This window comes from Ornithorhynchus anatinus, chromosome 7 (genome assembly GCF_004115215.2).
Source record: "Ornithorhynchus anatinus isolate Pmale09 chromosome 7, mOrnAna1.pri.v4, whole genome shotgun sequence".
Lineage (NCBI taxonomy): Eukaryota > Metazoa > Chordata > Mammalia > Monotremata > Ornithorhynchidae > Ornithorhynchus > Ornithorhynchus anatinus.
Window position 1 is genome coordinate 48,765,596 of NC_041734.1, and position 288,358 is coordinate 49,053,953.

At 44.6% G+C, this 288,358-nt stretch overlaps 1 protein-coding gene, 4 long non-coding RNA genes and 2 other non-coding genes across 9 annotated transcripts; 5 read left to right on the forward strand and 2 right to left on the reverse strand.

Moving 5' to 3' along the window:
* Positions 1 to 25,557: 25,557 nt before the first annotated feature.
* LOC114813342 lies at positions 25,558 to 133,927 on the forward strand. Of its 2 annotated transcripts, none has more exons than XR_003761065.2 (3): positions 25,558 to 25,673; positions 121,678 to 121,837; positions 133,797 to 133,927. It is a non-coding gene; the product is annotated as an uncharacterized LOC114813342 (long non-coding RNA). The 2 variants fall into 2 exon arrangements; XR_005660152.1 differs by lacking the exon at positions 25,558 to 25,673 and adding an exon at positions 89,979 to 90,048.
* Positions 55,045 to 65,817, reverse strand: LOC103170515. 2 transcript variants are annotated; one of them, XR_486236.3, is made up of 3 exons: positions 65,787 to 65,817; positions 60,727 to 60,829; positions 55,045 to 55,675 (listed from the first exon to the last, which is right to left on the reverse strand). It is a non-coding gene; the product is annotated as an uncharacterized LOC103170515 (long non-coding RNA). The 2 variants fall into 2 exon arrangements; XR_005660153.1 differs by lacking the exon at positions 65,787 to 65,817 and having other exon boundaries at positions 60,727 to 60,948.
* On the forward strand, positions 95,649 to 95,786 carry LOC114813389. The gene has a single exon (XR_003761111.1). It is a non-coding gene; the product is annotated as a small nucleolar RNA SNORA7 (small nucleolar RNA).
* A 50,692-nt stretch (positions 133,928 to 184,619) lies between the features above and the next one.
* On the reverse strand, positions 184,620 to 194,662 carry LOC114813341. The gene is made up of 2 exons (XR_003761062.2): positions 194,440 to 194,662; positions 184,620 to 185,085 (listed from the first exon to the last, which is right to left on the reverse strand). It is a non-coding gene; the product is annotated as an uncharacterized LOC114813341 (long non-coding RNA).
* A 43,083-nt stretch (positions 194,663 to 237,745) lies between these two features.
* HES1 (hes family bHLH transcription factor 1) lies at positions 237,746 to 241,571 on the forward strand. Its single transcript, XM_029068354.2, has 4 exons — positions 237,746 to 238,054; positions 238,676 to 238,771; positions 239,233 to 239,320; positions 240,589 to 241,571. Exons 1-4 carry the CDS (start codon positions 237,947 to 237,949, stop codon positions 241,212 to 241,214), a joined length of 918 nt encoding a protein of 305 aa, XP_028924187.1. The 5' UTR covers positions 237,746 to 237,946; the 3' UTR covers positions 241,215 to 241,571.
* A 4,093-nt stretch (positions 241,572 to 245,664) lies between these two features.
* LOC114813163 lies at positions 245,665 to 246,967 on the forward strand. Its single transcript, XR_003760796.2, has 2 exons — positions 245,665 to 245,829; positions 246,653 to 246,967. It is a non-coding gene; the product is annotated as an uncharacterized LOC114813163 (long non-coding RNA).
* A 17,562-nt stretch (positions 246,968 to 264,529) lies between these two features.
* Positions 264,530 to 264,667, forward strand: LOC114813402. Its single transcript, XR_003761123.1, has one exon. It is a non-coding gene; the product is annotated as a small nucleolar RNA SNORA7 (small nucleolar RNA).
* The last annotated feature ends 23,691 nt before the right edge of the window (positions 264,668 to 288,358 follow it).

Consider the following 288,358-nt stretch of genomic DNA (forward strand, 5'->3'; position numbering starts at 1 on the left):
GACCGGTTTGAACCAAATAACTTTTTCAGTCAAAGATGAGAAAGTTTATTTGGTCCTAAAGAAGAGGATTGAACTCTGAAGAGTATATCTAATATCCCTGGTATAATTCACTAATTCCTCCCTGAAATGTATGTAGTAATGTCAAATTTGGAAAAGCTCCACATCCTTTCCTATTAGACTATAGGCTCCTTGAGGGCAGAGATCATGTCTACCCACTCTACTGTACTCTTATGAGTTACATGAGGGATAGAGACCATGTTCAACTTGATTATTTTCCATTTATCCCAGTGCTTAATATAGGGTTTGCCACAAACTGGGTGCTTAAATACCATTATTATTATTAGTAGTACAGTACTTTACACAGAGGAAAAGCTCAGTAAATGCCATATATTGATTGAGTCACTGAAAAGGGAAAGGCAGCTTTTCAAAAATGACCAACATTTTCTTTTAATAGGTACCATGATATAAGTACCTGCAGTTTCACGAAATACCTAGAGAGTTGCAGGTGTGGTATCTTGTGACCAGTCGTAACCATGGTTGGGGATGGAAACCCTCAAATGAATACTATTTGGTGGTTGGTGAGGGGGGGATTTTATGCACAATCTAGAGACTTTGGAGTTCAAAAGAAACACATCTTCAAAATATAAGTCAGGATCATTCCTGCTTTGTTGGAAGTCAAAAAAGGCTTCCGTTTGAGGAGAAACAATGAATACCAAGGAAAAATTAACATAAGAATTTTTAAATTTTTAAATTGTCTACCATTGATATCAGTGGATAGAAGCAGTGTGGCTCAGTGGAAAGAGCCTGGGCTTGGGAGTCAGAGGTTGTGGGTTCGAATCCCCACTCTGCCGCTTGCCAGCTGACTGTGGGCAAGTCACTTCTCTGTGCCTCAGTTCCCTCATCTGTAAAATGGGATTAACTGGGAGCCTCACATGGGACAACCTGATTACCCTGTATCTACCCCAGTGCTTAGAACAGTGCTTTGCACAAAGTAAGCGCTTAACAAATACCACCATTATTATCACTATCCTGGCCAACTCACAGTTCTCCATGCTAACGGAAGGGTGGCCCAGAAGTACAGAGGGAAATCCCCTCGGTAACCTAATCTTTGCCTCGGCTCTTCGACTCAGCTTCTCAGGGGTAGCAAAAAAGAGCCACTGGAGTTTTTCATCTATCCTAGGCCCTGTCTAACCCCCGAGGAAATTGCTAATAAAGAGTTACAATTGAAAGATAAACAGAATGAGTTATGGAGAGGAGTAAAAGGAATAAAATTTTACCAATGGAGAATTTGCTCATGTATTCTTTCAATCATATTTATTGAGCACTTTTATGTGCGGAACACTGTAGTAAGCACTTGAGTACAGTATAACTTGCTCTTATATGGTAGGGAGTTAATTCTACTTAGAAATAAACTAAAATACCAAGAACTGCCTATAATTGCAAGGGAACTCAATTTGCGTTTATTGATAGGACTTGCTTTGTTGAGTCATACTTCCATGAAGAAGAATGGCTACCGAGAGAAAAATGACAAGCAAGAAACTTCAACATAAGGAAATGGAAGATGTGATTCGAGGACTGGAAATTTAGATGTGCGAAAGAACATTTCACACGATGCTACATTACACAATTTGTTGAGTCCCAATTACTGTGTGTAGATGGAACTTGGTGGACCAAAGTATATACAGGAAAGTAGCTATTCAAATAATAATTGTGGTATTTATGTACTTGCATTGGGCTAAGTTCTGGGGTAGATACCGGGTGATCGGGTCCCATATGGGGCTTACATTCTAAGTAAGAGGGAAAACAAGTATTGAATCCCCATTTTGCAGATGAAGGAACTGAAGCACAGAAAAGTTTGTGACTTGCCAAGGTCACACAGCAGGCAAATGTCAGAGTAGGATTAAAACCCAAGTCCTCTGACTCCCTGCCCATGCTCTTTCCAATAGGCCATGAACATTGCCCTTTTTATTTAATAAAGAGTTCCTCTATTTCTTGCATTGGATTTATAAGAATCAGTTTGAGTTGTGCATCAGCCTGTCCTGGAATAATTCTTCCTCATTCATTCATTCAATAGTATTTATTGAACGCTTACTATGTGCAGAGCACTGTACTAAGCGCTTGGAATGTATGTGTTCTAGTGTCCCAGTCACCTCTAAAGTGAAATGGCTGGATGAAAATTTTTTTATTTATGGACATCTGGAACAATGGACAACTCAGATGCTCCCATATGGAAGTCCCAATGGAATGATATGAATCTCTTCTGGAAGAGGCTATTTACGTGGTTATTAATGACTCCTTGCTACGAGTTCATGGAGAATTAAAAAATGCCGAGGAGGGTCAAGAAAAGTGGAAAATTCCTCATTCACATTTTGCTTGGAAATGTGAACCAGAAATCAATGACAGACACTGCTTGTCTCATTCTTCATGCCAAAACTTCTGAATCTCTCCCGCCTGCACTGAAAGAAACCTAAGCAGGAATGGGGAAAAGCTGCTCTGAACACTTTCATGTGGCTTCCACTGTTAGAAAAACATGGTCTTTCTCTGTATGTGTTCAGAACAACAGCTTCATTTAGAATCTGGATTGAGTTTCAAGGCAGGGTGTCGGGACTTTTTTAAAGGGAAGGAATGAACAAAATCACTGGAGAAATATACAAATTTCCTTAAAAAAAAAACCAACCTGGAAGTGTTCTTTCTTAATCTTGTTATCCTGTATGGTCCTGTGACAAGAGGCCTGGAAGCAGTTGAGCTCTGGATCAATCCTGTGGTTTCCAAGAGGCCCGTCTCATTTGTGCTCACACAAGAACACACACATTGTTGTTTGACTCTTTTCCAGAGGGGAAAGGCAAAATGAAACACCTTGTATCTCAAATCAATTCCTTTTTTGCAGGTCTATACCACATGATTGGCATTTGAGGGGGACAGGTAATAACTGTCTTTTAAACAAAAGCAGCCTGACAAGCAGTGTGGCCTAGACTGTAAGCCCGTCAAATGGCAGGGACTGTCTCTATCTGTTGCTGACTTGTTCATCCCAAGCGCTTAGTACAGTGCTCTGCACATAGTAAGCGCTCAATAAATACTATTGAATGAATGAATGAATAGTGAATAGAACAACGGCCTGGGAGTCAGAAGGACCCGGGGCTCTAATCTCTGCTCTGCCACTTGTCTGCTGTGTGGCCTTGCGCAAGTCACTTAACTTCTTTTGGTCTCAGTTACCTCATCCATCAAATGGGGATTAAGAATATGAGCACCATGTGGGGCAGGGACTGTGTCCAAACTGATTAACTTGTATCTACCCCAGTGCTTAGAACAGTGCTTGCCACAAAGTAAGCACTTAAGTACCATTATTAAAGAGGCACGGAGGCCATAGCAATTTTAAGGGCCAATCTTCTTCCCTCTATTTGGTTTCCCATGTATATATGGAATAATAACTTTAGTAAAATTCAGTGAGCTGAATAGTAATTTGATAGCTATAAAATGATTAGAGTGCATTAAGATTGAAGATATAAATATCTGCGTTATAAAAATAAAAGAAAATACTGTACTCCAGACGGTAAACTCCTTGTGGGCAGAGAACGTATCTACCAACTCTCCCAGTTGTACTCTCCCAGGCACTGAGTTCAGTGCTCTGCACACAGTACGTGCTCAATAGATATTAATAATTGGTAAGCATGCTGCCAAAAAAACCAGACTCGTGATTTCTCTGAAGAAAAACACTTGGGACTTGGCGAATTTCTTTAAACTTGGCTTTCGTTTCTCCAAAGCATTTCCCATTAATCGAATATAACATTTCTAAGAAAATTTTAATTTAAACATTCTTTTGTAAATGAAGGCTTCTTATAACCTCTATTTCTAACTTGGGCTCATTAAACTTGCTAGATTTACATATATCGCTTTATGTATCAAGAGGGGAACAGTTCTTCTCAAGCAGAAAGAGAGAGACAAGGAGGAAAAGGAGAAAACAGTCCCAGACTCTAAGTGCATTAGTCATAACAACCCAACCAGGGTGGATGTTTGTGCATGCACAGTGTGGCTGGAAGTGTGGGAACCACACTGATCTCTTCAACCACTCACGATTCGGAGGTATATTTCACCATCAGTGCTGCCTTTTTAGAAAACAAAGGACAGTTGTCTAGCACTTTATTAATACATCTTAGGGCAAAGGCCAGTTTATCACTTGTGAGGGAGGGGTTTTCCAGATCATGATTCATCCCTTTGTACCAAGGAGTATCAAGTAGAATCAGCCTGCCTTAGTGGAAAGAACGTGGGCCTGGGAGTCAGAAGGACTTGAGTTCTAAACCTACTTTTATCACTTGCCTGCTGTGTCTTGGGCAAGTCATTTAACTTCTCTGTGCCTCTGTTTCCTCTTCTGTAAAATGGGAATTTGATTTCGGTTCTCCCTCCTACTTACACATTGAGCCCCTAATGGGACAGAGATTGTGTCCTATCTGATTATCATAGGCCTAGGTCATACTCTAGGGCTTAGTACAGTGCTTGGCACAAAATAAGCACTTACCAAATACCACAATTATTAATGCTATTATTGGTGATGGATCCTAAACAAAAATGCCCTTTCTGTCCATATCCCCCATTATAAACTTCAGTGTGTTTCCTGCTGTTTACTCTTCCATGTTGATTGAAGAGACTTTATTAAACTCTCCAGCATTTTAATGAGGATATATCAGAATTATGTACTCTTTTTAGTGATAGGGAAATTGGGGATCTAAAAGACAAGTTCATGATTGGATTCTTATCTCCAAACTTCCTGACTTTCAAAATTACTAGGTTTCATTGCAATCCACAAATTTCAACAAGCATAAAACATAGGACTACTCAAAAGTCAAGCCTTATAACACCCAGACCACCAGCTAAAAACTTATAACTGTAAGCCACCATATTTGAGGGATTTGTAATGTGACAATCAATCAACAGAGTTTATTGAGGACTTACGGTGTGCAGAGCATTGTACTAAGAGCTTGGGAAAGTACAAAACAGAGTTGGTAGACAGGTTCTTTGGTGATATTGCAGCTGAGTACCGGAAGTTTATTTAGCCGTGAAATTAAAACAGTGAAGAAGATAGAAAAATAACGAGGCTCATAAGAAAGCAAAAAACAAAGGATATTAATTCTGGATCATCACTCAGGGACCTTTTAGACAAATGTTATAAATTATTATTATTATAGTATTTGTTAAACACTTAACTATGTGTCGGGCACTGTACTAAGCGCTGGGGTAGATACAAGCTCATCGGGTTGGACACAGTCCGTGTCCCATGTGGTGCTCAGAGGCTTCACCCCCGTTTGCCAGGCAACTGAAAATGTGCTAGCTGTTGCTTCTCTGAATCTTTCTATCTTTATCTGTGCTTTTTCTCAAGGGAACCCCATGGAAGGAAGTACTCTTATTGACTTGATATTCTTGGCCTAGTGCTCCTGGTCATTTGCTGAGGAAATGCCAGAAGAGACTGGAGGAAATCAAGAGAGAATCCATAGAGGCTGCCTCTCCAAGAAGGGAAATGTAGAATCAATCAATCATATTTATTAAGAACTTACTGTGTGTAGAGTATACTCTAGACTGTGAGCTCACTGTGGGCAGGGAATGTGTCTCTCATATTGTACTCTCCCAAGCACTTACTACAGTGCTCTGCAGACAGTAAGTGTTCAATAAATATGAATGATCGCAGAGCACTGTACTAAGCACTTGGGAGAGTACAATATAAGAGTTACTAGGCATGTTCCCTGCCCACAACGAGTTTACAGTCTAGAGGGGTAGTCAGATACTATAAATAAATAACAGATGTGTATGTAAGTGCTGAGAGCAGGGAGGTTAAAGGGTGCAAATCCAAGTACAAGGGCAGTGTAGAAGCTCATAGATGTGTTAGTCCTTGGGTCCTTCCCCCCCACCAAAAAAAAGGTTGCCTAAAAGACTGTCAGAGCAGGCTGCTGTTTTCCTGTCACTGTAATCTAGAAAGTAACCCATAGGACTATTGCAGAACACAACCTCAGAAAGCAGTGTGTTGCTTATGGTATTCTATTGATGGTTTCACCACAGACTTTCCTCCAGCGACTGGAAGAAGTCACTGAATCTTGCCGAGTCTGATTTTCCGTGATAGTTTGTGTCCTCTTGGAAAGAGCTTGAGGCTGGGAGCCAGGTTCTAGTCTTTGCTCTGCTTCCTGTCTTCTTTGAGACTTTAGGTGAATCTCTTAAACTTCTTAAACTCAGTTTCTTCATTTGTAAAATGGAGATAAAACATCTGCCCTTCCTGAGCCCTAGGTGGGACAGAGATTGAATCTGATTTGATTACCTTGTCTATGTCCCAGTGCTTCATAGAGTGCTTTGTCACATGGAAGGCACTTAATAAATGCTATTATTACTATTTGTGATTAGTTCACACCAAGCAATCTGCTGAACCCTGAGGCAAATAGACAAATGAATGGCACTCAGTTCCTTCTCCACATAAGGCTCACAATCCAAGAGAAAGAAGGGGTAGCTATTTTCAGGTGAGGCAACTGGAACACAGAGAGATTAAGTGACTTGCTCAAGGTCATACAGCGGGCTACTGACAGATCTGGGATTACAACCCTAGTGTTCTGAAGTCCAGATCTGCCTCTTTCCATTAGACCATGATGCCTCCTTTGGAATTTAGAAATAGCTAATATCGAGAATAAGAGGAAGGGTTTGCAAGCTAGCACAGCTTTATAAGCAACTAAACAAAGCCTAGGTTTAGTTGCAGCATGGACCTGGGTTTCAGGAGACACAGGTTGTGTCCTGGCTTTACCATTGGCCTGCTTTGTGATCTTGGGGAAGTCACTTAACTACTCTGGGTCTCAGTTTCCTATGCAAAATGGGGATAAAATTATTGTGCTCTCTCTCTCTCTCTCTCTCTCTCTCTCTCTCTCTCTTAGACTGTGAACCCAATATGGGACAGGAACTCTATCCAGTTTGATCACCTCTGTCAGTGTTTACCATAATGTTTGGCACATAGTGAATTTTTGAAAAATATCATTTTTGTTAGCATATGCAAGAGCTCGCGTTATCAAAATATGTGGCCTTGCCCAGGCTAGTACTGTCCGTTTCCCTTCTAGTCATAAGCATACTCTTATTGCTAATATTATTACTAATTGTGGGATTTAAGTGCACACAATGTGCTAAGCACTAAAGCACATAGAAAATAATCAGATCAGACATAGCCCCTCCCCTATATGGGACTCAGTCTTAGAGGAAGGGGAATGGGTATTTCATTCCCATTTTACAGCTGAAGAAACTGAGGCACAAAGAAATGGAGCAATTCTTCCAAGATCATACAGCAAGCAAGTAGAAGAGCTGGGATTAGAACCTTAGTTTTCTGACACCCAAGCCTGTGCTCTTTCCACTAGGCCTTGTGACTTTCCTTACTGTTTTCATATCAGATGGCTAAGAGAATACAAGGTTTTCTTGCAGTAAATACAGCCAGAAGCTTCTCCCAACATAGATTCCCACAAGAACCTGAAAACATGGTAATAAGAGGGAAAGAGTTTATTCCATTTTCTATGCATCCATTTTAAATATAGTGTTTAATGTTATTTGATTATTAATATTACATTAAGTTCTGATTGCATGCCTAGCATGCACTAAGTGCTGGAGATGATATAAGGCACAATTCCTGTTCTTTAGAGGATCCAGGATCTAGGAGACCAAAATCTCCATTTGCACAGGGATTACAAATATCAACTCTATTACCTTGTGCTCTCTTAAGCAGTTAGCTCCGTGCTCTGCACGGAGCAAGCATTCATTGAATGCCATTGACATGTTGACTGGTAAGAGGGAGAAAGAGCGCAGGTATCCTCTTCCCATTTTTCAGATAACTATTCTGTGCCTCAGTTTGGACAAGTGGCAAGTCACTTAACCTCTCTGTGCCTCAATTACCTCATGTGTAAAATGGGTATTAAGACTGTAAGCCCCATGTGGGGCAACCTGATTACCTTGTATCTACCCCAGCGCTTAAAACAGTGCTTGGCACATAGTAAGTGCTTGACAAATATTATTATTACTATTTCTCACGGTTGCACAGCAGGTCAGTGGTAGAGCTGGGATTAGAGCCTAAATTCTCCTGGCTTCCCGTCCCCTTGTTCCTTCCATTATGCCACTCTACCTGACAGTCAGTTACCTTTAGATTTTAGTCACCTGGGCATGTTGATTTGTAAGATTGAGATAAGGTCAGAAGAGGACTTGGTGCTCTCAAAGAAGTGTGCTAAATAATTTTCAAATCAATGGGACTTATAAATGGCAGTTCTGTACTTAATTGATTTCCATTTCTTTGCCCAAGTGTGGTCATTTAAATTGAACCTGAAAAGAATCTAGAATAAGGAACACATGGAACCACTAAAAGCAGCTAAAGATTTTTAAAGAGATGGAGGCTGCAAACCTCTTACATGTGATCTCTGCTCCAGATTTACTACTTGTTATTCTTTCACGATGCTATTTCGCATCGATGCACGTCTGTTTGCTAACGGCCCAGATTTGTCCACATTAAGGGAAGTGCCTCCGTTCAGAAAAGAATTTGACTTGTGAAGTGACACTAGGAGTGCTGACCCAGCCCTTCCCCAGACAGGCATGCAGCTGGCCCACGTGCTACGGTCTCCAGCAATGGTGCTGGAAAACCAACATAGAGGAAATGGCAAGATAGTGACTCACTAAAATTAGTGGCTGCCAATTGGAGATTTTGGTGCATAGCAGTCTTTGTGCTTTTTGTGTGCTTCTGATCTGAAGTGTGGCGGGTCGGACTGGGTGGGGAGGGAGCAGACATTTCATTCAGCTGAGTAATGCTCATCAGAAGATAAGCAAAATAATTTTTGAGCAGCAAAATTTAGTTTTTAGAGAAGAAATCTGGATCTTTTTTTCCCATTCTCTTGGGAATGGGATGTACGTGTGGAGGATTGACTTGATCATCGTCGAGAAGAAGGATTCCACCTCAAAGATATATGCCTCCTGGGTTACTGCTCCTTAGCGTAATTAATCAGCCTGGCTCTGGAAAGATAACTTTTAGGGAGGAGAGAGGGTGCTGGGGTTCATTGCTGGTTTATTCAGATCTTGACTAGCAGCAGATCCAATACCTAAATTTAAAGGAATCTGAAGGTTGCTCCATTAGAATATAAACTCCCTGTGGTCAGAGAATATCTTTTGCTTTGCTTCTGTTGTACTTTTCTAAATGTTTAATACAGCAATATGAGAAGCAACGTGACTTAGTGGAAAGAGCAAAGGCTTGGGAATCAGAGGTTGTGGGTTCTAATCCCAGCTCCGCCACATCAGCTGTGCCACTTAACGTCTCTGTGCCTCAGTTACCTCTTCTGTAAAATGGGGATTAAGACTGTGAGCCCTACATGGGACAACCTCATTACCTTATATCTTCCCCAGTGCTTAGATTAGTGCTTGACACATAGTAATTGCTTAACAAATGTCATCATTATCAGTACAGTACACTCTAGGAATTCAGTAGATAGCAATATTACTTCTACTCCTTCTACTAAAGTTTCCAGCAGTTCACATTCCTAAAAGGAGTGAGAAGGATAGCTAGCAGAGTATATGAAAACCCAGCAGTATGGAGAGATTTGAGTAGGATTTTTGCTTTCATCCCCATGCTGCATACCCTGAATTCTTCATTTGTCCTTTCTTCTCAGATAGTCCTTTAAAGCATGCTGTTAGGCAAAGGTGTGCGTCAGGTTGGAGGGGAAGGAAGGAAGCTAATGGGAAAGGTCAGAACCTATGAAGTAGTGGGATTCTCTTTCATGGACTAGCTAGATTTTTAAAACTCAATCACTGATTCCCAGATATTCTTGCTGGGAAAGATGGAAGGGGACTGGCACCTGTTCAGTGGATTACAGAGGTGACTGTGCAGAAAGGGTGTGAGATGCTGCCATCTTTGATTTCCCTCTTTGGTATCGTACTCTCCCAAGTAATAGTGCAATGCTCTGCACGCAGCGAATGCTCAGTGAACACCCCTGATGGATTTCTGCACACATGGACTGGTGCTCCCAATCTTTGGGATAGAAAGAGGATCAAAGACAAAATAGAAACCCATGGAACACACAGGTACCTGGAAAACAAGGATGATTTTGGTCACTGCAACTTCAGTTGAATTATATTAAAGCAGGAACAGTTTCAAGGAAGGTTACCTTTGGAGATGGAGTGTGTGAAGATGGTTTTGGATGAGGTTTGACTGAAAGCAATAGTCGGGACTCTCAGGCTGAGGGGGGACATGATAGAACTGAGCAAAATCGTGAAATGTGGTGGGACGTACAGTAAAGCTTTCTCCAGGCAAAAATCACCAGAAAGGGTTGACACATCAATTTTACTGCCAATGGAATAAACTTCAACATCAGTGAACGTATCCTTCTGACAATATAGCTATAGTAACATATTTATGTTATCTATAAGAATGCAGTATCATAGGTGATCTCTTGCCTCCTCTCAAATTCTACCCTCTCCATCAACACCATCCTTTCCCACCTTACCTATACCCTTGTCCCCTCTCTTTTTCCCTCCCTGATCTTCACCCTCAACAATTCACTTTACAATGTCTTCTTCCCCACTGCTTTCAAACATGCCCTTTTTAACCACTATCAAAAAAACAAACAAAAAACCCTCCCTTGATCGAAAGGCACGCTCCAGTCATCGACCCATCTCCCTCCAACTTCTCAAGTTAATTTTTAACTTAATTGTCTATACTCCCTGCCTCTATTCCCTACTCTCTCAACCCACACATTTACTCTGTCATAAAATCCAACTGGTTCTATCTTCACAACATCTCTAAAATCTTCCCTCTCCTCTCCATCCACACTGCTATCATACTGATGCAAGCATTCAACATTTCCCACTACCCCATCAGCCTCCTCACTGGCCTCCCTGCCTCCTGACTCACTCCCCCCATCCAGTCTATAATTCACTCTGCTGCCTGGATCATTTTTCTGAAAATCCATTAAGTGCATACCTCCCCACTCCTCAGAAACCTCCAAGGGTTGCCCATTCACCTCCACATCAAACAGACTCCTTGCCATAAGGTTTAAGACACTCAATCAGCTCTCTCTGTCCTACCTTACTTCATTCATCTGCTGCTACCATCCAATCCCCACACATCGCTTCTCTAGCGTCAATCTTGATCTTGTCCGTGTCCTCCCTCTGACCTGGAACTCCTTCCCCGACTTTGTATCCAACAGATCACCCCTCTCCCCACCTTCAAAGGCATATTAAAACTGCATCTCCAAGAGGTCTTCCCTGACAAATGCACTCTTTTTATTGTCTATGCACTTGACTGTATACCCCTGAAGCTCTTTGGTACTCATACCTGCCCCATAGCACTAAAGTGCAAATCCTTATACTCCAATATTTCACGTATCTACAATTTATTTTGAGTATTTCTCCTTGTAGGCTGTGAGTTCCCTGTGGGCAGGGATCCTGTCTACCAATCCTATTGTATTGTACTTTCCCAAGCACTTATTGCAGTAAGCACTTAATAGATACTACTGATATTTTTTTAATTTGTAGTATCCAACCTTCGTTCAGGAAGTTATTATTATCATTATTAAGTGCTGTTGAGTCATTTCCGATTCATAGCGACTCCATGGGTTTACTTTCTCCAGAACATCCTGTCCTCTGCCGTAATCCACAACCTTCCTAATGGTTCTTCTGTTATGGTTGTTTTGGTCTTTATCCATCTAGCTGTTGGTCTGTCTTTTCCACATTTTCCCTGGACTTTTCCTAGCATTAGTGTCCTCTCCAGAGAATTAGTCCTCTTGATTATGTTTCCAAAATATGTTAATCTAAGTTGAGTCATTTGGCCTTCCAAAGATCACTTTGGTTTAATTTGCTCCAAAATCCATTTGTTTTTTAGGCAGACTGTGGTATTCACAAAAGCCTTCTCTGACACCACATTTCAAAAGAATCAATGTTCTTTCTATCCTGTTTTTTCACTGTCCAGCTTTCGGATCCATACATTGTCACTGGAGACACCAAAGAGTTGACAATTTGTATTTTTGAGGTAATTGTTACATCAGCACATTTCATTACTTTTTCCAAGCTCTTCATAGAAAGTCTCCCCCACATAAATCTTCGGCATATTTCTTGGCTACTAGCTCCTTTATTATTGATTATCAATCCCAGGAGAGAAAAATTCAGGAACTAATCCTCTATAGTGTCGTTCCTATGGGGACACAGTTTTCAGAAACCAGTTGAGCTGTCAGTCTGAAGTTGCATGTACTGGCTGATAATCTCACATTTCCCTAGATGTATGACCAGTCATTAGCATTTTACAAATTAAATGAAGCCTGAGGAAGTAGTACAGTGCTCTGCATGCAGTAAGCGCTCAATAAATACAAATGAATGAATCATCAGTACTTCTGGAAAGGTGCAGTGCCTCTGATATAGGGGTCTCTGTCTCACACACACACTGCTTAGAGGGGTAATAGCCATCATAATTCCTCAACTTGCAAGAGTGCCTCCTCACAACTTAAAAAAAATACAGTTCTCCCTTAAAAATACAGACCTTCTGGAATGTCTTAACTACTGGGGACCAAAAGCAATGAAATTAGGGGTTTACATTTTAACATCAATTCTTAAGCAATTAAATCATTCATTGACTCTCCAGTAGAATATTGATTGCTTGTTATATCGATAGTAAAATATCTAACATGGGGGTCTGAAGGAGGGAGTGTCAAAAGAACAGAGGCACAGCTGTGAAAATCCAAAGTCTCGTGGGTAGTGTGAAAAACAGCACTGTTCCTGTGGCTTCCTCTACGATTCTAAAGCCTGGAGTGTTGTTGAGAAGATATTACCAGATGCCCTTGTCTCTTCCTGACTCCCTGTCTCTCTCAGGGCAGAAGAATAGAGTCTGTTTTCTCATTTTGGAGAGCTAATCTAATGCTGAGAGCTGAGGTAGTGTGGTAAAGGAATATTTAAGTTACTATAGGGAAACATACCTGTTGAAGGAAATTTATTAGGCACTGGAGCCATCCCCAAGAGAAGTGTTGGAAACCTTATTATTTAGGCCATAAAATGATGGCTCATGCAAAAGCACTGAGGAAATTCTGTGGGAATACTTATCTCTCTCTAGGGGAATCAACCAGATGATCTAATTGTTCTTTTCCATCTGCAATTTCTATGATTCTCTGAATGGCAGCTTCAACGGGACTGTTGTTCTAATAAAGAAGAATGAAATGACTTTTAGACGTGATACTGAAGAAAGAATGGGAAATGCCCCTCCGATTCCAAGCTAGTTATTCGTTCACAATAATTAGCATTTGTTGAGACCATAGTGCAGTGAGAACAGGTTCATGTAAATGCATATTTATGCAGACAAGGAGCAATGTTCTCCCTGGGCTCCCCCTCCCCGTTCCTCACAGCACATGCTCTGTGACTATGCCTTTGACTCCAGTTTGTGCTTTAGTCCCAGCTCCCAGGTCTCAGATGGTGGAATGGAGAAGGGTAGAGGGTGGAATAGAGTGTTTGCTAATCCTATTCTCTAGAGCCTGCTTTTTGGCTACTTCTAGAATAATGCAAAGAAGAAGACTCGCCTATTGTCAGCAGTTATGGAATTCCTATTGTGAGGAGAGCTCTGAACTAAGCGTTTGGAAGAGTACAAAAAAGTTAGACAAGATCCCTTCCCCCCAAAAGCCTACAGTCTGAAGGGGACTTGACCCGCTTATTCTCTGCTAGCTTGCCCAGTCTCTACTGGAGAATTATTTAGACCTGATCCTTCTGACCACCCAGTGTCCATAACAAAGGGCATATAAATAACTGCCCAAAATAGCCAGTTTCAAAGAGGGCTGGGAAGTGCTGGAACAGAATCATCCTAGCAATTTGTTCCCGGAGTCCATCCAGCTCATCCCCAACAACTCACTGAAGATCGTTTTTAGTATGAAAAGATAAATGATCTGCAAAGCACAAGGGAAGAACAAAGTGTTCCAAGTCTCCGGGAGGGATTTGCAATATTCTAGAGTACAGCCATTTAAGAGTTTAACAGTGATGAAAAATTGTTTGCAGAGCCATGCCACATGTGAAGTTTTCCTATTCCATCCAAATTTTCCATGAGAAAATACCACGTAAAGTCATCTCAGCCTAACACCAAAGGCAGGAGGTCTTGGGTTCTAATTCTGACTCCACGGTTGTTTGCCGTGTAACCCTAGGCAAGTCACTTCACTTCTCTGTGCCTCAGTTACCTCATCTGTAAAATGGGGAATAAGACTATGAGCCTTTTGCGGGACAGGGATTGTGTCCAACCTGATTTGCTTGTAACCACCCCAGCACTTATTACAGTGCCTGGCACATAGTAAGCACTTAACAAATACCATTATTATTATTATTATTATTAACCCAAGTCAGCAGCTCACCCATTTGCCTCCATCACCATAGCTATCCTTGGGACAGTTATCAGAAAAAAAGTTTCTGCTCATGTCAAAATAGCAACAGTTTTGGGCCTTGGAGGAAGAAGATGTCTCTCATTATATTTTTGCACAAAAACTGCCCCGTTAGTTAAAACTTATACAGGAAATGGCAGAGGAGAGTCCAATTACAGGTCATAGCAGTTTTAACACTGCCTTCATTTGTTTCAGGAAGCAGTGCCAGCTCAGATCCTGAGTTGGGACTGGGCTTCCAGAATCACCCTGGCACTTAGCAGCCTACCTAGTCAAATGTGAAAGCCAGAGAGGAAAACAAATTTACTGAGATGTTTCAAAAGTGTCACGCACACGGTGTGGAGTCCAAAGAGGCTCTCCATTGGGAGCCTCCTGACTCAACTCTATGGGAAATCCCTATTAGTTGAACATAAACCCTTAAAGAATTATTACAGTCCAAATGCCCAGGAAGACAGAAGCACATTCAGAAGGGTGGGGAAGACTATGCTCTTGACCCTGGAAGACCCACAGGGAAGGAACTGCTGGAAAAATGTCTCCTCAGACCTTATTCCTCATTGCCTTTTTTTTCTTGATCCCTATACTTTCTGTTTCTTCATTTATGATAGAGGGGAGAAGGAAGAGAGAAAATCTAGGTGTCCTGGTCACTGTCTACTAGAGTATACTTCCACACAAAAATGTGTATCCTCTCTACTGTTCTCTTTCCTTCCCGCCTATCTATGATTGGTCTCCTTAGAGAAAAGGAATTTATCTCATATTCCGTTGGCGTTTCTTTGAGTTCCTTGATAATGGTCCCATGTCCCTAATAAATAGTCAGATAATTTAAATTTTTTTTGAAGTTTTATCCATCAGTTGCTGTGTGCAGCAGAATCTTTTAATTATGTATTAGATACTATTGAATAAGACACATACATGCAAAACTCATAACATATGAAGCTGCACTAATAAGCAACAACAAAGTAAATGATGTCATGTAGAAATTGTGGAAACACTTCATAAGTATTGTGGGATGGAAAGAACCTCTCACACCACCTCATTCAACCTCTTGATTCACTCCAGAAGTTCCATCAGACATATGTCCAAACAGTTTTGAATATCTTTGACATTGGATGGAAGTGGTTACTCAAACTTCTGTAAAATGGCAAAGAATTACAGAAGCAAAAAGGTAGAACTTAAACTAAGTAACATCACGGGATCCTATGTTTTGTGGGCATGGAATCTGGGAAGGAATGTGCCTTTAGCCAGACTAGGAGAAGATAGATTTGCAGCCCTTCGATTTATCATTACAACCCTCATCTAAGAGGGGTTAGAACTGACATTTTATAGTCAGAGGGACACTTCTCTAACAGTTTCTACTAATGATTCCTCACAGTTTCCTAAAATAAAGTTCCTATTGTTGTTCCCATTTTGCAGTGGAGGGAATTGAGATGTTTATGTGGAGGAGTTTTTTGGTTTAAAATTCTACTTGGGTTCTGAATTTGCAAAGGGAAAGTCTTACCATGCTGTGTCTTCCTAACAGTGTTGACTACTGCTCTGTACAAGAAAGAGTAGAGTCTTTGGGGTCAGTACCTCTAGTCCTGCTTGTACGTTCCTTCTAGGAGCTCTGACGCTTGTGGGCCCAAGCACTGATCATGGTTTTTAACATTTTTTTTTTTAAATTTTACCCCTTCTTGTCCAATATTTATTTCACAAATTACCTTTACTAATGCCCAGCTAAATCACAGAACACATTTTCAGGCCTTTCCCTCTCCTCCAGGCTAATTGGAATCCAAACTGAAAACTATAATATTCAAATTCAATAAAAGTAATAATTGTGGTATTTAAGTGCTTATCTGCCAGACACTGTACTAAGCACTGGGGTAAATGCAAGATAATCACTTGGACACAATCCCTGCACCACATGGGGCTCTCAGTCTTAATCCCCATTTTACAGATGAGGTAACAGAGACACAGAGAACTGAAGTGATTTGCACAAGGTCACACAGCAGATAAGTGACAGAGCCAGGATTAGAACTTCTTGTGTATATTATTTATTACCCTATTTATTTTGTTAATGAGGTGTTCATCCCCTTGATTCTATTGTCATAATGTTGTCTTGTTTTTGTTTTGTTCTGTTTTGCCCTGCTGTGTCTCCCCCAGTTAGACTAAGCACTGGGCAGGAATAATCTCTATCTGTTGCTGAATTGTACATTCCAAGTGATTAGTACAGTGCTCTGCACATAGTAAGTGGTCAATAAATACTGAATGAATGAATGAATGAATGAACTCAGGTTCTTCAACTACCAGGTTTATGTTCTATCCACTAGGCCATGCTGCTTTCCAAGGCATGGTTTGATCCCTGCTGTTTTCTGTAGAGCAGGCCTGCTGAGAGAAGGCCTGAAGTTGGAGCCTATCTTCTCTATTCTGAGTTAAACTCTTTTGGGAAGAAGCTGAATTCTATCATGCAGGCAAAAGGGCCCGGGTGGACAACAGGGTTCTTTCTCCTTAGAATCCTCACACCCTCTTCCGTGGCATTTCAAGCCTCTCATCCTGACTTCCACTTTTCAGTTTAGGAAGTAATAAATATGTAAGGATTAGAAGTAGTGGATGAGCCTGTTGCTTTGGTAAGTGTATTGGATGAACCTCCCATCTTTTCTAATAGGATTGAAATTTGGCTTAAATGTAATGTCATCATTATTACTGAGCCCTTACTGGCAGAACATTGAATTAAGCCTTTAGAGATTAGAGCATGGGCTTGGGAATCAGAGGATGTGGGTTCTAATCCCTGCTTTACCACTTGTCTGCCGTAGGCAAGCCACTTAACTTGTCTCTGCCTCAGTTACCTCATCTGTAAAATGGGGATTAATACTGTGAGCCCCACGTCAAACAACCTGATTACCCTGTATCTGCCCCAGAGTTTAGAACAGTGCTTGGCACATGGTATGCACATGGCTTGCAGTTTTAATGGCACATGGCACGCATTTAACAAATACCATAAATTTATTATTATTATTATTATTGTTACAGAAAAAGTCAAGGTCTTGTTCCTATCCTCAAGGAGTATGTAATCTATTGGAGAACCCAACAATATCAAATGATGAGTGCACAATAGTTAAGAAAACCCACTTATAGTTTATGCCTTTTGAGTCAGGGACTTTGCAGAATATGGACGTAGGATGGAAGGTGCACAAGTGTTCAACTGGTTTTTTTTTATAGTATAGTATAGTTTTGGCAATCTAAAAAAGTTTCATTTAGATTTCCCTGATTATTTTTGCTTTCAAATACTCTTATCATTTCAGAAAGCCTTTTAAAGAGATTGAGTGTGATTGCAGCCATCTTTATTCCATACCTCTCATTTGCTGAAACAATATCTTTTGTTGCTTTTGAAGATCTCTAGATTTGCGTTTACGTGCATGTACGTGTTCTGAGAACAGGTACATTTTGAAGGGAAATTTCTCAAAACTATGGTCTGAAATTCAAAATGTATATGTTCTGGAATTTTTTAAAACATTAAGTTCTGTTAATAATAATTATGGTATTTGTTAAGCGCTTACTATGTGCAGAGCACTGTTCTAAGCGCTGGGGTAGATGCAGGGTGATCAGATTGTCCCATGTGGGGTTCACATTTTTTTAATCCCCATTTTTACAGATGAGGGAATTGAGGCACAGAGAAGTTAAGTGAGTTGCCCAAGGTCACACAGCAGACAAGTGGCGGAGCCGGGATTAGAACCCACGGCCATTTTCTGTTGATTCTCTGTTCATTCTCTTTCGAAGTGGGATATTCAGCTCTGAATGATTTTGAGGATGAGCAAATACTAGATCCGCTAAAATGTAGGACTGAAAAAGTGGACACAGCCTAGCCACTTGATAGAGGAATATTGCCAAACTAAGCCCTATCTTAAGTCATTCTTCCATTTCTTTTGTGGCTTGCCGTCCATCTCACCCCATTTCATTCTTGTTGCTTATTTCCCAGAGGGTTGTGAGAAGTAGAACTATTTTTTTGGATAAATATCAAGCTTGATTGGGTTTACTTTAGAAAAAAACAAAAAACTCCGCTAACTGCAGTATAAATTTTGTGGAGTCAGAAGCTTGTTCAATGATCATGTTGCAGGGGACTTATAGAGGTGGACACGTCCTCACCCTGAACTGTGGAATGAATGGCTGAACTCCTCCCTCCCCACTCATGCTCTCACCATTTTCTAAACTCTGCTCAAATCATATCTCCTACAAGAGACCTTCCCTGACAAGTCCATAATATCCCCACCCTATTTACCCTCCTCTCTGTATCTCCTATGGTCTTGGGTGGGTACTGCAGCGTGGCTCAGTGGAAAAGAGCCCGAGCTTGGGAGTCAGAGATCATGGGTTTGAATCCCGGATCTGCCACTTGTCAGCTGTGTGACCGTGGCCAAGTCACTTAACCTCTTGGTGCCTCAGTTCCCTCATCTGTAAAATGGGGATGAAGATCGTGAGCCTCATGTGGGACCACCTGATTACCCTGTATTTACTCCAGAGCTTAGAACACTGCTCTCCACATAGTAAGCACTTAACAAATACCAACATAATTATTATTATTATTATTATTACCCCTTCCTGTTCTTTTTACCCTACCCCATTCACAGGACTTATTCATTCATTCAATCATATTTGAGCACTTACTATGTGCAGAGCATTTTACTAAGCTCTTGGGAAAGTACCAGTACAACAATAAACAGACCCATTCCCTACCCACAACAAGCTTACAGCTTATATATTCTGCCATTTTCCCTACCTGTAACTTAGTTTAGTATCTGTCTCCTCCTCTAGAATAAAGGCTCCTTGTGGGCAGGGATCATGTCTACCAACTCTGTGGTATTGTGCCCTCCTAAATACGTTAGTATACTACTCAATAAAGACCACTGTTTGACTGAATCTGAGCATCTTAAATTGTATAAAGCCCTCAACCATCTTTAGCACTTATCTACTTATTCATATCCCTCCCCAGCACCTAATCATTAATTCAATTTTACATTCAAAGATTTATTTTGACTTCTTTATTTGTAAATATTTGTGTGTCTGCTCCCTGCCACTTGAGTATAAACTCCTTGAGGGCAGGGAACATATTGCTTATTTATTTTGTACTTCTCAAGTAGTTAGCACAGTTCATTGCACCAAGAGGGCTCTCAATTTAAATTGCTACCAGTACTACCTATTACTTTTTGTTTGAATTCCATTTTTCTTGTTGGTTGACTATTGTTTTTCCCTTTTTGCCTCCAGTGTGAAAAAAAACCCCACCTCCCAGTGAACTTGCAAGATCTTATTTAGAAACTCAGAGTTTTCAGATGCTTGAGACCCATGGCTGACCCATGACCCAGGCCTTAGAAATTGTCTATGCCAAGCAGTATTCTCCCAGCAAGACTTTAAGAGAGAGAGCTGGTTCTCTGCTTCTGTTTTCTCTGTCCCCTCTCTAATCAAGTTATCATAGCCAGTGTCTCCTGGACCCCGTCACTCTTTTGAATGAGGAAAAAATTTGCAGACAAATTTCTAGCAGCAGGAAGTTGGTGCTCTCCTGGGTGGCTGGATTAAAGAGTACCTGTAACCTCTGCATGGCCTCCCCTCTCTCTCACGCTGAGAGACTGCTTCGTGTTAGCACCATGCTGGTTAAGGACCTGGGAATTTTTAATTTGCTCCCTAGCCCATTCAGAAAGAGGAAAATGCTTCCACAGAATGGATCTCCATCTAGGGGTAAAACTTCTCACCTGCCCTGTGGACCAATAAATACTAAAGGACAAAGAAAATATCTTTATTGGCAGGTGAGTTCTCTTACAGGGTCTCTGGTGGAACTCTCCTGGTTTCCCTTGGAACAAGACTGACAGCTGTTTTCAGAATCTGAGAATACTATTAGCACCATTAAAACGTGCCCTCGGCAATTGTCCACACGCTGAGATGTGTTTGATTAAGTATCAGAGAGTTGAGGCTTTAACTCTAACTCTTTTCGCTGTTCACTTTTTTGACATACACACTCCGGCCAGGTTTTCTCTGCGATGGCCCCGGTGTTTATCCACATGTGTTCAATCTGCATCAGCCTCAATACAAATCATAAGTATCAGAGAAACAAAGAGCTTTTTAATCAGAAGAGGTTTTAGCAGATTTGGAGGGAGAAAAAGAACCAAAAGGATAAAGATATCAGTGGAGCTTAATGCCATAAATCTAATTAATTTACCTTGTGACAATTTTAACAAAAAAGTTAAGGATCAGAGTCTTGACTGAATACTGACCTTTCACCTGCAGTGAAGGTTTCCATAATAGGGTCTTGAGCTGGTCACAGGAATGACCCTTCTTTTCACAGCTACCTGCTGCTTCCTACAATAAGATTGGACACAGTTTTCAACATGATGGAGAACACCTTCAGACCAAAAGACCTTCATTCTTTCCTCCTGGCTAACGGCAAAACTTATAGACAGACATCATTGCCTTTTCGGGGCTCAGAGGGCCGAGATGTATTTAATTGGGGGAAAAAAGCAGGGGAGATTGTATAGGGACAAGCATGCCCATAAGGATTTGAATTGAAATGCTTTTCCTTCCAAATCTGTCATGAACCATAACAGAATAAGAAAGTCTCACTGAGGCACATAATCACAAAATCCCTGTCAGTATTATTAAACTAATGCTCCATATGTTGGTTAACTTTAAAAAAGACATGCTATTGGCTAAAAGCAAGCTCTGCATAGGAAAAACATTATTCTCATGCTCTTCTAAGATAAACAGAGAATGCACAAGACATAGAACTGTAATGAGTGCTCAGACACGATGAAGCAGCTTTCAGAACTGTATCTCCTCCTAAACATGTCCATGTTACATAACCAGCAGCTTTTGCGTCTCATCTAATTGTTAACAGAATTATTAAAAGATGGGAACATCTGGTGGAATGACATTATGAAATAGGAAGCAGACATTGTTAAGTGCCACAAAAAGCTGTTCTTCCACGGAATTAACCTCTGCTCAATATTAGTTTTGTGGATTTAAAAAAAAATTCATATTCTTTTGAAAGATAATCTTTAAGGATAGCACTAGCCTGTTTATCAGAGTTTTAATGGCTGTTAAGCATCTGTCACCAAATATTAAAATCTTGGGTTTACTTTGCTAATTTTGCATGCTAAACTTGTAAGTAAACTGGGTCCCGTACTACTATAAAGTGGCTAGGAAAATCTTACCAGGTTGGACTGCATAGAAATTACCTACCATATACTCAGTTTTTAAAATGAACTCAATGCTGTTGGAAGGTCAGGATTATTACATAAATCACCTTTAGTATAGATGGAGCCTCTCCACACCACTCCTGGATTTCTCAACTTTACAGTGTGTTTCCTGTCAAACCTGAAACTACTTCTCAGCTTGATAAGTTGTTTGGGCTCAGAATCTTATTCAACGGATGATCTTCATAGTAATACAACCCAGGGGCTGCACTATTAGCATCGGTGGTTATGGTGATGTGATGCTTAGAATAATGGATAATGAATGAATGAATGAAATGACTGATAGCTCCTCTGCCCTGTTGTTAGGATTGCTGAAGTTCTGGTTCCCCTCTCCCCTGCTCCCGTCTGCTTTGATTGAGGGTTTAAGAAGCCCAGAATTCCAGATCTCTAGACCTGGAACAAAGGCACAGAAATTTGCACTCAGAATGTTTTGTGGGATTGTCTTGTGTTGCTTAAGGAGTGAAGACAAAGTTGAACACATACCTAACAACCCATATTACTGCAAGAACTGAGGTCACAGATTAAGAGATTTCCTTCCATTTCTTTAAATTCAAATAAAGTTGCTCAAGGCTAAGTAATAACATTCTCCTGAATTATCTTTAAATCGGGAAGTCGGCCATTACTTGGTGAAGGTCCTTATTTTCCAAAAGGTCAGCTGCGGCAGCGTTGCAATGCAAAGTTACATATGAGCATTCCTTTGGTTTTACTCCAGGATTCACCCTAGTTTCACAGAGAGCATAGCAATTTCAGCTGATCATATAGCAGCTACTTGGGCATCCTACTATTATCTATTTTCCTCACGTTTCCACCTAGCACAGATGTGCTGAAGTAAAACTATAGCCTCAATGCTAGGAAATTATCTTTGTTCTAAATCCTTATTGTTTGTAATCCTGTCTTGACATTTGATTTTAAGAAGAACCCATATAGGAAGTAACATGGTCTTGTGGATGGAACCTTGGGCTGGGAGTCAGAGTGCTAATCCCAGCCCTGCCAAGTACTTGCTCTGTGACCTTGAGCAAGTCTCTTAACTTCTCTGTGCCTCAGAGAACCTTTAAAAATTAGGATTCAATACCTGTTCTCCTTCCTATTTAGACTGTAAGCCCCATGTGGAACAGGGACCGTGGATGACCTCTTTAACTTCTATCTACCCCAGATCTTCCAGAGTTTAGAACAGTGTTTAACTTATAATAAGTGCTTAACAAATACAACAGTGATGGTGATAATAGTAATAATAATGCGTGACTTTCATGGAGCTGCTAAAGGAGTCAGGGATCTTTTGGAATCTAGGTCTCCCTGCCATAGAGAAGATTGGATAGCACAACCAGTTGGATAAGAAACCCAGCCCATCCTTTGGGAAAATGTCAAACAAGGTGGCAGTTGGAATTAAGCTATAGACCAAAATAAAGATTGTCTGATGAATATATGACCATGTTTGTGTGGGTTTATGGCCAATTCCAAAGGATTTATCTGTCTTTTTCAGGCACTGTCACATTCAGTCTGCCTGGGTCATCTTTTCTGAATTTTTGTCCCCCAACTTATTTGGACTGCCAGTTGCCTGAAAACGTACCCCCATCCCATCTTAGGTAGCATAAAATTCATTCAATAGTATTTATTGAGCACTTCCTATGTGCAGAGCACTGTACTAAGCACTTGGAATGTATAATTCGGCAACAGATAGAGACAATCCCTGCCCAAAGACGGGTTCACAGTCTAAATGTAGCCTCTTGATGCAAAAAACATCACTTCTTAACTTTCCAAAGTGTTTGAAGATTTGGGGTTTCTGGAGAGGTGAACAAGGTGGCATAGCCTATGGGTGAGAACACTACCTGTCCTGCAGCATCATTCAATTAATGATATTTATTCAATTTGATTCAATCATATTTATTGAGCACTTTATGCAAAGCACTGTACTAAGCATTTGAGAGAGTATAATGTAACAAACAGACACTTTTCTTGCCCAAAGTGAGCTTACAGTCTAGAGATTGAGTGCTTATTGTTTGCCAAACACTTTACTAAGTGCTTCGGAGAGCATAATATAAGTGTTGGTAGATACGATCTCTGCCCACAAGGAGGTTGCAGTCTAGAGGACTGTAACTTGTGGCTTGATGATGGTAGGGTGGTCAAACATCAACCTCCTCCCATATAAGATTATCACCTAAAGGGATGCCTGCTGAGCACGATTGACATTTGAGTATGACATTCTCCTGTACCATGTCGAGTCTTTATTTGTCTGGCTTAAAATAGTCTCCACTTTTGAATCAATTCACTTCCTCCTGGGACTGTGTAAACAATATGTTCATCATATGGGCTCCTCCTCTGCCTGCCACCCCCTAACTGTGGGAATCCTTCAAGATTCAGTTCTGGGTCCCCTTCTATTCTCCATCTACACCCACTCCCTTGGAGAACTAAATATTACTTTCCCATGGCTTCAACTATCTCTAGGAGGATGGTTCCCAAATCTATATCTCCAGTCCTGTTCTCTCTCCTTCTCTATAGTCTTATATTTCCTCCTGCCTTCAGGACATTTCTACTTCACTGTTCCACCAACAACTCAAACTTGACATGTTCAAAACAGAAGTCCTCATTTTCCCACCCTAAACCCATCGTCCCCCCTGACTTTCCCTTCACTGTAGACAGCACCACTATCCTCCTTGTCTCACAGCCTTAACATTACTTTTGACTTGGCCATCTCATTTAACTCACCTATTTAATCTGTCACCAAATCCTGTTGGTTCTACCTTCACAGTATCATTAAAATCTGTTCCTTTCTCTCCATTCAAACTGCTACAACTTTGATCTGAGCACTTAGCTCTTCTGATTTGACTACTGCATCAGACTCCTTGTTGACCTCCCTGACTCTCCATTCCAGTTCATACTTTTCTATGCTGCCTGGATCATTTTTATATAAAAACCATTGTTTGTCCACAACAAACAGAAACGCCTTACCTTGGACTTTAAAGCACTCAATCACATTGCTCTCTTCTACCTTACCTCCCTGATTTCCTACCACAACTGAGTCCATATATTTTGCTCCTCTAATGCCAATTTATTCACTGTACCTCAATCTTGTCTATCTTGCCTCCAATCCCTTGCTCATGTTCTACCTCTGGCCTAGAACTCCCTCCCTCTTTGTATTTGACAATCACTCTCCCCACTTTCAAAGCCTTAGTAAAAGCACATCTCCTCCCAAAAGCCTTCCCCAACTAAGCGCTTATTTACCCTTCTCCCACTCCCATCTGTCACCCTTGCTCTTAGATTTATGGTCTTTATTCACCCCTCTTTCAGCCCCACATCACTTAAGTACCTAACTGTAATTTTTTATATTAATGTGTATTTCTGCCTCTAGGCTGCAAGCTCACTGTAGGCAGGGAAGGCGACTAACAACTCTTTTGTATTGTATTCTCTCAAGCACTTAGTACACTGCTCTGTACACAGTAAGTGCTCGATAATAAATATCACTGATGATGGTGGTGGTGAAGCATAAGACAAAAATAATTACTTGAGAGCATATGGCATCATGGATAATATTGGTTACTTTTTTCTATCATCTCCAAACTAATACATTAAATCAAATTAATAATGTCTGTATAACTATAAACATAATTCATTCATCCAGCAAGTAAACATTTTACGTTAGGGGAATAAAAAAAAAAGTTTTGACTGCTGATGAGGAAAAACTTGCTGTGTGGAGAAAATTTTGTGATGCTTATTTTCAAGGTACTACCACTTGTGGTCTGCCATGCTTAAAACAGGCACCAAGCAACTCCTTTAACTTATGATTTAAATGTTATATATGGAAAGTGATTTCCCAGTACTTAACTATGAAAGAAAGATTTATTTTCCTATCTTCAGTTGCCCTTTGAGGTAGAAGATGTGATTGGCATCCACGAGGAGCCTCCATATACTCTGTCTTGGGATCAAATTGGGTAATATTTGAGATACGATCGCTTTTCTTTTTTTTCCACAGAGAGAATGTCTCATTTGGAGAAAATCAGTCTGCCCAAACTAAGATGAAAATTTGCAGCAATGTGGAAAATCAAGTGCAAGATTTCCTAGGATCAAAGGCTTCCAGGAAATGCCTCTAAAGGTACATTTCACAATTCCCTTTTTCTTTTCACAAACTACTACTATGTAGCCCCATGACAGCAGTTGGGTGCTGTGTGGGAAGCCAGTCTTCCGGAAGCTAGTTGGGTGTTAGTTCATTTTAAGTGTAGGCTCAGAGAGACAAGTTGAGTATATCTCCTTGGCTAACGGATATTCCAACCTGATAAGACTTAAAATCAAACAGAATTTCTCACTATCTCAGATCTGGAACCTTTATTTTGGTTGAGTAAACAGAGAAAGGATTGGGAAATGAACCCTTACTTATACTGTTTTGTTCTGTTTTGTTTTTAACATTAAATCCCTGGTTCTGATCAGGATAATTCAAGGAACTTTCCAACTGCAAAGGTATCATACTTCCTCACCTAAAACAAATAACTGCCTATATGAGAAATTCTCTCTCCACTCCCCACATCATTCTCCCTCTCCCCTAACTCCCAAGCAACAAAAGAGGAACCTCATAGAAGAGCAATGAAAGAGATGATTAAACTATATTTATCCCATGATGGATTCAATATATATCTCTTCTGTCTTGCTTCTGAGACAAGTAAGTGTCCAAGGGAATAAACAATAGAATGATAGTTTCTAGTACTAGTTTAAATGTTGATTTTCAACATTTAATTATGTTTATCTTCTCTTCCCCTTCCCCTGATATTACCCTCCTAGCTCTCCATCTTCCAAAGAGAATTCATTCTCACACAAAAGTCTCTAGAATAATCAATGAGATTAATTTTAGGTTACTTGGGTGCCCAATAATGGTAATAAGAAAATATTTTTAGACACATAACTAGAAGTCCAGAGTGTACTCGGAAGAAAACAAATGAAGAAAACCCCAGTTGTATCTAGTGGCTATAGTCTATGTCGAATGATCTATTCTTAATGGAGTGGTTCCAAGTCCTTGTCATAAGGTGGCACTCCCTGTTCATTTTTGAAATGCCCAAAAATCTTTCTCTCATAATTTCACCCTGATAGAACTTTAGCTAATAGTTTGTGATATTTGTTTTTCACAAAAATCTTATGTGCATATTTCATTCTTTCAGAATCACTGCCTTAATTCTTCTACACTGTAATTTTTTTTAAAAAAGTATACTTTTTCATGACATATTTACCCTGGTGCTTTTAATCCCTTATTACGGGAATATTTTCACTTTCTAATTTTTGATATGTATTGCAAAATGGTGGTAGTGATAAACTGCCTGGTAGCATGTTTGTGGTTGGATAGTTGAGTAGTTCCACACAATAAGAGGAATGCAATTGTGCCTTAAGGGGTTGAGCAGTGACTTGGTTGGTAAACAATATAGATTTGGCTATTGGCAAGCTCTTTATACCGAGCACGTCACTTGTCTTGGGTGACCTTTTGGTAAGCAATAACTAGCTGGCTTACCATTTAGGAAGTATCTGGTTTGATTAGAATTATCAAGCTTTGTATCATGGTCTCCAGTTGAACTCCCTACACAAAATCCACAGTGTACTTTGTCTTGAAGACTCAATCGGTAGTGAGGAGAAAAGTAGGAGCCCCTAGTTTATACGGTTCTATAACTACCAGAGATTCCCATCCCTCCTCAATCCATGGTTCCATTCCATAGCTGCCTACATATCTTAGCATTTACCATGTCCATTGTACCTGTTGGTAATTATACTTCCTATTACTAACAGTAATAATAATTGTGGTATTTGTTGAGCGCTCACTATGTGTCGAGCACTGTACTAAGCTCCAGGTCCCACACGGAACTCACAAGTCTAAGTAGGAGGGAGAACAGATATTGATGAGGGAACTGAGGCACAGAGATGTTAAGATGTGCTTATTCTGCAGGCTTATATTATTTTACCTTGATCATGTTAGTAGTAATCTCTAGAAGCCTTCCCCATTAAGCCCTCTTTTCCCTGTCTCCCTCTCTCTTCCTTCTGTGTAATCTATTTATTTAGATCTGTGGCCTTCGGTCATTTGATTTTCACCCTTCCCTCAACCACACAGTCCTTATGTACATAACTTTAAATTATATATTATAAATTATGTATTCATATTAATGCCTCTCTCCCCCTCTAGCCTGTAAACTTGTGGTTACGGAATATGTCTGCCAACCCCCTAGTACAGTGCCTGGCACATAGTAAGTGCTAAACAAATACTATTATTATTATTACTATTATTACTCATAACTTTATCTTTATTAGTAGTGCTGCCAGTCTACAGAGCCAAAGAGAAATAATGTACAAGTTTTCAAGTTAAGAACTTGGCTTGGCCAAAATGTTAAGACAATTCTCTGACCTCTAGTAGGGAAAGCCCTGGATAAATGAAATTCTCAAATAATGCAAAATCAGTGATTTAGCCATTTCAATATCAAAGTTTTTAGCAAAGAGCCAAAATTAATTTCACCTCATCCTTTGCTGTTTCATGGTTCTGTGAAAAAAGTTGGGCAGGAAGAAGGAGGAGAAAAAGGTAAGGGCTTGGATAACTCACAAACTTTGTAATTTGAATTAAGAAAAGCAAAGTTTTTTTCTGGAAAATTTGAAGCCAAAGTGGGATGTAGGATGGCTCACATTTGTTTTTTTCCCTTAAATAACTTTATTAATAATAATAATGGTTTTTTAAGTGCTTACTATGTACAAAGCACTAGCTTCTAAGCACTGGGGTAGATAAAGGTAATCAGGTTGTCCCACATGGGACTCGCAGTCTTAATCCCCATTTTACAGATGAGGTAACTGAGGCACAGAAAAGTTTAGTGACTTGCCCAAAGTCACACAGCTGACAAGTGGCAGAGTAGAATTAGAACCCATGACCTCTGACTCCCAAGTCAGTGCTCCTTCCGCTAAGGCACGCTCTAGATATGCAAAAATGGGCTAAGGAGAAAACCTGTGTAGACTCTACTTAGATAATTTCACCAATGGCTTGGAATAATTTTAAAGAAGTCTCATTGGACTCCTCCAATAAACTTGACACTTTCCAGGCACTTGATCAACAAAATATTAATCTCAGAGAGTTAGGATAAATATAATAGCAGAGTTAAGATAAATGTAATAGCAAAGTCCTATTGTTAATCTTGCCCTGACATTGTCCATTTTCAGGATTTGCCATCATTTTTAAGATTTATTTTTTTCCCAGATTCCAACTGTGATAGTATTTCATATGTTCCAGCCTCTGTTTTAAGCACTGGTGTACAAGCTAATCAGTCTGGACACAACTGCTGTCCCACATGGAGTTCACAATATTAATCCCCATTTTACAGATAAGGTAGCTGAGGCACAGAGAAGTGAAGTGACTTGACCAAGTTCAGATAGCAGACAGGTGGCGGAGCAGAGATTAAAACCCAGGTACTTCTGCCTCCCAGGACTGTGCTCTGTCCACAAGGCCACACTGATTCACTTTTGCTGTTTTTCCCACTAATCCACATATTGCAAATATTTACATGTGTGTAACAATATGATAGTTGCAGGTTCCATTATTTTTTTCTAGAAATTAGAAGCAATCATAAAAATTTAGACATCTTCCAACCTTATACTGAGGCAAACCATGACTAAGGCATACTTTGAAACTAAAAGCATTTCTTTCTATTTAAAAAGCAGTCTAGCATTTCCTTTTTCTCATAATCAGTAGAAATGAGAAGAAAATGAAGGAATTTTGATTAGAACATCTGTTGCAATTCTTGGAAGTTGGGACTTAATTGCAGATTGAGGTATCAAATCTTCAGAGGGTCTCTATGACAGAGATTGATTGGGGTCACCAGGTTACCCAGAAGTAAAATCCCAATCCTTATCTTTAAAATGCAGTGTCCAATTGATTTTCTCTGGATCATTACACCCAACACACTGCAGAAAAGCCAATGAGGGGAGTGGTAAAACATTATCCTTTTCAAAATACTTTCAAAATAAAGCATTGTGATGCTTTGATTCCCCAGAAAAGTCCTGAAGTGGAGAGTTCCCTTAAGGGATAAGAAATGGAAGAAGTCAGTGTTATGGAGATTAACACCTCTACCGGATTTACACATAATCTACAGGCATAACAATAAGAATATTGCTAGAACTCTGACTTTGTGCTTAAGAACTGTGGATTTCAATACATCAATTTTTGCTCACTGAGAATCAGAGAAAAGCTTGCTGGTCCATAAATTGTCTAATGGCACAGTTTTCAGAGTTTGGAAAAGTAGGACAGTTGAGGAGATGTCCTTAAATTGTAAATGCAAGTGGAACTGAAATCCAGGGTCCCCTATACAACTATCTCCTTTTCGTAGTAGGCAAGGAGCAGGGAGGAAGATGATTGACTGAAGAGGAAAGGGAAGAAGGCAGCACTCTGCAGAAAACCAGTGGGCATCATTGGTAGTCCCCGATTTCACGGAGATAAGAGGCAAATGAAAAAGGAGCACGATAAGTGAAAAGAGATCATTTTAGATAGATAGTCCTCCTCTCCTTCCACTTCTGTCACCAACCACACCGGAAACCATATTAAATATCAAATGGCAGGACAAGATAATGAACAGTGAGATTGTAGAATTCACTCAGTTCACCAGCTTTGGAGTACTGTTTGCAGCACTATATCTCTTTTGGGTAGGGGGACCGGGGAGGGTCATGTGAGGGGAGTGCATGACCACAGGATATCCAAGCAGCTGTTATAAGGTGAACTGAAAGGGGGAATGTGCAGCCAGGAAGGACAAATAAACAATTTATAGATCCAGTGACAGGATCCAATTCAACACAGCAGTGGAATGTTGGCAGGGCTGACTGCTTGTATTCGGCCACCATGAGGTGGAGCCAAAACAGCTGCCTCCAACACCTGCAACATGATCCTCTTCCATCACGTTGCGTGCACATGCAACTAACATCATTACATTATTCCCAACGTTTTGTGGAAGAGCATCCTTCAGCTTCTCCCCCTTCCCACCATTCCCCCGGCTGCCCCTTGATTGAACACCCTGGTTATGATGAGTTTTTTCCTCCCCGCTAATGGATTACTTTGACCCCACGGCCATATTTGAAAAGAGCTACACCTTTCCATATTTGAAAGAAGCAGCACAGTCTTTTCAACTCCGAGAAGGATTGGGTAGCCACCAACTTTAGGCCGTTGCCACAGACCGCTCTCTACCACATTGCCCCTCACCACGCCACTTGCCACCTGAAACCCTGTGGTTGCACTATAGACTTTTAGCTTCCCTGTAGACTGTAAGCTCTTTGTGGGCAGGGATCATGTCTACCAACTCTATTGTTCTGTACTTTCCTGTGTGCTTACTATTAGTACTCTGTTCACGGTAAGCAGGTCAATACCATTGATTGTTTGAGAAGCAGTGTTGCCTAGTAGATAATAATAATGGCATTTGTTAAGCGCTTATTAGGTGCCAGGCACCGTTCTAAGTACCGGGAAGAATACAAGGGGCTCACAGTCTTCATCCCCATTTTACAGATGAGGTAACTGAGGCACAGAGAAGTTGAGTAACTTGCCCAAAGTCACACAGTTGAGAAGCGGCTGAGCCGGGATTTGAACCCGAGACCTCTGACTACCAAGCTCAGACTCTTTCCACTGAGCCACGCTGCTTCACATGGGCCTGGGAGTCAGAAGGACCTGAGTTCTAATCCCGGTTCTGCCACTTGTCTGCTCTGTTACCTTGGGGAAGTCACTTCACTTCTCTGGGCCTCAGTCACCTCATCTATAAAATGGGGATTAAGACTGTAAACCCCATGTGGGACTGGGCTGTGTCCAATCGGATTATCGTGTATCTCGTCCAGTGTTTAGTACGCTGCTGGAACATAATAAGCACTTAAATACTGTAAAAAAAAAAAAGAGTGATTTACTGATTGGAGACCACTGCAGCAAACAGACTAGGCTGGCAGAAAACAGACGAGAGTGAGATTGGTCTCCTTGAGCAAAAGCTTTTCAGAGACTACCAAGAGGCAGACTTGGAAATAAAGACAGGGCCTTTATGGGACCAACCCGTGACACAAGTATTTGTCCTTCAGAGTCAGCAAGGTTTGACAGACATCAGTCTTTTCAGCCACATTCACGTGTATGGGTAGGATCTGCCCACCAGTAGCTTCATCTTTGAAAATGGACAGTGTTTCCAAATACTATCCAATTTAACCTGGATCTTCTGATCACATTAACATCGCCCATCTGTAAACAGATCATTTGGATTTTTAATATTAAATTAAATTACACATTTTTATATTTTCATTATAATGTAAAATGTTTGAGGAGGTGAAGATACGTGGCATTTTTTACATATTAGTCATTCGTATTGAGTGCTTACTGTGTGCAGAGCTCCGTACTAAGTACTTGAGAGAGTACGATATAGCAATAAACAGACCCGTTCTCTGTCACAACAAGCTTTCAGTGTAGGGGTGAGCAGACATTAATATAAATAAATGAATTAAAGGTATGTACATAAGTGCTGCGGGGCTGGGAAGAGAGATGAATGAAAAGGAGCAAGTCAGATGGATAGAGAAGGGAGTGGGAGAAGAGAAAATGAGGGCTAAGTCAGGGAAGACCTCTTGGAGGAGAGGTGCCTTCATTAAAGCTTTGAAGCAGGGGACAGAGGCAGGAGGTGGGCAAGAGGTCAGCGGCGAGATAGACAGGTTCAAGGTACGTTGAGAAGGTTGACATTAGAGGAGCGAAGTGTGTGGGCTGGATTGATTCTGTTCTTCATTAAGCACCTATCTGGACTCCTGTAATTGTTCTTGGTTTTCCCTTTGTCCCCAGATTACTGTTTATGGATGCTGCCTTAATTCACTCTTTCACATATTCAAAGTTTTACAAGTGTAAGATTTCTTCTTTGTTTCAACTAAATGATTCCAATACTTACTACTCCCCATAATCCAGTAATATATTTTGGCTGAATGTCAAAGCCTGCCGGTGAAGAGGAAGAGCATGTCAAGTGGTCTGCTTGACTTTTACTTTTCTTTTTTTTTTTTTTTTAACTCCCTGTGTTGGGTGAACTTCTGGCTAGCTTGGGACTTTGTTCAGTATCTTGTGTAGAAAAGCCAAAGAATAGGCTCCTTAGGACTCACCGTAATCCTCCTTCTTTGTCCAAAAGCCTGATTTATTTGGAGAAAAAAAATGATATGATTTGAGTTAATTGGTCTTGTAGTTCCCTGAGCCCGGCTGCCTTGAAGAGAGATTGGTCTGCAAGAACTAATTAGAGACAGTCGATTAAGATAAAGTACTTTTCACTCTTTCATTTGAAGCTATTCTTAGGCGATTCCAACTTCATTCCACTAAAATATGCTTTTTGAACCCAGGCTTCCAAAAAAGAAATCCCATTTTCCACTAACCTTTCATTCTAAATGCAGTTTGAAAACCTGGAGTTGAAAATAGCTACATCCAAAGGAAAGTATATTAAAGGCAAGACCCTTCTTCTTGTGTCTTATAGGCATTTTGAGAATGCAAGATGAGATAAAACATACATTCATCACGCACTTGGGTACTATAAAAGGCATTTTTATTATGAAATTATTTGACCGGTATTCTGACATCTTTTTCAAGACAAGAAATGGCTGTCTTCTTGTTAGAGAAGAATAGGAATGCCTGGGTTTTCTACCTACATGCTGTGCTGCACATTTCTGTGACTTTTTCTTAATTGCTGTGATTCGGTTCTAAGTACTGTAAAAAGACAATATTGATCTTTATTTATAAAATGTTTGCAGGGTCTAGGAATTCAAACTGAACTGAAGCGTGCGTGAATCCAGTGTCAGGGACCAAAGTGTCATGCATCACCACCTTCATTGAAAAAAAAACAAAACTTTATTCATATTCCTGGCACCTTTCATTTAGTGCTACTCCTTCCTCTCCAAAACAAGGTGTCAAACCCAAAACAAGAAGTACCAAGTGCTTTAGCTGTGAGTCTTCAATTTGCTTGCTAAAGAGAAGAAAATCATATTTTTCTTTGAAGTGACAAATCATCTTAGTAGATGGATTAATGTTTACTTATAGAGGATGGGCAAATATGCTTTGAACAATTCCACCATTTAGATATATAGCAGCTGAAATTGAGAGAGTTCATTTCCATGGGGTATGATCACGCTGGACAAATTATGTTTAACTCTAATGGACACCCATCTCTCAGTATGAGCTTCTTTGAAAATAAAATCTGCAAAGAAACACAAATCCCCGTCACCCATACTAAAGCGTAATTCTAAGTATGCCAATAGATGAAATAATCAAAGAAACAAGAGATCAGAAATGCATAGCAGACATGCTCAAATTTCCTTCAGAAAATGAAATCAGCACTTGTGCTTTTTAATCTGACCGTAAATAGGGGTGCTGGTGTTTCCAATTTATTTGATTGAGCAGTTAGAAATTTAACATACTGAATCCAACCACGGTGATTTCAGAGGACAGGAGCTCTATGGTCAACCAAAGGCCTAATCCTGAGGTGAGCAGGGATGTGTAAGCGGCTCTCAGAGATAATCGCTCACTCATGTGAGGTCAGTGAACTTTTTCAGGGCACCAAGGGACCATCTGGCAAATCACTGCCTCCGGATTACTAAGTGAAACTTGTCACTTTAAAAAAAAAAAAAAAGGTTTATTCACTTCCTAAAGGTGAACTCTGTTCTCAGAGCATATTTTATTCCCTTTCCCTCATTGTAGAGTTAGGGCCTTAAGGGAAGGTATTTGTTTGGGACTGGTTACTTTGCTATTTGCAGCAATTTTGCTGTGAGGGAGGTGTGGGAATAACTGAAGAGCGAGTCGAAGTGAGAGAGGCTAAACAAAGAGGGCAGAGGAACCCTTTTAAGGGTAGTGAAACGGGACTTTAAACAATGCTGTGTGATTGCAGACTGTTGGAAGTCAATAATGTCAGTGGCGCAAGCTGTGCTCGGGACTGGAGGGGAGTTTTAGAACTGAGGCTTCAAATGACAAATGTGTTATCAGCCCCAAAAGTTGGTTATACAACTCTCAGTTCATTACACGTGAATAAAAAGCTCCCCATCAGCATGTTCATCTTCGAACATAAAAGACACACACATAAACACCCATGTGCACTTATAAAGCTATCTTAAATATATAGAGACTATAAGAAAATTGTGTGTACCTATGTGTGTATTTGTGTGTGTGCATATATATACACACACAATTTTCCACAGTGTTATATATTCAGGAAGAAAATAATCTAGGAAGGTGAGACATCAAGGGATTCCCCCTTTTTTCCCTAAACAGGAGGTGATAATGTTTCTGAAAAGAACCTACTGGGAGTAATCCCATCATTAGAATGGGTCTGGGGACCTGGGAGGAGTGACCTCTTGGGGGGTCCTAATCTGAGCCCTTGGGGGAGAAGGGAGTGTTTGATTCTTTATAATTAGCATGAGGCAGGTGCACTTGTCTATGTGGTAATAGGGCATCTGTCAGCCTATGTAAACTGGAAGAAACAATACCTGGTAAGAGCTCCACAGCTGGAACACAGCTCTCTGTGGATTGTTTTATTTATTTGGAGGGATAATTGGGAAGCCAAGTGTCCGCTTGTTTTTCCTGTAGCCCTTTAAGTTGGAGATGTGGAATTCAAAAGCAAAATCATAAAGGATCGATCTTCTCTTACCAGAAAGTTAAACTGGACAAGTAGTTGTAGTTATAATAATAATAATTATTATGGTATTTAAGAATTTACTATGTGCCAGCTATTGTACTAAGCGTTGGGGTGGATTCAAGCAAATCTGGTTGGATGCAGTTCCTGTCCCACGAGGGGCTCACAGTCTCAATCCCCATTTTTCAGACGAGGTAACTGAGGTACGGAGAAGTGAAGTGACTCGTCCAAGGCCACACAGCAGACAAGTGGTGGAGCAGAAATTAGAACCCATGACCTTTTGACTCCCAGGCCCATGCTCTATCCATTATGCCATGCTGTGAGGCCCTCCCTGCCCAGGAAAACATCCAATCTACCCAGTTAAGTGATTCATTCTCCATTTATACCAACCCCCAGCCTGCAATTCTCAAACAAAATGGCACTTTATGTAAGTGTATATACAGCAATCGTCATTTCCCAAGGAAGCAGAGAGTAATTGGCCAATATTTGCTGGTTCTCCCCTTAGAAAAATATTTCACAAATTGCCGTTTCAATTTTATTCTGAATTGCTTCATAAAGCATATTAATATTTTTTACTCCTTGGTGCCTCGGAGAGGAAGGAAACATGAGTTATTGTCAACTCTGTCCCTGACTCAGTATGTGTTCTTGAGCATCTTACTTTACTCCTTTGTGCTTAGCACTTCCCCTAGGGGAAAGCCCTCCAAAATACAAGCCACTTATTCACTTCTCTAGGCTGCTAGGAGGATCAATGAGATGATGCTTGTGAAGTGGATTGAGCCCCTTGGAAGATGCTTAGCCTATATTAAAAAATTAAAATGTATTACCTGTACATTTGGATATTTATCATGCCTGATCTAGTGGCGCCCCAAAACTAACAAATGTGGGAGAGTCTATGGTTTGAAATCTTCTCCACTGAATAGTTTAGTTGTCATCAGTGAGGCATTTTGATTGCTCAACCTATAAAAAGTGATCTTTTATGATCTGGTCTCACCTAAACACTCTGGCACTTCAAGCTCTTAAAAATAATGAATAATGATGGCATTTGTTAAGCACTTACTATGTGCCAAGCACTGTTCTAAGAGCTGGGGGAGATACAACCTGATTTTCCTGTGTCTGCCCCAGCGCTTAGAACAGTGCTTGGCACATAGTAAGCGCTTAACAAATACCAACATTATTATTATTATCATCATTATTACAACCCTACCAAATTGTCCCACGTGGGGCTCACAGTCTTAATCCCCATTTTACAGATGAGGTAACTGAGGCACAGAGAAGTTAAGTGGCTTGCCCAAAGTCACAGAGCTGATAGAGAAGCAGTGTGGCTTAGTGGAGAGAGCCTGGGCTTGGGAGTCAGAGATCGCGGGTTCTAATCCCAGCTCTGCCACTTGTCAGCTGTGTGGCCTTGGGCAACTCACTTAACTTTTCTGTTCCTTGGTTACCTCATCTGTAAAATGGGGATGAAGACTGTGAACCCCACACGGGACAACCTGATTGCCTTGCATCTACCCCAGTGCTTAGAACTGTGCTTGGCACATAGTAAGCGCTTAACAAATGCCAACATTACTATTATTATTATAAGTGACAGAGCCAGGATTAGAATTCATGACCTCTGACTCCCAAGCCTGTGCTCTTTCCACTAAACCACGCTGCTTCTCTTACTCTTCAAGCTCAGACACGTAATGCACACATCCTCAACAGTTCTCAGATCTGCCCCTTCCGTTCCATCATTCTTCACCCTGGTACAATTTTTTGCTGTCTTCCAATTAGATTGCTTCGTAAACCTCCTCACTGATCCTTCCGACCTCCAAAATCTCCCCTCTTAAACTGATGCCAACTCTCTAGCCTACATCACCTTTCTATAATGAGTTCACACCTCTGTTCTTCCCCAAAACCTCCAATGACTACCCATTTTTTCCTGCATCAAGCAAAAACATCTAACCACTGGCTTCTAGGCTTTCCACAAAACCCACTCTCTTGCTTCCTCAGCTGCTCTCTCCACAGGAGTCAGGGAAAGAAACCCTGGGCCTATTACTATGAAGGAATCTTTGAGAAAACCCCCATACATTTCTTTCATACTGGTCATATGTCTAAGCCCTTAAGCTAGAACATGCCTTACTCTATTATTCAATTTATGTTAGAGCAAATCATGACCATTCAGTTCACATTTTCCCACTACTCAAGGAGCTCCAACCGCCTCCATATCAAATGAAAACTCTTTACCATAGACTTAAAAACACTCAATCACCTTGCCCTACTTCTACCTTACCTTCTGATTTCCTACTACAATCCAGCCCTCGCACTTTTCTCCTCCAATGCCAACCTACTCACTGTCCCTCAATCTTGCTTATCTTGCTGCTGACCCCTCGCCCACATCCTGCTTCTGGCCTGAAACTCCATCCCTCTTCATATATAACAGACATTCACGCCCTCCACCTTCAAATTCTTATTAAAAGCACATCTCCTCCGAGGGCCCTTCCTCGATTAAGCACTCATTTCCTCTTCTTCCTCTCTCTTCTGTGTCACCCTTGCACTAGGATTTGCACCCTTTACTCAACCCTCTCTCAGCCCCACGGCATCTATGTACATATCTGTAATATAATTTATTTGTAGTAATGTCTGTCTTCCCCTATAGACTGGAAACTCATTGTGGGAAGGGAACCAAGTCTGTCATGTTGGCCTCTCCCAAGCACTTACTGTGGTGCTCTTCATACAGTAAATGCTCAATAAATGTAATTGATAATATCCAGCAGAGTCAGTGAATAGATCGTAATAGAGACCCAAGTGCAGGGCCCTGTGGTTGGCACATGTAAAATGTGAATTATTCCATGCCCTCAGTGAGCTTACGGTCCACTACAAGACTATATTGCGAGTACCACCAGACAGCCTCTGCTTCTAAAGACTTTATAAGGCTCATTAGAGTTCCGTCCTTATACCCTGTGCTTATTTTGACACAGAGCAGTTCAAAAAACCCACCTTCCCCAAGGTCAGATCCCTTGATTTTATTTACTTCTGCATTTTGCAGGTGGTTGGTTTTAGTAAGATCATGACAAATCTTTCAGTTAGAGCTTTTTAGAAGGGAAGAAATGCTCTGACAACCCAGTCCCACTCTGCGCTGTAAAACAATATGCTGACAGACATGATGTCATTGGGCCTTAAAAGTTGCTGGAAAATACGTTTAACCATATTTTAGGGGGTTATTTAAATGATTGATAACATTTATATATGTGATTTATGTCTAAAATACATGAAATATGTGAAATAGGTTTGAAAGGTCTGATTTTGTTCTATTTTATCTCTATCACACATTTAAAAAGTCAACTTGAATTGTTCAACTTTAAAAGGAAACAGTCTTGAATTAGTCAAGCTTCATTAGATTTTCACATTTGGAATCACAGAATCAACCTAGTTAGTGTGTTGGGAGAATTTTTTTTTTTTCTAAATGTGCAATCTCTTAACATTATCCATGTACACCTCATATTTGGAAAAAAAAAAAAAAGGTGATGAATGTTTGTATCAAAGTTCCCATTTTCCCTGTCTTAAATACTTCTTCAAGGACTGTGAGACTCCTTCAAAACCAAGAAAATGAAGGGGGATGTGTCTTCACACATTTAGGTTCTGGCCCATTTTGGAGAAACCTCTGCATGTGGCTTTGGGATTTTTATAGGAGGAAAAAAGTGAAGTCATGTGATAGATCATAACAAGTATAGAGTAGCAGAGTCACAGGGAATATGGAAATAAAGTGTGGAAAAAGTGATTTTTCAAGTATAGTTCAAGAATCCTTAAAGAATGCTGTGCTCAGTCACTCACCACCATCTTCCCGGCTCCCAAAACTCACGACCTTGGCATTATCCTTATTTCTTTACTCTTTTCCAGCTCTCACATTATTTGTTGCTAAACTCTCTGGGTTTTTCTTACACAACATATTTAAGATCCACTTTTTTCACTATCCCTTGGTGTAGATGCTTGTCATATTCTGGCTAAACAACCATATCATCCACTTCACTGTCTCCTTCATTCATTCAATTGTATTTATTGAGTGTTTACTGTGTGCAGAGCACTGTACTAAGCGATTGGAAAGTACAATTCCAGGCTCTCCCCACCCAGTATTTGCTTCACTCTGCTACTCGGATCGTGTCTTTACAATGTTGTATTGTGCATGTTTTTCCATTCCTCGAATCACTTAATAATGGTATTTGTTAAGGGCTTACTATGTGCAAAGCACTGTTCTAAGCGCTGGGGGGACACAAGGTGATTAGGTTGTCCCTATTTTACAGATGAGGTAACTGAGGCACAGAGATGTTAAGTGACTTGCCCAAAGTCACACAGCTGGAAAATGGCAGAGCCGGGATTAGAACTCATGACCTCTGACTCCCAAGCCTGGACTCCTTCCACTGAGTCACACTGCTTCTCAAAGTTATCCATTTTTCTCTGAATCAAACAGAAGCTTCTGTCCTTCAGCTTTAATAATAACTACTGCAGCACTTTTTAAGGATATCTGTTAACCGTTTACTATGCGCCAGCCACTGCATTAAGCTGTGACTAAGGTCACACACAGCAGACAAGTGGTGGAGCTGAGATTAGAACACGGGTCCTCTGACTCCCAGGCCCGTGCTCTATCCACTAGACTTGGGTAGATACAAGATAATCAGGTTGGATAAAGCCCGTGTCCAACATGGGGCTCACAGTCTTAATCACCATTTTACAGATGAGGTAACTGAGGCACAGAGAAGCTAAGTGACTTGACAAAGATCACACAGCAGATGTGGCAGATGCAGGAATAGAACCCAGGTCCTTCTGACTCCCAGGCCGTGCTCTATCGTCTAGACCGCACTGCTTCTTTGTTAAACACTTATTATGGGCCAAGCACTCTACTAAGCACTGGGATAGAAACAGGACAATCAGGTTGGACCCAGTCCCTGTCCCACATGAGGCTCACAGTATAAGAGGGAGGGAGTGTAGGGATTGGATCCCCATTTTACAGATGAGAAAACTGAGGCAAAGAGAAGTTAAGTGATTTGTCCAAGGTCACACACAGCAGACAAGTGGTGGAGGCGAGATTAGAACACAGTCCTCTGATTCCCAGGGCCGTGCTCTATCCACTAGGCCAGAGTGCTACTCAGTGCACTTTTTTGATACTTCTTTTTAACGCACTCCATCAACTCCTTCCCCCTTAGCTATCCATTTTCTTCTGCTATAACACCTTCCATTCCTCCCAAACTCAACTTCTCACTGAACCTGATTTCTGAGTCTCCTGCCTCCAAACCCTGGCTCAGCTCTTTCCTCCTGCCTGGAATTCCCTTTCCGGCCAAACCTTCAGCTCTCCCCATTTTCAAAACCTTCCTAAAATCCCACCATCTCCTGGAGAATTTCCCAGATTGAAATTTCTTCTCTACAGGCCACGTTCTCTCATTTTGTTACTTTTGCATCTTCGCAGCGTTTTTGCACTCACAATCCCAGCTCTGCCACTTGTCAGCTGTGTGACTGTGGGCAAGTCACTTAACTTCTCTGTACCTCAGTTACCTCATCTGTAAAATGGGGATTAAGACTGTGAGCCCCACGTGGGACATCCTGATTCCCCTGTGTCTACCCCAGCGCTTAGAACAGTGCTCGGCACATAGTAAGCGCTTAACAAATCCCTACATTATTATTATTTACCTGCTCTACTATTTTAAGCCCTTCTTCCTCCTACTGGTAAATTAATTTGTGTCTGTTTACCTTTATAGATAATAAATTCCTTGTGGGCAAGGATCATGTCTTCTACTTTTATTATACTCTTCCAAATGCTTAGTACAGTGCTCTGCCACAGGTACTCAATATTAGAATTTGATCGGTAAATCCATGATATTTGTTGAGCACATACTGTGTGCAGAGCCCAGTATTAAGTGCAACAGTTAATGGATGTGATCTCCGTCCACAAGGAGATCCCTTGATTTTATTTACTTTTGCATTTTGCAGGTGGTTGGTTTTAGTAAGATCATGACAAATCTTTCAGTTAGAGCTTTTTAGAAAGGAAGAAAGTCCAGAAAGAGAGGGAGGGGAAATAGTAGAGTATAAGAACATTTACATAAATACTGTGGGACTGGGGTGAGTATCAAAGCGTTTAAGGGGATCTACAGCCAAGTGCATAGTCTACATAGAGGGGAGACTGATAGATGAAGTAAAGGGCTTAATCGGGAAAAGCCTCTTGGAGGAGAGGTAATTTTAGGAGGGTTTTGAAGTAGTGGACTGTCAGATATGAAGGGGGCGGCAAAGTTCTAGGCCTGAGGGAGGACAACGGGTCAGTGGTGGGTTAGATGAGATTGAGGTACAGAAAGTAGACTGGTGATAGAGGAACAGAATGCCCAGTTTGGTTGTAGAAGCAGCGGGGCTTAGTGGATAAAGCAAGGGCTTGGGAGTCAGAAGGACCTGGGTGCTAATCCTGACTCCACCACTTGTCTGCTGGGTGACCATAGGCTTAACTTCTCTGGGCCTCAGTTACCTCATCTGTAAAATGGAGATTGATTGTGGGCCCCATGTGGGACAGGGACTGTGTCCAATCTGATTAACTCGTATCTACTCCAGTGCTTAGAACAGTACTTGGCACATAGTATGCGCTTAAGTACCGTGATTATTATTATTATTGTAGTAGGAGATCAAAGGGATTAGGTATGAGAAAGAGATGATTGAGTGCCTTTAATCTGGTGGTAAGGAGTTACTGCTGGATGTGGAGGTGGATGGGCAACTATTGGAGATTTTTGTGAAGTGGGGAGATTTGAGATGAATGATTTGCAGAAAAATGATCTGAGCAGTAGACTGAAGTATGGAATGGAGAAGGGAGGAACAGGAGGCAGAGAGGTCAGTGAGGAGGCTGATGAGGTAATCGAGGCGGGAAATGATGAGTGCTTGGATCAGCATGTTAACAGTTTGGATGGAGACGAATGGGGGGTTTCTGAACTTGTTGTGAAGGCAGAACTGACACTACCGAATCTATTATTGAGTACTTGCATTAGCATCACTCAATATAATTTAGATCCTCGGTATGCCATCTTTAGTTCTTTCAGTTATTTATTTGTTGAGCACCCACTTTATTAAGAAAATTTACTCCATTGAGAAAACTGAAGCCATCAGACGTGATCTCCCTAAAATCTCCCTTGTTCCTCTTCAGTCCTTCCCTTGTCCTGCCGTTTCTTCAACTCTCCCATCTTTCCCAGCAGTATTTCAAGAGATTTCCTGCCTCCTTTCAAAATCATCCCCTCTACCTGCACCTCTGACCCCATCCTGTTGCTCCTTGTCAAAGAACCTTCCCCCTCCCTTCTTCCCTCCCTGACTGCTATCTTCAACTGTTCACTCTCCAGAAGCTTCTTCCTCACTGCTTTCAAACATGCTCATCTATCCTAAAACAACCCCTCCCTTCACCCCATAGCTCCTTCCAGATATCACCCCTTCTCCCCTTAAAACATCTCCAAACTCCTTAAGTGAGTTGTCTACACCTCCGATTTCTACTCCCTCTCAGTTCTCTCCTTGGCCCTTTCCAATCTGTCTTTCCGCCCCCTTCACTCCACAGAAACTGTTCTCTCAAAGGTCACCAATGATCTAAGTTCCCCAAGGTTCATTTCTGGGTCCCCTTCTATTTTTCATCTTTACCCACTCCCTTGGAGAACTCATTTGGTCCCATAACTTCAACTACCATCTCTATGAAGATGATTCCCCAGTCTACATCTCTAGCCCTGACCTCTCTCCTTATCTGCAGACTCAGGTTTCCTCCTGCCTATAGGACATCACTACCTGAATACCGACACCTCAGACTTAACATGTTCGAAACAGAACTTCTTATCTTCCCACCCAAACCCCTGTCTTCCCCTTGGAAGCAGCGTGGCTCAGTGGAAAGAGCACGGGCTTGGGATTCAGAGGTCATGGGTTCGAAACCCAGCTCCACCGCTTGTCAGTTGTGTGACTGAGGACAAGTCACTTAACTTCTCTGTTCCTCAGTTACCCATCTGTAAAATGGGGATTAAAACTGTGAGCCCCACGTGGGACAACCTGATTACCGTATCTACCCCAGCGCTTAGCACATAGTAAGCGCTTAACAAATACCCACATTATTATTGACTTCCCATAGCTGTAGAAAGCACCACCATCCTCCCTGTCTCAAAAGCCCATAACCTTGGCATTATCCTTGACTCATCTCTCTCATTCAACCCACATATTCAGTGTGTCACCAAATCCTGTCAGTTCAACCTTTACCACATAACCAAAATCCACTCTTTCCTCCCCATCCAAATTGCTACTACGTTAATCCAAGCACTTATCCTACCCCACTTTGATAACTACATCAGCCTCCTTGATGGCTCCCCTGCCTTCCATCTCTCCCTACTTCAGTCTATATTTCACTTGGCTGCCTGGACCATTTATTCCATGTTTCTCCACTACTCAAGAACTTCCACTGGTTGTCCATCTACCTATTTAGAGGGTTTCCCCCACCCCAGACTGTAAGCTCGTTGTGGGCAGGAAATATGTCTGTTTATTGTTGTATTGTACTCTCCAACAGCTCAGTACAGTAAGCACTCAATAAATATGACTGACTGAATGAATGAATTTAGCGCCATATCAAACAGAAAATTCTATCGGCCTTAAAGCACTCAGTCACCTTCCTCCCACCTACCTTACCTCACTGTTACGTGGCTCAGTGGAAAGAGCACGGGCTTTGGAGTCAGAGGTCATGGGTTCGAATCCTGGCTCGGCCACTTGTCAGCTGTGTGACTTTGAGCAAGTCACTTCACTTCTCGGTGCCTCAGTTCCCTCATCTGTAAAATGGGATTAAGACTGTGACCCCCCCACGTGGGACAACCTCATTCCCCTGTGTCTACCCCAGCGCTTAGAAGTGCTCGGCACATAGTAAGCGCTTAACAAATACCAACATTTCCTTCTACAACCCCACCCCTTAGACTTCACTCCTCTAATGCTAACCTACTCACTGTACGTGGATCTTATTTATCTCACTGCCTACTTCTCACCTACATCCAGCCTCTGGCCTGGAACATCCTCCCATTTCATATACGACTGATGATCACTCTTCTTAAATTCACAATCTTATTAAAAGCACATCTCCCCCAAGAGGCTTTCCCTGACTAAGTCCTCATTTCATCTTCTCCCACTCCCTTCTTCATTACCCTTGTGGTTGGATTTGCACCCACCCGCCTCAGCCCCCAAATATATACATATTTGTGATTTATTAATTTATATTAATGTCTGTCTTCCCTATTAGACTGTAAGCAGGGAGCTTGTCTACCAATTATGTTATACTGTATTCTCCCAAGTGTTTAGTACAGTGCTGTGCATACAGTATGTGCTCCATAAATATCACCGATTGGTTGACTGACTCACAGAAAGCTTAGCAGTCTAGTGGATGCTTTCCTTTGTTTGGAAGCAGCGTGGCCTAGTGGAAAGAGCACTGGCCTGGGAGCCCTGGGAGGACCTGGGTTCTAATCTTAGCTCTGCCACTTTGTCAGCTCTGTGACCTTGGACAAATCACTTCACTTCTCTGGACCTCAGTTTTCTCATTTGTCAAAAGGGGATTCAATACCTGTTCTCCCACTGATTTATTCTATGAGCCTCATGTGAGGGACTGTGTCTGACCTCATGATGTTGAATCTACTCCAATGCTTAGTAACATGCTTGGAACATAGTAAACACTTAACAAATACCATAATTAATATGTATATTAAAATGGCTCAGTAATAAGGGAGTCGATTTTAAAAGAAATAGGGTGCTATCTACCACGTGTTATCCCTGTTGGAAGAATTTGAGTCAAATAGAAAAGTTAATACATCAAATAGTTTACTGGTATATAAGTAGTCCATAAAATAGAGTTAGACAAGCCACTAAGAACAACCCAACACCCCCTAAATCCTAAGAGCAAGCAGGGTGTTGTATTGTTCAGTGAGCTGGTTTGGAGGCTCCAAAAATGCCCCTTTCCCCATGGTTGCAGTGAATGTATACTAATAAAAAATGGGAATAATGAGATTAACTCTATCCTTCAAAATCATCATCACCTGTTAAATCAATATCTTTGACATCTTCAGTTTTCATTTCATGTAGAAAGCTTTGGAAGTCAAGGAGGCTTTTGGAGAGGGGAAAAAAATATTGCCCTGCCTCAAGCTCAGTGTTGACCAGATCTCTGAATTTTATACATTTACTGACTTTCATTAATAATTTGATAGACAAAGAAAGGATGCCAAAAAAAAAATACACTTGTCTTGAATACATCTGGAGACTATCTCCAGTATGGTAAAGATACTACTAATACTTTCAAAAATGCTTTCCTTTTTTTGGAGTCAGGGCAAAGAGTGTGGACAGGGAGGATGCTTCTGAAATTTCTCAATGGCATTAAAATGTGACCAAATGGAAATTAATGTCTCATCTTTCAACCCTCTTTCCCTGGTTTCTATGGAGCAGATCTAATTATCTTTTTTAATAGCCTTAATAGATGGGCTTACAGATCATATCTTTCAGCTTACTCTTCTCTAGACTTCTTTTTCTCTTCTTTCTTCAGCTTCAACTCTTGTTCGGGGTGAGATTGAAAGAGGTTTGATAGTTTGTGAAAGTCCTTTGACTTGTGTTCTCTGTTTGCCAGACTACCTGAGGACCATTGTTTGTTGACCGAGAAGCTTTTCTTTGTCTTTGCAAATTGACACAGCTGCACGCTTGGTAAATAGACTCAGATGTAGAGCTTTTGTTTGACAGATCTTTCAGATTAATGCAAGGGAGAATTAGGTTTAAAAAACTAAAATTAAGCCAGTATTAGTAGAATGGAGCTGCAGAGTTGTTGAATTCCCTTCCATGAAATGAGGCGAACCTCTTAACAAGAGTATTTATTCCGTGTTCCGTTTGGGGAAAGCCTATCTGAAGCCTGCTCCTCACACTCTTAGCTGGGAGTTACTTGGTCTGTTGGGATGAGAAGATTCTTCTAGATATTTACATATCCAACCATCTCTTTTCTTAAGAACCCATGGCTCTGGCTCCATATAAAGAAGAATCAGCCGCCATCACGTACCTCCTTAAAACTTAAAATTGATCTTGCTTTATATTTTTTATCCAGTTCCAGTTAAGGCCCAAGCTCAGCACTTTAGCCCTTTTGTGACAGTGAAAGCTTTTGCATAATATTTATCTATCCTATCTATTAGATGGCTCAATAATCTAAATCTAAAGATGCTTATTGGAAAGGAACCTGAACTCTTATCCTTCTCTGGTTTGCCCAGATTTGTCTGTGGCTGCTTAATTTTTTTTCCTCTCTAGGGTCCATTACTAAACACCCTCACCCACTTTGTTCTTTGAAAATAATTTGGGGACGCATGGAAAAAAGAACTGCTTACGAAGCGTAATAGATGAATTAGAAAATCATAGAGTGTTGTTGTGGAACAGGAAAATAGAACACATTCCAAGCTGATGATAATTTCTAAAATAAAATGCACATGAGATGGGCACGTAATATCTGCCCTCTGTGCTAGTTTTTGGGGAAATCTGGTGGTGATCAGCTGCTATGTTCTATCTAGAGACGCGAGGAGTTGGGTGAAGACTTTCTGTTTATGTTTTTCTTTAGAAACACAAATATTCATTTCACTGGGAGACAGAACAGCCAGAAGGGTCCAGATTACTCACTCAAGTTCACCAAGACCTCCTCACCCTTGCTTTCTATTGGTCCTTCATGATACATCTAGTTTGGCTGTACTACAGAAATCCAGTCCTGATGAACTGGAGGTCACCCAGGATAATGATTTTCAACTTTTTTTAGAAATTACATATCCATTGGATTTTTAATGGTATCTGCTGGGTGCTTACTATGTGCCAGGCGTATTACTAAGTGCTGGGGTAGATACAAGCTAATCAGGTTGGACACAGTCCAGGTTCTATGTGGGGCTTACAGTCTTAATCCCCATTTAAAGATGAGGTAACTGAGGCTCAGAGATGTTAAGTGACTTGTCCAAGATCACACAGCAGATAAGTGGTGGAATAGGGATTAAAACCCAGGTCCTTCTGACTCCCAGGCCCATGCTCTATCCTCTAGACAGGGAACTCACTGTGGGCAGGGATTGTCACTGTTTATTTTTGTATTGTACTTTTCCAAGCACTTAGTACAGTGCTCTGCACACAGTAAGTTCTTAATAAATACGACTGAATGAATGAATGACTATCCACTAGTCCATGCACTCAAGTTTCACTTAAAGTAATCCCTTTTCCCAACTGCCCCTTTTCGTGTACATCCTGCCTCTTGAGAGCATGCTCACTGGAACCGTGGCAAGGAAACAGAATAGGAGCATCTGGAGCAGAACGATCTGCTGTGACCTACTCCAACTTTCTGGAGTCTATGCTTCCAGGGCTTTGGAGCCACCTCGGCAGAGCCATGAGTTGACGGCAGTGGCATCAGCAGCTGGAACCGTTTCTCTTTTCATTTGCTCTGGCTGATTGCTTGACTTCTTGATGGACTCTCCAGAGCGCTGGCTTGAGTTCCATCCCTCCTGTCAAGAGACTTGAGGCTAACCTGGACCCATCCAAAGTACATAAACCAGCTCCACCCTCCTCCGTCTCCTTGGTTCCTGTGGCTTTCGTGTCCCTCCTCCGCACATCCTGAACTCGCCCCCATATCCACAGTTTCTTCTTCTTTACCCCTTCTTTCTTCTTCTTATTCCAGCAGCTGTCTTAGCTTCCCAGTTCCCCTTGTCCTCCCCTTCTCCACCACCATTGTTTGCTCAGATATTTTTCCCCATCACAGCCTGTCCTTACACCATTCCCTCCCTGAATCCCTTCTTTGCTCCAGAAAGCAGAGACGGAATGATACGAAAGGTTTGATTCAGAGGAACAGCAGCAGCAAGGTTCTCAATTGATCCCAGTGGCAGTAGCAAATGCTGAACCAAAAACCAAATTCAAAGACTATAAATAGAATAACAGCCTAGAAAGAAGGCACTGTAGGGGCCAGGGAAACAGTTTGAAGGGGTAGGAAAGCCCAGGACTGGGAACCAGGTTTTTAGGGGGAGTTTTGTGGGGTCTTTTGTATTTGTTAAGCACTTGCCAGACACTCTACTAAACGTTGGGGTAGATACAAGCTAATCAGTTTGGACAGAGTTGATGTCCCACATGGACCTCACAACTTGTATCTCCATTTTACAGGTGAGGTAACTGTGGCACAGAAAAATTAAGTGAATTGCCCCAGGTTACATAGAAGACAAGTGGCAGAACCAGGATTAGAACGCAGATCCTTCTGACTCCCAGGCCCGTGCTCGATCCACTAGGCCACTCTGCTACTCAGGGCAGGGTTACTTGCCTGTACACACACAAAAGCAGAAACCTGAGCAGCAGTCACTCGAGAGGAAGTCATTTCTGCCAGGCTGATGGGAAGTACTGGTGGTTCATCAGGGAGTCCAGCAGGACGTTGCTCAGCACTGGCCTTCCTTGACTAAGCGTTCCTTTCCTCTTCTCCCACTCCCTTTTGCATCATCCTGACTTGCTCCTTTTATTCACCCCCCTTCCAGCCCCACAGAACTTATGTACATATGTGAAATTTATTCATTTTTATTTATCTAGATTAATGTCTGTGGGGCTGGGATGGGGGAAGAACACAGGGAGAAAGTCAGGGTGATGCAGTCAGTCAGGCAAGACCTCCTGGAGGACATAGGTCTTCAATAAGGTTTTGAAGTGGGGGAGAGTAATTGTCGGATTTGAGGAGGGAGGGCGTTCCAGGCCAGAGGTGAGGGATCGGCGGTGAGATCAAGGTACAGTGAGAGGAGGTTAGCATTCGAGGAGCGAAGTGTGCGGGCTGGTTTGTAGTAGGAGAGTAGTGAGGTTAGGTAGGAGGGAGCAAGCTGATGGAGCGCTTTAAAGCCAATGGCGAGGAGCTTTTTATTTGATGCCGAGGTGGATGGGCAACCACTAGAATTTTTTGAGGAGTGGAGCAACATGTCACAGTAATGGGTTCTAATCCCAGCTCTACTACTTGTCTGCTGTGTGGCCTTGGACAAGTCACTTCACTTCTCCTTGCCTCCATTACCTCATCTATAAAATAGCGATTGAGTCTGTGAGCCAGATGTGGAGCAGGGACTGTGCCCGACCCAATTTGCTTCAATCCACCTCAGTGTTCAGTACAGTGCCTGGCACATAGTAAGAAATACCTTAACAAATACCACAATTATTATTAATAATTATCAAGACCAGGATTCTCCCGAGGACTGTTGTCTTGGAAGCGGGCACTGCCATGTAGTCGAACAATCAGGTGTAGATATGATCAGTTAGCTCAAGTCACAGACATTTCAGGGAAAATGATGGTGACCAGCTAGTGATCCTTACCAAAATAGGCAATTGATCAGTATCCATAGTTTTGTGTCTTTAATGTCTGACTGGAACATGAATGAAATACGCCTTATCAATAGCATAGATCTGATCCTTTTGATTCAATATCCTCCTACTTTATTTTGATGGGCTCAGAGAGTGGAGACAGGTAAACTTGTTCTCAGCTTCTGCAGGGACAAGAGATTTTGGTATCTTTATTAAATAAAAACATTTTGAATCTCTAATTTTGAGTAAGTTATAAAAGAAATGGAAGTATCAGTACATTCTTTGAGAAATAAACTTCATAAATTAGAAATTAGAAGAAAGTAAAAATTAATAATAATAATGTTGGTATTTGTTAAGCACTGACTATGTGCCAAGCACTGTTCTAAGTGCTGGGATAGATACAAGGTAATCAGGTTGTCCCATGTGGGGCTCACAGTCTTAATCCCCATTTTACAGATGAGGTAACTGAGGCACAGAGAAGTGAAGTATCTTGCCGAAGGTCACACAGCTGACAAGTGGTGGAGCTGGGATTAGAACCCATGATCTCTGACTCCCAAGCCCGGGCTCTTTCCACTAAGCCACACTGTATCTCTATATAGCTGTTCTCTTATCATCAGCGTGGCTCAGTGGAAAGAACCCAGACTTGGAATCAGAGGTCATGGGTTCGAGTCCCGGCTCTGCCACTTGTCATCTGTGTGACTGTAGGCAAGTCACTTAACTTCTCTGTGCCTCAGTTACCTCATCTGTAAAATGGTGATTAACTGTGAGCCTCACGTGGGACAACCTGATTACCCTGTATCTCCCCCAGCGCTTAGAACAGTGCTCGGCACATAGTAAGCGCTTAACAAATGCCAACATTATTATTATCTAATTTATAATATCCACTATTTATGTATATATTCCTAATTTATTATATTTATGTCTGTCTCCTCTAGACTGTGAGCTCTTGGTGGGAAGGGAATGTGCCTACTAAATCTGCTACATTGTACTCTCCCAAGCGCTTAGTACAGTGCTCTGCATACAGTTAAGTGCTCAATAAATACCACTGATCATCAAGTCACTCTGGATATAATGACAAAATACAGTAACAGACAGTGATGAGGGTTTTTTTTTTTTGATTAGTTGATTGTTGATTCCCAGTTGTTTCTAGGGCTTTTCCTTCTGCTGCTCTGAAACACTCAGAAATAAAGCGGTACTTTTCCGTGAAACTTCTGCTTAATTTGAAAGTATGTGTGGTTGTTGTCTGCCCCATTGTGAGGCAGGATGAGTGAGCAAGGAACCTTGAAGCCCCCTTTATTTGAGTTAGCTCTGCTGGTGGAAATTGCATTTTCAAGCTGTTGTTTCAGAGATCAATTCCCTTCCATTGTCCTTACGGAGACATTCAGACAGCACCGTATCCACATGTCCTCTAGAGGTCAAGCTGTTTTGGTTATCCAAATAAATATATATTAACAAGTGTATGTGTATATATATTCGTGTAATAGTGTATATATTATTAACTAATAATAGTAATATGTATGAATAATAGTGTGTATATCTATTAGTTAAGTCCTTACTAGGTGCCAAGCACTGTTCTAAGTGCTGGGATAGATAGTTAATCAAGTCGGACAGATGTGGAGCTCACAGTCCAAGTAGGGGGGAGTAGGATTTAATGCCCATTTTACAGTTACTATAACTGAGGCACAGAGAAATTGTGGTTTGCCCAAGGTCACAGAGCCAACACATGGCACAGCCACGTTTCGAACCCAGACCCTTAGCCTCCCAGGCCTGTGCTCTTTTCACTAGGCCATGCTGCTTCTCAGTAAAGAATTAGAAAATCAGCCTGATCCTGGAAGGACCACCGAATGGGCAGTTGGACTGACTTATTAGAACCAGGCAGTGGTGGGAAAACTTAGGGACCTACATCAAGGCTGAAGGTGATTACATTGCTCCAAATACGGCTTGGTCCAGATAGTTCTGAAAAGTATGGTCCCAGTAAACCTGTTCATGTTGGACTACATATCCAGTAAACAGACCCTCTTACTAGACTCAATCGACAGCATTTATTGTGGGCAGGGGACATTCATTCATTTAACCGTATTTATTGAGTGCTTCTTGTGTGCAAAGCACTGTACTAAGCTTTTGGGACGGTACAATATAACAGAAACATTCCTGCCCACAATGAGCTCATCTTCCAGTCTGTTGTATTATACTCTCGCAAGCACTTAGTACAGTTCTCTGACCATAGTAAGTGCTCCACAAATACAATTGATCGATTGATTGAGCACTTACTATGTGCAGAGCGCTGTACTAATCCCTTGAGAGAGTACAATACAATAAGGTTAATAGAAATGATCTCTGCCCTCAAGGAGCTTTCAATCTGTAATTACACGGTCCAGAAGCACCTGGGGCAAGGAAGCTTCCTACTCTGCTCTTTGCTCCATCCCAACACATCTACTTGACAGTGGCTTTGTTTGAAAATAAAGAGAAGAAAGAGTAGCTTTTGTGGATGGAGTGTCGTTAATGAGGTCCTAAAGAGACTGGTGATGGTAGTGAATGAGTTGCAACATAAGCAGGGGTACGATATGTGATTCCTACTTCAGTAACATGATAATGATGGGCTGTGGGGTGCTAAATCAAGACTCAGTCAAGAGGTGTTAGAGTGTTATTGATCATTTTTTCATATCTTTTGAGGCCAACATGCAGCCTAAAAGCCAAGAAAATGCTATGGATCGTGATGAAGGGGTTTGAAAACAAAACTAAAATCTTAATTTCTCCCTTATAAAAAAAAGTACGATGCATTTTTATCACTTGGGTGTGATGGCAGTTGCCACATCTTTAGATAGGATTTAAGAATGCCTGGAAAGTTGCAGAGAAGGGTGACCAAAATGATAGGGGGGATGGAGCAGCTTCTGATCATAGTGGACAAAGGGATTCTGACTCTTTGGTCTGGAGAGCTGTTTGGGGACATGATTAAAGACTTTGAAATTATGAGACCTGTGGAGAAAGGTGAGCATCCTGTGTGACCTTGGGAAATTCACTTACTTCTCTGTGCCTCCGTTACCTTGTCTGTAAAATAATGATTGAAACTGTGAGCCCCATGTGGACCAGGGACTGTGCCCAACCTAATTTGCTTGTATCCACCCCATTGCTCAGCGCTCAACACAAGATCAGAACTACGGGACACCCACTGGAACCCTGAATGAGGTAGATTGAAAATGAACCTAAAGAAACTTTGTAAATAGTCAGCATGTGGAATTATGAGCAACAAAAGTTGGGGAGACAGGAGTATTTTGAGAAATTCATGGCAAGAGACATGTAATGAGTTTCTAGGGAAAAAGATAAGTGTTGTGAGACAAAACTAAATAATGGACTCCACCATTCTCTAATCCTCATCAAACTCTTTGCTGCCTTTGACAACGTGAATCACTCCTGTCTTCTGAAATCTCTGTATAACCTTGTTTTTCAGACACATTACCTCCTGGTCCTCTTACCTCCCTGGCATAGTTTTCCCCATCTGTTTCGCCAGCTCTTCCTCTGCCTTCTACCTGCTCACTAAGGGCGACATTCGAGACCCTGTCCTGGCTTCCTCTTCTATCAGCGGGTCAGAGACGATGTCCAACCCCAGTGCTTAGAACACTGCTCGGCACACAGTAAGCACTTAATAAATACCATTATTATTATTAAGCACTATGTGTGTCCAGAGCACTGTACTGTTTGGGAAAATACAATAGAGTTGGTAGACATGATCTATGCTGCCCACAAGGAGCTTACAGTTTACAGTAAGAGGCAAACATTAAAATAAGTTACATATAGAGTAAATAGTAGAAAATAAGGAGATATATACTTTTATATTATGGTATATAAGATTTTAATATGTGCCCGACACTGCACTCAGCGTGGGGTAGATCCAAGCTAATCCGACTGGACACAATCCATGTTGCACATGGAGCTCACAGTCTTCATTCCCATTTTACAGATGATATATCTAGGCACCTAAAAGTTAAGTGACTTGCCTAAGGTCACACAGCAGACAAGGGGCAGAGCCAGAATTAGAACTCAGGCCTTCTGACTCCCAGACCTATGCTCTTTTCACTAGGCCACACTTCTTCCCAGGAATAAGTGCTTGCATAAGTGCTGTGGGGCTGGGGCGAGTACCAAAATGCTCGAGTATTACAAAGCCAACTGCACAGGCCAACCAGAGGGAAACTGAGGGCTTAATCAGTGAAGGCTTCTTGGAGGAGACATAATTTTCAGAGAGTTTTGAAGATGGGGAAAGTGGGGACAAAGATGTGAAAAGTGAAGACAAAGTGGACCCAGGAGAGTTCTAGGCCCAAGGGAGGACATGAACAATATTAATTTTGATTTAATATTAATTTATATCAATATCTGTCTCCCCCCAGGCTTAAGCTTGTTGTGGACAGGGAATGTGTCTGTTTCATTGTTATATTGTACTCTCCCAAGTGCTTAGTACAGTGCTCTGCACACAGTAAGCCCTCAGTAAATAGGATTGACTGAGCAAGAGGTTGGTGGTGGGATAGATGAGTTCAAGGTAGGTTGGCATTAGAGGTACAAAGTATGTGGATTGGGTTGTACTAGGAGATCAGCAGCGTTAGGGAGGAGGAAGAAAGCTGATTGCCTTAAAGCTCTTGGTAAGGAGTTTTTGTTTGATACAGAGGTAGATGAGCAACCACTGGAGGTTTTTGAAGGGTAGGGAGATTGAATGTTTCTTTCTGAAAAACGATCTGGGCAGCAGAGTGAATTACGGGCTGGATGGAGCTCTTTTTAGAAGCTCATCTGCTGCTATGGCTTCAGCTTCCACTTCTGTGCAGATAATTACCCAATCTAACTTCCTAGCCCTGGCCTTTCAGATTCTCTGCCATGCTATACTTACTCCCGCCTCTAAGATATCTGTTCATGGATGTTCCACCCACACCTCAAGCTACAAATGTCCCAAACTCAAGCTCCCATCTTTTCTGACAAATCTTCTCCTTTTACTTCAATTTCCCATCACCTTTGGCAAGTCCACTTAAATATTCACAAGTCTTGTAATGCTTATGTCCACCTTCATTCTCCTTATCTGTAAATCACTTTCCTATCTGTCTCTCACACTAGAGTGTATGATTCTTGGGGACAGGGATCAGCCATACTATTTCTTTTGTATTCTCCCAAGCACTTAATGATCTGCACACAGTTCTGTGCTCAGTTAAAACTACTGATTGTTTGCTTCATGGGAAGGAATATCCCTAATCAGGAAAATGGCAATCATCATATAATTCCTCCAAGTCCCCTTTTGTACCACTTTTCTGAGCCAATGTGGCATTCTTTTGCTATCTTCCTAAGGACCCTCTCTTAATCTGCTAAATTTCTAAAACCATGCCTATTTGCTGTGTCCCAGATTTTCTGCTCGTCTCTCTTCCCCACTTCTAGTGGGGGCTTGCCTCCTGAATTTGGGCTCAGAGGGATTTCAGGAAAGTGAGAAAGGGAGGAGTCAGATGGGATTAGAACAGCCATCCTGTCAAAACTCCACTCCACTTGGCAGTCCCAAGAGACAGGGGTCAGACGAACGGAAGATGATCTTCCAATTGGTTGCACGCCTTTATTCAGTCAAGGGGACGTTCAAGTGGCTGGATTGTTGCCTTTGGTCACTTTCCATTCAATTTAGCAGAGGGACATAAGGTACCAAGTAAAGGCAGGTCCCCAAATTGTTTTTTTCTTCCTCAGGCATACGTGGGAGGGAGATAGGATCACACAACAAAATGTTGTCAGCAGCCAAGCCTGGAAGAGAACCCAGAATTTCCTGGGACCCATTTCTTCCCTCAGTTCCAACAGACCGTTCAGGCTCTTGGGATTTCTGACTTCCTCCACTTGAGACTCCAAGTCATTTTCCCGGAACCGTCTGGCTGGGAGTCCCGTTGAACAGTTTTCTTTCCACAGTTGCCTTGGGGGACTCTTGTTCTGGCCCCGTTCAAGGGATCATTTTGGGCTGTGGCAACTGGCAGAACGTTGAATCAGAAGGTTTCCGTCTTCTTAGCTTTTAATTTGTGTTGGGGGTTGGCCCTGCCTTGGAAATCGCTGCTCCATCCACGGGGGCTTTTATGAGGTTTCATCATCCTTCCTTGTGTTCCTTGGTCTAAAGCCACCGACTGCGTGATGCGTCGTTAGGGCTGCCCAGTACTCTTCTCATTCATCCAAGTGCTGGGCCTCGCTGACAAAACAAAAAAAAATCAGGGAATCACACAGGTCTGCTTCCCAATGTTTCTCTGCCTTGGAGAGTCCACTTGGGGAACCCAAAGCCATCTGCTTTCCCCAACTTTGAGGAGAAGTGGAGACTAGATAATCATGGGAACAATTAACACTAAACAACTTGTTAATGATTTTATTGCCGGTTAAATAAAATGGCTCAAATAAAACTACAGGAGACCTTTTTTAACCCTACATGGCTGTAAATTTGTATTAACTCAATTACTATCAGCAATTAAGGCCTAGTTTGGGAACAGTTAAGTGAGACAAAAAAGACATTATCATCCTTGGAAATGAATCCTGGAATAAAAGGAACGTATTCCACTTTAGCTAATGAGCAGCAGTATAGGTATGGAAATGAAGACCTTTTTACCTCGGAATTGCTTTATACCGATCATAAAGGGAGAAGAGAAAAAGCTTGCCTTTAGGTAGAACCTTCCCAAGCACATTAGGTACATTGTTACAATGCAAATGAGGGCACTAGTTGTGTTTGGGTGGTTTGGGAGTTTAGTTAAAGGAGTAACATTTCAATTAGTGGGGAAGGAATAAGAACTTGGCTCAGTGATCCTTAATTGGCAAACTTCTTTCCAAAGGCGGCCTTTGATGTAGATTTCAGAAGTGGAAGGTTTACAGAGATTATGGTAGAGATCATCTCTAGAATTGAGTCCATAAGGCAAAATCTCAGTGGGATCCTGTGTTTCTGGATATACTCAGTGTCTGGATGTATTCACTTCATTGTATTTGAAAATGAAATATTCCCAATTTCTCATTAATGTCACCCTATCTTTGGATCGTTACCCACTTTTAAGTACTTTAGAGTGATTTTCTTTCATCTCTTTGTCTACCTTTTCATTCCTTGAAAGTGCCCGAACTCCCCGCTACAGCTGACGTCTTACCAGCACCTGTCTATGAACTTATTCCTCTGTAGGCTTCCCTCTTAATAGACACAAGGCATCTGTTGCCTTCCCCTATGACCCCTCACCCACATCCTGTCTCTGGCTCCCTCCCGCTTCATATCAACAGACGATCAGTCTCTCTGACCTTCAGAGACTTATTAAAATCACATCTCCTCCAAGATGTGATTTTATATGTGTGTGTGTGTATGTGTGTGTGTGTGTGTGTGTGTATCCTCTTCGGCCCCACAGAACTTAATATGTATCTGTAATTTATTTCTGTTAATGTCTATCACCTCTTCAAGACTGTAAGCTCCTTGTGGTCAAGGATGCTATCTACCAAATCTGTTATATTGTACTCTCCCAAACACTTAGTACAGTGCTCTGCATACAGTAAGCACTCAATAAATACAATTGATTGATTTCAACTTTTTCTTCCTTGGGGTCTGCTCATTCTAAAGGCATTGCTGCTCACAATTTCTAGACTCAGAGTTCTCTCATTTTTGTGTTTAGAGCAGTCCAGGAAATCTCCCTTTCACTTAGAGGCTAACTGTGGGCAGGGAACATATTTACTAACTCTGTTATATTGTACTCTCCCAAGCATTTAGTACAGTGCTCTGCACAGAGTAAGTACTCAGTATATACCTCTGATTGATTGTTTTGAGTTCTCAGCTCTGGGTTTAGGTTGGAAATCAGCATTGTGCTCCATCACACTCTGGGACAGACTCTTAACCCGGAGCATTGTTAAGTCTGAGCACAAAGGAAGGATGTGTCTAAGCTATTGGTCTCCCCAAAGATTAGGTGGACTCTGGCAAGTGGATTATCATTATTAATATTTTCCCTGCCTGAAGACCGGGGGATGTACTAGAAACCTCTCAAATTCCCTTCTAGCTGGAAGATGTGCAGTTTTCGACTAGGAAAATTTGAGGCGCTCTTTGTTTTGCTCTGCATGATTATGCAACCCTATTTCTCTAATATTCAGGCATTGAACCATTTAAGTTGAACTCCCCTCTTCAGATTGAAACTCCAATTTTTACTATGATCCTAATAGGGGCATTTATTTTTCTTTAAGGAGTAATAGTTGAAAAGTTACAAAAGATAAATGCAGGGACTAGTGAACTTGAAGAAATGTGGAAGAAAATCAGCTAATGCAATGTTGAGCTAAAAGATATCCACCCAAACTAAGGTTTGGACAATTGTCTGTGCCTAGGAAATGAGCCAGTGTGCCTTGGATTAGGAAAAAAAAATGTTTAGAAAGCTACCTCTTTCCTTTCTATCCTTCTCCATCTCTCTTTCTCAAGTGCTCAGTCTCTTCTAATTGATGCGGACACTGACAGCACGGCTACGTTGAACATGTACGGGTGGGAGATGTACGGTTCTGGAGCTTTAACCACAAACCTGAACCTGACAGAACAACATTGGCATGGGCCCAGTGGTCCAATCTCCCAAGAAAATACAGGGAAGTGGCTAACCCCTCCATTGCAATCAAGACTGCTTGTGGGAGAATCCTCCTGGATGGGTGGCTCATATCCCTGGAGCCTGTGGTCTGTGGGTTACTTTTGGTTAACTAGGCAGGGATTTGATTGCTTGTTTTTTTTTAAATGTATGGGTGAGTTTGCTGATTGTATATTATCTTGATTGGGTGAACTCTCTTTCCTTCTCCTAGGCTACAGCAGAATGGTCCCTTCTAGCTTCTTTCCCTCTTCCCATAGGCTGCTTCACTGTTATGGGAGATTTTTTGAATTAAAACAAGTTCCTGGACCTCAGGACCCCAGCTTCATCTGTATTCTTTGTTCTTGGGGATTAATTCTGTCACTTCTGGCAGAGCTTTCTGGAGAAAAATGCCACAGTGATGAAATCAGGGACAACACAATGTGTGGAATGTGTGGCGACCCTAACTAGGGGGAGAGGCTCAAAGACCCAGTGGTTCTCATCTCTCCCTTGGACACCACAGAGAAGCCACCCCTACCTACTTAGAGGGAATGTAGGCATTATGTCCTTTAACTTCGGAGTCTGTGTTTGAATGCTATGAAAAACTTCCTAAATGTTCCGAGGGATGCCAGGATGCAGACAGTATCTGCACGTGGTTGTCCACTTTACTTTTGTCCATTTCTGCCTGATGTCTGACTTTTCGGAATTAATTTCTCTTTCTTGCATTAGTCCTTCCCCCTTCCTACCTTAGATTGGGCGCTCCTTAGAGGCCAAAGACTATTTGGGGAACTATATTGTTTTCACCTGTTTCTTTGGTGTTACATGGCATACTGGATAGAGTATGGGCCTGGGAGTAGGAAGGTCATGGGTTCTAATCTCGGCTTCGCCACTTCTCTGCTGTGTGACCTTGGACAAGTCACTTCCCTTCTTTGGGCCTCAGTTACCTCATCTGTAAAATGGGGATTGAGACTGTGAGCCCCACGTGGGAGAGGGACTGTCCACCCTGATTTGCCAGTACCTACCCCAGCGCTTAGTACAGTGCCTGGCACATAAGCGCTTAACAAATGATATAATTGTAATAATTATAATTATTGTTGTTATTATGGTTCTGTGCAAGGAGAATGCCAAGGTAAATGCTTTTGGTGGTAGTGCAAAGGATGATGATGTCAATATCATTTCATTTTGTTGCCAGTTCACATCTCTGGATTATATTAGCAAATGAAAGGATTTTACTTTTCCAAACTATGGTCTTCCCCTAGCAGATTCATTTCAAAGTAGCAACAGGAAGAGATAAAACCCAAAAATTGTAGCAGCAGGTATAAGGAATGGTTGTTTGCCTAGAAGCTTTTTGCTAAAAATGCTGATCAACAAGCAGGTGTATCTGATGTATCAACATGTATTTAGTTAATAATTAAACTTGGTTTCAAGTTGGGAGTACAAAGTGGACAGGCAGAAACATGAGTTTTACCCAAATAATTCCTCCACCGTATCAAGTAAAAACAAGCTTTTCTTAAGTATAACAGGTGCAAATAATAATAGTACCTGTTAAATGCTTACTACGTGCCAAGCACTGCTCTAAGCACTGGGGTAGATACAATTTAATCAGGTCAGACACAGTACCTGTCCCACTTGAGGCTCATATTCTTAATCCTCATCTATAGATGAGAGAAATTGAGGCACAGAGAAGTGAAGTGACTTGCCCAAGTTCACACAGCAGAAAACTGGTGGATCCAGGGTAAGAACCCACGTCCTCTGACTCCCTAGCCCATGTTTATCCACTAAACCACAGTGCTTCTCGTAATAATTATGGTATTTGTTAAGCACTTACTATGTGCTAGGCACTGTACTAAGCATTGGGGTGGATATAAGCAAATCACAGTCCCTGTCCCATATGGGGCTCACAGTCTCAATCCCTATTTTACCGATGAGGTAACTGAGGCACAGAGAAGGGAAGTAACTTGCCCAAGGTCATACATTCCTTGCAGCTCTGAGATTTATTCGTGGCCACTCTGGATGAGAAAAGTTAACCCTTTTTCCCCCAATTGCACCCTATATTCCCTAGGCTGCCCATCAGAGCCCTCCCATCCCCGTCAGTAGAGCAGTAGAGAACCTAAATTTCTCTGGAAAGAAACAGAGATTTTCTTAGTAGCTTTAAGATAGAATACATTAAAGAAGTCAAGCAGGATCCAATGTTCAGTTCAATGAAAAGATCACTAAGGAAATAAAGCACTGGTAATCACGTATAGCATATCTCAGGGAAAGGGGGTGGCAGTCATCTTTTTCTAGTAGAAGCTTCTTTGGGAAGGCCTGTTATTATCACCATGACAATTCATAGTTTAATAGACATCTAAACTTCTTTGAAGTTATACTGCCTCAGTACGTCGTTATTCTTTGAGGTTGATTCTTGAAGGAGGAGGTCATCTGTTAAACCCAAATCCTTGATGGGTAGCGCTAAAGTGAGTGCTTCTGAGACTAATTTTAGATGTCAAGGTTCCTCTTCAGAAGAACAGAATGTATCGACACATTAGCAAAACTATCTGAAAGGACGGCCCTGAAGTTATCACCAGGACCGGCATACTACAGGAGTCCAAGTCTATCCACTCAGTGGTATTTCTCCAGCGCTCACTCCAAGCAGAGCACTGTACTAAGCGCTTGAGAGAGCACAACAGAGTTGGTAGGCACATTAGCTTACCTCCAAATCACAGCTGAATGGGTCGTTCAAACAGGATAAAAGTGAAGTTTCATCTTGATGGTCTTTTCAGTCTCCGGTCTCATGGCAGGCCACATCGTAGGAACTAGAATATAGAAGAGCCATTCTCAGACCCTTGACAAAGCTCATCCAAGTTATTTGATGCATTGTTTCATTCATCTTCTCCAAGCTCCCAGTTGGAGATTTGGTGGTCCGGGAAACTACAGCAACAACAATCACTCATTTCCCAGGAGTCATCCAACTGAGGTTGATTCTGCTTAAATGGGAGGTAATGATTTACTAGTGGCCCATCCCCTTGAAGAGGATTGAATAGAGCTGCAGTGGGCTGTTGGCCAAGAGTGCCTGGGAACAGGTTCCCTGAATACAGGCCTGAATGACAACTCACTAGAGAAAGATAGCTCTTTTCTGGGCCCAACTAGGGGCTGTTGACAAGCGTCTGAAACAAAACAAATTACAGTAGCCTTTGACGTGAAGATAATAGCTGAAAATGAACAGATCCCCCGTCTAAGGTGTGGGCAAGTGTCAGATGGGGAGCAGAGCCGTGTCGAGAGCACTAGCCATCAGAATTGCCGGGAGCTTGCGATCATTATCCTACTACTGGCTAGGCCCCCAAACTCACTGGGGTAGAAGATGATACTCTGCTTTCATTGCTTCGTGGTTCTCCTTGTCACTCACCTAATTGTTTTCATTCCCATTCCCTAGCACTGCAAAAATAAATAGTAAATGTATATTTTATACCTTCATCAAGCTCCGAGGGGACAGGTTTAAATCCTGGGCCTGAGGATTTCTTTCAGTAAGCCCGTTGTGGGCAGGGAATCTGTCTGTTGATTGTTATATTGTACTCTCCCAAGAGCTCAGTGCTTTGCATATAGTAAGTGCTCAATAAATAGGATTGAATGAATGAATTTCAGCCCCCTAGCCCTCCATTCCCTTGTAAATGGAAGCACCTAAATGTAAGTTGAGAGGGAAGGAGTTTTCAAAAGAACCAAGTTTGATTTTGATTCACACCCAAGGCTCAGGAGGCTGAGTCAAAGCTCATCCAGGTTATTTGAATGCCAGGGCTTGGGAAACCAGGTTACGGCTTTCAGAAGTGTGGGCCTTCTAATGAGATTTTCAATGCCTTTCATCCATGTCCTTGTTGAATGCCATATGTCTGTCTAATTTAGTCTCTGACCTATGGGCTCATCTGTGTTTAATCTTGGGTGCTGTCTATGCCTAACATACTATTACCTCTCAATAACTGTTAATAATCCTAATTGCCATGAGACTAGTCAGAGAAGCTAAAATAGGGTCTAGAGTTTTTCCCATGCTTCCAGGTCTGGTATCGACAAAGGAGAAAAAGAAAATACAGGGGAAAAGTTAACCAAGAATGTGTTCAAAAATGTTTTGTTCCTGCTGCACCCTATAAATGGGGAATAGGTCACAGAGGCACACATTTTCCTTGAGCTGGTGCATCCTGTCCTTAATAAAGATCTGATTTTTTTTCTCTTTAACCTAAATCGCCAGTTGCTGCTTCTCCTTTGTTTTTCAGATTGTTTTCATTTAGCTAGCTTCAACCCTATTATGTTTCTATTCTTCTTTGAAACCATGCCCCTCACTTTGAAGGGCACTAGTAAAACTTGCCTCAGCCTTCTCAAAGTGTGCTTTCATTTGGAAAACTCCAAGCTCTGCGTTAGAACTTGAAAGGGCAAGTATGTTAGAACTGTAACAATATTTTGAGCAGAGAAGAGAGAGACCCCTCTATTGTATTTTTACCCCTCTCAGTTCACTCTCAGGAAAATAAAAGCCAAACATCACCAATGGAATCATTTATAGTTTTCCTTTCAAAATGCCCAGCCCTTTCAGATTGTATTTATTCACTCCGAGACTTCCCACAGATTGGGATGGGGTCTCTTGAAGGTCCCTTCTTCTTGCTGGTCCTCAGATACTCTGATTTGGAGTCAAACTGTTCAAGGTTATAGCACTTGTCTGACAGAAAACGACAATAAAATTTTGGAGTTTCTTTGTGATGGGGGCAGCCTGATGTGGTCACTGTATTCTTGGGAATTACTTAAATCCTTGTTATTGGGACAATTTAGAGCCTGTACTCCTATGGTAATTACTGGCCAAACAAATAGGAAATGCAATAAAATTGGAAGACAGTTTGGCTCCCAAAAAGCCATCCTGTTGTTTTAATGTCATTATTTATTTATTTTAGAAACAACCAGTAGGAAACAGTATGAAATCCAGATCAAAATGCATTTCCAAAGGAAACAAACTGCTGAATTGTCAAGGAGTATGAAGAGCTTGAAAGCCATCTACTTCCATATGTGTGCCTTCCTTTTTTTTCTTTTGTTTAATGACTAGGGAAGATGATCTTGGCTAGAACAAACTCCCAAGCATTTTTGTGCTAACTTAAACAAAACCAACAACTATAGGTTAATTGCATACAGGAGAAGAGAATAAAAGACTCTTTCCCTCCTTAGACTATTTTCAATTTAGAGTGTTTTTGCTTGTTTCATTTCCCCACATCTAACTGCTGTATGACAAGCTGGAGGTTTTCATTTGCAATTCATGTACAGACTGGATCAGGTACTAAAGTAGATGCTTCAGGATGCTCAAGGACACATTTGGAAAATAAGTTGGTACTATGCTAAAAGTTTGGGCATTCAGTGACATCTTGGGGAGAAAGCCCAGAGAAAAAATTCAATTTGTATTACTGTTGGTATATTGCTAAGAGCACTTTTAACGCTATTTGCAGAATGCTATGCAGTTTCAGACCTGGAAGCTGATATCAAATCAATAAAAACATGTTCAGATGAAGACTTCCATCAAATCTGAGACATACACACTATTAGGACTTAGTCTAAGGTTCTTCATCTTCTTCATTTTGTCCTACTCGTTTCTACCACCCTTTAACCTTTATATTTACCATCCTCTTTGAGGAAGGTAGATGAAGGACAGGAAAGATCTTTAAGCTAGCTATTGTCACAAAAAAGAATGAGCTTTCATAGTTCTTTAGAAGACGGAATTGACCCATTGGATGAGAAAGGTTGGGGGGGAGGGTGGCATAGTTCCAGTTTGTGTTTGCCGAGCACCACTTTGTAAACCGAGGCCCAAATTATTTCTCTTACCATAGAATGGGAAGAGGCAGCTGAAGAAATAAATGGGCTTGAAAGGAAGCGATTACTGCATTCTCCATTGAGAAGTTCAGAAACAAAACCCAACAGTTTAAAGAATTAAAAAAGCGATCCAACTCCCTCTATGAGCCAACTATCCCAGTTCATTATGTAGAGGGCATGGACTTTGGGATTTAAAAATATACATAATTTGGGGATGAACTATGGAGTTGTTTTGGTTTTCTTTTTTTGAGTTAAATTGGATGTAAAATGTAAAACTTCAAGAGTTTGTCATAGCTTTTAGTTCTGATTCATCTATCCAGAAGCTCCTTGCAGATGGAAAAGGTGGGTTGGGGGGTGGTGGCACCAGTGGCACCTATCTGAGCTGGGAGAGATAGGGAAGATGGCACAAAATCAATGGGCTGGGATAGCCATTTAGACTGTGAGCCCGTTGTTGGGCAGGGATTGTCTCTATCCGTTGCTGAGTTGTACATTCCAAGCACTTAGTACAGTGCTCTGCACATAGTAAGTGCTCAATAAATACAATTGAAGGAATGGACAGGAGGAGATGCAAGAAGTCAGTTCTTTGGAAGGAGACTTTAATGAAGTGGGAAGCTGAATCCAGTAATAGAGACCAAAGAGCAGAGTCTGTGCTGCCACTCCAGCATTGTGGGGCTATTCATTCATTCATTCAATCAGTTGTATTTGAGTATTTACTATGTGCAGAGCACTGTACTAAGTGCTTGGGAGAGTACAAGATAACGATAAGCAGACACATTCCCTGACCTCAATGAGCTTACAGTCTACAGTATTAGTGCCTAGTGAGAGGGAGAATCTTGGCTTATTCCTTCCTACAGTATGGCTTAGGCAGCCTGGAGTGGCATCAAAAATTAAAGTGAGGGACAGAAGCATAGCTTTCCATCCCATCTTGTTCCGGGACTAACGCTAAGATAGAGGTTGAGTACTCAGGAGAGTACTATGAAGCAGAAGACATGATTCCTGACCTCCAGGAGTTTACAACCTAACGAGGGAAATAGGAAGACCCAAATTATTTGCAAATCATGGGAACTGAAGAGCAAACAAAGCTAAAGATGGAAGGAGCAAGAGCTGGAAAAATGAGTCAATGATTAAGCAAGTGAAAAAGCGATTAATGAATTAAGCAGTGGGTGGAGGGCAGTGAGGAATGGGTAAAAAAATATTGTGAAGGAATATTCAACAGGATTAAGTGACAGCCTAGTGGATAGTGTATGGCCCTGGGAGGCAGAGGAGCTGGCTTCTCATCTTGGCTCCACCATTAGCCTGCTCTGTGACCTTGGACAAGTCACTTAATGTTTACGTGCCTCATTTTTCTCAACTCTCTAAATGGGTATTCGGTACCTGTTCTCTCCTACTTAGACTGTGAGCCCCATGTAGGGCAGGGACTGTCTCTATCTTAATTAACATATTTACCCCAGCACTTAGCGCTCAACACATAATAAGCACTTAGTAAATTCCATTAAAAAATAATAGACGACACCAAGGCTGTAGGCTGTAGGTCAGGTAGGATGGCAGTGATGGGAAAGTTAGGAATCTTTTAGGCTTAGGAAGAAAGATGAGGAATTCTCTTTTAACCATGTTGAGTTAAAAGGTCAGTGAATCATTCAGTTGTATTTATCAAGTGCTTACTCTGTGCAAAGCTCTGTACTAAGCACTTGGGGGGCTACAATATAACAACAGACACATTCCTGCCCACAACAAGCTCACAGGGAGACAGACATTTATATAAACAAATTACAGATATATACATATGTGCTGTGGGGATGGGAGGGAGAATGAATGAATGAAGGAGCAAGTAGGAGTGGTGCAGAAGCGAGTGGGGGAAGAGAAGAATACGGCTTAGTCAGGGAAGGCTTCTTGAAGGAGATGTGCCTTCAATAAGGGTTTGACGTGGGGGAGAACTCTTACCTTTCTGATATGAGGAGGGAGGGCGTTCCAGGCCAGAGGTATGATGGGGTCGAGAGGTTAGCGATGAGATAGACGAGATCAAGGTACATCAAGGTACAAATGTCTGTGGTACATCCAAGTAGGAATGTCCTGGAGGCAAGAGGAAATGCAATATTGTAGAGCAAGGGATGGCACAATGACTTTGATCAGGGAGTCATCCATGTAGAGGTGGTAACTGAAGCCATACAAGCAGGTGAGCTCTCTGAGAAGTCTTCTGAAAAGTAGAAGACCCAGGAAAGAAGCCCACAGATAGAGGGTGAGAGACACACGCCGGAAAGGAGAAGTTGGAGAGGAACCAGTGAATGAGACTGAGGAAAAAGTGGCCAAAGAGGAGAACTAGAATATCCGTGAAATTAAGGTTGGAAAACAATTGCAGTAGAAGGGAGTGACCAAAGGTGCTAAAGAGGGCTGGGATTTCAAGGACGACTAGGACAGAAGAGATCTTGGCTAAGAGGACACTGTAGACTTTGGTGAGGGGAGCTTCAGAGGAACAAAGGGGATGAAAACTGGATTGTAGTAAGTCAAGAAGAGAGTTGGTGGGGAGAAAGTGAAGGCAGTGAGTACTACAACCCATTCAAGGGGACAGGAGCAGGAAAATGCCTACAGGGTGCAGTGGGGGTCCAGATAAAGCTTCTTTTGTGGTTTAGGAGAGACTTGAGGGAACTTGAAGACAGAAGGGAAGGATCCAGCCGAGAGTGAGAAGTCGAAGGTGGCTGTACGGGAAGGGAAGGTAAAAGGTAGCAAATCATTATTCAGGAGTAACAGTTCCATATTCACAGGTTATGTCTTGAGCAAAGACTACGTTCTTATTCTTTTTTTCAACCTGTTTATTTAACCACCTACCCACCCCTACCCTCTATAGTTATGCTAAAATCCTCAGCTTCAACTGTATTCCATCCACTTCTGCTTCTTCTCGTCTAGTCCGGTGGCAGAATTGTCCTGTTGTGAATTTGCAACCCTCAGCCTCCTGAGTCAGGGAGTAATAATTACTAATAATAATTGTGTTTATTTTTAAAGTGCTTATTATGTGCTACTCACTGTACTAAGCTCTGCAGGGGTAGGAGGCGGGGATGGGGTACGTGTGATTCAAACAGATCTGGTTGGACACAGTCCCCGTCCCACATCACGTTCATAGTCTTAATCCTCAATTTACAGATAAGGTAATGGAGGCCCAGAGGAGTGAAATGACTTGCCCAGGGTCACACAGCAGACTAGTGGCAGAGCGGAACTAGAACCCATGACCTTCTAACTCCCAGACTCGTGCTATATCCACTAGGTCATGCCGCTTCTTTGGCTGTAGTTTTGGGGTTTCCCTCCTATCCAGATGGGATCTTTAAGTCTCAAGATGTGGGGCGGGGTGCCACACAGTCAGCCCTGTTCACCTCATGTGTCAGATGCCATGAAAAGTCTTCATGCTGAGTGTTGCCTCTTTTTGGTGAGCTATCCCAGGACCGCACTGTTGATTATCTTGTCCTGCCACTTGACGTTGAATATGGCTTGTGTAAAGGTCACCAACAGGTAGAAAAATAGTGCTTTCCATTCCTGATTAAAATTAGAAAAAAAATGGCTCTCTTAAAACAAATCTCAGCCTAGTTAATGGGGTGAAGATCCACCAACCAAAAATCTCATATTGGGAAATATCTGGAAAGGGTAACAGGAGAAATGTTGGAAAAAATAGCAGGCTAATTAGATTAACAAACCACAAAATTATCCATCAAAGTTATCGAGATGTGGACACGTGATCTGCCTTTCCCTCCTCAGAAAAGATGCACAATGAAGAATGATGATACATTTGAGCATCAGTACATTTTAAGTGATTTTTCGAGGGAGTCTGAATGTCTGATAATGAGGCGGTGTGATCCATTAGGTTAGATCATGGGACTGAGGTGAAGACTTGGGAACGGTATTCCTGGCTTCACTTCTGCCTTGGGTGACCTCTGGAAGTGACTTCTCCACATCTTCCAAATGTAAAACAGCACTTTCCAACTTTTCATAGGGTGGGTAAGAATGACTTTATAGTTACTTAGACCAACTGCTGAAAATTCAACAATGCCTATCCCCACTAGTGGTTTAGGGACCTGTCACCTCAAGACCTGTGCTATTGGATAAGACTTCAATGTCATAAAATAAATGAGACTGACCCCAAGCAGAAAAACCAGTCTGGAGTGGCAACCTTGGAGTGGCAATCTGGAAGGGGTAACAGCAGAAATCCTGGAAAAAATAGGAAGCGATTTTAAGAAAATCACTTAAAACATACTGATGCTCAATTGTATCATCATTCTTCAGTGTGCAACTTTTCTAAGGAGGGAAAGGCAGATCACATGTACACATCTCGATAACTTTGATGGATAATTTTGTGGTTTGTTAATCTAATTAGCCTCCTATTTTTGCCAGCATTTCTCCTGTTACCCCTTCCAGATTGCCACTCCAAGGTTGCCACTCCAGACTGGAATTTATAGTCAGAACAGTGAGTACCAGCCAGGAATACCACTTGATTCAGATGCACAATCATAGCAAGTGGTAAACACAGCTGGAATTCACCATTCTGGCTGTAAATTATGGCCCAGAAGGATGACTTGCCTACATTTTTCCACCGTTGAAAGCTCCAGCAGAGTGTCCAGTTTGGTTCCTATTAGTCAGGAGTCCACATCAAATAAACCTCTCCTGCCGCAATTTATTTAATTTGGCCCCTTGATCTCAAGAGAGGAAGCCAAGAACTAGTGTTTTGTAAGGTCAGGTTAAAGCACAAAGATGGACTTTATGTTAAAAAGCTTACCTTACTTTGGACTAATCATTCAACCTCCCCTTGCTTCAGATTCCCTGAATGTTCTGGCACTACCAAGTTCCTTAAAGAAAGAAGCCATGCTCAATATATTCATTTTTCTTTAACAGTGCTGCAGCGCCTCACATTAGTCATTTTTATTAGGTGTTCCTCACAACAGCCTCTTTGAGAACAGCCAATACCACCATTCTTGTGAATGAAGTGAAGAACGAAGCAAAGAATCTGATACCCAGAGAGACCAAGGTGTTTTCCTAAGGACAGGTCTACATTAACAAAACAGCCGAATAATTCCAACCAAAATTAAACCCTGACTTGAGGTATTTGAAAATTTCAGGTGAAAGTGGTCTCCAGCAGGTAACCAGCAAAGGATTCTCTTTTGGACTAAAATGCCAGATGACTGAGGCTGGACTGAAACCTCACACTATCCATGCCCCCAAACTCTCCTCTCCCATCATTTTCTTTCTCAGCTCCCTGAGACACACTGCCTCTGTTTCATCCCTGCCTAGGCTCTGCTTTGGCTGAGGGCAAACAAGGAACTTTGTACTTCCCGTTGGGCAACTCAGCATCCTCTCCAGTGCTAAATGCCTGATAAAAGCTGCATGAGGGCTAGGAAATCCCGGCACAAATATCCATCTGGTAAAGGAAGAGTGGGCTGGGAAGTGTTCTTTTTTGTATCAGCTGCCCCGGAGAGCCGTTCAGATGAACTCTCCTGGCTTGTAATAAAATGATTTTACATATGTAGGAAGCAGGATGTGTAAAGCCCAGGAGTCTGATCTTGTTTCTGAGATCAAACAGAGTAGCATTGTACAGGGGTGTGGAGCTGATGTAACTGTCTAGAATGCTGGATGAAATCGCCGTGGTTACGCAGCTGGACCGGAATAAGGCAAGTCTGTATCTGAACTCATTAATTTTTACAACCAACTGAACTAACCAACTGAACTGTTCTGACTTTTTTTTTTGGTGGGGGTGGGGGTTTAGGACGTGGGGGTGAGGGGGAGTGGGGAAAGGAAGGGAGAGAACAGTATGTGTAGAACAGAGGGTCTTCCACCCAGCAGACACCCTCTCATTATTCCTCTCTCGGCAACTGCAAATTCTTGACGTGGCTTATTTCGCCATTGCAGACTATCTGGGGTAACCCTTTCCTTACCTAGAAACGCTCTCCCTATCACCAGTCCTGTAGTAGGATCCTAGGAGGAGAGAAACAGATTGGGCAAAGGGGACAAACTGGAGATGAAAATGTAAGAATAATTACAGTGGTACAGGCACTTCTTGGAGTTAAGGTTATGTCACTGTTTCCATTCTAAGCCTCCCTTTTCACAGAGAGGTGGAGTATTTATAACTGCACTATAAAAACTCACCCCAGGTTGCAGTTTGGAAAACTGAGTCTTAGCAAAGGAGTGAATATTTTTAATTCACTTCAGCTGTCTCTAGTATATCTGCCAAAGATGAATATTTCATATTCAAGTGACTCCAAGTGGTTGATTGTGACTTCTCCTTCTTCTTGACGGAGAGACTGCACAACTGTACCGTTATATGAAATCTATACTGTCCAAACACCTATGGTCCACTTAAACAGATCTAAAGCTCCTTAATAAAGTGGATGCCTATTAGTCCCATTTTTCTTAATGGGAATCAGCTGAAAATAACTTGCCTAAGGATACTGGGAGAGACCACACTCTATACTTCACTATGCCTCCCTCTGATAAAGTATCAAGCATCAGCAACATCAGAGTCTTAACATCATTCCCGAACCCTAGGATGGTTTCAGAGAGTGAAAACACGCTTTAAAGAGTGGTCAAGAATTCTCAGTGTTAGCAAAATACTGTTCCTTCAATATGAGGCAAATATGAATATGCACTCTTAAAGATGTAAGTGCATACGCACATAAGCACTTTAACTCTTAAAAACATGATTAAGTTAGAAAAGTGGGAGTGTTGTACGGACCACTGGGAGAAGTTGGCAGAATTTTCTTGTACATTCCCTGAGTAAACTTATGCCCTGAAAAATCAGACATGCCCTATGTTTGCATTGTTTCAAACCCTGTGATGAATTGGGCACACTTTTCCTGGAGAGTAAACTAGCCATTTTGGGATAAATGCATTCTTTAATCAAAATGAAAATGGATCATCCTCTACAGACTTAGAAAATGGCAGTTCAATAGTAGTAATACATTTTATGGCTTGATGCTAGTACCCATTAGTCTACCCTTCAGACTTTGAGGGGCCAGATGTCCTAGAGATGTGCCCAGTGCAGAACTAGAAGAGCCCCCCTCAGGTGACAAAGAAATAGGTGTATAAGTCAGGGTTGCCTGGGCCAAAGAATGGACCCAGAGGCGTGCAAAAGGGACATTACTGACGAGCTTGCAGAGTAGATCAGGAAGGTGGGGAAAGGAAGTTGCCAGGATTTAAAAGTGAAAGAGTGAGCTAATAGGAAATGGGAGTTGGGTTCAGATTGATTGCCGAAATAGGTCCTAGCAACTTCTTTTTTGGGGCCAGACAAAACATCAAGAGCTGTTCTCTCTTCCCATCCTGACCTCCTTCCCTCCTTCCTCCTGATCTGGTTCACTTAGAGACTTGCAAAGCTCCAAAGATTTGTAGTTATGCCTCAGACAGGCACCCAAAAGTTAGGTGGCTCTCTTGGTATATTTTCCTCTTAGTTGAAAATCAAGCTGTTTTGTGAACAAAGCTGTATTTTGATTGAGATTTCATTTTTTAAAATCTCCATTTTCTGCTTCAGTTTATTCAATTTTAATAAAAGCTGGTCTATGAATGTAGGATATGTGGGATCACACACACATCGTGACTTGGATTTCTACAGTTGTTTTTACTCCACCCAGTATTTAATCCAATTCTGAGAATACGATGTCACTGCTGGATGTTGAAATTGAGCCATCGGTTTGGGAAGCAGAGAAGGAAAATGCTCGGTAGGAGTTATTTATGCACCTGCTAAATTGACCATAATACATGAAACTGGCCAACTCATACTGTGCATTGGTTTGCACACCCTGTTCCATGACTGGTTGTCTTCTATCACCCCTCCTATATTCTGTATGATTTTTGGATCACCTCCTAGAAGATTTAGCAATCTGGTACGTTTTGCACTCATTGAATTGTGACAAATGGGAACTCTAAGCTTCCCTGAACGCACAAAATCGGACATATCCTAATTGCATTTAAGATGAACATCACTTAGCCCTAGCAGAGGGTTTTTTGGTTTTGGTTTTTTGGGGTTTTTTGCTTGCTGAAAAGATAAAAATCATTGCATAAAGACCCAAATAAAAGACATATTCTCCTTATTAAGAGGTTCTCTAAAAATATATCACTATTAGAGTAGCGTATAATGCGATTATAGAGTAAAATACAATAAAGGCCTCATTAATGAGTCAAAAAATAAAGCTTTTTCTCACAGATGTCAGAGATGAAAATGACTTGGTTAGATCATTTTTTCCACTCCTATCAGTCTCATCCTTCTCCTCCACTGTGTGAAGGGGCAGCATCAAACAATAAATCCATTCCTAGCTAATTACACAAGGATGGGCAAGGGGGACTACCTTCTTAATGTTTCAGGACACCAGACTTCCCTAAAGGGACTGTTATGGGCTAATGAACTACCTCGGCTCCCCTCACTTTGGGGTTGTGGAGCAGTAGCAGAGAGCTCAGCCAGAGCCCATAAAGGACCAGTAGGAAAGAGGTCCTATCGGTGCCAGGGAACCTCATTCCTAAGCTTATTTCCAAAGGAGCCATCTCTGGCGTGACCCCCTTAATGCTACCCACAAAGTAAAAACCCAGCATTTTAGACATAACCCTGGAATCTGTAGTTTCCTTACTCTAGAGGGATGTTGTGAGGATAGAATAAGATGCTCTACGTTGAATGAATCATATTCATTGAGCGCTTACTGTTTGCAGAGCAGTGTATGAAGTGCCTAGGAGAGTACAGTACAATGGAATTGGTAGGTTCCCTGCCCCCAACGAGCATACAGTCTAGAGGAGGAGACAGACATTAACATACATACATTATGGATATGGATATAAGTGTCTTGAAGCTGAGGGTGGGGTGACATCCAAGTGCCTAAAGATTGAAAGTGCTATAGCAGGATTTAAAAATTGTTACTCATACTAATATTACCATTATCATTGTTATTCAGGAGAGGAAAACAAAAAGTTGAACATTTTCTGAAACTGATCAATTAAAGTTCTTTGAGTTCAAGAGTGAAAAGGAACAAGGGAGTAATCTGAACTACACCAGTCTTGCAATTCCCCTCATTTTGGGTGGTGTGTGCTCACTTTGAAGTGGCTGGATTTAGGAATTGACTTTTTTCTGCATAGTTCATGTCTAGCAAATATTTATGTATCTATGAAGGAAATTCAATCACTTCTTGTGAGTATCACAGAATGTTGGTCCCAGGGGTTTGTAGGTCGGTGTCAGGTTGCTGATGTAATAGGTGCAATTTTCACACATTTTGTCCCATGTTCGAGACAAAAGACCAACAGGACTGACCGATGTCCTGGTTTAGCCATGATGGTGGCATCAGCAACTCCTGAATCCAGGAGTTCCATGGGCTTACAATGTCTAGCTCACTGCTGTTGCCTCCATCACTTTGGAGGCTCCAGTTCCTCTCCTCTAATTCCCTCCTTGACCCCTCCAAGCTGATTTTTGTCCCCTTCACTCCAAGGAAATTACCCCCTCAAAGGTCACCAATGTTCTCCTTCTTGCCAAATCTGATGGCCTCTACTCCATCCTAATCCCCCTCAGTCTCCCAGCTGCTTTGGTCATTGAGAACCACCCCCTTCTCCTGGAAACATTAGCTAATCTTGGTTTCACTGACATCGCCTCTCTTGGTTCTCCTCATCTCTCTGGCCATTCATTCTCAGCCTCTTTGACAGGCTCCTCCTCTGCCTCCCACCCTCTAAGCGTGGGAATCCCTCAAGGTTCAGTTCTGAGTTCCCTTCTCTTCTCTATCTGCAACCACTCTGATGGAGAACTCATTTGCTCCCATGGCTTCAATTACCATTTCTATGAGGATGATTACCCAATCTATATCTCCGGCCCAGATCTAGTCTTGTATTTCCTCCTGCCTTCAGGACATCTCTATTTTGATGTCCCACTAGCACCTCAAATGGAACATACCCAAAACAGATCTCCTCCTCTTCCTACCCAAACCCTGTCCTCCTTGTGACTTTCCTATCACTGTAGACCACACGCCCTTCCTGTCACACGAGCCCATAACCTTGGCATTAGCCTCAACTCATCTTTCCTATTCAACCCACATATTCGATCTATCACCAAATCCTGTCGGTTCAGCCTTCACAACATTGCTAACATTCACCCCTTCCTCTCCATCCAAACTGCTGCCATGTTAATCCAATCATTTATCCTACCCCTCCTTGATTACCGTTTCAGTCTTCTTGCTGACCTCCCTGCCTCCTCTCTCTCCCCACTCCAATCCATACTTCACTCTGCTGCCCAGATCATTTTTCTACAACGACACTGAGTCCACGTTTCCCCACTCCTCAAGAACCTCCAGCGGGTGCCCAACCGACTCCACCTCAAACAGAAACTCCTTACCATCATTTTTAGAGCATTAAATCACCTTGCCCACTCCTATCTTACCTTGCCGATTTCCTTCTAAGACCCAGCACGTTCTCTTCACTCCTCCTACCACTAACCTCTCCCCCTACATCCTGCCTCTGGCCTGGAACTCCCTTCCCCTTTATAACCAGCAGACCACCACTCAGCCCACCTTCAAAGTTTTATTAAGGTCACATGTCCTCGAAGAGTCCATCTTCAACAAAGTCCTCACTTTCCCTACTCCTCATTTGGATTTGTACCCTTAATTCAACCCACTCTGAGCCCCACAGAATTTATGTATACATCTGTAATTTACTTTAATGACTGACTCCCCCTCTAGACTGTAAGGTCCTTGTAGGTAGAGAACATATCTATCAACTCTGTTATATTGTACTCTCCCAAATGCTTAGTACAGTTCTCTGCATACAATAAGCGCTCAAAAAATATGATTGATTCACCGATTGGGAGGAGGAAGGGAAACAGTGAAAAGCCTTAGGAGAATGAAGATTGGGGATCTAGTCTAAGGGAATAAAGTTTGGTGGGGGACGGTGAGGCCTAGAGGAATGAGGACTGGGGTGAAGGAAGCTGGGGGGCTCATGGCCAAATAGGCCTAGAAGGAGCAAAAAGGAGGAAGAAGAGAGAAAAGTGAAGAGGAATAGAAAGCAGAAGAGAGGGCTAACAGCAGCAATGGATGTGGACACAGCAGAAAGAAGCATGAAAGGAGTAGGCTATAACTTTTGACCTGAAATTCACCAGCCACTCCTCTCTGGACTGAATTAAAGAAACAGGAAGAGGAGGCAGAGACAATAGGGTCTCCCTCCCCGCCTCCTCATCCACCCAAGGATCACAGAGGGCAAATCATGTTCCCAAAAAGGATAATGAAATGAGGAAAGACTTTTTAGCTTGTAGCCACAGTGTTTGCCAATGGCTGAAAACATTCCTTTATGGATTAAGTTGAGAGGCCAGAAAAACAGATGTTTGGAGTTTGAATGCCACTCCAGAGGAGTTCCTGATTTAGGTAGTACAATCCTGAAATTAGGGGGTGGGAGAGTCTCACTTTCTGCTAGGGGGGAACAAACATGTTTTCTGAGATGGGTGTGCAGTTAAACCAAAGGTAGGGGCTCGGGAGGGTGGAGGACCTTGCCTGTGCAGATCCCTCCCTAGGGAGGGAATGGAGGAGCAGGTTGGATAAGAGAGAGGGCAGAGAATGGCATTAAAGACATGGGCAGAAGAAGGACATTGAAGACATGGGCTCAGGGCAGGGTGGGGCTTAGTAGGGGCTTATGGAAAATGGCTGTGTCTACTCTCTGGACTCTGAGCACAGAGCAAAATTCCTGTAATAAGTCTAGAGTTCCATATGGCAGGGGATGGCAGTAGACAGGAAGTACCACCCCCACCCCTCCTCTATTCCCCAGCTTTCCTCTACCCTTGATTTGTATTCCTTCTTCCACCTCCCTCTCGCCATCCCTTTCCTCACTTCTCATCTCAGGGACCAGCTTTCAACATTCCACTCTCTCCTTTCTTTTTTCATCCCCCCCCCCCGGCCTTTTCTTTATCTATCTTCGTGTATCTCGATTTCTATTCATTTTCCCCTGTCTGTGTCTATCTTTCCTGCCTTTTCAGACTCTTCTCTTTCCTATAGGAAGTAATGGATTTTATCTGCAGTATTTTGCATTTCTGGAGTTCTGTCATCGTAGGTGGGAGGAGGATGGTGAGAGAGAGTTCACCATTTTCCAATGTGTTAACTAGGACTGGGGTTAGGGCTTCAGTAGAGGTGAGGTCAGTGACATAAGATTGTGGGGGAGAAAAAGGTAGGAAAGAGAGGTATAGTGAGAGAGAGCTAGACGGACTCAGAGAGGAAGACAGGCAGAGAGAGGAGTGGGAAGTGGATTGTAATAAAAATAATAATAATAATGTTGGTATTTGTTAAGCGCTTACTATGTGCAGAGCACTGTTCTAAGCGCTGGGGTAGATACAGGGTAATCAGGTTGTCCCATGTGAGACTCACAGCTAATCCCCATTTTACAGATGAGGTAACTGAGGCACAGAGAAGTTAAGTGACTTGCCCACAGTCACACAGCTGACAAGTAGCAGAGCCGTGATTCGAACCCATGACCTCTGACTCCCAAGCCCGGGCTCCTTCCACTGAACCATGCTGCTTCTCTACAAAGAGAGGTGCAGAAAGGTGAGGGTTGGGTGTCAGAAGGAGACCATCAGGTACACACGCCCTGCACTGAACACCTCCCCTCCTCCCCCCAACACACACACACTAGAAAGGACAGATGAGAGAGGCAGCAGAGTTTGCCTCATTGTAGTGATCATTCCTCCCCTTCCCTGTAAGCAGCTTTGTCCCGGCTCAATTTTTGGTTTTGGTTTGGTTGGGGCTGCTGCTGCCCCCAACTTTGCGGTGTGTTCTTCAGGGGCTTCTGTCTCCAGGGAACAGATTTCTAGGAGCATAGCTGAATACAGGCCTTGTGCTGCTGGTGCAATAGGAAGGCAAGAGTGGGAGTGGAAAGGGTCTCTCTGTTTCTCCCTTCCATCTCCCTCCCTCTCCCTTTCTCACTCTAGTTCCCTGTCCCTCACTCTCCATCTTGCTATCTCTCTCCAAGGAGAAGAGATCTCTCTCTCTCTGTCTTTCTCCATCTCCCTCCCTCTCTCTCTTTCTTCCTCTCCATCCCCCTCTCTCTCTCTCTGAGTCTCTGCTTCCCTGCCCCTGTCTCTCATTCCATCTCTCAGTCTCTGAGAGGAAGGGATCCCTCTCTCATTCTTTCTCCCTCTCCTTCCTTCTCGGTCACCCTGGTTCTCTCTCCTTCTCTCTCTATTTATCTGAGCCTCTCCTTCTCTATCCCTCAATCTCTCATTCCATCTCTCAGTCTCTATGATTCTTGTCTGTTTCTCTCTCCCTATTTCTGGTTATCCCTCCAGGTTCCTTTGCCTTCCTTTTTTCTCTCTCTCGCCCAGATACAAGCCAAGACCATTGTTCCTATCCCCTGGGAATTCTGCCCTTGCCCTTCTTTGGAGACAAGAAAATCTGGCCATTTACATAGGTGGAAGTGGCAATATTGTTCAACTAGTCGCTGGTACTTCTTCCCTTGGATGGGCTGTGATGATTGGACAGGTAGATAAAGTGAAAGGGCATGGAGAAGAAGAGAAAATTAAAAGAGAAAGAGGACAAAGAGAGGAGTCCTGGAATAATGTCTTTTTCATCTCTACCATGTCTGGTACCTAGCCTTGAGAGAGACTGTGTGTGGAAAGAGTCTGAAGCTGGGAAAAAGGACAATGAGGTTTACCACTGCTCCTTCCTTTCTCTCCCTTTCATTCCTCTTTCTCTCCCTCCCTTTCTCTTTTCTCCTCCCCCCCCCCCGCCCCTTTCTTTCCCTCCTATCCCTCTCCATCTCTCTCTCCCTTTCATTAGCCATTGAAGAAGATAAACCGGCTCAGAGCTTCATGGCTCTGTAGCCATCAATCCCCCTTCTCATTGCTGGACCTTGTCAGTGATTAGCCATCTGGAAAAATATCACTCTGTCATTTTCATTTCCAAAACCTGTCATAAAAGCAGCTCCCCTTTCCTAATGAGGTAATTGGTGCCATAATCCCATTAACAAGGTGCCCCCTGTGTGCAGTTCAATTAAGTGAGCTGTATTAAATGATTTACATTTCTTTATTTAGCAGAAACCCTGACCCAAGACTAGATGAGTCATATAAAGTCCTTAATTAACTGGAGTGTGGGGATCATTTCAATTCTCTACTTCAGCTTTCTAATTAATTTATGCACAGTTCCTCCTCTGTCCCACCCTCTTTCTGGGACACAGCAAAAGGGAAATCATCCAGGCTTTAGAGAGCAACTGGGAGAACCTGCAGGGAATTGTTTAATGCCCTAACAACCACAGGATTGCTGTAAGCTCCTTTGAAGGCAGGGATTGTCTCTACTAACTCCATTGCACTCTCCCAAGTGTTTAGTACAGGACTTTGCACGGAAGTGCTCAGTAAATACTATTGATTAATTGATTACAAGATTCTTAGTCATTCTGGAGACTGGAAATCCATGGCTCAGTTAGTTTCCATGAATGGTACAGACTTCTCTGATCAGAGATGATTAAGAAGAAGAGAATACCTGAATCAGCTCTTTTTTCATATACTTAATGATGACAAAAATTGTGGGTTTTGTAAGCACTTAGTATGTGCCAAAACTGTCCTAAACACTGGGGTAGACACAAGATAATCAACTCGCGCATGGGATTCACAGTCTGAGTAGGAGGGAGAATGGAAATTGAATCCCCATTTTGCAGATGAGAGAACTGAGGAACAGATCACTTAAGTGACTTGCTCAAGGTCACACAGCAGATAAATGGCAGACCTAGGGTTAGAACACAGGTCCTCTGACTCCCAGGCTCATGCTCTTTCCACTGGGTCATGCTGCTACTCCCATACTTCCCCTCCAAAAATATTTTAATGTCCTAAAATTATTTTTTTATTTAAGTAGGGCTTTTCCTCCCGTGCTCTGGTTAGTGGAAACTCGGCAAACATCCACCGAGGGCCTACGGAAGACTGATCCCTGCACCGAACCAGCTCATGCTTTCCCAGTAGTAGAAACTGATTTGTTGGCAATGCAGAAGATTTGTGCACTCCCAATTAACCAACCAATTGTGTTCACAGAGTTACACTGTGCAGAGCACTGTCCTGAATGCTGGGGAGAGTAGCACATATTGGTCGACTCAATCCCTGCCCTCAAGGAATGTACAATCTAGCAGAGGAGACAGAAACTAAAATAAATTTGGAGGAGGGGGAGCAGTAGAGAGTTAAGACATGTTACTTAAGTAAGCTCATTGTGGACAGGGAATTATGTCTGTTTATTGTTGAACTGTACTCTTCCAAGCACTTACAGTGCTCAATAAATATAACTGGTAAGTGCTCCGGGGGGTGGAGAGGAGAAGTGAATATTCAAGCAAACTCAAGATGACTGACAGAGTTCACCGAGGATTTATGACTGCAAAATTGACTTCACTTGCCAGATCCTTGTCATGTCCTGAGCGCCAGAGAGAAGTCCAGAGAAAATGATTATTGGAATCACAATAGATGTTAGGCTATTCAATTGACAATCATTTAATCCACCACTCTACACTGCCTCTCCTTGCCAGACCTTGGAGTCCCCAGGTTAATGATGATGATAGTATTGATTAGTTGGTTACTATGTGCCAATCACTGTGCTAGATAACAGGAAGGGTCCATAGAGGGTTTACAGTTTAACTGGGAGGGAGAACAGATACTTCAGATGTCAAGTGAGACACAAAAAAGTTAAGGAACTTGCCCGAGCCACACAGAACAAGTAAGCGGCAGAGCTGGGACTAGAACCCAGGTTTTGGATTCCTAACCCCCTCGCTTTCTATTAGGTTAAGCTCTCTCTCCGGATTGAGCAGTAGATATAAAACAACCAAACTGGTTTCTTCTGGGTGGTCCTCAACTCTCCCCCATGGTGGCACATCCCAATAATAATAATAATAATTGTGGCATTTGTTAAGCACTTAGTATATGCCAGGCACTACGCTAAGCACTTCTCCCCCTATGAGACTGTAAGCCCGTCAAAGGGCAGGGACTGTCTCTATCTGTTACCGATTTGTACATTCCAAGCGCTTAGTACAGTGCTCTGCACATAGTAAGCGCTCAATAAATACTACTGAATGAATATAAGCAAATCAGGTTGGACATAGACCCTATCCCATGTGGGGCTCACAGTCTCGATCCCCATTTTACAGATGAGGTAACTGAGGCCTAGAGAAGTGAAGTGACTTGTCCTGCAGGGGTGCTAGAAAATCCTGGTTTACACTGCAGAATTGGACAGCTATCAACTACTGGGGAGGTACCTAAACCCTCATACCCAGACCAATTCTGGAGCACCTGGGCCTTTAATCTCCCCCTCTCCAGTGCCTCTCCCCAACCTTGGGAGCATCTGCCTGGAGGCCAGCCAACTCTGACAATCGTATTTATTGAGCTCTTACTATATGCAGAGCACTACACTGAGTCCTTGGGAGAGTACAATATAACGGACACATTCCCTACCCACAACAAGACTCTAGTCTAGAGGGAGCTCTGGAAGACTAAAAACCCTCCGGGCATGTCTTCTGGGCTTCCCAGCCACACAGTTCATCTTAAGGACCTGGGTCCTTCCCTCTCCAAGCAAAATATGTCTTAAAGGGAATCCCCAAATTCACCTAGCTTCCTGGGGCTCTCTGGACAGTGAACCAGCTGAGGCTCAGAGTGGACAGCCCGAGGCAGTTCCAATCTGGCGGAGACCCACAACCTCAAGAGAAGTGTAAGCTTCAGAACTGGACCATTGCCAGGGAATGCAAGCCAGGTTCACTCCTCATCTGACATCTTCATCTAGCATATGGGAAATGTTGAACTAGTTTCCACAGAAAGGCTGTGATTGCAGAAAACATCAGTATGTTCTAGAAGGCTTTAGAAAAATTCTTATATAGTGGCTCTACAATTATCAGATAGAAAACCTTAGAAATATTAGACAGAATACATAAATAATCATTGAGATGGGAGTCATAGGTGTTGTTTGGGGGAGGGAATGGACATTTACGAGAAGCAGTGTGGTCTAGGGGCGAGCATGGGCCTGGGATCTAAAACCAAGCCTGCTTTTTGTCTGCTCTGTGACCTTGGGAAAGTCATTTCACTTCTCTGTGCCTCAGTTCCCTCATCTGCAAAATGGAGATTCAATACCTGTTCTTCCTTCTCGTTAGACTGCAAGCCCAATGTAGGACCTGATTATTCTGTATCTACCACAGTGCTAGGAACAGTGCTTGGCACATAGTAAACACTTGATGAATGCTATTATCATTATTAACACAGTCCCTCTGACTATTCTTCGGTACCTCTGTAAGAAATACAAGACCAGACTGGAGGACCGCTGGTTTGATATAGCATTGTTAATGATATTAATTAATATTTACACCCAGAATTCACAATGGATAAAAAGGGTTGGATGCTGATAGGAGCTGAATCCCCCAAGCTAACCCTATGCTGCAAAATCTATGCCTGGGATGAGTGTATGTCTCTCTTCTCTCTGGAGCACCCTCTCCCCAAAAGCCTGGTTGCCTGAACCTTTGTACGCCATCAAGATCAGTGTCTACTCTGGGGATGCATGGGCTACAAACGTTCATTCATTCTTTCAGTCCTATTTATCGAGTGTTTGGTGTTTGCAAAGCACTGTACTAAGCACTTGGGAGAGTACAAAATAAACAATAGACACATTCCCTGCCCACAGCGAGCTTACGTTCATCACGCATACTTAGAGTCTAAGGTCCTAAAAGCCCCAATCTATTGCTCACAATGGTCAAAGTTTCAGTAAAACATAGCAAGGTTCTGGCAACCAAATTAAGGCTGTGTTAAGGCCAGAAGCATTAATGAGCCATGGATTTTGACATGCAAATCAGACCCTTCTTCTCAGCTCTTCCTGTTATGTCTGCGCCTCATTATTTCCCCTCTCATTGCAAACTTCTGCCCTACTTTTCTATCCTTTATCCACAACCTTTTCCTTCTCAGTAATTCTTGGCGCATCTTTTCAAGTTTGCTTCTTAGTACTGAGGAGTATTAAGGGAAATGCAGATCAATGAAATAACTTCCTTAGACGTGAGGACTTAGAAGTGACTACCACAGTTCAAGGTTTCTGGGAACTTAGAGAACAGGACATTTTGGAAGAGAGCAATCATGCTTCCCTATCCCTTTTCACTGGATGAACTGTTCACAAGACAAAAAAGAAATAACTCATGTTTTCTGGTCTCCTCAGAACCCAGGAGTGTTGTTTGGAATTAATTAATAGTGGCATTTGTTAAGCACTTACTATGTGCTAAGCACTTCACTAAATGGTAGAATAGATACAAGAGAATCAGATTGGACACAGTCCTGGTTTCAGACAGAGCTCGCAGTACAAGGGGGAGGGAGAATGGGTATTTTAGCCTCATTTTATAGATGAGGAAAATGAGGCACCGAGAGGTTAAGTGATTTGCCCAAGGCTACACGGCAGGCAAATGAAAAAAGTCAGGGTTAGAACCCGGGTCCTCTCACTCCCAGGCCCATGCTCTTTCCACTTTGCAACACTGCTTCTCTAACATGAACAGATGGATCGGATAAGGGGTTGGAAGGGGAGAATGCTTGACACCTGTACCTGGAAAGTATTTGGTGAAATTCTAAAGCTTATATCACGTAGGCCAGTGAACAGCTTAAATGATAATAATCTGGACTGGGTTGTTCTGTGATATAAACTCGAGGATTTCACTCAGTTGTTTTCAGTTACAGGTTGACATCACCACTTTCTCCACTTCCAACCCCTTAGCAATAGGTGACTGAATCAGAGGGGATTCCATATCTCATTCAAGACCCGAAGCCCTTGTTCATTTTGAACAATCCTTTGGTCAGTAATGAAATCCATTTTCTTCTAGGAATACAAATTGTTCATTCAATGTGCAGAGCACTGTACTAAGTGGTTGGAAAGTATAATTCAGCAACAAAGAGACAATCCCTCCCCAACAATAGGCTCACAATCTAAAAGTGGGGAGACAGACATCAAAACAAGTAAACAGGCATCGATAGCATCAATATAAACTAATAGAATTATAGATATATAAATAAAATAAATAGAATAATAAATATGTTCCTAAATACACAGGTGCTGTGGGGTGGGGAGGAGGGTAGAGCAGAGGGAGGGAGTCAGGGCAATGGGGAAGGGAGGAGGAGCAGAGGAAAAGGGGGATCAGTCTGGGAAGGCTTCCTGGAAGAGGTGAGCTTTCAGTCGGGCTTTGAAGGGGGAAAGTGTGCTAGTTTGGCAGATGTGAGGAGGGAGGGCATTCCAGGCCAGAGGTAGGAGGTAGGCCAGGGGTCAATGGCGGGACGGGCGAAAATAAGGCACAGTGAGAAGGTTAGCAGCAGAGGAGTGGAGTATGAGGGCTGGGCTGTAGAAGGAAAAAAAGGAGGGGAGGTCGGAAGGGGCAAGGTGATGGAGCGTTTTGAAGCCAAGAGTGAGGTGTTTTTTCTTGATATGAAGGTTGATAAAGCAACCACTGGAGACTTTGCCGGGGGGGGGGGGGGGAGTGACATGCCCAGAGGGTTTCTGCAGAAAGATAATCCGGGCAGCAGAGCGAAGTATAGACTGAAGTGGGGAGAGACAGGAAGATGGGAGATCAGAAAGGATGCTGATGCAGTAATCCAGTCGGGATATGATGAGTGACTGTACTAACAAGGTAGCAGTTTGGATGGAGAGGAAAGGGCAGATCTTGGCGATACTGAGAAGGTGAGACCGGCAGGTTTTGGAGACGGATTGGATATGTGGGGTGAATGAGAGAGCGGAGTCAAGGATGAAACCAAAGTTGGTTGTATCTCATTGAAACAGGTTTCTTATTGGAGATTCCTGTTGAAAGGTTAAGCAACTGTGATATCATGTAGAGCATACACTCCAGTATACATACACATTCTGATGATTGCTCTAGTAAGTCACTTTCCTCCTCGGTCCCATCTCTTCTCTAATTTCTTCCTCTTACCTGCCACCAAAAGAGCTTATAGGTGTCTTAAAGCAAGTGAAGACCTGTAGTCTCCATGGCTATCAGTGAGCAAAATATGTAGAACTTACATCTCCATCCATAACATTAGAAATAGACTCTGGAGAAGTCAGTGCTCCTTGTGGGCAGAGAATGTGTCTACAGACTCTGGAATATGGTAGTCTCCCAAGATCTTAGTACAGTGCTCTGCAGACAGTAAGTGCTCAATAAATACCATAATCAGAACAGTTGATTAATCGCTGAAATCATCATCACATCTACATGGGGAAATGAAAAAAAGAAACAAGGATCAAGGTAGCGAATCCAGACTCAATAAAACTGAGAGTCTGACAGAGTCAGAGTTGTCCAGAGAAGCAGCTTGGGTCTGGGAGTCAGAAGACCTGAGTTCTAATCCTGGCTCTGCCAGTTGCCTGCTGTGGGATTTTGGGCAAGTCACTTAACTTCTCTGTTCCCCACTTGTCTCAACTGTAAAATGGGGATTCAATATCTGCCCTACCTCCTATTTGGGCTATGAGACTGGTTTGGGACAAGGACTGTGACCTACCTGGGTGACTTATATCTACCCCCGCACTTAGAACAGTGTTTGACACATAGTAAGCGTTTAGCAAATGCCAAAATAAAATGAATGAACCATTTTCACTAGGTGAATTTACCACCTTCAAAACAGAAGAACTTACTGTGAGGCTGTGATTACAGTAAATGCTGTTCTAGTAGTAATCCTGAGTAACTGGCTTGCCAGTTTCCACTTTCCCTGGATTACAAACATCCCACTAGCTATCACGTGAAACCCATTCCCAAAATGGAATTGAACTCAAACTTTTGGAATTTGAGCTAGATCTAAACATTTTCTATCCTCTATTCCACTCCTTGAGTAGTTTCTTTTTTAACTTATCTTTGTTCTTCTTAGTTTGTAAGGAACCAAATCAAAATAATCTCCAGTGCTAACGTAGCAACTAAAATAGCCCAGGTTTAGCTCACCAACCCAGGCAAGTCCGTGGCTTAATTGGCCTCTCAGAATTCATAACCAGAACTGACCCAGAAAAGCCTGAAAAATCACCCTAGGAAAAACCCCTTCTCTGCTGATCTGGGCAAACCGGCCCTTTGTGGCTGTTTTTCTGAACCCAGCTGAACTCCCAAACTCCTTATGCCCCTTTCCTGGTTACCATCGCCCCAGGATGCTCTATAACTCAAACACTTAAATATTTGTATCATGTCATCCCTTTCATGCAAGCTGTGTTTATGTCTTGGAGACTGCTTGAATTGGTCTGTGTTTTCTGCTTTTTCTTCTGATCCAGGGATTGGCATTCTGTGAAGGTCTGCAGTTTTTCTAATATGAAAAAAAAAACCCCAACAAGTTCTTTTCCAGTGTACTTGAGTGACTGATATGTTACCATGGTTAGTTTTCCACTGTTCTTGGTGACCCCTGCAGATTTCCCTTATGAGTTAGTGTCCTGGAATGTCTCTTTATTAGGTGTCTAGAGAAGTAAAGCTGACCTGATGCCAAGGCCCCCACACTGAGGACTTTATTAGTTTTTTAATTTTCTGTCTGGGTGCTCTTGCTGCATCAAACTTTCCACAGCTGGTAGGATTTATTAAGAAAGGAGCCTCATTTGGTTCTCTTTTTTTCCCTTTCTTAATAAAATAAGAAGTTTCTGGGCATCCTTCTTGATGCCTTTAAAATAAAGATACTTTGTCTCTCTGATGAGAAATTTCTAGGGCTCATTATGACGTTGGGGGCGGGGATGGCCTGGGGATAAGAAAGACCCACTGTCTTCTTCCTGTCTTTATTCACAAGCCATTCTGTCACAGATCACGTGTAGAATAGACTAATGGAAACCTAAGTGGGAACTCACGGGTAGGTTGTTGTTGGGTTTTTTTGCCTCTCCTGCAATACCCATGTGGGTGAATGGAACCTACTTTTGAGGACTTGTATACAACTGGAGTAGCCACTCTGCCTTGGAAAGGGAAATGATTGGTACACTGTTAAATATTAATGGCGATGGCTACCACCATGACCCTGGCTTCTCCCGGAAACTCTCTTTCCCCACCGTGATGTGCCTACTTCACTTTCACTGGCAAGACAAGGAATTGCTGGGAATAGAATAAAGCAAAATGACTTGCTAAAGGCAGATAATTAACCTTGTATGCATTATGCAGGGCTCTAAACTCAAAGGAGAGGATCTATAAAATAAAGCCATTACTTCTGCTGATTTTTTTTTGCCTGCTTAAACATTTCCCACCCACTCTAATCCTAAAGAGATGAGGAGAGGAGAAACAAGTGGCTCTAAGGAGGACATTTTGAATTTAGGGATTTTCTCAGCAATCAGTCAATGGTATTTATTGAGTGCTTACTATGTTTAGAGCATTGCATTAAGCACTTAGGAGAGTACAATCCAACAAAATTCACAGACACATTCCCTGCCCATAACGAGCTTACAGTCTACAGCAGCAGGGTGATTGGAAAGAGTCTGGATCTGGGAGTCAGAGGACCTGGATACTAATCCCAGTTCTGCCACTTGCCTGTTGGATAAGCTTGGGCAAGTCACTTATCTTCTCTGGGCCTCTATCTCCTCATCTGTCAAATGGGATTCAAAACCTGTTCTCCTTCTTACTTCAAATGTGAGCCCCAGTAGGGACCTGATTACCTTGCATCTATTCCAGAGCATAGTACAGTGTTTGGCACATAGCATTTAACAATTACCACTATGATCCCTATTATTATTATTGTGTTCTTTTACAGTACCAGATGAGCATCCGTGTAGTGCATATAATGTGTTAGGTACTCAATAGCCAACTTTCTCTGCAGCATGGCTTAGTGGATAGAGCATGAGCCTCGGAGTCAGAAGGACCTGGGTGCTTATGCCAGCTCTGCCACATCTCTGCTGTGTGACGTTGGCCAAGTCATTTGACTTCGCAGGGTCTCAGTTACCTCATCTGTAAAATGGTGATTAAAAGTGTGAGTCCCATGGGGGACAGGGACTGGGCCCAACCTGATTAGCTTTTATCTATCCCAGTGCTTAGAATAGTATTTGCTATATAGTAAACACTTAACAGGAATCATTATTATTATTATGTCTCTGCGTTCATAAGATTTGTACTGCAGTTGATCAGAAAGACAAGCCAAAGAAGATAAAATATCAGCTATTAGAAGAGGGGAGATTCATAACCTCCATCTTTGGCTGCATGGACAGAGACAGCATCTTGCTGTTCCTGTCTCGTGGCTACCTGAAAGTCTTTCTCGGGAGACTCTCTGAAGAGTAGATGTGAAAGCTTGTGGGGAGGGGACATTTGGGAATGTTCCCCTCAAGAACAACAAGGCTTCCGAGAGTAAATTCTTATTTGGGGCTAATCTTTCTGAGGAAACACTGGATTGAAGAATTCAGGGAGGGTCAGGCTCAGATTCCAGCTTCTGTTTACACAAACTTCCTGCTCCTCTGTAACAATGGGGCAAGAAAAGAAAATGAAAAATGGTTTCATTGGATTATTTAAAAAAGAAATACCAGGGAGAGGTGTGTGGGCTGGGTTGTAGCAAGTGAGGATTAGTATAGAGGGGAAGCAGTGTGGCTTAATGGAAAGAGCACGGGCTTGGGAGCCAGACGTCATGGGTTCTAATCTCCGCTCCTCCACTTATCAGCTATGTGACTTTGGGCAAGTCACTTAACTTGTCTGTGCCTCAGTTACCTCATCTGTACAGTGGGGATTAAGACTGTGAACTCCACGTGGGGCAACCTGATCACTTTGTATTTAGACCAGTGCTTAGAACAATGCTTGGCACACAGTAAGCGCTTAACAAATACCATCATTATTGTTATTACTATTATAGAGGAGAGAACATACAGAGTGCCTTAAAGTCCCTGGTCAGGGGTTCCTGCTTGATGAAGAACTACACTGGCACCTGCATTTCCATGACCTAGTAGGGATTACTGAACCATGCAATCGGTCCCTGAAGAGGAGGGACTGCTTGTTCTGTGCAGGTCGAACCAGTGAAGCATCGCCTCATGCTTGGTGGAAGGCTGCTGTGGCCCAGGTTGACCCAGAATTTCCATGCGGGTGACCACTGATTGATCGTTTCCTTCTCTAAGTCTGCAGTCTCAAAAAGGCAGCTGATCACAGGACATCTGCATGGGTCATTGGCTATTAATAACAGTAATTGAGGTATTTTTTAAGCACTTATTATGTGCCAGGCACTGTATAGTGGGAAGGATAAAAGCAAATCAGGTTGGACACAGTCCCTGTTTCACATGGTGCTCAGATTCTTAATCCTCGTTTTGCAGATGAAGTAATTGAGGCCCAGAGAAGTGAAGTGACTTGTCCAAGGTCACAAAGCAGACAAAGTGACAGAGGGGGCATGAGAACCTTGATCCTCCTGACTTCCGAGCCCATGCTCTATCTATCCACGAGGCCATGCTGCTTGGGTGATGAATAAACGGATGCATATCTTAGTGAGCTACCAAAAATAACGATATCTTTTAACTCCAGGCTACTCTCATTTTAAGCAGCTAAGGCCTGAGCATGAATGGCTAGGCTGTGCATCACATCACCCATGCATCAGATTGTAGTAATGGCCCCGTAGCTCTACCCTCATATACGCAGCTAATCATCCTTCTGCCCCCAACCTAATACCAACAGTTGTTTAGGAACAGTAATCTGTAGGGCCTTCCTCAATTTAAATCACCCCCATGGTCCAAAACCTCCTCCCCAGAGGCCGCACCCTGAGCGTCAGAATTTCCCCTGTATTCAAAGATCAGAGCTAGTGTTAACCAGATAGTGCTCAGCGTTCTTCTGCTCCTGCTCTGTGAGCACAAGTTGCACTGGTCTGGAGCAGAAGGAGTTTTCCATTCCCCAGTCATACCATGTGCTGTCTGCTGCATTCTGCATTCAATTCTGTTGTATTAAACTCTCCCAAGCACTTAGTACAGTGGTCTTCCCACAGTAAGCGCTCAATAAATATCACAAATGATGATGATATTGATGATGAAAGAAGCTCTGAGACAAAGGAAAATTCCAAGTAGAAACAATTTTAAATGTAGAATGATGGACCTTTAGAGTGACCACATTTTTAGTTGACGGCTTTGAAAATTTTTAACATTTAAGAAAATGTGTAGTGAGCTCTTGAAAGCCACATCACTTGCTCACAGAAAATGTCATTCATCCTACAACAACAAAAAATGGACGGGTGGATATTCGCCAGTCTGACTTTGTGCCGATGGTTCGGACCTAAGTTTTGACTTAGCTTTATTCTTATGCAGCCAACAAAAATTAATTTGTGTTTGATTTTCTGTGACAAAGATGAGGGAAATCAATGAGATCCCTTTGCTTCCCTAAGGCTGGACCCCATTTAAAAAGGATATATATATATATATTTTTTTTTTTTCTAAGTTATAGAATGGTGGAATCAGGGGACGCTCTTGGGAGCAAGCAAGAGACAAGCTGAAAAATCAAAGTCTGATAGAAAGACCAAAGAAGGTTCAGAAGAAAGAGGAAAGGGAAACTGAAGTTGAAAAAGGGAATAAATAGGAGAGCAAGGAGAAGGGAAACAGTGATTTTGGAGGAAACCTCTTAAACCCAGCAACAAAGCTGTATCAATGACAAAGAAACTGCTTAAGACTGAGCTTTGGTTTGTATTTATTAAATGGAAGTGTTGCATATTTGAAGCTCCTGGACACTTACTCTCAAGCAAGACTTGGAAAGTAAAATTCCAAATAGGAGCAAAGGAAAACAAAACATTTATCCTGGGGTGGACTGAGAGAGAAGAAACAGTGCAGAATGTTTGGGGAAGTTATAAAGCATCTTTAATTTCCCCTAACCTTCCCCAGGGACCTGAAGACAGATTTCCATTCAATTAAAGTAATACTAATAGTATATATGAAGCACGTACTGTGTGCAGAACACCGTCCTAAGGCCTGGGAGAGAATGCACAGGTGGGAAGAAGACATGGTCCCTGTCCTTTGGGGGTTTCACAATAGCATCCAGAGTGCTGATCTTCCCGCTGGCATCTCCTAAATCCATCCGGTTTATAAGGCAAGGATTCTCTTGGGAATGCTGGACCGTACCTGCATTCTCATGAGCGGGAGTGATGACAAAGTAGTAACAGAACTGATTAAGCACTTACTGTGTGCCAAACAATGTACTAAGCCCTGGTACGGAATACACAGATGGGAATTAGACTATTTTAAAAATGGTTTTTGTTAAACACTCTATGTGTTAGGCACTGTGCTAAGGGTTTTTTTCTTGCCCCTTAGGGAAATAGACACTGCCAGCAACCTCATCAAGGTGCAAGACTTATGCCAGAAGGTCGGCATAGACACTGGACAAAGTAAGACTGTTGGAATTTAGAGTGGCCAAATTTTCTATTTCAAAGCTGGATCCCCTCCTCCTTCTACCAATTTGAGGGGGCATTATTAATCATGGCTCAGAAAAGAGATATCGGGTCACTGTTAACTCTGAATCACCTGTCCTATGAATGACAGAATCCAAAAAGGCCAATCAAATGCTGAACCTCATCCGAAAGGAACAAACAAGAAACAAACAAGAAACAAAATGAAGGGCATAGTTTTGTCCCCACAGTATATTTTACATTGGTTCCCCTGCACTGAGAATTAATGTGAGGTTGTGCAGAACAGAATTCAGCTGGACAAGGTATATTTATTTATAATGGTATTTGTTCAGCACTTACTCTGTTTCAAGCGCCGAGGTAAATACAAGTTAATCAGGTTGGACACAGTCTTTATTCCACATGGGCCTCAGAGTTTAAGTGGGAGGGAAAACAGATGCTGAATAACCATTTTACAGGTGAGGAAACTGAGGCATAGAGAAATCAACTGACAAGGTCACACAGCAGGCAAATGGCAGAGCCGGGAAGAGAACCCAGCTCCTTTGTTTCCCAAGACTGTGCTCTTTCATCTAGGCCATGCTGCTTCTGAGGGACATAAAAGTCAGAAGTGATTTGCCCGAGGTCAAATGGCAGGTGGGTATCAGAGCCGGAATTAGAATCGGAATCCTCTGACTCCCAGGCCGTCTCTCTTTACACTAGGTCATACTGATTCCAAGTCAAGGCCACCCTCCCTAGGAGGTGGCAAGAGCTGAAAACTCCCCTTCCCTCATGCCAGTGCAGACTTCCAGGAGAAGTCCCCTCACTGGGCATTTTCCTGTCCCTTGAGCATTTGTAAGTGACAGAATAAACACAGTATGGACAAAGAAGCAGCATGGTGTAGTGGACAGAGCACAGACCTGGGAGTCAGAAGGTTGTGGGTTCTAATCCCCACTCTACCGCTTGTCTGCTGTGTGACCTTCGGCAAGTCACTTCACTTTTCTGGGCCTCAGTTACTGCATCTGTAAAATGGGGATTGAGAGTGGGAATCCCATGTGGGACAGGGATTGGGTCCAACCTGATTCGCTTATATCCACCCCAGTGCTTAGTGAGCACTTAAATACCACAATTATTAAAGTGGGACCTTCCTGCTAAGCCTTCACTTGCCTTCCTAGACCAGCAGCCGTTCAGATTTTCTCCATACATATTAGGATCACAAAGAGTATTTTCCATTTTTTAAAAGTCTTCGCTTCAAGCAGCTGAGCGCAGCTTTTACCGGAACCTTCAAAACATCTCTAAAATCAACCGTTTCCTCTCCATTAAAACTGTTACCATGTTAATCCAATCAATCAGTCATATTTATTGAGTGCTTACTGTGTGCAGAGCATTGTACTAAGCACTTGGGAGACTACAACAATAATACAGAATTGGTAGACATTCCCTGCCCACAATGAGCATACAGTCTAGAGGAACTTACAAGTCTAAAGGACACTTATCCCATCTTGATTATTGCATCAGCCTCCTTGCTGACCTCCCTGCCTTCTTTCTCTCTACACTCCAGTCCATATTTCACTCTGCTGCCCAGATCAATTTTCTAAAATTCTGTTCAATCCAGTTTACCCACTCTTTAAGAACTTCTAATGGTTGCCCAACCATCTCCACATTAAACAGAAACTCTTTACCAGGGCTTTAGAACACTCAATCACCTTGCCCTCTCCTACTTTACCTCCCTGTTCTCCTACTACAACCCAGCCCGTGCACTTTGCTCTCCTAATGCCAACCTGCTCATTCTTCCTCATTCCCATCTATCTCACTGCCAACTTCTCGTCCACATCCTGCCTCTGGCCTCGAGCACCCGCCTTCATATTTGACAGATGATCACTCTTCCCACCTTCAAAACTATATTTAAAAGCATATTTCCTCCAACAGACCATGTTCAACTAAGCCCTCATTTCCTCTTCCCCCACTCCCTTCTGCATCACCCCTTGCACTTGGATTTTCATCCTTTATTCACCCCTCCCTCAGCCTCAAAGCAATTATGTACATATCTGTAATTTATTTATATCATCTGTTGCCCTCTCTAGACCATTAGCTCTTTGTGGGCAGCGAACATGTCTATTAACTCTGCTACACTGTACTCTCCCAAATGCTCAGTACAGTGCTCTGCACACGGTAAGCTCTCAAATAGGATTGATTTATTGATTCGACTCAGCATAAACTGATGCCTCCCCCTCCACCCACCCACCCAATCAATATCCACCCTGGTACCCACCATTTCAACTTTCCTGGCATCCTGAGCTATTCCCCCAGGGAGAGGGCCCGAGACCAATTCCGGTTTGGCCAACTGGTACTATTCGAGGCTTAAAGTAGGCCCATTCAGCTTCCTCTTGAACCAGGTCCAAGAGTCACAAATCTGCCTCACTCATCTATGGATCTGGTTTGAGCAGGGCTGATCCATTTCTCTGGAGCTGGGCCTGAATTATGATCTCTGCCGGCTTCATCTTGAAGTTTCCAGCTGCAGTACTTAATACTTAGAAGTGATCTGGCTGCATTTTAAAAAACCAAATCAAAACAAACAAAACAAGGCTAATCCAAGAACGCTCTCAATCTATGCAAGGAAAAAATATCACAGTGCCATTTTACATCACTTTCCTGTTCCTCAGATGGATAAATGTCTCTCTCAAAATCACTTAGCTACTTTGGCCAACAAAAGGATAAGTGCCATTATTTTGATGTCAAATGAACAAATTGTTCCTGTAATAGGTGTTTTAACCTCACTTCATATTCATTGTCCTGTCCTGTCTGATTTTACTGTAAATGACTGAATTAACTTCTGATGTTTTGCCAGGGCTCCATAAATCATGACCTTGTTCCTTCTTTCCTTTGTTTTTTTTTTTGTTTGTTTTTTAATTTGGAAAGCAGAAGATTCATTCTTTCCTCTCTATTTCATTAGAAAATCGAAGCTGTTTTGGTCTACTCTAAGTCTGGTTTAGCGAACCTGAATACACTCCTGGATGTGTTTTTCTACTTTGTTTTTGTTTTTATGGTATTTGGTAAGTGCTTGCTATGTGCCAGGCACTATACTAAGAGCTGGGGTGTACACAAGATAATAGGCTGGACACAATCCCTATCTCAAATGGGGCTCACAGTTTAAATCATAGGGAACTGTGTGTGGGAGAAAGGAATTACTCTGTAGACTCACCAGAAGTAAAGGTTCAAGCAAAATATTCCTTATCCCTTTGGCTACACCCAAAATGACCTAGGTGTTAGCTTTTGTAAGAGGAAGCCTAAGATTTTTCCCTTATACTCTTTACTCCCATGGGTGGGAATGGAAAAAAAATCCATCTTGAATTGTTAGACCTCATGCTCTTGAGGCTGAATCCTGAACAAGTCCAAGTTCACTTCAATTACAATGATTTGAAAATTACAAGACCAAACTTTGGACAAAATATATCCTGTAACTCTCCATTACTCTCTCATATCCCGACAGTAAAGACCTATAGAAACACGGGCCAAGGACTAGCATCATCCTCAGTGATACAAGACAAGGTTGAGAATTAGCTTCAGCCCCATTCTTGTGCTGAATGCAAAAGGCACAAACTCAGACATTTCGGTGGTTACACATCAGAGAGCCAAGTTACAAAAGAGGAAGCAGAAAGTAGCTTTTTTCTAGAGTTCATACTTTGTGCTTACTGCATGGACTAGACACCCAATCACAATTATTTTGGCTGCTAAAATGGCAGTGTTCTTTGTTGAGTGATCTCAGTGCTTTTAAATAAAAATGGCAGTGTTCTCTTTTAGTGATCTCAGTGCTTTTAAATAATAAGTGATCAAATAATTAATATTAGTGTTATTGTTATATTATGACAGATAATTTCTATGTGCTGAGCCTTGGGCTGACCACTGGGGTAGATTAAAGATAATCAAATTGGACACAGTCCCTGTCTCAGTATTTTTATCCCCATTTCCACATATGAGAAGTTACAAAAGTTAAATGACTTGTCCAAAATCATTTAGTCCCACGGCACTTATGTAGACAAATTATGTATCATAAATTATTTATTTGTATTAATGGATGTCTCACCTTCTAGACTGTAAGCTTGTTGTGGACAGGGGACTTCTCTAACAGCTCTGTTGTATTCTACTCTCCGAAATGCTTAATACAGTGCTCTGCACGCAGTAAGCGTTCAGTAAATGCCACTGATGATTATGATGATAATAATGATATAGCAGGTGGAGCCAGGACTATCACTCTGGGGCTCCTGGCTCCCCTCCCCCATTCCACCCCCAATCCCCTGCTCTTTCCACTAGGCCACGTATGCTTGGATTGGAAGAGCAAGATCTAGCCTGGCTAAACCTAAACTCCTGCAGAATAAAGAATACCAGAAGTCAAATTCTTTAAGTCTTAACACCAGCTTTAAATACGCCCTCCATTCTACTGCATTCCATAGCTGGGGTTGAGGAATGATTAGCATAATTTCTCCTCCCCTTGTAAGTTGCTTCAATAAATCTGGGTCAGCTGGGAAAACCTTCTGGAGAAGGAGATCTCTGGGGAAAATAGAAAGAGTCTGCCAAGTCAACCCACGTGTAACATCTGGTTTTGTTTTTCGGATACATTCTGCTTTCTCTGTAGCCAACCAATCCACTGGGGCCCGAGAAGGTCGTGACATTCCAAGGGTCGTTCCTGCAATTGGGAACCGGTCAGCTCCCAGTTTCCGTCATTCTACTCTGTATCCAGACCACACAGCTTCTGTCTGCCTGGTCTCCAGGGCCAATTTTGCTCTGCTGCAGCCCTTTTCCCAACCCCCTTAAATGCAAAGGATTTATTGAATGGAAGGCATGCAGCTACACAGAATGCACTGGTTCCCTGTATTTAGGGAGGCTGTGCTGGGAGAGAAAATGGCTTGATAACCAAAAGTAGCTTTGGTCATTCATGAGTGAACCTGCATTTTGGGGCTGGGGCAGGGAGTGCCTCTCTTCTAAGTGACTGCTATGTTCCAGGAGGCAGAGGGCTGAGAAGCTATTGTACCAGGAATAATCTAAGTTTCAAGCAAGGACCAACTTCAAGAGATAAATCATTGTCTATAATAGTCACTCCATTCTCAAAAGGGAGGTGGTGAGATGGCTATCCAAGAGAAGGTTCCTGAATTAACTGCGGCATTTCTTAAGTGCTTACTATGTGTTCTAAGCGCTGGGGAAGATCCGGGATGATCAGTTCAGACACAGTCCCTGTCTCACAAAAGGCTTGCAATCTAAGTGGGAGGGAGAACAGGTATTGAATCCTCATTTGACAGATGAAGTAACTGAGGCACAGAGAAGTTAAATGACTTGCCCAAGGTCACACAGCAGACGGCTGGTGAAGCAGAATTAGAACCCAGGGCCTTACGACTCCCAGGCCCATACTCTATCTGCTAGACCACACTGCTTCTGAACCGTAGGGATTCCCTCGCCCGTGCCCTCATGGACACCAGGTTTCCCCATTCCATGATCTCTCTGGATTCCTCCCCTTCCAAACACCTCTAAGTGGTACCAGTAGAGCTCGAGGGAAGGAGGGCACCTGGTTTTCCCGGATCAGTGGTAACGATAATTATGGTACTTGTTAAGCTTCCCTCTCAGGGCCGCACCTGGAGAGTTTCCGATACTCTACCAGTCTCGACTACGGGAGGGAGAGTCGAGCAGAGGCCCGTCCATTCCATTCCTAGCTTGGGCAGTGGCAAGCGAGTGGAAGACAATCTGCTACAAGTCAAAACTCACCTATGCTAGGCAGCAGAGACGTGGGAGAGAGTCGAGGGAGGAGACTCGAGTTTACTGCCCGGAAGGCGGCAGTGGTAAAACCACTTCCGTATTTTGACCAAGAAAACTATGGTTACAACTACCAGAAGGATTGCAGATGGAGGTGGGGCATTCTGGAAGAGGGGTGTCCCTGGCGTCACTAGGGGTTGGAGTCGACTCGACGGCATAAGATGAGACTTGTTAAGCTCTTACTATGTGCCAAGCACTGTTCTAATCACTGGGGTAGAAACAAGCAGGTCGGGCAGAGTCCCTGCCCCACATGGGGCTCACACTCTTATCCCCATTTTACAGATGAGGTAACTGAGGCCCAGAGAAATTAAGTTACTTGACCTCGGGCAAGGTCACACAGCCGACATGCAGCAGAGCAGGGATTAGAACTCAGGTCCTTCTGACTCCCAGGCCCAGGTTCTATCCACTGAGCCACGCTGTTGTGCTATGTAGGGGTGATTCAAGGATATGGCATGGAGGTGGTTACTTGCTACTGAACCCATTAAATAGCCAGGCAAGGGACCACTGCACTGAACAAATATATGCCAAGTCAATGTATTAAGGAATACGGTGAACCTTCTGAAGCCATCCACTCCCTTGTAATGTTCATTCATTCATTCGATAGTATTTATTGAGCACTTACTATGTGCAGAGCACTGTACTAAGCGCTTGGAACATGTAATTCGGCAATAGATAGAGACAATCCCTGCCCTTTGACGGGCTTGCAGTCTAATCGGGGGAGACAGACAAAAACCATAGCAATAAATAGAATCAAGGGGATGTACACCTCATTAACAAAATAAATAGGGTAGTAAAAATATGTACAAATGAGCAAACGAGCACAGTGCTGAGGGGAGGGGAAGTGAGGGGGGAGGAGCAGGGGGAAAGGGAGCTTAGCTGAGGGGAGGTGAAGTGGGGGGGCAGAGATTTCATGGCTCTGAAACCGGCCCGTGGGCCAGAACAAGTGAGTTAGTCGACAACCTCTCATGAGAAAGATAACAGCAAAACTCTCCTTCACCAACTCTCCCTTCCCAGTTTGCTCTGACAGATCCTGAAATCAGAACTATAACATAAAATAGTGACTACAGGATTCTGTTTGCAACTGGAGCGTTTTTATAACTAAGGTTGTGAAACAGATTTCAAAGCAAGACATTTTTAGAAATTGCAAATATAGTCAATATACAAAATACAATCCAAAGTAACTAGCAATGAAATAGACGTGGCCTCCTTTTTCAGGCCTTGTGGGGTGAGGTAGAACTCTTTGGGAGTCTGGTATCCCTCTGGGTAAGACACAACAGGATTTAATCTAGTCTTCACTGTCTGACAATGCCATGTTCCTGCCAAGGACCTCTCCCATCTCTTGCCTCATCTGACCCTGGCCTAGGAGAATGCAGATTTCTTCCCTGCCAGAATTCCAGGAAGGACAGGGAACTTCAATGCTGTGACGTATTCAGACTGTTCTTTCTCTGGGGCGGGTTGTACTTTAGGGCCATTGAGGGATTGGTAAGAATCTTTCAGAGGGTCACTTGTAAACACAATAATTTCTTTAAGATTTCAGTGGCCAAGCTCTTCCCTTTACCCTGATCTTAGGACTCAAGAAGAGCCCTCACTGAACAGCTTTCTTCAAAAGGTTACTAGCCACCTCTCCAAGAGGAAGAAGGGATCTCCAAATTGTAATGAGCTCATTATAGGCAGGGAACAGGTCTACCAACTCCATCATACCATACTCTCCCTAGCGCTCACTACAGTGTTCTGCACAAAATAAGCGCTCAGTAAATTCTACTGACTGATCTCCATTTTCAAAAATATACTACAAGACTTCCTGCCACTGTGTGGCCCATGATGCTTAGCCCATCTATTGCCCGTGGAGAAGAATGGGATTAACCCAATTGGGATACAACCTAGAAGCTTCGGGAAGCTCAGTGATTTTGAAACTGAATGAGGCAAAAACAAGTTGGTCCCACAGCATCTTTGACAGACCACTGCCATTACCAAAAGGGACCTCTCATGCTTTAAATCCAAACAAATCTCAAACCTCCAGTGTGTTTTGGACCTGCTACCGCTTATCAGTGGACTAAAGTGAGAACTGAGACATTACAGCAAGGGAGAGAGAGGAATCTAACATCTCTTACCCTGATCTCCTGCTTGGAGTTAAAAGTACCACTCAAAGGTTCTCTGGCCTTGGTAAGAATTGATTGGGCAAGCAACGGAATTTTTTATGGTATTTGTTAAGCTTTTACTATGTGTCAGACACTGTACTAAGCACTGGGGGAGATGTGAGCTAATCACAGTGGACACAGTCCAGGTCCCACATGGGGCTTCATCCCCATTTTACAGATGAGGTGACTGAGGCACAGAGAAGTGAAGTGACTTCTGCTGCTTCTCATAGAGATCTTATAGGAGGAGGACTCATCTTCCATAAGGCACTGCAAACCCTGCCTCTTATCCGGTTTTTATTGAGTTATTTTATTAGTTTGTTGTGTAACTCATAACCACATCATAAAATCAAACACCCCTCCTTCATGTCTCAAAATCTTCCAGCCTTCTGAGCTCTGATTAGTGCTGGGTTGAATTTCAGTAACGTTATATCTGATGGGAAGAAATCTTTATAAGAGGACATGAGTCTTTCATAAACTAACAAACGTCAGTGGTGGCTAGAAGCCTATTGTCCACCACTGCAGCTTGTCATCAACCCTCACTCTTTCCCAGTGAGCCCCTCTCCTTCTCATCAGGAGAGAATGGAGAGAAGCAGCGTGGCTTAGTGGAAAGAGCCTGGGCTTGGGAGTCAGAGTCGTGGGTTCTAATCCCAACTCCTCCACTTATCGGTTATGTGACCTCGGGGAAGTCACTTAACTTCCCTGTGCCTCAGTTACCCGATCTGTAAAATGGGGAGTAAGACTGTGAATCCCAAGTGAGGCAACCTGATTACTTTGTATCTACCCCAGCACTTAGAACAGTGCTTGGCACATAGTAAGCGCTTAACAAATATCATCATCATCAGCCCATCTGTGAGAGTGGTGGGAGGGAAAGTCAGTGACTTTGGTCTCCTCTTCCACTTGCTGCTTGTTAAGACAGCATCCAGACTATCTGGAGCTTCAGCAGTGTGGAGAGGATCCTCCAATTTGAACTCCTTTGAAGCCTCCGGGTCAAATCCAATTTACTTCTAAAGGCACAGGGTTAACTTCACTTTATAGGTGCTTCATTAGAAAGGAGAGATATTTTTAGCTAAGAGGCCCTCGGAAGTTGGGAAACAGCCTGAGCAATGAATAAAATGGCAGGAGCTGACCGGTTATAGGTGGCTGTATTGTATGCTTTGGCCTTACTGCCAACTCCTGAGGACAATCTCAAAGAACCAAGTGCAAACTATTGAAGCAGTGCTGCTGCTCTCTGAAGAGGAAACGAAAGAGGAGAAAAAACAGGAGAAGGAGGAGGAGGAGGAGAGGAAGCTGGGGAATCTCCTTCTCTACTCCACTGGCCTGAATGGGGTTCTTTTTCCTCCCCCCGCCCCAACAAAATTGGGAATCTCATGAAAGGTCCTTAGGTTGGAAGAATAGAATCCCAGGACAAGTAATGGTCTGGACTATTTTGGGACACCTGGTTGCTCTCCTTTTAGAATTCTATGCTGTGTTAAGAGGGGTTTGACAGTCAGGAAACTGATTGAGAAAGAGGCAGAAAGTAGGAGGTGAAGAGGGGTTATATGCAGAGTAATAATTTTGAAGTGTAATCCTGTACCTTCCTGAACAGAATCAGAGTAGTAGAAAAGAAGGCAAGAGGCACCATGGCCTGGGGGAGAGTATGACTCTGGGGAGCAGAATTTTCAGCTATGCCACTTCTCTGCTCTGTGACCTGGAGAAAGTCACAACATCCCTGCGCCTCAGTTCCCTCATCTGTAAAATGAGGATAAGGTGCCTATTCTTCCTCCCTTTTAGGCTGTGAGGCTCATGTGGGACAGAGACTGGGTCCGATCTATCTGCTATTTCATCACTTAGCACATATTAATCGCTTAATAAATGACACTATTATCATTATCATTAAGAAGCATCGTGGCCTAGTGTATCGAGCACAGGCCCGGAAGTTAGAAGGTCATGGATTCTCATCCTGACTCTGACACTTGTCTGCTGTGTGACCTTGGGCAAGTCACTCCACTTCTCTGGGCCTCAGTTCCCTCATCAAAATGGGGATTAAGAGACTGTGAGCCCTATGAGGGACAGGGATTTTGCCCAATCCAATTCTCTTGTATCTACCCCGGCACTTAGAACAGTGCCTGGCACAAAGTAAGTGCTTGACAAATACCATAATTGTGATTACTATTTAGAAGGGAGAGGGACGAGAGAGAGTGGGAACTCCAAGGAAAGGAGACAGAAGTGAGGATGCAGAGAACGTGTCTGCCAACTCTGTGATATTGTGTTAGAGTACCCCGCGTGCAGTAAACACTCAATAATTACAACTGATGGATTGGTTGGTTGAAAGGAGAATAGTAGACAGTAAAGTCATTCCAGAGGGTTAAATTATCTGGAACCTTTTCTACCATCAAAACTAGTAATAGTGAAGTGGTGGGGTGTTTTATATAACAGTAATAATAACTGTGGTCTCCGTTAAGGACTTACGTACCAAGCACTGTGCTACACTCTGAGATGGATAAATGATAGGCAGGTCAGACACAGTCCCATCCCATACAGGGTTCCCAGTCTAATGGGGAGGGAGAAGTATTGAATTCCCATTTTGCAGATGAGGTAACTGAGTCCCAGAAAAGTCAAGTGACTTGCCCAAGTCCTGGGAGTCAGAAGGACTTGGGTTCTAATCCTGGCTCTGCCACTACTCTGCTGTGTGACCTTGGGCAAGTCACCTGACTTCTCTGGGGTAGATACAAGTGGATTAGGTTGGACACAGTCCCTGTCCCACATGGGGCTCACAGTCTAAGTAGGAGAGAGAACAGGAGGACCGAGGCACAAAGAAGCTAAGTGACTTGCCCAAGGTCACACCTTCTAGGCTGTGAGCCCACTGTGGGCAGGGATTGTCTCTATTTGTTGCTGAATTGTACTTCCCAAGTGCTCAGTACAGTGCTCTGCACAAAGTAAGCGCTCAATAAATACGACGGACTGAATGAATGAAGCAATTGGCAGAGCAGGGAGTAGAACCCAGATCCTCTGACTCCAGGCCTGTGGAAACTAGGCCATGCTGCTTGAATCCAAATGTGAAAATCACTACTGGAGGGGGAGAGAAAGAAGGAAGGGAGGGAGAGAGAGAGAGAGAGAGTCAGCTTGTGTATGCCTGGGAAAAAGAAGAAGTAGGGAAGAGACATTGCTTTTGGCTCAAAGATTCTTAACTGGAGGATCGAAAGCAGTCACTGATCCCGATCAGTATGGGAACGAAGCAGCAGGACTCGATCTAGCCTTTGCCTTCTGGAGACGCCTTTGATTTTCATAAACCTTATCGCGGCCCACAGCGGCTGATAGAGCACCATAAATAAACGGCAGCGGCGGTGGCCCTGGAGCGTGGCCGCTGTCCAGAAGGCCGCCGATAGACACACGCTCTGCCTTTTAACTGGGCAACTCCCCGGGGAGAAATCAATCACACGCCAGGTTTAACAGAGTTCCTTTCCCCCACCCCCACAGACCAGTATGGCAAATAATAATAAATTCTTCCCGGCCCCAAAGCCACCACCCCCGCTTCACTGTTCCAAACCATTTCAATTTTCGCTCCCGGCTAGCTTTCCCTCGGAAAGGCACGCGGAACTTTTTTGCGTCTGGCTGCCTCTCCGCGCTGACGCCTTGTTGACGGGTTGTGTGCTTCGCCACCTTGAAGTCTGTCCTCACGGGGCCTGGCGTACATTTGTGCATGTGACTCCCATTAACATTAATCCCCTTCGGCATTTACCGAAGAACAGACCCTCCGGGGGCATTTGAAATCTCAGATGATAGATAACTAAAATCCTTCCCGTGCATCAACGAGCGTGATGTGCCTATGGCCTCCCTCAATTTATTATTTATTTATCGAGCGCTTACCGTGTGCACAGCACTGTACTATGACACAATATAACAAAACAGTAGAGTTGGTAGACAGCTTTCCTGCATCCTCACTTTTCTCTCCTTTCTTTGAACTTCCCATTCTTTCTTGTTCCTCTCTCTTTTAAAGAATAATGTGCAGTGCTCTCCTCTATCAAGCAGATAGAAAAGCATTCGACAACCCAGGGAGGGATTTAGTTGAAAGTTAACGTTTTCTTGAAATTGAGGTCCGAATGGCTCTCGCAAATAATATCACCCCGTTCTTACGGGCACTCTTCTCTTAAAGAAGAATGCTTCATAAACATTTCAGTGGTTGAGCTACTGAAAAAACAACAGAGTACCAGCAAGGAAGCATTTTAATGAAAAAGAATTAAAAATCTGTCCCAGAGAGCTAGAGCTCCACTTCTCTGGGATGCTTCTAGCTCCCCTATTGGATACATCACCGTCTTGACAAGAGCTCAAGTGGGAAAGGCTGATAAAAACTTTTGCCAGGTGGTTGGCTCCAAAATGTATCTACAGGACCGATTTAACATGCAGAGGGAGCCAAGAACGTGTTGGGCAGAACATCAAGCCTACTGTGAGGTGGGGTCCCTATGCGGAAGGACTCGATCCTTGCCTTGGGCACATCAGAGCAGGCTCACAGAGAAGAATCTTTTTAGATTCTGGATGTAAATATCAGGGGAATAGTATCTCCAGAGAAAAACCAAAAGTAGGTCAATCAGTTGATCAAAGATATTGATTTAGTGCTTATCAATCAAACATTTATTGGGTACTGAGAGTGTATACTGTACACTGTACTAGACACTTGGGAGAACATTAGTAGACACGTTTGTGCAGATTAAGCTTGTCATGGGCAGGGGATGTCCTGTTTATTGTTATTCATTATAATGTACTTTCCCAAGCATTTAGTGCAGTACTCTGTATACAGTAAGCACTCAATAAATATGATTAAATGAATGAATGAATGCAGAACACACCACTTGGAAGAGAACACTAGATAGACACGATCCCTGCCCTCTAGGAGCTAGTCTTGTCTTATGCCGTCGAGTCGTTTCCGACCCATAGCGACATCACGGCCACATCTCTCCCAGAATGGCCCGCTCTCCATCTGCATTCATTATACACATAAATAGAGTTTTTACAATCTAGTAAATGACCTGTATATAACCTTTGGGTCAGGGCATCCCAACCCCATCCTCATCAGGTAGCCTGGGGCCTGGGGCAAAACTCCAAGAGTGGGTCTGGGGTTTCCAGCCTGGCTTGGGAGGAGAGAGTGCGGGCTAGGGTTCAAGGAGCAGAAGATAGGTTCTGTTCATTAAACCAATGACCCCGCAGCTTGGCCTAGTGGATAGAGCTCAGGTCTAGGCGTCAGAAAGTCATGGGTTCTAATCCCAGTTCCACCACTTGTCTGCTGTGTGACCCTAGGCAAGTCACTTTACTTCCTGTGCCTAAGCTACCTGATCTATAAATTGGGGATTAAGACTGTGAGCCCCACGTGCGACAGGGACTGTGTCCAACCCGATTCGCTTGTATCCACCCCAGTGCTTAAGTACAGTGCCTGCCACATAGTAAGCCCTTAACAAGTGCCACAATTATAAGATCCCAGGGGCCCCATTTCACGTTGCTCCAACCAGCTCTGTGGCTCTGGTCGGTAGAAGTGGGGCCTCCTAAATTTGAGCCGGCGCTGCCCGGAAGCCTTGTTCCGGGAAGTGCTGGTACCATAAAAAGGGAAGAGAACCCTGTCCTTGCTTGCTTTCTCCTCAGTGCAGTTGGACAAGCCGCTGGGTTTCCTTTATCTGAAGTATGAAAAACAAGTCGTTCGGGAAAAAACAGGCCCCACCTAAAATGCCGTGTTATGAAAAAAGCTCGGTGTAGTGTTCGTCCCACGTCTGATTCCGTGTGTATCTGCAAAACGTTTTCCTCCAGCAGTGAGGCACGCTGTCAGAGCTAGCCAAGTTGCTTAGTGGAAACATATGTTCTGGCAGAAATGAGGGTATTTAAAAAATAAAGGTAGATACAAGATATGAACCAGGTGGGCCCTCGGGGTAGGAAACGAGGAAGCCTACTCATGGCTAAGGGCGGCAGTGTCAGTGGGAACCTCTACCTGATGGGATCCAAAGTGGCCCCTACCCTTCTTATGCTGACCCCTTGCCTCAGATACACCAGTCCTCCCTGTTTCTTTTTTGCACACCTCAGGGGGGCGAGCTAAGACCACCATCATCGGTCTTCCCCTCTCCCGCCTCCCTCTTCCCGCCCCAACCAAGTAGACACTGACCCCAAGAAGTGAAGGGCACATAACAGAACCAAGAGTCATTCCCTAGGGAGAAGCGAAGGGGTTGGAGGGATGAGTGCGGGATGTAGGGAAGACACTGCTTTGGACTTTCCAAGGGAGCTCTAAATACACAATTTCTATAGATCACAGTCTTGTCTAAGGCTGAAGGAGACTCTAAAGGTGTGGGGGATTTTAGGCAGAGAAGAGGAATGAAAAAGGAGGTGGAAAAAGAGAGTGGTTGGGAGAAGAGTGGTGGGGGAGAAAGAGAGTCGAGAGCAAAGACAAAGAGATGTGACAAAGAGACACCTTGAGTGTAAAATTTAAAAAAGCAATTGCTAGAACAATAATCAAAAGGAGAATCTCTTGACTTCTGATACTAGCTCCAGTAAAATACACCCTGCCATGAAAGCGACCACATTTTCTGCCATGCAAAATGGGACAGGGCATGGAACTTACATGAGTATTCCAAAAACATCAACTGAAGACAGAGAAGGGTGGAGGCGACAGATGCAGCAGCATAAGTGCTCACCCACAGATTCACAAAAACATACACATTTACTTAGAGGAACACATTCACTGAGTCCAAAGTGACCGGAAGACTCCCTTAAATGGAATGGTCACAAACTTTGGGATTCTGCCCTTATACCTGACAGACTTTAGGTAGGACCCATTAAGGATCCCATTTTTGCCCAGGTGGGTCAGAATCCCCTCTGCCCCACGGTGAGCAGTGACTGTTTTTTCTTCCCTCATCCCCAGCATCATACTGCAACTGAATTGGCTGCTCAAGGTCTCTCTCCCCACTCTCTGTCCTTCCCCTCTCTCTCTGAATCTCCCTCTCCACCTCTCCCTCTCTCAGTACTACTACTACTAACAATAATAATAATACTTGTGGTATTTGTTAGTGCTACTCGGTGCGAGGCACTGTCGAAGTGCTGGGGTAGATACAAGGTAATTGGGTTGGACACATTCCCTTTCCAACATGGGGCTCACAGTCTTAATCCCCATTTTCTGGATGAGGTAGGTGAGGCCCAGAGAAATGAAGTGACTTGCCGAAGGTCACACAGCAGACAAGTGGCAAGGATTAGAACCCACGTCCTCCTGACTCCCAGGCCCCTGTTCTATCCATTAAGCCATACCATCTCTTTTCTTTTCCTCCCCTCCCTTCCCTCCCTTCTTCCCTCCCCAGAAGGGCAAAATTTGGAAAGGCCAGGCGCTGACATTTATCTGGCACTCATAATCCGGTGCCTTCAGCTCCTTTACCACCACCCGGATCCAGCAGTGGCTAGTGGTGGAAATGGAAGTGGACAGTAGGCAGCGGCAGAATGGCAAGCAGAGGAGGAGAAAATGCAAAGTGGTCTCTCTTTCTCTTCTCTATCCATTTCCCCCACGATCTCCTTTTTCTTTTTTCCTTCCCTTTCCCTTAGCTTTCCCTTCCTCTCTCCATCATCCCTGTCCCTGAGTCTGGCCCTACCCTCACCCCAATTTGAGACTCTTGAATTTGGGCCACCATAATAGAGACAGATATCTTTGGGGAAAAATGAGGCGTCAGTGATAAGACCAAGTGAGAAAGGAAAGAGCAGCAATTACTACCAACTCCACGGCCGTCACTAATACTGAGTACCAGAGTTTCTACTTCAGCTTTCCGGCACACAGTCTCAAGAGACCCATGGAGGCAGGGGACGGGAAGCCAATTTACAGACTAAAACCTACCAACTGGTTTCCCTAACATTTCCTTCCACCTCAGGAAAGCCCACTCTTCTCCTGGTACAGGGGCCACACTGATGAGAGAACCATAGGGTGGCCATTAGCGGCATGCAAAGATATCAGATTGTTACCAGGAGGACTGGGTTCTTTGAGGACTGGGATCCTGTTGTCTTCTGTTGTTCCCTCCCAAGAATTTAGTCACAGTGTCCTGCTCAATAGGCACTCAACAAATACTTATAATTTATTGCGGTAAAGGAACCAAGAAGCGGCGTGGCTCAGTGGAAAGAGCCCGGGCTTGGGAGTCAGAGGTCATGGGTTCTAATCTCGGCTCTGCCGTTTGTCAGCTGTGTGACTTTGGGCAAGTCACTTCACTTCTCTGTGCCTGTTACCTCATTTGTAAAATGGGGATGAAGCCTGTGAGCCCCACGTGGGACAACCTGATCACCTTGTATCCTCCCCAGTGCTTAGAACAATGATTTGCACATAGTAAGTGCTTAACAAATGCCATAATTTTGAGAAGCAGTGTGATTTAGTGGAAAGAGCCTGGGCTTGGAAGACAGAGGTCGTGGGTTCTAATCCCGGCTCCGCCACTTGTCTGCTGTGTGACCTTGAGCAAGTCACTTAACTTCTCTGTCCCTCAGTTACCTCATCTGCAAAAATGGTGATTAAAAATGTGAGCCCCACGTGGGACAATCTGATTATCCTATATCTACTCCAGCGCTTAGAACAGTGCTTTGCACGTAGTAAGCACTTAACTATCATAATTATTATTATTATTATTAACAAATCTGATTCTGAAAAAAGAACTAAATTTTGGATAGGGAGCTTCTGACGTAGCAAACTGCTATGGGTTACTGTCTAGAATCAAAGCAGGAAGCAGCATGGCCTAATGGACAGAGCAGGGGCCCCGAAATTAGAAGTACCTGGGTTCTAATCCTGGCTCTGCCATTTATCTGCCATGTGACCTTGGGCAAGTCATTTCACTTCTCTGTGCCCAGTTACCTCATCTGTAAAATGGCAATTAAGACTGTGAGCCCCACGTGGTACAGGAACTGTATCCAACCTGATTAGCTTGTATCTACCCTCCCGCTTACAACAGGGCTGACATACAGTAAGCACTTAACAAATACCAACATTATTATTACTGCTATTGAAACAACACATCCTGAGGTGTGATTTTATCTGGGAATCACAAGATCTTGAACTCTGAGGCAGATTCCAACCATAGCTCAGAGCAAATAATTTCTCACTGACATTTATTGAGCACTTACTGTGTGCAGAGCACTGTACTAAGCATGTGAGAGAGTTCAGTACATTGGAGTTGGTAGACACCTTCTCTGCACACGAGTTTATGGCCTTGAGGACTCTGACTTCTCCTTTATGAAAAGAGAAATGAACACTGTGGTACTGTCCCTTCCCTGCTGCTGTGAAAACGAACTAAAGCCAAAGACATTGCTCCTTAGATCACACAGTGGCTCCAAAAGTGGATTTAGAATCATTGTTATCAAATATTAATAAAAACTCAATTTAGCCACGTTTGGTGAGTACAGACCAAATTACAATTCTTAAAGATGACAAACTATAACATGACCTAATGCTATTATTCCTGACCTCAAAACTTGGAAAGGGGAATAAAGAAATCAGGGAGACTGTAATTTGAAGAAACTGGTAGGAGGAGAAGAGACCGACAGTAGAGTGATGACAGCAGGGTTACCTTTAATTTCCTCCCAGCCTTACATGATCCAGGATAATAATAATAATAATAATGATATTTGCTAAGTGCTTACTATGTGCCAGGCACTGTCTAACAGCTGGGGTGGATACAAGCAAATCGATTTGGATACAGTCCCTGTTCCATGTGGGACGATGATCCCAGAGATACTGTAACTTGATCTTTTGGCAAAAAAGACACCATATCCTCTATAAATTCTGCCAGATCACACTGTCAGAAATGACCTTCTACCTGACACATAGGAATCAGAAGACCTGAGTTCTAATCCCATCTCCTCTACTTATCTGCTATGTGTCCTTGGGCAAGTCACTTGCCACCTCTGTACCTCAGTTTCAATAGCTATAAAATGGGGAATAAACACCTGTTCTCTAGCCCCTTAGACTGTGAGCGCTCTGTGGGAGAGAGATTGTATCTGATATGATGTGCTGTATCTACCCCAGAATTTAGCTCCAAGTGCTAAACAAATACCATATGTATTAAATATGGGGAAGCAGCGTGGCTCAGTGGAATGAGCCTGGGCTTCGGAGTCAGGGGTCATGGGTTCGACTCCCGGCTCTGCCACCTGTCAGCTGTGTGACTGTGGGCAAGTCGCTTAACTTCTCTGTGCCTCAGTTACCTCATCTGTAAAATGGGGATTAACTGTGAGCCTCACGTGGGACAACCTGATTACCCTGTATCTACGCCAGTGCTTAGAACAGTGTTCTGCACATAGTAAGCGCTTAACAAATACCAAGATTATTATTAAATGACTTTTTCTGCACCCTGCTACTGTCTGTCCATTTTAATCCCAACATCTCTCTACTGACCCCTGAGGGTCCACTTCTCCTTTCTGGGATCTGTTCTTTACGACGGAATGTGTTTCCTTCCCCCAGCCTTTGCTATGGCTTCTAGATTCATTCATTCGGTCTTATTTATTGAGCGCTTATGGTGTGCAGAGTACTGTACTGAGCACTTGAGAGAGTACAATATCACAATAAACAGACACATTTCTTGCCCACAACAAGCTTACAGTCTAGACGGGCGATCGCCATAAGAATAGACAAAATTGACTGACTTCTTTCTGCCACAAATTCCTCCCTCTGTCCCATTTGTTAAAACTGATTCAGTACTGATGTGTAGCAGGACACACAAAAAGCAAATAAATAAATAAAACACTTGCCAGAAAAATTTCCCTAAGTCTTACCACCCAAAGATAAACTCTCTGCTACAACCCAATGCTGCCTCCCTTACTTCCCCTCCTTCTCTTCTGCCCTTCCTTGAGGAAGGGATTAAGCTAGGAACTGGAACCTAGCAGTGAGATTGGCTGGAGCCTCAGCAAAGAAATCGTCAGCCAGGGCCTTCAGAGAAGCTGTTGTGTTCTCTTCCCTTTCCCTTGACCCTGAGGCTCAGACTCTGTTTATATGTGTGTGTGTGTGTGTGTGTTTGTGGTACTTGTAACACTTTTTCTCTGACTCATCTCCCCTTGAAAAAAAGTCTTTCCTCCCACCTTGCTATGGTTCTTTCTGCCCCTGAGCCCTAATTATTCCTTGACCTCCATCTACAGTCTTTCCCCTATTTTTAAGGAGGGGAACCTGGGGGTGAGCCTTTCCAGACTATACCCCACACATACCGAGGTTTAGAAATGGAAAATTTAAGAACGTTTAAGTACTGGGCCTCAATCTCCTCTCTGTTGTGGGAAAGTTCAATACTTCCTTTTCCCTCTATTTTTCATCTGATATCTGTTTGGCTAGAGAGTCTTATGGTCCTTCGACGGTATGGTAACCATTTACCAGACTGATGCCGAATACACTTGTGTGAAAGCCCCTCGTTTTCCTTGCCGCAATTTCAAGGAGCTAGAGCAGACTTAAATAAGTTCGGATCATTTACCAGCCCACGAGATGTTTTTTCTATCAGTTTAAGGCCCCTCATTCCAGGAAGTACTAGGAATGACTCGGTCTTCCTTACCCCTCACCTGGCACAGACTGTTATTTACCTTGAGCAAATGCAAGCCAGCAACTGGGTCTGATCAGGGATGAGAACGAGGCCACCCCACCTTCGAATGCTTCGTCTGGCCTGCCAGATGCTCAGAATGAAGTCTAAGTGCCCCAGGATCATCAGCTCCTTCTGAGGAGACTGCCCTTTTGCCCATTAAGCGCCAGTTTCTCCTTTTCACCGTACGCAACCTATGCAACTTCAGGATAAAGAGTTAAGGACGCATTCCCGGCTGTGGACTCCTGACATTATAAAACTCAGTTGATTCTGCTCCATGCTCTGTTGCTTGCTTCCACTGGTGCCCATCTGTTAGGCTGGTAGGATGCCAGCCAAGAAACCGGTGGTGCAGTAGGATCCAAGGGGAGATAGGCCGAGAGGAGCGACGGGAACATACCAGGGGGTGTTTGCTTTAGTCAGTTCTCCTCGGGAATGTCCTGGCCACGTGGATTCTACATACTTTCTTAGACTGGATCACATCTGTTAAAAGGTTTTATGGCCTCCTCTCCTACTCTCCCCACCACACACACCCCAGTGTCTGTTCCTTTGCACACCCCTCACCAAGTACATGCACACTGCAAGAAAGGAAGATTTCACAGGCTGACAACTGACTTTCCACCTGCTGCCTAAGGAGCTGACTAAGATGATATGGATGGTTAAGATGAATGAAATGATACTACAACATTTTCTGCTAAGGCAGTCTAAGGTGACAGCACCAAGCTGGCAAGATTATCCACAGAAGAATCAAGATGACAAAGACAGAATATGGGACTGGGTATTCATTCCAAGAAAGTGGGAAACCAGATCACGGCAGTGCTTCACGTGCTGATCATTAGAATTTCTGCCTTTTCATGAGGGATCAGTTTAGGGTCCTCAGTCTTGAATGGACATTTATGGCCATATAAAAGAGCACGGGACTGGGGTCAGGAGTCCCATGTTGAGTCCTGGATCTGCCACTTGCCTACTTGTGTGACTTGGTGCAAGTCACTTCACTTCTCTGTGCCTCTGTTTCTCTACTCTGTAAAATACCTGTTCTCCCTTCTGCTTTAATTGTGAGCAGTGTGCATCATCACTGCAGCAAAGCAGGTTCTCTGCTAGCTCCAGACCATTTCAAACTATTCTTTTGCCCTTCTGAAGATGCAAAGGGGAATCTGAAAGCTAGTGTCAGAAATATGCCTTCAGTCCACCAAGAAACACTTCCAATTCCACAGAGTATGGAGCATCATCAAAAGTCTTTGAGAGAGACAGTCACCAGGACCTGCTGTCTGTTGATGACTGTGCTCCGGAATCACCTACAAAGGTATGGAGATGATGAGGAACACTTTACAGATTGTGGCAACAAGGGGAAGTTTCTTAAAACAGTGGTGGGGGAGGAGGGGTGTCCCACTAGATTATAAGCTCCTTGAAGGCAGGAATGGTGCTTACTTACTCCACTGTAGTCTCCCTAGTGCTTAGTACATTGTTCTGCTCTGAGGTAACAATCACACACTTCCCACTGTGGATTTACCGGCTCAAAGTACCACCTATTTTAATTCCTTCCTAATTTTTTTTTCAAAGAAATTTAGAAGCTTGAGCAAGTCTGGAGTGATTCCACAGAAAGGCATAGGACGTGATACTGTTCCCTCATTGATAAATACTACAGAGTGCCTTGTAAGTGCAGAATTATACAGCTCAGTTGTGCTGAGTGCATCGTCAGCTAGAAGTCTCTGCAGAGATTGCAGTGAAGCAAAATCCGGTCTGGGCACCTCCTCGCTACAGGATCCCGGGCCGCTGCCGATCAAGCCCCAGTGGTACGTGTTCAGGCAACAGCGTGGGGCACAGGAATGGGACAAATCACCCTCATTCACTATGTTCTCTTCCTTTTTGGAATATGATTTTATCCTCTCAGACATGTCTACTTCTCTGCCGCTTTATGCAGTATCAGTTTAAGCACACTATAGAGCATCTGAAAAATAACCTGTAGAGGAATTTAGGAAAGCAAATGGTAAAGCGAGACCACTAGGCCAGATTTTTAAAGCAATGTCGAGTCCTCAATAACCACAGGTTTCCAAGGGAGTCGCATCACACTTTGAGAACCAAACTAGAATCGGTTTAGGATTGATGGTGAAGGGAATGTGATGCGGACATCATCCAAACACTATTTCCTAGAACATCCTGAAGTCACCTCGGTTTACTCAGCTTGGCCTGAAGGAGAAGGTCAAATTCAGGAGGGTTAAACTAAAATGAAAACAAAATGTCACTGAAATCCCCATTCCTCGAAAAATGAGGCTTATCTTTATACTCTTCTCCCAAGATGTCCTTCCTCAAGGCAAAGTTTCAAAATAATCTTAGATACTGGGTAACATTTGCCAGGCAGCTGCTAGAGGAATGCTAAGAAGATAATCCTCGGGGTGTGGAAGTCTCCTCCTTCCATGAATTCTGGACCAAAGCCAGGGTTCATACATGCTTCCTAAGTTCAGAAAGTTTCTTTGATGAAGACTGGATGGTATTCAATGCCACTTGTTTCAATTTCAGCAACATTATACTGACCCAACAAAATAGTGATTGCTTTTGCTAGCACTTTAGTGACCTTTCCTCAATCAGGGTAGATATCCACAGAGAAAGGGTTTTGCTTAAAATTGACATCATCCCTGGAAAGAAAGGGCTTGCTATGGGCTATAGAAAGGCTGAATTTCCTTCTCACCCAGATAAACCAAGGAACAGAGCTGAAAATTAGGGAGGGCAAGTTTATTCTATGATCAACTAAAGGTTGGCATACAAGAGGATCTGCCCAGTTTTGCCTGCCAATTTCAAATCCACTGAAAGAAAAAAAATTAAAAAGACAATTGTTTGTGATGAACTGTCGATTCCATAAAGTTTTCCTCCTTATAAAATAAGCAAGTTTTAAGCAGGGAAAAAAACTCAAGGATTTTATCTATGGCCACATTGACTAGGTATCAGTCTTCAGCATGGCATTCCCCCCAACCTACGTCTTCCAAAGACAAAATGACAATATTCTGTCAGTCTTCTTTTTGAATCATCATCTGCCAGGGAACAAGGAAGTATGTTAATAAAATGAAAGCTGAGGGACAGATTCAAGGTGACCCCGGGAAACAGGGCGGCCTAGTGGAAAGAGCACGGGCCTGGGAGTAAGAGGACCTGGGTTCTCATATCGGCTCCAGCACTAGCCTGCTGTGTGACCTTGGGCAAGTCACTAAACTTCTCTCTTCTTCAGTTTCCTCAAACTGTGAAACAGGCGTGAAATACCTATTCTCCCTCCTATTTAGACTGTAAACTCCATGTGAGACAGGGACTATGTCCAAACTCATTAACTTGTATCTACTCCAGTTTTTAGAACAGAGCTTGGCACATTGTAAGAACATAATAAATACCACTGAAAAACCCAAAACATGAGCAGTGGAAAGAAGAATAGGAAGTTGCAAAATCCAAGACAAGAATACTATGTGTGGAAAAAGAACATTTGGGGCTGCATGTGGACCTCAAAGGATTCATACTGGAAATCAGCTTTTGTTTCATAAAGGCATATTTTTTCAGTGAGGTTAGGGGCTCCTTCTCCACATTCAACTCCCAAAACCAAGATTAAAAGACAGTCGGAGATCAAAATACTCGAGTGACAAGTACGGCTCAATAGTAGAAGTCCTGGACTGGAGTAGGGCTCCTGGGTCCTGTTCTGTGCCCTGTCATTCATTAGCTTCATGATTTTGAGAAAGTCATTTGAACACTATTTGGCCATGAACAGAAGCACAGGTCGAGGCGCCCAGGGTCTAAAATAAATTAGAGTGGATCTAATGAGAACCATGCAGTGGGCCTAATGAGAATCAGAAAGAGAGCTGAAAGGACGTTTAGTAGACACTGCCTCCCCTGTCTCTTCTCTTCCTGCTGATTTCCAAGATAATCTAGGAATTGACCCAACTCGGAACATATATACTACTGAACTGTGCTGTAAGTGCTCTCTCAACCTAGAAATGTAGGAAGTGGAAAGGCTGAAGTAGTAGATGGCTACAGCTAAGAGTGGGAAGAGAGAAATTTGGGAGCTGCAAAGGTCATGATGGAAATGATGCTTTCGACAATTATTTATGAGCCATCTTTGTCTTTCATCTCTTTTTCTGCAAAGGAATATTTTAATTCATATTTGGAAAGGGCCAAGAGATCTTAAGATAAAAGGGATAAAAATAAGTATAACGGAAGGGTTCCAAGTTTATCTTAATAAATTCATTTTAGCACAGAGTAGGCAGTGAGAAAGCAAAAACTAAGCACAGCAGAAAAGACCTAAACAGCATTACCCACTAAGTAGGTGCCATGCAGAAACACTGAAATGGTCATAAAATGTATTAATCCTAAAAACTTAAATTTCCTGGCATCTAGCCAGGGGTTGAAACTTTTTAAAGGTGAGGAGATCCCAGGGTCATAGAAAAGAAGTGAATTGATGTGATTTCTGCTTCTAAATTTTCATTAGAAATGATAGAAGGTCTTTCTTCCGATACAACAGATTTTCCTCAGACCTACACAGTTACCAAAGTTATAAAATTGGTTCAGTTATAAATCAATCACTGAGATTTACTGGGCACTTAGTTTGTGCAGAACACTGGACTAAGCATTTGGGAGAGTACAATACAGTTGGTAAGCACAATACTTTTCCTCAAGGAACTGACAAAGCAAAGGGCTGAGAAGGATATTCTATTTTGTTTTATCACACTGGGGCGTAGACATGCTTCTTTTCTTTCTAAAAGTAACACAGGCAAGTGTGAAGTCATAGAGGAGTGAGGGGAGAGGAAAGAGACAGGGAAGAGGGAGGCTGAAGTCGGGGTTAGCCGTGTGTCTAGATAATGGAATAATCTTTAAGTCCATGGCGCCACCCTGCATCGGACTCATTAACTCATCAAAGGGAAAAAAAATTGAACTGGGGATCAATTTAAACTGTTTTGATGTTCTCCTGGATGAAAGTCAAGGCTTGTCATTCTTGTGGATTATTCCAAAAGTTTTTAAAGGGTGATTACAGTCCGAAAATGGCTCTGTTAAAACCTCACCAGAGAAGTCCATGTAGATTCTTTCACAATGAATTCCAGATCAAATCCTTTCCCAGATACAAGGAAGATTTTCCTAAGTACCAGTATCTAGTATTCCAGACTAGATCTCTTTCATCACTGCTCGAGAAAGAGAAACCTCCACAAGAACTCCCTGCATTGCTGATAAAGTGCAACCCTGTAAAGACTCCAGCTTATCTTTTCAATCACTAAATTGATATTCCAGGCTTTTCAAAAAGACTGTGCAGTGTCCATTAAGCACTATGGGCAGGACGATCTGACATTCAATCAGTCAATCAGTGGAAGCTATTAAATGCTTACTGTGTTCAGAGCACTCTACTAAGCACTTGGGAGAGTACAATATAACAATAAACAGGCACATTCCGTCCCTCAACGAACTTACACTCTAGAGAGGGAGATACACATTAATATAAATAAATTACAGATAGGTACATATGTACTGTGGGGCTGGAGAGGAGGGATGAATAAAGGGTGTAAGGGTGACGCAGAAGGGAGTGGAAGAAGAGGGAAGGGGGGCTTAGGGAAGGCCTCTTGGAGGAAATGTGCCTCCAATATGGCTTTGAAGAGGGGAGAGTAAACACTGAGCTAAATGCTTGGGAGCGTATGATAGACTAGAGTTGGTGAACACAAATCCTGCCCTCAAGGAGGTTTAATCTAGTGGAAAGGCAGGCATTAACATAAATTAAAGGAAGGAAAATAAGGGGCAAAAAGTACAATTAATCAATCCCTCCTATTTAGACCGTGAGTCATTTAGGGCCAGGGACTGTGTCCACCTGATTATCTTGTATCTACCCCAGCACTTTGTAGAGTGCTTGGCATATGATACATAGTTAATGAGTACCACAATAATTATTAATGACTTATGGTGTGCAAAACACTGAACTGGGTACTTGGGAGGAAAAAATCTCTCCTCTACTTACAGTTGCAGGAGAGAAATTTTCTTAGAGTTTGGTGAAATTCCATTTCTATCCATCAGAACTGAAACAGGATAGAGACAACCCAACTTCGAGGTTTCTGTATGGTAATTCAGGAGAGACTTCTTAATAAAGCCATGCCGTTGAAGAGCAAGTTGGCAGTGGAAGCAGGGGTCTTGCTAGGGGGATTAGAGACGGGGGTCGATGTGGGGAATGTTAAGTGGGAACTTAGAGAAACAAATTAGCTCAGCAGCAACACAAGTGATTATTTTGGCCAACCAGAGGTTCTTTCCAGTTATCCATTCCTGCCTCACGACTGAAGCACCTAAAGAGAAGCCCATATCTTTGCCATATGCCATACTGCACAGAATACTGCATGGTATGACGATGGTAATGGACAGAAGAAACAGAGACTTGTGTTAAGAATTCCAGCTTCCTACATGGAGCTCCGTTCATTTTAGTCTGTCAGTGCAAAGTCGGGAATTTAACTTTGCATTGGCTCAAATTTCTCCCATTTAGGATTTTTGACCTTTGGAGGTCCAAAATGGTAAACCTATGTGTCTTTTCTGAGCAGTCCAGATGGCTCGCAAAAGATCCTAAGACTCCCAGATTTAACCTGATTCCATTTGATTCTCCTTATTCAGTCATGTGACTCACTGCAGCAGCAGCAGGAGAAGCAGCGTGGCTCAGTGGAAAGAGCACGGGCTTTGGAGTCAGGGCTCATGAGTTCGAATCCCAGCTCTGCCACTTGTCGGCTGTGTGACTGTGGGCAAGTCACTTAACTTCTCTGTGCCTCAGTTCCCTCATCTGTAAAATGGGGATGAAGGCTGTGAGCCCCACGTGGGACAACCTGATTCCCCTATGTCTACCCCAGCGCTTAGAACAGTGCTCGGCACATAGTAAGCGCTTAACAAATACCAACATCATCATCACTGCATCTGCATCTAATATTTAGGGCATTAATGTTGAGAGGATCTCTTGCCATTATAATATTGCCCCCTCCCTAAAAGCAAGAACAATGGCAATAAATAGAGTCAAGGGGAAGAACATCTCGTAAAAACAATGGCAACGAAATAAAATCGAGGCGATGTACATTTCATTAACAAAATAAATAGGGTAATGAAAATATATACAGTTGAGCGGACGAGTACAGTGCTGAGGGGATGGGAAGGTAGAGGGGGAGGAGCAGAGGGAGATGGGGGAAAAAGCGGGTTAAGCTGCGGAGAGGTGAAGGGGGGGGGCGGTAGAGGGAGTAGAGGGAGAAGGGGAGCTCAGTCTGGGAAGGCCTCTTGGAGGAGGTGAGTTGGAGGAGGAGGTTCTCCTCATTGGAGGAGGTTCTCCAATGGTCTTAAAGAGTTCATGTGGCTGACAGAAGTGACTCACTTTCAGGGAGTGGCTAAAATACTCGAATAATCTATTTTAGAAAGAATATGCTTTTCCCAATTTTTCTCCTTGGAGCTATTTTTTTTCAATCTTATGCTTTTGATATCTAAAAATCTGGCATCCTTACCCCCAAAGAACAGCCTAACATCTTTGAAGAGTTCCTGACAAGGATTTCGTTTTATTCTGTTGGATGTTTTACTTAAGATTGTCATGACCACATCAGCACATGTAAAGCTAGAACTTCCTAAAAATAGATGGTAAATTCCATAACAAGTTAAATAACATGCTTTGGCAAAGGGGGAAAGGATTTGTTTAAGCATAGTTGAAAGGGCATTCAAATGAGCGTAGACCAATTTGTAAACAGTTGCTGTATTATTTACACTAAGTCTAAGCCTTGATGCCCACTGGAAGTTTTGTTCACCTTCTAGAATGTGCTATTCATTACTACATCCTTAAGTTTACACTTCTTTGTCATTCAGAAAGAAGACCAGTATAAAGGATTCTTGAAAAGCAACCTCCCACCAGACTAATTTTTTTGTGGGCTGAAACATGTTGTGAGGAATGTGTATCTTCAAATCTCTTCCTAAGTACTATTGTGTAATCTGGAAGTCACTCTCTCTGTTCTGTAAGATAGAGATATTCATGGAACAATCAGTCAATCGATGGTCTTTACTGAGTGCTTACTGTGTGCCTAGAACACTGAGGAAATGCCATCATGACCACCATCTTCAAGAAAGGGAAGAAATGACTTGAAACTCTCTTGGAACCTCATTAATCATGTACTCCTGACATCACAACAGGGCACAGTAGAAATGATCTTTGCTGCCTATCAGGTCCTGGAGCGTGACGACAAGATTTCGTTATGATGTTCCTAGACCTGACAAGCATTTTACATTATCAGAAGATCCGGACTCTGGCCACTACCAATAAAGTTGGGCTACACTCAGGAATTTGAAAGCCAGAATCTACTAACTCTATGGTACTCTCGCAAGCACTTAGTAGAGGCTTCTGCGCAGAGTAATTGCTTAACATATTCTATTGATTAATTTATTATGAAAGTTATTGGTCAATGATATGACTGACCACATCAGAATAGAAGGCACCTCCTGAAATGCTTTTTCTCCTCACCAATGGACCAGTAAAGGAGAACTCTGTTCTGGGTTGAGTCATGTTCAGCCTTTCTATGCATTTGAACTCGAGGCACCCCCGTGTGGGTCAAGGACAGTGTCCAACCTGTTTATCTTGTGTCTACACCAGCATTTAGAACAGTGTTTGGTCCATACGATTAAAAAAAAAAGATGCAGAATCTTAAACGATGTGGCTAAGCAGTTGAACAGTTGGGATATGGGATGCAGCATGGTCTAGTGGAAAGACCACGGGTCTGAGAGTCAGAGAACACGGGTTCTAATCCTGCCTCTGCCACATGTGTGCTGTGTGACTTTGGGCAAATCACTTCACTGTTCTGTGCCTCAGTTATCTCATCTGTAAAATGGGGATTAAGACTGTGAACCCCATGTGGGACAGGGACTGTGTCCAACACGATTACCTTGTATCTACCTCTGTGTTTAAAACAGTGCTTGGCACATAATAAGCACCTAACAAATACCACGGTCATTGTTATATGGGAGCAGGGGGCTGGTACGCAGCAGTGGGGTGACTGCTGTCTGGATGCAGAGTCTGGCAAAACCAAAAGAGGATTTGGGGAAGCAGCATGGCCTAGGGCATAGAGCAGGAGCCTAGGAGTCAAAAGGAACTGGTTTCTAATTCCAGCTCTGCCATTTGTCTGCTGTTTGACCTTGGGTGAGTCACTTTACTTCTCTGTGCCTCAGTTAACTCATTTGTAAAACAGGGATGAAGACTGTGAGCCCCATGTGGGACATGAAATGTATCCCACCTGATTAGCATGTTTCTACCCCAGCGCTTAGTACAGTGCCTGGTACACAGTAAGTGCTTAACAAATACCATAACGAAAAAGAAGAAGCTGATAACCGATTTCAGGATACACTCTTGATGATGTGTAGATTATTATGAATAGACTCAGAATCAGTAAAGCACTGTGGATTGATAACTAGTCAGGAAGAAGTCTGAGACTGTGTCAGCCCACACCTAGCAAACCCTACCTGCAACCCAGGAGCAACACCAGCGACTCAATCAATCAATTATATTTATTGAGAGCTTACTGTGTGCAGACCACTGTACTAAGTGCTTGCAAATTATAACAGAGTTGGTAGGCACTTTCCCTGCCCACAATGAGCTAACAGCCTATGGGGGAAACAGACATTGATATAAATGAATTATGCATCTGTACATAAGTGCTGTGGGGCTGAGGGAGGGGTAAACAAAGGGTGTAAATCCAAGTGCAAGGGTGACACACAAGGAAGTGGGAGAAGAGGAAATAGAGGCTTAATTGGAGAAGGCCTCTTGGAAGAGAGGTGATTTTAACAAAGTTTTGAAGGTGGGGAGAGTGGCTATCGATCAGATAAGAAAGAGGGTGCTCCAGGTGAGAGGCAGGACGTGGGAGAGAGGTCGGCTGTGAGAGATGAGATTGAGGTACGGTGAGTAGGTTGGCAGTAAATTATGTAACCTGGATAGCCTCATTGTTCAGTAATACAAGGGAGAGCAAGGAGGTGAAAAGCTGAAAGCAATGTGTTCATTGAGAAATTCAAAATTGTTGTTTAACATCAACATGGAGTCAGTTCAAACCAAAGTCATGTAGGGCAATGGTAGTGTCCATCTGTCTTAATGTGAAACTGGATCTACTTCAGATACCGTGTTTTAGAGCAGTTTTACCAACACCACCTACATCCAACACATCACTCATAGCTAAGTGTTTAGCACAGTGCTTTTCATGCATTAAGCACTCAGTAAATACAATTGAATGATAGAGGAGCTTCTACATGCCAAGTAGTAAGACAGGATTGTCAACAGTGAAGACCTAGAACACAGTCAGATCACCAGCATCCTAATGCTCGGGACGTGTATCCCCCTCAAGAAACTTAAGTGGTTCAAACAAAAACTCCTCACCATTGGCTTCAAAGCAGTCCATTACCTTTCCCCCTCCTATCTCACCTCACTACTCTCCTACTACATCCCAGCCTGCACACTTCACTCCTCTAATTTTAACCTTCTCAGTATGCTTCGATCTCACCTATCTCACCGCTGACCCTTCGCCCACATCCTGCCTCTGGCCTGGAACGCCCTCCCTCCTCAAATCCGACAGACAATTATTTACTCTCCCTGCATTCAAAGCTTTATTGAGGGCTCCAAGAGGCCTTCCCTAAGCTCCCCTTTCCTCTTCTCCCGCTCCCTTCTGTTTTGCCCTGACTTGCTCCCTTCTTCATCCTCCCTCCCAGCCCCACAGCACCTATGTACATATCTATAATTGATTTATTGATATTAATGTCTGTCACCCCATCTTTGGACTGTGGGCAGGGAATATGCCTGTTTATTACTGTATTCTCCCAAGCGCTTAGTACAGTGTTCTGCACACAGTAAACGCTCAATAAATACGATTGAGTGAGTGAACATCGCACCTACGCTGGATTGGAAATGGATGGAAAGGGGATAATAGCAGGATAACTAAGTAACTGCTCTATGATGACTTAGAATGGAGGAACCATAAACAGGATGGATAAAATAAAATCTTTAAAGACCCAATCAGGCAAAACCATAAATGATGTAACATAACAGGGACAGCTAAGAGGCAGCCACAGAAGACAGGATAGCCTGGTGCAAAGCAATTACCAATAGAATAACTGTCTTCAGGTGTGGCTTCTGGACAATTATGAAAAAAAATAGCACCAGGCAATGTGAGTTCAAACATAACAGTCCAGTTCTAATTCCACCCAAATCATAATTCTACTGTTGCTCTTTCTGATTTTCTCCAATACATACTTTCCATCACATGGGTAAAATAGGATTATATGTTAAGTCCAGATCTGTTCAACCTGTTACATTCTGTCATGTTTGACGATGAGACTATAGACCATTTATTGTATGTTTCCAAGAGCCTAGTACAACGACTTGCACAAAATAGGCACCCAATAAATACTGTTGACGATGGCTATTGATGATTTTACTGATCCATAGTTGGGTTCGGTGTCAACAGGATATCCATATATTCTAATTTGAAGATGTATAAAGCTGAAGTGAAGCCCAGTTTATAACCAAGTCCATAGTATATTCTAAGTACCTACTCTGCTCAGAGTACTGTCCTAAGTACTTGGGATGATACAATAGAGTTAGAAAACTGGATTCCTGCTCTCAAGGAGCTTAGAGATTTTGTCATTCCATCCATAAAGGTGACCTGCACGTAAAAAAAAATTGCATACACCTCCAAATGTGCTGCACCGCTGACCATTTATTTGCCTGTCGCACTCCATGCCTTAGTATGCAACTGGCAGGGTGGAGAAAGTGCAGTTCTTCCTATGCAAATCTTCAGCACTATACTCATTTCCACTGTGCAGGTTCTCAATAGCAAAGTATTAGGATTGGAGCTTGCCTGTAATTTTCTACAAGAGACTCATCTTCATCACTGCCCTCCTCAAGTGATATGAGTTGTTGGCTGCTTGGGCAGCGATTCTTTCAACTCTGTACATGTATGAATTTTTCAGCCAGTGACATCATCTTTAAAAGTCAGCTTTATGGTCTTTGTAATGCCAAACAGGAATCCAGCATGTTTTACTTTGCAAATACTCTCAACTATCCTATCTCTTGTTTCTGCTAACCCCTTTGCCTTTTGCAATAAGCACAACCTTTAGGAGTAATGGACTCACTGAGGATGGAGAATTAGTCCCTTTCCCAAAATATGTATCTTTTCTTCTTATTTTAGGGCATAATTTTGAAAAACAAAACACGAAAAAGAGAAACATGCACTGGCCCTGAAAGGAGTGAAGGAAAATGAGACTGCACCACCGGATCCACAGAGGGAGACGGAAAAAGAAAAAGGAAAGGAGCCATGAACAGAAACAAACATAACCTTTTCCTAAAAGGTGAGCTTAGACTAATACTCCAGCTGTGACAGATGGGCCTTTTCCAAGATGCCTTTCTCAGAAGATCTTTGGGGGTTCAATGGACATCATGTATGAGGGTGGCAGGAGGGGGAATTGGCACTTCACTCCGTGAAACGGATGCTCCGACCAATCACTTCTCCTGATGAAGCAGTGATCTGACCAAAAGTAGGTCATGGGAGCAGATGTAAAGTTTGCTTGTTTACTTTGTACACATTCAATAACCTTCAGAATGGGCTGTAGAGTTTCAAGCCTTACAGGGTTGAGCAGATCCAACAAAAGAGAATGGATGAAAGAGTGCCTTTGGAAGCCTGAAAGAAACACACACACACACACACACACACACACACACACATACAGAGCTATGAAAAATAGCTTATGCAACTGTAGCAGCTTCTAGGGACAGCAGAACACGCGGAATCCTCCTCAGAAGGAACTTGGCCCCTGTATCCACATTTCAAACACTCTATCTTTACTCAAGAAAATCGATTACTATTTCATCTTTATTCTTTTCCCCTTTTAAATTAACCAAAGGACATTGTGATGCAAAACAAACAAAAATAAACTTAATGAAGAACCTAAACTTGGACCACCTGGTTGCTACTGGAGATCTAAAAGTGGCCATAGACGAGCAGGGATTTTTAATCAGTAAAGTAGGGATTTAATACCCCTTCTTCCTCCTACTTAGATTGAGAGCCCAAATGGGACAGGGACTGTGTCCTAACGTGATTAAACTGTGTCTATCCCAATCAACCGTCAATCATATTTATTGAGTGCTTATTGGGTGCAGAGCACTTTTCTAAGCACTTAGGAGAATAAAACAGAGGTGGTAGACATGTTCCCTGCCCACAAGAACAGTGTTTGATGCATAAGTGCTTAATGTACACTATTATTATTGTCATTAATATAGGGTTGGCAGGTATGATGTCTGTGATATTTTGTAGAGCTCAGCAGATTATCACCATGCTTCCTGGGAAACTTTGAGTATAATGAGAGAAGGAGAGAGAAAATGAGCCAATAAGAATATTTCTGGATACCACTTGTGGAATCATTGTTCTTTCCTTTACTGCTGTATAATTTATTTCATTTGTTTGCTTTTTTCCTCTATATTATCACCACCAAATCTTTTTGCTTGGTACTGGATTGCTGAGTGTTGTTTAGGGCATTACTAATATCAAGAAAATGATATACTTCTCTTGGTTGGCTGTTGGGCCAACATGTTGGAATGCTAGAAATCAATCACATTTAAAAAAAAAAACACAAAACTTCTTAAATTGGTTTCTCCCCTTCCCTACAGCTAAAATACCAATCTAAGCATTTTTCCCCCCTAAAGTTCCAAAAGGATTCAACTATTTCAGTTACCAGATCAATTTCCTAAAATACAATTCTGGGAAAGTAAAGGTAGACTCATAATCAGGATTATTTTGTATTTGGTGAGGATGACATCAATTTTCATTTTACATTGAATTGACCATAAATTGGCATATGTATCATGTCTCAGAAATCCAGTGGATACAACTAAACCTTAAATTTTCTCAGCTGATCACGTTACAGCTACATCCCTGGTAATACCTTGATTTTTCTCATTCTTTTACTTTTATTTTCTTAAAATATCGCTATATATTGGGCTTACAGCAGGCAAACTGCAGGACAGATCAATACAATAATAATATTTTGAGGACACATCTTTTATTGCCTAACAGTTACTATATTTCCAGCCTCCTTTACTCCCAAAGGAATAGGTAACAAGTATTTTGTTTTCTATCAATCATATTTATTGAGAGCTTACTGTGTGCAAAACACTATACTAAGTGCTTTGGTGAGTACAACACGGCTGGTAGATAAATTCCCTGTCCACAATGAGCTTACAGTCTAGCAAGTGCTTAGCTTCACTCTCAAATCTACACTTTCGAAACCCTCTTCAAAACCCAACATCGCCAGCATCATCCCCTGCCTAATCTTCCCGGCTTTGAAACTCCATCAATCACCTTTGTTCTTAGTACTCTCTTGCTTATTTGCTTCTCATCTTAATGTTCACTTAGTTGCTTTCTTTCACCTTATTTATATCATTGCTCTTTTACTTATTGCATATTTGGCAATATGTACCTCCCCGTTAGATTGTAACATGATAGGTGGCAGGAGTAACTTATTTTACTTTCATCGTGTTTCCCCCAAAGGAACACAGAATTCTATACCAAGTGTGCCCTCAAAATATGCTATCAATGGTAATGAACTCGGACTTACTGAAAAATAGGGGTGGCTCCGTGAGTATCCTAAGTGTCCTTTAGGTATGGGGAGGATTTTGGGGGATAGAGATCCCATTGGATTCCTTTATGAATCCATGCTCATGCCTTCCAAGGGACTAAGGACAGTCATAGCAAAGACTGGTGTGTGGTGTCAACCTGATGATGCCCTGATTTTTTGGTAGCATCGACCCAAAATGTGTGCAAAGTGGTCCTTCAGCCTCAAAATGACTCTACTAATTAAGAGAGTGAATGGAAGTGACAAATCCATGCACAGCCAACAATTCCTTCCTTCCCCTCCTCCATTTCCACCTAGAATGCCTGTCGGTATTCCCTTATCTACAGAAGTAACTTGTTGCTAAGAGTACACCTGCATCCAATACAAACTTAAGTATGGCTACTCATTTCCTTCTATGTTTTGGAAATGTATCATAATGTATAATTTAAGATAATAATAATAATGATCGCATTTGTTAAGCCCTTACTATGTGCAAAGCACCATTCTAATCACTGCGTTTGGGGGGATACAGGTGATCAGGTTGTCCCACGTGGGGCTCACAGTCTTAATCCCCATTTTCCAGATGAGGTAACTGAGGCACAGAGAAGTTCCGTGACTTGCCCAAAGTTACACAGCTGACAAGTGGTGGAGCCGGCATTAGAACCCATGACCTCTGATTCCCAAGCCCGGGCTCTTTCTACTGAGCCACGCTGCTTCTCAGAATGGGATTTTCCTGAACTCACTCTACAAGCCCCTAAGTGCAGAGCCAGATAGGAACATACTTGATTCCCACACTTGTCCATTGCCTCCTTCCTACCAAAGATCTAGGAGACATCACTCTCCAGTACTAGTAAAAATCCCTAGAGATTTTCAGAGAAAAATCTTCCACGGCAGAAAGCACTGTTATCACCCAGCATTATGTAACTGTTGCTTGGAACAGTGGAACTAAAGAGCCGAGATAAGTTATTCATTTATAAAAATGAGGGACTCCAAGTGCCTCTGTGGGCAGCCTTCATTTACACAGGTGCCATTTTCTTGGCAAGTTCTCTCCTACAGGCAGTGATCTTGGGTCCGTTTTGGATTCTCTCCCTCCCCAGTGCCTTTTGTTTTCTTTTGTTTTTTGTTTCCTTAGCTTAAATGTATATAGGGAAGAGATTCCCCATTGTGAAGGAAATCTTTGAGGAATTCCTTTTTTCCGGCTTCCAGGTTTCACTGAGGGACAAATGCAGGGTTCACCAAGGGTCCAGGGGTTCGAAATGCTTTCATAACCTCGTGCCCCAGCCGTGGCATCTTTAAGACTGCAGAGACTGTGGATTTCCTCAGAAAAGTATCAATCTGAAGTTACAGCATCTGGTTTCCAGAGGCCTGGTTTTCTGCCAAACTTTCCAGCTGGCTTTGATTGAGGGACAGGAAGGTTAAGTGACTTACCCGCTATCACACAGCAAGGCGGTAGTCTGGCCCCACCTAGAACCCAGGCTCCCAGGCTCTTTGTTCTGACCAGGGTCTTCCTAACTTATGGTCCTCATTTGAGCAATTAAGCCCTCTTTTCACCGACTCACTCTCCCTTCTGCATGGTCTATGTGCTTGGATCTGTACCCTCTGGGTATTTAGAATTCTTCTTCTCTTCAATAGTATTTATTGAGCGCTTACTATGTGCAGGGCACTGTACTAAGCGCTTGGAAAGTACAGTTCGGCAACAGACAGAAACAATCCCTGCCCAATACTGGGCTCACAGTCTAAATGACCCTATCCTCAGCCCACAGCATTTATGTACATATCCATAAAGCATTTATTTATATTAACGTCTGTCTCCCCCTTAGACTCTAAGGTCCTTGTGGGCAGGGAAGAGATCGACCAACTTTGCTGTATTGTGCACCCCCAAGCACTTAGTTACATACAGTACGCATTCAATAAATACCACTGATTGATTGATTGTTGGGGACAAGCTAATGTAAAGCATCCCAATACACAAGGAATGTGAACCAGGAGAACCAGACTGCCTAGCCCCCTTTTGAGAACCTGACAACACCATCCATTTGGAGAGTTTGGTGGAGACCATTTTCCCACACACCATTTTCCAGTTTTGCAGGCATCAAGCAAGAACAGAAGCATATTTTCTCCTGGTTCTCTCCACCCCTCCCAAGCCCGCCTTTCCTTTCAATTTTTTTTTTTAAACCAACTGTGCCAAAGGACATGCAATTCATATGTTTCCAATTCATTTACACTCAGCTCACCAAAATGCTGCTTTTTAAAGCTGTTTGATGTCCAGTAGGCCTGATGAGTCTTTATAATGAGCCTTTTTAAGGCTCCCTCTTGAAACCACTGAGCCTCATTTTACCAACTAAATGAAATTCTCTTTTAAAAAATGCTCCAATTGAATTCCAAACCTGGAGCTCAAGAGGTGTGAGGGGTCGAGACATCAGAAACCCAGATTATTTTTCCCTTTGACTTTCCTATTTCAGCTACTAAAAAAAACAAACAAACCTACCCGAAAGTGTGATGTCAACTGGAATACCAGACAGTGAACCGGCAAGGCAGTCACTTTCATTACACTCTTAGACATAACACATTGCTCTTGACATGCTTCTGGCAGAAGTCCTCCCCACCCCCTACTCACTATACCCCTTCTACTGCTATCCTGCTCTCCCTATCTTAACTCACCCCTCTACTTTCCCTGCTCCCACTTTCCTGACTCCCTTGGGCTCTCTATCTTTCTCCCCCTCTACCCACCAGGCTGGCCCAGCCCTCATAATTTGTCGGGCTCTTTTTTTTTATTCCAACCTTTTAATTTCTAATTTTTCAGTCACCATCATTCCCACTGTCCCCTTCCCCAGCTTGCAGCTCCTTCCACCCTCCTGAAGTAAGCCAATAAAATGGGGCAGGACCAGGACAGGATAGTGGAAGGGCAGGTCGTGATGGAGGTGGCTTGGGAGGGGGTCACTATCACCTGGTCTTGGCCACATCTGGCCTCGATGCCCCACTTTTGGCAGGCCCAGGAAGGTGTGTGTGTGTGTAGGGGGGTGGATCCCTGGTCCAACCTCCTATCGCATTATAGTCGGATATCTGTATCAACAACCTTCTCAATGGTCTCGCTGCCTCCAGCCTCCCCCATTCAATCCATACTCCAAGCTGCTGCACAAAGCATCGTCTCATTTCGTAGCATCTCTCAGCACATGTAACTGTATTCCTCAAAACCTCCAATCTCCTTCAACATCAAGGCAAAGCTCCTTATCAAAACCGTCTCTGTTCTTCAGCAATTCTTGCAACCCCAACCCTAACTTTAGCTCTCTTCACCAGCTATTCTGCAGCTCACATTCATTGTACCTCCTGAAGTCATTCATTCATTTAATAGTATTTATTGAGCGCTTACTATGTGCAGGACACTGTGCTAAGCGCTTTGAATGTACAATACGGCAATAGATAGAGACAATCCCTGCCCAACAACAGGATCACAGATCAATGATCACCCTTAATATCCTCATATATTTGTGAATTTTATTCTATTTGTTTCACACAGGCATGTTTGCGTTGCTTCCAGCTTTATACTTGTCCTTTCTACCTAATTTTTTTTTGTCCATATTCCCATTAGATTTTAAGATCCTTGAGGGCAGGGAATATGTATTTTGCTACTGATGTACTCGCTCACCCACGTAATGCAATACCCAGCACTCAATAGGTATTCATTAAATGTCATTGATGGATTGATCCCAAGTCAGGATAGGTGAAAGGGACAGCAGTTGCAGTGGCCGCTAAGTTAAAAATAAAAATGAAAATAAAAATGCTGGGGCAGTAAGAGATTGGGCCATCCACGTTGGCGAGAAGTGTCATAGGGTGACAGAGTGGAGCATTTCAGGACCCTGGCAAGGGATGGAGGGGTGAGTTCAAGGTATGAGAAAAAAAGGGCTGAAAGCCACATCACAACATCTGAGAGTAGAGAGGTCAGGAGGAGAGGTGCAGGGCTGGAAAAGACTTTCTTACCTGGCAAGTGAATCCACTAATACAGAAAACCTTGCGCAAAGCTCTTCGACGGGGAGTTATTTGCTCCGGGGCGTCGTGGAACCCTCAGGTTACCCCCTGCAAAAGAAAAGGGATGTTTTGAACTTTTCTCCTCATTCTGTAAAAATAATCTGCCCTCCCTCAGATGATGTTGAATCTTCATTTAACCTATGAGAGCCTCCTGGGGTGAGCCATGAATGTAGGAGTTTGGAGTGCATGCCTTGGGAATAAGAAAACTGAACATATAAGGAAAGGGAAACATGAAAGAGCAAAGGAGAAGGAAAGCAGTACTTAGAAACCTAACAGCAAATTCTAGTTCCTGCGTTGTGAACAGCCCCACTGAGAGACACTCCTCAAGCAATGCTACCCTAAGCTTCCTTTTCTTTAGCAGTGGCCCTCTGCACACCCTAAAGTCATTTAACTTTAAATGAAAAAGGTGAGGTGCAGATGAAACGAGCAGTTTCACTATAAATTGTTTTACTGTGTCTCTGGGGATCAGTAACACCTCCATCAGAGAGAAGCTTAAATAAGCAATGGGTTTCCTGTTCTCTCTCCTCCGCTTCCCCGAGCAGTTTAAATAAGCATTCAGTTTCCCTCCCCCTTCCTCCTCCCCTCCAGCCTCACCGTTTCCCTTGGGGTCATTTTGCATTATCTCCTCAGGGGAATAGCATCCAGTCAGAAATGGAGAACTTTTCCCATATGGCACAGACCGCACTGGCTCCCTGCCTCACTTGGGCTTCAGCCCCTTGTAATTTCCCTTTCTCTTCCTGGTTTTCACTGAAGACTTTGACCAGACAGCCGATGAATTCCCTACATTTAACTGGATTACTGACCTTCCCTGAGCTCTCTCCCCTCGCAAACAGGAGGAAAAAAATGAGGCCACTGATTTCTTTTTTTTCAAATGATATCTGTTAAGTGCTTACTATGTTCCAGGCACAGTACTAAGCGCTGGGGTAGGTACAAGCTATTGAGGTTAGATGCAGTCCACGTCCCACATGGGGCTCATAATCTTAATCCCCATTTTACAGATAGGGTAAGTGAGGCGCAGAGAAGCTAAGGGACTGCCCAGTTTCCCACAGCAGACCAAGACCAAGAGCTAGGACTAGAACTCAAGTCCTTCCGACTCCCAGACCAGTGCTCTAGCCACTAGGTGAATGTCATGCACCCTCTAACGTCTAGCCAGCTGTCTGGCTGTCTGAGTTAAGGTGGTTTGGACGATCCCCAGTCTTTCTTCTACAATTGGGGCCACACTTAAAAAAACATGGGTGGGAAAAATCACTCAGATGGAAAATGGCATATATTTGTTATGGTCCATACTGCCCCTGTAAGATGATAGAAGTGGGGGAAGGTGAGCTGCTGCGGGAGACATTTAAAAGAGAATGCAGAACACACTGCTTCCCATATTTCCTTTCCACCCCACCATTTGAGATCTGTATCTTGTTTCAAGAGCGTGAGAGCTGTGCTTCTGGAAGAGCTTTGTCTTGAGTGATACAAATCCAAAGACCCATCTGGCAGTCCGTGTTCATGAACAGGACCGAAAAGAGTAGTCACCAATTCTACTGTACTCTCCCAAGTGCTTAGTATAGTGTTGTGCACAAAATAAGCACTCGATAAATACCATGAATGAACTGAAAGCAGGAGCTAAATTTCCAAGTCTAGCTAAATCAGAACTCCACAGTTAGATTTAGTTTCACAAGTCTGTACTCCTTTCAGCTCTGGGAATGCAGATAACGACTCTCTTATCGTGAGGGGAGTGGAGTTGAGGATCCAGGGAGGATGCTTCTGCCTCTTCCGGGGGTCTTTTTGGACCCGGCGGGCAACACCACAGTGGCTGTCAGTAGTGATAGCTGTATTCGCCACAGCTGAGGGTAATTACCCTCATCCTTCCTGCTCCCCTGAAATGTTGGGGAATAGGTCCACAGGGTAGACCTGGCAGGGTGGAATTCTAAGAGGGTAGTAGGGGCACCTGATTCGTTCATCTTCACAAGCTCACAAGAGATGGCTGCATAAAGGTTTGTACTGTATCACGAACCCCATGTTGAAGCTGGATAAACTGAGGTAAAAAGGGATTTAAACCTGGAATGAGCCTTATAAACACATCTCCTGCTAGTTTAGAATCGTATCCTATGAGATGCGAGTTTGATCAAGAAGCAGGGGACCATCCAGTTTCAAAAGCAGCTTCAAGAAATCTGGTTCTGTGGGTTTGGGCAAGACATTTAAATGGTAACTAAAAAGCCAGGCACCAGCTAGAATCAGTGTACTACATTCCATCCGGAAGAAATCATTGAGAAAAGCTAGGAGAATTAAATAGTGGAATTTACTGAGGATTTACTTTGTGTGCGGAGCACTGTACTAAGATTTTAGAGAGTACATTAGTGTGGGTAGACAAGATCCCTACCCTCAAGGAGCTTACAGGGGGTAGCACATCTACCAACACTCGTGTCATGTTCATTTTAACTATCTTCGAGGCAGAAAGATCCCCATCTGCATGAAGCTAAAACTAGTCTTAAATACAGAGACCTGGGGAATGTAAGCCTCACTGTACCCCAATATCAAGCCATTCCATCAATTCCACTTCTGATACTTCCCTCACCCTCCCCTCCCAACGCCCCCAACTAGACTGTAAGCTCATTGTGGGTAGGGAATGTGTATATTATGTGCTCTCCCAAATGCCTAATACAGTGCTCTGCCCACAGTAAGCACTCAATAAAAATAACTGAATGAATTTCACGTTTAACCGGCTTGTGGAATCTCTTTCCCATCAAATTTATGGCCATGCCCAGTGCGGTGGAAAAGGGAAGACTAAGATATTATTCAATTAAATCATTTACAGACATTAGAATATTCAGATATTCAATTAAGTTGCTTCCTTTCGATTGTAGCAATTCACCTGAAATTCTAAAATTAGTAGGGCAACATTTTCCTTTAAGACTACAAACTATGAGGCTGGATAATGTCTCCCGCTCTAGACTGTGAGCTTGTTGTGGGTAGGGAATGTGTCTCTTTGTTGTTGTACTCTTCCAAGAGCTTAGTACAATGCTTTGGACACAGAAAGTGCTCAATTTATATGACTGATTGAATGAAAGAATAATGGGCCCAGTTACTCCCCTAAAAGTCTATTGTATATGATTTTAATTGTGGGGATTATTCTTAAAAAAAAGACACCTTTCCAATAAGTGATCTTCAGTCCAGAGCAAATGAAGCAGCTTCCCATGAAGCCCTCACTAAACTGTCAATTCATCATATACCCGCCAAACGCTGCAAGGGTAGAAGAGACAACTCCAAATATATGCAAATCATAAACAAGCCCAAATCAAAAGAGATTTCTAGGTATTTGTTGCTCAAACCAAACCTTTCCTGGATGTGTTCTAAACCTTTGAGCAGTGATCTTCCAAACCACGAGGACAAAGAAAAGGCACAGTACTAAACCTTCATGGACTAAGTAGGAAAGAGATTGTCCTTTAAAGACACATACATGGAAGTGTTCTCACTGTCCACAGTGTCATATTTGATCTAAAGGAAAAGTCTCCTACTCTTTCTTGACTTTAATATATTGGGTTACTTTACAAAGTAGCTCAAAACCTTTCCCTCTAATTTTCAAGGAATCTTTACAGATAAGGTCAAGGTTTCCCCATTTTGGAAGTGGATAAGGCATAGACAAGTAGAGATCAGTTCAAGGTTCAACTTAATGCCAAAGCCAAGAATTCAGCCTAGGCCTCTTGATAATGACAAGAATAATGATAATAATAGTATCTGTTAAGTGCTTACTATGAGTCAAGCACTGTTCTAAGCACAGCCCAACCTGATTAGCTTGTATTACCAGAGCTCAGGACAGTGCCTTGCGCGTTAAAAAAACAAAAAACACAGTCCCTGTCTCACATGGGTCTCACAGTCTTAATTCCCATTTTACAGGTGAAGTAACTGAGGCACAGAGACACTTGTCCAAAGTTACACAGTACACAAGTGGCAAAGCCAGGAGTAGAACTCAGGTCCTTTTGACTCCCAGGCCTGTGCTCTAACCACCTAATCATGCTGCTTCAAGACTGTAAGCTTGTTGTGGGCCCGGAACATGTCTGCTAACTCTGTCGTATTGAACTCTCCCAAGCGCTTAGTACAGTACTCTGCACATAGTAAGCACTCAATAAATACCACTGATGATGATGATATCTGCTCCCAGGTTCCATCTACCCACAAGCTTCTCTACCATCTTTTCTTGCTTTTCAAGGAGAGGGTGACAATTCCATTAATGTTTGAATTGTAGGACTAATGACTTACATAGTGATCAATCAGAAAACTCAAATCTAAAAATATGTTCCCGCTTGTCCCTTTGTCTGTCTTCTAGTAGAAGTCTATGAGTTAATAGAGAGAATGGCTTTAGAAATATCCTGAGATAATGTGTTGTCTTTGTGCTTAGATGTGATCTCACATTCATTTTCAGAGTCCACAACCTTTCAAGTCTGTCTCTTTCCCATAGCGGGAACTCAAAGTCCTGGGGTACATTTAAGGGAGAGAGGAGGGTCAACAAAGTAGAAGATAGAGATGGTTTGGAGCCAGCTGCATTGTGCATGGAATGAATATTTGTGAACTCTGAGAAATACGGAGAGTCTCATCAATCTGTTGCTTTGGTTAACCCTTTCGTACAGATCTGGACCCAGTTATCTTTTAAGTGAGCAAGTGACCATAGGGGCTGCCAATAGGAGATAGAGAGCTGAGTTCTATTTGTTTGGGACTTGAAGAGCCATTTCTACTCCCATTTCCTTATCTGGATTTCTCATGAAAGTATCTGGTGATCAGTTGTTTTCCAAGTGCCCAGCTTGACAGGTGCCCCATTAATAATAGAGATGGACAGGAAGCCTAGGCCTTTAAATGGATTTGTTTAGGGACTTTTTTTCCCCTCTTGGTGCAAGGTCTGGTGCACAGCCTGGGGGAGGGGTGCGGGGGGCAGAGGAGGGAGGGGGAAGAGGAGGAGTGTGGTGGAAAGAGAGGCCAGAATAGCAGGGCTCTTCACGTGAGGGGGAGAGGAGGGAACAAGTCAGTGATGTATGGCCGTCTCCTGATAACTTAAAATCACTACCCCATTTGACATCTGATAAGATACTTCCTGCAAAAGTATGTTTATCCTGGAGAAAATTTATCATGCTTCCACTCCCTCCCACGAGGCCTGGAATTGGGAATTGGGTCCTGACTATAAATCTTGGCAGCTGCCGGAATCTTGAAACCTTAACTCCATGGTGCCACCGGAGGTTGGTAAGATAAACGTGTCAGACATGCAGCACACTGAGATATAACCCAGGATAGCCCAGGTATGCCGCTGACAGCCAGCTTGTGCTCTAACAGACATCTGTGCCTGTCACTTTTATCTCTGTTATTTCTTTAAAATTCTGCTAGGCCTCTAGCTGCTGGGCCTCTCCTTACCATCACCAACTTTACTCAGAAGGGACTGTAAGGGTGTTTAAGAATTGTCTTCTCCTCTTCGCTTCCATTTTTCTTTTACACTGACCCAAGGGGAAGGAAGGAGAGAAGAGAAAGAGGAGTCTAGTAACATCACCGTCATCATTCTATGTTCCTCGGCACATCAAAACGGAAGTGCTTTCTAGCAGTTAGAGCTGGTTCGGAACTCAGGGAGACTGGTTCTAATCCCAGGATTGCCCCCAAATCATACCTGAATTTTAAACTAAATGATTTTTACCTTTCTTTGCCCCAGGTTCTCCATCTATAAAAATCGGCAAAATGTCCCTGACTTCCAACCTTACTGGGATTAAATGCTGAGGAGGATGAAGAGGACGAGCAGGAAGAGGAGGGAAAAAAGTACTGGTATTTGTAAGCACTGTTCTAAGCACTGGAGTAGATACAAGGTAATCAGGTTGGACACAGTCCCTGTCCCACATGGGGCTCACAGTCTTAATCCCCATTTTACAGATGAGGGAACTGAGGCCCAGAGAAGTGAAGTGACTTACCCAAGGTCACACAGCAGACAAATGGACCTGGGATTAGAACCCAGCTCCCAGGCCCATGCTCTGTCCACTAGGCCACGCTGCTTAGAGTCAGTCACTGAGTGCAGAGCACTGTACTAAGCACTCGGGAGAGTACAATACAACAGCAAACAGACACATTCCCTGTCAACAATGAGCTTACGGCCTAGAGGAGGATAGGACCAAAGAGATCACATTTACAGGTAATGTGCACTTAGGACAAAAAAACATATCATATAAAACAATGATGCAGGTTGTAGAAAACAACATGCTCACCTGTTGCCCAGTGTCAAACAGTGGGCAAGAGGAGGGAGGAAAAATTCATTGGTATGGAGAATGCTATGAGTGAGCAAGGGGAGCCAGAATCATATTACCTAGGCCTCCAGTTGGACTGGCTCAGAGCAGCTGGCCGAGCAAATTCCCACAGCTACCAGAAGACTGGGTGAAAATTCTGAGTGTTGGTTTCACAAGGGATGGCTCTAAAGCTAGACAGAGAAGCACAGTAGCAGCTGGCTTCTCCTCTAAAATGACCAGATGACCCTTTTTCAAATTATGGACCATAATGAGACCCAGGAAATGCATATATTAGTATTCTTCAATTGCTTACTATGTGCCAGGCACTGAATTAAGCGCTGAGGTAGGTACAGGATAATCAAATTGGACACAGTACATGCCCCACTTGGGCTGACAGCTTTAATCTCCATTTCACAGAAGAGGCACAGAGAAGTTAAGTGACTTGCCAAAGGTCACCCTGCAGACAATTGGGGGAGATGGAATTAAGACCCAGGTCCTCTGACTCCCAGGCCCATGCTCTTTCCCCTAGGCCATGCTGCTTCTCAATATCTGGGAGGCATCAAGTGATTTATCAATTACAGAGTTGGTAGACATGTTTCCTGCTCCTAGGTGAACTTCACCATCACTGGTGTCTTCAAATAGCAAAGACAACTACATAATTCATTTAATTGTGTTAAATATACCGAGAAGCAATGCAGCCTAGGTGAAAGAGCCCAGCCTGGGGAGTCAGAGGACCTGAGTTCTAATCCCGGCTCCACCATTTGCCTGCAATGTTGATTTGAGCAAGCTACTTAACTTCTGAATGCTTCCGGTTCCCTCATTTGCAAAATGGGGATTCAATACCTGTTCTCCCTCCTACTACTGTAAGCCCCATTTAAGACCCGATTATCATGAATCTACCCCCAGCTCTTAATACAGAACTTGACATACAGTAACAAACAAATACCTAACAAATAGCACAGTCATTATTTAATGATGATTTTTCTTTGAGTGTTTGTACTGGCGCTATTAAAGTCCATCACTTTCTATTAACATTAACCTCTGAGGTGGTTTCTTTTCTGTGAATCATGAAATCCACTAGGGATATCATTGCTTTCATCTTCTATAACTGCAATTAGGTAAGGCCCAAATTACAAGTGGGAAAACTGAAGCACTAATTGAGACTTCCTCACAATGAGTCACTGATAGCAGGATTAGAACACAAGTCACTTGTCTCTGAATATTAGAGTCCTAGTCTAGACCTCACCGAAGCAGCCCATCACAACAGCTTTCTCATACCTTGAGCCCCCCACCCCCAAATAATCACAGATGGCAAATAGAGAACACTGGTGACCTTTGGTATGGTGACCACATACATTTACGCATACTATGGAAAAAGCAGCAAAAGCCAGAGTACACAGGATAATCAATGCCAATTTCCAAATGGTCGTTCCCAAGAACTTGCCGGTAAATCATTACTTATCTTTGACTGTACTGTGCTCTAACACTCAAAATGGTATAATAAATTGCAACACTTAATAACCAAACACTAAAACTAATTATAAATGGATGTTCCGTTCAAACAGAGTCTTGTCATGACTGATGATACTGCAGTAAGCGTCCTACATGGAGGTAACCAGAATGTCTTGTTTTCGTCTCCTCATCAAAGCTTGGCATTCTCCACTCAGGGTCATTTGCTCCCCTAAACCTCTCCACTCATGAGGGGTTTCTAAAACAGGGGTCACCTCATAACGATTTTGGCCTGCTCAGCTACTAATGAGTATGTTTTGGTGAGAGCTTCTCACTTTGAACCACTACCCGTGAAGCTGAACCCCAAGGAGTAGGCAAATGATAAATGATGGATTGTCCCTGCTCCACACAATCTGTCTTTTTGGCTGGTTTCATCCATCTGAAGATCCAGAGGTATCTGAGTCACCTGCCAAATGAGCCCAGACAGAGCCAGGGCAACAGAGGGAATGACAAGGATGTTCCCGTGATATGAAGTGTGCAAAAGAGGCCAGCAGTTATTAGCTGCTACAAAAAGCCATGTAGTAACGTGCACCTCTGGGTGACAGTGACAAGAAGCAGTGTGGTAAAGTGGATAGAGAGCGGACTTGGGAGTCAGAAGGTCATAGGTCCTAATTCCGGCCCACCACTTTATTGCTGTGTGACCTTGGGCAAGTCATTTAACATCTCTGTGCCTCTGTTACCTCATCTGTAAAACGGTATTGAGACTGAGCCCCACTTGGAACAGGGACTGTGTCCAACCCGATTTGCACGTATCCACCTCAGCGCTTAGTATATGTCTGGCACATAGTAAGTGCTCAACAAATACCACGGTTATCATTATCAGCACTTAGAACAGTGCTTGGCACATAGTAAGCGCTTAACAAATACCATTATTATTATTAAATGCAACCAAAAATATCAAGAAAGGTGAAAGAGAGACAAGTGAGATCCCTGCATTTTGTATCTGGAGAACCCACGGAGATCTTTTCCTACTAAGTTACAATGGTAGATGCTATAAGAAAAACAGAGACCCAGGGCTTTGGCTTACAGGGCCAATCAAGCATTTTTTTGAGCACTTACTATGTGTAGAGCACTGTACTGAGTGCTCAGTAGAGAACAATATAACAGAGATGGTAGCTGGGTTCCCTGTCCACAAGATGCTAACAGCCTAGGTCACAGTCACAACTCCAGGATAGTTGGTGCCAAATTATAAAGAAAGCTGAGCAGCCATGGCCAGAATTGCTAAACTCTAATTAGAGCATGTAATGATACATCCATTCCTAGACATCCTTTTGCTTTCATCTTTTCATCTCACTATCCTGGTTTTTTTTGCCACCTGGATAACATTAATAACAACATTGTTCTATTCTATCAAAGTTTCCCACAGCCAACACCACCATGTGGGCTGTGGGATCCCAGAAAAATGGCACCAACCTGAGAGATCCTTGCTGAAATCTGGAGATGGATAAGAATTGCCTGTTTTAGAGATTGACTTTCAGGTGAGCAGTAGAATCTTATGAAGTAATTAAATAAATGCAAGCTCTCTTGCTTCCAGGTGGCTTTTAAACCAATGAGTTACAAAATCCCTTCTGAAAGGACCACTGGAAAAATCTGTGACCACATTCTGACAGGAGCATTACTCTTCCAGAAGGTTTTCTGTTGCCAATCAACACAAATGGCTTACATTATTCTCTTCAGATAAAGCGTGGAGGGAGATAAGAGTTTGTGTAAACAATAGCATCTATTTCCTATGGCAAAATATACAAACAATACTTTTCATCTTGAAGTTGCCCACTGTGTTTGCTGAGGTGTTGAGAACTGGAGGGGCTCGCTTCCTTAATGAGATGTACCTGGACCTTTTTCTTTCTTTCTTCTAAAGGAAATGGAATGTGGGTGCTGTCGCACAGTCATGTCTTCTTCTACATCCATGCATTAATTGCATTCAGGATAAATTATTTCAAGGTGGGAGAGGGCCAAAGTATGTCTGTGAAGAAATGCATTTTGGGACCAAAATTTCAAATGATCCAACTATGAACCAAATTTTCCAGAAAGTTCAAAAAGACTTCATTTCTTCCTTAAGTTTTGGTGCAAATAGCAGCTGCTCCAATCCCCTCATAATGATCTCCACTAAGTGACACATCCTAAACTGGGGACTTCTGTATGCTATTTCTCCTTGCTATAGATTCCTGCTTGCTAGGTAAATTGTTAGGATGAGACGACCAGCCAAATCCTTTGCATTAGACCCATCCTGCAACTCAATTTCAAGGCAATCTCTGGACCCAAGAATTTTTAAATCCGTGGCTGCAGACAGAGCAGCGAGTCATCAACAGGGATGTGATAGAGTCTCCCTTCAAAAGTAACAGACAAGCCTTAGGTCTGCCTCTTCCGATGTTCACAGAGGCTGAAGCGTGAGACACGCAGCCCACCTTAGAGCATGCATCTGAAGGTTAGCAATAGGCTGCAGTTCAGTGCTTAAAGCCATCTTTTACCTAATGTGGTTCTCCTTAAAAGAGACAATTCATTTGCCCTCAAGCAACTGAATCGATTTATCCAATAATAGTATTTATCAAATGAATAACACAATAAAATGAATTAATTTATTGAACACTTACTGTGCTCTACAAGATATATTCCCTGCCTACAATGAGCTACAATCTTAACAGTCAGTTGGCACATCTGATGCCAAGAGGTCTGGTCTTTTATGTCACATGTTCCCCGCATATTTTGAAGCGAGTCTTCAATATGTCCCCCAACCACCTCTGAAATGTGTTCCATCTCTTGGACATCCTTATCGTTCATGCATTCCACCTGGCTGCACAATCACAACTGAGCTCTAGTAGACACTTTAAAGTCACCTCAGTAGCTGTGATCCCACAGTGTCTCGGAACCTTGATCGGTCAATGGTATTTATTAAGCGCTGTGTACTGAGCACTGTACTAGGCACTTGAGAGCAAATTACACAGTAAAACTGGTAGAAACGTTCAGGGTCCGCAAGGAGCTCATAGTTCAGATATGGAGATAGGCAAAATAAATTACTGATGGGTGAATGGAAGAGTATAAGGATATGGCAGAAGTGCTGTGCAGGCTAAGGTAAATATCAAATGCTTAAACGGTACCGATCCAAGTGATGTGGAAGGGAAGGTGAATAGGAGAAATGAGGGTCTAGTCAGGAAAGGCCTCAATTTTCACGATCAGATTTTGTCTTTTTTTCCCTATGGTATTTGTTAAGCGCTTATATTGTGCCAGGCACTGTTCTAAGCGCTGGGGTAGATGTAACTTAATCACCAAATGGGACTCACAGTCTTAATCTCCATTTTACAGATAAGGTAATTGAGAAGTGAGTGACTTGTCCACAATCACACAGCAGATAAGTGGTGGAGGCAGGATTAGAACCCAGGTCTTTCTGACTCCCAGGCCTGTGCTCTACCCACTAGACCATGCTGCTTGGTTCATGCAGCGACGGCAAGGCCGGGGCTTGTCCCGGAGGCTATAGCTGGGGTGTTTTGTCACCATCCCCTGGTCGGACCAGTGCCCCCTCTGCCCCGTTCTCAGCAGGCGGGCCCAGTGGGCACCAGTTGAAGTAGCCCAATCTGGCCTCCCCAGGTGGACCAGCCCACTCTCTGGCCCCTCAGTGGGGGCTCTCCACTTCAGAGAGCACAGATGGAGTTGGTAAAGTGGCTTGATGTTCCATCGATCTACACTAATCTATGTTAACACTCTGATAATAACATGACAAACATCAGTCTTTGCCTTAAGGTTGACTCCTCTCTCCTTCCAGACCCAAAACATCTTATTAATATCCTAATCCATAGCTGCAGCATTTTGTGAGCATATACAGCAGAAATAACAGAATTATTTGTCGCCTTTAGCTGCCCACCACCGACAGAAATCATCAGAGCAGGCACTGGGCTTCAGTCAGAATCCAGCTTTTTCCAGACTGATTTTTGGTCCAAAGCGACAAGAACTTTATTGCCAACTGTGCAAAACTTTCAACAAGAAAATGTATGTCTATAAGAGGGTCGGACACTACTGCACAATCATCCACAAGTAGTAGCTTAAGGACAAGGATCTTAGTCATCCATGTTTTTTCTTAAAGTTGCTGAAAATTTGAAAGTCCACCATCTGGGTTATGCTACCCAGCGATCCCAGACACTAGCCCTAACCCAGTGCTCAGAGAGCAATTTGAGCAGCCTTAGCAATATATATATATATATATATTTTTTTCTCTGCAGGGACAAGTCTTGAATCCAAGAGGATTTGCAAAATAATTTCAAAGTTTTATTTTAAGACTTTAGCCATCTTCTGGGGTTTTGTTTTTGGCAAGAAAGAATTTCCCACTTCATCCCAGAAAATCTCAGCAACTGCAAAAACACAAACTCGGCTATTACTTTTAAGCTGATGTCAGTTTCATATACTTTGCTACATTCCCCCTTGTTTTTGCCTCATTTTAGCTCAGGTTACCTTTACACTCTGCCAAAATTCCACAAGCATTTACCGAAACCTTTGGAGCCAAACCAAAGTTTTAAACACTCATAATCAGGTTTCAGGTTGCCAGTAAAATTCTTTATTCAGGAACATCACCAATACCGTCTCTTTATCTCCGCTTCATCGGTTTTGCTTGCTCCTTCGATTCCTCTCCCCAACCACTTCCAAAATGTTCTGATACTTCTTTCCCATTTGAAATTGTAATTTAGTGAATCAATTCCATTCTCACCAGGTCTACTCTAACAAGGCAAGTGTAGAATTGAGACTATTATTTGGGAATCGATGACCTGGAACAGAATTCCTTTTGTCTGAAATATGCACTTCAACTGAGGCAAAATAAATCTTTGTTTCACTAATCTAGGTGCACTTGGATTTTCACTCTTTATTCACACCCTTCCCTCAGCCCATCCCATATACCTATCCATAATTTAATTCATTTATTTATATTAATGTCTGCTTCCCCCTCTAGACTGTTTCCTGCAGAAACGTTCTGGGTATGTCACTCCCCTTCTTAAACACCTCCAGGGGTTGCCTATCAACCTCCGCTCCAAACAAAAACTCCTCACTCTAGGCTTCAAGGCTCTCCATCACCTTGTCCCTTCCTACCTCTCCTCCCTTCTCTCTTTCCACTGGCCACCCCACACGCTCCGCTCCTCTGCCGCCCACCTCACCGTCCCTCGGTCTCGCCTATCCCACCGTCGACCCCGGGCCACGTCCTCTCGCGGTCCTGGAATGCCCTCCCTCCTCCGACAATCTAATTCTCTTCCCCTCTTCAAATCCCTACTTAAAGCTCACCTCCTCCAAGAGGCCTTCCCAGACTGAGCTCCCCACTTTTTCCCTCTGCTCCCTCTACCCCCCCCCAACCTCTCCGCAGCTAAACCCTCTTCTCCCCCCTTTCCCTCTCCTCCTCCCCCTCTCCCGTCCCACCCCCTCAGCACTGTACTCATCTGCTCAACTGTATATATCTTCATCACCCTATATATTTTGTTTAATGAGATGTACATCACCCTGATTCTATTTATTTGCCATTGTTTTTATGAGATGTTCTTCCCCTTGACTCTATTTATTGCCACTCTTCTTGTCTGCCCGTCTCCCCCGATTAGACTGTAAGCCCGTCAAAGGGCAGGGACTGTCTCTATCTGTTGCCAATTTGTACATTCCAAGCCCTTAGTACAGTGCTCTGCACATAGCATAAGCGCTCAATAAATACTATTGAATAGACTGTTAGCTTAATGTGGGCAGGGAGGGTGTCTACCAACTTTGTTGTACTGTACTACTTTAAGTGCTTAGCACAGTGCTCTGCACACAGCAAACACTCAAAAAATGATTTTGATAACCTCGGGTACTGTGTCATTTTATCCTTGGCTTCTATTAGGTGCATATTCTTCTTAACAGCAAATATTGGCAAATTCATTTAAATTGGATATGCCAAGATACTGATCTTTGATCTCAAAGTCTCACACTGTTTATGAAATTGTCCCCAAAACGTGCCTTATTATCATGGATTGTGGACATCTTTGGCATGAGCCACTTAAGTTGTAGAAATGTTGACATTCCAGAGTATCCAAGGAAACTGAAGAAGAGTGAGATAATTAGCTCACTAGATAAAATCTGGCCCATATTTCCTCTCATAGGATGATAATATATATCTTGTGGCTGGTCCAGACCAGTTCAAGAATAGCTGGCTTTCTGGGCATCCCATTCTGGCTAGGAAAAATGACTAAAACTTCTCCCTAAGAAAGAGGTTCTGAGACAAGAATGATAAAACAGCTCCAGGTATGCTCAGCATCTATCCTGGTGCCTAGAGTAATTCCTAGAAATACTGTTTTCCGTCCCCTTTATAGGCTGTGAGCTCCATGTGAGATAGGGACTGTGTTCAATCTGATTATCTTGTATCTGCAACAGTTTTTAGCAAATGTTGCATGGGAAACACTCAACACTGGGATATTTGAATGGAATGGGAAAACGTCCTGAGAAAAGCATGTTCCTGAGCAACTATCAATGATATTTATTGAGTGATTACTGTGTGCAGAGTATTTTATTAAGCCCTCGGGAAGTGAACACTGTCTTCAAGGAGTTTACAGCATAGCAGGCCCTGGTAAGGGCTGAATTGTCATTAAAGGTAAGCATTTCATTCAGTCAATCAAATTGTATTTATTGAAAACTTGCTGTGTACAGAGCACTATACTAACAACTTGGGAGAGGACAATATAATAGAATTGGTAAACACGTTCCCTGCCCAAAAGGAGCTTACAGTCCAGGAGGAGAGACAGATAAATTAGATATCTAGAGGGGGAGAGAGGTAAAATAAATTACAGCTATGTACATAAGTGCTGTGGGGCTGAGGTTGGGGTGAATAAAAGGTACAGCTCCAGGTGCAAAAAATGAGTAGGGGAAATTATGCTGCCTCCTTTTGGAAGTATTTTCAAGGAGAGAACACTATCCTTTGGGATTTTCAGTTGCCTTTGTTCCCATCTCCCATTTTACAGGAAAGCTATGGAATCCCTAGTTCCAATGACCGAAAAATCAAATCACATTTTAGTTTGTATTTTGTTGTATACCAACTCTAGATAAGGGAATAAACCCTTGTGACTCAGTTTCTTTTAGGGGCCCAAGACCCCAAAAGTAGAAGCAGTTGCTCCCTGATAAGAGTCATATCTACTACAACAGCCACTGCCAGGCTTCAAAACACCTGTTCTCACTCCCTCAGCCTGGGAGCCATACGTGGGGCAGACTCTGTGGCCAAACTGATTGTGGTCAAAGCTCAGCATAATCAATTCCATCATTATTAATGGATCTTTGCCACCATCACTGACCGACCCCAGCTGGTGGGACTCGGGCCCCACCCCAGACACGAAGCCTTGCTTGGCACAAGACCAGGGCAATTGTCCCAGTCAGCCTCTTCAAGTCCTCCCACATCGGACACACCCGCTCTTCAGCTGCAGGGATCATCCTTAATTCCTGGGGATTGCTGAAAGGACTGGAGGGTTTAGAGCCAGTTGCGAAAACCTGGACTTTATTCAGGGCATAGGAACAAATAACAAAAATCAGGGCTTTCTCAGCAATGCAGAATTGGCTCCCCTAAATCTACCCACACAAGATTGGCAGTTGACAGATTCAACTTTGATGGAATGCATTTCTCAAGAAGCAGCATGGTGTGGTGGGTAACACTTGGGCCCGGGAGTCAGAAGATCATCGGTTCTAATCCCCGCTCCACCACTTGTCTGCTGTGTGGCCTTGGGCAAGTCACATAACTTCTCTGTGCCTTAGTTACCTCATCTATAAAATGGGGATTAAGGCTGTGAACCCCATGCGAAACAGGGACTGCTTCCAACCCAATCTACTTGTATCTGACCCAACACTTTGAACAGTGACTGGCACGGAGTAAGTGTTTAACAAATAGCATAATTATTGTTAAGATTCCCTGCGACTCTCTCATTTTCTCCTGCCACCTTTACCATTTCTTTTCTGTCCAAACACAAACATCTCTATATATGCAACAGGCTTTCTCCAACGCAGTTAACATGATCTAGGACAGCAGAGCCTTCTCAGCAAAGCCATGTGAATGTAAGATCATGGCTTGTAGCCAGCACTGGTCATCCTCGGAGAACAGAATTTCAACAGTGCTTCAGTAGAATTTGCAATCCTTTCTGCATTTGAGCATTCCCCACAGGCCACTTGTTAGTCACAGATTTTATTGCCAATGGAATTGTGTTCCTTGTGGAAACTGAAAAGAACAGGCCGTGTGAATGCACAATGAGATGAGGGCTCCAGTTCCAGTACTGAGAAGGAATGGTCACTTTGAGTGATGGGAAATGTGGGCACTGTCCAACAAGATGGATTGTTGTAGACCAGCAAGAAGGAAAATCCTGGGTGGTGGGGTGAGGAGAGGAGGTAGGCAGGGAAAAGAAATGGGAGTGGGAAGGAGGAGCGAAGAAACAGGAAGAGGTAAGAGAAAGGAAAAAAGAAGAGTTCCAGCAGTGGAGATTGAGGGAAACGGTTCAGAGACTGTTTACAAACGGTGACCTGCCATTCTTGGCAGGCAGTATTTTTGCCTGCACACACTCACTGTTAGAAAAGCAAAATCAAAGCCCTGCAATTTGCTAATTACAGGTACAATCCACAGCTTATGGGTGCAATTAACCACTTGCTCCTCCTCTTCTTGTATGCAGGCAGCAGCTGATTTTGCCCACAATTTCCCACTTGTCTTTTAACTGCCATATTATCCTGTGGACTCAACTCATCTCTTATTTACCCTACACTATCCCATCCAGACAGTTTTTGATCTTTTTGCTTTCCAGGTTCTTCCCTCCTACATACTTTCTTTTCCTCCCTCTCTAGATAAACTCTCTCAGTTCTTTCCAAGCTGAATTTCATTTTAAATTTTTAGGTTTTTTTTTTTTTATTTTGATCTAAGCTTTCATCTGCTTCAGAAAGACCAATGACAGATTGATGAAACCAACCGAAAAGCTGTAGTCTTCAAAGCCTGAAGAGTGAACCCAACAAGACTACGACTGAATGAATGACTAAAATCCAACTGGCAAAACTGACCCCACGAGCTAACTTGCAGTGATGTATTGTGGATCTTCACCGGTGGAGGGATTCTTTCCCACTGCTTTGCATCCCTGATCACTCTAGACCTTGGGAATTGCCTGGACCAACATTTCTCTCACTAGCCTGGGAGTCAGAGGACCTGGAATCTAATACCTGCTTCAGTACTTGCCTGCTGTGTGACCTTGGGCAGGTAACGACTTCTCTGGGTTTCAGTTTCTCATCTGCGACATGAGGCGTTCAATACCCGTTCTCCTTTCTACTTAGACTTTGAACCCCATGTGGAACAGGATCTGTGTCAAACTTATCTTGTACCTACTCATTCAATCATATTAGAGCACTTACTGTGCACAGAGCACTGTACTAAGCGCTAGGGAGAGTACATACAACAATAAACAGACACACTCCCTGCCCACAAAGAGCTTAAAGCCTAGAGCGAAATGGGAAGCAAACACTGAATGGCACTGATGAAAAATCTTTACACAGGTACAATAATACCTTGATTGGCTATAGGGCTTATATTAATTAGTTCATTTTAACCCTTACAACGACCCTATGAGGTAGAAAGACAAGGCAGGCATTTAGTACTGGGATTGGCACATAAGCACTTAACAAATACCGAGGTGATTATGACTTCCCCAGTAGATGGAAAGTAGACATCCCTTATCTCCCAAATCCCCTTTTCTCATCCCAACTGTTCTGCTGGTTCCTTCAGCTAACCCCTGGATTCCACCACCAGGGAAGGAGGCTCAGGAGAATTTCCTTGTCTGCTTGTGAAGCAGAGAAGCAGCACAGCTTAGCGGATAGAGCACAGGCCTGGGAGTCAGAAGGACTTGGGTTCTAATTCTGGCTCTGCCACTAGTCTGCTGGGTGACCTTTGGCAAATCACTTCACTTCTCTGGGCCTCATTCCCTCATCTGTAAAATGGGGATTGAGTGTGATTCCCATGTGGGACAGGAACCTGATTAATGTGTATTTACCCCATTGCTTAGAACAGCGCTTGGCACATCGTATCTCCAGATGTGTTTTAAGAACACCCTTGAGCACTTCTAGGGAGGGAAAAGGAAGAGTGACAGTGTGAGGGCTGACCTGGGGGAAGCCTGCAGTGGCCTCTATTCATGCTTGAACAAGCACATGAGCTGCAATTCACCAGACCGCCATATTGAATGAGTGTGTTCCAAGACTGGGGAAAAAAATCAGGAATTTGGGGACAGGGAAATTATACAGTGCAGTGCACCCAACAGGCACTCAGTAAATATAGTTACTACCAAAAGGCCAGTGAGCAAAGAATTGGGATGGATGGGGAGACAAAGAGATCCCTAGAGCTTTGGAGAAGTCAGGAATGTGAGGCTTCCTAGTGTCCTACAGTCCCAGTCAGAGTTCTGTCAGTAGAAACCTGATTCATTTTGATTTGGGGTTACTCAACAATGGAATACTAAACCTTTGAACTTTAGACAATTGTTTTTACCTTTTTAACTGCTTTATTTTTAAGAATATTTTATGTAATAAATTCAGCCAAGTCATGATTATGTGTAAGGGAATCACCCAGTTTAGGGACGATTGTTAAGCTCTCACTAGCTGGGCGCAAGCGCCTTCCACCTTGTGCCACCCTGCAACATCCATAGAGGCTTTCTCCAGATTTCACTGACAATAATAATTATGATAATGTGTGCTATGCACTTATTGTGTGCCAGGTAGTGTTCTAAATGCCGGGGAAAAGGACGCATAATCAGGTTGCACACAGTCCCTGTCCCACTTGGGGCTCGCAGTCTAAAGGGGAGAGACAACAGGCATTGAATCCTCATTTTACAGATGAGGAAACAGACACAGCGAAGTTAGGTGACTTGCCCAAGGTCACACAACAGACAAGTGACAGAACTGGATGTATAACCAGGCTCTTCTGACTCCCAGGCCAGTGCTCTTTCCACTAGGCCAGACTGCTTCTCACATTCAAGCATCATTTCCCCAGCACCTCTTTCAACATTAAAGTATAAAAATGCTATTACTGGGACAAACCGTCAGTCCATAGCTGCCAGTATTTGGTCTCTGTTAGCGGCAGATGATAGGATACTTGGAAGAAGAGTAGGATGGCTCTTCCCTTGACACCCATCCTAATCATCAGTGATGGACCAACTAAGAGCATAAGCCCCTGTCCCTCATTTTGTATTATCTATGCTATTTCTCCTCCCCTCCATTAGAACATGTAATTGAGAGCTGACCCCTAGTCATTTGTTCCTTATGCACTGTCTTGAACCAGACCTTATACAAGAAGGGAAGTCCTGACTGGTGCCAGTAACCTATTTCAGAGGGATCCATTTGTTGTTAGGGTCAGATTAAACATCATCGGGTCTACAGTTACTGGAGCCTAAAATGCCTTTTTATCATATTGGATGCAGGGATTTCTTGAAAAATAAAGGTGATAGATTATAGCCCTGGGTAATTCCCAAGCCTGAACTCTCTCAGTGAATGAGCATTGACTTTAATCCACATTTGAGCATTACAAACAGAGCTCCTTCCCAGAACCGCTATCCACTGCAGGCAAAAATCAAAGGCCCATCAGACTGGGAGTTCTGCTCGTTATCTGTTCCTACAGTGAATTGCTATAAAGGGATGAACTACGACCAGAAATCATTCCTCTCATGGAGTGAGGGGATGGGGGTGGGGGGGAGACTGATGGTCAAGCTAAGTAAAACAGAGATACTGTTTTGTTTATCCCCCACCCCTTCAAAGCCTTACTGAAGGCACATCTCCAAGAGGCCTTCCCTAAATAAGCCCTCTTTCCTCTTCTCCCACTCCCTTCTGCATCACCCTGCCTTGCTCCCTTTATTCACCTCCACTCCCAGTCCCACAGTATTTATCTGTAATTTTCTTTAATATATTAATGTCTGTCTTCTCCTCTAGACTGAAAGTTTTATTGTGGGCAGGAAAAATATCTATTCAACATATTGTACTCTGCCAAGCACTTAGTACAGTGCTCTGGACACAGTAAGTGCTCATTAAATAAATAAACAAATGCAATTGAATGAAGATACTGATTGGCAGGAGAAAAATCCCAGAGAACATGATCCAGAGACCTGGCTATTTAGTTGAAGGAATATACTTTTCCTTTACCACCGAGGTTTGCCTTTGGAGTTCTCCCTAAGGCACTTGACTGCTGTGTGAACCTGGGCCTTCACTTCTCTGGGCCTCAGTTACCTCATCTGTAAAATGGGGATTAAGACTGTGAGCCCCATCTGGGACAGAAACTGTGTACAACCTGCTTAACCTTTATCTACCCCAGCGCTTAGTACAGTGCCTGGCACATAGTAAGCACTTTATACCACAATAATAATAATAATAATCCACTTGTGTCATCAGATTCCGCTACAGTTCCAGCAGCTGCCTGCAAGCACCTTTCTCCACCTGGGTTTGGCATGATGATTTTGAACTTGTTTCCAACCTGTTCGTTTCACGAGTTATCCAGGCTTTCGTGACCTCCAAGTTGGACTGTTGCAAAATGCAAAATGGAACAGTTCACAAGTAAGAGTCCCAGGGACCACATTAACATCAGCAGAAACTATGCTGGTCACCTGGGCTGTTCCTGAGCACAAGTAAAGATGCAGGCTTCCGTCAAAGAAGAGCTTGCACCTTTTCTAACAAGAGTGAAAAAACAGCTTTGAGCTCACAACCAGACCCAACCTGATCCTTTGGTAATCTGTTTATTGACCGTCTTTTGAATATTTAACTATACTCTATTATTACCCATTGTTTCTGCATTTATCTACCTAGATCAAATTCAACTTCAAAGTTTGAAGGCAAATATAGAATTTTATTCTTCCAAACCCTATCCCATAACTTCTAGAACAGTACACTTTAAGATCACACACTATAAGGTAGGGAATTCAATTGAACTCAGTCAAGAAGCATGTCCCAAAATTAGAGATTCATTCAGGATTACACCTCCTTGACGCTCATTTGGGTATTTCTCCATAGTTTGCCGTACCATGGGGAACTGCAGACGGTGTTCTGTGGAGATCCATGACTTTAGAAGCAATGTGGTGCAGTGGATAGAGCACAGGCCTGGGAGTCAGAAGGATCTTAGTTCTAATCCTGGCTCTGCCACTTGTCTTCTGTGTGACCTTGGGCAGATCACTTCTCTGAGCCTCACTTACCTCATCTATTAAATGGGGATTAAGACTGTGAGTCCCATGTGGGACAGGGACTGTTCCCATATGATCACCTTAATAATAATAATAATAATGCTGGTATCTATTAAGCGCTTACTATGTGCCAAGCACTGTTCTAAGCGCTGGGGTAGACATAGGGAAATCAGGTTGTCCCACATGGGGCTCACAGTCTTAATCCCCATTTTACAGATGAGGGAACTGAGGCACAGAGAAGTTACGTGATTTGCCCACAGTCACACAGCCGACAAGTGGCAGAGCTGGGATTCAAACTCATGAGCCCTGACTCCAAAGCCCGTGCTCTTTCCACTGAGCCACGCTGCTTCTCATACCTTATATCTACCCCAGGGCTTAGAACAGTGCTTGACACATAGTAAGCGCTTAACAAATGCCATCATCATATCGTTAGACTCTCTTGCCTGTCCTGATCTGACAGATTCCCATCTTGCAGCCTTTAGGAAACAGTACAATATCTGACTTTTTGAGTTGGCCTGTGCTGCTGGAATACCAAGAGAAAGCTGTTTCATTCATTTTTGCTTATGGTTCTCCAGCCTTTTAATTCATGGCAGATTTTACTACTTATGCCAGAGGCTATTTTTTAACCTACAAAAGAAATCAATATTTCAGTGCTTAAGGGGTTACAGGAAGGAGGTAGGAGGAAGTAGGAATCGGTCAGCATCTGTTACGAGAGGTTTATGCAAGCAAGAAAGAGAAAAAATTCTTCCTGACTAGCTAAGGCAGTTGTGTGGTCTCTTTGCATATGCTACCACACTGATTGGAACCTTATCTTAAGGACTAGCTGAGGTTACCGGAAACCATCTTTGAACCATTCCAAGCGAGATAAAATCGGATGAGAGGCTACAGTTCAAACCTTCAATTCACATTGTCAGGTTGTCGAATGAAACCCCTGAGGTTGGGCTATAACTAAGCCAGTCTCCAAGGATGGGAGAACCATTTTTCTTCCTCACTCCTACTCATTTTACAAGCTACGAGCTATGGATTATGTCGGTAGGGTTTAAGCCAAAAGATGACACCGGTATCTCCACGGTACTTCGGAGAAACTTTAAATGTTTTCGGGTTGTCCGGTGGGAAGTGCAACATCCCGGGAGGTGAAATGAAAAGCAATCTATTTTATCCCAGACATTAAAATCCAGAAAAGTTAAATGGCTTGCCCCGGGTTACACCCAGACCCATAGAGAATTGCCAGCCCTGCTGTCTTATAAACCAGTTGGAGGAAGTAAAGAACTTCACTATACTTCTTGTAAACGTGTTTTCTCATGAACAGTTCGAGTGCATCTTAGTGCTGCAGGCTCACAGACAAAACAGGTCACTGTGGCCTCTCAGAATATCTGACAAGATTAAATGAACCTAATAACAAAGGATGGAGAACAGGGCCCAGAGGTATTTTACAGTGATCTTGCTGCCAACATTTCCTGCATCTGTCCCCCAGGCACTTATGCAGCAGCACAGGAAAAGGGAAATGGATGGAAATTTGTAAAAATGTCACTGTTCCTGGATTGAAGGTTCTGTATTCTCCAACACATTCACACCAAAATGTCTGCTTCTACATGCAGGTGCAAAAATAACTACTCACATAGGTTAAATAACACAATTTTGAAGAGAAGTAAGGAGACCTATTTTCCAGGACATAATTGAACATGACCAAGTTTATTAGCTTTCTCATAAAATAGGTAAAGAAATGAATTATATGTAATAGTAATAAGACATATTCTATTTAAATGGTTCCCTCAAAGCACTTCACACACTATCATGTCTTTTTTACTGATAATTTCCTTCTGATATTGGTAGGGGTAATTACCACTATCCCCATTACACAGATGAGAAAACTGATGTTTAGAAAGATTAACGGAACAGAGTTCAGGGCACAGCTAAATTCAGAATACAGATCTGATTTCCATTTTCTAGCTTCTTTCCATTAGAATATATCCCTTGAGGTGCTTTACTGCAAAATAATGTATCTGTAAAAAATAGTCCAATAACTGATATAAAAAATTGGAAATTCTTCAAATAGGTATAAACCAAGCCCAAGGACTTTCAGCATTTAGTAACCGAAGGGAATGTGTCTATTTGTTGTTATACTATACTCTCCCATGCACTTAGTACAGTGCTCTACACACAGTAAATGCTCAATAAGTACAACTGAATGAAAGAAAATGTAAAATTTAAGAGGTCAAAACCCCATCCCTACACAACTGCATTTTCATTGTCTCCACTTGCAACTGACCTGAGAATCCCAGAAGGATTTTCCCAATAAGAGGAACTAGAAAGTAACTACTAAGCATGCTCAAACTTAGAGCTTCAGTACTTCTGATACTTTAAGCTAGTAAATTATCCTCCCAAATTTTCCTGTGCCAGTGTGGTAAATTGTCAATCTTTCATCCTCCCTCGCAAATATGGACACACCATCAGTGCATTACTTTCAAAGTCAAAATATAATGCAGAACTCCCCCCCGCCCCTCTCCCAGCAAAAAAATAAATGCACTTTGACTATAATTTCCTGAATTTTTAACAGAATCTTTTGACTAATTTTCTCAGGAACCCAAGAAGAGGGAGAGACATTAACAGACTTTTAAAATGCCCAGGTTCAAACACATTGGATATTGGGGCGAAGCGGGATAATTTCTGCCCAGGCTCCTGAATGTCATCTGTAAGTGGGGGAAAGTGTTGATGATATAAGACACTTTCATTTTTCCACAAAAAGGCTATGTGCTATTACTACCTCCCCACCGGGGAGAAAAGGTTTTCTGGCAGATGTTGATGCCGTATAGAAATTGCAAACCAAGTGAAAACTTGTGAGTTTTCTTGAAGCCTCTGAGACAGGAAGCATTTATCTCTAGGCAGTGCCTTAAATACCAAAGTTTGCACCTAGAATGGAACTGTGCCTGTGAGCTCCTGTTTCTCCCACCCCAAGGATGAGTTGAAGCAGTGCAGCTGCTCAGCAGGCACACAATATGACACGTCTCTACAAGCCAAGGGTTTGTACAACATGGAAGCCCTGGAATCTCTCCGTTTCCTCTCCCAAACCACTTTGGAGGACGCACTGTCTAAAGAAAAACCAGGAGTAAAAATGCATACTTTTGGGGAGGAAATGCTTCCACGAACCGCTAAAATGGTAAGTTTAAAAAACTTTTTAAATAAATCTTTGTTTTATTTACAGAGCTAAGGAATTTATATTTTGTGATTTCAATGTCGGTTAAGAACAAAATGCACCTTTGGAAACTTGAGGACTAGCTTTGAGGAAGAAAATGCAGAATTTTCTCTAAAGAAGAAAACATTTTGATTTGTATATACTTAGACATAATGCCTTTAAGTTCTGTAGAATAAACAATGAGCCATGAAATTTTTACCTGAGTTTCTGGCATCAAAAGATTTATCAAGTTTTTAATGGCAGTTTTCAATGGATTTTATTTTCTACCTTCTGGGAAGTGGGAGAATGTGGCTATAAAAAACTGTGGAGGTTTCTTTCTGCCAGTTTATGCTGAGGGGAGAATTTGGTGAGATTCCCACACCCTGTGCAGCCTGTCTCAGGACACGCAGCAAAGCAGCTATCGGAACGTCTCTCTTCACTGCCCTAACTGTGCCTTCCTCTTCTTGAGAGGCAAGTTGGTAGGATGTACAGGGCACAGAAATCAAGAGCCTCATGGCAGTATCCCTTATGCCTACGGCTAGAAAGCAGGCTTGGAGGTCTCTCCGTTGGCATCAGCCTCCTTGCTGACCTCCCAGCCTCCTGTCTCTCCCGACTCAAGTCATTTGTTCATTCCTTTAATCATTTATTAAGCACTTACTGTGTGCAGAGCACTGTACTAAGCATTTGGAAAGTACAGTTCAGCAATAGAGACAAATCCTTCCCACAAGGGGCTCACTGTCTAGAAGGGGGCAGACAGGCATCAAAACAAGAAAATAGGCATCAATAGCATCAGTAGAAATAGAATTATAGATATATGCACATCAGTAGTATAAATAAAATTATAAATATGTACATATACAAAGGTGGTCTGGGGAGGGAGGAGATAGAGCAAAGGGACCAAGTTGGGGTGATCGGGAGGGGAAGGGGAGCAGAGGAAAAGGGGGCTTAGTCTGGGAAGACCTCCTGGAGGGGGTGAACCTTCAGTAAGGCTTTGAAGGGGGGAAGTGTGATTGTTTGGTGGATTTGAGGAGGGAGGCCATTCCAGCCAGAGGTAGGACGTGGGGCAGGGGCAATGGCAGGACAGGTGAGAACAAGCACATTGAGTAGGTTAGCACCAGAGAAGCAGAGTTTGACGGCTGGGATGTAGAAGGAGAAAAGAGAGGTGAGGTAAGAAGAGGCAAGGTAAAGGAGAGCTTTGAGGCCAATAGTGAGGAATTTGCTCTGCTACCCGGATCATTTTTCTACAAAAACATTCAAGACATGTCATCCAGTTCCTCAAAAAACCCAGTTGCTGTCCATCCACCTCCACAAACAAAACCTCCTCACCACTGGCTTTGAAGCACTCCGTCACCTTGCCCCTCCTACCTCACCTTACTACTCTCCTTCTACAACTCAGCCCACAAAATTCACTTCTCCATTTCTAGGCTTCTCACTGTGCCTCCATCTCCTGACGCATCCTGCCTCTGGCCTGAAACACCCTCCCTTCACAATTCTGACAATTACTCTCCCCCCAACCCACCTTCAAAGCCTTATTGAGGGCACATCTCCTTCAAAAGGCCTTTTCAGACTAAGCCCCTCCTTTCCTCTTCTCCCACTCTCTGCTGCATCACCTAAACCTGTTCCCTTTGTTTTTCCCCTGATCTCAGCCACACAGCACTTATGTACATATCTGTAATTTTTTTTTTTTTGTACTGAAGTCTGTCTCTCCCTGCTCTACATTGTAAACTTATCATGGGCAGGGAATATGTCTGTTTATTGTTGTATTGTACTCTCCTAAGCGCTTAGTACAGTGCTCTGCAGACAGTAAGTGCTTAATAAATATGATTGAATAAATGGCCCTGGAGTGTCAAGGCCAAGATGACTTGTAGGTGGAAGATCTTCTTGGGGGACTGCTAGGATGTTTGTTGTTTTTTAAATGCAGTGTCTCAATTTCCCATGGAAACCCACAAACTAGGAATTATCTTGGTTTCTAGAAATTCTTTAGACAAAGACTCCTTCCAAGACCATTTTAAATCCCTAGTAGGCCTGACTCCAGGGGTACTCCAGGGAAGCAAAGTGTCCTAGTGGACAGAACATAGGCCTGGGAGTTACAAGGACCTGGGTTCTAATTATGGCTCTGTCACTTGTCTATTGAGTGATCTTGGGTAAGTCACTTAACTTCTCCGCACTTCAGTTTCCTCATCTGTAAAATGGGGATTGAATACCTGTTCTCCCTCTTCTGCAGACTGAGAGCCCCATATGTGACCTTATCTTCCTCTATCTACCCCATCATTTAGCATAGCGCTTGGCAGTATAATGCAATTATTATTCAGTTCCCTCTAAAAGCCTCTAACAGCACTCAGAGAATTCTCACTGGGCCAGCAGTTAGAGCAAGCTGGAGAAAATATCCAGTTCTGAAAAAAATCTCATCTTCCTTAAAAATTATGCCAATTTTGATTTTGTTTCCAGCCTCTGGAAACTAAAATGAATTTTCTATTCAAATTATTTCTTTAATAAGGGAAACTAGGCTATGACAGATTCCCATCTCTGGCTTCTTTCATTCCCATTGACAAATCCCCCTAAATCAATTTTATTTTGTGTTGCAGGTGGCTATTCCCCCATTAACCACACCTTATAAGCAGAAACTATCTTGTCCCTCCACCTGAAATGGCTATGCACCTGAAATTATCTCTTTGCTGGTGACACCTCAGACAACCTCTAGTCAAAATACCCTACTGAAGGCATATCTCCTCCAAGAGACCTTCCCTGAATAAACCCCCTTTCCCTCTTCTCCCACTTCCTGATTTGCTCCTTTTATTCATCCCTCCTCCCAGCCCCACAGCAACTATGGTCATATCTGTAATTCATTTATTTATATTAATGTCTGTCTCCCCTCTAGACTGCTAACTTACTGTGGGCAGGGAATGTTCCTGTTTATTGTTATACTATACTCTCCCAAGCACTTAGTACAGTGCTCTGCACACAGTAAGTGCTCAATAAATGGACTGACATTATATGTCAGTTATTAATTGATCTTAGGTTTTTCCCTCCTCCCTTTAGCTTACTGGACTCTGTAAAGTGTTACGTGGAATTAACTGGATGTAATAAGTTTTTCAGAGTCCTAAAGACTTACACAAAGAAAATCCTAGGGCTCGCCAAACAATTCCACAATTCTGAAATTTATACATTTTCAAGGTTCAGATTTCTTGAGATTTAACAAGTCACATTTTTTAAAGAAAATTCTCACTCATTCAGCGTCAGCAATTCATTTCTTTTTTCTATTCTAGTTTTGCACACACCCACAAACCCCCAGGAAACCACAGAGATTCCTGATTTAATTCTGGTTTCACATAAAGAGTAGAAAATGAAAACATGGAGTGTCATCAACCTAGCGGTAAGGGAGTAGAGGTATTTTCAAGTTGTGTTCTAATCCAGGCTCTTCCACTTGCCTTCTGTGTAACCTTGAGCACCTCAGTTTCCTCAGCTGTAAATTGGGGATTCAATACCTGTTTTCCCTCCTACTTAAACTGAGCTTCATGTGTCGGGTTGGATCCAATCTGATTAATTTGCTTCTACTCCAGAGTTTAGAACAGTGCTTGCCACATAGTAAGCACTTAAATTCTATAACATTCTTTATGTGCACATATACATATATTGTAAAAACACATAAAAATACATTTTCATGGATAGCATTTGTTTTTATAGGTATATTGTAAACATATTTGGCAAGAGCAGACCACAAAGGTTAAAACTCAAGACTTTCAAGTACTCAGGACTTTCTAGGAAGAGGAGACTTTGGTTTATCTAACTGGGGAAAATAAAAACCAAAGACTTTCTATTAAGCACAAACTTCTGATTGATTGTTACCGCTGCGGCTATTGCTCCGGTGTTCCCATTTTAACCTAATTACACGATCAAGAAGCTGATGCAATTTCCCATTTATCCTAGGGAGAAAAATGATAAAGTGATTGGATGAACGTGTGGCACCCCACCTCCTACCATCAAAACGAGAGCCCTAACAGCTCAGTGTGGTAGTCAATCATATTTACTAAGCATTTCCTGTGTGCTAAACACTGAACCAAGTGTTTGGCAGAGTACGGTAACAATATAACAGACATATTCCCTGCCCACGATGAGCTTATATATCTCCTCCAAAAGGCCTTCCCCCACTAAGCCTTCATTTCCTTTTCTCTCACCCCCTTTTCCATCACCTTTTATTCATCCCTCTTTGAGCCTCATAGCACTTATGTACCTATTCGTAATTTATTTACATTAAATGTCTGTTTCCCCCCATAGAGTGTAAGCTAGTCGTGGGAAGGGAATATGTCTATCAACTCTGTTGTATATTACTTGAACAGTAAGCACTCAATATGATGGATTGATCGATCGATCAATCCTGGATCTCCATCCATTCACCATCTACTCCCGCTCACTTGGAGAACTCAATTGCTCTCATGGCTTCAACTTCCATCTCTATGCAGATGATTCCAAATCTACATCTACAACTGTATATATTTCCATTACCCTATTTATTTTGTTAATGAATTGTACATCGCCTCGATTCTATTTAGTTGCCATTGTTTTTACGAGACGTTCTTCCCCTTGACTCTATTTACTGCCATTGTTCTCGTCTGTCCGTCTCCCCCGATTAGACCGTCAGCCCGTCAAATGGCAGGGACCGTCTCTATCTGTTGCCGACTTGTTCATTCCAAGCGCTTAGTACAGTGCTCTGCACATAGTAAGCGCTCAATAAATGCTACTGAATGAATACATCTCCAGTCTTGATCTCTCTCCTTCTTGGCAGTCTCACATCTCTCTCCTTCTCCTTCAAGTATATCTCTACTTGGATGTCCCTCTGACACATTCTGTTGAAAACAGAACTCCCATAACTGTAGACAGCAGCACCATCCCCGCCGTCTCCCAAGTCCATAACCTCGGTGTTATCCTTAACTCATCTCTCTCATCCAACCCACACATTCAGTTTGTCACCATATTACGGCAGCTGCTAAAATCCACCCTTTCCTCACCATCCAAATTGCTACCACCAATAATCCAAGCACTTACCCTAGCCCACTTTGACTACTGCATCAGCCCCCTTGCTGACCTCTCTGCCTCTTGTTTCTCTCAACTCCAGCCCATACTTCACTCTGTTGCCCGGATCATTTTATTGCAAAATCATTCAGTCCACATTTCCCCACTTCTCAATGAACCTCCAGTGGTTGCCCATCTACTTTACTGCAAACAAAAACTCCTTATCATAGGCTGTAAAGCAATTAATCACCTTACCCCCTCCTACCTACCCACCCTGATTTCCTACTACAACCCACTAATTCGGTCCTTATAGTGCACGCTTCGGTCCACTAATTCCAACCTACCTGCTGTAGAGAAGCAGCATGGCTGAGTGGAAGGAGCACGGGCTTAGGAATCAGGGGTCATGGGTTCTAATCCCAGATCCGCCACCTGTCAGCTGTGTGACTTTGAGCAAGTCAGTTAACTTCTCTGGGCCTCATTTACCTCATCTATAAAATGGAAATTGAGACTGAGTCTCATGTGGGACAACCTGATTACCCTGTATCTACCCCAACACTTAGAGCAGTGCTCAGCACATAGTAAGTGCTTAACAAATACCAACATTATTATTATTACCTTGATCACAACTATCTTGCCACTGACCTCTCACCCACCTCCTGCCTAGTGTCTGGAGCTCCTTCCCTCTTCATATCTGGCGGATGATCCCTCTCCCCATCTTCCTAACCTTATTTAAAAGCACCTCTCCTCCAAGAGGCCTTCCAAGACTAAGCCCTCATTTCTCAAACTATAATTACAATGATATTTATGAAGCACTGACTACATGCCAAGCTCTGTTCTAAGCACTGGGATAGATACAAGTTAAGCAGATTGGACAGAGTCCTTGTCCCACATGGGGCTCACAGTCTAAAGTAGGAGGGAATAGGATTTAATCCACATTTTACAGGTAACAGACAAGGAGAACTTAAATGACTTGCCCAAGGTCGAGCCAGGATTAGAACCCAGGTACTCTGACTCCCAGGCCCGTGCTCTTTCCACTAGACCACACTGCTTCTCTTCTCCCATTCCCTTCCATGTCGCCTTTGCACTTAGATTTGCACCCTTTATTCACCCCTCCCTTAGCCCCACAGCTCTTATGTACATTACCCCTCATTTATTTATTTATATTTAATGCCTGTGTCCCCCTCTAGACTGTGAGCTCATTGTGGGCAGTGAACTTGTCACATTGTACTCTCCCCAAGTGCTTAGTACAGGTACTTCTCACACCTTAAGCGTTCAATAAATATGGTTGATTAATTATAACTCAGAGATGCAAGTGCTATTGTTTGATACCTTACCCCAGGTTACCACCACCCCAGGGATACAACCCACATTGATGCCTACATAAAAACACAACTGCCCAACTTTTTGACTAAACACTCCAAGTAAATACCACCTCACTTCCTCCCCACCTGGCCTGTCTTTAAGCTATCAGCAATAAATGGATCTTGGAGGAGGCTTTGCCCCCCCACAGTTTGTATCAGAATTTCTAGGCCTAGAAGATAACAAAAGAAATTATTGAACTGGGGAGGCAACTCAATTAGAAATCGGTGTTGCAGATGTCAGTGAGGTAACCGCTTCTCATTCAGAGGAATCTTTTTTCCAAAAAGGACCTCACTGTACTTCAACAATCCTTTATATCATTTCAATTTATGAAAGAAAGATGAAATCATGGGCTCTACTGCCGGTTAAATTTTAATCCATCAATGATTTATTGAGGTCTTATTGTGTGCAGAGCACTGTACTAAATGTTTGGGATTAAGATTAAAACTCCTAGCAACAAAACCTTCTGAACATACAAAATGTTTGCAGACCCTGATGGAAAAAATGAGTTTGAAGGTGTGCAGAGGAGGTCTAAAGGAGCTGGCTTTCTACAGGTTACTTTAGGAAGGCATACAGAAGGTTGTTGGCCAACCTGTTTTGGGCAAATTCTTCACTGAAGTTGAGAAAACACTAAGAGAGTCAGCAGAACCTAGCTTCTATTTCTGGAACCTCCTGCAAAGACTCTTAGCCAAACTATAACTCATTTAGTTAATGCTGCGATGTTATTCTTTGAATTACTCTAAAAAACGTTAATACTTTAATGATATTTAATGAAACAGCATTTAGCATGTAACACAAATCCATGATATTTTTCCAGAGCTTCTGGAATGGATCACAGTTGAGATTGCAAATTCTGTGAGAGCAGGGATTGTGTGTACCCGCTACTGTGTCGTACTCTCCCAAGTGCTCAATCCAGTGCTCTGCACACAGTAAGTGCTCAATAAATACCACTGATTGATGACCAAATGTGACCTCCCTCTAGACTATGAGTTGGCTGTGGGCAGGGAATGCATCTATCAACTCTGTTATATTATATGCTCCCAGGACCTTAGAACAGTGCTCCAAACACCAATACAATTGATTGATTGATGAAATCAATGGGGATACGTCCTCCACGATACAGCCATGCATAACACACCTATAAAAAATGCAAAATGGCTACATTGCGGAATACACTTAGACATACGCGTATATATATAAGTATATATACATACAGAAAGAGGGTGGAAACAGGGGCTATATGTCCCTCCGCTCCTCTCTAAGTAGGCAGCAGCAAGGTTTAGTATGGTAAAGATGTAAAGGATATATCAGGGGAGCTGAAGTGAGCGTCTCAGAGCTGAGCTTCCCTGGGCTCTAGATAGCGAGGGATTCATGTGACCAGAGAGAATCTTCAAAGCAGACCCCTGCAAAATGTTGCACGTGGCATCATTATAACAACTCAACAGAATATAATGATATCTTATTGAATGGAAGAAGGGAGCAGTCAATTGTCCCTGCCTCGAGGCAGTCAAGAGTTCGAAGCTGTCCCAGGAGCTCAACGGGCCTCACTCTGCTGGGGGAGTGGAGTGACAGTGTTCTCTCTTCAAAACCATATTCCCAAGGACAGTAAGAAGCAGCATGGCCTAGTGGAAAGAGCCCAGGCCCGGGAGTCGGAAGAGGTAGAATCTAATCCCAGCTCCACCACATGTCTGCGGTGTGACCTTGGGCAAGTCACTTAACTTCTCTGAGCCTCAGTTACTTCATCTGCAAAATGGAGATTAAGACTGTGAGCCCCATGTGGGACAGGGACTGTGTCCAACCTGATTACCTTGTACCTACCCCATCACTTAGTGCTTGGCATGCAGTAAGTGCTTAATACCACAATTATTATTATTACTATTATTATCTACAGTGCCCTCTCAGGATCTGGGGCAGGCAGGACTTCCCGTGTGGCAGCACAAGGGACCCTTACTTAAACATCTTTACAGTGAGGAGAGGATTTCCCATTCTGCCAACATCCAGAGGCCATAACACCCTGGCCCGAGGGGAGGACCACAACCGAGACAGTCTAATCAGAACAATTTGGTTGTGCAGGAGCTATTCTGCTGTGGCCTCTGCCCAGGGAAAAGTTTCTCCCCTTCCACCGTGCTACTGTTCGTCCTGATCTTCTCTCTTCCGGCAAGATGGAATAGCGTCCTGGCCGGGTGGGGAAAATTCTAGGACCTGCTGGGTGGGCAGGAAACCCGATGCAAGAAATCCGTGCCCCACACCCAGGAAGGCACAAAGTTAACATCTTCCTGCTCATGAAGGGGGAGAACAGAGCTGATTGTTTCCTTAGTTCAAAGAGCAAAATATATTTAGCATTCCTCTTGCAATTCAAATTTTGTCAGCGATGGTGACTTGTGAGCTTTCTCTCTCCTGATTTATTATTTTACGGTTGGTTGTACAGACTGAGCTTCTGGTGTTACTTCCCCTCTCACTCCTCCCCATTCCCGCTATTTAAACAATTTCAAGTGTTTGGAATTCATTCATTTTTCACCAAAAAAAAAAAAAAGTTTCTCCTCCTTCTTCGCGAAGCTCCCTTCTCATAAACTCCTACCACCTCCCCCGGGGCGAGTACCCGATAGATATTAGAGCGCAAAAGGAGATTTCTGGATCTCTCTTCTCTTCCCCTCCTTCAGGGTTGTCGGTGGCTTTTTTTATCATCATCATCACGTAAAGAAAAACATCCCGAATTCCTAAAGCGGATGAGGGAACGAAGGGAACCTCCTGTTTACAGGTCACCGGCCCAGACATTCAGAGAGCTCAGATGGTCTTTGTCATTCTCGGGACTCGGGGGGCCTGGCTTCTGCCAGATCCGCACGGAAATGACTGAAAGAAGCGGCAGCTCCCGAGAGCCGTAAACCGGAGCTCCTGTTTCTCCCGCCACACGGCCGGGCTGGGGCAGGGCAGCTGCTGGGAGTTCACTGGAGCAGCACTTTCCCACAGTCTGGAGCTGTGACACATGGCTCTCACACATTCCACAGCCTGCAGACTCAGGCCAGTCTTGGCCAGGAGTCAAGGCAGCACAGAGAACTGCCGCTGGGAGCTGCCGATTAGCAGGTTCCGAGTTTGGCACCGGCTCGGACTTACACAGGGTGAAGGAGACAGAGGGCCCGGTGGGGGTGGGGGGAGGCAAAGGAGACTCGGACTGGTTTGTGGTTTGCTTCCCAAACTTTTAACCTTTTGAGTGCCAGACCACCTAGCCCTTGAAAACACCCACCACCCAACTGGTGATTGCTATATTCTACTCTCCCAAGCGCTTAGTACAGCGCCCTGCCCACACTAAGTGCTCAGTGAAGGCTACGGAATGAAACCTCGCACTTTCCCCGGCTCCTCGTTTCTCACGCGTGCACGGCCCTCACGGCCATATCTGTAGGTGTTTATTTCGACAACCGCCCGTCTGTGGATTGTTATATTAATGTTGGTATCTGTTCCGCTTACTATGTGCCGAGCACTGTTCTAAGCGCTGGGGTAGATAGGAGGCAATCAGGTTGTCCCACGCAGGGCTCACAGACTTCATCCCCATTTTACAGATGAGGGAACTGAGGCACAGAGAAGTTAAGTGACTTGCCCGAGGTCACACAGCTGACAAGTGGCAGAGCCAGGATTAGAACCCATGACCTCTGACTCCCAAGCCCGGGCTCTTTCCACTGAGCCACGCTGCTTCCACTCTACTCTCCCAAGCACTTAGTACAGTGCTCTGCACACAGTAAGTGCTCAGTGAAGCTACGGAATGAAACCTCGCACTTTTCCCGGCTCCTCGTTTCTCTCACGTGCACGGCCCTCACGGCCATATCTGTAGGCATTTACTTCTATTAATGTCTGTCGCCCCCTCCAGACTGTAGGCTCGTTGTGGACAGGGAATGTGTGTGCTTATTGTTGTAGCGTACTCTCCCCGGCGCTTAGTACAGTGTTCTCAACACAGTAAGCGCTCAATAAATAATTGAATTGAATCAATCAATCAATGAGTGGAAAATGCAGGCCCGTGGATAGGGAGTGGCCCGCTCCAGAAAATCGCCCATCACCTCCTGAGCAAAAAAGACAGCATCCTACACTATTCAATTAGGCAAACTGGTTAATCTCCAGACGCGTAGGGAGCTCAGGGAAATTCTCAAGTGACCAAGCTGGCTGAAAGCTCCAATGTCCAACTGTCACACACGGGGTGGAAGTGATTAGGGAACAATGCGCATTCCATACGTCCTCCTCACCCAAGGTCTGGACATGAGACTCCTCCGTGTCATTGTTTCACCAACAGAATAGTCTGCTTTTAACTGGCAAGCCTTCAAAGCCGGAGTTGAGACAAAACAGTAACTGGAGGTCATGTGAGCCTTAAACTACCTGAAATCCCATGGAGTTGTAAGGGCCTCCAGGAAACTCAACAAGCTTTTCTTATCTGGCAGCTGGCATCTGACAGAGAGGAAAAAAGGGGACAGAGACAGAAAGGAGAGAAAAGAGGGAAGGGAGAAAAGGGAGAGGACCTCACGGAGGATTCCTGGAGAACCAGCTGACTCGAAAATGATGCGTGCATAGGAAATCACTCTGCAGACCTAAAAGAATTTTCGCAAGTAAATCTGGGCAATTTTTCATCATTTAATATTTATTTGAAAAAGAAGTGTTGGGTTCTTGTGCACCGTACGTTTATGAATCCTTTCAGAATCCACCGCTTTGGGGGTTTTTAAAGGACAACAGGGCTGGCTTCTGATGATTAGTGAGGTTGAGCCACCGCGGCACAGTGACGTGGGCCCTCCCAAAGATGGTGGCCAGATGGAAGGAATCCATTGGCAGGTGTAAATCAAGATTTCAGAGTCGAGCTACCTTGAGGTGCTGTCATGGAGACAGCATGGATGGGGGCAGAAAAGGCTATTCCTCTAAAATGTGGCATAAGATGTCATTATGCTGCAATGCTCTTGCACGGAGTGTACCGTAATTATGTCTTATGGAGGCAGGAGGGGTTGAAAATTTTTTCCCAGCTTTAGGGGGGCTGGATATCTGAAGCCAGCCCTGCACCAGGCTTGGGGGCAGAGGACTCTTGAATTCCAAACTTGGAATTAACTTCAAAAAGACACCCCTAATTTATCTAAAGTAGTAGCCAGGTGGAAATATTAACGACCCTGATCCTGGGGCCCTTTCAATTGCTTCCTTCTTCCATTTAGAAGAAACCACACCCATTTCCTCTCTCCAAGATCAGATGTTCTTAAAATGCCTTGTCACTCCTGCTCCCAATCACAGAATGGATCCTAAAGGGTCAAGGCACCAGAAAGAAAAAGAAAGGAAAAGAAAGAAAGGAATTTGGCCATATCTCACTACAAGATTTTCATCTAAGTTTCTCTAGATTGGAAGGGATATCTTAAATTCAGGTCAATCTTAAGTGTATTTAAATCACTTTGCCTACCTTTTTTTTGGGGGGGGGGCACTAGAAAATAACCAAATTTCAGTCTCTTTCTCTCTCTCTCTCTCTCTCTCTCTCTCTCTCTCTCTCTCACACACACACACACACACACACACACACAAAATCTTGCCTCCTCCTTGTATTCATTTTCATTTCTCCAGGCCACGCCTCACAAACAGATGAAATTTTAGAGACAGAATGTCCCTTTCAGCAGAAACTCAAGGACAGGTGCCTCCAGAGGAGGTATATAAAAAATACAAGGTACCCTGCCCTACCAGGTGCAAAGCACTCATTTAAATACAGATACTATGAACTCAGTCCACTTTTATTTCACCAGAAGCCAACAAAACAATATTTGTTTTGCTGATTCCTTCCTGGTATTCAATACTAAACGTTGTTATTGGTTCCCCATTTGACTATGTGAGTGAGTGTGGTCCAGAGAGCTAAAGGGCAGAAAGGTCATTTGGGCCATTTCATCCCAACCAGTCCTTCTCAGTTTTCACTTATCCTCTCTCTTCCCCCTCCACCCCCACACTTTTCTAGGATTCAGTTCAGGAATGAACAAAGCCTCCTCACTGTCTCAATGTTCTGCTTCCTCTATCCACTGCCAAAATGACTCTCTCAAACCTTTCTCTCCAAGTGTTCCTCACCATCACCTTGGATACCTTCCTCCCTTAGTTTTGCTCATAAAAACCAAAGACCCAAGCCTTCCTGCAAGGCAGAAATGTTATAAATAAGATTTCCTAACCTTGCAAAGACATCTAGACACATATGAACCCACACCTGAAAGAAGCCTACATTATGTTGACCCAGGAAAACAATACTCCAAGCTAGACACAGGAAAGTTATTCAAAAGGTTCCCCTCCAGCAGAAAAACAGAAAAATTCCTTCCACTTTCTCATTAAATCTCTTAAAATTATAAAGTATCCTTGACTTTTCAAAAGCCTATGAAGAGTTATTTGTGGAACTTCGGAGAGGGAGTTTGGGGCACTTGTAAAACTTCATACAACACAAAATGTTTCTTTTATCTTCCCTATATATTCTTCCACCTCTCAGGGTCGCATCTGGAGAGTTTCCAGTACCCTATCAGTCTCAGCTACGGGAAGGAGAGTCAAGCAGAGGCATATCCATTCCATTCCTAGCTTGATGCTGGGCAGCAGCGGCTAGAGAGAGAGCCGAGGGCAGAGACTCAGGTTTACTGCACGGAAGGAGGCAATGGTAAACTGCTTCCATATTTTTAACAAGAAAACTCTGTGGATACACTGCCAGAACGATTGCAGATGGAGGTCGGTGCGTTCTGGGAGAGATGTGTTCAAGGCGTCACTATGGGTCGGACACGACTCGACAGCATAAGACAACAACATATATTCTTCACATTCCCCTTCCCTCACCATGTGTAGTTTTCATTGTTCTTGCAACCTCTTCCACTCTCAAGTCCTTCCTCTTCTCTATAGGATGAAAATACCCCTCTTGGATTTTTCCCATAACGAGACTCTTTCCCCACCATCCAACTTTCCCTCCCCTTCAGTCTTCTTAAAGGAAACAACAAAAATCTTGATTAAAAAACATTCACTCACTACTAGAATTCAAAATCAGTATGTTCTTGGCCCCTCGTTGGCATTATATTACTAGATCAGTGAACATCTTGAGAAGGGTTTTGACATACCATAAAGAGGCAGCTCAAGGCAGCCCTAAATTGAAAATTAACCCCGTAGAACATGAAATCAAAAGATCACAAAGCTGTCAAATCCCCAGAAGAGCAACTGGCCCAGAAAAAGGCTTCCCCCCCAAACTAATGACTGTCACTTAGACCCATGGCTGCCTATTCCTTTCTTAAAGATCTACAAAGAGGGAGTCTCTACATCTTCCCTTACCAGTTTTTCCTGTATTTTAATACGTCGATGGAAACATTTCTTGAGGTATGGAAAATAGAGCTAAGTTAAAAAGAGAACTCTAATCTTCTTTACTCGGGTCTCACTACCTCTCAGTGTGCCAGAGGGCCAATCTGAGCAGGTCTCTCTCTGACCAGGAAATGGGAGACATGGAAACTCATGAAAAAATGTGTTCCCTTAGAATCTTCAGGTTTGTTTTTATAGAGGTTATTTATGATCTCCTTCTAAATCCTGGCTTTTTCTCCCATCTCCATTGAGTCCCCGTGGTTAGCTCTTACTGGAGCTCATTTGCTCCCTTTGCGAAATGGAGAGAAAAATACGATGCATTATCCCTACGCTTTCAAAATAAGGCTAAGTTAATGTTTATAAAGAAACAGATGATCTGTAAGAGCTAAAGTAGCCCAAAGTAAAATCCCACTAAGAGAAGCTCACCAACGTCCTATCTCTGGCCTGGAACACCCTCCCTCCTTGTATCCTACAAGAAATGACTGTCTTCCTTTCAAAAACTTATAAGAAAGCACGGCTCCTCCATGAGGCCTTCCCTGACTAATCCCTCCTTTCCTCTTCTCCCTCTCCCTTCTGCGTAACTGTGACTTGCTCCCTTAATATATCCCCCTTCCCAGCCCCACAGCACCTCAGTCTTTTTCTGTAATTTATTTATATTAATGTCTGTCTCCCACTCTAGTCTGTAAAGTTGTCATGGGCAGGAAATGTGTCTGTTTATTGTTATATTGTACTTTCCCAAGTGCTTAGTACAGTGCTCTGCACACAGTAAGCGCTCCGTAAATACGACTGAATATTCTCTGGGTTTTTAAAGCGTTCCTCATTTTCATAGTACATGCACACCAAAAATTTTATCTTCCAATAATTTATTCACTCCTACTTAATTTAATCACTATTAGACTGTGAGCCCCATGTGGGACAAGGACTGTGTCCAACCTAACTAGTTTCTACCCCAGCCCCTAGAACCGTGCTTGACTCATAGTAAGCACTTGAATACAATAATAACAATACTAATATTCATCATCACATCTACTTGCCTTAGAGTTCCACACCAAAATAGTCAATTCAGTTCCTTTGAACTGTATATTTTGTTCCCCCCATTTTCTCTTTCAATTCAAACTTAAACATTTGAGCCCTTAAATATACTCACCAAGTTTTCAAAAATTTCAGTACAGTATTTCTCTGCCTGCAAAATGCCCACTATGGATAGTTGTCATTAAAACTTATGTTTCTTATTAAGGAAATATTTTTGCCTCTTCCCCACAGAGTGCTCTATCAATAACCAAAGGAATGCAGAGAGATGTGTATTATCATAAACTTGGCACAAGGCAAAGGATCAGACCAATTTTTTGTAAGAAAAGGAAAAAATAACAGAGGGAGATGGGCTTGGAAGAAAGCGGCTGAGTGCTGAGAGTGTTCTTTGGAAGATGCTGGGTTTCTTGAACACTAGTCCTATTCTCTCCAGCAATTAACACTAGTCAGCCAACCTGAAAAATGTCCTTTTTTATTTTCTAATCAATACCCACATCGCCAGACGCTTCTTTTCAAAAAAAAAAAGCCAAACACTGGACCAAAAAAAAAAAAAGAAAACCAAAAACCATAGTCCTTCTGCACTACAGCTTGTGAAGTGGTGACAATAGTGGGAAATCAATGGGGAGAACAGCAAGGCGGCTTTCAAAAACCTCTTGACATTGTCACTTCCTGGGTAATTAAGAGCCACTACAGTTCCGTGTCACTGTCAGAGCCTGAATATATATCGATAGATAGATATATATGTTTTAAAAAGATTCTTTTTCTGCGGCTTTAGTCAAGATCCCCCCACCAATGAAAAGGGGAAAAGAAAGGCAGTTTGTTCAGGGTGGAGTGAAAGGAAAGATGAAAGGGGAAACCTAAATTTTTCAACACAGTCTGCTTCTGACATGGGAAAATAGCACAGACAAGAATAGATAGCCTGTTCACTCATTTTTTTTTTTTTGTGGTACTTGACAGATTATCTGTGTGAATGTGCCGCATTAAGCAGGATGTAAGACGCCAGGGTATTTCCCTCCCTCTGCCCCTTGTTCTTCTTCAGATACCTTATGAGCAATAATCAAAGAACTGTGATTTACAAGGCAGACAGAACAAACGTACTTCTCCCAGAGTGACAGTTCCGCTTCCTCATCTCCCTCCAGAAACAGAGGGGACAAGGAAATAGGCAGCAACTGCAGCCGGCGTTGGATGAGACAATCGAGCCATTAAATGGAAACTGTCCTGGAATCTCAAGAGTCCACTAAACCCAGGATAAAGCACCGGAAAATACACAATAGAGAAGAATCCAACTGCTGGCTTCGGGTTAGGAGGAGAGATGGCCTAGTCAGCTTCTGCAGCCTCGGATGTCAGCGACTGAATACATGTAAATACACAATGAGGTTGTTTGGGGTTGGTGGCCGAAAATCATTTCCTCGGCAAGTTCAAGTTGTTCTTTTTTGGAACCGTTAATGACGCCGAGGCTGCGCCTCTTTTGCCCTGACGGCTTGCGCATCCTCTGCCTGCGGGGATTGCCAAATTAGACAAGGAAGCTGCCTGGTTCAGGACAGAGGCCTGGGACAGTTATCGTCCAGCCCGGGCTGCCGACGCACGGGATGCTTCCTAGAGCTTCAGAGCCATCCAAGAAGGGTTCCCCCGTCTGACGAATTTACAGTCTGCAAAATGGTCTGCCAATGGGGATGGTTTGTCATCTCGGATTATGTGTGGTCACCAACAAAGATCAACTCTCTCTCTCTCTCTCTCTCTATATATATATATATCGCTATCTGTCAATCTCTCGCTCTCCATCTCTCTCTCATGCAAAGTACACATGCTGTGCTTTGCAATGTTCTACCTAAATTCATGGAAAGCTTACAAATTGAGGACATGAAATGCTAATTATCAGGGCGTAATAATAATAATGATGGCATTTGTTAAGTGCTTACTATGTGCCAAGCACTGTTCACAGTCCTAATCCCCATTTTACAGATGGGGTAACTGAGTCATAGAGAAGTTAAGGGACGTGCTCAAGGTGACATAGCATATGAGTGGCAGAGCTGGGATTAGAATCCATGTGCTCTGACTCCCAAACTCATGCTCTTTCCACTAAGCCAAGCTGCTTCTCTAGAGCAGTAAATTCCTGATTCGTAGTCCAGTGTTGAGTCCATAAGTTTCAAATCTCAGATAAAAGTTTGTTGGTCCAGGAACTGAGTGAAAGGCCCATGATTTTGCCAGACAGTGTTGCCCCCAAAATAGGGTGTTTGGGGGAGAGGATAAAAGAATAGAGTATTGGTGAGGACTGTTGGACATTCACAAATTTGTCAGTGGTGGTCATTTGAAAACAATGATGAAAAAACACTTGCCAGAAGTTCCGTGGATCAGTAAATCACTGACAAACTGCAAAGGTGACACCAAAAGTCATATTCTTTGAAACAAGACTTAGGATTTACCTGGCGTTTGGAGCTTTCAATGAATTACTCCAAAACTCTAAATTGCTTTGTAAAGCCTGACATAGACCTCAGAAACAATGTTAGCCATTTCTGGATTCAAAAAAGGAGAGAAAAATTCCAGTCCAACCAAAAGAAGAATTATGAGGCAATATATAATAATAAAAATGAACAATAATCATAACATTGCCCGATTACAGCCCTATCCATTTCCCAGTGATGCAGAACCAGCCCTAGGTTAGATAGCCGCATTAGGCTACGGAGCGGGCAGGTCTCACGGCCAGAACTGGAAAGTCCCTTCCTCGGTATCCAGTCCTCATGCTTCCTTGGAGAAATCCGCATCGTCTAGACAAATTGGAGAGACTTATTTCCATCTGTTTATTTAATGAGAGTGGTGAAAACACGCATGAGCCAAAAGGTCTGCTTTGCCTATCGGTGACAGGCTGAAGAAGCAACAAGAAGGGCCCTGTGAACCACGTTCAGTGGGACATGTTAACATCTGCAGAGCAATACAAGCAGGCGGCCTCCTCATTTTCCCCACAGACCTAAGATCACCCTCTTGGTAGCCCCGTGCTAATTATGCTTGTAATTACCTTAATAAACATAACATCTGTTCTAGACAATCTGAAAGGTTGGGGGAAATGCAGCAAGCTGATTCGGTAAGTGCCCTGGGCACGTGGGGTACCCGATACCTTGTGGATCCGGGAAACCTCGGAGTGGCTCACTCTAGACACTGTCCCAGGACGGACCTCAGTCCACTGAAGAATAACAATAATAATAGTATTTGTTAAGCGCTTACTATGTGCCAGGCACTTTACTAAGCACTGAGGTAAATATGAGCTAATGAGGTTGGGCCCTGTCCCACATCAAGCTCACAGTCTTAATCTCCATTTTAAAGATGAGGTAACTGAGGCACAAAGAAATGAAGTGACTTGCCCAGTCACACAGCAGACAAGTGTCAGAGCCAGGACTAGAACCCAGGTCCTTCTGACTCCCAGGCCTGTGCTCTACCCACTAGGCCATGATGCTTCTCCCAGCATCCTGAGACAAATAACCCCTCAGGTAACTCCAGCGCATATGAATTTATCAATACTTTCCTCAACACTCAGGCATGTGTGCCGAATCATTTATTTTGACCACTCAAGTGGCAAATATTTTCATTTTTATCTTCCCTATTCAAGTGTAAGCTCCATGTGGGCAGGCAATTTGTTACTTCTTTATACCGTACTTCCCAATCCCAAGCGCCTAGTACAGGGTGCCACACCAAGTGAGCGGTACTGCGACCTAATAAAAAGGAATCGATCACGTGCTTCGGTTTTCCTCAAGAAGAAATAACCATGTAGGGACTTTGTGGATTTCTGACAACTCTCAATCGACGGTCCAGAGTGCTTGTAGATTTGAACTCCTTCCCTATCACAACACCTTCATGAAGAAAGTAAAGAATTGATCCCTTTCAATAGAACTCTTCATCTTTCCACTCAGACCCTATCCTCCCCCGAACTTTCCTACCACCGCAATTGACAACAGTATCCTGTCTCACAAGGCTAGGGGAGAAGCGGTGTGTCAGAGATGAATGGGGAGTGAGTTCCAATCCAGAGGAGGATGTAGGCAACAGGTTGGAAGCTAGAAATAAGAGACTGAGGTACGACGAGAAGGTTGGTGTTAGAGGAAAATGTGTGTAAGGTTGGGTATTAGTAGGAAATCACTGAGATAGGGTAGGAGGGGGAGAGCCAATCAAGTGCTTTAAAGCCAAGAGGAGGAACTTTCTGTTTGAGGTGAAGGAGGATGGGCAACCATTGGAGGTTTTTGAGGAGAAGAATGGGGGACTGAGCGGTTCTGAAGGAAAACGATCCATGCGGCACAGTGGACTTTGGACTGGAGAGCAGGGAGGCATGGGGCAGGGAGGTCAGCAAGGAGGCCGATGCAGTAGACAAAGCGGGATATGCTAAGTGCTTGGGTCAGCAGAGTAGCAGTATGAGTGGAGAGAAAGAGATTCTAGAGATATTTAGATGGTAGAACTGATAGGACTTGGTGACTGAATGTGCAGGCTGAATGAGAGTAAGTTGAGGTTAAGGCCAAGGTCCAGGCTTGGGAGACAGAGACAATGGTGGTGTTGTCCATGGTAAGGAGAAAATCATGGGGAGGACAGGATGTGGGAGGGAAGATAAGGAGTTCTGTTTTAAATGGGTTAAGTCATTCTAAAAATCACATTTCCTTCAAGTGGCCTTCCCTGACTAAGCCCTCATACACCCTATTTATCCTTTCTTCAGTGCACTTATGCACTTGGATTTGTACCCTTTAATCAATCAATCGTATTTATTGAATGATTTATGATGATGATGATGATATTTGTTACGTGCTCACTACGTGCCAGGCACTGTTCTAAGCGCCGAGTGCCAAGCACTGTAGTAAATGCTCGGGAGAGTATAGTATAACAGAGTTGGTTGACGTGTACCATGCCCACAGCAAGCTTACAATTTACAGGGGGAGACATTAATATAAATAAATTTTGGATATGTACATAAGTGCGTGGCTCAGTGGAAAGAGCACGGGCTTTGGAGTTAGAGGTCATGGGTTCGAATCCCCGCTCTGCCACTTGTCAGCTGTGTGACTGTGGGCAAGTCACTTCACTTCTCTGTGCCTCAGCTACCTCATCTGTAAAATGGGGATGAAGACTGTGAGCCCCACGTGGGACAACCTGATTCCCCTGTGTCTACCCCAGCGCTTGGAACAGTGCTCCGCACATAGTAAGCGCTTAACAAATACCAACATTATTAAGTGCTTGATATTCACCCCACCCCTAAAGCACATGTGCACATAATCTTATACTCTACCATTTCCCCTATCTATACTTTATTTTAAAGTCTTTCTCCTTCTCCCCTGTAGGCCTTTAGCTCCTTGTGGGCAGAGATAGTACCTACCGACTCTACTGTACTTTCCCAAGTGCTTAGTACAATGTCCTGCACAGAGTAAGCAATCAATAAATGCCACTGATTGATTGAAAAAGGAAGCAATAGCTGCAAGAAGCCGGGACTTACCTTACAAGACTTAGTTATAAAATGAGGCAAGAGGAAGAGAGAGAGAGTTTTATGGACTAGAAACCAGATCTTTACTCAATCCCAGGGTTCGGGACTTGCCTTATCTCCTCTTAATAGTCGAAATGCCAGCACACTTTGGCCTCAGACATCTTTCAGGACATTCAGATGAACTCTGTCCCGTCTCCCTGCTGTGCAGTCCGAGTTCTGGGCTCGCAAACATTACTTTATTGACCAGAAAGAAGCCCCTTTTGCTAATTGCATCTAATTGCAACAGTGCTTCCCGTTTAAGTGAGATGTGCCCTGCTTGTCCGTATCCGTTTTAATGAACTTAAGGGAAAGCTGGGTCTCACCCTGTGCAACGTGGTCAGTAAATGAAATTAGCACTAATTCTCCCAAAATGCTTCAGATTTCTACATCTACAAAAATTATACTTTCGGCCCAAAACGGAGAAAAAGTAACAAGGTATCTCCAGCCCTCTCCCATACCTCCTTAAGCAGGAAGAAAGGAAATGGACTAAGCATCCAACTCAAGAGGTTGTCCCCCCTCTCTATTCATTCATTCATTCAGTAATATTTATTGAGTGCTTACTATGTGCAGAGCACTGCACTAAACGCTTGGAATGTAGAAATCGGTAACAGATAGAGACAGTCCCTGCCCTTTGATGGGCTCACGGTCTAACCGGGTGAGACTCTAGAGACTGTAAGCTTGCTGTGGGCAGGGAATGCATCTGTTTATTGTTGCATTGTACTCTCCCAAGTAATAATAATAATGTTAGCATTTATTAAGCGCTTGCTATGTGCAGAGCACTGGTCTAAGCGCTGGGGTATACAGGGTAATTAGGTTGTCCCACATGAGGTTCACAGTCTTAATCCCCATTTTACAGACGAGGTAACTGAGGCACCGAGAAGCTAAGTGACTTGCCCACAGTCACACAGCTGACAAGTGGCAGAGCCGGCATTCGAACCCATGACCTCTGACTCCCAAGCCCGTGCTCTTTCCACTGAGCCGCGCTGCTTCTCTATTTAGTAGAGTGCTCTGCACACAGTAAGTGCTCAATAAATACGATTGAATGAACTGGGTGGGAGAGGATCCTTGCCTCGAGAAGTCAGGAGAGTAGGAACTTATCATTCAGTTCATCAATAACCGCACTGAGCATCTTCTATGGGCAAAGCATTACACTAAGCACTTGGGAGAGCATATGAGAGGTAAAAGACACAATCCCTCCCCTTATGATAACATGGTACTTGTTCAGTTCTCTCTTTGTGCCAAGCACTGTTCTAAGCACCGGGGTAGACACAAGTTAACCAGGTTGGACACAGTCCCTGACCCACATGGGGCTCACACTCTTAATCCCCATTTTACGGATGAGGTAACTGAGGCCCTGAGAAGTGAAGTGATTTGCCCAAGGTCACACAGCATTCATTCATTCAATAGTATTTATTGAGTGCTTCTTATGTGCAGAGCACTGTACTAAGCGCTTGAAATGTACAATTCTGCAACAGAGAGAGACAATCCCTGCCCATTGACGGGCTTACAGCAGACAGGTGGCGGAGCCAGGATAAGAATCCAGGTCCCTCGGACTTCCAGGCCCAAGCTCTAGCCACTAAGGTCACGCCGCTCCTATCACTGGCTGGCCATTCCTCCAATTTTAGAGCGGACAGTCCTGTTTTCAGCTGTCCGGAACTGAGAGGGCACTAGATTCCAGACTTCACTAGCTATCCCTTTCTACCCGTCCATTTTCTCAATCAGTGATACCGTAACTCCTGGTCTTCCCTCCAGCTGGCCTAGTCGCTGCGCTAGCTCTCTATTCTCCTGCTCCCAGAACCTGCCTAAAATTCCTCATTTAGGCCTCAGTTCTCCCCACCGAACAGCCCTCCCCAGATCTCGTATGGCTTCAGAAGCAGCGTGAGCAGCTTAGTGAAAAGAGCAGGGGCTTGGGAGTCAGAGGATGCGCGTTCTAATCCTGACTCCGCCACTTGTCTGCTGCGTGTCCTTAGGCGAGCCGCTTAATTTCTCTGAGCCTCACTTACCTCATCTGTAAAATGGGGGTGAAGACTCTGGGCCCCACGTGGGATGTACCTATCCCGGCGCTTAGAACAGTGCTTGGCACATAGTAAGTGCTTAACAAATACCATAATTATTATTACCGTTATTATTATCAGAAGCTCATTATGGGCAGGGAATGTTTCAACTAATTCTTTGTATTGTACTCTCCCAAGTATTTAGTACAGTGCTTTGCACATAGTAAGTGCTCAAAAAATGCCACTGATCGATCTCTTTAATAGGGAAGCAGCGTGGCCTAGTGAAAGAGCGCAGGCTTTGGAGTCAGAGGGTGTACGTCCTAATCCCAGCTCCACCACATGTCTGCTGTGTGATTTGGACAAGTCACTTTGCTTCTCTGTGCCTCAGTTATCTCATCTGTAAAATGGGGATTAAGACTGTGAACCCCAGGAGGGATTTTGGTACTCACCCAAGCACTTAGTACAGTGCTTTACACACTGTAAGCACTCAATAATGCACATAGTAAGCGCTCAGTAAATACAGTTGAGTGAATAAATATGATTGAGTGAATAGGGACTGTGTCTAACCTGACTAGCTTGTATCTAGAACATTGCTTGATACATAATAAGTGCTTAACAAATACCATTATTATTATATTTATGCTTGGTATTTTTATTTGTAAACACCCAGTCTCCCTCCACCTTGACTCCCACCACTGAAGCCCCATAACTCAGAAGTAGTGCTCTTTTTTTCAGGGACCCAAGAAGGGAACTCCAGGACTCAGGATCGGGGGTTCCCTCCAGGGGACAAAGCCTTGGATCTGTGGATTTCCATAAAGACTCCACATAAAGTCATCCTGTTCCATGGCTTACCTGCCTACTCGCACACAACTTAACCTCCGTCTGTCATTCCCAGGTCAGCAAAGATGCATAGGGTAACTGCATTTGCCATTAGAGGCTCCCCGTTGTTATATTGTACTCTCCCGACTGCTTAGCACAGTGCTTTGCACACAGTAAACGCTCAATAAACATGACAATGAATGAGCGAATAGGGGTTATAGTCGAAAAGGGAGGTAGAACAAGTATTTCAACCCAATTTTACAGATGAGGAAACTGAGGAACAGAGAAGTTAAGTGACTTGTCCAAGGTCACACAGGCTGATACATTATAAAAACAGACATTCCCTTCTCACAACAAGCTCACATTCTAGAGGGGGACAAGGACTCTATCTACCCCAGTGCTTACACGGTGCTTGGCACATAGTAAGTGCTTAACAAATATTGTTACTATTATTTTGGAAAACGGGTAGCCACTGGGAGCTTTTGAATAAGGGAGTGACCAAGCTCTTTACAGAAATGGGGTGTAGGCTACACCTCACTCCTATATCTCCAGGAAGGGAATCAATGCACGTATTCTGAGAGTAGTTCACTCCATTTAGAATACATTGGAATTCTTCCTGGGGAAAATTTTTTAAATTGCTTTTTTTTTCCCAGTTTTTATGTTGACAGTATGGCATCCCATGATTTGCATATTTCCCCATTCAGAAACAAACAGCTCAATAAAAATGAAATTTTAAAAGTATAAGATAGGAAAGAAAATTCAGGGTGCCCAGGAGAACACACTTCTAGTACCCACTTCAATTTGGGCCCATTCGCAAGGGCAATATTCATTTCTCTCTCTCTCTCTCTCTCTGGGCAGATGCACAGAGGACTTAAATTCATGTTTGAGATGCAAGTGATCATCCTTTCTGGCATTCACCAAAAAAAAAAAAAATCACCAACTCCTAGTTCCCAGTCCCTTTTCCCTTGATTCCTCCATAATTAATCCCCATTTTTTTTTTTTTTTTACAGATGAGGTAACTGAGGAACAGAAAAGTGACTCACCCAAAGTAAAAAACAGCAGACAAATGGTAGAAGCAGGATTAGAACCCAGGTCCTTCTGTTTCCCGGGTCGGTGCTCTATCCACTAGGCCACGCTGCTCCTCCTAATTTAGTCTAGTGGCAGTATGGTCTAGTGGAAAGCACACGGGGCTGGGAGTCAGGAGAGCGGGATTCAAGTCCTGCCTCTCGCCTATTGGTTGACCTTGGGAAATTCACTTTCAATTGAATCGTAATTATTGAATGCTTACTGTATGCAGAACACCGTAGTAAGCACTCGGATAGTACAATACAGCAATAAAGAGAGACAATCCCTGCCCACGACAGGCTCGAGGTCTAGGAGACGTGCTCACATCCCTGGGCCTCAGTTTTCTCATCTGTAAAATAGATATATGACTACCTGCTACACCTCATGTCATGAGGATATAACAAGGACAAAATGAAATAATTTATGTGAAAGAGAGCTATCCAAAAAAAAGGCAGTCTTATTTGCTTTTTTCCTGGATTTCTTTTTCATGGGGAGCGGGGCGTAGACTCTTTTCTTCAGTAGTATAGATGTTCTTCATTATTGCAACCATTTATTAGATGTCAGTATGGACTACAGTGTACATAAATAATTAAGGAGTCCTTAAAAAACAGGCAGCATTTGGTTGGTGACTCTTAATGACTCCTTTACAGTCTGTTCTCTGAAGTTATAGTTCATGGATCATTGACTGATTACGGTTCATGGATCATTGACTGATTACACTGTAAAGGAGAACTCTACTTTTGATTGCTGCTGACACAGGAAGTTTCAATCTCCTGATAGACTGATAGCTAAATCATTCTTCTACCAGCCAAACACATACTAGTCTTTAGTTAAAAGCTCATTTTACAAACAATAGAAATACAAAGAAATTCTAAATAATCAATCACCTGTCTTCTAAAATTCTTGTCTTACGCCCCAGAGTTGACTCTGACCCATAGCCGCTGCCACGGACACATCTCTCCCAGAATGCCCCTCTTCCACCCGCAATCGTTCCGGTGGTGTTTCGGGAGATGTTTTAACTAAGAGTCGTCGACTCCAAATGCCCTCGAGAAGCCCCATTTTCATCTCCATCCTCTCATTTTAACCCACTTTTCATCTGGAGAAGACACAAGAAATCATCCGGTTCAAACCACTGCCTTCAGACAGAAGGCATCCAGAACATACTTAGAACCTCCAGCAGGTGAGGTCGTGTGATGGAACATTTAGGCTTGTGGTTCACCGATCCCATAATCCCCAGAAGCTTCTTGAGGCCCCATCAAATTTGGCCCAGGTTTCTCACCCCTACCTTGTCCCTTCGGCCAGGGACAAAGTGGAGGAAGGGAGGCACGGGATGGACTCGGTCAATATACAACGTGAAGCAGTTTCGCCTAATGGGTCTGAGAGTCAGAAGGACCTGGGTCTTAACCCCGGCTCCGCCACTTATCTTCTGTGTGACCTTGGGCAGGTCGATTCATTTCTCTGTGCCTCAGTTACCTCATCTGTCAAGTGGGGATTAAGTGTGAGCCCCATGGGAGACAGGGACTATGTCCAACCCGATTTGTTTGCATCAGTCCCAGCGTTCAGTAGAGCGCCTGGCACCCGGTGAGTGCTTAACAAGCATCACCACTATTATCATCAGTGAGGAGCAGGGGAGGGGGAGGCCGGGAGGGGAGGAGAGTGTCTCGAAATTTGCTCTTCATGTACAGTTACTTGTAAAGCGAGCCATATCCTGGATGGAAAGCCTATGGTTGCACTGAGTGGGGAGGTCCTGTTTGCATATGAAAAGTGGCAGTGTGCTGTGGAGCGCTGTATCATTTATTGTATGATCTTATCTGGCACGTGCCTCTGTCTCCCTTTCCCACACTCTGCATGGTCCACTGCCAAAGCTCCAGCTTAGCCTGTCAGCATTTCCTGGGCTCGGCAGGCAGGCCATAACTCTTGGAAATAAAGAAAACATTTTAAGGTTTGACAAGTCCAGCATTTGCATGTCTGTTTTCAGAGAAATAACCATCTCAGAGGATTAAGCCTATTTCCCCCCGCTCCCCATCCAACCCAAAGTATGAAAACATTCTTGACATAGTTGCCTGAAAAAGGATTTCTATAGAGGAAAACACCATGCGTCCTGTGTGATTTCAGTGATTTGCTTTGAAAAGCACTAAAAAAAGAAAAGAGAAAAGAAAAGAGTAGCTGTAGTCAAATAGACTGACTGTTGATTTAAAAGTGGGTAGTGCATTATTTTTAGTCTCTGGTCTCAGGAAATACATCCACTAGAAGAGCTTTAATGACCTGTCAGCCCCAGTTCCTCTACCCCCGACCTCACTGGATCTATACTCAGAAGAGCTGCCTCTTAAAGATCGTGGGGGAAGAGGGAAAAGAAAGACCGATGGCATAAAAGTACTATCTAGAGGGGAAAGGAAAGACTTCAGAAGGTTCATGTGTGTGAGCATTGTTACCTAAGTTCCTTGAAAGCTTTAGATTGGGGAATGGGAAAAATACTACAGGATTTTCCAGCATTTTTACAGCAGTAGTCCATTTGTCTTGCACTTACGAATATGTAAGTGTTCTTCATAATGTCATAAAGGTTTGACTGGCATTAAGATCTCCGCGCTACGGATGGTAAAGCTGGCCAAGGATAACGAAAGGACTTGCCCTAGCCACGCACACAGATGATTAGCAGCCTGAAGCGATGAAGTCAGGTCCCTTCTAAATCCCTGAGTTTTTGTGTTCATAGAGACTCATAAATGGCGATTAGACAGCATATGCTTCAAAAACAAAAGCACTACATAACTTAAGCAGTTGTGGCCAGTCTCCAAAAAAAAACAACAAAAAAAGAAAGAAAGAAAGAAAGGAACATGGAATTTTAATTTCTAGGTGCCCCACACTCTCTGTAGGCCTGGATTTGAAAGGCACCTCAGAATCTAACATTGCTTGTCCTTCCCCAGAAGGCAGAGCCACAGAGGAAACCATTCACCAAGATCTCCTGAGGAAGGGGACAGGTGCATTGGAAGAAGTTGGTCTAGAGAGTCCTAAGCTTCAGTAAAATCCTGTCCACAGACCATGTAGGTCTGGTGCTTTTTATTTTTTTTGTGGTATTTGTTGAGCACTTACTATGTACCAGGAACTGTACTAAGCACCGGGGTAGAAACAAGTTAATCAAGTTAGACACAGTCCATATCTCACATGGGGTTTTAGTCTTATTTCACATTTTTATGAGGTAACAGGGACAGAGAAGTTAAGTGACTAGCCCAAGGTCATACACCAGATGAGTGGCAGAACCAGGATTAGAACCCGGGTACTTCTGACTCCCAGGTCTGTGCTCTATCAACTAGGCCGTACAGCTTGTTTGTCCGTTCACACTCCCTCTTCCCTACTCATTGATCTACAAAGGTACTCTGGCCTTGATCAAGGATAGCCCTGTTTTTTGGTCAGGTGTCAAGATGGGGAAAACCAAGTGCCAAGAGTTTGCCTAAAATGAATGCAAAAGTCCCCTGCACCAAGGCAGTACATCGCATAGAAGAATGAGAAATAGAGCTAAGTCAATCAAGAGGACAATACAGAGAAAGAAAATTATTTTGGGGGGAGGGCAGGGTGAGGGGGTTTCACACCACCGCGACCTTCTCCAACCCCGACCTCTTAACCACCCTGTTCTCGGGTCATACTCAACTGGTTAGTCATTCATTCTGTTTAGGTCATTAATTCAGTAAGGAAGCCACACACTGACCACTCTCCTTGCTGGGAGTGAAGTCCTGTTGCAAAACAGATGAGTAATCAGTCATTCCCAGAGGTCTCATTAAGTAGATTGCCAGGGAAAGTCTCTTTAAATTCACTTGCCAGAGGGTAGCCATGCAGCAGACTCTGAATCATTTTGATTCTGGGGCAGAGCAAAGCCAAACCTGACTTGGATGAACATTACATCAACAGTGGAAAAGACTCTTTAGGTCATCTAGCCCCTCCCACAGAAGCCAGGATAGAATCTCTTTGGAATTTTACTGCTATATTTAGCCAATCTTCAAAGTCATTAGTGGACTATCAAGCTATAACCCCTTCTCAGTATCGCCCGCCCTTAGATATCAGAACTGTGTTCCCTTTTTCAGTTGATGAAACGATTCTGAAACTCAATTGCCAGTGCCTCTTTAACGGAGTTCAAGCGAGACCATAAGACATCCCGGTTTGGGTTGAGATCAGTGAGCCACCCATCCCCGTTTTCCCTCTTCAACATATTTAAGACAATTAATAGCTTTTCTCTTCCTTTGGCAATCCAGTTGGATCACTTGTCTAAGAATTTATTCAAACACATCTAGAACCTACTGATATTTTGGCCTGCACAGCTGCTTAGAGTAATGAATTCCTTATGTTCACCACCTGCTGTGTGGATGCAACACAGTCAGGTCAAAATTATTTCTGGGGATGGAGGAGCTGAGCAATGCTTGGTAACCATTACAGCACTAACTAGTCATAAACACTCCAGTCTTTAGAACCAATAGGTTCTGAACTTGTAAAAACGTGTCTATTTTGAATCAAGGCAAGGTATGAAGATAGCTTTGTTCTGTTTGGTGTTTTTTTTTGGGGGGGGGGATTGTTTTTATTGGTATTTTTTAAGCACTTACTATGTGCCAGGCACTGTATTAATCTCTGGAGTAGATACAAGATAATCACGTTGGACCCAGTCCTTGTTCCACATGGGGCTCACCATCTAGGTAGGAAGAGGATTTAATCCCCATTTTACAGATAAGGTAACTTAGGAATAGAGAGGGACTTGCCCAAGGTCTCACAGAAGACAAGTGACTGAGCCGGAATTAGAACCCAGGCCCTCTGCCTCCCAAGCTCGTGCTCTTTTCCCACTAGACCCATGCTCCTTTATTGTGTTATTGGTATCTTAGTGTACCAAGTTCATTGATAGCAGAGTCCTTTGGATCTTGAAATATTTGAAGATTTATATTTGAATATTTGAAATATTTGTCTAACTCCTGAAAAGTACTGATTTTGTTGCTGAAAATGCCATAAAAGTAAGTGACGTGTGGAAGAGGAAGGGAAAGAGGTTTTGTTCAATTTAGCACATTTACTATTTGGTATTTAGAACACTTACTAAATGGTTGGGAGAGTACAACAGATTTAATAGACATGAATCATGCCCTCAAGAAGCTTACAGTCCAGCAGGAGAGAGACGTTAAAATAAATGAGAGGCAGGAGGAAGCAGCAGTGTCAAAAGATTTGTACAGAAGTGCAGTGGAGCAGGATGTGAGTAACCGAGTGCTGAGGTGATGCAGAAGTGCTGTTTGTTAAGCACTTACTACAAGCAAAGCAGTGTTCTAAGCGCTGGGGGGGGGGGGGGAGGGGGAGGGAGTACGAGGTGATCAGGTTGTCCCACATGGGGCTCACAGTCTTAATCCCCCTTTTACAGATGAGGGAACTGAGGTACAGAGAAGTGAAGTGACTTGCCCCAAATCAAATGGCTGGATATGGATTAGGTGAGAGATTAATCAAGGAAGGCATTCTGGAGGAAAAGGGATTTCAGAAGGGCCATTACCAGCCAAATACCATTTGCCTGGCATGTGCCCTTGGGAAATCCATTTACCTTCTCTGTGCTCTAATTTCCTCATCCATTAAATGAGGACTAGCTGTTCTCTCGCCTCATGAGGGACAAGTATCGTGTCCAACCTGATTATCTTATATCCACCCCAGATACAGTGCTATATGTGTATCAAGTGCTTAACAAATAGCATTAGTATAATTATGAACCACAAATTTCAAGGTTACAAATGCAGTCTGTCACCATCTTTGTTCTATATTCCACCCCATTCTGATTTCTCCGTTTATTACCAGCTCTCCCACTAACTTCTGCAAGCTTGGGAAAAATCACTTCAGTTTTAAGAGCCTCAGCTTCCTCACCGGTAAAACATGGTTGGAGAATCCTTGTTCCCATTTCCTACCTCACAAATAGTTCTATTTGTGAGATGCTACGTGATCCTAGAAGACTGGTGCTATGAAAAATTAAGGTATAACCATATCTGTGCTGTCATTGCAAAAACAACACACAGAAAAGAAAATAAACTAGAGGGTGGAACTGCAGGATTATTTGTATCACTTTTAATAACAATGTTGGTATTTGTAAAGTGCTTACTATGTGCAGAGCACTGTTCTAAGCGCTGGGGCAGATACAGGTTAATCAGCTTGTCCCACGTGAGGCTCACAGTTAATCCCCGTTTCACAGATGAGGGAACTGAGGCACAGAGAAGTTAAGCGACTTGCCCCCAGTCACACAGCTGACAAGTGGCAGAGCCGGGATTCAAACCCATGACCTCTGACCCCCAAGCCCAGGCTCTTTCCACTGAGCCACGCTCCTTTTCTATTCTTTATACTCTCAAATCCCAATTCCTTTACTCTCCAAATGTTATGGCGCTGCGGATAGAGCACGGGCCTGGGAGTCAGAAGGTCATGGGTTCTAATACCTGCTCTGCCACTTGTCTGCTGTGTGGCCTTGGGTAAGTCACTTCATTTCTCTGTGCCTCAGTTACCTCATCTGTAAAATGGGGATGAAGACTGTGAGCCCTATGTGGGACAACCTGTTGCCTTGTCCCAAGTGCTTAGAACAGTGCTTGCCACATAGTAAGTGCTTACCAAATACCAACATTATCATTATTCTCTGGGTCTCAGTTTCTTCATCTGTAAGAATGGAGATTGAAACTGAGAGTCCCACGTGGGACAGGGACTGTGTCCAACCCGATTTACTTGCACCTACCCCAGTGCTTAGTACAGTGCCTGGCACAGAGTAAGTGCTTAACAAATACCATTATTATTATTATCACTATTACGAGAGCTGGCTGATAAAAATCTTGCCTCCTACCCATCACAGAGATTCTCTCTCTCCTTCAAACAGCTCTGCTTCCTAAGGAAAAGGCTGGGGAGGCAGGAATATTGGGAGAATTTAGGAGATTTGCCAGATCTGAGAGAACCAGAAAGTAGAAGCTCTCAGGGACGGAGGGAACAACCAGTAATAAGAATCCAATCTGTACCACTCCATGGCCAAATCTATCTGAAAGTAGGAGCTGTGGTCTTACTCTAGACCTTGAGAGCAACAAAAAAATCTAGAGAATATATAAAACTGAAGTGCAAGAAAAGTCCTACGGTAAATTCTATATGACTCAATCGCATGTTGGACAGGGACTGTGTCCAACTAGAATGCCTTGTATCAGGCGTATTAATAATAATAATAATAATAATGATGATGGCATTTGTTAAGCGCTAGGTGCCAAGTACTGTTCTAAGTGCTGGGAGGGATACAAGGTGTTCAGGTTGTCCCACGTGGGGCAACTGACCGTGGCTCAGTGGAAAGAGCCCGGGCTTGGGAGCCAGAGGTCATGGGTTCGAATCCCGGCTCTGCCACTTGGCAGCTGTGTGACCGTGGGCAAGTCACTTCACTGCTCTGGGCCTCAGTGACCTCATCTGGAAAATGGGGATGAAGACTGGGAGCCTCACGTGGGACAACCTGATTCCCCTGTGTCTTCCCCAGCGCTTAGAACAGTGCGCTGCACATAGTAAGCGCTTAACAAATACCATCAGTAAGAGTCAGATTTCCAAACAGCAGTCGGGGCTGCAATCGGTAAATGTATCAACGTAGGAAGAACGGTCCCTTTAAAAAAAAAAAAAGTACTATTTTTTAAGCACTTTCTATGAGTTAAGACACTGTCTCGCAGTCTTAATCCCCATTTTCCAGATGAGGTAACTGAGGCACAGAAAAGTTAAGTGACTTGCCCGAAGTCCCACATCTGACAAGCAGCAGAGCTGGGATTCGAACCCATGACCTCTGACTCCCCAGCCCGGGCTCTTTCCACTGAGCCACTCTGCTTCTCCAAGTGCTTACTGTGTGCAGAACACCATACTAAGCGTTTGGGAGAATCCAGTATAACAGAGTTGGTAGACCCACTCTCTGCCCACTACAAGCTGACAGAGTAAAGGCAACTATCCCAGAGTTTAGTTTAGAGAAGCAGCGTGGCTCTGTGGAAAGAGCATGGGCTTGGGAGCCAGAGGTCATGGGTTCGAATCCCAGCTCTGCCACTTAGCTGTGTGGCTGTGAGCAAGTCACTTAACTTCTCTGTGCCTCAGTTACCTCATCTGGAAAATGGGGATGAAGATTGTGAGCCTCATGTGGGACAACCCGATTACCTTGTATACCCCAGCGCTTAGAACAGTGCCCTGCACGGAGTAAGCGCTTAACAAATACCAACATTATTATCAGTAGTAGTAGTACAGTGCTTGGCACACAGTAAACACAATCATTATTAAAGATTCAGACCTACCCCAGAAGTTCCCATCCAAGCTTCTTGAGCTCAAAAATATTTCAAGGACCCTAGGGCCCTGCTAAGAAAGTAAACGCTCAATAAACACCACTGACGGATTTATTGTTCCTTCCGTGCCACCTAAAAGCCATATTGACCGTCAGATGTCAAGATAAGATGATCAGCAGTGAGACTCTGGAACCCAGTCAGTGAAGAGGTACCGAGTCACGCTCAATCCACCACAACTTTGCCACGCAGGACAAGACAAACTGGAGAAGAGCAGAATTCTCAGCCAGCTGCTCTATGATTTATTGGACTGGGACATATGGGAGCAGGGAAGAAAGACGACATATTTTAAAGGCAAGAGTGAAGCGTGGTCTCAAGCAGGGTGGGATCACAGATGACGGCCGGTAGACAACTGCAGTGGCCAGACCAGTTTGGCGCGCGAGAATCGGGGAAGGAGCTGTTCTCTACCAGCAGAAGTTTCAGGAAGCTTGCGATACCGAGAGTCAGATCTCCAAACAGTCGGGGCTGCAATCGGTAAATGTATCAATTAGGAAGAACGGTCCTTTAAAAAAAAATGAATATTTGTTAAGCACTTTCTATGAGTTAAGACACTGTCAAGTGCGGGGGCGGGTACAAGTTGATTCATAATAATAATTTTGGTATTCGTTAAGCACTTACTCTGTGCCAAGCACTGTTCTAAGAGCTGGGTAGAGACAAGGAAATCAGGTTGCCTCACATGGGGCTCACAGTCTTCATCCCCATTTTCCAGATGAAGTAACTGAGGCACAGAGAAATGGCTCTTTCCACTGAGCCGTGCTGCTTCTCAGGTCAGACACTGTCCAGGTCCCGCGTGGGACTCGTGTCTGGGTAGGAGATTGAATGGTTATCGAATCCCCACTTTGCAGTTGAGGAGACCGAGGCACAGAGAGGATAAGTGACTTGCCCATGGTCACACAGCAAGAAATTAGAAGAGCTGGGATTAGGTGGTACAATTTATTTATGCATTAACATAACGTCTAGACTGCGGGCAGCGAACATGTCTGCCAACTCTGTCGGCAGAGTATTATCCCGAGCGCTTAGTACAGTGCTCTGCAAATAGTAAAGGCTCAATAAATACCACTGATGACGATGACGGTCTTTATCCAAGGAGCGTGGTACGGCTAGAGGGCTGAACGTCATTCTTTCCAGCCACATCAATAGGAGTCATGGTCAGTAATAGCATCAAAATACTAAAGATAATCTAGAGAAATATAGAAAATGGAATTGCCCACCCCGAGGGAATCATTCTGCAACTCACCCACAGATCAAGAGTGCTTCTTCAAGTTGGTTTTCTCTGGCTGCAGTACCCTCCACTGTGACCTCCCCCAGCTGTTTTCAGGGCATTTTCCTCACTGGGGCATCTTCGCCCACAGTCCTTTCCCGGGCTTATCTAGCCCATCCCCCATAAAAAGACTTCGTCCCCCTCCTTCCCCCATCTACGACGACCCTCTCCTCTACCCCGTTTGCTGGGTTCAGCTTTCAGATAGTCATTCAGCCACCAGAAACCTAAATCCTACCATGAACTGAGATAAATGTAATTATGGGGTTTTGAATCTCTTTCACAAGAAGCAGAGAGAAAGGAAAAAGAATCTTTAAAGAGTTTTAGCCAGAAGTCAGCGGCAGAGGATACAACATCCCTCCTTATTTCTCATTTGCTCTTAGTATTTTCGTATCCCCGCTTGCTTTGCAGCATTGTTTTTCCATCCCAAGAAGGAAAAATGAGTCAATGGCAATAATTTCCAATAAGAGTTTTTAAGGTGAACCCCGCTGGAGCCAATCTTCAACCAGCATGGGTTTAATTCTCTTTTCATAGGCACTGATTTTTAGTTGGTTTTTTTTTGGAAGCAGGTAAATTAGGATCTAAACTAGGGATAATATGGCTTAACAGTGAGAAGCTTGAAAAAAAGTGAATCATTTCTCAGTCCTCCTTTCATAATCTCTCTTGGTAACATTAATTATGAGTTTGTGTAGCATGCCCCAAGGCAAGGGGCGCTTTCCCAGGACAATTAAAGTTACTTAATTATTAAAAACCGTGTGCTGCTGCTGCTCTCCGTTTCACAAAGCACTGAGAGGCGGGCAGGCGCGGATTACAGAGTTTCTCATAGGAGCGATTGAACATTCTGTGGGAAAGTCTGCTCCTTTCCCTTTCCTTTGTAATTCTTTCAATATAATCTCTGAAAATCCCCACCATCCCCCACCCCCCCCCCCCCACCCCACTTCGCCCCCAAGGATGAATGATTTAGTGGGCTGATGAGTTGCTAAGTCCTGCCTTGTCTGTCCTACATTTCCTGACAGACGGATGGCTTGGTTTTGGGGGGTTTTTTTCTAGGCTCTGTGATGGAATGTGGCCGGGACAGAGAAGTGAGAAGGGAGCAGTCGGTGATCACAGTGTTCCTTGTGGAGACTCTCTTTTGGTAGAATCTTCTCCGATCGTACATTCCGTACATATCTGTGATTTGTAGGGTCCATCTCCCCCACTAAGACTGTAAAGCTCACGTGGGCAGGGAAAGTGTTGCTTATTGTTATATTGTACTCTATCAAGCCCTTTGAACAGTGCTCTGCACACAGTAAGTGCTCAATAAATACGAGTGATTGGATGGATTCAATGGGGAATGGTTTCCAGCCCACTCTTTTCTCCATGTCCTTAAGTACTTTTTTTTTTTTTACTGTCTTTTGGGCTATGGAAGGGGCTGAAGAAAATGTGATTTGGACATCTCCCCTCAGTGAAAGTCATGGAATTAAGGAAATACCCTATGCTGTCCTTCTAGGAATGCCACCATTAATAGCCATGGAAAATTATGTAAACCCTAGGTCATATTCATTCACTTTCTCTGCATTCATTTGAATTTCATGAGGAAGCAAAATAACTTGTGATTTTTTATTTTTTTTTGTATACTTGTTTTAATTTCCCAATCTCGTGCAAGACCCCAAGACTGTTTTCCCAGATCCAGAGCGAGTGCTCTCCTACAGCTTCTTAAAATTATTTCTTTGAAGTCTTTGTTATAAAATCCATGAAGAGTTCTTTAAAATCAGAATGTAAATAAAGGGACTTTTACAGGTTAACAAGAGGGTAGCCGTTCCTATTTTTATCTGTGGAGGAGAAGTATGAGCTTAGACTGTGAGCCCCATGGGGGAGAGAGACCGTACCTGACCTGATTATCCTGTATAATAATGTTGGGATTTGTTAAGCGCTTACTATGTGCAGAGCACTGTTCTAAGCACTGGGGTAGATACAGGGTAATCAGGTTGTCCCACGTGAGACTCACGGTCTTCATCCCCATTTTACAGATGAGGGAACTGAGGCACAGAGAAGTGAAGTTAGTACAGTGCTTGGCATAATGAGCACTTGAAAAAGACCACAGTTATTATTATTAAAACTATAGGAGAGCCTTCTTGCCTCCTGCCCCCACCTCTGTGCCTCACAGGAAGATCATTAAAAATGTTTCAAAGTAGGGAGAGACCCAAGGAAAGGAGTGACATCAAGGGTCTGCCCACTGTTCTTTTCTTTCCAAGGGGGAAAAAATGGTTGGCATGTTCCTTCATTCATATTTATTGAGCTCTTACTGTGTGCAAAGCGCTGTACTAAGCACTTGAGAGAGTACACTAAAACAACAGACATTTCCTGCCCACGGCGAGCTCACAGTGGGAACGATTTTCTCTCTGCACCCCTACACTCTTACCAGCTCTTAAACTTCTTTCTCCTCACACTGTGCCTTCTGCCTACTAAATGAAGCTTTTGGGTCACTCCCAAGAGCTGGAATGGCACAGTTAGTAGGTTGGCTGGAGAGGAATGAAGAGTGTGAGTTGGGATGTACTGGGAAAGAGAGTGAATAAGTAGGAGGGAGTGAGCTGAGTGAGTCCTTTAGAGCCAGTGGTCAGGAGTGTCTGCTTGATGCCAAGAGGAAGTGCTTTTCTGTGGTGCTTTCATCTTTCCCAAATTCTAAGAAACAGCACCACTTAGGCCAGGCCACCTGGAGACACTTAAAGTCTTCAAAGAGCAGAGTAGTGGACATATCTCTATATACATATGGATGAGGAGTACTCAGGCTGAAGGATCACAAAGGATTGGGTGCCAGAAGCAGCTGGAAAGTAAGAGTTCTGATGGGACTCGGTTACTTTTAAATACAAAGCTTAGCTTGACTTAGAACCTCCTAGACTGAGTGTTTTCTGACAATCAATCAATGGCATTTATTAAGTACTTACCGTGTGCAGTGCACTGTACTAAGCATTTGGGAGAGTACAATATAATAAAATTGGTAGACATGCTCCCTGCCCCCAAGGAGGTCTTAACTTCAGGTTGACAGTTGTGTCCAAAGGCATTATTAAAGCTAAATTTTTCCATGGAGTCAGTTCAGTTGCTTCAGCGAGGATGGAAAAAAAAAAGAGCTGATAGGGTTCATCTTTCTGTTTGAGACCCTGCTTCCCTTGCCTTCGTGGTATTGACGTACTTTGGATGCCTGTGAACTTTCATCCAGGTAGCATCCAGACTGGTGGAGTACAATCGCACGGATAGACCAGACTTCCCAGCTGGGGTCAGATTGAAGCTGTGGCCAACTCAGTAATGACCCTCATTATTTGCCAGGTCGTTCTGGTACAGATTTTATTCTGGTTGGCTGATACTGACAGAGCCAGGGACGGCGGAAGAAGTGATACTGCCTAGTCTGACTGCTAGTAGTTGATTAAATCAGTCAAAATTCCTCGATTCCTTTCTGGGCTCCTATTAACCCATCGAATACTTTTGGTTCCATTTTAGAAACCTTTACCTTAATGCAAATAATTTTCATTATGGGCAGGGAATGTGCTTGTTCTATTGCTATAGTGTACTCTCCCAAGCACTTAATGGAGTGCTCTGCACAGAGTATATGCTCAGTAGAGAAGTAGTAGGGTCTAGTGTACAGAGCATGGGTCTGGGAGTCAGAAGGACCTGGGTTCTAATTCCCCCCCCCCCACCCCGACCAATCTGTTATGTGACCTTGGGTAAGTCACTTCACTTCTCTGTGCCTCAGTTCCCTCATCTGTAAAATGGGAATTAAGACTGTGAGCTGCACAAAGGGCAGGGACTGTAACCAATCTGATTGCTTTGTATCTACCCCGGCACTTAAAACAGTGCTTGATAAATAGTAAGCGCTTAACAAATACCATCAACATCAGTGAATACGATTGACAATTCATTTTCATTAGGTAAGTGGGTTGCCAAGCATAAGTAAAGGATTCTCTCTCATTATTAAAATACATCTAGGGACCAAGTCAAAGAAAATGGAAAAGGAAGTATTTGTAGATTGATGATGGTTCCACAAGCTGACCCTGTCCTGCCTGTTCCTCAGAACCCTGCTTTTCCAACTGCTTCTCTCATCCTAAACTTTGGGATCCTCCAGGCCTAGAGTACTCTGTTGCTTTCCTACATTCGCAATTTATTTTTGTATCCATCTCCCTCAGTAGATGTTTAGCTCCTCGAGGGTGTGGATCACACCTATTAATCCTGATTATCATGATATTTATGTGATTATGGGCCATTGTACCATACCAAGCATAGAGGTAGACACAAGTTCATCAGGTGTGACACCGTCCCTACCCCTCATGGGGCTCACTTTCTAAGTGGAAGAGAGAAGGGAGTTGAAGAAAAAGAGAGAGGAAAGGTCTGTGAACCTATAGAGAGAGGAAATGTGCCTTCACTAAGGCTTTGAAGAGGGGAGAGTCATTGTCTTTTGGATATGAAGTGTTGGGGGGGGGTGGGGGGGACGTTCCAGGCCAGAGGCAGGACGTGGTTAAGAGGTTGGTGGCATTGAAGTACAGTGAGTAGATTGGCATTCGTGGATCAGTGGAAAGAGCCCGAGCTTGAGAGTCAGAGGTCGTGGGTTCGAATCCCAGCTCCGCCACTTGTCAGCTGTGTGACTGTGGGCAAGTCACTTCACTTCTCTGGGCCTAAATTCCCTCATCTGTAAAATGGGGATTAACTGTGAGCCTCACGTGGGACAAATTGATTACCCTGTATCTACGTCAGCGCTTAGAACAGTGTTCTGCACATAGTAAGCGCTTAAATACCAGCATTATTATTAGAGGAGCAAAGTGTGTAGGCTGGGTTGGACAAGGAGAGTAGCGAGGTGAGGTAGGAGGGGGTCAGGTGATTGAAGGCTTTAAAGGGTGTGCCACTAGGGCTGAGAAAGCAGTGACAGGATGGCATGGAGACTGTGAGCCTCAGGTGGGACAGGGACTGTGTCTGCCAGATTTGCTTGTATTCACCCCAGAACTTAGTACAGAGTAAGTGCTTAATACCATAATTATTATTATTTTGTGTCCTGGCCGCCTTCCTGTAACAAACAACCCCCCTGGAGAACCCACTCCATGGTCTCTCGCTCACCCTCTCTGGGTCAGCAGTCCAGAAAGGTCTCAAGCAAGTAGTGGCCTCATGGGGCTCCACAAATTTCAGTCAAGTAGGATTGCTCTGACTAGCAATTGTTGGACTCTGAGACTTGAAGAGCCTAGAACAGCCCCACTAGCCACAGGGCCCCCATTGTTCTTATTGTACTTCTCATTGGCCTTTTATGTTGTTTTTGTGTTTTATCATTTCATCTTTCCTCCACAGACGAGGAAGCAACGCTGCCAGGTGCTTCAAACAAATCATGACAGTAGAAGGAGCAGCCTTTGTGTGCAGACACAATGCGGTCAGAACCGTGGGTCCTTTCCAGTCAAGCATGTGCTTGCCATCACTGGGTCATCTTCCAGTCAAAAGGGCAACTTTGTGTGTGTGCGTCAGTCATTCATATTTATTGAGCACTTTCTGTGTGCAGAGCACTGTACTACTATTACTGTGTGCAGAGCACTGTACTAGGAACTTGGGACAGTAAACTATAACAATAAACAGTCACCTTCCCTGCCCACAATGAGCCTAAAGTCTGTAGCGGGGAGAGAGAAATTAAATAAATTACAGATATGGACGTAAGTGCTGTGGGACTGTGAGGGAGGGATGAGTTAAGAGAGCAAATCAAGGCCACGCAGAAGGGAGGGGGAGAAGAGGAAAGGAGGGCTTAATCGAGCAAGGCTTCTTGGAGATGTGCCTTCAATAAGGCTTTGAAGGTGGGGGGTGGGGCGGGGAGAAAGACATTGTCTGTTAGGGATAAGGGTTCCGTAACTAGTAAATAGCGTGTTTATGTGTATCTATACCACCTGAGCAGTGGACAGGGAAAACGATGGGAAGATAGATCTGGCAAATGGCCCAGAGTAGCTAACGAGTCCCAGAAACTTACATGCCAGCTGTACCATGCATGTGTGTTTCCACTGGGTCTTGGGCCAGGTAGCTGTGCCTTTATCTCAGGGCCAGTTTGAGGAGTAGATACAAGTTAATCAGGTTGTACTCAGCCCAGGTCCCATGTGAGGACTCTCAATCTTTATCCCCATTTTACAGATGAGGTGACCGAAGCAAAGAGAAGTTAAGTGACTTGCCTAAGGTCACACAGCCGACACGTGGTGGAGCTAGGATTAGATTCCAGGTCCTTTGACACCCAGGCCCGTGCTCTTTCTACTAGGCTATGCTGTTGCTTAAGTGGAAACACAAATTAAATCATGTTTCCATTTAAAATGGTTTGGCTTTATAATCTTCAACCTTTTTTTGAGAAGGATGAGCAGAGCAATGGGCATTTTCTAGATCGCTGTCCTGATGAGAATTGTACAGCTAGACCTATTTCTCTTCCTAAAGTCCATCCTGCCATTCAGCAGTGCTATACATTTAGACAATGAAGAAGATCCAACAGTCAATAACGAATGTATCTCACACATTCGATGAGTCTTGAAATAGTTAAAATGCTTTTGGATGCTCAGTTTATCTGCAGCATAACCATGATACTCTTTCCGGACCTGAAATCAATCGATGGTACTCACTGATTGCTTGGAGAGTACCGAGTGTGGTATGTATTCCCCAACCTCAAGGAGTGTGCAATCTAATGGGGGAGACAAACTGACAAAAATAGCAGGAAATGGGACTTAAAAAAGGATTAAGAGAAGCAACATGGCCTAGTGGAAGTGTTTAAATACTACAATTACTATTATAATTACTGTAAGGAATAGAATTGTATATCGGGATAAAACATCTGAATAAGTGACTGTACAAGTATAGACTTACAAATCTCCTTAAGTGCTGAATAAAATACGAGTGCTAAGAATTGCTGTTGGGTTATATATGACTGGAGTGGTCTGAATTAATTGGGGAGGACTTCCAGAAGAAGGTGGGATTTTATGGAGGCTTTGAAAGTAAGGAGAGCTGCAGTCTGTCAGATACTGTGGGGAAGGAATTCCAGGCTCAGAAAATAGAATGACCGAGGTGGAAGTAGGAAAGTCAAGAATGAAGAACTGATAATATAAGATGGCTAGAGTTGGTGGAGAGCCTTGAAACCAATGGTAAAGAGTTTCTGCTTGATGTGAAAGGAGATAAGTGATAGTTGGAGGCTTTTGAAGAAAAGTGGTGCCCCAATGAAAGTATCCATGCATCAGCCTGAAGGCTGCAATATTAGTGAGAAGACTGATCTAATAAATCAAACTGTGATTTGACTCAAGCTTGACTGAAACTAGATTGGATTGGATTCTAGATTGGAAGCTTTGGGATAATTCTAGGAAATGAGAGGGAGAAAGAACCAGTAGGATTTTGCAGTACATTTGGCTGTAAAGAATACATGAATATGCCAAGATTATGAGCTTCTGGGACAGGGAGGATGGTGGTGGTGTTGACATAGATGGGAAAGTTAAGAGGGGTGAAAGTTAACACATTGCCTGAATTTTCTAGATTGGGGGAATCCAGCTATCTATTCTGACAAAGCAGTCAGTGAGTTTTAAATGAACATGTCAAACCCCGCTCCTTTCTATTCTCATCATATACTGTGTGTTGCCTCAGGCAATCAGGGCTACACTAAATCCTAGAAGGCTAGGCAGATGGGGTTGATCTTCATCAGAGCTGCATTAGTGAGGAGGCTGAACATATTTGGTTTTTAAATAACGCCTATGTTTTCAAAGTTCTTTGTAGGGGAAGCAGTAAGCAGGAAGGAAAAACAGTAGCAAATATTAACAAGTCCAATTCACATTTCACAGCTGGTGAAATTACTATGAGCCCAAAGGTGACTTTAGATCATTCTGCAAGACAGAGATAGCAATAACCAACCTCTTACTGCAAGGGGTCATAGACCAAACAGCAGCCTGAGGTGCTTCCAAATAGCGTATCAAAAACACCCAATTCCCACCATACCGTCTCCCGCATTCCAAAGATAGGAGCAGAGTGGTGTCACTCATTCCCGTCACCCTCGCTCTTCCTCATTAGCACCGCTCCTCTCTCTGGGAAGGGGCTGAAATCAGGTAAAGTCCGTACTCGTGATCAGTAGCTTGTGACTTATCCTGGCCTGTATCGAGAGCAATGGGTTTTGTGAGCAGGGTCTTGTGAACTCTCCCCTGAAACAGACTCTCCATTCAATTAAGACTCACTACCCACTTGTATTCCTATTAAATTCTCCTCCCCAAACATAACGTGTTTTAGAGAGGACATCAAGAAAAACCATGAAATAATTCCTGATCTGGGAAAAGGAAAAACCTCTTTTAAACTCCAGCAAGGCATTTGGGAAAGAGCATGGAACCAAGAACATGGGCTACTTGTATGATCTCGGGCAAGTCACCCTCACGGACCTCTATTCTCTCATCTATAAAATGGGGATAAAGCACCAGCTCTCCCTTTCTTTTAGGTCGTGAGCCCCCGTAGAACATAGATTGGGTCTGATCTGATTACCTAGTTATCTACTTCAGCCTTTAGTAAACAATAAACACCCATACAATCAACTCCTGGGAAAACTAAAGGCCACAATTTCAATGTTCTATATCCCCTAGGGTTCCCAAGAATACTTACTGGAGGTTAAAGTTGATGAGTGCTCTGCCAGATGAGGAAGAAGAATGAGAAGCTTCAACTTTCCACTTCTGCGCTTAGCCCTGTCTGAGCCTCAGAGACTATCGTATAGTGCAGGTGGCAGAATCAGGGCTAGAATGCAGCTGTTCTGAGTTACTGTCATCACTCTCTTTGCATTGGTCAGGGAGAAACACACAGATTTCTCCAATATGGCTTATCCATGTCTTCTTATAGGGTGACAAGGTCCTCTCTCCCTTTTCTTCACCTCTCCCATCTCCCCCTCTTTCCCCTCACAGTAATTTTCAATCAAGACTGAAGTTCCTACCCATAGAAATCCCTCTTTCCCCTTGTCCCAGAGGGGAGATCCCCCTTTGAAAAATAAGTGCATTAAAAAGAACTTCTCAAAGTGTTGCCAAGAGATTCTTGAGGTAATTGCCATAATTGAAAATCACAGGCATCCAGGTGGATGGACAGAAGGCTGTTTATCGGACTGACAGAGTGAAAGAACCCTGAGCCTTTAAAATGTCCAAACCTAAGTTAGTTCTCTTTCCTCCCCACCCACCCCCTCAGCCTCTACAAGGCTTCCAGAGCAGCACAGCATGGTTAGGTCTCAGCTGGTGATTTTCCTAGTGCTTGGGAATGCTGCCTAATTAAGGGGTCTGTTCTAATCTCCATCAGGCCGCCTAACTCCTCCTGACAGTAATGATCACCACACGTGTGGGGCCCAGAGGAGGACAGACCCCCTGCGGCCTTAGCACCCTCTTAAACAACAACAACACTCACACACTCCATCATTCTGCCAGCCAGTTGGAAACCCCGCAGATCTGGTGGTCCACGCCTTTGAGAACAGGACAAGACAGCTCTCTGAGGGAAAGGGTGTTGATGTCTGGACCTTGGGGAACAGAGAGGGTTATCCTGGGCCCATGCTATACCTGAGATAAGAGGAAAGTTACCCTCTTCCTGCAGGGCTGGATTAAACAACACTGGAGGCATTTCGCTCCCCTGGGCTACACTGAATGGCGCTTCCCTTTGATCAGACCTCAAAGCAAGCCCCGTATTGAAGGGCAGAACAGAGTATATTAGCAGGTACATAGGTCACGTCGAGACAAAATCATCCTCCCCTCCCGTCAGTAATGAGAAATATCCCTGCTTGCGACGTTCTGTTTTCGGCTTACTCCCGAGACATTTCAGCTTGAGGTTTTAACTGTGATACCTTTACAGAAGAAGGATTCAGGGACAGTTCCGTATTTTCCTCCTCTCTAGCGTTCCCCAAACTTAGCTGCTCTCAAAGGGAACCAGGATAAAGGGGGAAAAGATTTCTTGCATTGACACCCATTTTCCTTCTCCACCCCCCCTCCAAATCTCTGAGCAGGGGCAAACCATAGCTATTAGAAAGTGCAACGAATTAGAAAAGTCACCTGGAATCCAGAGGGAAGGAGAAACATAAAGTTGAGGAGAACTCGGGGTTAATCTGCTATTTTTGCAATTGAGCAATTTTTTAGGAGGCGAGCCTCTCTGGCTCCAAGAAAACTCACACTGCCAGGGGATTTCCCACCATTTTATAGTCCCTCTCCCTAGCGTTTCCATAGCTCCAGGGAAACAAGAAACTGAAATGTTGGGTCTGGACCAATTTTTTACTCTCCCCTGTGTGCGATGACAAGTCAGCAGGACTGTCTGAAGGCTGGACTCTGAAAGCCCTTTGGACACGATGGAATTACTCATGAGGCCTATGCTCGGAAGCCCAGGCATCAGTGCTCGTGAAGATTAGTGAACACTGTTAATAATAAGCAAAATAATAATGATGATGGTATTTGTTAAGCGCGTACTATGTGTCCAGCACTGTTGTAAGTGCTGGGGTAGATACAAGCCAATCAGATTAGATACAGTCCCTGTCCCACATGGGGCTCACAGTTTTAATCGCCATTTTACAGATGAGGTCACTGAGGCGCAGAGAAGTAAAGTGACTTGCCTGAGGTCACACAGCAGACAAGAGGCGGGGGCAGGATTAGAACCCAGGTCCTTCTGAGTCTCAGGTCTATCCACTAGGCCACGCCAAGCTTGCTCACAAGCACTGGGCTGATACACACTATCCTTGCATAACTACGCTACTGTTTTGCTGTGTGTAACAACTACAATAAAAAATACTGGCAAGTGGTGGGCCGATGAAGCCCGCTTATTACTACAGATTGATGCTTTGAGGAAAAATCAAGCACAGGAGCCAACAAGATCCAGGTTAGCGCAGTTAGAGAAGCAGCATGGCCTAGTAGATAGACCACAGGCTTGGGAGTCAGAAGGACCTGTGTTCTAATCCTGATTCTGCCACCTGTCTGCTGTGTGATGGTGGGCAGGTCACTTAGCTTCTCTGTGCCTCAGTTACCTCATCTGTAAAATGGGGATTAAGACTGTGAGCCCCATGTGGGACATGGACCGTGTCCAACCTGATTAGCTTGTACCTACCCCAGCTCTTAGTTCTCTGTGGTAACTCTTTGACATTCTTAAACACCTTCCTCAGAATTACTGAACTGAGTCCTGGTGTGGGAAACTTGGAAATATTTCTATAAAAGTTGCTGCAAAAATATAAAGCATTAAAAACAACTACAACTTTTGTCGAGTGATCCTTTGTTCTAAAAGAGGCAGGAACCATTTTGGTAGAATTACTGGAGATATGACTATGACTTCTTTTCTCTTTGAGGAAGCCCATTTTTTAACCTGTGAAGAATGGGGGGAAAAGAACATGAAATAGAGAACTTCTCTCAGGATCATGACACAAAGGCATTGGCAGGGAAATTCAAGTCGCTTTATTGTTGGATTCATAGGAAAAAATGAAAACCTCCTTCATTTAACAAGAATTCTTCCATTCTTAGGACTGTGGAAAGAAAAATTCACCTCCCCCCATCACCCTTCTCTCTCCTGCAATTATAGTTCAGGTCTACCAGGAGGTTAATTGAAACCATAAGCTGCTGTCACTTACAAGTGTCGTAAGTACAATGACAATGAACAGTTTAGGTGTTTAGAAAAATATGATGTAAGTAGGTTTTGTGATGAAAGAGTTGTTGACAGGGAGTGCAAGCGGACACCATGAGAACCACTCCAGGTATGAGGTCATTCTCCTCGGCAGGTAGGCCGTTTAGATTTTGTATCCCTGACATTTGACACACCACTGGTTAGTTAATAGCTAGAATCAGGGTGGGGTCCCACAAATTCCTCAGTGGGGAATGAAGAAGGGGAAGGGATTTTTGCCAAATGACCTCTTTACTGTGGGCACCAGCAACTCTGTGTAGGTAAGAAAGTTGCATCAGGCAGAGGTTCGCTCTTTAATTGGAAGGGAAAAAGGCATCAGAGGTATTAGCAGTCACTGGGAGAAAGGATCTCTATGAGGATGACATTATAAGGTGCATCATAGAAATAACAGAATAGAATTGAAAAGATAGTTGTCTCATTTACTGCCAGGGGACTCAACACTGACTTAGTACTTTTGACTGACAAAACGCATCATTTTTTGCATTAGCTTTCCCTGACAAGAGCCCTAGAAGGCAAGGAGGTCCTGTTACCACTGAATTATATCATCAAAGATTGAGATACAGTAACGCCAAGGGACTCTGCCAAAATCTCAGAGCCCAGCCAGAAGCCTTGAAAGTTTTCGATCCATGACTTAGATGATAAAGTCGCATATCCGAGAATCCCAATCTATCTCTGAGGATTTAGAGTTACAAGCATATCATCTGGAAGGAACAATCCAGAAAAGAGAACAAAATAAGAACTCGTTGCCCGTTAGGGTTCTTAAAGTCTAGGACTGGTTAAAGAGGAAGTTTCTGAAATCAATCTCCATAGTGTTCTTCAAGGAGAAGATACGCTCAAAGAGCTCAGCAGCACTCACGTACGTATCTTTAAACTCTGTTGCTTCCTCCTGCTTCTAATTTCTTTTGTCTTCCCCACTCAATCCTCGAAGGTAGGGGTTTATGTCTGCTAATTCCATTGTACTCACCCAAGATCTCAGGACAGTGCTCTGCACAGAGTAATGATAACAATAATGTTGGTATTTGTTAAGCGCTTACTAGGTGCGGAGTACTGTTCTAAGCACTGGGGTAGATACAGGGTAATCCGATTGTCCTACGTGAGGCTCACAGTTAATCCTCATTTTACAGATGAGATAAGTGAGGCACAGAGAAGTTAAGTGACTTGCCCTCAGTCACACAGCTGGCAAGCGGTAGGGCTGGGATTCGAACCCATGACCTCTGACTCCCAAGCCCGGGCTCTTTCCACTGAGCCACACTGCATCGCATTCAGTAATTACCCTGGATTGATGTTTAAAATATAATACAATCTGGAAGCCGAGGGAGAGAATAAATCACCCCTCAATCAATCAATCATATTTATTGAGCACTTACTGTGTGCAAAGCACTGTAGTAAGTGCTTGGGAGAGTACAATATAAACAGACACATTCCTACCCCACAACGAGCTAACGGTCTACAGGGGGAGAGAGACATTAATACTAATAAATAAGTCACGGTATGTACGTTAAGTACTGTGCGGCTGAGGGGGAATGAATAAAGGAAGCAAGGCAGGGAGACAGAGAAGACGGTGGAAAAAAGGAAAAGAGGGTTTAGTCGGGAAAGGCCTCTCGGAGGAGTTGTGCCTTCAGTAAGGTTTTGTAGGAGGGGAGAGTAGTTGAGTAGTTGTTTGCCGGATGCGAAGAGGGAGGGTGTACTAGGCCAGAGGCAGAGCGTGGCTGGGGGAATCGCCTATCTAGGTCCCTTTCATCCCACTGATGAAAACGTGAGAATCATTCTACTTATGGTTCTGGGTTCATCTTGTCCCATAATCATGAATGTGATGATCTTCTTTGGTCTCAGTTTCCATCTAGAAAGAGGGATCAAAAACCCTTCACTCTCCATGTGGCACTGAGCAACCCTCTGCTGAGATCCATAAAATGGAGTGGGACAGTAGTACAGGAAGAGGAGGAGCGGCAGTTATTGAGCACCCTGTGGGTACAGTACACTGTACTGAGCACTGGAGAATTACAAAGCAAAGAATACAGAGTGTGAACTCCCACAAGGATTTTCACACTTTTATGGACAGACATATCAAAAGAATCAACAGAGCATTTGTTTAAAGGAAGCTGCTGAGGAATAGCCTGACCTAGTGGAAGGAGCATGGACCTTGGAAGCCGGACTTCTGTATTCTAATTCTACTTCTGCCACTTGCCTACCTTGTGACCGAAGGAGAGTTGCTTCTTTATAGTTCAATTTCTTCATCTATAAAATGGGGATTAAATACCTGTTCTCCCACCCCTTAGACCCAGCCCTTTGTGGAAGAAACTCATTGTGGGCAGGGAATGTGTCTATTTATTGATGTATTATACTTTCCCGAACACTTAATACAGTGCTCTGCACACAGTCAGCCCTCGATAAACACGACCGAATGAATGAATCTAAATTATCTAGCCAGGTGATCCTTGTAAGTAAGTTATTTTTTTTATTACTTCCCTTTTCTGACCTAATTTGAAGTTATTTCCAGGCTTAAGATAAACCTAAGGGAATATAAAGAGGCCATTCTCAGTATAATCTCAAAGGCCCTTCTCAGCCACCTATGGGGCGGCTCAGGCACCTGTATTTACAGTTCAATATCCAATACCCAAATTTTCCCTTCAAAAGCATGTGAAGTATAGCCGTGAGAGGATTGGAGGTGGGGGAAAAGAGGGAAAGGGCCACTCAAATAAGCAGCTTTGTTTCTCATAAGTGAGTCAGTCAGGCAGGCAGTCAATCGTATTTATTGAGCCCTTACTGGGTGCAGAGCACTGTATGTACTAAGCACTTGGGAGAGTACAATTAACAATAAACAAATATATTCCCTGCCCACAATGAGCTTACAAACTAATGGGGGAGACAGACATAAATATAAATAAATAAATTACAGATATGTACGTAAGTGCTGTGGGGCCGGGAGAGGGGATAAAAGGAGCAAGTCAGGGTGATGCAGAAGGGAGTGGAAGAAGAGGGCTAAGTCAGGGATTCAAACCTTAGGCCAGCTTATATCCACTTAGCGTGACCATCCACTTCCATTAAAATAATAATTATGGTATCTGTTAAGCTCTTACTATGTGCCAAGCACTGTTCTACGTGCTAGGATAGATACAAGGTAATCAGGTTGCCCCATGCGGGCTCTCATTCTTCATCCCCATTTTACAGATGAGGTAACTGAGGCACAGAGAAGTGAAGTGGCTTGCCCAAGGTCACACAGCAGACAAGTGTCAGAGCCGGGACTACAACCAGGATTAGAACCGGGATTAAAATCACCAAGCGATCGCTGGGAAAGGGGCTGCTAATCTCACCCCACTGCTATCTGCGCCTTGGCTGGCTGGAACTGTTTTAGAGACAATCACCATTGAATAGGACTGTTGTATCCACAGTTTCACAGCCTGCAAGGCCTGGTCACCAAGAAGGCATCATTTCATCTCTAGGTCATTGGCATTTCCAGAAAGGCCACTGAGAACTCCCTTCCCTACCTTCAGAGGTTCTCAGAAGGAACCGCCTGCTAATGGACAGTGATCCTACTATTTAGTAAATTCCTTAAAGACTTGTGGTCAAGACTCCAGCATAGGAAGCCAACTCAATGCTTTCCCAGGTCCTTCGAACATCACTTTTGTCTACTGTAGTGAAGAGGGGACAGAATGGAGGCAGGCAAGCATGGTCAGACCTTCCTCTCACCTCCCCCCATTGCCCTCTCAGTCTCCACACTTCCCCATCTCCCACCCAGAAAATACCGGGGGTATCACTCCCCCCCCCCACAACCTGGGGAGAGAACTTTTAAGATGAATATTCAATTCCCGCCCAGTCCCAGTTGGACAGTAAAGTTTTCTCTACGCACATTTTCAAACAAAAACCGGATCTTGTTTTCTTTGAGGATTCTAGGACATTTTAAATTATGAAACATGAAATTTCCAGCAAATTCATTCAATCGTATTTACTGAGAGCGCTTACTGTGTGCAGAGCACTGTACTAATGTTGCAGTCACTTCAGCTGTGCCAATGTTGCCTCTTCCGGGAGCGAGTTTTGATTACAAACTGTGCGGGAGAAGCTCCCCCGCTTCCCTCCTGAACCCAGCTAGACTCCAAAACTTTTCACCGAGGACTTTTAAAAACACAAACCTGATGGGGATCGATCCTATCCAAAGTGGTGCAGTGGCCGTGCCACTGCCTCCACTTTCTTCTCTTCCCCTCTATCCTCCCCACTTCTCTCCTCTCCCAAAATCGGAACCCTCAGATCCTGCTTTGGGGAACCACCCAGAGGAAGTCTCCAAAAGGCCGTCTGGCGGATGTGTTCGTCAATCAATCAAATCCTGTCTGAAGAAACCAATCAGAGCAAGCGACCCAAAAATCCCTCGTAAATCAATGTTCCTAACTGGTGGAATACGATCAAAAAAGGTTGTCTGGAAGCTATAATTTCTTGGTGGTGAATCCTACTTTAAGAGGCACAATCTTCTCGTATACCTCCTACAACAGAATCAAAGCAACACTTTACTATTTCCCCTACCTCAACACTTTATCGTCATCCAACCCTTCAGTTTAAGTACTTGTTTGAAATCTAATAAAAAAGAATAATGGGAAGAAAAACGCCTATGGAATCCTTGAAGATAATGAAGTTAAGTTGTTGCCTCCCAAGAGAATTAGAGAATTCGCCAAAAAAAATCTAAGACTGTAAATAAACAAGTCCTTCCCTGTGGGGAGTGGAAGTCTGACCAGGTTAAATTAATCACGTGGAGAGTTTCTATTCCTAATTTCCTTGACATCTGGTCTAATTTTTCCCTCAACCACTTTCATCCTTTCTTCCTTACTAATACCCACCTATGTTTTCTCTCGCTCACTTTCATCCCTTTCTCATCCTTACATCTTATTATACTGATTACAAATCAGGATTTGAGCTCCCTGGGTATTTCTTTTGCCATCCTTGCCATCCTCCCATTAACTACTCACCCAACAGGGACATTCTTATCCTGCCGCACCTCTCCCTCCACCCCCTCTTCTAATTTAAGCTTCTCCTAGTGATAAAAGCCGAGGTAAATTGAAATTGTCAGTTCTGCGGCCTTCGAGCAATAGGAAAAGCACAAGAGATCATGTGAACCCTACTTTTTAAATAAAAAAGTCTAATCTTGTCTCAATAAAAACGACATCATGTCCCTGTAATCAGTGGGGGTAAGAGCTTTAATGTTGCTGGCGCTGCACCAACAAAGTTCAGGGGTTATCCTAGCTGATTTGAATTCCCACGGGAAAGGTAGACCGAGATTATTGTCTTCCAGGTAAGCAAGTGAGGTCTGTCAGGTATAATGAGGAGTATACGAGACCGATAAAACTTCCACCGCAGGTTCGTTCTAATCTCATACACTACTGTGTAATATCAGTTCACTAGACCAACCCCCTCTAACCCTTCTTTCCCTCCCTATTCCTTTGTGCCTGTCTTTATCTACCGCTCCTTCGCTCTTCTAGTTTTCTGATTGCTTGACTTTCTGTGAAAGGGGAAGGCATCAGTCAACCGGTGCAATCTTGACAGTGACTAATTCCGCAGAGGGGTCTTTAAGGATGCTACTGGAAATTTAATCAAAGTGAAATCACAGGTCCCAGAGCTCATTCAGCCAACACCCTCAAGAGAACAGTATAAGAAATTCCCAGTCTGCCCGGATGGGTATTCTATACAGTCAAAATCCAGATTCAGAGCAAAAGACCTGAAGCAGCGTGGCCTAATGGATAGAATATGGGGCCGGGGAATCAGAGGATATGGGTCCTAATGCAGGCTCCCTGACTCGTCTGCTTTATGACCTTGGCCTGTAAAATAGGGATTGAGACCGTGAGCCCCATGCGGGACAGGGCCTGTGTCCAACCTGATTACCTTGTATCTACTCCCAGGCTTAGAACAGTGCCTGGCACATAGTAAACGCTTAATAAATACCATTCAATTAAAAAAAAGGAAGAAAAATCACACATCTTCATAGCTATAGCCTCGCAATTTGCTCGACACATAGTACACGCTTAACAAATACCATTATCATCATTATCATCATCACGAGTTACTGAAATGATCCTATGAAGCAGGTTGGCTGACACCTCTTCTTCCTATACTTTCACTGTGGTACTTATCTCTGGATTAAATAATAGCCAGTTGAGATTGATAATTACAGATACATTATCAAAGATTTCATTAATGCCCATTAGCTATCAACTAAGTTTCCTACCGCCGCCTAATTGTCTACCTTGTCCTCCACCAGAGTCTTGTCGCTAGATTTGCCTAGTGAAACTGAACTGATCCCTGGGTCAAGGTTAGAAAAAGCTATGGGATAAGACAAATATCATTTAGCACTTTATGGCCCTTCCTGCCATAGTGTTCAGAATTGCTCTGACAAGCGTTTTATATGCTTTCCAAGATCCTCCACCTCTGCAGCTTGTCGAACAGCTGACAAGAATGGGGGTCTCCACTACAGATACCCCGATGCGTGATTTGGGAATCAGTAGCAATTGAAGCAGTAGAAGCCGTAGTTATCGCCTCAAGAAGACCCCATCGAGGGTCTCTAGAAATTCATAAAAGACGGGACTCTGTCACGGAAGTTAAAGCAAAAAACAACAAAAAAACCCCAACCTCTTCTTCCTACACTTTTACTTTTCTATCCTGAGGCCTATAGGCATTCATTCATTCATTCATTCATTTATTGAGCACTTATTGTGGGCAAAGCACTGTACTTAAAGCATGGGAGCATACAGTATAACAATAAATAGGCACATTCCCTGCCCAGAACAAGCTCACAGTCAAGAAACAATGGCAAGTAGAGTTTGGGGTATCAAAGAAAGCAAGCATCACACTGATCCTCTAACTGCCCTTCAGGAAAACTGTCCGAGGCAAGAAACTAGATTGTAAATTAATGTCTCCCCCACCCCTCTTCACCCCGCACCCAACCTCCAAAGCAGGCTGATTTGCAAGGCACGCTTCTCTAGCTTCTCCCCTCCAGGGCTCACCGCACACTCAGCATTTAGGGAGTGCTGGAAGAGGGGGAGGGGGCCAGAATTCCCAACAGTCCCGCCCCTAAAAATGGATTCCCAGCTGTGAGGAGCTGGGGGCCCCTCTCCAACCCTTAATAACAAGGGGCAGAGGCCAGAGAGGCTTTGGCCCTTCTCATGGAATCACTGAAGCATTGTGATGCACATAACATAGGGATGCAAAAGCTTCCCAAACCTTAATTCATGAACAAATCTACCCGACCTGCCTTAGGCAGCAGAGATGTTGCCTATGTGGGTGAATTTGGGGTGGCTTCGGCACCAGCGGGGACAAGTAAAGAGGAATATTAAGGTTTGCATACTGATTATGATGTAAAAGAATTTAAACTCTCGATGTTTACACATGTAATCAGTAGGGAATGGCCCGCTACTCACATATCAGTCTTTTCAGCCAGCCCCTCCTTCACACCAGAAATGGCACTGGCAGCAGGCACAGACATTTAATGTTTACCGATTAATTAATTAGACATTCAAAAGCACATTGCCACTAGAGCAGAACTGAGATTAGCTCATTCCTGGTTCAATTAGAAAACTGTCCTGAGAAGAAGGGTCATTTGCTTCTGATTTTTATGGTTCCAGAAGTGTGTATTCCAGTATTATAAAATGCTAAGGGGAACTAGCAGAGATTAGCAGGGGAGCAGAAGACTTCGCAATATGTGAATGTGCCAGAACACATCGGAAACCAGGAGACTCAACAGATACAGAGAATTTCACTGAGGATATTAATCAACGACCACATTTGTTGAGCACTTACTGTGAGCAGAGCACTGTGTAGAGCACTCTTGGAAGAGTACAATGTAACAGAGTGGATAGACACATTCCCTGTCCACGGTGAGCTTACAGTCAGCATGGCATAGTGGATAGGCTCGGGCCTGGGAGTCAGAAGATCATGGGTTCTAATCGCGGCTCCGCCACTTGTCTGCTGTGCGGCCTCAGGCAAGTCAAGTCACTTCTCTGTGCCCCAGTTACCTCATCTGGAAAATGGGGATTGAGACTGTGATCTCCAGTTGGGGTAGAAACTCAATAAATACTACTGATTGATTGGCAGTGCTGAAGCTAAGATGGAATCAGCCCAAACTCAGCTCCCGGAGAGAATAAAGTTCCGGAAAGAGTGTACCAGCCTGGACTGAACAGGACCAGGGAGAGGTTACGCAGCCCAGTCCCACCCCTAGCCCTGTTGCCTACCGCCATTTTGGCCACCGACAGCCACAGCCCCACCTCTAAGGCCTTGCTCCACCCTGAGTCCCTGAGCTGCGCGTCCAGCACTGTGGTCAGTGGTTGGTTGGTTTCTCTCCCTTCCCCCTTCTCTACAACTCTGTAAGTCTCCTCATGCACCACCGAGGCTGTTGTGACCACCACCCTCCCCTCCTCCAAGGCCCACTGGTCTCCAAAGCAGGGGGAGGGGCAGAGGAGCCACCCACATTCCGCATAGAATTTTTTTTAAACATCAGCAATGCCGATGGATTGATTGACAGGAAATACAGAACTTGGTTTTCTCGGCGAGTTCACGGAAACGAAGAAGAACAATCCGAGATGATGGCAGGAATGCGTGCTGAGATGATATTTTACTTTGGCCCCAGTTTCAACAATAGGACTTAGCCTAGGGTTGGACCACTACATTAACAAGGGTTACGTCCTATAGTCTTCGGGACTCCGTATCCATTAGCTGAATTGAGGGTAGGCTTTTCTCAGCTCGATTCTACCCACTCGGTTTGTTGTAAGACCATCGGTCCTTGTTTTCCTACGACGTCAAGACTTGCTCAGAGTGTAAAAGTCGTCCGAAATGTCAAACCCAGAAAATGGAGTTAGAGAAATCTAAGTTGGTGTTTGGCAGTGGAAATGCTATTAAAAAAAACTTGGCTAATCTGAGTTTAGGAGTTTACTCCACGCATCGCTACCATTGTGGATATTAGTTATCTCAAAATCCCCATCCTTATTCCAGGGAAGCCAGGAAGTGCATCCCTGCAGGAAAAAAAATAAGTAAATAAAGACCTGGTGACCATGATATAATCAACAGAAAGACAATACTCCCAAAGACCTGGTGGTAGCATATGGACCAAAGATCAGGAAAAGGAAGCAGACAAATCAATAGGCTTCAGTTTTGAGTTAAGGTCAAGATGATCACTTTGCCCCTCACCACCCGGAGGACATGAATTAATCAAATAAGTAAATAAAAAATATCTCTAGTTTCTATTCAGGAGATTGAACATTCAGTGCTATTTTACCTCCCCCTTCATTTATTGTCCATGAGTAAATACTTGTGTAACATAAATACCTTTAGCGTGATTCACCATTCTCTAGTTAAACTGACAGTGAACACATCAAACAATAGCTGTCATTGTGTTATTAATCATTAATTACAAGTATTTGAGAATATTTTATCGCTTGGATGAATGGTGATTTTTTTTTTTGGTAGACTTCACCAAGATGAAACAACCTGAACCTATTCAGAAATATGTCTCAAGAAGGGCAAATATTGAACATGGGGAAAACCTCCATCCTTTTGGTCCTCTTCTCAATTTTATTAAAGGAAGCTCTGAATTTAAATATTTTCATTTAGAGAAAATTGTTATCAACCTTAGAAGACAGAGAAAGGCAGACCCTCTCTAGACCCCCTTAGAAGCAGCATGGCCTAGTGGATAGAGCACAGGTCTGGGAGTCAGAAGACCACGGGTTCTAATCCAGGCTCCGCCACTTGTCTGCTGGGTGACCTTGGACAAGTCACTTCACTTCTCTGGGCCTCAGTTCCCTCGTCAGTAAAGTGGGGACTAAGACTGCGAGCCCTATGTGGGACAGCGACTGTGTCCAACCCAACTATCTTGCATCTACCCCAGCGCTCAGAACAGTGCCTGGCACATAGTAAGCGCTTAACAAATAAAATTATTATTATTAGACTGTAAACTCATTGTGAGCAGGGAATGGGTCTGTTTATTGTTGTACTGTACTCTCCCAAGCACTTAGCACAGTGCTCTGCACACAGTAAGCGCTCAGTAAATATGATTGAATGAATGAATGAATGACCAGGACCCTGGCTCAGATAGGCTCATTTTGCAAGGTACATCAGCAAGTACAAAGTTCAAACTAAGATGCCGCTATCCTCTGACATTTCACTGATGATTATTATATGGGACGCAATACAAGACACTTTTCAAGAAACTCATTTTGCCAAGGCAACAGATCAAGTCTAAATGTACTAAAGCCTATTTTTCCTCTATTTAAGGAAAAATGCAGGAACACCGAGAGAGAATCCAGAAAACTCTGGGTTCAAAACTTCTATCTGGGGGTGGCTGAGTGAGGAGATAGGCGGTTTGGGGGTGCGAAAGAGCAGGAATTGTTAGCCGTGATAAAAGAAGAGAAAGAGAAACAGAGAGACAGAGAGAAAATGAATGTTTGACAGGTTTGAAGATGTTGCTTTGGGCCATGTGGCTACTCGTGTATGAAAGTGCAATTAAAAAGACAGATGTGCGACCTGCAGACCTTTCCACACTGAGCAACCATTTAGCTTTTCTTCTGGTTAACAGCTGTAGCCACTGTTTGCAGGGCTGGTTGCAGTTGTACCTCTCCCAGTTGAGCACACCGGCTACAGACATATTATTTTTTCTCAAAGAAAGTCACCCTATCTCTGATTGCCACTGTGGTTTCCAAGTCGCCAAAAGCCCGGGTGACTATTTTTCAGTTTAAGGATGGTGGGAGGGGTTCAATGGTGAGTTGGGATGGTGTGGGGGAGCGAGGGTGGGACTTCTGAGAGAAGGGTAGAGTATGGGTCCGGAAATCAGAAGGACCTGGGTTCTAATCCTGACTCTGCCACTTGTGTATTGGGAGACCCTGGGCAACTCACTTAACATCTCTGTGTCTTGGTTACCTCATCTGTAAAATGGAGATTAAAACTGTGAGCCCAAGCGGGACACGGACTGTGTCCAACCTAACTGACTTGTATTCACCCCGGTGCTTAAAAAGTGTTTAACAGATACCACAAAAAAATAGGTAAAAAGCAGACGAGAGAGAGAGCCGCATTCTGAAATTCAGAATGATGCAGAGAACCCAGCAAGAGACTTAGAGACGGGTGTGAAAAAGAGGAAGAAAGGACAAGGGAGTCACAGTCCTGGACAAAAAGAAATAGGAGGGGAAATACAGAACTAGGGTGAAGATAAAAAAGACAGAAACATACACCCCAAGAAGAGAGAATCAGCGACGGGTTGGATGAGAGGGAAGAGGGGGATACGGACACAAGGATGAGAGAAAGAGGAGAGGAAGAAGTCTGGGCTTTAGATGGGTTTTACTTTCGGCAAAAATGATCACATCCAGAGGAGGGGAGGGGCTGGAGTGGGGGGTGGAGGGATGGCCTGAGGTAGCTGCAGGTGGGTGGAATTTCCAGAAGCCTTTGGCGCTTTCTCCTGTCTCTCGCTGCCCATCTGAGACAGGGGAGAGGACCTTGACGGCTCAATCCCACGTCCTGAAACGGCACTGAAGCAGCACCGAAACCTGCATTAAAGCAACGTGGCCTAGTGGAAAGAGCCACGGGCCTGGCAGTCAAAAAAGGTCCTGGGTTCTAATTCTGGCTCTGCCTCTTGTCTGCTGTGTGACCTCTATGCCCTCATTCACTCCCAAATCTTCAGTTACCACCTCTAGGCGGATGATACCCAAATCTACATCGCCAGCCCTGATCTTTCTCCCCTCTTCACTCTCGCGTATCCTTCGGGACATCTCTACTCGGATGTCCTCCCGTCACCTCAAGCTTAACATGGCCCAAACAGAACTCCTTATCTTCCCACCCAAGCCCTGCCCTCCCCCTGACTTTCCCATCACCGTAGACGGCACCACCACCCGTCCTGTCTCACAACCCCGTAACCTTGGCGTTATCCTTGACTCCTCTCTCTCATTCAACCCAAATATCCAATCCATCACTAAATCCCGTCGGTCCCACCTTCACAACGCGGCCAAAATCTGCCCTTTCCTCTCCAACCAAATTGCTACCATGTTAGTACAGTCACTCACCTTATCACGCCTGGATTAGTGCATCAGCCTCTTTGCTGTCCAAGCCTCCCGTCTTCTCCCGCTCCGGTCCGTACGTCCCACTGCTGCCTGGAACATTTCCTACAAAAACGTCCAGGACATGTCTCCCCCCTCTTCAGAAAACTTCAGTGGCTGACCATCCACCTCAGCGTCAAACAAAAACTCTTCACCGTGAGAAGCAGCGTGACTCGGTGGAAAGAGCACGGGCTTGGGAGTCAGAGGTCATGGGCTCTAATCCCTGCTCCGCCACTTGTCAGCTGTGTGACCTTGGGCAAGTCGGTTAACTTCTCTGTCCCTCAGTAACCTCATCTGTAAAATGGGGAAGAAGACCGTGAGCTCTATGTGGGACGATCTGACGACCTCGTATCTACCCCAGCGCTTAGAACGGTGCTTGGCACGTAGTGAGCACTTAGCAAATACCGACGTTATTATTATTCTCCACGCCTCAGTTACCTCATCTGTAAAATGGGGATTGAGACTGTGAGCCCCACATGGGACAGGGACTGTGTCCGACCCGATTTGCTTGTATCTATCCCAGAGCTTAGTACAGTGACTGACACACAGTAAGCGCTTAACAAATACCATAATCGTTAATATTATTGTTAATACCCCATGCCTTGTACCTCTACTCCTTGCCCCTTAGGAGCAACGTGGCATAGTGGATAGAGCACGGGTCTAGGAGTCAGAAGGAGCCTAACCCCAGCTCCGCCACAGGTCTGCTACGCGATCGTGGTCGAAACTTCACTTCTCTGGGCCTCGGTTATCTCATCTGGAAAATGGGGATTAAGAGTGTGAGCACAATGCGGGGCAGGGACCGTGTCCAACCTGTCTACGTCGTATCTACCTTAGCACCTAGAACAATGCTTGGCACATAGTAAGTGCTTAACAGGTACAATGATAATAATAATAATGTAGTCAATAGCTATTGCGTGGCGCCAGCTCTTTTCTGCCGATCATTAATCAAATTTCCAACTAATTATCTCGGGTGTGCCATTCATTCTGAGATCATTACCTTACTTTAGCAAAGATCCGTGCCAAGCCGTTTAAAATGGCATCACAAAAATCAATCGTCCCATGATACTTACTGAGCACTTACTGTTAGCCAAGCAGTATACTAAGCAGTTGGGTGAGTACAATAAGACATTAGACAGTATCCCTGTCCTCAAGGAGGCTACTAGCTAGTGGAAAAGACAGGTTTTGCTGGGCAAACCACTTCTGAAACCATCGCGTAGATGTACAAGTTTCTCTGAGAACACAATCAGTTAGTTTTTATATCATGCAGTTCATTAGCGAGCTAAAGGTATGTACTGTGGGGAGGAGGGGGAGCTGATATTCATGGAGATGATAACTCATGGAGATGATATGAAGATGCTTGAGCTCTTGAGCTTTTCAAAGAAAGCCGTATTTTTTAAAAAGGCTCTATTATACATCTTCCTTTATGACCCCTTCATGGGATCACTCGGGGTCATAAAACAGCAGGTGTATTGATTATTGTTAATGAACTGACAAGGTCTGTGTTATTTACAGGTGTTTCTCATAATCTTCTGGGGTGTGACGATTATTTACTTCCATGTTTTCAAGTTTCTTTTACAGATTGCTAGGGAAAGAGGGAAATACAAACAAAACCCCATTGTTCTGAAAATTAGCGTTGATTCCTCTGCATAATTTAAGCACTCGTCCTCTGACTGAATGCATTCTTTGCCTATCTGGACCTGAGACCTATTGCCATTCTCTTATTTATTTTCTCTCTCTCATTGGGATGAAGGAATTTCACAAGGTTTTTTGTGTTTTTCCCCTATCCCATCTGCTGCTTTGTGGTACCTGAGTGCTTTAAATCTTACTTATTAACTTTATAGAGATACTTCAGACTCTGATTACGGTGGAATTGTTTGGGATCTCAGTATCTACATTATTCCCACGTACCTTAGCCAGGGAATTGCTTTGTAGCTGCGATATTGCCAAGTGGAGGTTTGCCTTTAATAACCATCAATAAAGATAGGGGCCTGCGAAAGAACGGACGACCCAGGATCCATAGAAATTAATCTAATAGCAACAATTGAAGTATAGGCGTCCAAAGAATAGTTGTCTACGTACAACAGTCCTAGGCAATCTCGCCACTGATATACTGCGGTAGTGTGACTAACTCCTAAATAGTTCTGAGAGCAAACGTGTTCCTTGGTAACTCCTCTAAAAATGTTTACATCGTGGAGCGGAGACACTGCCATAGATTCATTCGTTCGTTCATTCAGTTGGATTTATTGAGCGCTCACTGCGTGCAAAGCACCGTACTAAGCGTTTGGGAGCGTACGGTATAACAATAGACACATTCCCTGACCGTAACGAGCTTATACTGTACCACAGTTTGTCTGTTCTGACTTCGGGGGTTCGTAGAGCATAGCCCCAAGGACAGGGATGTTACTTATTTCCCACCACTCACCTGCTAGGGGTCCTCCAGCAGATTACATAACCTTTCCAAGCCTGTCTCTGATCTTAGACAATAAGGATTTATTTATGGCCACTTAGTTAAAATCCTTGTGACAAGGTGAATGAGCCAGATTCCCCCTGCACCAAATGAATTCCCTCTTTTAATAATAAACTAACGGGTCTTAGAGAGGGGCCGTCACTGTTTCCAGACACTAGGGGATCATTTAATAACAATGAATCGTAATCATGGTGCTTTAACCTGTGCTGTCTATCATGTGCCAAGCACTGTATAGAGCACTGGGATGGGTACGAGATAGTCCCATGGGGCTCACAGTCTACGAAGGAGAGAGTAGGATTTAATCCCCATTTATGAAAGAGGAAACTGAGGTTCAGAGGAGTTGTCAGTCAATCGTGTTTACTGAGCACTTACTGTGTGCAGAGCACTGTATTAAGAGCTTGGGAGAGGACAATATAACAGACACATTGAGAAGCAGCGTGGCTTAGTGGAAAGAGCCCGGGCTTGGGAGTCACAGGTCGTGGGTTCTAATCCCGACTCTGCCACCTGCCTGCTGGGTGACCTTGGGCAAGTCACTTAACTTCTCTGGGCCTCAGTCACCTCATCTGTAAACGTGGGGGATTAAAAAAATGCGAGCCCCACGTGGGACAATCTGATTACCCTGTATCTACCCCAGCGCTTAGAACAGTGCTCTGCACATAGTAAGCGCTTATCAAATACCGTAATCATTATTCTCTGCCCCAGATGAGCTTACAGCCTAGAGAGGGAGAGAAACAATAGTAATAATAATAATAATCTTGGTATTTGTTAAGCGCTTACTATGTGCAGAGCACTGTTCTAAGCGCTGGGGGAGATACAGGGTGATCAGGTGGTCCCACGTGGGGCTCACAGTTTTAGTCCCCATTTTCCAGATGAGGGAACTGAGGCTCAGAGAAGTCAAGTGACCTGCCCACAGTCACACAGCTGACAAGTGGCGGAGCCGGGATTCGAGTACAGATAGATAAATTACAGGTATGTTCATAAGCGCTGAATTGCCCAAGGTCCTACAGCAGACAGATGGTGGAGCTGGGATTCGCACCCAGGTCCCCTGACTCCCAGACCCATGCTCTTTCCACTAGGTCCCGCTGCTTCCCTTCCGCACTGACGGCTGCACAGATTCGATTTTGGGGACCCAAAACAACGACAACCTCCCTGGACTGATACCATCAAGTACTGTCAAATTCAGGGTTTGATCTGCTCCAGCACAGAATTTTTAAATTACAGATAATCTGCTCCTTCCTTTCCATGCATTCATTCATTCATTCATTCGATAGCATTTATTGAGCGCTTACCATCATCGTCATCATCATCATCAATAGTATCTATTGAGCGCTTACTATGTGCAGAGCACTGTACTAAGCGCTTGGAATGAACAAGTCGGCAACAGATAGAGACGGTCCCTGTCGTTTGACGGGCTTACAGGCACTGTACTGAGCGCTCGGAATGGACAATCCGGCAACAGATAGAGACGATCCCTGCCCGGTGACGGGCTCACGGTCTAAACGAATAATAATGATGGCATTTATTAAGCGCTGACTCCGTGCCAAGCACTGTTCTAAGCGCTGGGGGAGATAGAAGGTGATGAGGTTGTCCCCCGCGGGGCTCCCAGGCTTCGTCCCCCTTTTCCAGCTGAGGTCACTGAGGCCCAGAGAAGTGAAGTGACCTGCCCAAAGTCACACAGCCGCCAAGTGGCAGAGTCGGGATTAGAACCCATGGCCTCTGCCTCCCAAGCCCGGGCTCTTGCCACCGAGCCACGCTGCCAACCGCTACCATACCGCTTCAATCCCTCGTCACATCCCGACTCTGCTACTGCATCCTCACTGACCTCCCTGCCTCCTCTGCACTTACTCTGTGCAGAGCCCTGTGGGCAACGCTGGGGGAGATCCGGGCTCATCAGGTTGTCCCACGTGGGGCTCACGGTCTCCATTCCCATTTTCCAGATGCGGGAACTGAGGCACAGAGAAGCGACTTGCCCACAGCCGCGCAGTGACGAGGGGCGGAGCCGGGATGCGAACCCACGACCTCTGACTCCCGAGCCCGGGCTCTTTCCACTGAGCCATGCTCACGCTCTGAGGTCGGGGAGCGTAATCCTCTGCTTAAATGAAGAGGGAAGGCTTCTCAGGACAGAGGCGGGACGTGGGTGGACGTGGGTGGTCACGCTGACGGGATTTTGTTCTGTTTTGTTTTCCTCTAAGAAAACATCCCCACACGGTTGGCTCTCTTTGGATCGGGTGCCCACCCAAAGAGCTGCTGCGGCCATCTCTGCTTTGATTTTTTTTTTAAAGGTATTTTTGAAGTGCTTACTTTGGGCCAAATACTATGTGCCGCCATACTCGCTGCTGGGGCGATCTGGTTGGACGCGGCCCACGTTCCACATGGGGCTCACAGTTTTAATCCCCATTTTACAGGTGAGGGAACTGAGGCCCAGAGAAGTTAACTTGCCCGAGGTCACGCCGCGGACAAGTGGCAAAGCCGGTACCGGGGACCGTCCCGAAGGCCTCCGAGAGCCGGGACGGGCAGGGCAGGGGAAGAGGCAGGGTGATGTCTGAACTCCTGAGGCTCGCACAGGAGTACGAGGCTAACATCTATCTCCGTTAACTTAGTTCCGCTTCTGTGACTCACTGGATTGCAGAGAACCGACCATCTAGAAATCTATCGTTGGTATTTATCAGTAATAACGATAAGGTCGGTATCTGTTAAGCGCTTACTATGTGCAGAGCACTGTTCTAAGCGCTGGGGTAGACACAGCGGGTCGTCCCACAGGGGGCTCGCATTCTTAATCCCCATTTTACAGATGAGGCAACTGAGGCACAGAGACGTGAAGTGACTTGCCCACAGTCACACAGCTTTCAAGAGGCAGAGTCACGACCCCTGACTCCAAAGCCCGTGCTCTTTCCACTGAGCCACGCTGCTTCTCCTAAAAGCGCTTACGGTGTGGAGAGATTTGTACTAAGTGCTCGGGAGGGGGTGAGAGGCGGAAAAATCCAAACTGTTATCGGTTCATCTGTTAATCAGAAGATGTGCTGAGATTAGGGTTTGCGGGGGGAAAAGAGTAGAGTGCTGAGACAAGACTACTGGGTCGGCTCTCAAACTACTGGTTTGGTTTTCATGAGGCAATCCCTGCCGACATTAACTTGGACCTCACTTGGATTTAGCCTGGATCCAAGTGCAAATCCGGGTTAAAACAAAGATTTTTCCACCCCCAAATTCCATTCAGAATACACCCAAGTCCCCTGAAAATAGACCCAGCTCCCGAAACTGAGCGGAATTTTATTAAAAAAAAAAAAATAACCGCCCCCCCCACCCCCCCCCCAAAACCAGTATGGGTTATTTGGAAATTGGAACCGCATGGGGAATGTTGCTACAGAAATGGTATGTGAATTTGTGTTTTATTGTTTGAGAAACTTGGACGTCCCATTTCATGAACAATGTTAACAAAGAAAGCAGGCAGGAAAAGCCACATTGTAATTTCAACCGCAAAACAGGCACATCCCAGCCGGCCTGCACGAGAAGGGGAGGCTCCCCAACCGTTAGGAAGGGCCCCGCAAACATTTTCTCTCGGAAACTGGATTTCAGGAACTGGATGATGAAATACGTGAGCTGAATACCGAAGGTTCTCTCTGTTAGAGCGGCAGACCTTCGGGAAAAACGCTACCGCTTAGATAGCTTTTGGTGAGTTGACGTAAGCAGCTCCTCAACTTCAGCGAGTTGGTGATAAGGACAGTTAAACCTCACGCACCTCACAGAGCCGATAAAATGAACTCTCACGGGGTCAGGCAACTCCACGTGCCCGCCTCACGGTTTTGATAGAGTTCCCTTTCCACAGTCATTTCTGGGCATCCATCGCAAGACGAGAACCTGACTGGGCCTTTATCACCAGCTCACCGAAGTTGAGGAGCCGCTCACGTTAACTCACCGAAAGTTATCCAGCAGTAGCGTTTATCCGAAGGTCTACCCGCTCCAACGAAGAGAACCTTAGGTATTCAGGTTTAAGCATTTCATCATCCAGTTCCCGAAATCAAGTTTCCGAGAGAAAACGTTGGCGGGGCCCTTCCTAACGGTTGGGGAGCCTCCCCTTCTCGTGCAGGCCGGCGGGACGTGCCTGTTTCGCGGTTGATGGGTTCAGTCCATTAATCTCAGCTTCACTGTACCATTATTGGCTCAGAGGGTTAGAAACTAAGCTTTTCCACTTTCCGTGTGAACTTATTCTGCTTCTGTGAACCACTGAATTGCAAAGAACCAAGCTTCCAGTAGTCTAACGGTGGAATTTATTAGGCGCTCACTGCGTGGAAAGAACCGTACTAAGCACTTGGGAGAGTACAACAGAGTTGGTGACATATTTCTCGGCCCGGGAGGAGCTTACGAGTCTAGAGGGAGAAGCTGGGGTGAAGTAGAGTAAATTGTTAGCCCTGCAGAACGGCACGATGCAGCGGATAGAGCACGGGGTGGGAATCGGGGTCACGGGTTCTAATCCCGGCTCCGCCACCGCTGCGTGCCTCAGCCAAGTCACCTCGCTCCTCTGTGCCTCAGTTATCTCATCTGTAAAACGGAGATTGAGACTGTGAGCCCCATGTGGGACAAGGACCGTGTCCAACCTGATTCGCTGGTATCCACCCCTGCGCTTCGTACAGTGCCTGGCATATAGCGAGCACTTATCCAATACCACGATTATTGTCATCATTACTATTATTTTAGTCCCGTGGGAGCCCCGAGATTCACTTTCCCTGAACGAGGAACTGTCTCTCAGATTTCGGATCCCAGGAACTTTAGTTCCCATACAGTTAGAGACGCAGCATGGCTTAATGGCAAGAGCACGGGCTAGGGAGTCAGAGGTCGTGGGTTCTAATCCTCGCTCTGCCACTTGTCTGCCGTGTGACCTTGGGCAAGTCACTCTCAGTTACCTCATCTGTTAAATGGGGATTGAGACTGTGAGCCCCGTGTGGGACATGGCCCGTGTCCAACCTAATTACCTCATATCTACCCCAGCGCTCAGAACTGTGCTTGGCACATAGTAAACACTTAACGAACACCGTGATTATTAATACGGAGCTCTTTCCCCGCTCAAAATGGGGTGCCCAGAAAGCCTCAATTTAAGTAATTATCTTGGGAACACCAAAAGGAAGAGTCACTATTAACAAGAAAATGGCAAACATCGCATATAAACAAAAGCCTTCTGCATCTGTCCACCCTACAGGACTGCATAAATGCTGAGCCCCTGAGAGAGGGAAGGAGTCATATTAGCAGTAATAATAGTCACGGTGGCATTTATGGTAGCAAAAGCTAGAAAAAGGAGAGAGAGCAAAAAGGACGGATGGCCAAGGGTGGCTTGGGTCGGCACCCAAGAAGGAGAAAAGGATGAGAACAGAAGGGAAAGCCAAGAGTGGAAGTCAAGGCCAGGAGCACAACAGCAAGAGAGTAAGTAGGGTCAGTCAGTCAATGGTATTTGAGCGCTTACCGTGTGCAAAGCGCCGTACTAAGCTCTTGGGAGAGTCATATGTAACACTAAACGGACACATTCCCTGCCTACAATGAGCAAACAGTCTAGAGGGTGAAGTGGGTGACAGCAGAGGGAAGGAAACCAAAAGGAGAGAGAAGGGACAGAGAGGATCAATTGCATAGGGAAGAGAAATCTGGAGAGGCAACAGCTGGATCACAGGTTTCCCACAGATTTCGTGTGGACCTCAACTTTGGCCGGTTATTATTCAGTTCTCATTAGTTTTCTAAATAGATCAAAAGATATTGTATGTCCTAAGTTTCACCCCGAAGGTCATTTGGGTTTGCTATTCATGTATTTAATGGAACGGTTTAGTTTGAAACAACAGATGCAATCTGGGGCAGCTGTTAAAATAATAAAACACAAGGCTAAAGGGGTTCAGGAGGCAGGCTTTACCCCAATTTCTCCAGCCCCTTTAAGGTTCAGGCTATGTTTCTGCCCCAACACGGTATCACCCCAACCTCCGGATCTTACTTAGACTTGCCCTGCATGACGGTATTTGTTAAGCGCTTACTATGTGCCGGGGGTTGTCCTAAGCGCTGGGGGAGATACGGGGTCATCGGGTTGTCCCACGTGAGGCTCCCGGCCTTCATTCCCATTTTACAGATGAGGTAACTGAGGCACAGAGAAGCGAAGTGACTTGCCCACAGTCACAGGGGTGCCAAGTGGCAGAGCTGGGATTCGAACCCATGACCTCTGACTCCCAAACCCGGGCTCTTCCCACTGAGCCCTGGCACACAGTAAGTGCTTAGCAGATACCTTAATTATTATAGTGATTATTATTCCACGTTGGGTTCCACTTTAAATACCTTAAAACCCAATCATCTTCACCAGTCAATCGATCAGTGGTATTTATTGGATGCTTACTGTGCCCAGAGCACCGTACTAAGCATCTGGAAAAGTACAGAACAATAGAGTTGACAGACACAGTCACTGCCCACAAGGAGTTTAAAGAGCGATGCCTTATTGTAGGACACTAATCACCACATATGTCGGGTTTCTATTTTTATATTTATATCACTGACTTTCCTCGTTGAGAGTTTTCACCATCACGTCACTAGCAAGCACCGAGGTTTAGATAGAGACATCAATTTATTTTTTATCAGTATCAATCAATATCAATCTGGTATTTATTGAGCACTTATTGTGTGTAGCACTGTACTAAGTGCTTGGGAGAATATAATAGACTTGGTAGGGCCCTGCCTACAAGCTTAGGACGTACAGGGGGAGATGGACATTAATATAAATAAATAATGTCTATGTACATAAGCCCTATGGGGCTGAGGGTGGGGTGAATAAGATCCAAAGCGGAATTATCATTATTTTGATGTGTCTATGAGAAATCCAACCAGAAGGATTATAACTGGGATCGCTGAAATAACTGCCCTAAGCCCAGGGTTCTATAAATCCTAGTAGTTCTGTCTGGGGAAGTTTCAGCCAGCGTGGATCAGTGGCAAGAGCACGGGCTTGGGAGTCAGAGGTCATGGGTTCGAATCCCAGCTCTGCCACTTGTCAGCTGTGTGACTGTGGACAAGTCACTTCACTTCTCTGGGCCTCAGTGACCTCATCTGGAAAATGGGGATGAAGACTGGGAGCCTCACGTGGGACAGCCTGATTACCCTGTATCTCCCCCAGCGCTTAGAACAGTGCTCTGCACATAGTAAGCGCTTAACAAATACCAACATTATTATCATTATTATTATTATTCAGCCGGGCATTTTCAAACTTCCCGTTTCAGAGTTTAGAACATACACAGTGGAAGCACAGGACCATTCCTAAGCACATGCTCTAAGCACAAGGATTCTATTCCCCTTCACCCACCCTACTCCACCCTGATCTGAACTCATGTTCATGATGCCATGACATCCTGACATTGTAAGGTAGGGAGAAGAAAGAGCAGAAATCACATTAAAAGCAGAAATAAGGGAAGCAGAGTGGCTTAGTGGAAAGAGCCCGGGCTTGGGAGTCAGAGGTCGTGAGTTCTAAACCCGGCTCCACCACTTCTCAGCTGGGTGACTTTGGACAAGTCACTTCACTTCTCTGGGCCTCAGTGACCTCATCTGGAAAATGGGGATTAAGACGGTGAGCCCCACGCGGGCCACCTCGATTACCTTGAATCTCCCCCAGCGCTTAGAACGGTGCTCGGCCCCTACGTGCTTAACAAATACCACCACGATGATTATTCTAATGATCATAGAATAATCATAGCATCCCTGTGCTTAGAACATGTGCTTAGGAATGGTCCTGTGCTTCCACTGGATATGTTCTAAACCCTGAAACGGGAAGTTTGAAAACGCCCAGCTGAAACTTCCCCAGACAGAACTACTAGGATTTACGGAACCCAGGGCTTAGGGCAGTTATTTCAGCGATCCCGGTTATATTATTATAATCATCGTGGTGGTGTTTGTTAAGCGCTCATTATGTGCCTAGCACTGTACTAAATGTTGGGGTAGTCAGTCGGATTTATTGAGCGCTTAATGAGCGCTGTACTAAGCACTTGGGAGAGTACAGTACAACAGTAAACAGACACATTCCCTGCCCTCAGGGAGCTTACATGCGAGATCATCAGGTCCCTCATGGGGCTCACAGGCTAAGTAGGAGACAGAACCCTGCACTCAGTACAGTGCCTGGCACATAGTAAGAGCTTAACAGATACCATTCTTACTATTATTATTATTATTAGTGAATCCCCATTTTGCAGATGAGGGAACTAAGGCGCCGAGAAGTGAAGTGACTTGCCCAGGGTCGCGCAGCAGACGAGTGGCAGAACTGGGATTAGACGCCCCCCCCCCCACCCCCCCCCAGGTCCTCTGTCTCCCAGAACCCTGTTCTTCTTCTCTAGGACATGAAGATACCAAGGCTGATGCTCCACGGGTCTCTTGGCTGGACGGGACCCACTCCATTCAGACTTCCAGCCTTGAATTTACTGGATTCTGACTTTGAGCAAATAACAGTAATAATAACAATGGCGTTTGTTAAGCACTCACTATGTGCCAGACACTGTACTAAGCACTGGGATGGATATAAGTAAGTGGGTTAGACACAGTCCCTGTCCCACCTGGGGCTCACAGACTCAGATGGATTCCAATTCCGGCTCTGCCGCTCGTCTGCTGCGTGACCTCGGGCAAGTCACTTTACTTCTCTGGGCCTCAGTCACCACATCTGTAACATGGGGCAAGGACCGTGTCCAACCCTATTTGCTTGTATCCACCCCGGTTCTCAGTACAGTGCCTGGCACATAGTAAGCGCTTAAGGAATACCATGATTATTATTATTGTTATTATTAGTTTACAGATGAGGTAATTGAGGCCCAGAGAAGTGAAGTGACTTGCCCAAGGTCACCCAGTAGACAAGTGGCAGAGCCAGGATTAGAACGCATGACCTTCTGACTCCCAGGCTCATGCTCTGTCCACTACGCCAGGCTGCTAGTTCCCTTGTCCTGTATAAAAGAGTCAACCCATTTGGCACCTCCTAAGTATTTTGAGATGAAAAGAGGCACTGCTTTTGTTTATAATGATAAAAATAACTTCCATTTACGCGGTCCACGCCGCCTCTATCACCGCCTAAGATTTTCTTAATCACTTCTATCGAGAAGAGTTCTTTCGGTGCATTTATCCGGAGCCGGAGCGTTAATATTAAAGGTACGCTCTAGGCCACTCCGTTAAGATGGTCATTATAAAGTGTAGATCCCCTCCGCTACTTCCCCCGCTTATTATCCTCCGTCCCCCTGATGTGGAACGCGATGGTTCCGGGCCCACGTGCCTGGAAGGACCCGGGCGGCGGCGGGAGCGGGCTTGACAAAGACGTCTCTTCTTTCCTCGCCTTCGTTTTTCTCACGGTCGCCGAAAAGGAGATCAGGTGATACGTGTGGGACTGCTCGCCGTACAGGTGCAGAGCAGGTCCTGGAGGGAGGAGGAAGCCTTCGCTTTTCTATACTCGAGATGCTTTCGATGACCCTTCAAGTCTAGTCCTTGGCACCGGGATCCCGGCTCTGCTGGCAGCTTCCAGGGAATCCGAGTGTGAGAAAGTCAGTCAGGCGGAGGAGGATGAAAAAGCTCGAAGTCCTTGGGCAAAATCTCTCCCTCCCCCTTCCCCCCTCTCTACCCCCTTCTCTCTCTCTCTTTCTCTCCCCACAAAACACCCCCAGCCATAACTAGGTAACAAAGGGGAGCCAGATCACAGCCACCTCGTGAGTGGCTGATATTTCTTCACTTTAGGATTTGGAAGTGAATATCTGCAGCGGTAAAGGATCCCGAGTTTACAAGAAGAAACCCCACAGAAGCCACCGGAGTTAAATTTATTCAACCTCTCTCTCTCTCTCACACACACACACCCACCCACCGGGGAAAGGTTTCATCTGAGTTTTTCATGGGTCAGAGAGTGAAATCAAAAGAGTCTTCCCTTGGTGATCGGCATTCCTGAAATTCACGAGTGCCCCCAGGCCTTTCATCATCCAGGCTGAAGGTGATGAGAAACTCTGAGGCTTTGGCCATCTGAGATGAGGCTTCCCGCGTACACACCTTTAAGAGTGTAACCTGCTCAGCGGCTCAATGGCCGATTAAATGAGCAAAAGGGCACCAAAGCTGTGTGATGCTTTAATGTCCAATGGAGGGGCGATACAAATTGTTTTATTTTCGGAAGAGACATTCTGTCACAGCAGTAATGGCACTTATTAAGAGCTTACTGTGTGCGGAACACCGTCCCGAGCGCTTCATAAGGTATAACAGCCATACAATTGGGAACTGAACGTGGACCCTGACCCTCGAGGGGCTCATGATTTTTGAGTAATAACGTCGGTATCCTTTTTAAGCGCTTACTACGGGCAGAGCACGGTCCTACGCGCTGGGGTAGATCCAGGGTCCTCAGATTGGCCCACGTGAGGCTCACAGTCTTCATCCCCGTTTTCCAGATGAGGGAACTGAGGCCCAGAGAAGTGAAGTGACTTGCCCCCAGTCACACGGCTGACAAGCGGCGGAGCCGGGATTCGAACCCACGACCTCTGACTCCCAAGCCAGGGCTCTTTCCACTCCCCATCCGTTGCCGGACTGTGCTCTCCGAGCGCTCAGCAGAGTGCTCTGCACGCGGTAAGCGCGCGGTGGATACGATCGAGCGAACGAAAGCAAAAGGTCTTAAAAGTTGGCTGGAAATCCTCGGACGATGACACCATCTAACAGAGACGAGGGGAACGCCGTCAGCTTGACCACAGTTCACCGAAAGAATTTCGAACGCACGAGTAATGGAAAAAACACATTTTTTTCAAGCGTCAATTGACGGCCTTTTTGCTTTCACTAACTAACATGCAATTTACTGGGGTTTTTTTTTTTTTTACCATCGGTCTATGTAGTGTGTCAACAAAGGATGTACTGTTCATTACTTCTCCAAAACATGATAAGGCATGACCCATTTTGCGCTGTTTAAGGAAAAAAAAAAACCCTAATGGAGCCCAGGAGGCAAAAATGAGTAAGCCTAGCCCCAGATGAGGTAAAGGTTGGCTAAGGGCCCCGCTCCACGCTCAGGTCGAAATGGAGCTTGAAAGGTAAATATTGCAGGATCCACAATGAACCCTTTATTACGCTGGGCCATTTTGACGAGTTGATCGCTTCGCCTCGCCGGAGGGGAAGCGGTTTTCTTCCGCAAGCGGGATTCATCAAACGGCGTTCACCGGGGGCCGTCGTGATTATGAAGTCGACACCCCCTGGAAGGCGATTTTCCCTCGCTGCCCCGATTGGGTGGCTCTGAATCAAAATTGGGATTTGCTTCCTCGCGGTGGCATCTGGGGGAGCCCTGGGGGACCCCTCCGGCCCCCAGGAATCTGTGGCGTGGGGGAATTCAACCCGGGCTGGCACGGCCTTAATGAGAAGAATGATTATTATGGCATCCGATAAGCGCTTACTCTGTGCCAGACACTCTTCTAAGCGCTGGAGAGGCGACCAGGTCATCGGGTTGTCCCACGTGGGGCTCACGGGCTTCACCCCCATTTTACCCACGAGGTCACCGAGGCCCGGAGAAGCGAAATGACTTGCCCCCGGTCACCCAGCTGGCAAGCGGCCGAGCCGGGATTCGAACCCGTGACCTCTGACTCCCCGGCCCGGGCTCTTTCCACTGAGCCACGCTCCTTCTCTAGCCACGCTCCTCCTCTCCCCTGCACGCTTCCCGGGGGGGGGGGGGGGGGGAAAGGGATGAAATATGTATGGCCATTTTCCAGGCCCCGCGGGAGTGTCTGAGGAGAAAAAAAAAAATCACTCAAGGCCTTGTGAAAACAAGGTGTCGGAGGAGGAGGGGAGAGAGGCCGGTGATTCTGCCCCAGACTGAATAATAATAATAATAATTGTTTGTATTTACTGAGCGCTTACTCGGTGCAGAGCACTGTACTAAGCGCTCGAGAGAGCACAGGAGAACATCAAACACATTCTCTGCGCACCACTAGCTCACAGTCTAGAGGGGGTGACAGGCATTAATGTAAATAATTGAATAGATAAATAAATAGATATATTACAGATATAATGAGCACCGACTCACTACCCCTAAGGGGAAAAGGGGGTTCAAGAAGGAAAAGAGAGTGCCAATATATGGTGTGGGACATTCCTTCATTCAATAGTATTTATTGAGCGCTTACTAGGTGCAGAGCACTGTACTAAGCGCTCGAGAGAGCACAGGAGAACATCAAACACATTCCCTGTGCCAACTAGTCAGTCTAGAGGGGCTGTCAGGCATTAATGTAAATAATTGAATAGATAAATAAATAGATAAATTACAGATATAATGAGCACCGTCTCACTACCCCTAAGGGGAAAAGGGGAGTTGAAGAAGGAAAAGAGAGTGAAAATATATGGTGTGGGACATTCCTTCGTTCCTTCATGAAATAGTATTTATCGAGTGCCTACTATGGGCAGAGCACTGTACCGAGCGCTGGGAATGGACAGTTCGGTAGCGTCCGACCCGATTAGCTTGTCTCCACCGCGGCGTTCAGTACGGTGCCTGGCAAGGAGTAAGCGCTTGAGAAAATAGCGGAGTTTTCACCATTATCGTTAGCCAACAGGGAAAGAGCCCGGGCTTGGGAGTCAGAGGACCTGGGTTCTAATCCCGCTCCTCCACTTGCCTGCTCTGTGACCTTGGGCAAGCCACTTAACTTCTCTGTGCCTCGGGGACCTCATCTGTAAAATGGGGATGAAGACTGTGAGACCCACGTGGGAAAAGCTGATCACCTTGTATCTCCCCCAGCGCTTAGAACAGTGCTGGGCACATAGTAAGCGCTTAATAAATACCATTATTATTATTATTATTATTATCCAAGGGAGGGTCGAGGGATTCGCGATGTTCATTGACTCGCAAGTCTGGGTCGGCAGAGGGAGGGATCGGAGGCTAATAATAGGAATAGGAATAATAATAAGGGTATTTGCCAAGTGCTTGATAGAGAACTTTCGAATGCTGTGTGACCTTGAGCAAGTCATTTCACTTCTCTGTGCCTCAGTGACCTCAGCTGTCATCTGAGAAGCGGCGTGGCTCAGTGGCAACAGCCCGGGCTTGGGAGTCAGAGGTCATGGGTTCGAATCCCGGCTCCGCCGCTTGGCAGCTGTGTGACCGTGGGCAAGTCACTTCACTTCTCTGGGCCTCAGCGACCTCATCTGCAAAATGGGGATGAAGACTGTAAGCCCCACGTGGGACAACCTGATCCACTTGTATCCCCCCCCCCAGCGCTTAGAACAGTGCTTTGCACATAGTAAGCGCTTAACAGATATCATAATTAATAATTAATCTGTCAAATGGGGATGAAGCCTGTGAGCCCCACGTGGGGCAACCTGATGACCTTGCATCCACCCCAGTGCTTAGAACAGTGCTTGGCACATAGTAGGCGCTTAACAAATACCATTATTATTATCATTGTTAATAATCATCATTATTATCATTATTAATATTAATAATAACGATAATGAGGGCGGCGTCCCGGAGGCTGGGGGAAGGGAACCTCCAGGAGGGAGAATTGCTGCGGCCGCGGCCGCAGAAAAGAACGTAGAGAGGCGAGGCGCGGGGGCGGGGCTGGGGGAGAGGTGGGCGGGGATTGGTGGGGAGCGCGGGAGGGGGCGGGGCTTGGAGGGAAGCTGGGCGGGGATTGGTGGAGAGCGCTGGGAGGGGGCGGGGCTTGAGGGGAGGGGGAGGGGGATTGGTGGGGAGCGCGGGAGGGGGCGGGGCTTGAGGGGGGTGGGCGGGGCTCCGAGAAGAGACAGGTGGGGGGCGTGTCTTGGAGGGAGGGGGGCCGGGATTGGTGGGGAGCGCGGGGAGGGGCGTGGTTTGAGAGGAGCTGGGTGGGGATTGGAGGAGATTGCGGGGGAGGGGGCGGGGTTTGGGGGGTAGGTGGGCGGGGATGGGTGGGGGGCGCGAGGGGCGTGGCTTGAAGGGAGGTGGGCGGGGATTGGAGGAGCTTGCAGGGAGGGGCGGGGCTTGGAGGGGAGGTGGGCGGGGCTTGGCGGGGGGGAGCGCGGGGAGGCCTTCCCCCCCTTTTCCTCAACTCCCCCCCTTCGCGTCACCTGGACTCGCTCCCTTTGCTCTTCCCCCTCCCCCCCACAGCACTGGGGTATAGAATAATGCTAATAAAAATAACAATAATAATGTTGGTATTTGTTCAGCGCTTACTCTGTGCCAAAACCCTGCTCTAAACGCTGGGAGAGATACCAGGCCATCAGGTTGTCCCACTTGAGGCTCCCCGTCTTCATCCCCATTTTACGGAGAAGTGAAGAAAAATAATAACGATGTTGGTAACCGTGAAGCGCTTCCTATGTGCAGAGCACCGTTCTAAGCGCTGGGGGAGCTCAAGGTTCATCAGGTGGTCCTCCGTGGGGCCCACAGTCTTCATCCCCATTTCATGGATGAGGAAACTGAGGCACAGAGAGGTGAAGTGACCTGCCCACAGTCACACAGCTGAAATACTCTTGAATGAATGAATGAATGAATGAATGGTTGAGGTAGGATTAGAACCCACGACCTCCGACTCCCAAGTCCGGGCTCTTTCCACTAGGCCCCGCTGCTTGTCTCCCCCTTCGAGACTGTAAGCCCCGCGTGGGCAGGGATTGTCTCTCTCTATTGCTGAATTGTACTTGCCAAGCGCTTAGTACGGTGTTCTGCACACGGTAAGGGCTCAATAAACACGATTGAGTGAATGAGGGAATGAATGAATGAATGAGGGAATGAATGAATGAGGGAATGAGGGGGCGGGGCTCATTCCTTCCTGAATGAATGAACTCAACAGGCGTTAAGACAAATAAATGGAATTATACTAAGAATGTTGGCATTTGTTAAGAGCTTACTACGGGCAGACCACTGTTCTAAGCACTGGGGGAGACACAGGGGCATGAGGTGGTCCCGCGTGGGGCTCCCAGGCTTCATCCCCATTTGACAGATGAGGTCACTGAGGCCCAGGGAAGTGAAGCGACTTGCCCGAGGTCACCCAGCTGCCAAGCGCCAGAGCCGGGATTCGAACCCACGACCTCTGACTCCCAAGCCCGGGCTCCTGCCACGCTGCTTCTCTAGCAGCATCATGAATGAAACAAGTAAACGGGCATCGATAGAAATAGAATTATATATGTATATGTAAATAGAATTATATGTGAGAATAGAATCATAGGTATGAATAGAATTAAATATAAGAATAGAATTATATCTATACACATAAATACAATTATAGGTATAAATAGAATTATAGAGAGAGAAATAGAATTACATAGAGAAATAGAATTACATATATAAACAGAATTTATAGAAATAGAAATAGAATCATATATGAGAATAGAATTATATGTATAAAAATAGAATTCTATGTATATGTAAATAGAATTACATATATAGAAATAGAATTCTATATAAGAATAGAATCGTATATGAAAAGAGAATTCTATGTATACGTAAATAGAATTCTATATATAGAAATAGAATCACATACACAGAAATAGAATTCTATATAATAGAATTCTATATAAAAATAGAATTCTATGTATATGTAAATAGAATTATATATAGATAGAAATAGAATTATATATAAGAATAGAATTGTATGTATAAAAATAGAATTTTATATATATATAGAAATAGAACTCTATATAATAGAATTCTATATATAAAAATAGAATTCTATGTATATGTAAATAGAATTCTATAGAGAGAAATCGAATTATATATAAGAATAGAATTCTATATATATAAAAATAGAATTCTATGTATATGTAAATAGAATTCTATAGAGAGAAATCGAATTATATATAAGAATAGAATTATATGTATAAAATAGAATTCTATGTATATGTAAAATATATATCTATATATCTATATATATAGATACACACACACACACACACACACACACACACACACATCCTAAACAAGGAGGGGAGTGCGGGGAGGGGGGCCTGGCTGGAGGGGAGGTGGGCGGGGCTCATTCATTCATTCATCAGTATTCATCCACTCATGAATGAATGAAACAAGTAAAGAGGCATCAGGATCATCAATACGTGAGAAGTATAGACATACATCGACATCTAAACCCGGAGGGGCGCGCGGGGAGGCGGGCGGGGATTGGAGGAGAACGCGGGGAGGGGGCGGGGCTCGGAGGGGAGGTGGGCGGGGATTGGTGGAGAGCGCGGGGCGGGGCGCGGCTAGGGAGAGGTGGGCGGGGACGGAGGGGAGAGGAGCCGGGCGGCGATTGGAGGGGAGCGCGGGGCGGGGGCGGGGCTCGGAGGGGAGGCGGGCGGCGATTGGAGCGGAGCGCGGGGCGGGGGCGGGGCTGGCCGGCGGGGGGCGGGGTTTGGAAGGGAGAGGGGCCGGGCGGCGATTGGGGGGAGAGGGCGGGGCGGGGGCGGGGCTCGGAGGGGAGGCGGGCGGGGATTGGAGGGGAGCGCGGGGCGGGGGCGGGGATTGGAGGAGAGCGCGTCGGGTCGGAGCCGCGCCGGCCAATCCCCCGGGGAGCCGCCCGCCGCGGGACCGGCCTCGCGCGGGCGCTCGACCGACACGTGGCTCCCACCCGCCCGGCGCTCGCTCGCTCGCTCGTTCCTTCCTTCCTTCATTCATTCATGCATTCATTCATGCATTCATTCCTGCATGCATGCATTCCTGCACGCATTCCTGCATGCATGCGTTCAGGCATTCATGCATGCATGCATTCCTATTGCCCGCTCGCTTCCTCTGTGCAGAGCACTGGACTCAGCGCTCGGAATGGACAGTTGGGCAACCGAGAGAGAGAGAGAGAGAGAAGCATCCCCGGCCCACGACGGGCTGGCCGCTCCCTCCCTCCCTCCCTCCCTCCCTCCCTCCCTCCGCCGCCTTTATCGGGCGCTTAACCCCGGGCGGAGCCCTGTGCACACAGCCCGGGTTTAGGCGTCGGAGGTCTGGGTTCGAATCCCGGCTCGGCCACCTGTCTGCCGGGTGACCCTGGGCCAGTCACTCCTCGGGGCCTCGGTGGCCTCATCTGGAAAATGGGGATGAAGCCTGGGAGCCCCACGTGGGACAACCCGATGGCCCCGGATCTCCCCCAGCGCTTAGAACAGGGCTCGGCACCCAGTAAGCGCTTGACAAAGACCAACATTATCGTTATGAAAATGCACATGATAAGGCTTATCAAATACCATTATTATTATTATCATCCTTATTATCAAAATGGGGATGAAGCCTGGGAGCCTCCCGCGGGACAACCCGATGACCCCCGGATCTCCCCCAGCGCTTAGAACGGTGCTCCGCACAGAGTAAGCGCTTGACAAACACCGACATTATTATCGTTATCATCCCGGCTTCGCCACCTGTCTGCCGTGCGACTTTGGGCGGGTCATTTCACTTCTCTGGGCCTCAGTTACCTCATCTGTCAAATGGGGGCTAATGATGGCATTTGTTAAGCGCTTACCATGTGCGAAGCACTGTTCTAAGCGCTGGGGGGTGGGGGGGGGACACCAGATGATCAGGCTGTCCCACTTGGGGCTCACAGGCCGCATCCCCATTTTCCAGATGAGGGAACTGAGGCCCAGAGAAGTGGAGTGACTTGCCCAAGGTCACACAGCTGACAAGCGGCGGAGTCGGGATTCGAACCCATGACCTCTGACCCCCAAGCCCGGGCTCTTCCCACCGCGCCACGCTGCTTCTCTAATAACGGCGGTATTTGTTAAGCGCGTACTATGTGAGAAGCACTGTTCTAAGCGCTGGGGGGGCGGGGGTGAAATACAAGACGATCAGGTTGTCCCTCGTGGGGCTCACGGTCTTCATCCCCATTTTCCAGATGAGAGAACTGAGGCCCGGAGAAGTTAAGTGACTTACCCAAAGCCACACGGCTGACGAGCGGCGGAGCCGGCATTCGAACCCACGGCCCCCGACCCCCAAGGCCGGGCTTTTGCCATGGAGCCACGATGACTGTGAGCCTCACCGTGGGACAATCCAGTGCTACCCCAGCGCTTAGAACGGTGCTCAGCACATAGTAGGTGCTTAACAGATATCAAAATTATTATTATTATTATTATTATGATTAAGCGCTTGGGAAAATACAGTGCAGCGATTAAGAGAGACGATCCCTGCCCCCACCGGGTTTACAGTCTTGAAGGAGGGAGACAGATATCCAAACGAGTAAACAGGCATCGATATAAATAAATGGAATTATAGTTCTAGATATATCAAAACAAGTAAACAGGCATCGAGATAAATAAATGGAACACCAAAACAAGTAAACAGCCATCGATATAAATAAATGGAATTATAGATCTAGACACACCCAAATAAGTAAACACATATCGATATAAATACATGGAATTACACATCTATATATATATATATGTATCAAAACAAGTAAACAGCCGTCGATATAAATGGAATTATAGATCTAGACACACCCAAATAAGTAACCAGGTATCGATATAAATACATGGAATTACACATCTATATATGTATATATATATATATATATATATATATATATATCAAAACAAGTAAACAGCCGTCGATATAAATGGAATTATAGATCTAGACATACCCAAATAAGTAACCGGGTATCGATATAAATAAATGGAATTATAGATCTATCTATCTATCTATCTATCTATCTATCTATCTATCTATCTATCTATCTATCTATCTATCAAAACAGGTAAACAGCCATCGATATAAATGGAATTATAGATCTAGACATACCCAAATAAGTAACCGGGTATCGATAGAAATAAATGGAATTACAGATCTACTCACATCTAAACGAGTCAATAGGCATCGATGTAAATAAATGGAATTAGAGATCTACGCAAATATACGTAAGTGCCGGGGGATGGAGAGGCAGCGCGGCTCAGCGGAAAGAGCCCGGGCGTGGGAGTCAGAGGTCATGGGTTCGAATCCCGGCTCTGCCCCCGGTCAGCTGCGTGACTGTGGGCGAGTCACTTCACTTCTCTGGGCCTCAGTTGCCTCATCTGTAAAATGGGGATGAAGACTGGGAGCCCCACGTGGGACGACCTGCTGCGTCCACCCCAGCGCTTAGAACAGGGCTCCGCACGCCGTAAGCGCTTAACAGATACCGGCATTATCATTAAGGATGTGTCCATAGCGAATTGTCCATCCCAAGAGCTTAGTACAGTGCTCTGCACGTAGCGAGTGCTCAATAAACACTGTTGGACGGACGAATGAATGAAAGAGAAGCCTTTGGTCGGAGAAGCGGCCTGGCTCGGGGGAAAGAGCCCGAGCTTGGGAGTCAGAGGTCATGGGTTCGAATCCCGCCTCTGCCGCTTGTCAACCGCGTGACCGTGGGCAAGTCACTTCGCTTCTCGGGGGCCTCGGTGACCTCATCTGGAGAATGGGGATGAAGGCTGGGAGGCCCACGCGGGACAACCCGCCGACCCCGGATCTCCCCCAGCGCTTAGAACAGGGCTCCGCGCCTAGTGAGCGCTCAACAGATACCGACTTAAGATGGCTTTTGCAAAGGAGAGGGGGTGTAGCCCCAAGAGGGGAAAAAAGGGGGTTTTGGGGGGGGGGGGGGGGGTCGGTTCGACCGAGCGACCCCGCCTGACCCGAATTCACTGCTGGACGAACCGTTGCGTTGCGTTCCTTTCCTCGGAGGGCAGGATGCGGGGGTTGCAACGGGCCAATAATTAACGCCTTATCTCCAACCGGAAAGCAGGTGGGCTGCGGGCCCGGGCTGCCCTAAAAACTTAGCCGCCCCCTTGCCTCCTCCCCTCCAATAGTTTTCCTTCCTTCCTTCCTTCCTTCCTTCCTTCCTTCCTTCCTTCCTTCCTTCCTTCCTTCCTTCCTTCCTTCCTTCCTTCCTTCCTTCCTTCCTTCCTTCCTTCCTTCCTTCCTTCCTTCCTTCCTTCCTTCCTTCCTTCCTTCCTTCCTTCCTCCCTCCCTTCCCTCCCTTCCCTCCCTCCCTTCCTTCCTTCCTCCCTTCCCTCCTTCCTTCCTTCCCTCCCTCCCTCCTTCCCTCCTTCCTTCCCTCCTTCCCCAGAGAGACAATCCCTCCCCATCGACGGGCTCACAGTCTAATCGGGGAGAGTTGACCCCCCCAAAGTGGTGGCTTTTTTTTTTCCTTTTCCAACTGGGAATTGGTTCAAATTTTGGGGGGGGGGGGGGCTTCCTCTTTTTTTTTTTAAATAACATCTCCCACCCCGAACTCAGTGGAAAGAGTCCGGGCTGGGGAGTCAGAGATCATGGGGGTCGAATCCCGTCTCTGCCACTTGTCGGCTGTGTGACTGTGGGCGAGTCGCTTCACTTCTCTGGGCCTCAGTGACCTCATCTGGAAAACGGGCACTCGGATTGGGAGCTCACGTGGGCCAACCCGACGACCCCGTCCCTCCCCCAGCGCCGAGAACAGTGCCCGGCACGTAGTAAGCGCTTAACGAATGCCAACGATGTTACCTCATCCGGAAAATGGGGATGAGATCCGTGAGCCCCAGGTGGGCCAACCCCATGACCCCGTCTCTCCCCCAGCGCTTAGGACGGTGCTCGGCACACAGTAAGCGCTCAACGGATACCAACATTATCATCATCCTGCTCCCCACGAAGGCTCCTTAAGACGGTTGGCCCGCTCAGAAGTCTACGATCCCAGGCCGCACGCGGGCCGGGTGACAGGGGCCCGCAGCTGGAGAAGGGAGGGGGATTCTGTCTATTGCGATCGTTTTTAATAATGTTGGTATTTGTTAAGCGCTTACTACGTGCCGAGCACTGTTCTAAGCGCCGGGGTAGATCCAGGGTCGTCGGGTGGGCCCACGTGAGGCTCGCAGTCTTAATCCCCATTTTCCAGGTGAGGTCACCGAGGCCCAGAGAAGTGAAGCGACTCGCCCACAGTCCCGCGGCTGCCAAGCGGCAGAGCCGGCATTCGAACTCACGACCCCTGACTCCCCAGCCCGGGCTCTTTCCACTGAACCACGCTGCGCCCGTCTCCCCCGATTAGACTGTAAACCCGTCCAAGGGCAGGGACTGTCTCTCTCTGTTACCGACTTGTCCCTTCCAAGCGCTTAGTACAGTGCTCTGCCCATAGCAAGCGCTCAAGAGCCCGGGCTCGGGGGTCAGAGGCTGTGGGTTCGGATCCCGGCTCTGCCACTTGGCAGCCGTGTGACTGTGGGCGAGTCGCTTCACTTCTCTGGGCCTCAGTGACCTCATCTGGAAAATGGGGATTAACTGGGAGCCTCACGGGGGGCAACCCGACGACCCTGTCTCTCCCCCCCGCGCTTAGAACAGGGCTCTGCACGTAGTAAGCGCTTAACAAATACCCACATTACTATTAACCTTACTATTAACAAAATAAATAGGGTGATGAAGATATCCACAGTCGAGCGGACGAGTACGGTGCCGAGGGGAGGGGACGGGAGAGGGGGAGGAGCGGAGGGAGATGAGGGGAGAAGAGGGTTTAGCTGCGGAGAGGTGGGGGGGGGGGGGAGAGGGAGCCGAGGGAGAAGGGGAGCTCAGTATCTCCCCCAGCGCTGAGAACGGTGCTCGGCACATAGTAAGCGCTTAATACCACCCTATTGGGCAAGTCACTTCACTTCTCTGTGCCTCAGTGACCTCATCTGGAAAATGGGGATGAAGACCGGGAGCCCCACGTGGGACAACCTGATTCCCCCGTGTCTCCCCCCGCGCTTAGAACAGTGCTCTGCACATAGTCAGTGCTTAACAAATACCAACATTATCATTATTATTATCATCATGACCCTGGATCTCTCCCGGCGCTTAGAACAGGGCTCTGCACATTCTCTTCCCCTCTTCAAAACCCTACCGACAACTCACCTCCTCCAAGGGGCCTTCCCAGGCTGAGCTCCCCTTCTCCCTCTCCTCCCTCTCCCGCCCCCCCTTCCCCTCTCCGCGGCTAAACCCTCTTCTCCCCCCATCTTCCCTCCGCTCCTCCCCCTCTCCCTTCCCCTCCCCTCAGCTCTTTACTGGTCCGCTCGACTGTATATATTTTCATCACCCTATTTATTTTGTTAATGAGACGTGCGTCGCCTCGATTCTATTTAGTCGCCACCGTCTCTACGAGCTGTTCTTCCCCTCGACTCTATTTATCGCCGTCGTTCTCGTCCGCCCGTCTCCCCCCGATCAGACCGTAAGCCCGTCCAACGGCAGGGACCGGCTCTATCTGTTGCCGACTTGTTCCTCCCAAGCGCTTGGTCCCAGTGCTCTGCACATAGTAAGCGCTCAATAAATACTAATGAATGAATGAATGAGTGAATGAACGAATGAACAAGTCGGCAACGGATAGAGCCGGTCCCTGCCGTTGGACGGGCTTACGGTCTAACCGGGGGGAGACGGACGGACGAGAACGACGGCGACAAATAGAGTCGAGGGGAAGAACAGCTCGTAAAACCAGTGGCAACCAAATCGAATCAATTCCAAGCGCTTAGTCCAGTGCTCTGCGCATAGTAAGCGCCCAATAAATACTAATGAATGAATGAACAGACACCAACATCATCATTCTAGGTACCAACGTCATCATTATAATTAAACACTACGGAACGAATGACCGAGAAGGAGGCCGTCTGGGCCGCGGAGAGCCTCCCCGGGGCCTTATCTTAGAACAGCTCGGTGAGGAGGAGGCTAAGAAGGTGAGAGATGGGGTTCTTCCTCCCCCTCGGATCTTTTCCTTCCTTCCTTCCTTCCGGCGGGAAGGCCGGACACGGACACACACGCTGCCACCGATGAGGCCCATCCGCCTCGCAGGGGGAGTGGTTTTCCCAGGCTTTTAACACAGCAGCTGCTATTTACCTTCTCGGCTTCTTCTGTCTGATAGAAACCATCCCCCCCACCGCCTTCCCTCCTCCTCCTCCCCGCCCTTTCTTTCCTCCTTCCCTCCTTCCAGCCCAGACTCACAGACACCCACCCACCCCCACCCCCCACACACCCCCCCCCCCCCTTGCTCCGGCCCAACCTCGGCAGCAATAAAACATCCCGGCACGTGCTCCGGCTTCAGCATCGCACTCGCCTCCCGCCCGACGGCAAACTGCAGGCCCGACCCTTAAAGAGCCCCTGCCGCTCCGAAGAAAAACAGGAACCGGAGCCCGGGTGGAGGGGAGAAGAAACAAAACGGGACCCCGGACGAGGAACTCGGCTTCTCTGGGCCTCGGTTCCCTCATCTGGAAAATGGGGATGAGGAGCGGGAGCCTCGCGGGGGACGGTCTGATGACCCTGTCTCTCCCCCAGCGTTTAGAAGAGCGCACAGTGAGCGCGTAACGGATACCGTTCGTCCGTTCATTCAGTGGTAGTTATTGAGCGCTTACTAGGTGCAGAGCACTGGACCGAGCGCTTGGAATGGACAGATCGGTAACAGAGAGAGACGGTCCCTGCCCTCCGACGGGCTTACAGTCCAATCGACGGGCTCACGGTCTAATTATTACGATTATTATCCAGGCTCTGCCACTTGTCAGCTGGGCGACGGCGGGCAAGTCGCTTCACTTCTCGGGGCCTCCTCGGTTCCCTCATCTGGAAAATGGGGATGAAGCCTGGGAGCCTCGCGTGGGACGATCCGATCACCCTGTATCTCCCCCGGCGCTTGGAACGGTGCCCTGCACACAGTGAGCGCTTAACAGATACCCACATTATTATTATTATTGTTATTGTTATTATAAGGAGCAGGACGGCCCGGCCTCCCGCCCCTCGGCGGGAGAGAAACTGGTCGGGGAATCTGTTTTGAGGGCAGTTTTGGAAAGGAGGGTTTGGCGCCCGGGGCCCTCACATCTCATTTATTTAAAGAACCAGGTTTCGGGGTTGGGTTTTTCCCTAGCTTTCCTTTCGCATTCCACTCTCTTAATCTCCTTCGCTCAGACCGTCACGGTTGGAAATCTCCGGTCGGTCAGTCAGAGGGACTGGGGAGGCCCGGAGGCCCGCGACGGAGTTTCGGAAAGGTCGGGGTGACGAGTGATGGAGAGTCCGTGGGCGGTTTCCCAAAAGAAGCCCCCGTCCCCACCTGCCAGTGTACGATGGGAAGCGATTTCTTGTTTTCCTAATTAAAGTCGTTCGCCCTTATCGTCGTCAGGTGACGATGCCCGCGGGAGGCCATGCGGGAGGCCATGGTGACGGCGTCTGCGTCTAGATCCCCCTCAGAGATAATAATAATAACGTTGGTATTTGTTAAGCGCTTACTCTGTGCAGAGCACTGTTCTAAGCGCCGGGGGAGATACGGGGTGATCAAGTTGTCCCACGTGAGGCTCACAGTCTTCATCCCCATCTTACAGATGAGGGAACCGAGGCCCCGAGAAGAGAGGTGACTTGCCGAGAGTCCCACAGCCGACAGGTGGCGGAGCCTGGATTCGAACCCATGACCCCTGGCGCCCAAGCCCGGGCTCTTTCGGCCACGCCGCTTCTCCGAGGCCATCCCTGCCCAACGACGGGCTGGCCGGTCTAATCGTCGATCGGACTGACTGAGCGCTTACTCCGTGCAGAGCCGTGGACCTTCCAAGCGCTTAGTACAGTGCTCTGCACAGAGCGAGCGCTCCAACCATCCCACTGAAGGAACGAATGAATGTCTAAGCCCTCGGACTGTAGAGTTGGGCAGCGGATAGAGGTCGTCAAAGCCCAACGACGGGCTCACCGTCTAATCGTCCATCGGACTGACTGAGGCGCTTACTCTGGGCGGAGCACCGTACTAAGCGCTTGCAATGTCCAGTGCCCTGCGCAGAGTAAGTGCTCAAGCAGTCCGATGGACGATTAGACTGTGCAGAGCCCTGGACCTTCCGAGCGCTTAGTACGGTGCTCTGTACGGAGTGAGCGCTCCATCCATACGAATGAATGAATGAATGAATGAATGAATGCCTAAGCCCTCAGAAAGTGCAATTCTGCAGCAAGCAGAGGCCCTCAAAGGCCCACGACGGGCTCACCGTCTAATGGTCCACGGGACTGACTGAGCGCTTACTCCGAGCAGAGCCCTGGACCTTCCAAGCGCTTAGCGCAGTGCTCTGTACTGAGTGAGCGCTCCATAGGAAGGAAGGAAGGAAGGAAGGAAGGAAGGAAGGAAGGAAGGAAGGAAGGAAGGAAGGAAGGAAGGAAGGAAGGAAGGAAGGAAGGAAGGCAGGAAGGCCTAATCCCTCAGAAAGTGCATTTCTGCAGCAAACAGAGGCCCTCAAAGGCCCACGACGGGCTCACCGTCTAATCGTCCACGGCACTGACTGAACGCTTCCTCCGTGCAGAGCCCTGGCCCTTCCAAGCGCTTAGTACAGTGCTCTGCACAGCGTGAGCGCCCCATCCGTACTAATGAATGAATGAATGAATGCCTAAGCCCTCAGAAAGGGCAATTCCGCAGCCAACAGAGGCCCTCAAAGCCCCACGACGGGCACACAGTTCCCCACCCGGGGGGGGGGGGGGAGGGGAGGGCCCCGGGGAGCGGAGGGTTAAAAAGGAAAAAAAAAAAAAAAACAACCCAGGCCAGCCCGCCCTGTGATTGACAGGTGGGCCCCCTCCCCCCCCCCCCCCGCGGGGCCGGGGCGCGCGCCATTGGCCGCGGGGCCTCGCGCCCGGCAGCCAATGGGAGGGCGCCGTCCACGAGCGGGGCCGCGTGTCCCGCGCTCCCATTGGCTGAAAGTTCCTGTGGGAAAGAAAGTTGGGGAAGTTTCACACGAGCCGTTCGCGTGCGGCCCCGCCTATAAATAGCGGCGGCCAGGGCCGCGGACGGCCGACGGGGGGGGACAGCGGGCCCGCCTGCCTGCCTGCCTCCCTCCCTGCCCGCCCGGGGACGGGGAAAAGGAAAAAAAGGAAAAAAAGGAAAAAAAGGCAAAAAAGGCAAAAAAGGCAAAAAAAGGCAGGCAGGGATCCCCTCCCCCCCCCCCCATCCCCCTGCCCTCCCCCTCTCCTCGGTCCTGGAATCCCCTCCCTTCTCCCCAAGGAGCCTCCTGGAAGTGCGCTGCCTCTCTCCTCCGCGAAACGCTCCGCCGGCCGCCCCGCCCCCCCCCCCCCCCTCCCTCCCTCCGATGAAGCCCCGAGGACCGTAAAACTCGCCGGCCTTGGGGAGGAGCGGCGCTGCGTCTGGTTTTTCCTCTCCGTTATTCCGAGGGACGGAAGATGCCGGCCGACGTGATGGAGAAAAACTCCTCCTCCCCCGTGGCCGCCACCCCGGCCAGCGGCAACACGACGCCCGATAAGCCCAAGACCGCGTCGGAGCACAGGAAGGTAAATCCCTTCATTCCGTCGTACGCCTTGGGGCGCCTACTACGTGCCGAGCGCTGTGCCGAGCGCTCGGAACGGACAGATCGGCAGCAGAGAGACACCGTCCCCGCCCATCGACGGGCTCGCACCCATCTGCCCTTTCCGAGCGCTTAGTACGGTGCCCCGCGCGCGGTGGGCGCTCAGTAGATAACTGCTGCATCGCGCGGTGGGCGCTCAGTAGATAACTGCTGAATACTAGGGAACGAGAAGGTCGATCCCTCTTTCTCTCGACCGCCCTTCGGAGGTCCACTCGAGGGAGGCCCTCCTGTTGGGTGAGGAGAAGCGGGGCGGGGAGGCCGAGGTCACGGGTGCGAATCCCGCCGAGGCCGCCGAGCAGCTGGGGCACCGTGGGCGGGTCACTTCGCTGGGCCTCAGTGAGCTCATCTGGAAAACGGGGATTGACGGGGAGCCTCAAGGGGGCCAACCTGATGACCCCCCCCCCCCCCCCCGCCCGCGGCCCGGCGCTCAGAACAGTGCACCGCACCGAGTAGGCGCTTAACAAGTACCACGTCATTAGTAGTATTCGTCCCGCGTCCCCGTGAGGTCAGACCGGGGCTCATCGGCCACTCTCTCCTTCCTTTGCAGTCGTCCAAGCCCATCATGGAGAAAAGAAGAAGAGCCAGAATTAACGAGAGTCTCAGCCAGCTCAAGACACTGATCTTGGATGCGCTGAAGAAAGATGTGAGGGCGTTGGATTTAACGCTTTGCTCGGATAGTGGAGGGGATCATTCCAAATTAGTATTATTATTATGATTATCCTATCGGGCAGGAAGCGGGGAGGGGGGGGGAGACGGGACGGGACGGAAAGGTCCAGACACACTATTCGGTAGGAATAGTTAGAACTGCCAGAAAGGTGCGGCCTCTTCCACCCGAGAGTCTCCTCCTTTTCACGGTGGGGGCTGCTTCGAAGGGGAGGGACCGAGGCGGAGTCGTCCCCCTTATTCATTCATTCATTCATTCAGGACTATGTATTGAGCGCCTACCGGGTGCAGAGCACTGGACTAAGCGCTTGGAACGGGACCGAATCGGCAACAGATCGAGACAGTCCCTCAGGCAACTTTTAGGCATTCTAAAAGCTCCAGTTCCCTGTATTGCTTCGAGGTGGCCAGGTTTTCATTCCCCTTTTCCCCTTACCCCTTTAGAGTTCGAGGCATTCCAAACTGGAGAAGGCTGATATTCTGGAAATGACGGTCAAACACCTCCGGAACCTGCAGAGAGCTCAGATGACTGGTGAGTGTCTTTTTGATTTTTTTTTTCTTTCTTTCCTTCCCCCAACTCCATCCCTCCTATTCCTCATTTTTTTGCGGTGATTTCTTCCAGACTTCCGTCTGTGGTCATGAATGGCATTCGGCTACATTTTACTGTCTTGGCTCCTTCTGCCTTTCCCACGGTCTGGGGCTTATTTATAGCCGCGACTTCGAGTTGTTACTGTTCCGGAAAAGGAGGGAGGTGGAAGGGGGGAGGGGGGAGTGTGGCGGGTGGGGAGAGGGAGAATGGAAGCCGGGGGGCGAGGCAGGATATCAGATAATCAGAACCAGGGGGTCCGGCTTTGCCACTAGGCTTTTCACGGGGTCGCGGAGAACCTGGAGGCGATCTGGGCGGGAAAAAGGGTTTAGGGCGGTTTTAATCCCTCAAAATGGGGAGGGGGGGAGGAGGGAGAGGGAGGGGAAAGGTAAAGAAGCAAAAGTTGGGGGGAGGGGAAAGGGAGAGAAGCAAAGTTGGGGGTGGGGAGAGGCAGGGAGGGGGGAGGGGGGAAGGTAAACAAATTTAGGGGGGAGGGGAAAGGGAGAGAAGCAAAATGGGGCGGGGGGGAGGCAGGAAAGGGGGAGGGGAAAGGGAGAGAAGCAAAATGGGGGGGGGAGGCAGGAAGGGGAGAGAGGGAAGGGAGAGAAGCAAAGTGTGGGGGGGGAGGCAGGAAAGGGGAGAGAAGAATGGGAGAGGAGCAAAATTGGGGGGGAGGCAGGAAAGGGGAGAGAAGAATGGGAGAGGAGCAAAATTGGGGGGGAGGCAGGAAAGGGGAGAGAAGAATGGGAGAGGAGCAAAATTGGGGGGGGGGGGAGGCAGGAAGGGGGAGGGGAAAGGGAGAGAAGCCAAAGTGTGGGGGGGAGGCAGGAAAGGGGAGAGAGGAAAGGGAGAGAAGCAAAGTGTGGGGGAGGGGAAAGGGAGAGAAGTAAAGTTGGGGGAGAAGGCAGGAAGGGGGAAGGGAGAGAAGCCAAGTTGGAGGGAGGCAGGAAAGGGGGAGTGGGAAAGGGGGAGAAGGGAGGAAGGGCGGTTTTAATCCTTCAAAATGGGGAGGGGGGAGGCCGGAGAGGGAGGGGAAAGAAGCAAGGTTGGGGGGAGGGGAAAGGGAGAGAAGCCAAATTGGGTAGAGGGGAGATCACTTGAGGAGCAGGTAGCGAATAAAGCTTATGGCCGCGTGCCGGCGGTCGTTTTTGAGCCGGTAATTGACTTGGCGATCCCCCTTTTTTTCTCCCCTCCCTCCCTCCCTCCCTCCGCAGCCGCTCTGAGCTCGGACCCGACGGTGCTGGGCAAGTACCGGGCGGGCTTCAGCGAGTGCATGAACGAAGTCACCCGCTTCCTGTCCACGTGCGAGGGGGTCAACACCGAGGTCCGCACCCGCCTGCTGGGCCACCTGGCCAGCTGCATGACCCAGATCAACGCCATGAACTACCCGGCGCAGCCTCACCCGGCCCTGCCCGGGGCCCTGCCCGGGACCCTGCCCGCGGCCCTGCCCGCGGCCCTGCCCGGGGCCCTGCCCGCGGCCCTGCCCGCGGCCGGCGTCCCGCACGCTCCCTTCGGGCAGCCCCTGGTACAGATCCCCGGGGGCGCGGCGGCCCCCGGCGGCGGGGGCGGCGGGGGCGGCGGGGGCGGCGGAGGGGGCCCCGTCCCCTGCAAACTGGGCAGCCCGGCCCTGGAGGCCGGGAAGATGTTCGGGGGCTTCCAGGTGGTGCCCGCCCCGGACGGCCAGTTCGCCTTCCTCATCCCCAACGCGGCCTTTGCGCACAACGGACCCGTCCTCCCCCTCTACACCAACACCGGGCTCAGTTCCGGGGGGCCCAACGCCGCCTCTCCCTCCGGCGCCCCGTCGTCGGTCACCGCGGACTCCGTGTGGAGGCCCTGGTGAACAGTAGCGCTCCCCCCCCCCCCCACCCCTTCCCCTCCACACACTAAAACAGGGACAAAGACTTTCTTTTTTTAGAGAGAGGGACTCTTCCCGTCAGGTTCTTGGGGTGGTGTCTTTTCCTAAAAAGTTACCTTTTTATGTAGAGGGCTGTATGAAGTGACTGACCATGCACTATATTTGTATATATTTTATATGTTCATATTGGATTGCGCCTTTGTATTATAAAAGTTCAGACGACGTTTCGTTTTTTACACGAGATTTCTTTTTTACGTGATGCCAAAGACGTTTGAAAATGCTCTTAAACGGCTTCCTTTTGGGAAGTTTTATTTGAAAATTAATAAAAAGAAAGACTTCGGATTTGTGTGTTCCCGATCACGTGACTTCGCCCCAGGAAGGATTATGGGGGTGGGATTCGCAGTTTCTCTCGTCGGCATCGTCGTCGGCCAGCATCGACACCGTTTTCTACCGTATGCAGAGCGCTGCGTCGGGCGCTTGGGAGTGTCCAAGTAAAAAGAAAGAATCCGTCTCTGATCTTGGAGAGTTTGAACTCGTGAGGAGAGACAAAGGAACGTAAACTGCCAAATAAACCGCCGTTGGGTAGCGTGGAGGAAATGGTTGGCTTCGTGTTGGTTAGAACTAACCCTTCTCAGCTCCTGATTCCATGCATCCAAAATAGTGCGCATTTGAGATGTGTCCTTTGAAATAAGACAGAAAATCGTTGGCTTTATCTTTGTTAGAAAGCCCTGCCAAGATTGATCCCTCGATCGAGATGTGGTCAGGATTTGACCACATCATCATTTGATAAGTTCCTCTGACGATTTAAGTCTTCCTTGGTCCCCGGTGTATAAGGAAACAAGCTTCCGCAGGAGGGACACCAATTCCTTACTACTGCATTTAAAGGCATAATGTAATGCTTTAATCGCTGCTAAGTGTCCAAAAAGCGGGCAGTGAGATCTATTACCACTCTTGCGATTCTAACCCCCGTGAGATCGTTGAATGACGGTTTTCAAAATGGTAAAAAAAAAAAAAGCTTCCCACAATTTCTGCCCTTTCACGACTTGGATGCGATTTGGTGTCAATTAGTTAATCCTCGGATTGAACTGGCGTACTTTTGATCTGAAGATCCCGAAGGTTTTCCATGTCCCTGTTCCCCTCTCCAAGCAAGCTTAAAAGGTCAATAGATTCCTTCAGCTAGTATGATGGCCAGCTCTTTGGAACCCTAAATCAAGGGGGACCCAGATGATTAATGCTAGGCTTGTGCTTTTGATAAGTTTCAGCGCTGTGTTTTAATATAGAAAACATGTGGGTTGTCGGTTTGGCACTTCCACAGACTATCTTCTCCTTATAATACAAGCGGCAAGCGACCCCTTTGACTTGGTCATGCCCCATTTCCAGGCAAGATGTGGGCTGGAGATAGAAGCAAACGGCCCGTCTCGGGTTTCGGCTCACATAACCCTCCTTAACAAGTCCTAACTCAAAGCGGACAGCTTTAAACTGTGCCAGGATCTGCAGGGAATTTCTTCCAAATCCCACCACAAAGGCTTGTCAGATTTCGTCTGGATTGGCCAGGTGCTTGACTGCATCCAGGTGTTGGGGAAATGAAAACCACAAGGAGTGCGAGACCAGACACATCAACCCTGCTGTGGGTCTGGGAGAAAGAACCCCTCCTCCCCAAGCCCCCTGTCCTGTCCTCTCTCCCTCCCTCCCTCCCTCCCTTCTTCCCTCCCTCTCTTCTTCCCTCCTCAGAATGGCTTTTGGGAGGAGGAGGAGGAGGAGGAGGCACAAGGGATCAATCTTTGCAGGGCTTTCTAACAAAGATAAAGCCAACGATTTTCTGTCTTATTTCAAAGGACATACAAAGGCTTAGCCCTCCTCCGCCTCCTTTGCAACTCTTTCCCACACCCCAGAACTGAGCATCCAGCATAGCAGAAGAGAGCTGGCAGGGAGCAATCATTTTCCCCCTTTTCAAATACCTTTTGCCCTAATCTCTGTAGCTGCCCTATGTCTGGCTAAAAAAGCATCTTAAAGGGCAACATGAAAAGCCTTAGGAATCCACATGGCTAAATTTTAGTTTCAGTGGGTTTTTAGCTCTGGAAATGATTAAAAAAAAAAAAATCTCAATATTGGCCCTTACCAGTCTCTCTGCAAATGAAAGGTCTCTCTCCCTTCATCATATCGTCTTTTTCTCTCTTGTTTTTGCACAGAACATTCAAGAACCAATTACACCACTAAGAGCACAGCACCGACTTTGGAATGCTCTGTTTGGTGATCGATTCCCCTTCCCTTGGCCCCTTTCTTCCCTTACCCTCCTCAACCGCCCGAGTTTCTGTTTAAAATATCTGAGGCATCAGAGTTGGATTTTAAATCGTCATTTTTTTTCCTTCAAAATACGCAGAGCCTCACTGCTGGATCTATTTGTCTGACATTTCACTTACCAACTACAGATAAGCTGCTCTGTCTCGCTCTGGGTTGGATGGGATGAAAGCATAGCATCACTACTATCCTCAGGATCAGTACTCGGAAGGTCTTAGTCCTAAATACCTTCTCCAGTGCAGAAAATCAGGAATTGCAGAATGAAAACGAAGTTAGCGGAGCGATTAAAGAGGTCAGAAAGCACATTTTAAATGGCTCAGATCCACGAATCAGAATATCTTTCCATTCAGAATTCTGGAGGAAGAATATTTGGACAAGCCTCCCTCACTCTCTCTTTCTCTCTGTGCAGGCTTTCCACTCTTGAAATAAGTGACTGAAGGAGAGATGAAGTCAACAGTAACTCTATTCTGCCCCCAGGAGGTTTTTTTCCCAAACCACCTTATTTTCCTCTTCCCGGCCTAATTAGGCTGCCTGGGCCAAGCAACACACGGCAAGCCTTTCTTGCCCCGTTTTGAATTCATTCAGTCACATTTATTGAGTGCTTACTGTGTTGTAGAGCATCGAACTAAGTGCTGGGGAGAGTACGATACAACAAGAAACATTCCCTGCCCACCACGAGCTCACAATCTGGAGGGGGCTGAGATAAAAAGCGGTCACCCTACGCTGAATAAAGTTAACCCATTATTCCATTTTTTAAGGCTATCAGGGTAACCTTCTCCCCAGTCCTTTACTTTCACCCCAATCTTTCTGTGGACTTTGGAGCATCCAGCCCCTCACTCGAGAAGTGATTCTGGAGGGAAGAACAGATAATCGATGTCAGTCAGTCAGTCAGTGGTATTTATCCTGAGCACTTAATGTGCGCAGAATACCGTAGTAAGTGCTTGGCAGAGCCCAGTACGGTGGTAGTGCAAGATGTTATCTCCCGTCCACAAGGTGCTTACGGTGTTCAGGGAGAGGCGGCCATTAAAATAGATTAAGGGCAGGAGAAATGGGAAAGCATAAGAACGTTTTCATAAGTACCGGGCTTCGTCCGTAGCGTCAGTCTGAAGGACCGAAGCATCTCCGCTTCACGGATCTGGCCGAGGCACTCGGTCACCTTGCTCCCTCCTACCTCACCTGGTTACTCTCCTATTACACCCCTGCCCCCACACACCTTGCTCCTCTAATGCCAACCTTCTCACTGCACCTCGATCTCATCTAACTCACCTCCAAGCTCTCGCCCACATCCCGCCTGTGGCCTGGAACGCCCTCCCTCTTCACATCCGACAGACGATCACCGTCTGCGCCTTCAAAGCTTCCTCGAAGGCACGTCTTCCCCAAGAGGCCTTCCCTGCCTGAGCCCTCCTTTCCCTTTCTCCCACTCCCTTCTGGGTCGCCTCGACTCGCTCCCTTTGTTCATCGTCCTTCCCGGCCCCTGCGGCCCGTCTGCGTTATTATTACGATCCATACGGAGCTGTGATTTTTCTTTTTCCTATTCCCGTCTGTCTCCCCCTCTAGACCGTAAGCTCACCCTGGGCGGGGAATGTGCCTGTTACATGGTACTCTCCCAAGGGCTTAGTACAGGGCTCCGCACCCGGTAAGCGCTGAATAAATACAGTCGACTGCCTGACCTCTCTCTCTTCCTTACCCCTCCACTCCCCCAGGGCTCTTTGCCACTCGTGTCTTAATTCTGGGTTCAATTGGACATCATCATCATCATCCAAGGAAACCTGTCATTAAAGTCAATTAACTTTTCCCACACTCCTTGTGCCTGTAACAAACCGCTCCTTGCTTCCTCCTTGGCTCTTAAGTGCTACCATATGGTGCAATCTCTCTCCTCTCCCTGTCTCTCCCCCCCCCCCCCCCCGCACCCCCTCTCTTTGCTGCCTTTGATTACAGTGAGACAGCCAAAGCTTTATGATTTAAGCCGAGAGCCCCCCGTATCAAGCCCTGGGCGGCTCTGCGGCCAAGGTGGTTTTTTTTAGCAGGCGAGGCTGCTTTCTGGCAGGAAATGAATAGCTCCCAGATGAGCTCAGGGAACCTGAGAGGTCGTGAGAACGGAGCGAACCTCTTGTGCAGCGGGCGAGCTGCCAGGCACCGGGGGGAAACGAGGGATGGAGCGCGTTTCTGACACACGAATCCACTCCTGCTCCTGCTGACAGGCAGCCGGCAGAGCTCGGGACCTGCCTGCGGCCCGAAGCCCGCAGCTTGCAGCCTGGCTACCATGCACAGTCTCCTCCTCCTCCTCCCCCTCGACCTCCAGGTCAGCCCGCCTCCCAGGCAGCAGGAGCAAAACCACAGGCAGGCCAGCAAGGCCACCCCCAGGGAGGAGGAGGAGGAGGTGGTGGGTGGGTGGGTGATGGGGAGGGGGGAGGGAGGAAGAGGAGGGAGGAGGGGGTTGGTGAGGCTGGTTGGTGGCCGGGCTGTTTTTCCAGCTCCTCTAGGGTCCCCGGCCGCATTTAGGATCGGGGCGAAGCAGGAAAGGGGGAGCGAGCAGCAGGCCGCAGTCTGGGCCCTCGGGCCAGGGATGGGGCTGAATGCCGGAGGGATGGGAGGAGGGGTTGGGCGGGGGGGGGGGGGGGGAGGGTCTTGAGGGGGGCTGGAGTGCTGGCGGTGAGGTGGGGAGGGGGCTGGGGCGGCTGGGGAGATCAGGGGAGGTTGGGGGTGCTGGAAGGGTGAGGAGGGGGCTGGGAAAATCAAGGGAGGTTGGAGGGCTGGAGGGGTGAGGAGGGGGCCGCGAGGGTTGGGGGAGGGGACTGGGGGGGGGGGATCAGGGGAGGTTGGGGGTTCTGGAGGGGTGGGGAGGGGGCTGGGGAAATCAAGGGAGGTTGGGGGGGGCTGGAGGGGTGAGGAGGGGGTTGCGAGAGTGGGGGGAGGGGACTGGGGAGACCAGGGGAGGTTGAGGGTTCTGGAGGGGAGGGGAGGGGCCTGGGGAAATCAAGGGAGGTTGGGAGTGATGGACAGGTGGGCAGGGGGCTGGAAGGGTGGAGGAAGGGGACTGGGGAGATGAGGGGAGGTTGAGGTGTGAGGAGGGGGCTGGAAGGAGGGTGGGGAGGGGATTCCCCCGCCTCTTCCCTCCTCCTTAGATGTCGGAGGCTCCCACCCTGAGCGCTTGGACCCGCCTGGATCCGGCTGCCACCAGAATCGGAAAATTAATCAACCGGAGATTCCGAAACTTCAAAAAAAGATGCCCTTCGGTTTGGAGCCTAAAAAAAAAAAAAAAAAAGGCAGGCACGGAGTTCAACCCCGGAAATAAGCATAGCTTCGTCCAGTGATTTACAATCGGAAAGAGACCCATTACAGTCCAGATTGTACCGGCAAATAGCTGTTTTACTTCCCAGGAATCTAAAATGCGCTTGAAATTTAAAAAGCGAAATCAATAAAGGTTTTGTTTTACAGAATCTCCCTGCGCTTTCCTAGAGCTAGCTTAAAAGAAATCTCAAAAAAAGTTACCTGGTGCGTAGGCGAGGTATGCATTGGTATCACTATTTAAGAGGGAAATCGTGCTTATTTCTACTTAACGGTAGTGATATTTTCACAGTACCTTACTGTAATCTATCAATGAATCTTCTCAGGAATTTAAACGCTGAAATGGTTCCCTAATGACCAGGCAGGTTTAATGCAGCTCTCAAAAGCGACTTTTCCCCTGGGAGAAGCGGAGTCGTTAATCTTATTTTAGTCAATCTTATTTATCTAGAGTCCGCTATGTGGCGAGCACTGTACTAAGCGATTGGGAGAGTACAATAATAATAATAATAATGTCGGTATTTGTTAAGCGCTTACTACGTGCAGAGCACTGTTCTAAGCGCTGGGGGAGATACAGGGTCTTCAGATTGTCCCACCTGAGGCTCACGGTCTCAATCCCCATTTTACAGATGAGGTAACTGAGGCACAGGGAAGTGAGGTGACTTGCCCACAGCTGACAAGTGACAGAGCCGGGATTCGAACCCATGACTTCGGACTCCCAAGCCCGGGCTCTTTCCACTGAGCCACGCTCCTTCCCAGCCAACAGAGTTGAAAGACACGTTCTCTGACCACTTCAAAAATGACAGTGACATCGTCATAAACCCTTACATGTGAGTTTGATGTGTCAAAACAATATCGGATCGGACACAGTTCCTGTCCCACATGAGGCTCACAGTCTAAGAGGGAGGGAGGACAGGCATTTCATACACAGTTGACCGATGAGAAAATCAATCACAGGTATTTACTGAGTGCTCATTCCTCAGTGCGATATAATAAACACCTGGGAGAGTGCAATGGAGTCGACACAATTCCTGTCCTCAAAGATTTTGCAGTTTACCCAGACTGCGGGCTCCTTGTGGGCAGGGAATGTGTCCGATGTTATATCGTACTCTCCCGAGTGCTTAGTACAGTGCGCACAGTAAATCCTCAATAAATACCATAAATAATAATAATGATACAGGGAATGACAGACATTAAAATAAAGAGGAAGATGCAATCGAGGATAAAGATATTTAAGTGCTGTCGGGGTGGAGGTTGGGGTGTTTACTGGGTGAAGAATGTAAGCTCCCTTGTGGGCAGGAAATGTGTCTGTTTATTGTTGTATTCTCCCAGGCACTTAGTACAGTGCTCTGCACGTCGTAAGCGCTCAGTAAATGCAAATGATTGACAAGTGCATAGATGATGCAGTGGGAATGGAAATAGGGTGGTGAGATGAGAGATCAGTCAGAGAAAGCTTCCTGCAGGAGGTGCCGGACTGTGAAGGGGGAAGAAGGGCGAAGAAGTTTCAGGCAAGAGGGAAGGTATGAGCAAGGGGTAGGTGGTGAGACAGATGAGAGTGAGGTACAGTGAATGGTGTGGGGAGCAGAATGACTGCCATAAAGCTGTCGGTGATGAGTTTCTGCTTGCTGCAGAAATAGATCGACAACCGTCGGAGGTAACCTCTGCAAACAACCAGGGGAAAAAATTGGCACAGAGAAGGTAAAAGACTTGCCCGGGGTGACAAGTGGGGGAGCTGGACGTAGAACCCAGGTTTCCTGATTCCCAGTCTTATGCTCTCTCTGTAATAATAATTGTGGTATTTGTTAAGTGCTTACTATGCGCTAAGCACTGTGCTAAGCACTGGATACAAGTAAAATAATAATAGTAATAATGGCACTTGTTAAACGCTTACTATGTGCCAAGCACGGCTCTAAGCACTGGGGTAGATACAAGCTAATCAGGTTGTCCCACGTGGGGTTCACAGTCTTAACTCCCATTTTACAGATGAGGTAACTGAGGCACAGAGAAGTTACGTGACTCGCCCAAAGTCACACAGCTGACAGATGGCAGAGTTGGAATTAGAATCCATGACGTCTGGCTCCCGAGCCCGTGCTTTTTCCACTGAATAATAATAATAACGTTGGTATTTGTTAAGCGCTTACTATGTGCAGAGCACTGTTCTAAGCACTGGGGTAGACACGGGGGAATCAGGTTGTCCCACGTGGGGCTCACAGTCTTCATCCCCATTTTACAGATGAGGTAACTGAGGCACGGAGAAGTGAAGTGACTCGCCCACAGTCACACAGCTGACAAGTGGCAGAGCCGGGCTTCGAACTCATGACCCCTGACTCCAAAGCCCGTGCTCTTTCCACTGAGCTACGCTGCTTCTCTAAATAAGGTTGGACACATTCCCTGTCCCACAAGGAGCTCACAGCCTCAATCCCCATTTTACAGATGAGGTGACTGAGGTACACAGAAGTTAAGTGATTCACCGGAGGCCGCACAGCAGACAAGTGGCAGAGCAGGGATGAGAACCCACGTCCCTCTGAGTCCCAGGCCTGGGCTCTATCCACTACACCATGTCACGGTGTCTCTCACATGGGATAACTGAGGCACGGACCAAGTCATTGTGTTTCAGAATGGCCTCCTGATTGCTTGATCTATGCTCAGGATCCAAAAGCACATTAAACCCCCACAGGAGTAAATCCTCACATCATAATAATGTTGGTATTCGTTAAGCGCTTACTCTGTGCCGAGCACTGTTCTAAGCGCTGGGGTGGATACAAGGCAATCAGGTTGTCCCACATAGGGCTCACAGACCTCACAACCATTTTACAGAGGAGGTAACTGAGGCACAGAGAAGTTAAGTGACTTGCCCAAGGTCACACAGCTCACAAGTGGCGTTGCCGGGATTAGAACCCATGACCTCTGACTCCCAAGCCCGTGCTCTTTCCACTGAGCCACGCTGCTTCTCACATTCCACCCAGCTTCTTCATTTCTAAATCAATAATGATTTTACAAGCCCAAACTCCTCCAGAATACTCCAAATGGTTATCGTTTACACTTATTACCCTATGGCCCTATTATTTCCCAAGTATTGTGCGTACTTGCTCCATTGTTTTTATTTTACTGTTTTTCGACGAAGGACTTTAAATGAAATATCTTTCTCTGCAATTCAAGACAGAGAAACCAAGGTGCAGTAGATGTTCATTAGAGCTCTGTCTGTGGATGGAAGAAATGCCATTCAAAGAATTGACCCCACTTAGAGTCCTACAGATGTTTGCCAGGTTCCCCCAGCAACTCAGAGTCCAGCTGACAGTCAGAATATTGGTAAAATAGGACTCCGGTAGAGAGGATGAGCACGGACCTGCCAGCGGTGGCTGTTCTCCGAATTCTATCTGGCCTCCTTCCACTTTGCCATTTTTGATCACATTATATAACATAGCACTAATACCTATGATGTTCTCCCTGAAAATCAGACAGCTAACACACTAACCTATTACTAACATGCATACACTAACACTCATATTCTTTTCTTCTCCAAGAGAGTTGAGATTTCTTCTCAATTCGGGCTACTTACAATTTAGAAAAGGACAGTAAATTGCCCATTTGGGGAATTGACCAATCCCATCCCGTTGCCCAAGCTTTGTGTTTGCACTTAATATACTGCGCTCACTGACCCAAAAGGAGTTTGACGTGGTGAGAAGATAGGCTAGTGTGCATTAGGGCACAAATCTGTTCTGGTGACTGTAAAGACTTATAGGAGCAGGGTCCCAATTTTGCTTGCAAAACATAAGTAATCATGGGTGATTCAATTATTCTTTCTAAGAAATTCATTCAATAAATACTATTGAATGAATGAATGAATGAATACTCACTTCTAGTTTTTCCAATGACATTAATACTTTGAGCACTCCATGAATTTAAAAATAGTTTCTATGATCCTTATTTGCAATTCATAATTTTTCTCAGGTGCAACACATCAATCACCACTCACTCATTTTTCCATTCAAATGAATAGAACTTGGGATATTAATCTGAGAAACTGGTTTGAAAACAGCCCTAGTTTACATGCATTCCTGTTGTTTTTTTCAAAATCATGAATCCACAACATCTTTACGTAGTAAAAAAGACAACTATACTATATTAATAAACACTTTAAAATTAATTTTTCTCCCACCAGTTCAATTCCATCTGCTTTGTTATTTTAGTAAGGTTATAAAACTTTGGTTTTGGAAAAACCAAAATCTAAAGTTGTAATGTAATTCCATGGTAGAACGAGGACAGATCCAGGGTGATATACATCAAAATCATTTTTGACACAACTGCCACGTTGAAATAATATATGTCACTAAGGCATCTTTACAGCCAGCAGAATTGTTTCATGGGATAAGATAAGGAAGCAGCTGGAACTAACTTTTCATTTAATCCTTCCCATCTCATAGGTAACTGTAAAAGTACTTAGACATTTCTCTATTCCGGGATTGCTTAGGAGAGACACGGGAATTTTCAAAGAACTTGTCGGAACATATTCCACAACCTGAACTTGCCAAGGATAAATGTTCACTAGCAAGCCGAGTTCTTCTCCCCTTTACCACATTCATTAAGTAGGACCAAGCACATATTTCCCTATAAACATAATTTTATAGAGTGCCTCAAAAATATTTTTATTTAAAATCAAACTTCTTAACAGGGGATTCCAAAATTGGGTCCTAACGACAGGTTTTAATTAAAACAATAGATCGATCGCATTTAGTGAGGGCTTGCTGGGTGCAGCGCATCGTACTAAGTTCTTGGAAGAGTACAGGGTAACAGAATTGAGAGAAATGTTCCCTTCCCGCAATGGGCTTACAGTCTATAGGGGAGCTTACAGTCGAGAAGGGAATCTGTAGAAACAATAATCAAACCAAAGACTCATTTAGACTTTATTTAGAGGGCAGGATTTTTTATGGTATTGAATAATAATAATGATGGTATTTGTTAAGCGCTCACTATGTGCAGAGCACTGTTCTAAGCGCTGGGGTACTCAGGTTGCCCCACGTGAGGCTCATAGGCTTAACCCTCATTTTATAGATGAGGGAACACAGGCACAGAGAAGTTAAGTGACTTGCCCACAATCACACAGCTAAGTGGCAGAGACGGGATTTGAACCCGTGACCTCTGACTCCCAAGCCCGGGCTCGTTCCACTGAGCCACGCTGCTTCTCGATTCAAGTGCTTAAGTGTTAAGTGTTAAGGTATTTGTTAAGTGCTTACTATGTGCAGAGCACTGTTCTAAGTGCTGGGGTAGATACAGGGTAATCAGATTGTCCCACGTGGGGCTCACATTTTTCAATCCCCATTTTTACAGATGAGGTAACTGAGGCCCAGAGAAGTTGTCACTTGCCCAAGGTCACCCAGCAGACAAGTGGCGGAGTCGGGATCAGAACCCATGACCTCTGACTCCCAAGCTCGTGCTCTTTCCACTAAGCCACGCTGCTTCTCTAATTATTCTCTAATCATCTAATCAGGATTCCTGATGGTTCAACTCATAGACATAGTTTATTTCTTTAAGCAGTCTAAGTTTGATCTGGAAGATATTTCGATGCTTAAACTCAAAACTGGGGACACGGGACCTGTCGAACAGGAAGGGAAATGTAAAAAGACACATTTATACGGATTCAGGATGTGCTCTGCTCAGACACCACCGGTTCAGAGGGAAAGGCGTGTTTCCAACCACCAGTAGGACATGCATTTGAGGGTTTTTTGCAACCAGGGTGGTGGTTCATGCTGAGATCCACACTCCCCAGCCACAAGCATGGCAAGACGCCTGGTAGGGATATGGGTGCATTCTGTACACTCCAAACAAAATATTTCCGAGCCCACAACAACAGCACACAGAACTGGGCCCTGGCCCATTTTATCAAACACATTTCAGCACGGTTAGTTGGAGTGGTTAAGTAAAGGACGGGTCAGTCTTCTCCTATTGCAAAAGCAAGAAGTGAAAAATAAAACTATGAACAAAGGCAGCACACACACAAAAAATGTAAAGAGCATATGCAAGCGAGGGTAGTTCTATCAGAGGACTATGACGTGTCACAAGTCACTTCTACCTCTGGGCACATTTGGAATGTCAATTCCCAACAGTCACCAGATGGTAAAAACCATTCCCTGATGGCCTCTGGTTTGAGGAGGAAAGACCTTTTCAAAACAAGGTGCAACCAGTACTTGACTCCATGGACCACCTTTTACAGGCTACATTATCACCTCCTTTGTGGGAACACTGATCCTGAATCTGGCCCTACACAAGTTCTAAAAACCCAATACTGAACGACAAGGTAACTGGAATAATAATAATAATAATGTTGGTATTTGTTAAGCGCTTACTATGTGCAGAGCTCTGTTCTAAGCGCTGGGGTAGAAACAGGGTCATCAGGTTGTCCCACGTGAGGCTCACAGTTAATCCACATTTTACAGATGAGGAAACTGAGGTACAGAGAAGTTAAGTGACTTGCCCACCATCACAAAGCTAAGTGGCAGAGTCGGAATTCGAACCCACAATCTCTGACTCCCAAGCCCGGGCTCTTTCCACTGAGCCATGTTGCTTCTCCATTCTTCTCATTCAAGAACCCATTCTTCTCATCACTACTGATGTTCTGCTTCACTATTGGAGTCGATTATAATAATAATAATAATAGTAATAATGGCATTTGTTAAGCACTTACTATATACTAAGAGTTGAAGTGGATACAAGTAAATTAGGTTGGACACAGTCGCTGCCCTACATGGGGCTCACAGTCTCAATCCCCATTTTACAGATGAGGTAACTGAGGCACAGAGAAGTGAAGTGACTTCCCCAAGGTCTTACAGCAAACAAGTGGCCGAGCTGGGATTAGAACCCATAGACCTTCTGACTCCCAGGCCTGTGCTCTATCCACTATGCCATGTTGCTTCTCAGAACCGTAGAAACTTAAGATAGTCTTTCTGTCATTCATTCAGTCAATCTTTTGTATCTATTGAGCGATTTCCATGTACAGAGTATCGTACTAGTACTTGGGAGAGTACGATACGACAATAAACAGACACAGTCCCTGCCCACAATAACCTTACAATCTAGAGTCAAACTGTGAGTCCAGTGTGGAACAGAAACTGTGTCCAACTCAATTTGTTTGGGTTCAAATCCCGGCTCGGCCATTTGTCAGCTGTGTGACTTTGGGCAAGTCACTTAACTTCTCGGTGCCTCAGTTACCTCATCTGTAAAATGGGGATGAAGACTGTGAGCCCCACGTGGGACAACATGATTCCCTTGTGTCTACCCCAGTGCTTAGAACAGTGCTCGGCACATAGTAAGCGCTTAACAAATACCAACATTAATTAAAACAAGTAAACAGGTATTAATATAAATAAATGGAATTATAGATATATACATGTATACGCAGATGCTGTGGGGCGGGGTGTGGGGGTAGAGCAAAGGGAGTGAGTTGAGGCAATGCGGGGAGGGAGCTGAGGAAAAGGGGGGCTTAGTCTGGGCATTCAGGAAATGTCACTTGGTGATTGATCACCAAATGAGGTAAGATTAAAAATGAGAATGTCTGTGAACAGCTGTACTGTACTGGGAAGGTAGTAGAAAGATGAGAACGGGTATCCTCCGATTCAATTCGTGCCACAAAATAAGAGACATACAGGCAGATATGAAATAAAACTGTAAACCACTTGCAGAACTGCAGCTCCTGTTTCCCAGAAGAGTTGGAATAATAAGAAGAATAGTAATGATAATGGCATCTGTTAAGCAGATACCATGTGCCAAGCACAATATTAAGTACTGGGAGAGATACAAGATAATCAAGTCCCAAAGAGGACTCACAGCCCACGAAGGAGGGAGAACAGGTAATGAATCCCCATTCTGCAGATGAGGGAACTGAGAAGTGAGGAAGGTAAGTGATTGCCCAAGGTCACACAACGGGTAAGTGGCAGAGCCGGAATCAGAACCCAGAGGACCTGGCCTGCACTCTTTCCACTAGAACGCACTGCTTCTCTGAGGGATGAAGGGATAAAGTGAGAGGAATGAGCCCTGAACAATTTGGTCATGGCGGGGGCACTCAATTACAAGTACCAGCTTCATGGGGAAGTGGGGGATCCTCGCCCCAAGGACTCCCCGGTCAGCGGACTACTAGCCCCATACACCTCCCAAGGCCACAGCCACCATCCTCTCCCCGAGGACTTAGTATGGTGCTCCGCACACGGTAAGCGCTCAATAAATATGATTGAGTGACGGACTGACTCCCGCTTCAGCGGATCTGTTCTAGGCCAGCAAACATGAGCAAAGTCCTCCCGCAAGACATTTGCCCTTCCTCCTTCTCCTGCCTCCCACTTCCAGTGCAACTTAACCAGTGAATTTAAACTCTGGCTTTCTAGATGGACGCCCACCTGTCTCCCCCACTGGAAATGGCACTCCACATGATCAGAATTTAATCTCAATGATTTCAGCATTCTGGAAAGAAGGGGGACTATCTCGTTGGTCCCTGAATGGGCTCCCTAGAGCCACCGGGTACCCTGAACGATCTTTCCAAGCCTCAGGGTCGGTCCCACAGTTACTGAACCCCTGGACTAACTTACTTCTGCCCCTGCTTTTAACTTCCATACCCACTGAAGAAAATTGATTAGACTTTCAAGAAGAAAGAGGTCGGAAAGTAACTGTCAGAACAGATTGTTTTGGATCTACTTCAGAACTTAGTACAATGCTTAGCACTTGCGAAGCTGCATGGCCTAGAGACTGTAAGCCCGCTGGAGGCAGGGATTGTCTCTCTTTTTTGCTGTATTGTACTTTCCAAGGGCTTAGTACAGTGCTCTGTACACAGTAAGCGCTCAGTAAATACAATCGAATGAATGAATGAAAGAGCAAGGGCCTGGGAGTCAGAATGACCTGGGATCTAATCCCGGCTCAGCCACTTATTTGCTGTGTGACCTTGGGCAAGTCACTTTACTTCTCTGGGCCTCAGTTACCTCATCTAGAAAAATGGGGATTGAGACTTTGTGCCCCATGTGGGACAGACCTGTGTCCAACCTGATTAGCTTGTATCTACCCCAGCTCTTAGAACAGTGCTTCACACATAGTAAGCGCTTAACAAATACATCATCGTCATCAAAGTCCACCACTGTGATTACTGTAAGTAAAATAATGTTAAGAAATGTGAACAGGTTGGTGCCTATAGAAGTGAATGGTCATTTCTTAATAGCAAAGCCAGAATCCCCCCTGGCAAAATATTTTCTCAAACCAAAGTAGCGCGCTCTGCCATATTTAGAAATGGTTTACAGACAGCGCTTTCGCTTGCTGCCCTGTGGACGGTTCAAAGAGTCTGTCTGCCGCAGTGCTTGACTGGAAGAGGCAATACCCTCTCTAATCAGAGGGCCGGATGCCTGGTGAGTAGAGCCGGCCGAGAGAGGGAACGGGCAAGCATAAGGGGGCTGGTGATGGCTTGGCTGGTGTTGCTCAAGGCCTCCTCTCATCCTGGAGTCAACCGGAGGACTTGAGATATGGGGATCGACCAGATGGCCCTGGCTGATTGCAGCTCTGCTGTCGTTCGGGGAAGCCTTCCTCCAGTAGGAAGCCTCTTTTAAGCCAGGGTCGTACCGTAACGGTCTTTTCAATTCGGTCCCAAATGGTTGCGGTGCCACTTCCTTGTTCACAGTGTAGACAAACAAAATGGAGTGAGAAAGGCCATTTGGGACTGGATTATACAATATGGCCGGTAACACTTCTCCGGCACGGACATGACTTGTAAATTAGTCCCCAAACATCATCTTTAAGCGAATAAAGTAATAAAACCAGAGAGGAGAAGAATGTGGGGGAGGGAGGGTTCTTTTCGAGTGAATGGGTTTCCCTTTCCACCAGGAATTAAGTAACAGGAGCTCCTGAGACCGGCGTGTTTGGTAATGGAAATGTCAATGTGTACTTTGCTTTCACGAATTCTATGGGTTTTTTTTTTTTAAGGAATGACAACAATGTGCTTTCATTTTTTTTTTAAATTCAATTTATAAAACAGTCCGGTTGAGCACGGAATCTTTTCAGTATTTTATTTCTGAATTAATCCCTTAGATGATTATTTAACCATTGGTTATTTTTCTTTATAAAATAAATTCAGTCATAGTTTATGTGCCATTCTGTGTCTCTAAATTAGGAGTAGATTTTGTACATTAGGGGTACTTTAAAAAAAAATTCAAAATCACCCAGTATCTTTAAGGTGTTTCTACTTCAGTCAATTTGCCCTTTTTAGGTGTCGGTTTTTGAAGTATACAATGGGCAAGACCCCCCAAACCAATAAGAGGCAGCTAATTCCCTTTTGAGGGAGAATTTTCTGTCATGGAAAGTATTAAGCTCTTCCCATTGCTAACCTTAGTAGGGACATTTTTTCCAAGGCAACTGTCAAACGCACAAAAAAATCCAGTTAAAATAAATAAACTTTGCTTGTTAATGGATTGTTCTAAGCCCTAAAGATGATGTTTAATGATGTGGTTCAAATTTTTAAATAACCCTAGAGGAAACATCGTAGAACTTACACCTGGAGTCAACTCGGGTGGGAGTTATCGAATGAAACCGATTTTATTCCTTTGACACTTCTCTGAGTCCACTAGTCTGACTCACCTATTTCTGTGGGAAGCTGGACCACTGGTTTTCAAGTGAATGGCCTCTTGGTGATCTCTGGGCTACTGTGATGATACCTGGAATTTTTCTTTAATTTCATCTAATATCGGAACAATTCAGCCTCTAGTGTTCTGTTTATGTCTTTCAAATCAACTGATCGATCACACTTTTTGAGCGCTTCCTGGAGGCAGAGCACGGTACTAAGTGCTCGGAAGAGTACAATATAACAGAGTTGGTAGACATGTTCCCTGCCCACAAGGAGCCAGCCGGGAAAGCTCAACAAAACATGACTTCTTGAATCTCGGATATACAGCAGATCAAATTATTTCCTGCTTGCCTCCAACTAAGAACTTGAGCGAAGTAACATGGCATAGTGGAGAGGGCATGGGCCTGGGAGTAAGAAGGTTATGGGTTCTAATCCTGGCTCCACCACTTGTCTGCTGTGTGACCTTGGGCAAGTCACTTCACTTCTCTGTCCCTCAATCATCTCATCTGTAAAATGAGGATCGAGCCCCAAGTCCAACCTGATCTGCTTGTAACCATCCCAGCGTTTAGTACGGTTTCTGGGACATAGTAAGCACTTAACCAATACCACACTTAGTATTATTTTTAACTAGTGCTTAGTACAGTGCTTGGCACACAGTAAGCACTCAATAAATACCATTTAATGAATTAATGAACTGGTGATGAATGACTGAACTTCCGTGACGGCCTGTGCCACAGTGGCTCAAGGCCATTTCTTCACCCATACAACAGGCAAGAAGTCTCCAGACCGATGTCGGACAGCTCAGCCCCCATCTTTTCCTAGAGTTCCTAGTCAAGTCTGCCAGTTACAATTAATGACAATTAATTATAATTATTGGTGTGTTTTTTTAGGGAATTGATTAAAACACTCTGTTGCAGGCGCTGTACTAAATTCTGGGGTAGATTCAAACTAATCAGATTGAACACGGTCCATGTCCCACTTGGGGTTCACAGTCTCAATCCCCATTTTATAAATGAGGTAACTGAGACACAGAGAAATTAAGTGACTTGACCAAGGCTACACAGCAGACAAGTGGCAGAGCTGGGATTACGAGTGGTGGAGTCGGGGTTACAAATTGTGGAACCGAGATTAAGTGTTTACTACATGCCAAACAGTACTGAGTACTGATTAAATCATCAGGTCAGACAAAGTTCCTATCCCACATGGGGTTTAACAGTCTAAACAAGAGGAAGAACAGTTATTCGATCCCCATTAATCACCTGAGAAAACTGAGGCACAGAGAAGCTAGGTGACTTGTCCAAGGTCACAAGGCAAAGTTGGAATTCAAACCCAGGTTCCCTGACTCCCAGAGCTCATGCTCTGAGATATGGTCAGCCCTGAAAAAGAAATCTGCTTTGCAATCATTCACACTGGAACACCCGCACCAGCAGTTTTTCTTTCATCGGTTTGCTATTTCCAGGTGTTCTGGCTTACTTTCATTCCTGCTTGCATACATAGTCATCAGGATATCTGCATATAGCCTTTTTATAGGGGTTAACTTCAAATCCTCTCTCCTTATGTCCACTCAGCAATCTTTTTTGCCACCTCTTTTTTTTGTACCTTATCCCTTTCCAAGTTTTAATCTTTTTTAAGTGTGTGCCAACTTCACCCCCCACGACTCCAAAAGAGGAAGATATATTAAAAAAATTTTCACTCTAGGAAATCCTCTCCCTCTCCCTCTATTTAAACTTCAAAATAAAAACATCAGTGAATTTTTTCCAAAAGGCTTCCTAACATTTCTTCTCTCACAGACTCCCACTTCTGGCAAATAGATGATGATGGAATAAATAATGAAGCAATAAAAAATAGTCTGGACGGAGACACCACATATGAAGCTGGTGGTATCCATTAGCACATATACACACACAAACATATACACACAGTTTCTTACATACAAAATTATGTGATGAAAAAGATTCCTATCCAAAGGGACCGTCACATTTCCATGAGTGTCCTGACCCATCGTTGGAACAACTCACTGTGGTTCTACAACAGTAGGGCCAATTTTTGCTTTACTAAAAGTTCAGTTGTTCTCCCTGGCTGGCAATCCCCCCAACCCCTATTTGAGTTTGCAGTCAAGTGGGGGAAGATTTGAAGGAGTGGGTGGTGGTGGCACATGGAATCTGCAGGGAAGCAAACAAGCAATTTTCAAGTAGTAGTTTAGGGAAGGAAGGAGGGAAAGTTTCAAGTGGGGTTGGAAAAGATGAAGAATGGAAGGGGAAGTGAAAGGGTGGGAGAGGATGGCGGGGATGAAGGGATGGGAGATTCATTCATTCATTCAAATATATTTATTGAGCGCTCACTGCGTGCAAAGCACTGTATCACAGGCCAAGGACCCTGGGGAGGGACCAGTTGACGATTTTCCTTCCTCTGAAGGAAAAGTCAGCCTTCCTCTAGAATTACTCTGCACACTTCATTTGCTTATGATTCTTTGCCTGTAGAAAATGCCTATGTTTTGCCTCAAATATACAGAAATTCTTGGAACCCTAGCAATATGTCCACCCCTACACCCCAGGCTTGATTCCCAATTCTGATTTCCTCTTCCTCTGTCTCCCTCTACTGACCCTCTCTGACTCTGTTTGGCTTCATTCCTTTATGACCTATAACCTCACCATCAGTTGTGTTTTTTAAAAAATGAGAATGGCATTGTGGGGGGGGAAGGATGAAAAAGGGACTCAAAACCACTGACCGGTGAAAAGGAAAATTCTAGTGCCGTAGGATGTTTTCACCATTCTAGGGCTTGCCCGGAGAAAAGGATGGTTATCAGTCAGTGGCAATTATTGAGCATGTGCTATGAGCTTGGAAGAGATCGATATGCCAGTTAGCAGACCCATTTCTTGCCCACAAGGAGCTTACAGTCTAGAGGGAAGACTAACAGTAATACAAATACATAATTTATGTGGGAAGTGCCATAGGGCATCAATACCAGGGACTTTACTTTTCTCCGTACTATCCGCAGGGAGGGATAGCGGTGCCACCTAAGAGAATCTGGAACGATCATGGGTGACGGGCACCATTAATGCCCATTTTAGGGGCTGGCACTCGTCAGTGAACATTAAATAATCTATCCTCATCTCAGAAGAAGGAATGTGGCCTAGGGGAAAGAGCACAGGCCCGGGAATCAGAAGGTCATGGGTTCTAATCACGGCTCTATCACTTGTCTTCTGTGTGACCTTGGGCAAGTTGCCTAAATTCTCTGTGCCTCAGTTATTTCATCTGTAAAATGGGGATTGAGACTGTGAGCCCACACGGGACAGGGACTTAGTCCGGCTCGATTAGTTTGTATCCATCCCAGAGCTTAGTACAGTGCCTGGCATATAGTAAGCACTTAACAAATACCATTATTATTGTTATTAGGTGTGAAGTGGCTGAGGCCATCTAGGATTTCAATAATACAGCAGCTCCCAACTGTCAGTGTTTTGTCACTTGAGAGTTCCTACACTAGTGCCTGACATTTTTTTTTTTTGTAATGGTAGTTGTTAAGCATTTACTATGTGCCAGGTACTGTACTAAGTGCTGGGGTAGATACCAGATAATCAGGTTGAACACAGTCCTTGTCCCACATGGGCTCGCAATCTTAATCCCCATTTTATACATGAGGTCAGTGAGGCACGGAGAATTTAAGTGATTTGCCCAAGGTCACACAGTGGACATGTGGCAAAGTCAGGATTAGAAGCCCAGATTACCAGGACTGGGCTCTATCCCCTAGGCCAAGCAACGTGGCTCAGTGGAAAGAGCACTGGTTTAGGAGTCAGAGGTCATGGGCTCTAATCCTGGCTCCGCTACCTGTCAGCTGTGTGACTTTGGGCAAGTCACTTGACCTCTCGGTGCCTCAGTTCCCTCATCTGTAAAATGGGGATTAAGATTGTGAACCGCACATGGGACAACCTGATTACCCTGTATCTACCCCAGGGCTTAGAACAGTGTTCGGCCCATAGTGAGCACTTACCAAATACCAACATTATTATTATTATTCTCAGCTGTCCAGTCTCAAATCAGGATTAGGAGGGAAAAGCCCATTCCTCTTCACTCCCCAATTTTTTTTAAGTTCTCTGTTAAGTGATTACTATGTACCACGCACTGTTCTAAGAGTTGGGGTAGATAGAAGATAATCAGGTTGGACATAGTCCATGTCCCACATGGGACTCACGATTGTCATCCCCTTTTTACAGATGAGGTAACTGAGGTGCAGAGAAGTTAAGTGATTTGCCCAAGGTTATATAGCAGACAAGTGGAGGAGCTGGAACTAGAACCCAGGTCCTTCTGACTCCCGGGCCCCTGCTCTATCCATTAAGCGATGCTTCCTGTCTAAGTTGCACATTGGTAACTCCCCAGTGTCAATCAATCAATTAATCAATCATTGGTATTTATTGAGTATTCACAGTGGGGAAAGCACTGCATTAAGTGCTTGGAAGAACACAAAAGAGTCGATAGACACAATCCCTATCCGCAGAGAGCTTACAGAGTTTATGGCTATAAGCTATACTGCAAGTGTACCAGGCAGGTACCTGTTAAGCGCTTTCTATGTGCAGAGCATTGTTCTAAGCACTGGGGCAGATACCGGGTAATCAGGTTGTCCCACGTGAGGCTCACAGTCTTCATCCCCATTTTACAGCTGAGGGAACTGAGGCACAGAGAAGTTAAGTGACTTGCCCACAGTCACACAGCTGACAAGTGGCAGAGCGGGGATTCGAACCCATGACTTCTGACTGCCAAGCCCAGGCTCTTTCCACTGAGCCACGATATATGGGAAAAGGTGCGGGACAACATCTTAAATGTGCTGTCGATTGCAATAGCAGGGGTTCCGGGGTTCTCTGGTGTCTGCAGATGCACCCCAAGACACGTAAAGTAATACTGCATACTGTGCGCTGAGGGTTTCTTGGTTTAAATATCTTATTTTGGATGAAACGAGTAGAGGAATTGCACAGCATTAGGTTCAAGTATTTTTGCTAGTTCTGAAGTTACTTCTGTATCTTTTTAGAAGTTCAGATAGGACTCCTCTTTATGTTCACTCCCTTCTTCACCAGATTTTCCATCCTGGGTAGCTAGTTGAGACGGCTAAAACAGAAAAGTGTGTTGTGGCCCTGTGTGAAAGGGCGAGTGTGTGTCATCTAGAGTTCGGGGTCGGACAGGCGGAGAAGAACATAGCAGAGAGGTAGGGGAGAAGGACAGACTGTCAGGACAAGTCCTGCAAAGACTAGAACTCTGCAATTATGAAGCTATAAATGCAAACGACATTTTGATATCCCTGTCTCACACCTCACACCCCTGCTTCCTTCCTCTCTATCTCTTCCTTTGCTGACTAGATTATTTAGTAGTAGTAGCTTATCGTATATATTGAGCAGTTACTGTGTGCAAAGCACTTGGGATAATGCAATATAACAGTAAACAGATACATTCCCCGCCCATAAGGAGCTTACAGTCTAAAGGGAGAAGTTATTTGCTTGGAGCTAGGAAGGGTTCTTGTAGGCTTGCTCAGCGGTGTAGTCACTGAACAGAGCTGGAAAGCCCTGGAAAGAGCTGGAAAGAATCTAATGCTAGATCTCAGGTTATATAGGCTTCAAACACTACACATCCTTTGGGAATCTGCTGGGTTATACAGTTCCTATCTATTAATCATCCTGTTTCTTGGAAGAATTATGATGTTGATGCTGCCATTTCCTCTTCCCCTCCCAGACTTAGTTTTTACCCCTACGCCTCGCCCAGTATAAAGCCCACCGTCTTTTTTTAAAAAGTATGACTAGTTAAGGAGATGGTGAAGGAAAAGGAAGTTAAGCGAGAACTGCCCACAACCTAAGATCATTCCAGCCTCAACGTTTTCAAAAGAATGTACCTGGGTGGAGGAAGATTAAACATAGCTAGGGCAGACTGAATTGATTTATTCCAAGGAGGGGGAAAAACAGACAGCTCCTCCTTCCCCCCGCAGCTAAACTCTGCTCCTCGGCTCAGGCTGGGATTGTATTTTCCCTTCCTCTCTCTTTTTCTGAGGTTTGTATTATCATCTGCCAAGCTCCTCAGGACACGGTATTTACTTCAGCCCAGGGCTGTGGGTGGCTTGCTCCCTGCTCCTAGGAATTTCACAAACAAATCAAGGGGAACAGAGACCTGCTCACAACAAACCAAGCGATGGTTTCTCCTCAGTCCTCGAGGCTTTGGAACAATTCCTCGGAAGAAATCTGCCGGGCTTTGACCACAAGCATAGCCCAGCCTTAAGCAAACACACCCACCAAACTAGCTCACTGCCTCAGGAAGGTGAAAGAATTGCATTCATAAGTGACAGAGAATATAATCGAGCAGCACTCACCACTGGCGTGATTACAGCAGAGGGAGGGAAATGGAGGGGCATAGGGCCTGGAAATAAGAAGAGCAGCAAGACCTAGTGGAAAGCGCACGGACCCAAGAGTCAGAGGACCTGGCTTCGAATCCGAGCTCTGTCCCTTGTCTGCTGTGTGACCTTGGGCAAGTCATTTAACCTCTCTGTGCCTCAGTTACCTCCTCTGTAAAAAGGGGATTAAGATTGTGAACTCTATGTCGGACAGGGACTGTGACCAACTAGATTACAGAACCTGGCACACAGTAAGCACTTAAAAAATATGGGGGAAAAAATTGGGTTGAACAGTAAGTGTTCAAAAGCATTTTTCTTCGCCTCCAACTCAGCCAGAATCCTTTGCAATTATTACACATTTCAGTTGCCCTAGCTATAAACTAGGCCCAAAGATGTTTGCTGAACAGGTCAGCTCACAGAAGAGTTGAGTGAATTCCGTGGCTTATAGCACATTTTGAGGTCCTTGAATCACCGAAGAGATATGTGCTGACAGGCTCTGAAATTCAGCTGCTTAAATTGCGATATCAAAGTCATTAAGAAGGTCTAAGACCAACTCCTAAAACGAAAGAGTCCCTAGTGGGATCCTGTTTTAGTTGATGCACAATTTAAATAAAACAAAATAAATCCTATCCATGGGATCTATGTAAGGAAACAGGTGAAGCCCAATAAAATGTTCGGCTGAAATTCAAATATCTTTCCTGTGTGTTAAAGAAGGTATCCACTCATTTCAAATCAACAGTACCATTTTTTTTTCAGAGGGTCTACCAAGTCCTCTCAGGGTCACACCTGGAGAGTTTCCAGTACTCTATCAGTCTTGGCTACGGAAGGGAGAGTCAAGCAGAGGCCTACCCATTCCCTTTCTAGCTTGGCCAGTGGCTAGTGGACGGAAGGCAATCTGCTACAAGTCAAAACTCACCTGTGCTGAGCAGCAGCAGCAGGGGAGAGAGTCGAGGGCAGAGGCTCAAGTTTTCTGCACAAAAGAAGGCAGTGGTAAATCACCTCCGTATTTTTAACAAGAAAACTCTATGGAAACACTACCAGAACAATTGCAGATGGAAGTGGGATGTTCTAGGAGAGCTGAGTCCATGGAGTTATATGATTCGACAGGGACTCCATAGCCTAAGGCAAAGCAAGACCAAATCTACTGTCGTGTGCTTTTCCCAAGGGCTTAATGCAGTCCTCTATACACAGGAAGCACTCAATAAATATGATTGATTGATTGACTGATGAGCAAGTGCACTAGGAATAGTTAGCCGTGTTCTAAGTCCTCTCCTTCACAAGTAGAGGAAATTGAGGGCAAGAAAGGTTAAAGGCCTGGCCACAGTTTTCCAGAAAATTCACAGCAGATCCAGGTCCAGAAGCAGGGTTGCCTAGTGGAGCACAGGCCTGGGGGGTCAGAAGGACCTGAGTTCTAATTCTGTCATGTCACCTGTCTACTGTGTGACCTTGGGCAGGTCACTTCACTTCTCTGGGCCTCAGTTGCCTCATCTGTAAGTGGGGATTAAGACTGTGTGCCCCTTGTGGGACAGGGACTGTGTCCAGTCCGACTGACTTGTATCTACCCCAGCATTTAGAACAGTAATGGGCACATAGTAAGTGCTGAACAAGCACCATAATTATCATTATTATTACTATTATCCTACTGTCTGACCCTTAGTCCTGTGACCAGGCTGCTTCTGCAGGCCAACAGTTCCAGAAGGACCTCCTGCCCTGTTCTGTAGACTCCTGGAGTGAATGTGTTGTTAGAGCTTTTTTGACTCAGCCTATTTTCTTGCCAATACCTAAAATTGCAAAAACAGGATATGCTGCTAGTGTTACAACTCCATAGTTGGTCAGTTTAGCTTGTTGGCCAACTGACAGATGAAGCTCAGAAACTGTTCCTGTTAGATATTTAAGCGGGACTGAGAGCAGCCTTCCACCTCAACTGCAGCTGATTTTTCTAATAGAAGTCATCGGGGGTGGAAGAGGATCTTTGACAACATTAGACCTGATGAGTTCTATGGAACTAAGTGCTGGTTTATGATGCAGGCCTGATTCAGAGAAGTGAAAAATACAGTCTAATGTAGACAGAGAAAGAAACACATGCTATGACTTAAAAATTAGATGGGCGGGGGGAAGAAATCAGGCACAGAGCACAAAAGAGAGCTTATTTCTATTTACCTTTTTTTTTTTAGGATAATTTTGTCTGTAGGCATGCTGAGCACACGTGCTGTAGTTTAACTGTAAGCTCCTTGAGGGCAGGGATCATAATAATTATAAGTATTAAGTGCTTACTATGTGCCAACCACTGTACTAAGTGCAGGGGTGGATAGATGTTTATCGGGTTGGACACAGACCCTGCCCCACATGGAGCTCACAGTCTCAATCCCCATTTTAAAGATGAGGTAACTGAGGCACAGAGAAGTGAAGTGACTTACCCAAGGTCACACAGCAGACAAGAGGCGGAGCTGGAATTAGAACCTATGACCTTCTGCCTCCCAGGCCCGTTCTCTATCCACTGCGCCATGTCTACCGATTCTATTGTACTCTGCTCTCTCAAACACTTAATACAGTGGTCTGCACAGAGTAAGCATTCAGAAAATACCATTGGTTGAGTGAGATGTGGTGAATTTCATGTCAGGGGAAGAAATAGGATGGGAGAGGTGGTACAGACAAGTTTATACGGGTCCAGTGCAAATCTCGTGGGCCAAATAAACCTTTCCAGCCTGTTGATTCTGGAGAAGTCTTTACAAGTTTGTCAGCACTGAACCAGAAGTCTGCCTGACTCCGATACCCAGTTCCAGCACTGACTTGGTAGCTGTCTAGACAGCCCAAAATAAATTGATAGTACATTGCGGTTCAGCTGAAGGTGGGTGGTCCACATTTCTGATGATTTTTTCAGGCTCAGGACTGCCCCCCTAGTTCCATCGGTCCATGGGTCATCTTCCTCCACCACTGCTGGGTCCCTGGGGGGACTGGATTGCTCCTTTTGGAGCACTTTTATCTGTCCCCACTTGGAGCTATACTTCACTCTACGGCCCAGATCATTTTCCTAGAAAACCATTCGGTCCAGGTTTCACCTCCGGTGGTTGCCCATCCACCTCCACATCGAACAGAAACTCCTTATCATAGACTTTTAAAAAAAGTAGTGTGGCCTAATAGAAAGAGCAGGGACCTGGGAGTCAGAGGACTTGAGTTCTAATTCTAGCTCCACTACTTCTTTGCTGTGAGGACTTGTGCAAATCACTTGGCTTCCCTCTGCCTCAGTTCGCTCACCTGTAAAAATGGGAATTCAATGCCTGTTCTCCCTCCTGTGAGAACTGGAGGACTGTGAGCCCCGTGCGGGATCTGATTATCCTCTATATATCTCAGCACTCAGCACAGTGCTTGACACATAGTAAGCACTTAATACCACAATTATTATCAATATTATTTAAAGCACTCAGTCACCTTGCCCTCACCTACCTTACTTCCCTGATTTCATACCCAGTCGCACACTTTGCTCCTCTAAAACCAACCTACTCACTGCACCTTGATCTCATCTATCTTGCCGCCGACCCCTCGCGCATGTCCTGCTTCTGGACTGGACTCTTCATATCCGACAGACCATCACTCTCCCCACCTTCAAAGTCTTAGTGAAAGCACATCTACTCCAAGAGGGCTTCCCCAACTAAACCCTCATTTCCTCTTCTCCCACTCCCTTCTGAGTTTCCCTTGCACTTGGATTTGCATCCTTTATTTACCCCTCCCTCAGCCCCAGAGCACTTACATACCTATGCGCAATTTACTTATTTATATTAATGTCTGTCTCCCGCTCTGGACTGTAAGTTAATTGTGGGCAGGGATCATGTCTACCAACTCTATTATATTGTACTCTCCCAAACACTTAGTACAGGGCTCTGCACACAGTAAACACTCAGTAAGTACAACAGATTGATTGATTTGGGGTAACTGCCATGCATATTAGACTCAGTTCTCTCTTCCCCGCTCTTTCTACCTACCGAACTCAACCTAGGTGGTTAGTGTTGCTCTGATGGACTCCTTTCTCTCATTCCCCAGTTGGCTGTTAAACTACCTTAGTCTCATCTATTCATCAGGGTCAACAGGTCCATTTCACTTCACCTAGAGTACAGGTCAGCTATCCCAACATGGAATCTCTCTCACTCGATATTAATACATTAATATCTCTCCACTAGTCATTGCTTTCAGGAACAAATCCCTCACTGAGGCATTAATTAACAGTCTACTATGTACTTATGTACTAGGCCCTGGGGTAGATATGAGATTATCAAAGTCTCTGTTTCACATAGAACTCACAGTCTAACTTAACGCCATTTTACAGAGGAGGAAACTGAAATCCATTAAGGTCAAATGACTTGGCCAAAGTCTTGCATCAGGCTAGTGGCAGAGCTGGGATCTGAACCCAGGCCTTCTGCCTCCCATTTCTGTGCCTCTCTCATAGCATGATAACATTTTCTTTCCTCTGGGAAAATTATTTCTTACATACAACATGATGACTTAAGGACCTAGTTTTCAGGAACCAAATTATTATGGTGATGATTATTACTATATTTTGGTATTTGTTAAACACTTACTATATGCCGAGCATTGTACTAAGTGCAAGTATAGATACAAGATAAGGTTAGACACAAGTGTCCCACGTGATGCCCACACGGTCTAAGTAGGAGGGAGAACAGATATTGAAATCTCATTTTACTGATGAGGAAACTGAGGCACAGAGAAGTCAAATATCTTGTCCAAGGTTATGCGGCAGGAAACGGCAGAGTGGGGATGAGAACCCAGATGCTCCGACTCCCAGGCCGGCACTCCTTCCACTAGGCCTAGCTGCTTGTTGTAAGTCTAAGGACCGTCTGTAAAGTGCATTGAGTTTTAGTGCTGAATTCGCATCCCAGATGTTTTTGATGCTGCTGTTATTATTACTTCTTTATACCTCTCAAAACCTCTGCTCTCAGTTCCTTCTCTGGGGGGGATATTCAGTGTGTAAGTCTTTTAAGCCGGGCCCCCAAAGTATTCACAAGTTTAAACTCTCCCCCATTAAGAGTTTATCAGGCGGATCTACAGAGACTTATCCTGAGGATGTTTACAAAGGGCTTTCAGTGTTGCCAAGAAGAGAGACAGGGAAGAGTGATACTGTTTCTGAAGTTTAGTTCCAGGGATGGAAGCTACCAGCCAGATTCATAATAAAGGATCTTTCAGTTTTGCTCCATAAAGCTGTGGGAGAGCGGCCTAATTGGAGGGGCAGTTGACCATTGCCTACAGAAGGAGTCAGACAAGTTTAATAGCCTCTGCTAGAACATAGTTTGGGGGGGGGGGGGGGACCTGGACACTCCTCCGTTCCAGGAGGAAGTCCAAAAAAGTAGCCCTTGGGGTTCTTTCTATCCTACACCACTTTTCAATTCATTTGGACAAGTCAGTCAATCTCCTTGGGCTTCCATTTCTCTTTTCTTAAAGTGGGGGTGATCCAACCCCTCGACGACCTTCTTGCAAAATAAAATCAGGTGTTTTGCTATAGGGAAAGGGCTGGGTGTCTTGTTTGGAAAGTGGTCTGTAAAAAGAAAGTACCGTTCCCTCAATTGACAATTATTTTGTTAGATTCATCTCCAACTTAAATGGGTGCAGTTAGTAGAATTAGTAAGGCAAAATTTTGATTTCTGGTGTCAAGAAAGTTTCATTCAAATTTGAGTTACTAAAGAGTCATTTTATATGAGGTTTCAAACGTTGGGTTTTTCCTGTTATTTCTCCCAAAACACTTAGCTCTGGGTATCTTCCTCTCCCTTAAAACTTTGGAAAATTTGGAAACTCTTGAAAAAATAATCACTCATATCCCTGACCAATCTTTGTAAATGTATTTTTCTTCATTAAGAATAATTTGATTTTATCAGATGGCAAGTAATGTTTTCAATATCATAATTGAGAGGATCGCTTCTTTTCTTAAACCTATATTGAGCAGCAGGCAAGCCATGCAAGTGTAGCTCATTTTAATTAAAAAGCCCCATCATTTATTTTCTAGACTTTGGTCCTTTTCTATGCTAACAATAAATGCATTATGACAGTGATATATTTTATTTTCCATTCCAGGCGGTAGTGAACTTTTAAACACTTCTTAACCGGGAAAGAAATGAAATAATCCCATCATTTAAGAATTGAAAGTCTCAGACTAGAAGTAAAAATAATTTGTACTGATTAAAACAATAGTGCTTGGCCAAAGTACGCATAGACTTTCAAACATACTTTGGTAAAAAGTTTATGTAAAAGAGTTTTTAAAAGTAACGTATTGGCACTGCTGAAAAGAAAGTTTCACAGAAACCGTTCATTTAAATTGCAAACCTCACTCACCCCAAATCATAATGGACCCCTGAAGAAGTGGCCCACGCTTAGGGAAGCAGCGTGACTCAGTGGAAAGAGCCCGGGCTCGGGAGTCAGAGGTCATGGGTTCTAATCCCGGCTCCGCCACTTAGCTGGGTGACTTTGGGCAAGTCACAACTTCTCTGTAAAATGGGGATCAAGGCTGTGGGACAATCTGATCACCTTGTATCCGCCCCCAGCGCTTAGAACAGTGCTTTGCACATGGTAAGCGCTGAACAGATGCCATCGCTACTATTATTGTTTTATGAATACGGAGGAAAGTTTACTTTCAGCAAATGCGGGGACATGAACGTTTCAGGGCAATTTTTCCAGTGCCATCTCCATGTCCCTGGTAACGGAAGGAAGAATCCTGCCAACATCACCAAATGTAATAGTTAAAAGAACGGGACTGGAAGGGATTCTAGGAGTAAAATATGGGACTTAAGGATCTGGACGGTCCGGAAGGACTGCGCAATTGATGCTCTCCTCCACTGGGTGGTGATGTTATCGAAACATTTCCCTTGGCAGATCGAAGATTTTCAGGTCTCCGGTCTTTCCGAGTCAAACTGGGGGCATCGTTCTTCCATGGAATCTTTTTCTGATTTGCTGTGCTCTGCAGTCGTCTTGGGAGATGGTCCCATCACGCTGTTTTCAGTCAGCAGTTATCCATCTGGAGTAAACGGAGGTGGCTTGTAAGCCAGGAAGCGTTTGCGGCCCACGTACTCATCCGAGGCTCAGATTTACTATGACATGGCGCACTCATTCGTTCGATAGTATTTATCGAGCGCTTACTCTGTGCACGGCACTGTTCTGAGCGCTTGGAACGTACAATTGGGCAAAGGGTAGAGACAATCCCTGCCCAATGACAGGCTTAGTCTAACAGGAGAAGCAGCGCGGCTCAGTGGAAAGAGCCCGGGCCTGGGAGTCCGAGGTCATGGGTTCGACTCCGGGATCTGCCACTTGTCAGCTGTGTGACTGTGGGCGAGTCACTTCACTTCTCTGTGCCTCAGTGATCTCATCTGTAAAATGGGGATTAAGACTGTGAGCCTCATGTGGGACAACCTGATGACCTTGCATCTCCCCCAGCGCGTAGAACGGTGATCTGCACATAGTAAGCGCTTAACAAATACCAACATTATTAAGCGGGGGAGACGGACATAAACAAGACAACATAATTACTATAATCAGCAAGGTCTCTATAAAACTGCTCCCGTACAGGCCTTGCCTTCCGTGACTGCGGTAGTTGGCAAGTACAGAGAAAGCAGGATCCAGTAATACCACCTTGAGCTTGTTTTTAGCACATTTCTTCCTAGCAATTCGCAGCCCTGCATGGTTGCATTCTCATTCGTCTCAAAATATTCTAAATGCTATGCGATTCAAGTGACCAGATGTCATGGTTTAGGGACGGTGACAACATTTAGGAGTTCCGTGCCAATTCCTGCTTTGGGTCTTTGGGACACATTGGAGTCCCAGAAAAACCCGAAGGGAAAAAACCTCGATCAAGATGAGCAGACATTACAGCTGATGGGAGCAGCCGTGTATCGAGGGAGGAGGAGGTTCGGGACCTGTCAGCATTCCCTTCTATAGAGGAAGTTAGGGTGAGGAGAGAGGGCAGGGAAGAGAGACTGCAGCTGCCTTGAAAGCCCTGGGGTTGCCAGCCTGGGAGCTGTGCAAGCTCATAACTTGCCCCGTGGTCATAGTCAGTCGGTTGTATTTATTGAGTGCTTAATAATAATAATAATAATGGTGGTATTTGTTAAGCGCTTACTATGTGCAGAACACTGTTCTAAACACTGGTGGGATACAAGGTGATCAGGTTGTCCCATGTGGGGCTCACAGTTTTAATCCCCATTTTACAGATGAGGTCACTGAGGCACAGAGAAGTGAAGTGACTTGTCCCAAGCCACAGAGCTGGCAAGCGGCAGAGCCAGGATTAGAACCCAGGACCTCTGACTCCCAAGCCCGGGCTCTTTCCACTGAGCCAGGCCGCTCAATGTGTGCAGAGCACTGTATTAAGCACTTAGGAGAGTACAATAAAACAATGAACAGACACATTCCCTACCTATGAAGAGCTTACAATCTAGAGGGAGAGGCAGACGTCAATATAATGAAATGAATTACAGATATGTACATAAGTGCAGTGGGGCTGGGAGGAGAGATGAATGAAGGAGGCAAGTCAGGGTGATGCAGAAGCGAGTGGGAGAAGAGGAAAGCGGAGTTTAGTCAGAGAAGGCATCTTGGAGGAGATGTGCCTTCGATAAGGCTTTGAAGCGAGGGAGAGTCATTGTTTTTCAGATATGAAGAGGGAGGGTGTTCCAGGCCAGAGACAGGACGTGGGCATGAGGTCAGCAGTGAGATAGAGGTGATCGAGGTACAGTGAGACGGTTAGCGTTACAGGAGTGAAGTTGGAGGCTGGGTTGTAGGAGGAGAGTAGCAAGGTGACGTAGGAGGGGGCAAGATGATCGAGTGCTTTAAAGCCAACAGTGAGAAACTTCTGTCTGACTCAGAGGTGGATGAGTAACAGTCGGAGGTTCTTGAGGAGTGGGGAAATGTGGCCTGAACATTTCTGTAGAAAAATGATCCAGGCAGCAGTAAAATACAGACCGTTGTGACCCTGGTAGAGACCTAGCCTGGGATGGGCTAGTCCTGTTGCTTCTGTTTGGGTTGCAGTAGTGGTGATATCGGTGTTGGGTGCCCTGAATATCTTGAGCCATGTCTCTGCCAAGGCTTTTGGTTGCCTTTGGTGGCTGTGATTCCCACCTTCACTACTGTATCAGCCTCCTTGCTGACCTCCCGAGCTCCCGTCTCTCCCCGCTCCAGCCCATACTTCACTCTGCCCTCCGGATCATTTTTTAACGAACACGTTTACGACGTGTTTCCCCACTCCTCAAGAACTTCCAGTGGTTGCCCATCCACCTCCACGTTAAACAGAAACTCCTCACTATTGGTTTTAAAGCACTCATTCACCTGGCCCCCCCTCGTACCTCATCTCGCTACTCTTCCACCACAAGCCGGCCCGCACGCTCCGCTCCTCTAATGTCAACCTTCTCAGTGTACCTCGATCTCGTCTATCTCACCACCCACCTCTCGCCCACATCCCGCCTCTGGCCCCGAACTCCCTCCCTCCTCAAATCCAACAAATCTCCCCGGCATCAAAGCCTTATTGAAGGCACATGGAGGAAGCACTCTCGTCTACGCTGTACTCTCCTACTCTGCTGCAGCAACCCATTTGGAAAGCATAAAATCCGTTCTCGGAACTCCAGTGTTGCAGAGAAAGGAAGAACGCAGAAGGAAAGAAGCAAAAGTGAGGTAGGAGATGAGACAGTTGTCAGTCAGTCGTATTTATTGAGCACTTACTGCGTGCAGGACACCGTACTAAGCTCTTGGGACAGTACGATAGAACAGTAAACATATTCCTTGCCCACAACGATCTTACAGCATAGAAGGGGAGACAGACATTAATATAGATAAATCGATTTCAGATATGTACATAAGTGCAGCGGGGCTGAGGGAGTGGGTTGGAGGGATGAATAAAGTGAGCACGTCAGGGTGACGCAGGAGCTTGTAGGGACTGAACAGTTCATCTTTTCGCCCAAGCCCTCTTCTCCCCACAAGTTTCCCATCACCGTTGACAACAACCCCATCCTCCTGTCTCACAAGACTGCAACCTTAACGTTATCCTTGATTTACCTCTCTCCTTCAACTCACGTGTTCAATCAGTCACGAAATTTTGTCGATTGTACGCCCAAAACGTCTTTAGAATCTGCTCCTTCTTCTCCATCCAAACTGCTACCATGCTGGTCCAAGCACTTGACAAAACCCACCTCGACTACTGGGCCAGTCTCCTTGCTGACCTCCCTTACTCCAGCCTCTCCAGTCCATGCTTCATTTTGCTGCCCCAATCATTTTTTTTAAACTGTTCTGACTCCCTTAGCTTCTTTACTCCTCAAAAACCTCCAGTGGTTGCCCTTTAATCTCCTCATCAAGTATAAACCCCTCACCAATGGCTTTAAAGTATTCAGTCTGCTCTTTCCCTCATACCTCTTCGTTACAAGCCAGCCTGCCCGCTTCCTTCTCCTAACACCAACCTACCCACCGTGCCTTACCTCGATTTCATCTCTCTCTCGTCATCAACCTTTTGCTCACATGTTTCCTCCTGCTTGGAACTCTTTCCCTCTTCATATCCAACAGGCCACCATTCTCCTCCTCTTCACAATCCTACTAAAATCATAATTCTTCCAGGAAGCTTTCTCTAATTAATCTCTCATCTACTTTCAATGTTTTGCCTTCATTCTGCACCTAATTCCCTACCCACTAAGCACTTCGCTATTCATTCCATTTTCTTTTAAACTGTTCTGACTCCCTTGGCTTCTTGACTCCTCAAAAACCTCCAGTGGTTGCCTAACTCCTAACTCCCACAGCATTTATATCTATACACCTTTTACTCTGTACTGAGCATTTATTCAAGAGCTTAGTACAGAGCTCTTCACACAGTAAGCGCTTAATAACTACGATTGAATCAATACGATTGAATGTAGCTTCCCCTATTTGTAATTCATTTTAATGTCTGTTTCCTCTGTAAATTCGTACGTTCCTTGAGGGCAGGGAGCTGGTCTGTGCCCTCTATTATTCTTTCCCTTTTACTTAGTACAGTGATCTAGGCACTCAAATACCACTGAGATTTCTTTTTAAATCCAACAATGGTATTTATTGATCACTTACTACTTACAGAGCACTGTACTAAGCATTTGGGAAAATACAATAAAACATGTTCCCTACCCACAAGGAGCTTACAATCTCTGTTGGTAATTGAGGCTTTCAGTAGTTTGGGAAAAACAAGGGGAACTGGTTTTGTCACAAAAATATCCTCAAAACAAAAGGAGTCTCTGTTTGTAAGTGGTGAAGTCATCTGCTCAAAATATTTTTGACTTCCTTTTCATTTTCACTATCAGCTAATGCATTATAAAATTAGAACAACAGCGTGCTTCTAGGGCAGAGAGAAAAGTGTGTGAGTATATTTTCTGTATGAATCTGTGCAAGTAATTCACTAGAGACTTGAGAAACTCTAATGAATTGACAACTTTATCGAAAGTTTCCACATCATGTCGTTCGGCGCTTTGAATTTATAACATTCCCCACTCCATCGCAGTTGCAATAGGTCTCTAGTGGAAGGAGCCTGGGAAGTAGCATGGCTCAGTGGAAAGAGCCTGGGCTTCGGAGTCAGAGGTCATGGATTCGACTTCCGGCTCTGCCACTTGTCAGCTGTGTGACTGTGGGCAAGTCACTTCACTTCTCTGTGCCTCAGTTACCTCATCTGTAAAACGGGGATTAACTGAGCCTCACGTGGGACAACCTGATTACCCTGTATCTACCCCAGCACTTAGAACAGTGCTCTGCAGATAATAAGCGCTTAACAAATACCAACATTATTATTATTATTAGTGGATGTACTCAGTCACAAATCTCTACTCCCACATGCTCAATGAAGAGGTAAGAAATCCTATGAAATTCACTCCCAAAACTCTGTTTTGGCCAAGAAATAAGTCCTCCAAAAGAACATCACTGGAGAATCTGCCAGTCATTTTGTAGGGCTAAACTGATAGGGATTTCCTGCTAGTAACAAAAATCCAACAAGACAATACAGTCAGAATCTTGAGGTGGAACAGTCATAAACTGGTATATGCTCCAGTAAATTCAAACTTAAATTCCTTCCAAAGAATTCAATTGCTTTCACATAAATCAATAAATCAGTGGTATTGATTGAGTGCATACTTTGTACACAGAACACTGTACTAGCCTTTTGGGAGAGAATGTTACAACAGAATTAACGGACATGTTCCCTGCCCACAAGGAGATTACATGGTTGTCTGTGAAAAGAGAGTCTCGGATATTGGTATCATTTTGCAGTTAGAGAAACCGAGGCACAGAAAGTTAAGTGACTGGATAAGGTCACACAGAAAGTTAGAGATAGAGGCAGGAGTAGAACTCAGGTGTTCAGACACCCAAATCAGCACTCTCTCCAATAAATAATAACTGTGATTTCTGTTAAGCTCTTGCTATGTGCCAAATTGGGTATTAAGTGCTGGAATAGTTACAAGGTAATCAGGTCAGACATGGTCTTTGTCCCACATGGGGCCCATAGTGGAAGGGAGAACAGATATTTATTCCCCATTTCACAGCCTGAGGAACTGAAGCACAGATAAACTATGTGACTTTCCTAAGATCCCACAGCAAGTGAGAGGTCGAGCAGCAATTAGAATTCAGGATCTCTGACTCCCATGCCCCTGCACTTTTCACTAGGCTAGGCTGCTTCAGAATGTAAGCTCCTTGAGGGCAGGGACCAAGTGTTCTCATTTCTTTTGTACTCTCTCAAACACTTACTACAGTGCTCTCCACACAGTAGGATTGATTGGCTGGTCTCTACACAAGAAACACTCAGAGGGATTTCAATTGTGATACCTCTTTATAGTGCTGAGGTCATCTTTTCAAATTAGAAAATGCAAAAGTTACAGAGTTTTAATTCTCTCAATTTAGCGCAGTTGCCAAAAAAGAACACTCTTTATCTTCAACCAGTCCTAAATATCTTAAATAGCATGTTCACTTAAATTCAATTGGATATATCTAGTTATATAACTACTGGGCTCAATAATCAAATTAGAGATTCCAATGGTCCATTAATTTTCCAACTGAATGGCCTGTGTTGTTAGACTAATTATATTATTATAATTGCAAACCAGGACCTGGGAACACCCATCCCAAATTTCTCCTTACTAGTTGGCAATGGTGAGAGCTAGTGGGTAGAAGGGTAGAAAGAAAGTGGGGAGAAATGAGGGATTAAAGTCTTCAGCATTATGGAATGGTTGTATTAGAAGGCCTAGAATGCAACTGGTTCTAAAATGTTCTGAGCATCCTCCAGCTCAAATGTGAAAAATCAAGCAATTAAAATGTGGACTTTCAACTTGATGGATCAGTGCAAAATTGACTGACCATTCTAGTTAGAGCGGTCCCAATCTGGGAACATTTGCACATTTTTCTAACATTACTTTGGGACTATAAAGAATCTGGGACTGCCTCAGACTGGGTTAGGACACAGATTATAGTCCTATTGTCAAACTACATTTTTTTTGATGTTTTAGCATTTCTGATGTGTTATAAACATTTGTTCTTTGAAAGATTTTAAAATCTTTCCGCAGATCTATCAAAAATATGGGGTACAGGCAAGGTGGGTGAGACTAAGGTGGAAAGTCTCCTCTGGGATATTTTAGAATTCATACTAAAGAGCTGGAGCAATAAAGGCTTGACATTAAGCAGGCAATAGGAGTCACGGGAAATTGGAAGTGGGAGTTGAAGGGTGCTGACAGGCTTACAATGAGGAAAGAGATGTGCCCCTTCGTACACAAAATGCAACCTCGGTGCCTGAAATTTAGCTTTTTTTTTCTTCTTAGCCAGCATCTTGAGTCTATTTAGCACCACCAAGCCAATGTATACAGGAGGCAGCTGAGGCAGATTCCACTCTGCTGTGTACCTCACTGACCACATTGTCAGATAATAATGATAGCTAGAAGCTGAAAGGACCCAGCTGGATTTTGGGGGCCCGGGTAGAGTCTGCAATGTAGGCCGTTAGAAAAATTGCCTCAGAGTTGTAAGCAAGGGAAATTCTATCTGAAAGTCATTGAGAAAACATAAATATGGAACCCCACACTGTCATGTTTACATAGTTCTGTCTGAAGAAAGATGAGTCTGTTATGGAAGGATTGAATTTTTCAGGGGGTGGTTTAAATCAATCAATCGTATTTATTGAGCCCTTACTGTGCTCAGAGCACTGTACTTAGCACTTAGGAGAGTACGGCACAGCAATATAACAGACACGTTCTCTGCCCACAGTGAGTGTACATCCTAGAGGGGCACACAAACATTAATATTAATCAACAATTTACAGATATGTACATTAAGTTCTGTGGGGGTGAGGTGGTGAATAAAGGGAGCAAGTCAGGGCGAGGCAGAAAGGAATGTGAGAAAAGGAAATGAGGGCTTAGTCAGGGAAGGCCTCTTGGAGGAGCTTTGACTTCAAAAAGGCTTTGGCAGGAGCGGGGGTAGAGTAATTGTCAGATATAAAAAGGGAGTGAAGTAGTTCTCCAAGGGAGTGGGCGTTGATGGAGAATAGAAGGGGAACTAGAACTGAACCTTGAGGGACACACACACAGTTAGGGAGCGAAAGGCAGAGGAAAAACTCGCAAAAGAGATTCAGAATGAGCGGCCAGATAGATGGGAGGAGAACCGGGAGAGGACTGTGTCAGTGAAGCCGAGTTTGGATAGTGTTTCCAAGAGAATGGGGTTGTAGCCAGTGTCGAAGGCAGCTGAGAGGTCAGGGAGGATTAGGATGCAGTGGCCGTTGGATTTCGCAAAAGGGAGATCATTTGTGACTCTGAAAAGGCAATTTCTGTGGAGTGAAGGGGATGGAAACCAGATTTGAGGGGGTCAAGGAGAGAATTGGAGGAGAGGAACTTGAGATATTTATTTTTAAACGAAAGTCTGTAAGAATTCTTACCATACAGGCCAACTCTTCAGTAAATAGACTTTTACTCAAGCAAGTACTGTTCAATCATGATTACAAGTAGTCTCACTGGTATTGATATTTTGTATTTATATAAACTAGATAGAGCTGGCAAGCATCTTCTTTGCTCCTTATTCAGTTGGAATTAATGCCATTCAAATCATTTTAAAAGTGCATTCTTTAGTTAAGAGAACTCTGCATTTTTAATTGGTTTTCTGATTAAGCTGCCAGTTGCAAATTGGGGGGACGTTAACAATCAATTGAAACTCGGAGAATAAATCTTCTGTCTTGGGCTTTGTGATTTTTTCCTCCATATTTTCAATTGAAAAGAGAAATAGTCTATAAGAACTGTACATTAAACAAATTTTACCTAACGTCTTTATGTTGCAGAGCTCAATATGTTCTTAATCTCCTTAATCTATACAACGTCCCCTGGAAATCTGTATTATGTGTGAAATGCATTGTAGCCTACATTTAAATCAACTGATGGTTGGTTAATATCACTCCGTGATGTATTTCCTCCTCCTTTACTTTTAAATAGCTTGATGCACATATGATAAACTGTTGAATTTGACCTTCAACATTCAGATACCTTGATGTCTGCTTGAACGCTTCTTGAGAAACAGTGTGGCTTAGTGGAAAGTGCACAGGTTTGGGAGTCAGACAACATGAGTTATAATCCCAGCTTTGCCACTGGTCAGCTGTGTGAACTTGCCCAAGCCACTAAATTTCTCTATGCCTCAGTTACCTCATCTGTAAAATGGGAATGAAGACTGTGCATCCCACGTAGGACAACCTGATTACCTTGTATCTATCCCAATGCTTAGAACAGTGCTTGGAACATAGTAAGTGCTTAACAAAAACTATTATTATTATTATCTCCATTGCTTTTGCTTATTCATCTTCAAAGTTATCAAAGATGGCTGGGAGGATCATAAACTCTTTGCTTTTGTTCACTTTTAAAACTGGAAGTTTCTTAAAATAAATCCAATGAACAGTGAAAAGAACTGTTTTAATTCCACAATGCTGAAGGGAAAAGTGGTGCATTTTAAGCTACATTTGATGACTATTCTGAATTCTTGGGAAAAAAAAAATTCAGAGGAAACCTGCCAGACATTATTTTCTTCAGGATGCAATTCTCTGAGCCAAATTGGTGGATGGCTCTTAACCTTTTTACTTCGTGGTAGGGACAGAAGCTGTGAAACCCCAAGTCACTTTTCAAACTAGTGGCTCTTTGAATTTGGAAAATCCATATTGTTGCTTTAATTCACAGGGTACTCATCTCCATGAAGCTACGACCATTCACAGACATTATCCGATACATCGTCGTGATCTCCATCTGAACAGGTAAAGTCTAAATTGGACAAATCATAGGATCCAGACATAGGCATTTTTTAAAGGGAAAGAGATAGCTTTGACTCTGTGTGGGGAGGAGGGTTGAAAGAAAGTCCAAAATGAAGCAGAGACTAAAAACTGGATGACTACCATCTACTCCCTCCTCTCTTTTCCTCCTCCCTTCCCTTCTTTCTCATCTCCAGTCACTGCTCCAAAAAAAAAATGACTTTGAAAGGAGAGAATTCACCTTCTTTATTAAAAAAATTAAAAGCCCAGCCCTGACAGAGAGCTATGAGGGATGAAAAACAAGTTAAGAAATAAGATTTAAGGTCTCTGTGTTTTAGTTTGCCTATCTGCAAACTGGGAGAAATCCTTTAGCCCAAGATAACTCAGCAAAAGCACAAGAATTGTGCTCAGAGTTCCATACAGCCTGGCAAAAGTCACTCCTTTTCTGGACTCAAATTTGTGTTCCTCCTTTCCCTGCACCCTCTGGCCCCCACTCCCTCCCTTTATAGGGCTATCTACAATAGAAAACTTATCCACCACTTGTCAGCTGTGTGACCTTGGGCAAGTCACAACTTCTCTGTGCCACAGTTACCTCACCTATAAAATGGAGATTAAGACTGTGAGCCCCACGTGGGACATGGACTATATCCAACCTGCGTAACTTGTATCTACCCCAGTGATTAGAACAGTGCCTGGCACATAGGAAGCACTGAACTGATACCATAAAAAAAAGAAAAAATAAAATGGGAGAGCTGAAAGCGTGAGCGGTTTCTTGGCTTTTGATAAGCTCCTGCACTTAGTGCAAGCTCTGCACAAAGTGCATGCCTAATAAATACTACAACCGCTTATAATAAAACACCTTGTCTTAGAATCAGACATGGTTTCTGCTTGTGGATAAGTCAGTCAGAAATTCTGAATCCATAGAGAAGATGAGGTCCAAGAGAATGTTCTGATGTTGAGAACAGTATTAACTCGTTAGGATAAATGCTTTAAAAAGAAAGAACAAGCTTTGGGGGTCAGAAACCCTTCACCCCAAAACACACAAAGTACATGCCTAATAAATACTATAACTGCTTATAATAAAACACCTTGTCTTTGAAAATAAATATCACTTCATAAACCTGATATTATATGCAATTGTCCTTCCTGCCTCCTTCTCAGTGAGAAAGAGTAGCTTGAATAGTAGGCCGGAGGAAAGAAGAGGTAAAACAGAACCCAGGAGCCCTGACTCCTCAAGGCTGACATCAGATGGCTACCTTTAGATTCACTGTCAGCAGGGGCAACTGTGGAGTGGTGGAAGTATCCGTAGTTAAAAATTTGAAAGTGTCCAGGCTAAAATGGAAATAGCACTTGTGTGAACAGCTATCTGGGAGCGGAATTCAATGACTTTGGAGGTGGGGTGGAGGTTAAGTGAGGGTCAGGATTCCTCCCCCCACCCACCCTCAGAGAAGTGCTCTAGGTATCAAGTCTTAAAGAATATGATATGCACACTGAGGGGAGGCCAATGCTAAATCTTTCCCTTTCTCTGGGTATCCAAACTTCTGCAGCTGGCCCTGTGACTCCTACAGATTCTGCCTCTCAGGCACTGAACATTCCTTCCTGAAACAAAGCTATCTGTGCTATGCCCTATGTCAACCTTCACTTTATACTTTCGCAAACAAAAGCTTGATGAGATGGAGTCTGGGACATGGTTTCTGCTTGTGAATGAGTCATTCGGAAATTCTAAATCCATAGAGAAGATGAGGTCCAAGAAAATGTTCTGATGATGAGAAGTGTAGTAACTCGTTAGGATAAATGCCTTAAAAAAAGGACAAGCTTTGGGGATCAGAAACCCTTCACTCCAAAACACACACACACTCTCTCTCTCTCCCTTCCCCTTCCTCTCCCCCGACCGACCAGGAATTAGATATTGGGATTAAAGTACTAGAACCACTGCTGGCTGTGGGGCCAAAGGTTGCATCCAGGTGAAGACTGAAAACAGATCTGGTTAAAAAAGTCAGATATTTAGTAAATAAGAGAATAACCGTCTCTTCCTGTTGAATTCACTTGATATACCTGAATAATCATGGAAGGAGAACACAAGGGGCAAGAGAGGAGAAGGGTCCCTTCTAAAGAAACTTGAGTGTAGCCTCATTATTACATGGCTTAGTTCTCTAGCTCCTTGTTAAGCTCCAGTGAACAAAGATATTCCAAGGATTAGTGGCTAAGCAAAATAACCTGCCTCCTTTGTAAAAAAAAAAAAAATTCACCACTAATGATATTGTTGGTCTGGTGAGTCTTAGATTTAGCAATAGAATCTGGTTATATCAGTGTCACTCAAGAGAAAATTCATTTGAGGATTGAGACTGGGCACATTTTAGATCGCTATCCCAGCACCTTAAATTTGATGCAGTCACTTTTTAGCCTGATTACTACTTCAAGAATACTACAACCCAATAGCCAGTTTTATTTCAATATCCCGAGCTAAACAATTACTTTTCATTTACTGTTACTAAACATAAAAATGTTCCCTATGTCATTCTTGTCACCCTCATTTCCACTGTCCATTTTAGGCACTGTACTGTACTGGATGTACAGGGATTTTATGTGATTTTTATAGATGAAATGATTTCTGTCCTAAGGAGCTTATATTGTAAGTGGGAATCATAACCATGTATGATTTGCCAGACTGTGAGCTCGTTGTGGGCAGGGAATGTAACTGCTTATTGTTATATTGTACTTTCCCAAGCGCTTAGTACAGTGTTTTGCATACCGTAAATGCTCAAAAAATTTGATTGAATGAATTTTCATTTAATACCGAATATACCATTGAACATATAAGACATTTGAAGGGAAAGGCTCAAACTAGTTAAACCTCTCTGAGACTCATTCAGTTTTTCCATCAAGCAAAATGTCGATAGCAGCTTTCATATCTACTCCACGGAGATGGTTGTGAGACTAAAGAGATAATGCGATACATATGAAAATGTGTTGAGGTCTTCAGAGGCAAGTCCTAGTCAAGTTACTATTGCCGTTTTAGCATATGACCAGACAGGTATAAATAGCCACTCTTCATAGGCAAGTCAGAGGACCTGGTTTCCAATCCTGCTCGGCCACTTGTCTGTTGTGTGACCTTGGTCAAGTCACTTGACTTCTCTGAGCCTCATTACCTCATCTGTAAAATGGAGGTGAAGACTGGGAGCCCCATGTGGGACATGGGCTGCGTCCAACCCTATTAGCTTGTACCTATCCCAGCGCTTAGTACAGTGCCTGCTATGTAGTAAGCACTTACATACCCTTAAAAAAAATAACAATTGAGGCCCCTAAGTAACAGCACTGGTTTTGTTTATTTTACTATTCATGGACTTCCATGATAGACATTGAAATTGAGTGGGCAAAATGTCCTTTTTATTTCTAGCGCGTATACCCCATTAGCAGGAAACATTTTTAAAATGATGATGATGTGGTATTTAAAAATTCACAAATGCTGAGAATTTTGGAAATCATCAAGGGAGACATATTGACTGTTGATTCTTGGAATCAGAAGAACTGAAGTATAGAGCTTTGCCACTTCAGTATCTGAAATGAAGTTCCCAGGAAAGCAGGGTGAAAGGGAAAAGAGAGGAAGTCTCCCCAGAGCAAGTGGCTGATATTTCCACTATTTTCTTGTTAAAGCAATTTACAGAGGAGGTCAGAAAGGTCCCTGTTTGGGCCTGTTACACGTTGCTAAGCTCCACTAAGCTGAGGCATTAGGAGATCCTTCATTTAAGCATTTCTGCATAAGAGGGAAGGAAGCAATTTCTAGTCCTGGGGATGCCTGAGGCCTAGGGACAGAGTCGTGTTTGTCTTCCTTTTCTCTTCAAGTTGCTTATGTTCTTGGCTTTCTCTGCCCCATTGCTCAGTGTTTGTTTATGGCAGTGATGTAGAAAATTGTAATGTCTGTAATTGTTATTGGTTTACTGATTGTGTGACCACCTGGTTTGCTGGATACAAGACAAAAGCTGTAAATCCCCTTTTAAGGCTGAAAATGTGTAATTTAGAAGGGAAGGGGATTTTTTTTTAAAAGAACCACGTGTATCTGAAATTATTTTAATTAGAACAGTGAGCTTCATCCACCTCTCAAGACACAGTTTTGCTTCAGAGAACCTTATTTTTGCAATGAGATGCTCTGAAATTGAAGTATTTCCCAATAAACAACTTCATACTTGATTTGTAGTGCATTAAGTTGGATGTGCAGTTTCCAGATGTTTTCCAAAGGCAGAATGTTCTCAGACACATTTACAACTTAAATATTTCATTCTGGTTTACAAAGTGTCCCCATTTGTTTTAGGAGAAAATTATTTTCTGTCCATTTTGAGATATGGCACATTCATAAAGTATCTCTCCTCCACAAAGGTTTTAGGACATGTAGTCGCTGAATCTCTCCACCTTTAATGGGGTACACAGAATATTTAACATCTGTATACTATGCCACCCAACAGTTCAATTTGAAGGAAGAAGTGTTACCAGCACTGAATTTTAGACTGAATTTATGAAAGCAGGATTAAATTACCTCTACTGGCTTGGACATTAGCACCGAACTCTGTAAATTCAGAAAACACCCTAGGACCTTCTACATTCAATTCAATTCATTTGAGAAGCAGTGTTTCCTAGTAGATAAAGCACAAGCCCGGGAGTCAGAAGGACCTGGGTTCAAGTCCCAGCTCAGCCACTTGTCCGCCGTGTGACCTTGGTTGAGTCACTTCACTTCTCTGTGCCTAAATTACCTCATCTGTAAAATAGGGATTAAGACTGTGAGCCCCATGTGGAACATGGACTGTAACCAATCTGATTAGCATATATATACCCCAGTGCTTTGTACAGTGCTCAGCATATAGTAAGTGCTTACCAAATACCATTTTTTAAAAAAGGAGATACCAGTTATAGTGCTGCTCTTCTAAGAACATGCTAGTAGCTTTGTTGAATGATTCTCTTAAGAAAAAACACGAGTTACTAAACCACCTGCTAATATCATTGAATGATAAACTTTGTGAGGGTACAGATACTCTCGATTGCCTCGATAGGAGAGTGTCAAAGACCCTTATTAGTGTTCAATAGAGTTAAATGAGCAACTAATAGTAATAATAATAACGGTATTGGTTAAGCGCTATGTGTTAAGCACTGTTCTAAGCTCTAGGGGCCATACAAGGTGATCAGGTTGTCCCATGTGGGGTTCACAGTCTTAATCTCCATTTTACAGATGAGGTAACTGAGGCAAAGAGAAGTTAAGTGACTTGCTCAAAGGGCAGGGGTGGGGGGAGACAGATATCAATACAAGTAAACAGGCATCAATATAAATAAATAAAACTACAGATGTATACCTAAGTGCTGTGGGGTGGGCAGAGTGGGAAAGAGCAAAGGGAGAGAGAGTCAAGGTGATGCAGAAGAGAGTGGAAACCGAGGAAAAGTGGGACTTAGTCTGGGAAGACATCTTGGAGGAGATGCGCCTACAACAGGGCTTTGAAGGTGGGGAGACTGATTGTCTGGAGGAATTGAGGAGGAAGGACGTTCCAGGCCAAGGTAGGACGTGGGCCAGGGGCCGTCGGCGAGACAGGTGGGATCGAGGCACAGTGAGAAGGTTAGCACCAGAGGAATGAAGTGTGCGGGCTGGGTTGTAGAAGAAGGGAAGGGAGGTGTGGGGCTGGACTGCTACATTACGAGTGCTTTAAAGCCAATGTTAAGGAGTTCCTGTTTGATGTGGAGGTGGATGGGTAACTACTGGAGGTTCTTGAAGAGAGGGATGATGAAGACTGATTTTTTTTTTAGAAACATGATCTATGCAACAGAGTGAAGTGTGGATCAGAATGGGGAGAGACAGGAGACAGGTGGTCAGTGAGGAAGAAGATGCAGTAGTCAAGGCAGGCTAGGATACGATAGGCTAGGATGCCTGTTTATTTGTTTTGATGTCTGTCTCCCCTCTTCTAAACTGTGAGCTCATTGTGGGCAGGGATGGTCTCTGTCTGTTGCTGAACTGTACTTCCCAAGGGCTTAATACAGTGCTCTGCACACAGTAAGCGCTCAATAAATATGAATGTAGCATAGGTAATTGGATAAAGGCAGTAGCCGTTTGGATGAAGAGGAAAAGGAGGATTTTAGCAATGTTGTGAAGGTCGACCCGATAGGATTTGGTGACAGATTGAATATGTGGGTTGAATGAGAGAAATGAACCAAGGATAATGCCAAGGTTACGGGCTTGTGAGAAAGGGAGGATGATGATACTGTCTACAGTGATGGGCAAGGCAGAGGGAGGGCAGGAAGAAGGCAGAACGTTATAATGTTCCTGAAGGCAGAACATTATATTCTACCATCTATCTGTCTATAATTCTATCATCCAAGCATGAAACCAGCTCAACTAGAGTGAGGTTAAAATCATACAAACTCGGACCAAAGTCCCTAGCTTTAACTCTGAAAGGGTTTTTCCAATTTTCTCTCTAAAGGAACTCAGAATCCTGAACATCATGATGAAACATATTCAATAGATTGTCATGCCAGGTAGAAGTCAATCTTATCAGCAGTAGATTTCATTTCTAGGGATAGCTGGATCTCCAGATGCTTGAAAGTTACTACTTTTAAGTTGTTTAGTACTTTTCAGCATTCCAGAATGCCCTCCGAGAGCATTTTTGATGAAGACTTTGCTTCCAGGAGAAAAAAAAATCGGGTGCTGCACTGAGTGTTCAACTTAGTTTTTGGTGGGATAGCTTCCCTACCCAACAGAGTGGCGAACTTCATACCAAAGAGCGATAGCCAATTTGTTGAAATGTTCTCAGATATTTCAAACTGCAGAGAGAGAAGGTGCAGCATTAAAATTGCATTTATGACTGGTCATTACAGAGAAATTGGAACATGTTAGAATCCAAAGTCATAAGCTAGAAAGACAAACAAAAACCAACTCAACAACCCATGCTCTTTCCCTGACAAAAAGAACAACCAACCAAAAAAAAAAACCAAAAAACCTTCTGTCATTAATGGCCTGAAATACGGCATTTTGGGAGAGCTACAGTAAAAGATAGGCAATCTGATTTCTCTCAGGGTTTATGATAACACAGTCAGACACTCAAAATGGAGGAGTTGTCTTTGACACATTTAGAGTCATCTGTGTCGTTCTCAGAGAACAGTAGGCAGGATAGCAGTTGGCAGCTCTCTGAAGGAGATTCCGAAGAGCCACCACCAGTCAGCGTCACCTCTCTGGAGGGGCAGTGGAAGAATGACGGAAGCAGTCCTTGGAAACCCCCTTCACCTACTATCCCATTTCACCTCCCCAGTGGCCCCTCATGAGTGGTGACTCCCAGTAGTCCCCAGTGCCATAAGGGATGGGTCTCATTAGATGCAGAGCCCAGGGTAACTGCTAAGATTTGATACTTTTATTAAGACTATTAAGGAGGGAAGGTGAGGGGATGGGACATGAGCAATGGGTTGGAGTCAGGGGTGATTACGGGTTGCCTGGGAGGAGAGAACAACTCTGTCCATTCATTCATTCAACAACATTTATTGAGCACTTACTGTGTGCCATTGTTTTTACGAGATGTTCTTCCCCTCGACTCTATTTATTGCCATCGTTCTCGTCTGTCCGTCTCCCCCGATTAGACCGTAAGCCCGTCAAACGGCAGGGACCGCCTCTATCTGTTGCCGACTTGTTCATTCCAAGCGCTTAGTACAGTGCTCGGCACATAGTAAGCGCTCAATAAATACTATAAATAATAGTAAATAATAATAATAAGTGTGCAAAGCACCGTACTGAGCACTTGACAGTGGAAATCAATGGATAAAAAGCCTTGATAACAAGCGTTCTGTCACCTTGGTTTGCTGTAAGAGGCAGAAGGAGCCATGGGAGATTTCTGAGGAGAGGAGTTGTAAGCCTTCACTAACAATTTTAAAAGTCACTGCATACTTTACAAGTAACAGTTTCATCTTCTCGAGGAATAAATGACGTACAGATAAGGTATTTCATACTTTTTTTTCTTCTTCCTGCTGCGTAACAACCCTCTCAGGATCACACCTGGAGAGTTTCCAGTACTCTACCAGTCTCGACTATGGAAGGCATTCCCGTTCCATTCCTATCTTGGCCAGTGGCTAGCGAGTGGAAGGCCATCTGCTACAAGTCAAAACATACCTGTACTGGGCAGCAGCGGCATGGGAGAGAGTCGGGAGCAGAGACTCAAGTTTACTGCACAGAAGGAGGCAATGGTAAACCACTTTCATATCTTTACCAAGAAAACTCTATGGATACACTACCGAACGATTGCAGATGGAGGTGGGGCGTTCTGGGACAGATGTGTCCACGGAGTCGCTGTGGGTCGGAGACGACTCGACAGCATAAGACAAGATGACTAACATCTTCC

Excerpts from the sequence above, each read along its gene's own strand:
- HES1 (XM_029068354.2), top strand. The coding sequence starts at position 237,947 with ATGCCGGCCGACGTGATGGAGAAAAACTCCTCCTCCCCCGTGGCCGCC. Across the intron at positions 238,055-238,675 it reads CCGCGTCGGAGCACAGGAAG|TCGTCCAAGCCCATCATGGA; the intron begins GTAAATCCCTTC and ends CTTCCTTTGCAG. Across the intron at positions 238,772-239,232 it reads TGGATGCGCTGAAGAAAGAT|AGTTCGAGGCATTCCAAACT; the intron begins GTGAGGGCGTTG and ends TTACCCCTTTAG.